A 288,358-nucleotide genomic window follows, 5' to 3' on the forward strand; every position below is an offset into this window, starting at 1 on the left:
CATTTCTCTGGACACTTGACTATACCTACTCCAAAACAGATAAATTTACCAGATGTAATAGAAGCAATTCTTTTTTTTTTTTCTCCCATGGAAGATGAGGTTGTCCTTTATTTCAAGGAACCCTGAAGACTTAACAGTAAGAAAACATACTAATACTATATCATCTCATTTCTGCTTTTTCTCTTAATTATTTTCTCCATATTCTCTTCTGTAACTTGCCAGGTGCTGAATAATACCAGGTAAATACAGACACTTTTCAAAGGCATCTTTCTGCCATCACTACTATCAACATTACAACACTCTTTCCTCTTTCCTGTATCTACTCAGATACACAAAACTCATTTGACTGATCTGTAAATTGTTTTAAAAAGTGGTTAATGCAGGCTACAATTATCTGAATTTTATTTTGTTGCCTGAATTGACAATTGACTGCTCAATCCTTTTTTCAATGCAATGAAAATTACCAAGCAGTTAATACCCTGACAATATGCTGTGAAGGAAAAAAATTACCTTTGAATTAATTCTATTTTCTTTCCCTACTCAATGTCAAAGAAATGTGTAGGGAGAAGAGACACGGAGACAAAAAGGAGAAGTAGGCAAGACTAGAGGCCAAAGAGTCATGAGCAAAGACGTAGGCGCCCCGGTGGGACCTGTGTAGTGAATCTTCTTTTGTCCCTTTTCCCTGTCCCTTCTCTTCCTCACTCCTCTGCCTCTGTTTCTTCTTTATTGCTCCATCTTTCTGTTCTTTCCATTCTCTCCCAGTTTAAAATAAATTTAAAAATGGAATCAAAGGGTTATGCTTTCTTTTTCAAAGACTGTTATCGCCACCTAAATAATATTGATTAATAATTTTTATTTTGAATTTTGTACAATTTAGTTATAATTATTAATTATTTGATGATAGGATTTATTTCTTGGATCCTCAGCCTGTTGCTTCCACGTGCCTTGAGAGGCATAATGCCAAATGGGAAATGAAATTCCTTCCTTGTCAGACCAGAATAAGCAATGATGATTTAGGTTATTTCGGTCCTTCCCTTTATCCCTCCCTCCCTGCCGGTCTCTGGTTACTCACACTCAGTTGTGTCACTCTGATAACCAGACAGTGAGGCACTCACCTTGGATTCCCCCTGCCAGCAGTAATGACTCACAGCAGCCCACCTCCCTCCGTGACTCCCACCGGTGACTTTCACTGCCACAGGGCTCCGGGCAGGGCTCTGTACACAACATGGTCCTCACCCAGTGAAGACTGTCGATTGGCTGAGAGCCCACGTGGCTGGCAGGCTGGCTCCTGGCTAATGCACAGAAAAGATGACGCCAGCCAGGCTTAGAGACATACAGAGATGGCTTCGGGCAGTTAAGAATGAGATTTCCCTCTGTCAGGCTCATGGACTTTGCTGCTCCACATATCTGGATTTAAACTTTGGCTCTAGCTGTTGAATTTAGGATTGAAAGACCTTGGGCTTTTTCCATTATATATCTGAGTCTTATTATTTTCATCTGGGAAACAGAGATAGGGCTGCCTATCTTGTGAGATAAGATAGGTAGAGTACCTCACCTGGCAGATGAGAAAGAGCACGGAGGACAGAGGGGGAAGAAAATGTAAAGGGCAGTCGCTAGGAGTAGGCACAAGTTAACTGGAGTCTATGTACGGGGACTGGTCCAAACAAGCCCCAGATATGTAAAGGCACCAAAGGCAAAGCTGGGAGTCTGCTTTGAGTGAAGGTTATTTCCTGGACTTGCTGACTACACAGCACCATCTAGGGGCAGAGCATGCTCCAAGCAATGGTGGTCTTGGCAAGGTCTTCTGACCCAACAGAATTCCCCTGTCCCTTCTTGCCCTTTTACCCCTAGCCCTCCTCTTGCCTCTGCTCTCTTCTGTCCCACCACATGTCCTTTCCCACCCCACACTTATTCCTTTTCTCCCTCTTTCTCGTCTCTTCCTGGTGCAAGGTTTTTTGTAGTGGGGTCCTCAGGGCTTTGGGCAAAATGGCTAATCTGTGGGAAGTCAGATAATGACCATTCCCAAACATCTCTTTTCCCTCCTGTGTTCCATGTCACTGATTTCCTTCGGATGGCACCAGAAACTCCTGGATTGGTGGTGCTGTCGCTGGACCCCCATTGCGGTGCCATGGATAGAGGGTCTGGGAGTTAGCATGGAGGGCAGTGACAGGATGACAGTGAAAGGGGACACTCTTGCTTCAGGCCCACATCCCTTGGGCCTGGTTTCTCCAGTGTGAATTCCACTGTGTGTCTTTTTTTGTTCTCTAACTAGAGTAAGGACTCTACCCAAAGAGCTCAGAAGCTAAAGACAGCAACAGAGTTTTCATTTAAGATTAAGAAAAAAAATTTACAAAGAAAAAATAAGTAAATAAAGCAAAAACCTCAAAGAGTGAAGGACACTTTTGGCCAAGTCTGCATCTCGTGAGACAGACTTGCCAATTTCTATTTCCCGTTTTAGAAATTGTGATTTAAAAACAATGCTGAATTATTTCCTTCAAAATATATTTGCAAAGAGATTTTGGATTCAGTTCAACATTCTCTCCACACCTCCCTAAATCTCTTTCATTCTTCTCAAGAGCTAAGATTTGCTTTCAAATCCCAACAAGTTGCTCTTGAAATAGCATCAAGTTTGTCCAATATAAAGTGCTTTTGAAAGCTCAATAGGAACATTGTAATATAGCAATGAATTTCCTGAAACATTATTAGAATGTGTCTCTTCCACAAAGTTTACATGTTCCCGTGTTTCCCACCAAATTATTGAATGCCAATTTAAGTGTAGAACAGGGAAGAACAATAAATATAAACTTATTGTATGTCATTTACTCATCTTTTCCCAAACCCAAATGTTATTAAGTATACACTTCTGCTGATTGTGGCCATTAGTAAACTAAAATTTGTTTGGATTTTACAAAGTGTTCAGTTCACATCAGGGGATTAGACTTAGCAAATGCTTTTAAATTCCAGCAATTCTGATCAAGCCAAAAATGTATGTAGAAATAATTACCTGTGTCAATTGAAAACTAAATAGAAACACAACATACACATTTCCTTTTCATTTTTCCCCTGCTGATGGCCATCTGTTGTATGTGTAATGGAACTACTTACCCAGGCAATTTCTCTGTCTAGAGCACACTCTCCTTCCAATATCTGCATAGAAAACACCTCATCATTCTTCAAATTTCATGCAAAATGCCATCTACTCGAAAAACGATCTCTTAACTTCCTGGAGCACTAAGACACTGCTTCTCAGTGTGCCCAGAGGACTTTGTATATGCTTTTATTAGGGCAATGACTTTACTATAATTTTTGGTATTAATGCTAATCTCCTTCCTGTTGCAAGTGCCTTTGTTCCCAGGACAGTAGTAGCTACCACTCTGCACCAAATACTCTTCTGAGAGCTTTGCATGTGTCATTAACACATGTAGTAACATTTCATAGTAATTCTTGGAGCAGTGTTTCTCAAGTGGGGTTCCATGGAATCCTAGTGTTGTTGCTATGGCTTTCATAAGACACCTTGGTTGAAAAAAAGAATACGGATATTCTTTTGTTTGATCCTGTAACCCAATGCTAGTATTCATAGTGATGGGCCATAACGGAGCAGCCCAGTTAGCACTTTCATTAGGGGGTCTTTCAGCCCTGCATGGTAGTGCAAAGCAGGACCAAGTTCATTTGGTAGAGTCCATTCTCAGGTGTTGGTGCCATTGATAACTGGAGAGCACTTGTATTGCACAGAGAGAAGGATGATAGTCTGCTGACCTCGGCCTCTCCCTCCTGAATTTCCTCCCGCAGACTCACCCTTCCCACCAGAGCAAATGAGCCCTACTAGTGTGAAAGCAAATCAGAAGGAAATTTTCGTTTTAAGAAATTTTTATGTGCTCAGTGACTTCTCTGTTGCAGTACTATTGTTGTAAACATTGCAAAACCATGGATTGTGTAGGTTACACGTGAATTGTATTATGAAGTTTTTGCACTTTTTGCAATTTTCTCATTTTAAGTATTTATCATTGTTTCTTTTATAGACATGTCTGACCATCCAAAATGACAATATTTGAAGATAAATTATGAGATGAGACAGGAAAATACTAAGACTAGAATGCAGTGTAAGTACTAGGCCTATTTTGAGTCTGATTATATCTCAGTAAGAAAATGTTTTTTCAAAGTCTTGCATAAAATTATGTATCGGGCTAAGTTTTTATTCATGTGGCTTTGGCCTATGATTTGGGTAGCTTTACTATTTAACACAGTCAATAAAATTTCAGGTTGCCAAAAATGCTAATTAAAGTTAGTATACAGTCTTTATTTAAATGAAATCTATGTAGTCTACTTTTAGAAAAATTAAATCAAAATTTGGCTCAACCCAGGTATTTAACAGAAATTTGTTTGGTTTGCCTTATGAATATTTCTCAATTTATAAAAGGAAAGAAAAAATAATTTCATAAATGGCAAGCTAATCTTGACTTCCTTTTTTTTTTGGGAAAACTTGTCACAAGGCAAATTTTATTTTTTCAAATTACAAAAATATGAGCATGTCAAAAATACAGTCTAGTCCACATAAGAGTAATTCCAGCCGTTTAAAAGTTTCAGAGTTTGGAAAATAGCAATCCATAGACAAGTCTTAAAACATACAACACTCATGAACAATGCACAACCATTCAATTCCATTACTGCTAGTTATATGCAGCTTTTACTTGAGATTGTTCTCTTTAAGGGAAAGGGCAGTGTTTGGGCATTTTGATTGTTGCTGTTAAATCTATGGTTTTGGAAAACCAATCCAAAAGAATAAGCTCACTTTGGGTCGAATATAATCTGTTAAGTTTTGATCAGTGCTACAAGATGGTATAGTCTAAATTTCAGTTCCACCCCTTTCTCTTATTTTAATTCTCTTTTATTAGTATATCAGAAATATAGTGTATAGCTTTGGGCAAGAGTAAATGAATTACTGGTTTTAAAATTAAGTAGTAAGAAACATTAATTTTTGGTTGCAATGTAGAAACAAAGCTGGCATATCTAGCTTAAGAACATTAAAATGGAAAAGACATTAGAAGTTTAAGAAAAAACCAAGCTTGCTTTTTTTCTCTTTAGAAGTTGAAACATAAAATTTACCAATTTGTTCTTTTGAAGTTTATCATGAAGATCTGTTCTCTATTTTCTCTTTAAAAAGACAATGAGTTAGCCACACAGCAGGAACATGTTTTAAAATAGATCTATTTGCTCAATGCTTTATAGAAAAACAAATCATAAAATTAAATAATTAACCTAAATAATTAAGGGAAAGATAATGTAGTTGACAGTACAAAACACAGGAGGAAAAAAGCCACTTATTTTGGTGGTGGGTAATACATGAGAAACTTTGGGCCTAAAGTTCACATGGAAGACATAAAACTTAAGGGTGTCACAAAAAGACAGCAATGGCTTTGTTTCCAACTTTTGTGTTAGACCCTGTTACAAGGTTAGGCTTATTGCTAACATTTTACTCCCACAAGTTCTTGAATAAGTTGAGACATATATTGGTGATAAGTATGAGGTGAAGTGGAAAGACCTAAAAAAATAATTTTTAGAACAAAAGTTACACGCATGACAATTTGACAAGGATACCTATTAACTTAGTGAGTTAAATCCTAAAAATAAGTTACATTTTTAGGAGGTAGAAAATAAGTACCAAAAATTTACCATTTGGCCACCCATCTTACTTTTGGCTTCAACCTTGGATTTCTGTATTTCTCATTCCTCATTCTCCCATTAAAGCTATTCGTTCTACTATCGTACATTACCTAAATTTACAGACCTAGAGCTGCCAAGAAAAATCTTTTAAGATTAACTTTTAAGCCACCAAACGTACCCAGTATGTAGGTATCAACTGAGAACGTTTTATACGTCTCTAGTTGATTTAATTCACGTTGTAAGAAAACATGCCAACATAAAAAATTTAACAAAAGACTACTGAACATCTCTACATGTAATTCCAATGTAGAATTACAAATGTCAGAGTAGTTACACAAACCTAAACTTGCACTGTTTTCATTGAACTGACTTGAAAAAGCCATATATTAAAACTGCATTATCAATGCTAAATGAAAACAGGCATGTGCTTTAAAAAACCACAAAATTAACCTAATAACCAAAAAAAAAAACCAAAAACAAACAAAAACAAACAAACAAAAAAAAAAAACCACTCCACTTCCTCCCAGAGTTATATTGTGCTGATGTCCTATGGATAGTGTTATAAAAGGATTTTATTTTTGTGATAGGCTGGGTTCACAGTGAGTATGTTAAGTATCAAGATCATGTGTTTGATACTACTATAAGAATGTCATTAGTGGAATGTATATAAGGCATGTAAAAAACTAGCATTAAAGCTCTTAAGGGCAACAATTCAAACTGGCAGCTACTAGAAAAGGTGCTGCTAGGAATAAAAAATTATTAAAGAAATTTTATCTCAGCACATACTAGTTTATAGTGCTTCTACAATGAAATGAATTAATTTCACATAAATGTGTTACTGGGACTAATGGACCAAAGGAGAATGGACTTTCCCCCCTTAACTAGTAGCCCAATCTTGAAAACGGAAGCAATCACTCGCAATCTTCCATACAGTGTTGTTAGGAGTGGACTGAGCAGTCAGCAGGAAGCTCTGGTTGAAGTAGTGTTGTTTGTTTCCATCAAACTTCACAGTTCCACTGGTCACAACAAGAACTGTAGTCTGAGACTGGGCAGCTTGCTCATGAACTGGTTGGCAATCTAACATGTTGACCTGGAACTCACTAGAAGGCAACATCTCAAAAAAATTAGTTAGGGCTTCCAGCCCTGTAACAACATTTCCATTCCATATTAAAGTGGCCTTGTCCAGATACAGCCTGGTTAGTGCCTGTCTTCTTTTATCCATTGTCTCATAGCAAATATTGACAAATTCCTCAGCAGCTCTGCATGCCTGATCTACATAAGTTTTAAAATCCTCACAGTTCTTTCTGTGACCTCTGACTTCCTTTTTTATCAAGAAAAAAGTTGTCCAAAAAATCATTTTTAGATTTAGATGGGGGAGGGGGAACTACTCTTTCACATTCTTCCATACCTCATTAGTATCTTGTATTATAGACATTTATGACAAGATTTCTAGGCCCTATAAAGTTTTTAAAAAGTGAAACATTTTAAAGTAGGAAAAACTGAAGTATTTTCTAGCTATACCACTGACCTACAGGGTTAATATCCTTTGTGGGGAGATAGAAACCACACACATAAAAGTAGAATATATCATGCAAAATAAACAGAGTTATAGAAAAAATATGTTCTCTACTCAAAAAATCATAACGATTATTGTTAGATTGTTATATCTGCAACTCTGATTATGCCATTACACTGTGAGCTGCTGATATGATATGATTCCCGACAGCTTCAGCCTCATAGAAGGAGGAAGCAGCAGGATGGATGGATGGATGGATGGATGGATGGATGGATGGATGGATAGTGTAGATGAGATAGGTCTAACATCTACCTGTGAGAACTTTATATGGGCAGTAATAGTCCATAATTTTAACTCTTTTGTGTCAGAATTAACGTGGTAAGTAATGGTATAATCCCTGAATGTGCAGCTGCTTGTAAAATACCCCTGAATTAAGTCAGAAATTTTACCCCCTCCACTCCCTTACATCTTGCCTCACTTTTCCCCCTTCTGCCCTCTGCTCTTTTGTACTCTTGCTCCCTCTGGTCTTCCATACTCCACACTGTTCCCTCCCAGAGAGCTCAATGACCCACCCGCTCTGTGAGCTGTTCTCTCAACAACACGAATTCCTGATTCTGGTTCTCTGGTCCTCACTTATTTTCCTCACTCTACTTCTTAGTTCACCAAATCCTTTCAACTCTTCATTTGCCCTCTGAGGCCCCGATTTCTTTGTTATCCTGCCTTTGCTGCTCTGCTCCTTGCCCTTGGTGGCTTCCCACCTGGGCTGCCCTGTCCTCACCATTCCTCAGCCCAGGCCAAGCCTAGGCCCCAGTAGCTTACGCTCCACCATCAAGTTTCCAGACGTGGCAGTTGGTGAGAATCACGGAGTCTGAAGTTTGGAAAGGACCTTAAAGGTCAACTGGTCCATGTGATGCTGAGTGTCTGGCACAACATCCATGCTAAGAACAATTTAGCATCAAGTATAGAATTCAAGAGAATTAAGGCTGCACTAATAACACTTTGGGTTTATAAACTTGTGTATATTTGGTTGAAGTGTTTTAGAATTGGCCTTCAGAATTGAAGAGGTCTGTCTGTCATTCCCAAATGAAATGTGTAATTAACTAATTGATTTAAACCTGTGATTATTGGTGGAGATTTTATTTATATGGTTTTTAGATATTTAAGAAAACTTAAGGGGCCACCTTTATTATTTTAGTTTATTAGGATTATGAGAAGTTTTGTCAATTTATTTAAAAAGAAATCAAGTATATTAAATTCATAAGCACAGTTTAAAGCATTTGAAGGTGTTTAACTTCCCTACAGGGCCTCTTTTGCCACCCTATTTAAAAATGAATCTCTTTCACCTTTCCCATTTTACTTGTTTTCACAGAAATTATCGCCTACTAATATAGTATATATTAATAATTTATTTGTCTACTTTATTTTCTGTCCTCCCCCCATTAGTCTGTAAGCTTCACGAGGGTATATGTTTTGTTTGTTTTGTTCCTGATACATCCCCAGTGCCTGGACCAGAGCTTGGCAACTGGTATTTTTAGTGAATAAATAAACGAATAAGATTTATTATTAAACTTAAAGACATAAGCAAGAACATGGATTTTGAATGTGTAGATTTGATAAAGTAAGCCTTACTTGTTAAAAAAACATACACTTCTGGGAAGTCTTTTCAGAACCCAGAAATAACCCTCAGGTATACCTCCAAGTTCACTTTTAACATTTTGCAATTTCTTTCAGTTTCCTGGGCCAAGATGCTTAATGTAGAACACATGAGTATTCTCTAACAATTCTGTCATCTCTCAAAAGGCTCACATTATCTTTTGTTAACAGCTAATTTTCACTATGGAGATCATTCTCTTAGACAAGTAAAACAGGAACAAAGTAAGATCCAAGGAACTCCACTGTTTCTGTATTACTTGTCAGTGCCGCACCATCAGACCCAAACGGGGGAGATACTGCTTTTCCTTTTCTTGCTTTAATAGAACCTTAAAAAAAAAAAAAAAACTTTATTTTTTTCTTTACACCTCAGTGCAATTGAGGTTTTAACTTTCCTGACACAGGATCATGTCAAAACGTCGTATTTAGCTCAGTTTTACTTTGTACTATTATTTTAAAGTCCAAACTCAAAAAGAATGACCTGGTACACACAGCTACACTGGCTTCCATAGGTCTCCCCCATCTGCTTCCACATGTGACTCAGTTCAATTGCAACCTCAGCAGAGACATCAGAGAAGCACCAACAGCTGCAGGATCCATGGCACCGTGACAGTCCCGAAGGACATTGGTAGCACGCGTTAGTATCTATTGCCACAATAACATTACACAGCAAACAACTCTAAAACTCAGTGGCTTAACACAATAACCAATTATTATTGCTTACAAATCCATGAGCTGACTGGACAGTTCCAGTTCTGACTGAGTTCAGCGAGGCTCACACATGGGTACGGTCAGGTATGGGTCAACGGCAGCTTTCTTAATCTTGGCTTGGCTCTCTCACGTGTCTACAGCTCGGCTGGGCCTATTAGGCTAACTCAGCTCTGCTGCCTCTGGTCTCTCAGTCTCCAGCAGCCTACCACTGGCTCGTTCTCACTGTAGAAGCAGGGCTGTGAGAGACAGAGGTGTATGGAAGGCCTCTTGAGGCTTAGCCACAGAACTACCATATTGTCACGTCCACGGTATTCTGTTGGCCAGAAAAGGAAACAAAGTCAGCCCAGATTCAAAGGATGGGGAAGTAGATTTCATCCCTTGATGAGAGGAGCTGCAAAGGGGCCATTTCTGCAATGAATCTACCAATAGCATAATTGCTTCTTTGGGTATGGACAAAAGAAGATGCCACCAAAGTCACCCAGAGAAGTAGAAGAGGCTCTAAGATGATTCCACAGTGAAAGGATTAATCTCCTGAGCACGTGCAGGCAACACCTGAGAAAGTCAGAGTTACTGGAAAGGATTGTGAAAATAGTGTTCCTAAAAAGAAGTAGGCAGCAGAGCCTGATTGTGAATGCTATTTTTACACCCTAGCTGGGGAACCTGAAAATACGGGTAGTGTGGGAAGGTTTGCAGCACTCATATAATCCAGGCCTCAAGTGTTGCAGCAAAGCTGTGGAACACACATAGCTCTCTTTGTTCACATTGCTGAATATTGGATCACATCCTGTAACGTGACATATAAGTGCGGGCTGCTTTCTTGTAGCTCCTATATAATAGGTGCCGACATATTCAACAAATTAAGTCTATTGTGTCGGGAGCCCTACATTCGATGATTCGAAGCAAGTCCTGCCGGCAGCCCTACTGTCTGAGGAACTTCCTGGCCACCATGTTGCAAATGCAAGCTTCCTTCCTTGAGCCTCAAGCTTTCTCAGTCCTTAGCTTGGAGCCTGTCACATGTCCCCTCCTTTTGTTCTGCCTCATTTTCATCTGCTCTTTTGTTTGAGGAAGCAAATAAACCCAGAAAGCAATGTTTAAGAAGCAAAACTCTAAAAACAATCAAACAAACAAAAATCCAGCTGCTATAGTTTAAAGCTCATTAATGCTTGAGGGGAAAACTGCTGAGTGTAAAATACATATCAGTAAAAGTTTTGGAGGGGAATTTGGCAATATCCATCAACATTTGAAATTTGGATACCCTTTTGTGTAGCTATTTCACTTTGAGAATTTCACTCTATATAGATAAACTTGCAAAAATATGCAAGTGTGTGTATGGATGTTTGCACCTAGACAGATCATAGTACCAACTTATAAAGGCTGTGGATAGCAGCATTGTAAGAGTAGGAAGCTAGTAACACATAAACGTCCATCAGTAGGGCCTGTTTAGATAAATTAAGGCACATTCATGTACTAGATTACACACAGCCAACAAAAAGAATGAGGTAGATCTATATGTACTGATTTAGAAATATGTCTAAGAGATACTGTTAAATTTTAAAAATCAAGTTACAGAAGAGTCTAATATGTTCCTTTTGTGCTTTAAAAAAATTAGGGATGTGTATGTATACATGCACCGAAATTTTCAAGAAAACCACTAAGAGTTATGACCTCAGTGGAGTGAGACTGCAGAGTTGTGGGGAAGACAGTTTTCACTTTACACTCATTTGCACTCTTAGAAAATTTTCGCCCAGAGGCACGATTTACATTTCCAATTTTAAAGTAAATATAAAATATATAATTAATTCAACAAACTTGTGTCAAGCATCTTCCATGTCCCAAGTCATTTGTATCAATCCAGATGCTTAGTTACTGCCAGTTGAATTTACTCTCGTCAATTTGAACAGCAAGGGATTTATAAGATACTGGATAACTCACAGAATGGGTGGGAGAACCGGGGCATCAATTTCAAGGCCAGCCTTCCAGGAATGACTCCTAGAGCTGTAGAATTGCTGTGAGGGAGCCATCACCACCACCATCCCCACCCAAACTGCCTCTGCCACTGCCCAGCCCCCGCTCTTGGAACTCAAGCCAAGCCAAGTCTTGCTCAGGTAAATCTGACCCATGGGATCCAAGCCACAGGTCTGACCTCTGGGAGAAATGGACACTAGGAAATATAAGGATTAAAAAAAATTCTTCCATGAGAAAGTAAAATTCACAATGTGGAAAATACCCAAACGTAGAGGCATGCTATTTAAAAGATGGGAGCAGTTGTTTGCTATAGGTTCCCTCTTCTGGGATCCTACTCACTTAAACATATTTTATCAGAATAAAAAAAAAAATTTATTCTAAAAGTGTGCTTGTGTCAGATTGAAATGATTGATAGCAGTGGTCTGGACTATCCCTTAGTTAATCATTTACCAATTAAGTGTGGACAGCTTTCTGAAAGAAATAGCTCACTGAAATACAAGGGAATTGTGTATTAGATGGTTTTCTCTGAGTACTAGTATAGTAGTGATGGCTACCATTCATACAATGCTTATTATATGATGAGACCCCATACCAGGATCTTGATACATAAAAAAGTGTTATGGTTAATTTTATGTGTCAACTTGACTGGGCTACAAAATGCCCAGGTAACTGGTAAACATTTCTGGGAATGTCTGTGAGGATGTTTCCAGAAGAGATTAGCACTTGAATCAGTAGACTGAGTAAAGAACATCCCCCTCACCAGTGTGGGCAGGCACCATCCAATCCACTGAAGGCCCAGATAGAGCAAAAAGGCAGAGGAAGGACGAATTCTCTCTCTCCTTGAGCTGTGACATCTATCTGTTTCTGTCCTCAATACCAGAGCCTTTGAACTCAGACTGGGACTTTCACCATCAGCTGCCCTAGTTATTAGGCTTTTGAACTCAAACTGAATTACACTATCAGCTTTCCTATGTCACCGGCTTGCAGACAGCCTATCATGGGACTTCTTGGCTTATGTAATCATCTGAGACCATTCCCATAATAAACCTCCTTTTATCTATCTATCTATCCTATTGGTTCCATTTTCCTGGAGAACCCTGACTGATACAAAAATGAAAAAAAAATTGCTTTAAAAAGCATTACTGCAGCCACCAACCCAACACCCTACATATTAAGAGGCATTGCAAGGAATTGGCTTATGCAATTATAGTGCTGGCTAGGCAAATTTGAAATCTACAGGATAGGCTATCCAGATAGCAGCCTGGACTCTTGGGCATGGGCTGAAGCTGCTGTCCACATGTGGAAGTTCTTCTTTAGGGAAGTTGGACCCACCCAGATTATATATAGGAAATTTCCCTTACAAAATCAAATGATTATATACTTTAATCACATCTACAAAATACCTTCACAGCAACACCTGCATTTGTGTTTGAATGACTGGGGATTATAGCCAAGCTATATTGACACTTAAAACTGACCTTCAACACCTACCTACTACCAAAAATCCAGCAAAAGATAGGGGACATTTTATTTTAGAAAGACTGTTAGTGAGTTTCTTTAGTCAGGTAAATAGGCCATTTGGTGCTAGGTTGGAATGGGAGTCATTGAGAAAAAAAAGCTTTGCATTCATTTAATTCATCCAATTCATTTACTCAACAAGTACAGTAGTCCCCCCTTATCGAAAGGGGGTACATTCCAAGACCCCCAGTGGACGGCTGAAACTGTGAATAGTACCAAACCCCATTGATGCCAATCAGAACACATTTACGTTCGTGTCTTGCACCCACAAATTTAATGCCTTTTTCATCTTAACTGAGCACTTATCAGACACTGTGGCTATAACTTTTGCAGTTTGAGATGAGACTAGTACACATTTTTTTCTTCTTCACAATTTCACAAAGAGAAGATTTGTTATTACCACAGATCTTAGCAACCTCAACATATGATGCTTTTCTTTCCTTATTAAGTCGAGAACTTTCACATTTTCACTTAAAGGAAGCACCTTATGCCTTCTCTTTGGCATATCTGAATTCCCAGCATCACTACTCTTGCACTTTGGGGCCACAATTAAGTAAAATGAGGGTTGCTTGAACACAGCACTACAATACAGCAGTCCCTCTGGTAACAAAGCCATCTGCTAAGTGACTAATGGGTGGGGAGTGTAGACAGTGTGGAGATGCTGGACAAAGGGATGATTCACATCCCAGACAGGATACAGCAGGACTACACAACATTTCATCATGCTACTCAGAACAGTGTGCAATTTAAAATTCACGAATTGCTTATTTCCAGAATTTTCCATTTAATATTTTCAGACCTCGGTTGACCTTGAGTTACTAAAACCACAGGTAACAGAAATCACAAATTGCAAAAGTATGGATAAGAGGGACTACTATAGTTATTGAGTACCTTACTGCATGTCATTGTTTTCGGTGCTTGGGATATATCAGGAAATAAGACAGACCGAGATTGCTGCCCCCATGGAATTCATATTCTTTGTGTAATGTAATAGAACGGTGGTAATTTTGAGTTTTCTTTTGGCAGTTGGAGGAGATTGCAGTTTAGAGGTCCAGAATCCAAGAAAAGAGCTAAGGAAGACAAATCTGGAGAGAGGATGAGTTCCAACACAGTGGCAGTTTGGGATCAAGAAAATGATGACCCGTGAGAAATCCCTTTGCGCTGCTCACAGGTGGCTATAAGAACAATGATATCCAGTGTTCCTCTTTCCTGCTCTCTTGTAATATCCTTAATTATCCCCAAAGCATCTGTTAAAGTTGGTGACACATGTAGCCTTGGGTTAACGAAGAGTGGTGATGCCTATGCTTGGAGCAAACTGGTGCAGAGAGAGGACAGCAGCCCCAGGAAGCAAGAGGGCTGGGGAGGGAGTGGGGAGGGGAAAGATGTCAAGTATTCAGCAAGGAGGATATATCAGTCAGGGTTCTCCTGAGACAGAACCAATAGGAGAGGATACACACATACACACACACACACATATATTTGTATAATATGTGTGTGTGTATATGTTAGGTAGATAGCGAGAGATTCCAGACTCCTAGGGACAAATGTGGGTGTTGCTGTGATTCAACCCCCCTCCCTCGCCGCCACACACAAAATGGGCTTTCAGAGAGGTTCATGGGAGATCTGCTTGTGCAGTAAGACTCAGGTCACACAACTCCCAACTGTCCAGTCAAAGTGGTTCCATGGTGACCTCTGAACCACGAGGGAGGTCCCTATCCAGGCCCTATAAGATAAGGTGCAGATCATAACTGAGCCCCTTTTGCACCCTTCCTTTGGCTCTCCCTTTGCTGTGGCGATGGGTTCAGTCGTCCTCTGGGGTGTATGTGGTGTATGTATCATGCTCTATAAACCTATATCTTGCTCTTGCCCTATAATCCTATCTTTCTCTCCTCAATACACCTCGTTTTCGTGCTTGCCTAACTTTGGTATGTCTGGTCATTCTTCAGTCACCGGCGTGCCAAGAACCGGCATTTCAGGCTAAAACCTGCCATATTCACACACATACATAAACACACACACAGTCATGCGTTGCTTAACAACAAGGGATACATTCTTAGAAATGTGTCATTAGACAACTTTGCCCTTGTAGGAACAACATAGAGTGTACTTTCTCAAACCTAGATGGTGTAGCCTCCTACACACCTAGGCTAAACAGTATAGCCTATTGCTCCTAGGCTACGAACCTATACAGCATGTTACTCACTGAATACTGGAGGCAATTGAAACACAAGGGTAAGTATTTGTGTATCTAAAGATACCTAAACACAGAAGAAAATGTACAGTAAAAATATGGTATTATAATCTAATGGGAACATCATCTTATACGCAGTCCATCATTGACCGAAACATTACTATGCAGCACGTGATTGTGTCTACACACACATACACATATGTGTTAGGAGATTTATTTCACGGAATTAGTTTACAAGATTATGAAGGCTGGCAAGTTTAAATCTATAAAACTGGTCAGCAGACTGGAAACTTAAGCAGGAGTTGATGCTGTAGTCTTAACACAGATTTACTTTTCTCTCCAGGAAATCTGTTTTGTTCTTAAGGCCTCAAGGCCTTCCAACTGTTGGATCAGGCCTACCCACATCACCTAGCTATCTAATCTCCTTTGAAAAGGAAAGTCAATGGATTGTAGATTTTAACCACATCTACCAAATACCTTCACAGCAACACCTACATTTATATTTGTCTAACTAACTGGGTACAATAGTCTGGCCAGGTTGACACATAAAGCTAACCATCACAGGCAGGAAATTGGAGTGATGACCAGAAGACTCTAAACCCCTAGAGGCCTCTGAAAATTGAGAATGGAACTGGACTTTTGTGCAATGGAGCTTGAGACCATTTGTTTGTTAAGAAGAAAAGATCGACAACTTGGAAATAGGCAATAGGATGACCGCATGTCCTGTGAGTCTCATCTGGAGAACCACCTCTAGGTCCACCCAAGGATTAGCTCATTCTCTGGAGGCTCGGACACTTGTTTGACTCACTATTTACTACTGATTATGAGATTTTTCAACTTTGTAAGGGTGAAGTAAACTTGTTGAAAATGATTCTTATCTTACTGCAATGCAAATATATTTTGTCCCATAGAAATGCAAAGTGTTTCCACCCATAGAAAATACAGTTCCCAAAAGTAACAGTCTTAGTGCCCTGTGGACCATTAAATTTATTGTTACTTAATTTAGCAGTTTTACTCTAGTATTGTTTCTGTCTCTACTAGACTCCTTTGAACCAGTTTTATAATTCTGCTGCTTCCCTCATTAATGAGTTAATAGGTCTTTGACATGTAGACATTCTACTTATGAGAAGTCTGATTTTACTTTTGAAAATTTTGCGTTGCAAAAGGAAGGGGTGAAGGACACCAAAAGGCTGAATAATTTGGGGATATTTGGGTGGTACACACATTATCCTATTTAATTTTCACAAAAACACAGTAGTTTAGTATTATTATTACTATTTTAATGGAGAAAGAAATAGAGACTCTCCAAGGTTAAAATTTTGTCCAGAACTACAGAAATAACATGTGGCAGAGCTAGAATCTGTTGGGGCTTAGGACTTACCACCCCAAAATATGACTGTAGTACATCAGAATATGTCACCTCGAAAAATACTTCTTTGGTACACTTTGAGCAGGTTGCTTAAAAACATTGCAGATACAGTAGTAATTCCAAAAAGCTGCCCTTTTGTAAAGGTAATTTATATCTATAAGGCAAGTCTACATTAGTAAAAGTGTCTGTACTAGGAAGAAGTGTTGTCAAAACTGAAAGGGGGGTTAGGTCTAGGTCCAGTTGGTCCTCACACAAAAATCCATTTATTGAGATAAGGAGGATTGCCAAGGAAAAAAGGAATTTTTAATATTATAGAAATCTTGCCTGGAGAACAAGAGAAGCTGCCTCAAATCCATTTCCCCGAGTAAGAGAGATCATGGGCTTTTAGAAGAGGGGCTGCATGCACTGGGGCAGGCCATGGTGAATCTCACAAGGGGCTACATGCTTTGGGGGCAGGTTGTGGGAGATGGTGAATCTTGACATCAGGAAGTCTGGGGCCTTCAGAATCTGAACTCCTTTGCCATGTAGAAAATACATCAATTCCGGCTAGTGTGGTGGCTCATGCTTGTAATCTTAGCATTTTGGGAAGCCTAGGCAGGAGGATCATTTGAGGCTAGGAGTTTGAGGTTGCAGTGAGTTATGACAACTCTGCTGCACTCCAGGCTGGGTGACAGGGCCAGATCTTGTCTCTAAAACAAAACAAAACAAAACAAAAATCCTGATAAGTAGTTACTCTCTTCCATCTGACAGGACCTTCTTAACCATGCTGTAGGGGGCCATGAAAAAATGTCTCCTTCTCTTTCTGAAGGTTTGCTGAAAAATTAACTGAAAAAATGGCAGGTTAATTGGAGAAAAGGCATACAAATTTATGAACGTGCTCATGGGGTAGAACTACCGAGTGATTTCCCAGTACCCCAATGGGGCCCAAATACTTACATGCCCTTGTTTCAGAGAGGGTTGTGGGGTGGAGGGTGGGGAGAGATGGAGAGTATAGGTAATTCTGTTGAGGGGCAATACATGATTACTAGATAGAACGAATGGATCAGGAAGCAGAGATTAATTGGTAAATGGTTCTCTTTGGAAATTGAATGAGCCTGAGTGGTGGACATTATCTTGTAAATGGGTCTGTTCAAGTGTAGTTACATTCTTGGTCTTCTTTTCTGCAATAGATAATGAGATAACTGGTAAGGGAAGAAAAAACAATTGTTCTGGTTAGGTCTGGTCTTTATGTAGACAAGGGAAAAGTCTTTTCCAACATCTGTTGGTCTCTAAGGGCCTTTAATTTAAAATACTCATTATACCAGGGAGCCATATTTTGGGGTGAAGTTCCCTGCACTCCTTCCCTGTTCCTGCAGTTCTTTTCCAGCTCAGCCTTACTCTTCTCACTCGTTCTTCAAAGTGCCACAGACTTCAGATCTTCAGCCACCTAGACACTAGGCCATGATCAATTTGTGAATATCACGCTTCAGGCATGACATCCTAAGTTGCACATAATAAAACTCTATATTGGGCTGATAAATGAAAAGCTGAGAACTATCAGTCAACTTTCTTTTATAAGAAATATTCTTTCATTATTCAGTCTAAGATTGAATTAACTTTCTTGATAGTTTCAATAATTGATGGTATGTACCCATCTTGCATGAAAACAAACCAAAAAAATCATAGGTCTTATTTTTTCCACTACCTCTGTTTTTTCTCTGTCTTTTCAGCAGCAATGAAATAGAAGTACATGGCTCAGATCTAAGGAAACTGTGAGAGGAGGGAAGTAGTTCAGTGCAGTCTCTGCATTTATTTTAATCTAAAGAAATTACATTTATAGGAGATATTCTTTGTAAAGTAGCTAAGCTAAGGCAGCCAGCTGCGGTGGACAAAATATATGTAAAAAACAGAGATCATGATTTAACTGACATAGTCTAGAAAATACATTAAGGCAGACAGAGTCATTTGAAGGTTTCAAAGTGAATTTCTGAACCATAAAAATAAAATATTGCAATGACTCAAGAAATAAAGCTGTATTTTTCAAAACAAACAAATAAACCAGAATTTTGAAAATAAGTCACTTGTGTTTGGTTTCAAAAAGAGTTTAATTACACGGGAAGGTATTTGTTTTAGCAGCTGGATGCTAATGATTGCATAAGGAAATGATAACACATGTAAATGCAATAATGTATCTTTTTATACCAAGAATAGCACTAACTTCACCTGAAATTGCTGAGTCTATGGCCCTGAGCTGGGTGAATCAGGATTTTTCTGGTTGCAGGTGACAGAAACCTATTCAGACTTATTTTGGCAAACAGAGATTTCATATACCCATAAGAAGGGCTGCAGGGATACCCATCAAACTGTCTTTGACTCTGCCTCTCTGAAAGTTAATATCCATCTCTTCCGTGCTGTGGGTGCCATGGTCATCCTGTAGACTCACATCTCTGCACCCAGAGATCTGAGACCCTCAGAGTAATCCTGGGAAGGGTTCTCACTGGCCCATTTTAGGCTTGGTTCATGTCTGTCTCTGCCCAATCAACTGTCACCATGGAAGAAGGATGATATGATTGGGTTGGCTCCAGTTAGATACTGATCTCTATGAACCCATCACTGTGGCCAGTGGAGAGGGATCTAAAAGAAAATCACAAACCTATTCAAACTACATGGTTGTTGTAGAGAGAAGAAATATATCCAGGAGAAGCTAGGAAAGTACTCTTCTGGGCATTCTGAACAATAGATACTTGCCCTACTGGGATAACTAATAGTTTGGTATTTTAGTATTACTCACAAAAAACCACCAAATGGCTTTTACATCAGAGTAACATTGCTATCTATTGCAAATGATTATTCCACGTGTCAATGGAAAAAAACCCAAAACTCTGTGAAATAATTTAAAGTTTTATTGAGGCGAATATGAGTGACCATGGCCTGGAGAGCCATGCCCAAGAAGTCTTGAGCAAGTATTCTCACCATGGTTGGGTTACAGTTTGGTTTTACACATTTCAGGGAGACAGGAGTTACACATAAAGTCAAAAATTAAGACATGGAAGATGTACATTAGTTCATCCCAAAAAGGTGGGACATCTCAAAGTGGGGGATTATAGGTTATTAAGTGGGTTTAAAGATGCTTTGATTTGTAATTGGTTAAAGAAGGGAAGCTTTGTCTGCAGTCTTGGAATGTTTTAAGATAAAAGAGTCTGTGAATCAGAGACAAGTCACCAGACATATACTGAGACTCATGAGATCTGTAAAGTCAATTGATGGCCTCCAGGTGTGGCTTAAGCTTTGTCTTGCAGAGCCTTAGGCCTATTCATGATTTACAAAGTATATCTCCAAGAGAGGAAGTGGACATGACAAAGTATGTCTGACCTCCCTCCTCATGGCCTGAATCCCAGCTTTAGGGTAGTTCTGGGGTCCCCCTGGCCTGAGAGGGGGTCCATTCAGTTGTCTGGGAGGCTTAAGATTTTATTTTAGTTCACACATGTATTTGTGAGCAAAATTAAGAGCTACCATAGTGTCTTTAAGGGTCTACAGGTATAGAAAGAACTCATGGCTTTTTATGAACATGTCTCTTCCTTTCACATCTCCAAGAGCTATTGCTTCTTGGCAACACACCTTTGATAGTTCAAGGTGATTGGATTATTATATACTTTAGTCTCACTATGGTTAGACTTATCCCTCTACCCTACTCCATTCCGTTGATTATTGTTCTACTCATTCACTGAACAAATATTTAAAGAGTGCATATTATGTGCCAGTTGTATAGATATAAAACATATATAAAAACAAAGCATAGTTCCTGCTCTTAAGGACTACATCAAAGAGGGGACATCAGACAAATAAACAGATTATTATAATACTGTGTAGAGGCCAAGGGAAAACTTCCTCTTTACCCTCCTAAGGTTTGCTGAAAATTAACTGACAAATGGTAAATTAATAGGGGGAAAAGGCGTATGAATTTATTAATGTGCCAATCACCTTATCTTCTGTAAAATGTAGATTTCCCAGGCCTCACAAGAATGTAACCATTTTGCTACATTTTCTTCTAGAATCCTTATGGTTTCATGCCTACATTTAAGTCTTTTGTTCATCTTGAATTAATTTTCGTGAGTGGTGAGAAAGATGGATGTCCAATCTTCTGCATGTGGCTATCCAATTTTCCCAGTACCATTTATTGAATAGGGATTCTTTTCCCCAGTGTGCATTGTTGTGTGCTTTGTCAAAGATTAGTTGGCTATAGGTAAATGGTTTTATATCTGGGTTCTCTATTTTGTTCCATTTGTCTATATCTCCACTTTTGTGCATATACCATATTGTTTTGGTTAGTGTAGCCTTGTTGTATAGTTTGAAGTCTGACAATGTGATGCCTCCAGCTTTGTTGTTTTTCCTTAGGATTGCTTTGGCTACTTGGGCTCTTTTCTGGTTCCAAAGGAAGCATAGAATCATTTTTTCTAGGTCTGTGAAATATGCTATTGGTATTTTGATGGGGATTGCTTTGAATCTGTAAATCACTTTGGGTAGTATGGATATTTTAACAATGTCGATTCTACATATCCATGAGCATGATATGTTTCCCCATTTGTTTGTGTCATCCACAATTTCTTTCCTCAGTGTTTTGTAGTTCTCCCTGTAGAGATCTTTCACCTCCTTGGCTAAGTATATTCCTAGGTATTTTACTTTCTTTGTTACTATTGTGAATGGTATTGAGTCTTTGATTTGATGCAACTGTGGTTTGTGTTTTTCTGGGTGCGTCCCCAAGCTTTGGCTTAAAAAAAAATCTCCATTAATTGAGATCTTTGGCCTTAGTCACTTATTTTGGGTTGTCAGGATTCTCTGTGAAGTTACCATTAACCAGGCACCATGTTAATGTGTTGTTAAACAGTGCCTATTTTCCCCTGGGTACTAACCATCACTGAGTTCTCTTTTACTAGAAATGTGAAGTTGCATATTTCATGCACTTGCTTTTATGAGTCCTGTGGCTAGTCCAGGATTTTTTTTTGCTTTAATTCAGACCACAAACCTAAGTGAGTATCTGTTAATATTTCCCCAGACCACTATTCAAGAAAAGGAACCACTTGCTATTAATCATAATGGCAGAACTTCTTAACTGACAGTCTTTTATTCAGAATTCCTAAGGCTATGGTACCTGTGGCTCACTACTTTCAAACTTTGTTAATCCAAGAAACTCCCTGAGGAGGTGGTTAGCAGTTTGTTAGCGAGTCAAAGCCCTCAAAGATTCTGTTTGAGAGGGTCTGGGGACCCAGAAACTGTAGTGTTAAAAGACCTACCAGCTGATTCTGGAGTAGGTGTTTTGAAGAACAAACTTCAAAAACCTTGCAATATTGGGAGTTTTTTCCTTATTAATGAAGTATTTAGTTCATGGGGCAAATTCATTCATTCATTCATTCATTCATTCATCCATTCATTCATTCAAGTACTCATCAAACACTTACTAGATGCAACCTAACTTGATTTTCCATTTCCAATTATTTCCAATTTGAATTCCATTGTCAGTTTTCACTTTTCTTGGGAGAGTTGCCAAGGGTGAGGCTTGAAGAGACAAAGTGAAATTGGCTACAAGAGTGGTCACTCCAGCTACAGGCCAGGAGGTGGGAGGGATGACATCCAGGCGGCTGGAAACCATCTGGTAGGAAGCAAACCCGATGATGGCCCTCACCTAAGGAACTTGGCTATTTGTCTAAGCCTCCAGAGGGAGTGATCCCTGGCCCCATAATGTGCTGAAGCCATCTCAAGAGTTATGAGAGCATGAAGATTTCAACATGTGTGATCGGAAAGCTGAATAGGATCTTTGTTTGGGCAGCAAGCAGGCCCCCTTCTGTTTTCTTAACTATTGTACTGTGACTGACAATTGAGTGTTTTATTTTAGTTATAACTTGAAAACTGTTGTGCTGCAGTGAAATGATGTCTTATAAATATTCCACATGGAATATTCCATGTCCTCAGATCTCTTGAGGTATTTCTGAAGGATTCCAATCCCCCAGAAAGCTCCATTTTAGGGCTGACCCCCAGATCAAGGAGTAAGATGTAGCTGCCTTCAAAAGTGGCCCCAGTCACCCCCCAGATTGGAGCATGTGAGCAAGGCAGTCCTGAACTTATGGCTAGTTGGTTTCACTTTTTAGTTTCTTTTGGGGAGTGGTGGTAGAATGTTACAATGATTTGGCAGGGGAGGGTGGGGAGAGAGATGTCCCAGAGAGAAGGATTTTATACCGCATACCACTGTTGGGGCCCAGAAAATAGTATCCCCCAAATGAACGTCTCAGAAGCAAAAGTTTTTCTCTGACTTTCTCCTGTCCTCTTGTCTCTCAGTCCCATTTTCCCCCAACGCTGGCCACAGAAACTAGAAATCCCTCTCCCCAAGGGAGGTCATAAAGACCAGAACCCCTCTTCTCAAAGACCATCCATAAAACCTAAGATTATTCTGTGGAAAAACTGGCTGTAAAGAAATTATCTGACCTACTTTGTTTGACTGTAGGTCAAAAGACCCCCATTCCAGAGAGGGCCCTGCCTCATATCTAGAAGGCAGTAATGCATGCTCAGAGAGACCAAGGAGAATCTAGACAGACAGGCCTTGCTGGGTTTCCCCACTCAGTCTATTAGCATTAGCTCATATCTTTTTGTCTAATCATATTTCTACATGATTAGAAATATGTCCATATTTCCAATATGCCCATTTCTGTTCATACTTTGTTGAACCTAAGCATGAAAGTGGACAATTTCCCCTGTATCTCTGGGTCTTCATTCTAAAGGTTCCCATGTACACATTAAATAAATTTGTATGCTTTTTTTTTTCTGTTAATCATTCTGCCTTATCCGTGGTTTTTCAGCAAACCTTTAGGGAGCCAAGGGCCTTGGTCCCTACACCACCTTCTGATTTTACTTTTTTTTAATGGGCTTGTGACTTGTCTCCAAAGAAGACTTGGATACGTCAAATCCGTGTGTGTGTGTGTGTGTGTGTGTGTGTGTGTGTGTGGAGAGGTAGTGGTGTAACCTGAGTTTGAGTTTCTCCGGCATGCAGAGGGGAAGAGTAGGGGAGTGGTCTGTGTTTGTGGGGGAGGCAGCATATGCATGAGTGGGTGCTCAGGGTTCCCACACCTGCCATCAGGCACCCCATCACCAATCCATAGTATTTCTAAAAGCAGGGTCTGGGAAATAAAAAGAAATGTGATATTTGTTTGGCTTGCACCCCATAAATGTGCAATTTTCAGAGTGCTGCTACTTGAAGTACATGGAGAACAACGATTTCAGCTGGGATGATGGGAGGTGACCGACAACAAAAATCTAAGGCAGAGAGGGAAATCCCCTGGTGATGCGTTCTCACCCAGGCAGTAAGCATCAGAGCCTGTGTTCCTCCCATCCCACCATGATAAAAGGGGATGCCCACGAGAACAGAACACCCCCATGGGGAAAGGTGACATGTGCAGTGGGCTGGGTCCTGGGCCCTTGTGAGTGGCAGGGAACCTATGGCCTTGGAGCCACATGTGGCCTTCTGGATCCTTGAGTGTGGCTTTTTGACAAATCATTTTAATAAAGGGATTTGTTCTTCAAAGTTTGCATTTGGTTGAGGGGCCACACTTGGTGATCTGGAGGGCCACATGTGGCCTTGAGGCCACAGGTTCCCCACGCCTGGAATAAGTTTTGTCCGTGAGTGTCCATTCCCACCTTCCACCCTCCCTCCTCCTTCCATTGCCATTCCAAATACGAACACAGCTCAGGAGATGTTCTGTTCCCAGAGAAGATTTCTGAAAGTCTTGCTTGACAGATGCCCTAATATTCTGGATTTTTAGGGCAGGACCAGCTTACCTTCTAGACTGCACAGGGCCTATGTTTAGAAGGGCCCCAGGCTTGGTTCAATGCTCTGCTGTCACCATCTTGAAATTCTTAAGAATTTTTAAACAAGGGGACTGCAAATTATGTCCACAGGGCTATTTGCAGGGTCAGGAAGATGGTTCAGGCTCTATCGAGGTCTTGGGGTAGGTAGGAAGTTGGCAAGGAGAGCTTCCTGGTCTTATCCCCTCTAGCACAGAGAGTTTGTGAATTTCTTTTAGGTTTATTCCTCATCACCTGCCTTCTCCTTCCTTCATATTGGAACTGGACCAAGAAAGACAGAGGGGAGAGCTTTGCTGGAAATTATAACTGCTTCTGATAGGATCAGGAGGTAGGGAGGACATGGAGGAAGATCCTGAGTATTGGGACTGAATGAACCTTGATTAGGGGAGATGACAAGAAATGGCCCTGAGAATAGGCCCTGAACACAGGGACAAATGTTGCTCAAAGGGGCAGTGGCCAGGCTTTGGTGGGATGAGTTCTTGCCATGACTACCTTTATTAGCTGACTCTCCTTCCCCCAGCTCAATACACGCCCTGGCTTGGATCCTGAGGACACCAGGGCCCAGAGACCTCATGTGGCTTGTCCTTACGTGGCTTGCCTTAGATTTGAGGTGCTGCTAAGGACAGGGCCTCTGTCTGCTGCTCCTGCATACTGTCTGCCAGCTCACCTCTGACCCCATCACCCTAGAAAGGAACAACCTCATCAAATAGGAGAGTGCTTGAGGTCTCTCCTAGTAACTAGTCCTGGCTGCTGTTTATTGAGTATTTGTTTCCATACAAGGTAATGGGACATTTTCCCATTTAATCCTCAACACAGTGCTGTCAGAAAAGTCATATTATTCTACCCATTTCATGGATGAGGAAACTAATGTTCAAGGGGAATATGTAACTTTCCAAGGTTGGCAGAATTCATATTTGAATTCAGGTTTTTCTGATAACAACCTGGCTTTTTCCCATTACATTCTATTGTCTCTCTAATATCTGTCCATCTCACTAGGGCTTTGTGTCTAATATGAATCCCACATCAGTTATAAGTACACAAACATGTATGTCAGTCAAGCTCCTTCTCTGCCTCCCTCTAGCACATGAAGGGAGCCTGTGGTTATTATCCCCTGTAAGCCTAAGAGATCAGGATAAGAAAGACTTCCCCTTGTTTCTTCAAATGATGCATTTACTCCTTGTTCAACCATCTCTCTCTTTCCCACTTAGTGGACACCTTAATGATAGAGCGATGATGCCGACTAACATTTATTAAGCACGCTCCATCAACATTTCCTCATTTAATACTCACAGACACCCTGTGAGGCAGAAACTGTCATTACTTCCATTTTCAGATGATGCAATTGAGACTTGGAAAGGCTGAGAGCCAAGTTCGTACAACTAGACATGTTCATTGATTCACTTAACAAGCATTCTCCGAACACCTGCCGTTATGTCAGACGCTGTGCCAGACCCGACAGTGAGCAGAATCCCACACATAGCAACTGTCCAGTGGGGAGGTCGACACAAACCAGCGTGGTCAGGGAAGACTTCTCTTAGGAGATCTCAGGTGTGAGCAGGAGTTAACTAGATCAGGAGGGTATGGCATATGGAAGAGAATTTCAGCCAAGAGGCCAGTTTGTGCAAAGCTTGTGGTGGGACGTGGCACAACCTATTCGAGGAATTGAAAGGTCAGTGAGACTGACGTAGACAGAAGGATATGGGAATGGGGCCAGATAAGCCTAAAAAGGAGAGGAGTTACTTTGCAAGACCTTGGGGAACTTTGGAGAACTTCGGTCTTTATCTTAAAATCAAGAAAGCCACTGATGAGTTTTAAGCAAAGTGACAGGAACCAGATTACAGTTTGAGAAGATCACGCTGAGTGCTGTGGTGTGGATAACAGACTGAAGAGAGGCACGATGGGAGGTGGGTGACCACACAGTCAGCTACTGTAGATGTCCGGAAGAAACACAGTGGTGGTTTGCGGGAGGTGGAGACGGAAAATATGAAAAAACCTGAGAGACGGTAAAAAGGTAAAATCAAAGGGCTTGACTGTGATTGGATGGGAGAAGCGAGGAAGAGAAAGCTTTCAAGGATTTGAATTCGGGTCTGCTAGTCTCCAAAGTCTGCACTTGTAACCACTACCCCTTAAGCATTTGGTCATTTAGGATTAATTTCAGCTGGATGTAACCAGAAACTCCAAATAACAGTAGTTTAAATTAGATACAGATTTATTTTGCGCTCCCATTAAGAAGTCTGGAGGCAGTCAATTTGTGACTAGTTGAGGGTTAAGGATTCAGGCATCTTATATTTTCTGGTTCTGCCCTCCTTAGCTTCTACTACCTGGTCCAAAACAGCAGCTTGAGCGAACATTCTCTCTGCATTCTATCCAGCACCCGAGGGGAAGAGGAGAAAAGTCCAGTTTCATCCCTTTGAAGGCATTTCTTGAGAGTCACACACCAAGCTTCTACTTGGATCTCATCTGCCAGAGCTTAGTCAATGGCTATACCAGCTGCACGGGAAGCTGAGAAATGTCATCTTTGTTTTGGGCAGTGAAGCACCCAGCTTAAAAACAAGGGATCAATTACTAGGAAAGGAAAAATAAATGTCAGGGCAAAACTACCAACTAGCAGACTCAACTACAACCACTAGATCTGGGTCTGCAATGCCAAGCCATACACTAAATGATGAAAAATCAAAAGTAGAGACTCAAATATAATGAAGTAGATTTTTCTAGGCCTCAATTTTATGCATATTTTGATGTTCCATTTTTGTCCAGTTGTTAGACTGTTTGCTAGGTTAAAAATACCCATCTTTAATGCAAAATGCCATAGCCACCATGGAAAATAGTTTGATAGTTCCTCAAAAAGTTAAACCTAGAATTATCCAATGACCCAGCAATTTCATCAGTGGGTATATACCTGAGAGAACTGAAGATACATGTTCATACAAAACTGTACACACAAATATTCCTAGCAGCATTATTCATAATATATAAAAAGCGGAAACAGTGAAAATGTCCATTAACTGATGAATGAACAAACAAAATATATCCACACAATGAAACATTATTCAGCACTAAAAAGGAACACAGTACTAATATATATTAGGACATGGGGGGACCTTGAAAACACTATGCTAAGTGAGAGAAGCTAGGCATAAAGGATGCACATTGCATGATTCCTTTTATTTGAAATGTCCAAAATAGGCAAATCCATAGAGACAGAAAGATTAGTGTGTGCCAGGGAATGGGGAAATGATGGAAACGTTGTAGAATAAAATAAAGGTGATGGCTGCACAACATAGTGAATATGCTAAAAACCACTGAATTGGACACTTCAAAATGGTGATTTTCAGCTATGTGAATTATTAAATATATCTCAGTTAAAAATTCATCTTTGGTTCCATATGTAGTTCTTTAAAGAGGAAAAAAATCATATATATAATTTTATATATATACACACATATATATATGTGTAAAGGTTTGGTTAAATATAATGTTTGTAAATAACACAGATTAATTCTGGCTTTTGATTCATGTCCTCAGAATCATATTTTGGCCTGTTGAAGCCAAATGTTTGTGGGTTTTGCTTGGATTTCAAGTTTTTCCTAAGGATGGCTGCTATGGATTGAATGCTTGAGTACCCCCCAAATTTATATGTTGAACCCTACCCCTAATGTGATGAGATTAGGAGGTGGGGTCTTTGAGAGGTAATAAGGATCAGATGAAGTCATGAGTGTGGAGCCCTCGTGAATGGGATTAGTGTCTTCCTAAGAGAACTTGCTTCCTCTCCTTGCCATGTGCCGACTCAGACCAACCCTGGGGCAGTGTTAGAGGAGACTATACCAGGGCATGGATACCAGGAGGTAAGGTCACTGGGGCCGTCCCAGAGGCTGGCTGCCCCAGGGAGACAGCAGACCCACAAACCGGAAACAATGATGGTTGCCAAAGTGCCACGCTCAGCCAAACGGGGCGGGCTTGGATCCTGCAAAGTGAAGACGGTGTCTGCCCAGCTGGAGCTACACACCAGAGGTCTGGCCATTAGAGCCGCTCTGGGAGCTGTCACTGAGCACAGCACACACAGGGCAAAGGCACCAGACCTGGATGAGGCCTCTCTGGGTTCACCCTGCCCATTACTCCCTCCATGAGCCTGGACAAGTCTCTTTCCCTCTGCAGGCCTCTGCCTCTCCTTTTGTAAGAGAGACTAGGTGACCAGACCAGTGTTTTTCTGTCTGGTTTCTCTTGGCCTCTGGGGATCCAAGGATGTACAACAGGGTAAGCTGTAGTAGGTCTCTTTGTAAGAGTTCATTTGGGGAAACCTTAAATAAAAGTTAGCCGCTGATTAAAGATAATAAAAGAAGCAGGGTAAGCTGGAAAGCCACATGTGCTGTGTGATGTAGAAGCTCCCTCTCCGCTTTCACTTTGAGCGTCCTGATCTCCAAATCAGGAAAGCCTTGGATCACTCTCCACCGCCGAAGGCATGCAAAGAATCTGCAGTTATGCTCCACCCTGTGGTTGGCTAACCAGAGGGAAATTGCCCTCATATCACATGCCACAATAATTGTCATTCAATCATTTTCTTGTTGCCCAGAAGGGGAGCGATCACAAAGGAAGGGGAGTGTCCCCGGTGTTGACACGTGGCCAATGTATCTGGATGGAAAGTGAAAGATCAGTCAGTTCCCCAGAGTTGAGGCCTCAGCAGAGAGGCCCCCAGGAAGGGGCACAGGACTGGGCTGAGCAGGGGCTTAAGCCTGGAGTCCTCTCAGTAAAACTCTCCTCACCCGTAACTCCTCACAGCCCAGCGAGCTCAAGGCTTGCTTGGAATTTGTATGAAGCTGTCATACACCAGGAGGTGGTGGCACACGGGGACAGAGGGAGGGAAAGTCCCATGGAATGGGGGCGGCCTCTACCCAGCTCCCTCTGCCCATGACTATGAGGGAATGAGGGCCAGGGTTGCTAGATCTTCGCATTTTTCAGGAGAAGTCAGGAACATGGGTTTTTATGTGAAATTTCCCAATTTTTAAAATACTATGCAGGTCAGAAAAAACATGCTGCTGGGCCAGGTCTGATCCACTGGCCACTAGTTTGCAACCCTTGAATTCCAAATGAATGACTTCATTGAAATCAAACATGCCAAGAAAATTAGATAAAAATTCCCATTCTTCTTCTGAGACCTTGGCCTCTGGAGGCCCATTATTTATTCAACCATTAAGTGCCTACTCTGTGCCAGGCACAGAAAGGGTCCCAGAATGTTTACATTTTCTCATCTCCTCTCTGATCACAGATAACTTTTTCTCTCTTGTTCCATGCATTAGGTGTTCTGTGTATGGGAAAGTGGGAAGAAAGGAAGTAGAAGGGAAAAAAATATATATATACGCCTGGAATAAAAGTTTGGCAAGTGTTTCATTCCACAAGTGGAGGGTAAAATTGTGCCTCCACATCCACGATCATTGTACCCTCAGCAACCAGCACGGAGCTGATGATGTCGTTACTGAGAGACCCACCAAATAAAAGTGTATGTTGATTGATCACCTGTTTATTACGTGCCAGCCCCAGTGGTCTTATTATTCTATCACTGGGCTCTGCGTGCTAGGCCTCACTGCATTTCTAGGATTCAGGGACCTCCTTTTATCACATGAGGAAACTGAGGCTTAGAGAGACTAAGTAATCTGCCCAAGCTCATAGAGCTCTCAAGTGGTGGGACTGGAACTTTAATAGAGTTGTGCCTGACTCCAGAGCACACATTTTTTGCATTACGCTCAATGAATGAATGAGAGAGCGAGCTGAAGCCCTGCTCCCTTTCTCCCTCACCTTTCACCCCCCAGCTTCACCCTGACCTCCCAAATCGTGCACTGGTTCTGAGACTTAAAGGCCCATGTTACATTTTTGCAGATTTCCCGGAGGAACCGTGGTGCCATCACTGCCCTCGGTGGCTCAGGGCATTGCCATCTGATGGGCCTCCCAGGAGCTGTCAATGTTTAGATACCCACTTAGCTCCCTTCCTGTCACACGGATGCACTCGGCATCATTCGCCTTTGAAATATATTGGGTGAAGGGAAAGGATTCGAGAAGGCAGCATGTTTTATGGATCAAGGAGGGTTATTATTTACCAGTGCACTCATTTCTGTTATTTTTTTCTGTACCCTAGTGTGTAATCAGAGCTCATAAAAGTGCTACTGTGTGGGAGGTCTACATTTCCTCCCGATTAAGCATCCCCAGATGTTCATAGATCTCGACACTTCGTGCCTCCCTGCCTGCTTCGCTTCACCTTCCAGCCTCACTGTTCCTCTTTGTTTCAGTTGAGGCGCTCGGCCCGTCCCACCCTGTGGTCGGCTAATCAGTCATCATTCCCCAACGCCGTAACTCAACGTCTGCCGAGAAGCCCGCTTCCTCCTTGATGCGGTCAGGTGCCTGCTGTCTGCTCTCGTTCAGAAATCCCTCTCTCATGAAAACCTGACTCCCAAGTACAGATGGATTTCCTTGCTGCTTCTGGAAATCACCGACAGCATTCCTTGGTGCAATCAGAGAAATCCCTGTGTGGTGCGTGCTGACCCCACAGCTAGACAGGCCTTCATCAAACATTCTTACGTATTGCAGTTAGCAAACTCACAATTTCAGGAGATGCTATGATGAAATGAGGAAAAATTGTGGTCCTCCAGATGGGTCTGATGGTCTATTTTTGCAAAGTATCATACCCAAAGCATACTTGGATGTTCCAAATAGAGGCCTCTTTGCTTTCCCCCCAGATCCTCCCAAGGGCCAGCTCCATGGGCTGATGGGGCTGGCCTGAGGATTTTGGCCTTTATAACCCTGAGAAGGACACTGCAGGGTCTTAGAATGACCTAAGACTGGGAGACTGCAGAACTGGGAACAGATTCTAACTCTGCCCAGTACAAGTTCATGATGCAAAGAAAATCACTGAATTTGGGACCTTCATCTTCCTTGCTTAAAAAATAGAAATAAGGACAAAAATGACCTCACAAAATGATTGCAAGAATTAAATATTAGCATGTGTGAATGTACTGGGGACAGAGTAGGATTTCATCAAATGTTAAATGAATTTCTGAAATGAAAAAAATGACAGTGTCCCCTTTCATTTTTCCTTCTCACAATTAGGTGGAAGAAACAGCATTGGCTCAGGAGAGGAGCCTGCACCCAAGCCTGAGAATGACTGTCAGTGTGGTGGGGGGATTCGGTTCATCCCAGTCCTGGTTTCTTGTCTCTCTGGCCAAGAAGGCTGGTATTGCTTCTTAAGTCTTAAGCCTATTCTTTTATTTATAAAAATTTTTATTATGAAAGATTTCAAGCATACAGTAGAGTAAAAAGAACAGCATAATGAGCAATCTACTAGCCAATTCCAATTCTACCAGCTAATTCCATTAGCACTTTGCCATGTTATATATATACCGATGTACATATACATACACATGTATATGTGTACACACACATACATATATATTTGTTAAACTATATTATAGACATAATAATTCTTCATCCCCAAATTCTTCACCAGGCATCACCAAAAGTTTTCATTATTTTATATAACTATTAATACAACAGCATTATGTGCTAACCAAATTAACCATTCCTTAATATCATCTACTTTCTATTTCATGTTAATATTTCCTCAATTATTTCCAAAACATATCTTGTAACTTTTTTAGGAATAGAGATCCAATCAAAGATCCATTTGGTTATTATGTCTCTTAAATCTTTCACAATCTAGAACAGAATACCTTCCCTCCCCAGGCTCACCCCTAGCCTACCTGCCATATGCACACACTTTTGCTTCCTTTTCATGCTAACTTTGACCCCCAGCTAGGATGGTGGCCAATCACCTGGCATGTGAGCTGGCTCTTGGAGCCTAGCTTGGATTGGCGGATGTGGAGAAGTGTGGAAGGGTGCCTGGCAAAGGGAACAGCACAAGCAGAGACATAGAAGCAGGAAAGCCAGAGGTGGACAGAAAACTGTGAGCCAGTATAACTAGAGGTGGGAGAGTCCTGCTGACACAGCTCACAGAGATGGAAAATGCAAACATAGTTGTCCATTTCCAGAAAGGACTTAACCTGTCAACCATGATATACTCAAGGTCCAGAGGCCAGAGCAAAGCTTTCTTCACTGTTCCCCTGAGTTTACCTCACGAGGGCACCTGGGCCATCCCTTTCCCCTCTGCCTTCCTCCTTCCGATTCACCTCCCCTGCCCTTAGGGTCTTGGCTTCACCTGACTGCACCTTCTTTACTTCTGCTGTCAAGCCCCATGTCTCCCAGATCTTTCTTTAAAGAGCAGCCCCTGCAAGGCAAACCAGTGTCTCTCCAGCAAAATTAATGGTCTCTCATGAATTGGTTGTCCCACAGGCCGCCTTCCTCCTCCAGAATATCACTTGCTTGTCAGCATCCCTCATCCTTTCCTGTGGTCCTCTGCCATCCTCTGCTCATCTCTCCCCTGAACTCCAGGTCCCATCCCCATCTGCCTCCTTGCTCCATCACCTCCTCTCTCCTCTCCTCCTCCTCAGCCAACAAGGAGGCTCGAGATGCTTCTATCTTAAAAATGCAAACCAACCAACCTCCCTCAATCCTACATCTACATCCGAATCTTGCCTGTATTCAAGCTCTTTGAGAAAGTTACTTTATCCATGTCCATTTCCTTTCCTTTCATTCATTCCTTACTGTTGTCCCCCTTCACCAAAGCCATCCTCGTTAATGTCACTGATGAGCTCCACACTGCTCAGTCTAACTCGCAATTTTATGCCTATCTCTTATCTGGCTTCTGGGAATCACTTGATAATATTATTAATAGTTACTTTCTTTTGTTTACAATCTCATCCTGCCTTACTTCTGACATATCACTTATTCCTGTTATTTTTTTTAAGCCCTCTCTGTTTGTTCCCTCTCTGTCTCCTCTACTCCAGGTTTGTCTTCAGCCATCTGTTCTTCTCATGTGGCATGGTCCCCTTAGGCACTCTCGTCCAGGCCCCTGTGGCCACCACCACCTCTATGCTGACTAGTCCCAGATTGTGTCCCCAGCCCCAAACCTCTTCTCTGGGTGGAATCTAATTGCCAACTGGATGATTCAACTTTTATTCAGCAAACACTTATACACTGTGTGGCAGGTACAGCTCTAAGCACTTTCTAAAACATTAGCTTACTCACTGCCCCATTTGTTATGGTTTGAATGTTTGTCCTCTCCCAAACTCGTGTTGAAATTTCATAGCCATTGTAACAGTACTATGAGGTGGGATCTTTAAGAGCTGATTGGCCATGAGGGCTTTGCCCTCATTAATAAATAAATTAATGCTGTTATCAAAGGAGTGAGTTCATTATCATGGGAGTGGATTCCTTATAGAAGGACCAGTTTGGCCCCCTCTTGCTCTGTCTCTTACTCTCTTCTTTGGAATGATGCAGCACCTTTTGCCAGATGTTGGCACCTTGATATTGGACTTCCCAGACTCCAAAACTATGAGCCAATAAATTTCTGTTCTTTATAAACTACCCAGCCTCAGGTATTTTGTTATAGCAGCAAACAATGAACTAGGACACCATCCAAAGTTGAAAATTGCCATGACAAAACTGAACTCATCCCTTTTACACCAATCTCCTTCTCATCATACTCCTTTGAGATTGGTCTTATAGAAAAGTATCCACCATTCATGCAACTGCTCCAGTGAGAAATGAATGGCTCCCCCTAGACACACTTGTCCTGCACCTGTCCGTCCCTCACCCCTTCCATGCCATAGACAGCTAGCCCCAAGACCTGCTTATCCCACCTCTTTTTCACCTGTCCCCTACACAACCCACTGCCACTACTTTAATTCTGCCCTTCACTGTGTCTGATCTGGGTCATCACAAAAGCCTTCGGGAGTCTTCTGTCTCTGATACTTTCCAAATAATTTTCTTTAACATACAGTCTGATCCCGTCTCCACCTGCACCCTCTGCCCTCCTGCTCAAAGTCCTCCAATTTGTCCCTAAGATTTTAGGATTAATGAAACTCTAAGTCATAGAAAATAAGATTAGAAGATCCAAGAAGGCTCCGAGATGACTAGATGTCTCATGCTTCAGCACATTTCTACTAAGTCCTTCTCCTCTTCTCTTTATAACTACCACATATTCCTCCCTAAGTGAATTTTTCTCTCAGAAGCCTTCTTCACTCTGATTTGACTCATGCCTTGGTGCTCTCATAGCATACATTTTATCTATCTATGTATCAAATATACATATATGTAGTTTTCTGTCTTTTAATTGTTGATTTATTTATTGTTCTCATCTACCATCTGTAAACTTCTTTAGAGCAGAGAGTAGGCATTATTGAACTGTGACTCTCCAATAATCAATAAGCTTCTGATGAATGAATGAATGAATGAATGAATGGCACTAATATGAATGGCATTATAATTGGATAATTGAGTGCTTAAGGGTGTGGGATCTAAGATCAATATATTTCAGTTCAAATCCCATTTTAACTGTCATTTACAAGATCTGTGACTTCAGGCAAATTTCTTAATGCTCCATGGCCCTGTTTCCTTCTCTAAACAGTTAGGATTAATGAGAGAACCCATAGGTTCGATGTAGTAGTTAAATGAGGTACTCTATATAAATCATTAGCAAAATATTTAACACTTAATTGCTTAATAAATATTTGCTATTATTATCAACTTTAAATTAGGAAATCAATTACTTTTGAGGTGCTTGGAAGTTCTTTTTAAAAATGTAGATTGAATATCCTTCCTGAAAATTTGTTATTAATTTTAATACTTTCTATACATCTCCTTTTATTATTGCTAATTTGCAGAGTTAAAACTTAGTTTATAGCAAGGGACAATTCAGTGCAGCTCCTAGCATAATTATCACAACTTTCAAAAGAGAGGAGCAGAATTAATGAGATGATCTTACCCTGTTGATGGTCCCAGATTCAGATAGCTGGGGGATACCATTTTTCATTAAAGGAATGAAGGAAGGAAATGAGAATGGTGCCCCTCTCTTAAGCTTCTGAAGTTTCCTGAGTCAGAAGAAGCTGGAAGATCAAGGTATATACAATTGCCCACACCTCAGAGACCCAGTAAATGTTTCTGCCCCTGATCTCCAGCATATTCCGGGACAAGCCCTTTATTTCATGGGTTGGAAGGGGATGGAGGTGTAAAGGCATTGAATATTTGTGTAAGCAATGCTGTTAATACTTCAGACCACTTAAATAAAGCAGAGTATCCTCTAAGGCAGAATACAAATAATTTACGACCTACCCACAGATTTGAAATATACAGGTAAGCAAACCCCCTTTGGGCACACAGGAAAACTGACTGTAGAATTGTGAAAAGCCTGTTGTGGCTACTAAGGAGCTCATTTCTACAGCTAATTAAACAGTATCACAAACTTAGTTGACAAACCATTGATTGGTTCAATTTCCTCTATTAATATCCCTTTACCTGCATGAACATTTATGTTTGGACCCAATCCAGCTGTTGCTGCTACCAGATGGTTTATAAATGCATGCTGAGACACATCTAAGAGGTAACATCTGGAAATCTTTGAATCACACATTCTTCTTGCTAAAATATCCCTGGGGGAACAGGGGCCTGAAAAAGAGAAAAATCCAAACTTTCAATGATTATCATGAAGGATGTGACATACTAAAGTTTTTCTGTCTTAATTAAAACTTTCAGAGAACAAAACAAAAATTGACCTAAAATTCTAATTGAAAAAGCATCAATGCCATGTGTAAAGGAGTACCACCTTTCAAATCGTACTATGAAGATGTCACTGTTGATCTTTGTGAGATTGAAGATTATAAAGGCATCATGTTTAGTACAAGTTTATGAAAATGTCCAACCACTCACAAAGTCTGAGCTCAAAATCCTTTGTCTAGCAGTGGTGACAGAATTGCACTGACTTTCCACAGGTCTGTTTGTACCAAGGGGTCTGGAGCAAGCAACCTCCCAATTGTTGCATGGTTTATAAACCATAAGGGGCTACATTAACACTTGATTCATTGCTGGTAAAGACAGACTACTTGGGTCAGAACTCACAGTACAGAAAATAGTCATGGAGTGGAGCAAAGTAGAAATGCTTAGCTCAGGCAGGTACAAAGCCACAGCTCAGTCTTTATTTTCAAACCAGTGTTCAAACTATCCTAGTTAATGAGTTGGTTTGCATTATGAACCTGGGATGGAGGGTGGAGACGGTTCTAGTTTTTATCTAACTTTGACATTGCTGTTAGATCATTAAATAGGAAATGTCTGATTTCAAATAAAGTTTAGTTTATTACATCTCAGACAAGAAGCAGTACAATTAATCAAAGTATGAGCTTAAACTATCAACACAGTTTTGCCACCTTAATGGTAGCTTGTTTATGCCAGCAGCGAAGAACCCTGGAGAGCAAGTGACAATGAAATTGCAAAAAGGCATTCTCCACAGCTTGTTAAGAATTTAATATTTTTCCTTGCAAGAAATGGTCCAAAGACTGGAAGAAGTGGTAGCCAGTTGACGCAACGTCTTGTGAATACAGTGGATGACAGTTTTCCAGTCCAGCCTCTGTAGTTTGAGCAGTGTTGTTTGTGCGACATGTGGTCAAGTGGTGGTGTCTTGCAAGAAGATTGGCCTGTCTCTATTGACCAATCTTGGCTGCTTAATTGCAAGCATCCTCATCACTTCATCAAACTGGTTGCAGTAGTCATCTGCTGTAATTGACTGACCAGGCTTCATGAAGCTGTAGTGGATAAATACCAGCGCTGAACCACTAAACAGACACCATTAGCTTTTTTTTGATGAATATTTGGTTTGGTACCGTGTTTCAGCACTTCATCTTTACCCAACCACTGTGCCTAATGCTTGCGATTGTCAAACAGAACCCATTTTTCATCACACATAACAATACGGTGTAGAAATGGCTCGCCTTTATGCAATGACAGCAAAGAAAGGCAAGCTTCGAGAGCATTTCTCTTCTGACATTCATTTGATTCATGGAGAACCCATCAATCCAGGTTTTTTACCTTGCCAATTTGTTTCAAATGGTCCAATATTGTTGGAATAGTAACATCAAACCTTGCTGCTAATTCACTCATAGGTTGAGATGGATTGGCTTCCACTGCAGCTTTCAGCTCATCATTGTCCACTTTGGTGTCAGGTCGCCCACGTGGCTCATTTTCAAAATTAAAGTCATCAGAATTAAACTTTCTCAAACCATCAACATACTATGTGTTTATTAGCCACATCCTTCCCAAACACTTCATTGATATTTCAGGCTGTCTGCACTGCATCGGTTCCATGATGGAACGAACTCATATTTGAAAATAACATGAATTTTTTACTTATCCATGGTTTCACTAAAATTGCTCTAAAAAAACTTTGAAAGATAATCACAAGCCAAACCATGTGTTTCAGAGAAAGATGTACCTTCACAATAAAAATAAACAACATGTGTCAAAGTGAAATGTCAGAGATAGCAACTGTCAAACTTAGTACTTAAGGAAATTGGACATTTCATACTTAATAACCTAATTCCTGTATAATGTTATCCTAATTTGGGACTTCCTTTCCTCCTTGTGAGTTTCAGACTTTCTGGGGCCACAGAATTATCAAAAGTGTCCATGGATCCTTATGCAGAGCCAGCGCTTAGCATTGACTGGACAATGTGCTTTTACTACTGTGTTTCCCCCAAAATAAGATAGGGTCTTATATTTATTTTTCCTCAAGAAGACACCCTAAGGCTTATTTTCAGGGGATGTGTTATTTTCCCCTCAAAGCCTCAGCCTGCAGCATGCACAGGATGGCCAGGACCTGACAGAGGGAGCCGACCTTGTTGGTGGGGCTGCCCACACCTTTCTGGTCACCTCTGGGATAGTAGCTGTCACCATGGGGCAGATGAGAAGGGCTGCTCGTCTTCTTTACCGCTCCGCCACGAAATGCATGGGTTGTGCAGATACGTTGCGTAGCCACGCCCATCACTAGGTCTTATTTTTGGGGTTAGGCTTCTATTGCACAAATGCTTAGAAGTCCTGCTAGGGCTTATTTTATGGGTAGGTCTTATTTTCGGGGAAACACGGTAGGCCATGGAAAAATATATATTGATGAATGAATGAACAAATGATCCATCTCATTCATTTATATTTATGTCCTATATTTCAAATTATGTAGATATCATTGTATTTTGATTATCTATTATTGTGTAACAAACCACACCAAAACTTAATGGTGTAAAATAACGATAATTTATTTTTTCTCATGATTCTGTGCATTGGCTGGACGGTTCATCTCTTTGTGTCTGGGATCACTTATGTGCTGCACTCACTGGTAGATTAGCTGGTGACTCACAAGCTTACGCAGGCGAGACCAGCTTTCTCCTAGGATGGCAGCCAGGTTCCAAGAAGGCAAACCCCAGTGTGCAAGACTTACCCAGAAGCTGCTTGTGTCTAGTGCACTGCTGTCCACCGTCAAGCCCAGAGTCCATGTAGCAGAAAACTAAACCTTGAAGTTTGATTCTTTGGGTACCAATAGTGTAATAATCTGATATTATAATTATTTGATAGTATAATATCAAATAATTGATACTGTGATTATTGATATTACAATATCAATATTGTGATATCAATACAATGATATTGACATATTGTAATTATTTGCAAAGTCATTTAAAGGAGTTACTGAATTCATAATAGCTTTTCATCATAATGTTTTCTCAATCGTTAGAATGTTTGTTAAAACTTCAGATACTCTTCTGAGGAGCCATTAAACTGTTTGACTTTGTAAAGGGATCCTTGGAGTCAAAAAGGATGGGAACCTCTGCTCTAAATAAAGGCACCATCTGCCAGAAATCTAAAATATTTGGTCTTACTGATGTTTGGGATGAGATTTGACATATTTGGAAAATGGTGCTTTAATGTTTACTATATTTTTCACCACACTATGACCATGAGTATTTAATGAAGAATGTTTTAAAAGTTAATTCATCACTGCACCTTTGTTAGAAGAATAACATGGGGAGTTTGTTCTTTCTCACCCAAGGCTGACCGTGGCACCCTGAAACCCTCAGGCCTGCCTCTGGCTCCTATGGCTTCAGTGTGGCAGAAATTAAGGGTAAAGTACCCAAAGTCAACCTTTGAACAATGCAACATTATAAAAAGCTGGCAACTGACAAATATAAAACCTCTACTTTTAAATGCTAGTTTTACTTGTGAAATCAATAATGTAAAATAATATAGCATGAAGTTTATTTATTTTAATGTCTGCATACTTTTTAAAGTGATAGACAATGACTATAAAGTGAGAAAGGCAGCGGCCAATAACAGAACAGGCAAGGAAAGCAATGTATGAGTAAATTGTTAAGTTGACAAAGAGAATCTACTTGCTCAGAGGATAAAATCAAAAATAGAAACTTAAGTTTCCTGGTAGGTTGGATATTTTTCCATCTTCATTGGTGATAATCAATGAACTCACCATGTAGAATGACCCAGAAGGAGGAGACTCACTTCCTGTCAAAGGAATCTCCCTACGAGAATCTACACTGCACGGGTGATTAAAAGGTTCATGGCTGCCTGCGGACAACTTCACTCCAGCAGACTCTGAGAGGCTGCATCTTGGCATGCTGCCCTGAGAATGGAATAAGTTGTTGTTCACCCTATCTTTACTGGTGCCTCCTGGGCTGCCTCCCCACTCCACCCCTACAGTGTTCTATATGGGCCTGATTGTTTCTCTTGAGACATTTCTAGCAGATCATTTTCTCAGTTTCTCCTATGTGGCTTAGCAATCCTCTCTAGTCTCATTTTTACCCATAGTTCTTTTCATTAATTTCCTCAACATGTATTGAATGGCACCTGTTTTCAAGGCTCTATGCTACTTATTGGAACATTGGAAATGCAGTTGGTTCAGGAAGAGATATCACCAAATAATCTCAAAAAAGTAGGAATGTGCATTGTAGAAAGGCAGGACCCCGCATGACCTTGGCTAACTCAGCTCTTTCCCTTCCCACTTATAGTTCTCAGGATAACTGTGGAAGGTACCAAGAAAGCAATGTCCTGGGATAAGAAGGAGCTCTCTGGAACAACCCAGACTATGCCCTTGTTCCTTCTAGAGCAGGATGTTCTGCAACACTTGTGCTCAGTGATTTCAGTAATGCCTAGGGTATAAAGCCCAGGGCAGAGTGATTTCAGGGTCTCTCAGCTGCAATGTGACCTGGGGCACATGCAGACAAGACTCCATCCACCAGTGGCAGCTTTCTTGAGCCTTGTCATAATAGTTTGCCATAAGTCCTAGGCTTCTGTTTATCTGTGCATAACAAATCTGCTTTTCCTAACTTGTTTTGCATGGATTCTGTGTCACTGACTAAACCTAAAAATTTTTGCAATAATAAATGTCACAAGTGGTCAAATAAAGAGTCAGAGGAAGGAACTGTTCCACTTTCTCCTACTCCTGCAACCACTGCTTGCCAGCTTCCTCACAGGCTCCTCTTCCTCCTTGCCAGCACTCACTTTCCACCCTCTTCTCTCCTTACTGACTAGGCAGTGCATCTATTCCTTTGGCTTCAACACCTTGTTCTCAGACCTAGCCATTCTCCTTAACTCCCAGCCACATTTCAACCAGCTCTTAGATGTCATTATTGGAGGTTTCTAGGCCTTCTCTCATGCAGCATGTCTAAAACTGAATTCATTTTTAATTCTGGAACTTACTGCCCCTACTATATGCACAGACTCCAACAATGACTACAAGTTGGAAACCTTAGGTGATTTTGATACATTCTATGTTTGGATTTCTAAATCTATTACTTTGGCAAGTGTTAGCTGGTTTCACCTTGGTTTTTCCAGTACCTTGGTTTTGCCCTCGAAATTCCTCATCTCATCCTCTTACTGATTATTTAATGACCTCGTTATTCTTTCCCTGGACCATTATACCAACTGCTTAACTACGCTCCCAAGCTCCATCTCTTTCTTCTTTAAACTATTTTCCACTGATACCAGAGTGATTCCTTTTAATACATAAAATGATCATCCCTGCTTTATAACCTTATTGTTGTACATAGTAAAGTTTGGATTTGTTAGCATGGAATAGAAGGCTTTCACAGTCTGGTCTCATTGGTGACAAATAAATACCACCACACACACACACACACACACACACACACACACACACACACACACTTGAACTCTTCCAAAAAACCTCTGGGCTTTTCAGAGGGAATAATTGTCAAGACTTGAAAATGAAGAAAAGTGATTGCTAGGAGTGCCTTCCATGAAATGCTGGCCTTGTCTACTAGGACCTTCAGGGATGATCTAACTCTGTAGGTTGGTGTGCTTCTAATTGCCTTTTATTAACAAGGCTATTCTGCAACTCTGTAGCAGTAGAGATTAAATTGTAGAAAACTGATAGTAATAAAAATATTTTCTTCTGAAAAATTCACTCTGTTTGACCTAGGACATTTATCTTCTCCTTCCCTCAGATATAGGCACTTCTGGTTTTTAGCCTCAAACTCAGACCAGGACTTACACCATTGGTTCCCTTGGTTCTCAGGCCTTTGAACTCAGACTGAATTACATGAACAGCTTTCTTCTTTCTCTACCTTGCAGATGACAGGTTCCATAATCTTCTCAGCTTCCATAATCACCCCTTAAATCTGTGCTGATCCCTCCTCTTTGTCAAACTCAATTAAAAGCCAGAGGACAGGACAGCCCAAGTGGTATGTTATGTGATGACATGATGCCTGGTGCACTGAGATGGTAAAAACCAGCTGGTAAAGGCTATACTTGGAGACAAGCAGAAGGAAGTGAACAGAGCCCGGGTCCTCGATCATATCATCTGGCTTCTGCACCATCCTCAGCACTACTTCCTATAGATTTTTTACTATTCACAGTGCAACAGAAGTCTCTTTTTAAAAAGATATATAGGCCATTGGTGCCCACATGCATCATTTGGGGGCCTGGGAATTGATCTGCCCCACCCACTATAGCTGGAGCCACCAGCCATGCACATCATCTGAGGATCTAGGGATTAACCTACCATGCTTGCCACTGTCGGCACCCATGCATGCTATTTGGGGGCCTGAAAACAAGTCTGCCCTGCCTGTTACTGCCACCATTGGTACCTGAGGGCTGTTTACCTGGGATCCCCATGCCCACTAACAAATGCAGTATAAGTCACTGAGGAACTCATAGATATCACTGGTGCTGATTATAGCCAAAAAAAATCATACAAAGACTACTCTACTGCATCCACTCAGACCAAAGCCAAAGCACTCTACTCAAACAACACTATAGATAACATCTATAAATAAAAGGTTTTTCCCAATAAAGACAATCCATAAAATTGGAAGAAGCAACGATTACACCAGATGCACAGATATCAATGTAAAAACACAAGAAAAATAAGAAAGCAAAGAAATATGACACTTTCAAAGAAACACAACAATGCTTCAGTAACAGATCCTAAAGAAAAGAAAATTGATGAAATGCCTGAAAGAGAATAAAAAATAATGATATTAAAGAAACTCAGTGTCTTTAATACAAATGAATTATAAATGAACACAGAAAAACAATACCAAAAAAATCAGGAAAATAATTCATGATCTGAAGAAATTCAACAAAGAGATAGATATTAAAATAACCTAACAGAAATGCTAGAACTGAAGAAATCAAGAATGAAATAAAAATATAGTTGATAGCATTAATAATAGATTAGACCTAGCAGAAGAAAGAATTTCTGAACATGAACACAGGTCTTTTGAAATAATCCAGCCAGAACAACAAGAAAAGCACAAAAAAGAATTAAGTAATCCTATATAACATATGGGATACCCATGAAGTGACCAAATATTCAAATTCTAGGAGTTCCAGAAAGAGAAGAGATGGACAAAAGCATTAAAAAAAACTACTTAATGAAATAAAAGCTGAAAACTTCCCAAGTCTTGGAAGACATATAGACATCTAGATACAGGAAGCTCAAAGAATACCAAATGGATTCAACCCAAAAAGATCTTTGCAAGGCACATTATAGTCAAACTGTTAAAAGTCAAAGACAAAGAGGGAATTCTAAAACAGCAGAGAACAGCATCAAGTTACATATATAAGGGAATCTTCATCAGACTAACTACACAGAGCAATCAGGCAGGCGAAAAAAATAAAAGGCATTCAATTTGGAAAAAAGGAACTCAAATTATCCCTCCTTACAGATGATGTGATCTTATATATATTAGAAAAACATGAAGACCCCACCAAAAAACTCTTAGAACTGATAAATAAATTCAGTAAAGTTGCAGGATACAAAATCAATACAAATATCAGTACCATGACTATACACCAATAAGTAACTAGTTTAAAAGAAATTTGAAAAGCAATCCCATTTACAATAAGCACAAAAAAACAATAAAATACTTAGGAATAAATTTTACCAAGATGGTGAAAGACCTCTATAAAGAAAACTACAAAACACTGGTGAAAGAAATTGAAAAGAACACTAACAAATGGAAAGACATCCCACTCATGAATCAGAAGAATTAATATTGTTAAAATTACCATACTTTCCAGAACAATCCATGTATTCAACACAGTTTCTATCAAAATACCAATGATATTCTCTACAGAAATAAAAAAAATTTCTAAAATTTGTATTAAATCAAGAAAGAGCCCAAATAGCCAAAGCAATCCTGAGCAGAAAGAACAAAGCTAGAAGTATCACACTATCTGACTTCAAAATATATCACAAGGCTATAATAACCAAAATAGCATGCTCTTTGTATAAAAACGGACACATAGGCCAATGAAACATAATAAAGAACCTAGAAATAAATGCATGTATTTATAGCCAGCTGGTTTTCAACAAAGAACATATACTGGGGAAAGGACACCTTCTTCAATAGTTCTGGGAAAACTGGATATCCACATACAGAGGAATAAAACTAGTTGACTATCTCTCACCATATAAAAAATCAACTCCAAATGTATTTAAGACTTAAACACTGGGACTGCAAACTAGTTCAGCCTCTGTGGAAAGCAATATGGAGATACCTTAAAGCGATACAAGTGAACCTACCATTTGACCCAGCAATCCCATTACTGGGCATCTACCCAAAAGAACAAAAGTCACTCTATGAAAAAGACACCTGCACGCAAATGTTTATAGCAGCACAATTCACAATTGCAAAGATGTGGAAACAACAGAAGTGTCTATCAATACATGAGTGGATTAATAAAATGTGGTATATGTATACCATGGAGTACTATTCAGCTATAAGAAACAATGGTAATATAGCATCTCTTGTATTTTCCTGGCTAGATCTGGAACCCATTCTATTAAGTGAAGTATCCCAAGAATGGAAAAATAAGCACCACATGTGCTTACATGTGATATTAACTGATCAACACCTAAGTGGACATATAGGAATAACATTTATCAGGTGTTGGGCAGGTGGCGGGGGAGGGAATGGATATATTCATACATAATGAATGTGATGTGCACCAACTGGGGGATGGACAAGCTTGAAGCTCTGACTCAGTGGGGAGGGGGGACAAGGGCAATATATGTAACCTTAACATTTGTACCCCCACAATATGCTGGGAAAAAAATAAAAAAAATAAAAATACTTAAATACATGTCCCCAAACTATAAAACTACCAGAAGAAAACATAGAGGAAATGTTTCAGGACATTATCTAGGCTGATTTTATGGCTAAAACTTCAAAAGCACAGCAACAAAACCAAAAATAGACAAACGGGAATCTATTAAACTAAAAAGCCTTTGCACAGCAAAGGAATCAATCAATAGAATACAGATACAACCTGTGGAATGAGAAAAATATTTGCAAACTATTCGTCCAATAAAAGACTAATATCCAGAATATACAAATAACTCAAACAACTCAACAGCAAAAAAAACAACAAATAATCCCATTAAAAAGTGGGCAAAAGATCTGAATTAACATTTCTCAAGAAAAGACATACAAAATGATCAAAAACTATGTGAAAATATGCTCAACATCACTAATCATCAGGGAAATGCAAATCAAAACCACAATGAGATATGATCTCATCCCAGAAAGACAAAAAAAAAAAAAAAAAAAAAAACCAGATGCTGGTGATGATGCAGATAAAAGGGAATTCTTATACACTGTTGGTAGGAATGTAAATTAGTTCAGCCATTATGAAAAACAACATGGAGGTTTCTCAAAAAAACTAAAAACAGAGCTACTATATCATCCAGCAATCCCACTACTGATTATCCAAAAGAAAGAAAGTCAGTGTATCAAAAGAATACCTGCACCCCCATATTTATAGCACTATTCGCAATAGCCAAAATATGAACTCAGACTAAGTACCCATCATCAGATGAATGGATAAAGGAAATGTGATATATATACAATGGAATACTACCCAGCCATATAAAAGATTGAAATCCTATCATTCACAGCAGCATGGATGGAGCTAGAGGTCATTATGTTAAGTGAAATAAGCCAGGCACAAAAAGATAGATATCATATGTTCTCTCTCATGTAGAAGCTCTGAAGCTATTAATTAATAAATTGACTGAGATCTTTGCGTCAGTCACTTATTTGGGGTTTTCACAGCCAAGGCCTTAGCTGGAGTGTCACATTTGAGGATGATCCTCATTGAATTCAGTATGACCAGCTACTTGAAAGGAACAAGGGTTGACTTCACTTTTCACTGCCTTCGGAGCCCCATTGGGAACATAGATGTGGCTTATAGGGTCCCATTCTCAAAGATGGTAAAGAAGGCCACTTCCTGGAAAGCCAGGGACCTTAGCAAATTTGGGGGACCTTAAGAAGAGAAGAATTTGCTGACATGTATAAGCACTACAGGTGAAGTCTGGTGGAGACAGTCTCTTGGATTTGGCTTTCCAGCACGCTATTCCCTCTGCCTAAAATCTCCACCTGCACTTTTCCATCAGAAGGATTCCCAAACCCAACCCAAACATCCTTCCAGGCCTAGCTCATATGCCTCCCGCTCAGGGAAGCCTTCCCTAGCTTCTCCTCTAGGCAGAAGAACTCTCCCTCCCAGGTTCTCAAAGCACTTGCATGTTTTACTTGTCCTGACAGGCTCAGGGCAAAGCACAGCACATGATACAACATACCAGCTGAAACTATAATGACCAAATGAATGACCGAGTGATAAATTAATGAACTAATGAAGAGATGGCTTGCAGCTAAGAGGAGATAGCATTTGAATTGAGATCTTGAGAGAGATGAACTTTTAAAATCAACAGTAAGCTAGGTAAAGTAAGGCTGTTGACACTCTACCTCCTAGTCACATTGTCCCACTCTTGGAATTGGCTGCTGGGAGGACTGTCCCACTCCCTCCCAGAAAGGGGGATAGGAGACCTGGGTGTGAGGAGCTTGTGAGGCCAATCTGGGCTGGAATCCTCTATCCCTCACTCTTGGGTGAGCCAGCAAGTTACCTAATCTCTCTTAGCCCTCAATTTTCCTTATCCATGGAGTGAGAAAAATGATATCCAAATTCTAGTGTGGCTGTTAGGATTTAAGCAGACAATGTCTGTAAAACATTTAGTCCAGTTACTGGCACAAAGTAAATGGTAGCTATTGTATTATCATCATCACTTCCTCCCTCAGGGTTCCCAGCGCCTATTACATTAGCAAGTTAATAAACCGCCTGAGCTAATCGTCTTCCCTTAAAAGATTTTTAATCCTCAGTGGCTGCTTCTACTTACCAAGGCTTTTACCTCTGGAGGTCAGGGCCTGCAATTTGTCATTTTTCCCTAGGTGGATGTGTGTGTTTCTGGGACTCTGAGGTTCTGGGTGCCCCAGGTGACTGCGCCCAGCCCAGGAGTTTGTTCCCAGAGAAGTCTCTGCCATGTCCCCAGTGTGTTCCTTGTGTGTGGGTTTTGGCAGCTGCTGCTGAAGCCGGAGTTGCTGGGTTGTGAGGCCTGGCCCCTCTTGGGTGGACCGCAGCCCTCACCCTGTATGTTAGAGAAAAAGCTGGCCCACCCACCTAGAGAAAGCAGAGGGACGGCCAGGCAGCTCTGGGTCTCAGGCAGACCAGAACTTACTTTGTGAACTTACCCTAACTCAAGGGTTCCCTTAGAGACAAGGGGAGAGGAGGGGCCGGGAGCTAGAACTCTTCCACCCAAGCACCTGCTCCGTGTCAGATCCTCTGGGACCTTCTACAGCAGTGCCTTTCACTGTTTGAGAAAGGCCCAGTCTACGTCTGTTTCTCAGAGCTTCTGCTACATTTTTAAGAAATGGATAAATGCTGCAATGGGATTTATAAATTTTTCATTAATACTTTTAACAAAAAAAAGTAAAACTGAATAATCACATTTGGAGATAGTACAGCGCCTACATTTCACAGGGGACACAAGCCCTCCTGTGTCTCTCTGGTGTGGTCCTCCAGGGCGGCCAGTGGAAGGGATGTGCCCGAGGGGAGTGGGCTGTGACATGAAAGGAAGTGAATGAGTTGGAGAAATACAAGCCAGGTGCTGGACATGGGGCACAGTTTCCTCCTGGATCTGGGTGTGAGGAGGACCAGAGGACCCAGCCCTTCCTTCCACAGCCCTACCCAGGCTCCACTCCCCCAGTTCAGCCCCCTGTTAATTTGTAAATGGTCATTTCTTGGACCCTAGGACCACAGCCAAGTCCCCTTACTGCAGGGCAGGCTCACACGCTTGGCCCTGGGCCCCAGGAGTGCTGCTGTGCCCTGCCTGGGCTCGTGGGGTGCTCGCTGAAAGGGCAGGACTGAGGAGGGGCCCTGGGGAGAGAGGATGGACAGAACATGCGTCCCGAGCACCTCGCAGCTCGACGCTCCCTCTCTCTGGGCAGAATTGAGGCCCCTGGGCTTTGCGTTCGAGGGACGGGGTGGTGGCCGCTGAGTGGGCTCAGCCAGGCTGACCAGGTGCAGAGCTGACCTGTGGCCCTTCAGTGCCTGTGACTGTCCTTGTTGCAGATGATGCAGGAAGAGCCCTCGTGCTTGTCCCGGGGCCCAGTGACCAGGCTGACGATGGTTCGGGTCAGCTGGGCCCAGCCGTGGGCATAGTCCCTCTGGATTCCTAGGCCTATAGTGAGAGCAGGACAAGGAGAGGGACCTTTTGCCCAGGGTCCACACACGTCCCCAGGGCCAAGACCAGAGTAATACCAGAGGGTCATTCGTTGTCATTATCAAATTGTTAGTGAGCTCCTCCTGTGGGCAGTTTCATATCTGGCACTTTGTTCAGAGAGCGGAAGTGGCTCCTGGGTGGAGAGAGATGTAGAGAGAGTGCAGACTCCCCAGCTCCTGTCCTCTCCTCCACACCTGCTCATCAGCCCCACATCACTTCCAGCCGCCTTACCAAACAGGGAAGATGGGGCCTGACGGGCCCTGCTGCTGTCTCGCTGGAGAGGCCGAGGCGAGAGGCGCCCTTTCGTTCTGTTAGAGTAGAAAGACGTGAAATGGGTGGGCAGAGTGTGGAGCCGAGGCACAGCCTCCCGGCCTCCCTCTGCTTCTCAGATTACAGAAGCGAACAGGAGAACTGGGAAGGGCAGAGTCGGAGAGCCAGCTAACAAAGATTTGAACACCTGTTATTCTATAAAATTACTGTTTTTGTAGGTTACAAATAATCAGATATCAACAATTTCAATCTAATATGTGCCCGACACATTCTCTCTTTGCATCTGAGCAAAACCTTGAAGATGCATGCTGTCATGCCCATTGCTCCACAGCAGGCATTAAGGAGTTGGCCCCGGCGTCTACAGTCGGGTAAGTTTGGGGCTGGACACAGGTCCCTGTGGCTCCAAAGATCCAGTGCATGTCCCAGCACCTCACCCTAAAACTGGGAGGGACCAAGCATCAGAGTGTGTCTGTCATGGTCCCAGTTTCTTATGTTGGATGTTCTCTTCCTGCTCCTCCAGGAGCCTCGTCCTGCCTGTTCTGTCCTGCTCTCTGCCGGCATCACAGTCCCCCTTGTCCTCTGGCTCTGCCTTGGGTTTGGCCAACAGGAGGCCCCCACAGAGACCCCAGGAGGCAGACACTGGGAGGAAGCAGAGATCAGAGGAAGGCCTGGCTGCAGCGTTTCTCCCCTGGCTGCCTCCAGGCCCGGGCTCTCCCCCACGTGTGCCCTTCAGTTGACCCCTGGCCCAGGGACAGTGATGGCTCTCTCCTCCCCCGTTGTTAGCATGACTGCCATCACCTCTTGTAGCCGTTCCTTAACCCTATCCATTCCCTTGTCCTTTTTTCTCACATGAAACTCTGGTGGGGATGAAGGAAAACTTCCCCTTTGTTCTAGAAGTTTTGCTGCAAGATCAACTCACAATAAAGCAGATTCATAAGAAAAAGAGATTTATTTACTGTGCACACAGGGAGAATCACAGAGTGATTACTCAACATCCCAGTGGAGTTGAGAAGTTTATACACTTAAGAGTTACCCGCTTAAGAGGGGAGGGGAGATGAGGAATATAGGTAATTCTGTTGAGTGGCAGTAAGTGATTACCAGGGAGGATGAAGAGACACTTGGGAGAATGAATGGATATGGTGCGTGTAGGGGAGAGAGACTGACATGTAAATAATTTTCTTTGGAAATTAAATTAACCTGAGAGACAGGTATTATATTTAAAATGGTTTGGGCCAGGTCTGGTTGCATCTCTACCTTTTTTCCTGCAATATATCGAGATAACAGGGAGGGAAAGGAAGTCCATGGTTCTTTTTGAAGGGTCTGGCTTTCTATAAAGAAAGAGGGGAAGCCCCTTCCCAGGCCTGTTGATCTCTAAGGGCCTTTAATGGCAAAAACTCATTATACCAAGGAGTCGTATTTTGGGGTGAAGTTTCCCCGAGCTCCTTCAGTGACTTCCTCCTTCCCAGTCACCCTGGCTGACTGGGCGTGCCCTGTCTCTCCGCGGGCTCTGACTGACGCAGCCCCAGTTCGCTCCTTTGCGGATCCCCCTGCCTTCCCTCTTCAGGGCCCAGTGGCTCTGGGTCTCCCCTTCATGCCCAGGCCCCTCCCACAACACCGCAGGACGTAAGGAACTCCGACCGTCTTTGGGACCAAAAGGCTGGAGGATGAGGCTCCTCGACGCCAGGCTAAGGGAGAGACTTGACCGGCAGCGCCGAGACCGCACAGCTGCGTCCGCACCCCCGGCGCACAGGTCGGGGACGCTGGCGGGGCGCGTCCTTGTGGAAGTGGCTCCTGGGCCAGGCGCTGACGCCCAGGGCGAAGGCAGGGAGCAAGGGAAGGGCGGCCCCTCGTCCTGCCAGGGACTTGGAGGCTGTGAGCGCCGAGGCAGGGAGCAGCAGGCGGAGCCCGAGGTTGGAGGCCACTGTGGCACCAGCAGTCCCCCAGGACAGGCAGATGAGGGGTGCTCCTGAGGAAGGGGGACAAGATGTGCCTGGCTCCGGGGACGAGACAGGACCTGTGTCGGACCCCGCTGGGGACATACAGACACCCCGACTGAGAGAGGTGGTGGCCTGGGCAGGGAGGGGACCCCTGCGCTCTCACAGCTCTGCCCCTGACCGGGTCTGGGGAAAGTCAGAGCACCATTCCCAGCCTGTCTGCTGGATCAGTGTGGCGCAAGGTAGTCGGCGGAGAATTCTCCCTACCTGCCCTCGCCAACAACTTTAGCCTCTTCCAGGCAGACCTTTCTGGGGGTGATTGATAGTGCCAGTGTCTCGTTTTGGCCAGCTTGCTATCCTTGTCTTTCCTTCCCTATGAGGCGGGTGGAGAGGTGCTGGCAGGAATCCTGCTAGCCTTTTACAAGTCCGTCTCCATTACTGCTGGGTAAAGCCTCGAAATTGGAGAATTAGCGTGTGTGTGTGGTGCCACCTAGTGATTCAAGGCCCACTTGCACCCCGTCAGCTCTCCAGAAGGCAGTTTGCCTTCTTATTGTGCAGACTTTTTCAGACTTGGCTGTGCATGAAGGTCACCTGGGATGCTTGTTTAAAATGAGGATTCCAGAGATTCGAACCCTGAGGTTTTAATTTAGTTTGTCTGAGAAATAATTCAAGTTGTGTTTTTTCTAAGAAGCATCTCGGGGGGCTTGTATAGGGCAAGTCTCTGGACCACACTTTGAGAACCATTCTCGTGAAAGACTGTATCTCTTCAGTGTACTGTTCTGCATGGATAGTTATGATACTTGCCTGGTTTTGAGAACCATGCTGACAACTCCCAAGTCTATATCTTTAGGCAAAAATCTCCTGAGTTTCAGCCAGTATTTTTTAATTGGTTGTTTTTTTATCTCCAAAAACAGGTGCATAGAATTAACATGGCTACATCTGAATTTTTAATCTCTACATTGTCATCCCAACCCCCAAATAACCCTCGTATTAGTCAGGGCTCTCAAGACAAACAGAACCAACAAGATGTGCATATATCTATGGAAAAAATATTTATTATAAGGAATTGGCTCATGCAACTACAGAGGCTGAGAAGTCCCAAGATAAGAAGTCTTTTGGGAGAACCACGGTTAAGTTCTAGTCCAAAAGCCAGCAGGCTCGAGATCCAAGAGGAACTGACATTTCAGTTCAAGTCTGAAAGAAGGAAATGTTCAATATCACAGCTCAAGGCAGCCAGGCAAGAGGAGCTCTCTCTTACTCAGGAGAGGACCAGCCTTTTTGTTCTATTCAGGCCTTCAACTCATTGGATGAGGCCACCCAATTAAGGAAGGCAATTTGCTTTATTCAGTCTACTGATTCAAATCTTAATTTCATCCAAAACCACCTTCACAGACACACCCAGAATAATATTTGACCAGCTTGACCCCATGGCCAAGTCGACACATAAAATTAACCATCACAAGTTCACCCCTTCTCCACTTGGCTCGCATACACAACTACTCACACCACACTTAATCTCCAAACAAAGACAATAACATGGTTATGAATCCACCTACAATGATACAGCTATCCTGTGTACAACAGAAAATACACTAACCCCTTCCCCAGAAGAGTAGATAAAATCCTTGAGTGATGTTCACTCTTCTCTGTGGTATCCCAAAACTTAAACACTATGATGTAAAATTAACAGTAATGCTTAAATATTATGATATAAAGCTGATACATGTTATTTTATATAAGGGGAAAAGAGAGGGAGGAAAACAAAGATATTTGGCACACACGTATACACATACATATAGATCTTGTTACCTTCTTCTACTACCCATTCTGTAGTCCCTTTGTCTTTGGCAAGTCAACTGCTTGTGGTTCTTTACATGGTGGAGCAACATAAACCTTCCTTCTCGAAGGGCCTGAATCATTAATAATCCTGTTGGAACTGGGTTGTTTTGGTTTTTCATTTACCTTAATCACTGGGCGAAGGAATACTGACACACCCTAAGGGATCACCTGTACTCAGACATACCTTCCTTACCCCCATTGTGGAGAAGCAGTCCAATTTTCCCTTGTAGTCTGGATCAATCACCCCAGCCAATGCCGTAACTCCCTTCTTGTCCTGTTGACTCAGAGGCACGAGGAGCCCAAAGTGTCTGGGTGGCAGTCTTAACTTCCAGTTCAATGGGATGATTGTCGTGTCTCCTGGTGGAAGCATTCCTCCCTTTGGAACTAAGACCTCTAGGCTACCTGAGCATAAGGTCACAGGAACAGGAAGTAAACACTTTGCTAGTGGATCACTGGGGTGAAAGTGAGCGGAGACCCTCCCATTTCCACTCCTTGATTCCTAAACCCATAAATCCTGGCTATGGGAGAAAGAGCACCACACATAGAATGCTCATTCAGACCGTATACAGCTTTCTGGAGAATCTTGCCCCAACTCTGCATGGCATCACCACCCAGCTGGCACTGTAATTGAATCTTCAAAAGGTCATTTCACTGCTCTGTCAGGCTGGCTGCTTCGAGATGTTGGGGGACATGGTAAGACCATTAGATTTCATGAGCATGTGCCCATTGCCCCACTTCCTCTTGCCTGACTGCCTTTGAGCTGGCACATCAGTGTTTTCCTACCTTCAAACTCTTACCGAAACATTGGCTCTCCCTGGGTCTCAAGCCTGCCAGCCTTTGGACTGGAACTGCACCATCACCTCCACCTTGCTCACTACAGATCTTGGGATTTGTCTCTGTACTGCCAGAGGCAAGTCCCTATAATAATTAATTAATTAATCTCCTACTGGTTCTGTTTCTTTGGAAAATTCTGCCTAATATAGATTTTTGGTCCTGGGTGTAATGTTTGAACACATATCTGGACAACCCACGGCTCAGTCAAGTTGATACATGAACCACAACCTTTGTTCTTCACCTTTGTCCTTCTCCTTTAAGCACCACCATATTCTGTCACCAAACCAGAAAACTGGGAATTGTCCTTGATTCTGTCTTCTTCCTCACTCCTCCACAGTGAGGGTTTTATGCTGATTTTGCCTCATAAACTGATGTTCTCTTCTTTCTATCCCTACTACTATTTGAGTTCAAGCCCTTCTCCATTCTTTTGCAGACAACTCAATTGCCTCCTAACTGGTTTTCCCAGTTCTCTCTTGCCCCTTCCTAAATCCGTTCTCGTTGCACTAAGAATTATTCTTGTTTCACCAAAGCGAAATTCCTGTTGACTCACTGTTTAAAACCCCTCAATAGTTTCCTACCTCTTAGACTGAGGTCAGCAAACCTTATCTGTAAAAAGGCACATAGTAAATATTTCAGGCTTTGCAAGCCATATATAGTCTCAGTCACAATTACTCAGGTTTGCTGTTTTAGAACTAACAAAAGCAATATACAAATTAGAAAAATTCACTAGATGGGTTTAATAGGAAAATGAAGATGTCAGAGGAAAGAATTACAAAATCCAAAGAAATTAATCTTAACAAAGACAAAAAAATGATTTTATAAAATGAATAGAGCCCCAAGTACCTGTGAGCCAACAACACAAAAAGTCTAATATTTGTGTTATTGGAGTTGCAGAATGAGAGGAAAACACGATGAGGGATGGAGTGTGTATATCAAAAACTTTCCAAATTTGATAAAAGACAAAATGTAAACTGGATATACTAAAAAATACCATGTCTAGAGCCATCATAAGCTGCTAAAAACCAAAGACAAACAAAAAATCTTGAAAACAGTCAGATGAAAACAACACATCATACACAGAAAAATAATTATTCAAATGATTATGGATTTGTCATCAAAAACCATGGAGACTAGAAGGCATTGATTGGCACAACATCTTTAAAGTGATTAAAGAAAAAAATGACAATCTGGAATTTTAAGTCTAGGAAAATATCCTCAAGGAATGATAGCAAAATATAGACATTCTCAGATAAAGGAGAACTAAGTAAATTTGTCACAAGCCAACCTACTCTAAATAAAAGCTAAAAGAAGTTCTTTGGGCTAAAGAATGACGATACCAGAGGAAACTTTGGAACTTCAAGAATGAAGAACAAAGGAAATTGTAAAATCTGGGTAAATACAGTAGACTATTTTTCCTCCTAATTTCTTTAACATATGCATGACTGGTAAGGCGAAAATTATAACCTTGTCTCTTGAGGTTTACAATGCATATGTATGAAATATATGTGAAAATTATTTTTTTAATGGGAGTAAAGGGACATATGTGGTAAGATTTCTACATGTTATTTGAAGTAGTAAAATATTAACTCTATGTAGACTGTAAAAGGAGGAAAGGAAAAACAGTAAAATCAAAGGGGATAAACAAAACAAATCATAAAATGGTAAATCCAATCATAAAACATCATATTATGGATAAATGGTCTAATTATATCTATTTAAAGATTAAACTTTTTCAGATTGGATTTTTAAAAAGCAAGACCCAATTATTGTTGCCTGTGAGAAATCTACTTTAAATATAAAAGCATAAACAGATTAAAGGTAATAGAAAAAGGTATATCTTGCAAACATTAATGGAGTGGCTATATTAACATCATACAAAGTAAACTTAAGAACAAGGAATATTACCAAAGATAAAGATGGTCATCACATAATGATTAAAAGGTTAATTCACCAAAAACACATAACAATCCTAAATATGTACCCATCTGATGACTGATCTTAAAATTACAGGAAGCAAAACTGGTAGAGCTAAAAGGAGAAATCAATAAACCCACAATTATAGCTGAAGATTCCAACACCCTCTCAGTAATAATAAAACAAGTAGAAAATCAGCAATGGTATAGAAAACCTGAATAACTCTATTGAAAACAACTTGACCTAATTGACATTTATAGAACACCGCACACAATGACAACAGCATGATGTACATTATTTTCAAGTGCACATGAAATTTCACCAAGACAGACCATATTCTGGGCCATAAAACACACCTTAGCAAATTAAAAGAAATGAAATTGTACAGAGTATGTTTTCTGACAATGGAGTTAAACTAGAAATCAATAACAGAAAGATATTTATAAAAGCTCCAAATATTTGTATTTTAAACAAGAAATATTTGAAACAATTCATGCATCAAAGAAGTCATGCGGAAAACTAGAAAATATTTTGAACTTAGTGAAAATGAAATTACAACATACTAAAGTTAATGCAATGCTCAAAGGGAGATATTTTGCATTCAATGTTTATGCTAGAAAATAAGAAAGTTTTCTAATCAGTAGTGTCAACTTTTACTTAAAAAAATTAGTAAAAGAATTGGGTAGGTGGAGTGGCTCATGCCTGTAATTCCAGCACTTTGGGAGGCTGAGGCAGGAGGATCTCTTGAGCCCAAGAGTTCAAGGCTGCAGTGAGATATGATTGTGCTTTTATTCTAGCCTGGGCAGCAGAAAAAAGAAAGACCCTGTCTCATTAAAAAAAAAAAAAAAAAGAAAGAAAAGAAAAGAAAAGAAAAGAAAAGAAAAGAAAAGAAAAGAAAAGAAAAGAAAAGAAAAGAAAAAGAAAAAGAAAAAGAAAATTAAGAAAAGAAAAAAGAACAAATTAGAACCAGGGCAAGCAAAGAAAGTAAATACAAATGAGAGCAGAAGACACCAATTTCAATAACAGGTATGAAAAAGAGGATATCATTTTAGATTCTACATACATTTAAAAGGATAATAAGAGAATACTACAGAAGTCTTTATGCCAATATATTGCATAAAATTTAGATTAAATGAATTAATTTCTTAAAAGACCCAAATTACCAAGCCAACTCAAGAAGTTAAACAATCTGAATATTTCTATATTGATAAAGAAGGCTCGAGGTCCATACTGCCTTGGTTGAAATAATGGCTCTACCACTACTAGCTGTATAACCCTGGGAATGTTATATAATGGGGAACTGGGCTTCAGTTCCCCCATATGTAAAGATACTTAATAATACTTACCTCATAAGGTTGTTTAGAGATTTAAATGAGTTAATATTTGTACAGCGGTTGGAAATGCTTGACACATAGTAAAGGGCTAAGTGCTATTAAATAAACTACCTAAATAAAAATAAGTCCATATAAAGACTGCAGGATACAAAAAAAAAAGAACATAAAAGCAGGGAAAAGAGAGATTAACCATAAAAATTGACAATTGAACAAATAATTGCTCAAAGATAACAATGGGAGATAAAATATAGTGGAATAATATCTTCAATTTGCTATGAGAAAAATAACTAGAATTATATAACAAAAATATTTTCAAATAAAAAAGATGAAATAAATTCATTTTTAGGCAAACAAAAACTGAGAGAGTTGATCACAAAGGACCATTATTAAAAGAAATTCCACAGGGTGTTCTTTTAAAAAAAGAAAACTTATTCCAGAAGAAATAAGTGAGTTGTGAGAAAGATTGAAAAAAAAAAAAAACAATAAAGATATGAGTAAATCTAAGTAAAACTGACTATAATGTGGTCATTTATTAACAGTGATAATGCCTTATGAAATTTAAAAAGAGCATGACAACAATAGCACGTAAGTCGCAAGGGGATGATCAGAGTTTGTGTTCTAAGAGTCTCTTATTTTTTCAGAGGATAGTAAAAAGATTGATTAACTTTGATTAGTATGCATGTTAACATTTCTAGATTACTATAATATGAGACAAACAGTGAATAATTTCTGAACTAGTAAAGTAGAAAATGAAATAAGAAAACATATTTAATTAATTCAAAAGAAAACAATAAATAAGAAAAAAGTGAGATAAATAGAATGTAAAAAATAAAATGGTAGAAATAAATCCATATATCAATAATAATAAATACGAATGGCTTAAAAGCTCTAGTGAAAAGATAAAGATTGTCAGACTAGATTTTTGAAATTCATCTATGTGTTGGTTAAGAGACACAGCTGAAAAATGAGGATACAGAAAAACTGAATATAAAAGGATGGAAAAAGATATAGCAAGCAAATGTTACCAAAAGAAAGTAGTGTAGCTATATGTTAAAATCAGCAAAATAGACTTTAAAGCAAATAGTATTATTAAAGAAATTGCTACATGAAGATGAAAGATTTACTTTACCAGAAAAAAATAGAGATTCTAAACTTATATGTACCTAGTAGCCATGATCTATAAAAAGCAAGATCGACAGACCTACAAAGAGAATATCCATCCTGATGGATTTTATCATACTTTTTCAGTAACTAATGGACCAATCCTAATGGAAAATCAGTAAGGATTCTAAAGATTTGAACAACACAATTATCTGATGGACATAACATGGAATTTTGTATACAACAACTAGAGACTACACATTTTCTTGAAGCACACATAACATCCATTTTTTTAAATGATAGCCTTAAAAATCCATAGTTAGAATCTAAAACTTAGAAACATACTTTCTAATAACTCATGGGTCAAAAAATTAATCACATTGGGAATTAGATGTTACTCAGGTTTGGGGAAACAAGCTTTGTATGCCTCATTCTCTCAACCATCTCCTTCTTTCTCTCTCTTAGTCAGCGGTCCACCCACACCAGGTTGCCCCTATACTTTGAACTTCAGTGAAGCACCCCACTTTGGGGCATGGGACCTGGCTTCCTGGGCAGCCAGTGAAGGACACTCTGGAAATGCAGGGTCATGAGTCTCCCATGGTGTGAATCTTGACTGTTGGGAAATGGGAGATGAAAGGCAGCTAGGGAAATAAATCCCTCCCCCTGTTTCTGCCCTGCAGTTAACTCTGGGTGGGTACCTCATTGCAACCTTTCTGGAGAAATTTAACACACCGAGGGACCACAGCTGCTGAGTAACCACCTGCCTGTTCGTGGCTCATTGTGAAGTAGTATGTGGCACAATTAGGCTGGTATCGCATTTCATTGCATGTTTCCTTACCTCTCTTCTTGTTCTCTCATCTTTACTGCCCTGGGCTTGTGCTGTCCAAGCACGTTAACATCTTCCTTATTGCTTCAGGCTCTGCTTTCTAAAGGACCTGGGCTAGGACAACTCAAAAGTGAATGACGATCAAAATACTACATAAAAAAACTTTGGAATACAGCTAGAGCTATCTAAGAGGAAACTGTATACTTTAAATATACTAGAAAAGAAGGTTTGAAAATCAGTAGGTTAATTATCCAATTAAGAAGTTATAGAAAAATGCAAAGGACATAGAAAGAAATAATAAAGTTAAGAGGCATGAATAAAATGAAAAACAAAGATATAGATCAACAAACCCAAAAGTTGGTTCATTGAAAATATGAATACTTTAGAAAAACCTATGATAGAATGATCAATTAAAAAATAGAAAAGGCACAAATAAACTAGTGATGAACAGAGGGACAAAAAACTACAGCAAAGATTTAAAATATAGTCAGCAGGTATTTTAAGTAAATTTTATGCCAATAAATGTGAAAGCCTAGGTAAAAATGACAATTATCTAGGTATAACTTCAATACTGAGTCAAGAAGAAATGAACTGGAATAGAAGTTGAATCAGGACTTTTGATTCTCGTAGGATAATGGCAGCCACCTAAAGAAAGACCTCTACAGACATCCTCTGAAAACTATACAGGACAATGAGGAGAACAAGTAAGATTACTCTTAACCGGCCAGGCACAATGGCTCACGCCTGTAATCCTAGCACTCTGGGAGGCCAAGGTGGGAGGATTGCTCGTGGTCAGGAGTTCAAAACCAGCCTGAGCAAGAGCGAGAGAGACCCTGTCTCTACTATAAATACAAAGAAATTAATTAGCCAACTAATATATATATATATATACATATATATATATATATATATATATATATATATATATATATAAAATTAGCCAGGCATAGTGGCGCATGCCTATAGTCCCAGCTACTTGGGAGGCTGACACAGGAGGACTGCTTGAGCCCCAGGAGTTTGAGGTTGCTGTGAGCTAGGCTGATGTCACGGCACTCACTCTAGCCTGGGCAACAAAGCGAGACTCTGTCTCAAAAAAAAAAAAAAAAAAAGATTACTATTATCCCACACCTATATTAGAGGAAGATAATTTACATTTAAGTGGGGTATAAATCTATACAAGGAGTAAACTCAGCTTTAGAGCTTTCTCTGGAATGGAGAACCAAGCAGGGATTTTGTGCAAGAGAAGGGCAATAAGATCCAAGCAGTAGCAGAAAATAAATAACCTTCACCAAAGTACAGCACTAGAAGGAGAGCCCTCCATCCTGCGTGGAGAAACACTGACAATAAGCTTAAGACTAAGTAGACCTGAGCAAAATAAAGAGCCTTAGAAAGTGTGTGTGAGCCATACAGACTTTAGCAGAAGAGGGATGTAACTTGGAAGAAGGAGGCATTCCTTATAGGTGGATAGTGAAAGAAAAGAAGAAACATCTGTATTTAGCATCACCAGAAACAGTGCCATGCCGGGCATGGTGGTTCATGCCTATAATCCCAACAACTCCCAGGTGGGAGGACCACTAGAGGCCAGGAGTTCAAGACCAGATTGGGCAACATAGCAAGATCCCGTCTTTACAAAAAATAAAAAAATTCACTGGGAGTGGTGGCTCACACCTGTAGTCCTAGCTATTCAGTGGGTGGAGGCAGGCAGGATGGCTTGAGTCCAGGAGTTTGAGGTTGCAGTGAGCTATGATGATGCCACTGCACTCTAGCCTGGGCAACAGAAGGAGATCTTGTCTCAAAAAAAACAAAAGAAGAAAAAAAGATAAAAGAAAGAAAGAGACAGTGTCACAAAATCAGAAGTATGCATATCATTTACAACACACACACACACTATTTAGTAAAGAAACTGAACTTCACTGTTCCAACAGAAGAGGGCACTGTTGAGTTTGAAAACTCAGTGACGACAGCTGTCTCAGCCGGGTTCCCACAAAAGCAGAGCTTGAGAACAAGGCTCCCGTGCAGAGGATTTATTTTGAGAAGCGATTTCAAGGAACAGGAGTGAGGGACTAGGGGAGAGTAAAAGGAAAGAGGGAAGATCAGGCCAAGGGTGCATGACTGAGCTGACTATTGCCGGAAGCAGCTGGGACTCAGTCTTGCTGGGAACCCTCTGTGGAGCACTGGAGGATGCAGAATCTCTGCCCTACGGCCAGAAGAGGTGAGGTTTACTCCACAGGTTCCCTCACCCACTGGTTCACGTGCAGCCATGGAGTCCTCCTCGGATCTCCCTTCAAGAAGAAATTGCTGTTTACCTGCAAGGAGGACACTTAGCTGAAAGCCTCCAGCTGCAGTGTCTTCGGGACATGCCTCAGCTTTTGAGCCAAAGTCATGGTCTTCTGCGGCACAACCAGGTGAGCAAGCATGGTGGGGGCCCTAGGGCCTTGCCATTTCTGCCCAACATGGGCAGTTTTTGTCCCAGAGCTCCCTGGTGGGCTACGACTTTATCAGATGTGCCTGACCATTTGAGGCTCTCCCTGCCCAACCCTACACCCTTTCCTGTTTTCTTTCAGAGGTGTCTGAACTGCATTGTGATCTGAAGGTTTTTCCTACCCAGTTCTGCTCTCCCCGCCCCAGCCCACTTTCACTTAATCTTTCATAGGAGTTACACCCAAATAACCCACTTGCGCTCCTAACTCCACGTCAGCGTCTATTTCCTGGAAGACGCAACCGATGCAGTCAAGGACTGCCCCACTGGCTGCACCTCCCTCAGCTTCCAGGTTTGTGCACGCCTCAGAATGGCTGAGTGGGCTCATGGGGCACTTCCCATGGGAGTGCCAGAGCAACCCTGGCGGGGAAGAGATATGCAGTCTGGATGTGCAAAACTAGACACGGGCGATGCAGCGAACACCAGATGCGGTCAGTCGATTCCTGTGGCCAGCTGGCTGCCCCAGCAGTAACTGGAGTAAAAAAGGTGTGCTGAGAAGATGTGAAGCCAGACGTAAGAGGTGTCATCTGCTACAACCGACTACCCTTTGCACCACTCAGACTCCTGCCTAGCACTATGTCCAAGCTGTTACAAGCCTTCAACGTGCAGCCAGACTTAAAACACAAGGTGGAGCAAATAAACTGGAGCGTGCACTGCTGCAGCTGGTGCCAAAGTCAGAGTTTATATTCATCATGTCCCTCCTCCGCCACTCCTAGATGTCCCTTCCCCTCAGCCAGCACTTCAGTGGGCCCAAGGTTCCTGCTTCGTGTGGTGCTTCAGGCTTTCACTGCAGAGGGTCAGAGCTCTGTTGAGCTACAGAAAGGATAGGCCTAGCTTGCAGATAGATGTACTTGTGTTGTGTAGCACAACCCCTAGATGTTCGTGGCAGCTAGGCCCAACCAGCTCTACCAGTACTGAGACTCCTTTCTTTGCCTGCTGCTCCCCTGGCATGAAGAGCCCAAAATGAGGAAGGGTTATAGCTTCATTTTCAGTGGAGCCCTTGCCGTGTCCCTTGGAGGGAAGCATATAACCCTCCCTCCTGCTCTGTCCCCTCCCTCCAGCAAACAGCCAGCCAGGTCGCCTCTAATAGCTAGTAAAACACTTCCTTTATTGTCTAAGAGCAGCATTCTTTGGGCACCTATATTTGACTGGAGGGTAAGGCATGCCCCACATGGGGGAGAGGAGGAGAAACTACAGTGTTCTTCACTCCTATTGGTTCCCTTTTAGCATCTCCTTCCTTCTTCATTGACTCACTACTTTCTCTTTACAGGCCTGAGGCGGGTAGGGACCTCTGGACAGCTTGGCCATCCCTCAGCACCCCGTGGAGATGGGTCCAGTGTCTCTCTTTGAATGCTCTAGTCTTTATCATCTACCACTTTTAGTTTTCAGCAGAAATTTTGAGACAATCAGAAATGTCCTATTCAAAATGAAAAGATGTTCAACTTCACTATAGTCATAGACATATAATAAAAGCAATAATGAAATGTCACTTTTGACTCATAATTTTGGCAGAAATTAATAAGAGCAATAACAACCAATATTGGGCAGAACTGAGAGCAACTCTGCAGGGGCCAATAAGAATGCAGTTTTCCTTTTTTTCCTTTGTATGGGGAAAGGAAGCTTTTGTAACTAGAAAATGCCAGTAACAGTTCATTTCTTAAAATCTAATTGTATAATATATTAAAGCTTTAATTTTTTTTTTTTTTTTTTTTGAGACAGAGTCTCACTTTGTTGCCCAGGCTAGAGTGGGTGCTGTGGCATCAGCCTAACTCACAGCAACCTCAAACTCCTGGGCTCAGGTGATCCTTCTGCCTCAGCCTCCTGAGTAGCTGGGACTACAGGCATGTGCCACATGCCTGGCTAATTTTTTCTATATATATTAGTTGGCCAATTAATTTCTTTCTACTTATAGTAGAGATGGGGTCTCGCTCTTGCTCAGGCTGGTTTCGAACTCCTGGCCTCGAGCAATCCGCCCGCCTCGGCCTCCTAGAGAGCTAGGATTACAGGCGTGAGCCACCACACCCGGCCAAAGCTTTAATTTTTAAAACCTAGATTATCTTAAACCTTTAAGTTCAACCTACAAATCTTGTTCCATTTACAAATTTAGCAATGAAAAATAATTTTAAAAATCATTGCTACTGGCTCTTTGATAAATGTTCAACTAACTTAAATTTAATAGATTAATCATTCCTAAATGTTTACTCCACTTATTATTTAATTAATCATATTTCCTTAGACATTTGAAACTATAATCACAAATTTAATATATCAGATTCTTCCAGGCAATTGAAACTCCTGTTGTGGCAGACTTAACAAGCAAAATTGTTCTTAGCAATTATGCTACTTTTATAAATTAATAAATCAATCTTATAAATGTGGTAAATCAGATTCTCTTACCCATTTCAAACATCATGAAAACAGAAAAGCAAACAAAACATATACAAAGCAGGACAACAATTTAATGATTTCAAGACTTATGATGGATTCCATATAACACAACTCACACTGAAAATTTTCTCATCCAATTTTTTCATTATCTCTATACTTATTTGTATACTTGTCAGAATTATAAATTGCTCCCCCCCCCAAATCTAGGGAAAAAATTACAATCTCAGCAGAATGATCCTATGCAAGATGCAGGTTGAAAAGATGCCTAATTTTACTGCCTGGTGTGAGATATGTCTGCACCCTCTCTCTATGTGTATCACTTGCCTACCTGTCTCATCACCCACTTTTCTATGACACTGTGTTGGCACACATGGAGGTGTTGAGCCTAGAAGGGGTGGTCATACAAGCTAACAAGACTTCATTCATACCTACAGGCTGGCAAGCTTACACATCCTCAAGTTATAACTAGAGTCTAACTTCTCCTCTACACCAGACATAACAGAAAATGCCATGCTAGCCCATCCTTCTAGAGCACTTATACCCATTTAGATACACAAGTTTCCATGACAGGTTATTTTCATTATAAAACTTGACTCTGGGTTCAAAACCAAGCCCTTTTATACTCAGCCAGGGAGTACCAGGATAGCGGTGATACTCCCATTAATGAATCTTTTGGAAACAAAGTCCTTTCACTTCAGTTAGCCATGGCACAAACACAAAGAACTCATAAATTACATTGGCATATCATGTAGCTTGGCAGCAAATCCTCTACTTCTCCCTTACCTGTTCACCCCAGGTAGAGTCACCTAGAAAGGGATGGAGCCTGATGTGAACAGGTGGGGTCTACTCGGAGCCTGGCCCCTCATTTCTAGAGCCTTTTCTATACCCTCTTAAAACCATATCTAAATGGGAGAACGAATGGACAGTTATGCAAATACTGCCCTGCCCCACTCCATCCATTTTTATCTCCAGCCTTAGCCTCTCCCTGCATTCCAGACTCACATATCCATCCATCTACTTGACTGCTCCCCTTGGGTATCAAACCTCCCATGTCTAAAACCAACATAAATCTCACCCTCTTCCAAACCTGCTCCTCCTATAGTCTTCCTTAACTTTAGTAAATGGCAAGTCTTTCCTTAAGTTGCTCAAACCAGACACGTAGACTCATCCTCGTTCTTTATCTCACATGGATATTCTATCCATCAGCACACCCTGTCAGCTCCAATCTCTACCCAGAAGCCAATGCTACAGCCAATGTCACAGCCATTATTTCCTTATACTGCAATTGCTTCCAAATGGTTTCTCTGCTTCTACACCTCCCCGCTCCCTGCCATCTATACTCCATACAGTACCCAGGGTGGAGGGAGGACCATGTCACTGCTCTCTCATAATGCGCCTATGGCTCCCACGTCAGCTAAAAGCTGTGGTTCTTACCATAGCCCACAAGTCCTATATGAGATATGACATAAGCCAGGGCTGCCTCCCACCCTCAGCCCCTGCCTTGTCTCCCCCACTCTCCCCACTCTCCACTTCCCCACTCCTGTCCAACTGCTCCTCACACTTGCCAAGCATGCTACAGACTCAAGACCTCCATGTTTCCTCTTCACTGTCCTTCCAGCTCTAGCTCCCCAGGGCTTGGACACTCACTTCCCTTGCTTCCTTCGGGCCTTGGTCAAACGTCACCTCGTGGAAGGGGTCTTCCTGGCCGCCCTATATAAGACTGTAATAGTGGCCCTTCTCCCCCATGCTCTCTTTCCCCTAGCTTGATTGTTCTCCAAGGTTCTTACCATCAGATGTATTTTACAGTTACTTGCTTATTTATTTATTTTCTATCCCCCTGCTCTAGAATATGAACTCCAAGATGGTGGCAAATTTGTTTTGTTCATTGCTGAATTCCCAGCATGCAGAATATCACCTGGCAATTAGTAGTTGCTCAGTAATTATTTGGTGAATAAATGGACCAATGAGTGATTCTGGGACAGACACTGTGAGAGGCATTTTATGTTCATTATCTCATTTCATCCTCATGATAAACCTGTGGGATTTTTCTGATGAGGAAATGAGTACTCAGAAGAGTTCAAAATTTCAAACAAAATGTTCACAGAGCTCATCGTGATCACTGGTAGTCAGGATTTAAACTCAATTCTAACTGATTCTAATATTTATTCTAATATAAAACCAAGCTAAAAAAATCAAATGTAGTACTCTTCTTTGGAGGATCTGCATCTTAAGACAGACACAGTATGGAGAACCTGGTAGTGTTGAATCCTTAATGGTGGAATTTCATACATTGTAGCATTCCCCTTTCCCCATGACCCTTTCCCCATAGGTGCCTCCACCACCTCTCTGCTCGCTCCATCTGCCATGTAGGGTGCCTTGATAGGCCTCTCTTCATACTGTCACCCTGGGGGAGATATCCTCTCCTATATGTCAGAGGTGACCTGGGTAATGAGAATATTGGATCTGTATTCCGAACACCTGGATTCAAACTCCTCTCACAGTGTACTCACTGGGTGACCTGGGAAGACAGGATACTCCTTTGAGCCCAGCCTTGCTTGGCCCCCTTCATGGGGTAGTTATAAGGCCCCAAAGCAGATATCTGCAAAGTGCTCTGCAAAGTGTCATCCCAACACGAGCTGTCATTATTACCCTCCATGCTGATTTGTCTCACTTATAGCTTGGCACTTGTGTTGCACCTGAAATATTAGTACTGACAGGTGAAACACATTTCTCCAGGGCTGATCTAAAATTGTGATGGTATCAGCAATTCCTCTCCTCCCCTCTGAGCTGTGTCACACCTTTGCTGGGCACTCTCCTCCTGCCACTCACACCCACACCCTTTCATTCTACACACATGCACACGGTTGCTTGCTCTCTTGGACACACACAGAGCTTTTTCCCCCATCCTCAGCTTTGGATGGGCAGAATTGTCAAGAGAAGGCAGCCTTGTGGGCACAGGGTAGAGCAGCTTCACTGAAGAAACACCTCAAGGAAGGCCACTCGGGCTGAAAAAGGAGCATGGTTGAGAAACGGCTAGTAGGCTGGATCTCTGCATTGTGGGTGGCAGAGTTGGAGTGGGTTGAGGGACTGCTGGGTTGGGAAACAGCTTGAAGGCAGGTAGGGGCAGGCGGTCCCAGATGGAGTGAATTATGGCAGATGTTCTCAGTACAGTAATTTTACTGTCCTCCTTCCTCATCCTGCATGGGGGGCAATTCCAGGAAATCCTCTCCAAAGACACAGGCAAAGAGCCATTGCTGCTGGAAGAAGGGTAGAAGCAAAATGCTCTACTCCTAGGGAGGGCAGGAAACCGCTTGGGTCTGGAATCCTGCACTGATACCAAGAAGAGTACTGCATGGCTGGGGAGGGGCTGTCAATTTCCACCCAAGACTAGCGACAGATACAAGGTGTCTCAGAAATCCCCTCAGTCAGGGTTTCTGTTCTTGGTTGATGGCTGTGTTCTTGCCTCAAACAGAGATGTGAGCATTTGTGACCCTCACTCTATTTCCCACGCCCCAGGATCCTCGGGCTTTCTACCTGCGTCCCTACTCCCCATCCCAGCGAAGACCTCACACAGGCCTCATCACCTGCAGTACAAGTACGTAACCTCTTTGAGAGCTCAGTTCCTGCATGTAAAATGAAAAACTCACTGCTTCTGCTCATTGAGAGGAAAGAGAGAATCCGATGGTGAGAAAATGGGACTTCCTCGTAGGATGGAGAAAGCTGGAAAGAATGTTGGTTCTGCTCTAGGGATAAGGAAAGCTGGGTAAGCTACAAAGTTATAAGTTTTAAGGAGCCTGTGAGAGAGCTGAAATCAAAAGGCAACCAAGTAAACTAAACCCCAAGGAGGGACGAGGCCCTCAGATGCGAGGCTGGACATACACAAAGTCTCTCCTTCCACAGAGCACGGGAGAAAGATGTGGTCTCCAAACAAGCGAGTAAGAAGAAGTAAACTAATGTGTTAACAAATTAGGAGTGGCTGTTCTCACTGGCAAGTTCTCATTCACAAGCCCCCAAGCCTGGGAGTGGGGCAGGGCCTCAAGAGACACTCCTCACTGGCACAGGAGGGAGGAAGGTACATATAGCTTAGGGGACAGGTACAAAGCCTGTTTGCTTCCCTGGACCTTTTCTCCCATGTGGCAAAAGCCTTAAGCCATCAGGGATGAGAGAACAAAACTTCTAGATCCATGGCTTCTTGGAGAAGAGTAGAAGTAAGACCCACTTTTCTCTGGGGAAGGTAGGAAATCCTCTCCAAGGACACAAAGAGCCATTGCTGCCAGAGGAAGGGTAGAAGCAAAATGCTCTACTCCTAGGAAGGGCAGGAAACCGCTTGGGTCTGGAATCCTACACTGATACCAAGAAGAGTACTGCGTGGCTGGGAATGGGCTGTCAATTTCCACCCAAGACTAGCAACAGATACAAAGCAGACTTTGGCTGCCACAGTGAGGAGGACAGGACTATCAACAAAGCCTCACCCCTGGTCCCAGGTGCACAGGGTTCACCTAAGACAGAGACCAGTCCAGGGCGAGAGAATATCTCGTGCCACACCATGAGCCTAGCACTGAGTGACAAGAACTCTACTGCTGAGGAACGGGGAGACGCAGCGAGAGAGACTCCCCTCCATGGTGTCAGTGCTCAGGAATAGCTGGAAGTTGAGGGGCAAGCAGAAACACTGAGAAAAAGGCACTGGCACCCCAGACCACCCTAAGCAGGGGTAATGGCAGCGCACTGCTAGAAGAATTTGAAGCCCAAACCAGCTCAACTCTTGACTAGACTGGCTCAGCTCCACCTCCTCACCTCCCACTTGCCATTCCTACATACACACAAATGGCCTAACGAGAGAAGAGGCATTTATATTTCCAGATGTGCAGAACAGGTCCCCAGATGACTCTGGCTGACCCAGCTGTTTCTCTTCTTGCTTGCAATTTGGTAGAATGTGCTGAGAATGCAATACACTGACATAAGAAGGAACTGTCTGGAATAGGCTGGGCTTTGTCCTCATTCCTCCTACAACAGGATGCCCTGCAACACTTGTGCTCACTGATCCAAGTCTCCCTTGGGGAATGAAAGCCAGAGTGGAGTGCTTTTGGGGTCCCTCAACTGTGGTACAAGGTGGGCCACATGCAGGCAATATTCCATCTGCCCTGGGCAGCTTTCCTGAGACTTGGAGGACTGGTTCACCATGGATCTGAGGTTTCTGTTGATCTTCACTGCCCATTTGAGTAATAATGTTGCTTTGGCCAGTCACAGTGGCTAATGCCTAGAATCCCAGCTACTCGAGAGGCTAAGGCCACAGGATCACTTGAGGCCAGGAGTTCGAGACCAGCCTGGGCAACATAGTGAGACTCCGTCTCTAAAAAAATAAAAATGAAAAAAAGTAGCCAGGCTTGGTGGCATGTGTCTGTAGTCTCAGCTACTTGGAAGACTTGAGCCCAGGAGTTTAAGGTTGCAGTAAGCTATGACTGTGCCACTATACTACAGCCTAGTGACAAAGTAATACCCCTTCTCTAAAACAAAACAAAAAATAGTTGCCTTCCCTGACTTCTTGTGTGGGTGTTCTATCTCACCAGACTAATACTCTAGGTAGCTGGGTTTGTGCAAAATCTCCTGCCATATCTATGAACCTTAACAAGGCATAAATACTATGTTTCTATTGTTTTATACATGATTTCTTGCATTAAATAAAAAATTATGATACAAACAAAACTGCAAGAGAAATTTATTTATTTTTATTTATTTATTTATTTTATTTTTAAGAAATAAAGCAATCAACAAAACTAGAATCAGAGATTATTAAGACATTGGAACTATCAGATAGAAATTTTAACATAGCTAAATAATGTGTTAAAGAGTTCAAGGGAAAATATAAATACATGAAGAACTACAGAATTTCAGAAGAAAGATGGAAATAATGAGAAAGTATCTCTGCTAGAAATTAAAGCCATGATATCAGAGATGAAGAATTCCTCTAATGGGCCTATGAGTAGACTAGACACAGCTGAGAGAAGAACCAGTGAATATGTCAATAGAAACTATTCAAACTAAAACACAAAGAGATAAATTAATGGAAAAAGATCAGAGTATTCAAATCTGTGGGACAATATTAAATGGTCTAACATGTGTATAATTTGAGTCCTAGAAGGAAAGATAAAGAAGAGAGTAGAAGAAATATTTGAAGACATAATTGTCATGTCTTTTAAAAAAATAACAAAATACATGAACCACAGATCTAAGAGTTGCAGAAAACCCCAAGCAGAATATATACTTTTAAAACATCTAGACACAGCAGTTTCCAACCTTTTTGACACCAAGAACTGGTTTCATGGAAGACAATTTTTTCACAGACTAGAGAGGAGTGAGGGGGGTGGTTTCGGGATGATTTAAGCGCATTACATTTATTGTGCACTTTATTTCTAGTATTATTACATTGTAATATATAATGAAATAATTCTGCAACTCACCATAATGCAAAATCAGTGGGAGCCTTGAGCTTGTTTTCCTGCGAGTAGATGCTCCCATCTGGGGGTGATGGGAGACGGTGACTGATCTAACAGGAGGCAGAGCTCAGGCAAAGACGTGAGTGATGGGAGTGGCTGTAAACACAGATGAAGTTTCACTTGCTCACCCACTGCTCACTTCCTGCTGTGCAGCCCGTTTCCTAACAGGACATGGACTGGTACCTGTCGGTGGCCTGACGTTTGGGGACCACAGCCTAGACACATCATTGCCAAACTGCTAAATACCAAAGATAAAGAGAAAACTTGAAGGCAGCCAAAGAAAATAGAACCATCTAGAGAGAAACAAAGATTAGAAATACAACAATCTTGTCAGAAGCTATACAAGGCAGAAGAAACAAAGTGATATCTTTAAAGAATGGGGGAGCGGGGGTGGGGGTGGGGGAATGCTGTCATTCCAAAATTCTGCACCCAGAAAAAAAAATATGTCTCAAAAATGAAGGCAAGATAATGACTTTTTCAGACAGACAAAATCTAGGAGAATTAATTTCAGGTAGACCTGTTCTCCAAAAAATGTTAAAATTGAAGTTCATATAAAATTGAAGTTCATGTAAAAGGAATATGATACCAAATAGAAACTTGAATATAATCAAGGAGTGGAAGAACACATATGAGATAAACCTTAAGATAAACATAAAAGGTATTTATTATTCTATAGTCTGTAGTGACTCATGCCTATAGTCCCAACTACTCAGGAGTCTAGGGTGGGAAGATCACTTGAGGTCAGGGGTTTGAGACCAGCCTGATTAATATAGTGAGACTTTGTCTCTTAAAAAAGGGAAAGTGGGGTGGACATTATTCTATTTACTTATCTTAATTGCATAATAAGATAATTGGATGACTAAAGATAAAAAGAATAACAATTTATCATGTAGTTTTTAAGATATCTTAAAGTGAAATATATGACAAAAATAACACAAAAGGATTGGCGGAGAGATTGTAAGTATATTGTTAAGTTTCTTACACTGAATATAAAATATTTGAATATAGATACAAGACAAAGATGTAAATTGTCTATCCAAGGCCAACCACTGAAAAAAATTAAAAAGGAGCATAATTAATAAGGAACATAAAATTAAATCACAAAGAAATAATTAATACAAATGAAGGCAAGAAAAGAACAAACCAAACAGAAAATAATAATAATGTGGTAGATGTTAAACCAATCACATATAATTAATTTAATGGTAAATGGTCTAGGACTCCTGCTTTTAACCAAGATGGAATAAGAGTGACCACTTGTACTCTCTTGCCAGAAACCAAGAAACTAGACAAAATATACAAAATGATCATTTTAGGACACTGAACATTAGTCAACAGGGAAGAGTGATTCCCGAGACATAGAGAAAAATCAAGGTGAGATCTGCAATTGCCCAGGTGTACTCCTTTGGGAGAGTTCCAGGCTGTGGTTCAGGGAAAGCAAACCCAGGAAAAGCCTAGAAGACTAACTGATGAGGCGATGAAGCTGTGAGTCCAAGGAAACTAAGGCAACTAGATGTTTTAGTAGGGTACCAGAAAGGAGACAGCTGCACAGAGGGAGAACCTTGAAGATCCAGAGAGAGTTCCTTTCAAGTATTCTACACAGTACTGATGGAGTGCATGAGTGTGAGGAAACTATCTGAGACTGAAGAAAGAACTACCCAAAAGAATTGGAGGGAAGAGTACATGGCACTCACAGTGACTGGGAATAGTGCCTATTCCCACCAGCCAAGCGGGAAAACCTCGCAATCCATAGGGCATCAGGTAGAGTACTCAGAAAGATCTTACTCAGTGTTGGGAAGTAATTAGCCTTAGACTTGAGTCCCACTGAATGTATTTTACAAGCAAGATCGAAAAGGATCAAATTGTTTCCAATTAATTTAATTGTTTCCAATTAATTTAACTGTTTTCCAGAACAAAGCACAAGAATATTTATAGAAATACAAAAATATCCAGCACACAAGGGAAAAGTTACAATGTCTAGCATTCTATAAAAAATTAACATGCATGCAAAGAGGAGAAAAATAAATCACTTGAAAGTGACATGAAGTTGATATGGATGTTAAATTTAGCTGACAAGGGCATTAAAATAGTTCTTATCACTGCATTCAATATTTTTAAAAATTTAAAACATGGACAATATAAGAGACTCAGATAAAATTTAAAGGATAAAACTACACTGTCTGAAATAAAAAGTATATTGGATGAGATTTATTACTGATTAGACATTGAAGAAGAAAACGTTAATGAACTTGCTGGTGATTAATTCTTTTAGATTTTGTAAGTGTGAAAATTTCTTTATTTTGCCTTCATTTTTGAAAGACATTTTCACTATAGATGTATATTATATAGATTCTATGCTGACTTTTTTATTTCAGTACTTTAAAGATGTTACTCCATTGTCTTCCTGTTGGCATTGTTTCTGACAATAAGTTTGCTATTGTTCATATTGTAGTTCCTCTCTATATACTGTGTCTTTTTTTTTTTTACCCCCCTCTTTGGGTGCTTTTCCCTTTGTTACTTGTTTTGGGTAATTTTATTTTGATGAATCTTGATGTTGTTTTCTTCATGTTTATTGTGCCTGGAGTCTGCTGAAGTTCTTGAATCTGAGGGTTTCAGAAAAAAAAAAATTAACACCATTATGTCTTCATTGATTTTTTTCTATCCTCCTTCTGGGGAACTCCTGCTACATATGTATATTATACCACTTGAAATTGCCCATGGCTTGCTTGGTTCACTTTTTAATTATTTTTTTCTCTTTATGTTTCATTTTGGATGGTTTCTATTGCTATGTCTTCAAGTTTACTAATTTTTTCTTCTATAATGTCTTATCTTTTGTTAATCCTGTCTAATATAATTCTTATGTCAGAAATTGCAATTTTCATCTCTAGAAGCTGACCTTGGAATTTTTTGCCCCACTGTGCAATCTCCTTCAGTGCTCACAGCCTACCGATAAGGCAGCTGGGCAATAGTTCAAGGCTGCAATTTACCCTGGCATGGGTACAGTTATAAGGCCCACAGAGAAGCCCGTCTCCACCGCCCCCCAATAAATCCATTACCATGTTCTTGGATTTGCTTTACATCTTTCAGTTCTCTAACTTACCATGTTTAATCTTTCTTCTAGCTTTTTGAACATATGAAATAACAATTAAATGACTATTTTAATGTCTTTTTCTACCACCGTATCATCTGTGCCAGTTCTGTTGAGTTTCAGTTGATAGAAACTTTCCTCCTCATTATGGGTCATACATAGTCTCCTGCGTTTTTACATGTTTGGTGATTTTTAATAGGATCTTTGTCATTGTGCATTTACTTTGTTGGAGGATGGATATTTATGTAGTCCATAAATATTCTTGAACTTTGTTCTGGAATACAAAGTATTTGGAAATAGTTTGATGCTTCCAGGTTTTGCATCTAAGCATTGTTTGGCATAACCAGAGCAACATTTAATATAGGGCTTTTTTGCCACACTACTGAGGGAATAGCTTTCTGATTGCACTACCCAATGCCCCATGGTCTGTGAGGTTTTCCAGCCTGGCCGGTTGTAACAGGGACTATTTACATTCCTGTGTGAGTTCTAGGTACTGTTCCACCTTATCCATTCAAGGGATTCTTTTCTCACACACTTGCACTGAACAGTACTCAGTTGAATACTTGAGGGGATCCTCCGTAGACTCTAGAGTTCTCTTTCTCCATAGCTCTCTCATCTCTGCTGCTCTGTGCTGCACACTCTGGTCCCCTTGGCCTTCCTGGAACCCTAGGCTGCCTTTTTCAATGCAGGGGACCAAGAGGTTCTGTTGGGTTCCCCCTCCCTGCACCACAATCTGAAAACTCTCTCTAGGCAGCAAGCTAGGACAATGGTAGGGACAACCTACCTTGTTTCCTGCCTCTCAGTGATCATTGTATTCTGTTACCTGATGTCCAATTTCTTGAATCCTGTTGTTTCATATATTTTGTCCTAATTTAGAGTCATTTCAGGTGGGAGAGTAAATCTGCCTTGTTACTGTCTTGGTCCTGGTGTTTTTAAAAAATCGTTTAAAACAAAGTACGTATTTGAAGACTTTATTAACTAATTATAAGTTCAGAACTTAAAACCTTTTATAATTAAAAAAAGAAATTTTATTATATTCTGTAATTTTTAATTTATTTGTCTTTTAGATTTTCACTTGGGGCACAGTGGGGGTAGGGACTGACAAATAACATTGCAAAGGAACTTTTTTTTTAAGAAAGGGAATGTTAGGAAGAAAAGTAGTGGGGGGGCAGTGATCATTAATCAGGGAAGAAAGAGGGAATAAAGAAACAACAAAAAGAAATATTCCAGATGCAGTGGTATGTGCCTGTAGTCTTAGCTACTTGGGAAACAGAGGTAGGAGGATTGCTTGAGCCCAAGAGTTCAAGTCCAGACAGGGCAACATAGTGAGATGCCCCCTCCCCCCGTCTCTTAAAAAAAAAAAAGATAAAAGAAAAACAAAACTGTCTTAGTTATCTACAACTAGTGTAGCAGGAAAGTTCTGTGCTGGGAACCAGAAGACCTGAGGTGAGCTCCAGTCTTGTGACCTAGGGAAAGTTATTTAACCTATTTGAATTTTTATAAAATCTCTACTTTAGATTGTTACCAGGAAAATACCATTAAATAAGATAGCAGATAAAAGATGACTATTATAATGCCTGACACATTGCAAGAACACAATAAATATTTTTTCTACCATTTATATAGTTCACAAATCAGCAAAGATTCAATGCAAACCCTGTTTTAAAATGTAGGTTTTGTTATATTCAGGCATGGTGAGGCCAACAGATCAGGAGACAACTGCCACTGAAAAGGTAGTTTGCTACTCATGGTTCCCAAGAGGAGCAGGCATGCCATGCCATGGCCAGAGTCGGCCAGGAGGCAGAGGGAGCAGGTGGAACACATGGGTGAGAGCCTTTATTGTGGTTCCAGTGGGATGAATCAGGCCAGGCAGGGTTAGCAGGCTTAGGATTGGCTAGTGTGAATAGTTTCAGCAAGCTTTGCTGTGTGGGGGCTGTCTCCACTTGCCTGCTATGTGGCCCTGGAGTGTTTGGGGCAGCAGGATAGTGGCCCAGGATACCAGTCCCACAAGAACCTGATAAAGGAAGTGGCAGGCGTATAAGCTCTGGATTGGTTAGTTTGCACGTGAAAAGTATGTTCATGGGCGAGCCTTCACTATCTCTGGGAATTAGCTAGCTCTAAGAGGGGCTGGCCCTCCAGGGTCAGCAAGGCCGAAAATATCAAAGCATCAGAAATACAGAAAATAAAAAGGCATGATAAATACAAACGCTGATCGCTAAAATGGGTTAACAGTGTCATCCTACTGTGCCCAGACTTGGCCCTTCCTTCGGCACATCCCACAAAGACCATTTATGACTCAGGAGGGAGGGTGGATCTGCTGTGGGCCCGAAGCCAAGGCTTGCCTTCCACGCCTGTGTCTCCTCCACAGCCAGCAGCTCCAGAGGCTGGTTCACCCTGGGGAAATAATGCCACCTGGTGTTAGTCCAAATAATTAGTTTAACACTGTATGTGGTGTGTTATTCAAGTGTTTCCCATAAATAGTTAATGAATTACTGACGATGATGTCACAGATTAAAAAGCAACATTAAAGAAGAAACTTCCAGGTCCCAGAAGGTATTATTAGCCTTGTCCAGCTCTGCCCAGGTTGGCCCTGAGTGTGATCCTTTGCCCTGCCCAGGCAAGGGTAATCATTTGGGGAATACCCAGCAGCCCCACGCCCTGTGCACTGGCTGGTGTCTTCATCGGGCTCTCTGCCCCTGGCTGGGCTCCTGTCCTTTTCAGTGATAACAACTGAAGCACAGGGGCGGACTGCAGGCTTGGCAGGATCCTGCTTCTGAGATCTGATATCTACCTGACACTGGTCTCCCTCTTCCCAGCCCCTAAGGTAACGCTAGTGGCTGGGCCTAGGAGTGGGCCTGCCTGCTGGGGCCTGCAGAGAAGCCTGGCGGGACACCAGCGGCTGGGCCAACTGGAGAGTGAGTGCACCTGGTCCACAGACCATGACTGCTTGTTTAGGCTCCCAGGGGCCCAGCAGCTGTGTACAGGGCATGCTTGTTTCCTGTCCACAGACTACATTCCCCAGCCCAGGCAAAGCTATTTAAGAGGAAATCCCACCATCGCAACTGCTTTTTCAAGTTTCCACTTGAACATCCTACCCTCAACTCAAACCCAATTCATCACAGATAAAAATTACCAGACATAGAAGAGACTTTAGAGAGTATTATACTACCTCTGGGGACTCTGGAAGGGCCCCAGGGTCTGTAAACCCAATTCAAATTGTTTGTAAAAATTTGGGGAATGTGCATGTTTCTGTGGTTTCTATGCCAGTGGCAATTAGAGTCTCAAAGGGCCCTGAGAAGCCATCAGATACATCGCTGCTCAGCTGACACCATATACTGGCCTCCCTGGTCCTGCCAGAACCTCTTGCGTCCTGCTTCATGGAGAATACTGGGGCAGCCTTGACCTCCTGCACCGACCTGGTAGTCTCACCTGTCTGTACCTGTACAAGGCTAGTCCTGTCACCTGTGCTCTCGAACACACCATCCTTGTTCCCCCAAATTACCCCTTCTTTCTTAAATTTTGAACCTCTCTCTGGTTACTTCTCCCTGTCTCTAAAAAGGTTTAAGAGTTTCCCATGGCAAACAAAATAATGGCACTGTCTCACCTCCGCATGTCCCCGTCTTAGCTCTGCTTCACACCCTCTGTATTTCTCTACCCACCTCTTGTTCTTTTTCCTACTGCATCACCAGCTACACGGGCTCTCTGACAACTGTGTTCACTATCATTAGCCTCTCTTCTCCTGAGTTCTAAACCCACACTGCCAAAGAGCAGTATAGCTTATGGATTAAAAACGAGAAATCTGTGGTCAGCCAACCTGGGTTCAAAGCCAGGCCCTGCCAGTTAGCAGCTGTGTGATCTTAGTCAAGTTATTTAACCTTTGTGTGCCCGAGTTTCCTTTTCTGTAAAATGTAGAGGACCTATATCATAGGCTATAGGGAAGAACAAATAAGACACGTAGAATACTAGCACAGTGCCTGACAAATAATAAATGCTCAGTAATGTGAACCATTATTCTGTGCACCTGCACATCCTACAGGTAACTTACACTCAACATGGCTAGAAGTCAACTGACCTTTTCTCCTTGAACTTCTTCCTCCTCCTGGTTCTCCATTTGTGACTGAGGTTTGCCTGCAACGGCTGCATCAACTCAGGCCTGCTCATCACCGTGGGCTTCCTACATCTCCCTGCCTTCACTCTGCCCTGTCACCAGGCCACTCTCCACACTGCAGTCAAGGTCTGCTCTTCTTATTCCTCTTCCTCTCCATAAAAACCCTCCAATGGCTCCCCATTGCCTATCAAACAAAACCCAAACTTCTAAGCCTGCCAATAGGGCCCTATGAGCTCTGGTCCATGCCCAGGCCCTCCCACCCATCCCAGTCCACCTCCCCCATGCCAAACTGCCAACAGGTGCCCTAGAGAGCTGTCCCGTTTCAACACTCCGGCCTGCCTTTCCTTCCCCCATAACACCATCTCATTCAGGAACTTACCCCACCAGACCTGCAGTTCTGCAGCAGCTGCCTGGGTGGTCCCCTGCCACCAGCCAGCTCATCGGCACTGCACGCCACCAGAGGCCACCACAGATGCGCCTCTCTGACTTCCTGGACCTACTCTGTCACACGTCTGTGCCTTTGCCCGGCATGCTTCCTCCTTCTTTATCTGCCAAGTACTTGTCCTTCTCCTTCTGGTCCGGGAGTCACAGCCAGGTGAAGCCAGGCCCTTTCTGCAGGCTGAGCTGCCCTTAAGAAAAAAAAATTCAAACATTAGTGTTGGAGTCTACGTTCTCTACCTTCTAATCCTAGCCACTCAATGTTGAATCCTCTGTCTCAACATAAGCCCTCCTCTTGAACCTGGCTGCCCAGCTCCCTGCCCGTGAGTAGATAACTGAGGTCTGCCGGCTCTCCACATAGGAATACGACTGACCCATTTCCTCAACACAGCTATAGCTAGTACTTGGGATAGGCCAGTGGCTCCCCAGCCACTGTCCCCACCTATGCCTACTCCATTTCTCTTTCCTCAAGGTGAGGACAAATTGATCCTCCCTTGGGAACCTTTCCCTGACCATCTAGGCCTGGGAGGCTCTTTTGGGGCGTTAATGACCCGTATTATAGCACTTCATTACTGGCATTGTTAACCAATAGACATATATTAATATTAAACATGCGGATTTTACAGAAAATGGTCCTTTAATGAATTAGCACTTTTTAACATTTCAAACACTTTGGATGGAAATCTAACATTTATTGGCCGGGCGCTGTGGCTCACGCCTGTAATCCTAGCTCTTGGGAGGCCGAGGCGGGCGGATTGCTCAAGGTCAGGAGTTCAAAACCAACCTGAGCAAGAGCGAGACCCCGTCTCTACTATAAATAGAAAGAAATTAATTGGCCAACTGATATATATATAAAAAATTAGCCGGGCATGGTGGCGCATGCCTGTAGTCCCAGCTACCCGGGAGGCTGAGGCAGAAGGATCACTCGAGCCCAGGAGTTTGAGGTTGCTGTGAGCTAGGCTGACGCCACGGCACTCACTCTAGCCTGGGCAACAAAAGCGAGACTCTGTCTCAAAAAAAAAAAAAAAAAAAAAAAAATCTAACATTTATTTCATATCTTCTCATCTTCTTAAATAGAGTACTGCACAAAGAACAGCCGTCTAGCCTTCTACAGCTAAGGCCCCTTGCATCCCTAGCTATTTTCCTGCAATGTGCAGTGTGCCAGAGGAACAGCTGGCAAAAAGAAAGGGCATGTGCTTTGGAATTAAAGCGTCCTCACAGTGACCCCTTTGGTGGCCCCTGGGGTCTTCCTGAGCTTTACTATTTTTCTAATCTATAGTGGGCTCAGGAATCAGATAATAAAGTGAATTAGAATTGTCTATAAATTAGGTGTAAATAGTATCTAAGTGAGGGACTAGAGATTCTCCTATTTATAAAGTCTTCATCCTAAATCATAGACTTTGCACAATCTATTTTGTGGATCAGAAGCCTTTCTTACTAAACCATTTTTTAGGGGGAAATATTCATAATTCTTGTGGTGGGTTAAGTAACCTCTTTAAAAAGTATGCCGTTAGTGCATTTAGCATTTTACGTATTATCTTTTGTTGTTAACTACCTTTATGTTATGTGCATATATCACAACTTTTCAATTAGATTGTTCACTGGTTAGGTTATTATCTTCCCAGGGACAATTTTATAGTCATTCATTCTGCAGCAGACAGACACCCCTTGGGTGTCCTCTGGCTCAAATCAAGTCTGACACTACCTACCTGTGCAGCATCATGTCTTACAGGTTGAAGGCTCAGTCCCCAAGACTAAAACCACTTCAGATGACAGTTGCAAGTCCAGATACCCAGAACTTCTGACCAACTGGCTCCCACAACCCCCTCATCCTGTTTAATTAATTTGCTGGAGAGGCCCATAGAACTCAAGGAAACACTTATATTTACTAGTTTATTATAAAGGATATTTTAAAGGGTGCAGATAAACAGCCAGATGGGGAGATGCACAGGGTGAGGTCTGGAGGGGTTCTGTCTCCACAGAGATGGAGTGCACCACCCTCCCCAGCACATGGAACATGTTCTCCTTCACCTCCCTGGAAGCTTCCATGTGTCAGGCTATCTAGAAGCCCCTGAACCCAGTCCCTTTGGATGGAAGCTTCACTGTGTAGGCAGAATTGGTTAAATCACTGGCCATCCACCGATGGCCTTAACTATTCAGCTGGCCTTAACTATTCACCTTAACTATTCAGCTGGTGTCTACCACAGAATTGTTTGCTAGCTTAGTGTATGGGGAAACACTCCCACACATTTGGTCACAGAAGTGTTCCATGTTGTGAGAGTATAGTAGGAAGAAACTGAGTTTGATTTTTCTTCTCAGCTATCCACTAAAATTTGTCCTGTCTGCCAAGACCCAACTCAAATACCACCTGTGCTGTGGAGCCTTTCCTAGGTCTCCCAACCAGAAACTTCTCCTATTTTTATTCCCATAGCACTCTGAATTTTTATGCTCACCTTCTTGCTTTGTATTGGTTATTTGCATCCTATCTCTTCAATAATGTGTAAATACTGTGGGGTGAATGCTCCAACCCTCTGAGCACCCCCTGACGACCAGTCCCCTCTCAAGGGTTATCTAGGCACTTTCCAAAATTCGCCTCATTAACATGAGCTCAGGTGTGGTAGAAAAGGGTTTATAATAAATAACAAAAGACTGTCTTTCACCTTTATCTCTCTGAAGCTGTTTCCACAGCTGCTTGGGGAACCAAGGACAAAAGACCAAACACTAACAAAAGATATCCTCATTGCTCTAGTCACTTAGGAAATAACAAGGCTTACAGGAGCTGTGAGCCAGGAACCACCGAGGCTGAAACCCAAAACATAGACATAATACCACAGTAGCATTCCGGGATTTGGGAACGCTGTGAGAATAAGACTGCATGCATGCACACATTTTTGGAACACAGTCTTGAGAGCACCCAATAATAGTATTCCACTTCCCAAATTGAGTTTGAAACAAATGGATTCATGAAACAATGGAAGGGCAGATGGTGCCCACAATATTACCTTTATTACTAAGGCTGAACTGGAAGACTGAACTTTAGGCAAAAAGCAAATGAGGCTGAACTACTTGGTGACAGTCAACAAGAGCCAGGGTAGCCCTCTAGCTTACACAAACCACCACCCAGCTCCTCGGAAGTTTTCCACTGCTTATTTTCCCAACTTGAAGACTTAAGATTGTTGGATAAAAATGAACAGCAAATGGCATTTGAAGGTGAACTGTACTTTAAAATAGTTTATTTTGGACTACTCCTCTTTGCCACAAAAGCATCGAATTGTAAGGTAGCTAGACATAATAACCTAAAGTGAATTAGAATTACTTTCTATGAAGACTCATTGAGGATCAGTATGCTACATTGGGGTTATTTGGAAACATTATAATTAGAATGGGAAATCCCTGGCCTGTTTGAACTTTGAAGGCTCAACATTTTAAAGACAAGAGAGACATATTTTTATAAAGCTCTGCATTTCTGCACCTGAGGACTGATTTGGGTGGACAGACTGCTGGCCTTGGCTGCCTGGGTCAGCAGCATCTGCCCTCAGGAGCCCGCTGAGAGGCTTGGGGTTGGGGACAGATGGTCTGGGCCGCTGAGGGGGCAGCAAAGCCTGGTGGCTGGAAGTGGTGAAAATCAGCTACACTGAACATATGGATGTCCTCTCAAGGATGTGTGATATGTGGGGGAGAAAACTGGAAACAGAGGGGATGAGGAAGAGGTGGTCAAGGGGACTGAGGGCTTCTGGGGGCTAAAGTTCCCTGACTAAGGCTACTTCAGGCTGGGCATGTTTCCCACTCTACTGCCCACAATGCCCCTGCAGACAACCCTCACAGACTTAGCACTTCATTATACACTGCTCTACTCAATAATTCTGTCCCTAAACACATTTGGGTCCCAGCTGGGTTAGCATGGATCCCTAATCTTACCAACACAAGACTACTAAGTTAAGAAGAGTGCAAATATTCATGAAAGTAGTTGCCAGTTGTTCAGTGCCTACTGGGCATGGGCCACTGACTATCAGCCTCACCACAATCCTGCAAGGTGGACATTAGCATGCCCACCACTTTTCAGCCAGGGAAACAAAGGCTCAGAGAGGGGCATACCTGGTTGAATCAGCACCAAACCTTCCACTCCCCACCTGCAGAGATGTGCTCTTCCAGCAGTTTCTAGGGGACTGGGGCTAGGGGTAGTGCCTGCTCCTTAAGGGGAGGAGGAAGAGGCTGGCAGTGGGGGCCTGTAAGGTGTTGTGTGTGTGTAGTTATTTTTTGTGGGGTCAGCTCCTGGGCCACATGTGAGCTGAAGTGCGTGTTTATGGGCTGAGGTGTGCCTGCATATGAGGACTTGTAGGTCAGTTCTTGGAATGTGTGTATGTGTGTAGGAGGGTTGGAGAATTAGTCCCTGAGCCGTGTGAAAATGTGGGTTGGAGCTCTGGTGAACATAAATGGGCTTGGATTTTGTGCATGATTGTATGTGTATGTGTATGTATGTATGCGAACTTGAGATTGCAAGTATGTTGGGGCGCTGAGGCTGGGTGTCAATCCCTGGGTCGTGCGTTTATGATATGTGTCTCCCAGAAGGGTGGGCACTGGACTGTGCGTGTCCGTGTACAAGTGTGTGTGTGGGGGGGTGTCATTCCCAGGCCCTGTGTGTATCTGAGTGTGACTGCCCTCGCCTCCGCGTGCGTCCCCTGTATGTGGGGGAGGGGAGGGCACTGGAGGGTCGGGGGACGCGGGCCGGCCCCGCCCTCCGCTGCAGGTGGGCCGGGCCCGCGGCGGGGCGGCAGCGCTCGCTGCTCTTGGCTCGCGGCCGCGCCGGGCTCGCAGGGCTGGGCTCGGGCTGCGGGGCGGCGCCGGGACAGGAAGCGGAAAGCAGCAGTGCCGCGGCGGCGGGGCTCTGTCTCTCCTGGAGCCCAGCGCAGGCCGCAGAGCCGGGGCCGCTGGGAGCCGAGACCACGGCCGCGGAGCCCGCACGGCCGGCGCGGAGGTGAGTCCCGCGAGAGGCCGGGCGCGGCGCGGCGGCGGCCCCGGGCAGACCTCCGGCGGGAGACGCCCCCACCCGGACCCCACGCGCCCTTGCGCCCTCCGCCCGCGCTGCCACCGCCGGACTTAGATCCCGGTCGACTGGCCTCCAGCCTCTGGCCGGAGTGCCCTCTCCTGCGGACCGCGCCGGTCGTGCTTTCCGGGACCCCACTCCGCTCCGTGCCTGCGCGCGCGCCTCCTGCCCTTGCCCTGCGCTCTCCGCCGCACCCCACACTCGCTCGGGTCCCAGGTTCCCTGCCCACCCTCGGACGCCCCCTTCTCCCCCGGCCGGCCTTGGGGGTGCGCCCCTCGGGCGTGCTTGCCGGGGCGGCGGGCGGGCGGGCCGGCAGGGAGCGGCCGAGCGTCGGTGGCGGCACCGCGGCCGCAGCGGCCGTGCGGGGCGGGGGCCGGCGCACCGCGCTTTCCGTCTCTCCGCGGGGTCGACCCGGGACCCGCCCGCGCCAGGGGACCGCCTGGCGCTTCGCCAGGCACCCGGACAGAGCTGGCCTGTGTTCACACCTCGCTCACAGATTTGAGCCGGCCCCGGAGGCCGGGGGGGCGAGTCCGGTTGCGCGTCGGAGAGCGCAACAGGCAGGTAGGAGTTTACTTTCAAAAACGCCGGGGTGGAGCGGAGGCGTCCTGCGAGTCTCTGCCCGCGGAGTCCCTGCTTGAGGGACTCTCGCCGCGCTGGGGCAGCCTTCGCCACCGACAGGACCTCATTTCCTCCCGCAGCCTTTGAACTGCCCCAAGCATCGCGCCCAGAGAAGTGTGAAGCTTTATAAAAATTTAAACGCGTCTGCGGCGGAGGCAGGAGTGGGGCGGAGCCGTGGCCTGGCTGCTTGGTGATGAGCTGAGGAGACTTGGAGCCGAGAAATCTGTTGCTCAGCTTTCTCATCTCCAAACATGGTCTGCCAGGTCTGAAGCCTACGCCGAGAAGGTGTTGTGAGCTCGCTTAGATGCTTGTTAGGAGGTGTTAGAGCGCTTTGTTATGATGATTGTGTGGGCTGGCACGTGCATTTTGTTAAAACTCTTTTGACCCGGCTTTTGTTGGAAATGCATGTTGTATTCTTGGACACTTACTCCCGAAAGCTAGCAAGCTGTAAGGAATCTGGCATTTTCACTGACATGTTTATAAATTTTACAGGGTTGCTGAAAAATATTATAACTTGTGTCACCAATCAACAATGCTAATTAGCATTCTCCTTCCAGTGGGTGGGTTGTTTGATTACACAGCTCCTAGGCTCTGTAAGTGAGATGGCAGAAACTGTCTGAATCCAGGGAGACGTAATTAGCTATTTTATGTAACCACTAATTATAGAGTTTTTAGAGTTGAATTAAATCAATGTGATATATTTGGGGCTTTGATTTGTGGGAGGAAACTGTTTTTTTCCTACAGTTCAAAGAAGTAACACACTTCACCTGTGTATGTGCATTAAGCATTCCCAAACGCTGGTGTCTCTCGATTTAATTAGTGGAAACGCTTGGTGTGAAATTTTACTGTTAACAATGTTGGCAGTGTAAAAATGGGAGAATTTTGTGAGTGGCATATTTGTAACGATGCTTGCCAAGCAGTACATTTTTATTATTTTATGTATCCCGCAACAGGACAGAACTATAAAGGAAATTTAGTTTCCTTCGCAAGAAACAATCCCACCATACCCTTGTCTGTTGAACAATAAATAAACATTGAGTGAAGACTGCACCCTCCCCCTTCATCCCCCTAACACACATATCCTAGACTTCAGCTATTTAGATTGAATGGGCCCTTATCACATTGTGTTTTAATTGGAGGTTTCCACCTTTGGGCGGTGAGCTCCTTGGGAGCTAGAACTATTTTAGATTTATTTCTTTTCTCCTGCACTCCCCACAATGCGTGGGACACCAAACCTGTGAGTGGGAATTGAAATTGCATAATTCTTTGTGGGGTTATGTGTGGTTTAGGACAATTTATGATTGTTGCCTACCCTTCTCTATGTAAATAAACAATTCTGGTAATTGCTACCTTGCTATACATTTTCCGTAGCAAAGGGCACAGGTTCTGGAGTTAGACTCTCAAAGTTCAAGCCCTGGCTCTAGCACTTACCAGTGTATGAGCTTGGTTTCTTAACTGTAACATGAAATGAACATTTTATTTCTCTTAACGGCTTGTTCTGGGAATTAAGTGAGACATTACATGTAAACACTTAAAAACAGTGCCTAACACATAGTAAGCACTTGATAACTATAAGCTGTTAAGACTATTATTACCATTATGTCTCTATAAAGTCAACTAGCTGGTTTGGTGTGTGATTTGGGCATCGTGCTATTCTATTTTTCTTAAGATGAATAAGATTAAGCGGGCTTGTGGCTGGACCATGCTTCTGTTAGCAGTCTTGGTCTTGCTGAAGTTTGATGAAAGGGTGCATGTGAGTCTGCCTGCTGTCTGTCTCTAGCAGTGGCCTTCTGAATCCCACTTACCGGGCAGTAGTCCTTGGACCCAGCACCATTGGATTTACAGAGGAGGTAGCGCTCATGAAATCTATTTTTCTGAAGTTTAAAAATCTGGCAGGGGACAAGGGAGTCACTCGAAAGCAAATATGCTCATCAGAGCACAACAGACATGTTAACCATTCACAGCTCTTCAGAAATCTATAGCAAGCTGTTGGAGGTGTTTCAGAGGTAATTAGTGACTGGAGTCAAGAGCAGTTATTCTAGCAAGGTTAGTTGAAATCATTGGCAAAACAGGTAAAATGAAGTTGACATTTTCTTTCCTTGTGAGTAATTACACAGAATCATTCATTTGAAAGAGTTTTGTTGTAATAAAAGAATCGTTGTGTTTGTCACACGTGCCACCAGCCCTACAGACACTCACATCAGGTGGATAATGTCTTATGGACCACAAGTTCAGCAAAATGTTTTATAGACCTTGCCATACTTCTCCACTGCCTGTGCCTCTCCAGGTACACCTGCTAACACACACACAATTTTCTCTGATCTCTCTGGCATTCGCTTCCAACCTGGGGGCAGTAAATGGAGGCCTGCAAGGAACAGAATGGAAATCACTAAATTACTCAGCTGTGGTTAATAATGGTCATTACAAAGGTATTCTTTCTGAGGGAATTTCACTTTTCTGAATAATAATAATGGTTGACAGTTGCTAATGATCTTTATGAATTGTCTCATTTAATACCCACCACAGGCCTAGAAGTAGAATTCTGTTGCTACAGCTAGGGAAACTGAGGCAGAGAGAAGTTAACTTGTTCCGAGGTGACACACAGCAAGTACAGATAAGACTGGAGCCAGGATTTGAATGCTGATAGTCTAACTCCAGAACCTAGTCTGTTTGCTACTCTTCTCTAGAAGAGCTGACTCTAAACAAAATCATTTAAATTGTCATTTTCTCCTTCAGTGCCACATAATTAAAAATGGGTACCTTAAGAAAAATGTTAGCTTCAAGACAATATAAATTAATGGAGTAAACCTTCTGGAATTCTATGTATGGTAAAAATTAAATATTCAAGATAATGTATACAGTGTATATAAACACAGTTGTACAGGAAACTTCTTTCCCTTGGAAATACATCCACTGCAGAGGGAGTAGAATGGCCCTTTAAATTCAATGTGTCTCTGTACTCCTTGCAAGATAACTTGCTATCCTCTAAACCAGAGCTTAATTACTCAGTAGCGCTAGGCAGAGCTGTTGATGTGTTTATAATTTCCTTTTCATGAAGGCTAGCTTATGTTTACTACTGTCATTGACATATTATTTCCTTCATATGATTTTCTGAACACTATGTTTTTCCTTTAAGTAGTAGTCAGGTATATTTTATGTGAGCGAACTTGACTTTAGGGGAAGGTTCTATTCAAGGCCACGGATCTTCACTTTGCTTTTAATAAAGGGTGCTGAAGGACGTCCTTTCTGACATTTTTGCCTGGGAATTTCAGAATTTAAGATACTGCCATTCAGACAGAAGTACCCCTTGCACCTGTTTCGCAGTGTTCTCCTTGCCTTCGTGTGATGTGGTTTGATGAGCTGGCTCTGTCCTGGTGTTATCCAAGTAGAGCCTGTGGCTCTTAAGGGGTGGGTGACAGGTGGGACGGGATGCCCTTGGGTGGCTGCTGAAAGATGCTGCTGCCAGTTTTTGCTTAGTGGGTCTGAAATATAAATTCTGCCTCCGAGTGGGTCTGCCGGCGAGCCAGTGGTATATCTCTATTCTTAATAGTTCTGACATCACTGCTCTATCTAATCTCCACATCTTTTTTTCACCTATAAAACTAAGGATAAATAATCTCTATGGTTTCTTCCACAGTGAATGTATGGCCTCCATGTCCTGAGACCTGCCACAAAACCCTTCATTCAGCAGACGTTTATGGGTCTCTCACTATGTTCTAGGAGCTGGAGAGATAGCAACGAAGGTGCTCCCTGCTCCCATGGAGTTTACAGGAGCCAGGACAATAAGTAATCACACAGATAAATGTATAATTGGAAGTTGTGATGGAAAGTAAGAGTACAGGGTGGTGGGAAAGGGCCTGGTTTGGATCTGAAGATCAGGAAAGGCCTCTTGAAAGAAGCATTATTTAAGTTGAGAGGGATGAGTAGGAATTTGGCAAAACAGGGCACGTAAAGAGTGGGTACCAAGCTGGGCGTGGGTAGCTCAAGCCTGTAGTCCCAGCTACTCAGGACGCTGAGGCAGGAGGATTGCTAGAGCCCAGGAGTTCAAGGCTGCAGTGAGCTAGGATCCCACCATTGCACTCCAGCCTGTGTGACAGTGAGATCCTGTTTCTTTAAAAAAAAAAAAAAAAAAAAAAGCATGCCAACAGATATACTGGGCTCTGCCTTATAGGACCTGGAACTAGAGGAGGAAGAGGGAGCTGGAGCGGTGGGCAGAGCAGTGCATACCAAATGAAAGATTTTGTATTTTATTTAGAGTGCAGTGGAACACCAGGGAAGGGTTTTAAGCAGGGAAGTGATGTCTGCATTGTAATTTAAAAGGTCACTGGGGCTGCTGCCTGTTCTGGTCCAAACATAATATGGGTCATATCAGCATGAGAGAGAGACAGCTCCAGATTCTAGGATCCATATTTGCACCTTTGCATGACTCCATCCCATTCAGGCCAGAGCAACAGCCTATGGGTCTGCTACCCAGGGAACCTGATTTCTTTTGATTACTTTACTATCTTTTCTGATAAGGGATTCCTTCTGACCTTGTCAGGAATTCTCTTAATTTCTTATATATGCAAGGAAACTGTCTCATAAATATATCATTGCAGTGATAAGCTTTAGGATATGCTCTTCTGCTAAGTCTGTTGAAGCTCTCACCTTGGCTCAACCTCTTTTAAAATGCAGTCACTCTGAATTTTATTAGCTTGCCTCCTGTGGCTTCTCCTTAATTCTCAATCATCTTGGATGGGACAAGAGTTGATACCTATGGTAGAAACAGTATGACTTAGAACAGGGGCCTAAACTTCCTTCTGATGGATTAAGTGAGGAAACCTGGAGGCTTTGCAGTAGGTTACCCAGTGCTGATGGAGCCTGGAGGACAGGTGGAATTAGTGACAGTGGATGTGTGGGTTGAAGTGGGGAGACAGCACTGAAGATGGCACAGGGTTAGGTCCATAGGATCGTTACGGTGGTGGTGTCACCTTGGCAAACGAAATTGGAAAGAGTAGGCCGAGATACTAGAGAGCAACTCTGGGTAGTGTTGGTAATCCCAAGGGGAGCACTGGGAATTTATCCTTTCAGTGGGTATTTGTTGGGTGCCTGTTATGTTCAGAGTGTCCCGGAGCCATAGCTCCTGTCTCCAAGGAGCTTATACTGTAGTAAAATCATGGATGGAGATGCACAACGCAGAGAGGTTTTAGTGTCTAGGGTAACTTCATGGGGAAGAGGGAAGGGAATGTTGGAGAAGTAGTGGCATAAGTGCCATCAAATTGGAGGCTAGCCAGCTGTAGCGAGAAGCTCTGTGAGGCCAGGGAGCATGCTTTTGTCACTGCTGTGCCCTAGCACTGCTGAGTGTGGCCTCTCACAGCTGCTTATTAGCCACAGAAGTGGATGAAATGAATACAGGGTTAAGAGGGGCGGGAGGACGACAACAAGGATGTGACCTTTGGATTTGGCTCACAGCAGTCTCTGGCTAACTTAGAGTTGTTACAAGGGAGTGTTGAGGATAGGGGTTTGGGGTGACATTCGAGAGGGAGGGAGTGACAGCAGATCCACCCCTTTGGTGAGTACAGGCAGGAATTGTGGGTGGGAAACCAGGACAAGGGTGGTTGGTAGAGGTAGGTAAAGCCTTTCCCCAGAGGGCACTGGGGAGCCCATGGTTTCCTTTGAGGGACATGCCTGGAGTTGCCTTAATGGATAGCTGGAGGTTTTAATGGGGATGAAGAATGACGTCCTCTGGCAAAAGTGGAAGGAAATGAAACTTGGGTTATCATATGCCAGACACTTTACCTCCACAGTCTCCTTTAATCCTCACAACAACCCTAGGAAGAGAAATATTAAAGGACCTTTTTTTACAGGGGTGGGAAATAGAAGCTGGGGGAGGCAAACACCCAGGTTTTGCAGGGCCAGCTGCCTCTCTGATACCCCAGCAGCATTTAGCGAGAAGTAGCTAGAAGTTGGGATGCAACAGGGAATCAGAGTTATGGGTTGGAACACAAACACTACAAGAAGTGTAGGACCTGTGAAGGGTTAATGAACCCAGAAGAGGACACAGTCAGTTTTCTGGGCCAAGCAGCCAGGCATTAGAATCTGGGGAACAGCAGAGAGCTGGGCAAGGGACTTTCAGGAAAAGTGTCTGAGTTCACAAAGGGCTGGAGATCTTGGTTGCTCCTCCTAATGTTGGTGTCTGCTGGGTATGAAGCAGGTGAGAAAGTAGCAAAGCTCCGAGCAGAAAGCAAGTGAGACTCAAAGGTGCTGAAAGCTCATTGAGATTGCTAGTGGCAATGGTAGGAGAGAGAGTAGGGACAAAAAGGATGAGCCAGCTTTTGAAGTGTTCAGGAAATTCTAGGAAAGTGGAGATATGTCCAGGAGCAAAACTTAACTTTTTAAAAAAAATCTCTGCTATGTTCATTTTTACATTTGATCTTTATAGTCACCCCCTGCCACGCCCGAGATAGGCTGCCTTGTTTCCTATTTATGGGACAAGAAACCTCTGAGGCCCAAGGGGAAACCACCTTGCCTAGGTACACAGCTAGTTAGGAAGCGTGGAGTGAGATACAAGCCCAGGTCTGTCTGACTGCAGGTGAGCCACTAGCTCTCTGCTCTACTACATTCTAAGCTTTTCTCTTATTGAGAAAGACAAGGAGAGCATGGGGTTTTCATAAGTGGCAAAGAGAGTGCTGACTCCACCGGCTTTCATTTAGCTAGAACGTCTGGAGCCTGTGCTGGGCGCTCTCACCCAAAGGAGTGGTTAGCTCCTTTAGACTTCATGGCAACCCTGATATTTACATTCTATAGATTCATGTTCAAATAGCTTTAATTTGACTGAGGTCCCATAAGTAATAAGTAAGCAAAGCCTGAGGTTGGAAACCAGCTTTAGATACTGTGTCTGCTTATATTTCCAGATCAGTGAGGAAACAGGCTTAAGAAGGCAAAGTGGCTTATCCCAGGTTGTACTAGCGAGTGGCTGAGCTCAGCCTAGGACCCAGGCTTCCCCATGGCTAGCTTTGGGCTCTCCATAGCAGAGATGTGAAATGAAGAGTCAGGACCTCGGGACGAGGGAGGCTAGCCCTGGTAGGAAGACTGGGGAAGTGAATGTGCCTCACTCCCAGGCAGAATGAATGGTAAGGGCAAACACGTCCTGACTGGTATTTATCTGAGGCTCTGGAGGCTGAGTTGGTATGTCCCTGAGGCCTGATTCCCTCCAGACTTGTAGCTGGGGTCAGAGAAACTTGGCCTCCTCCCAGTAGGGGTAGGGTATGGCATTTGCAGCTCTTTTGTTTTTTCTTCACACTTATCTCACTGGCTGTGTTTGCAGTTTCTGCTTCCAGGGGCCCTGGAAGAATGAATGTGTTGGCCTGAGACTAGCTCTGGGGTGAGGGGTGTAGGAAAAGACAGAACTTGTGGATCTCAGTTTTCCAGAAGTAAAGGTTTAGCATGTGGGAGCTCAGGAATGTACTTGGAAATGTTTCCAATTTATTTTTATTGCAAAGCAATATCTAATGAAAATGTGGGAAAAGACCCAGGAGCCTGCAACTAATAAATCACCTGCTTTCATTTTCTGTGTCCCCTAAAAAATCTTTGTCCTTACATAAGCGATTTTATATGATTATAACTGTAATGTAGATTCACTATGTATCTACAATTCTGTGTCCTGCTTTTAAATTTTTTCATTATATTATAAAAGCTTCCCCTCTTCATAATTACCATTTTAAATATTTATGTGATATTTCTTTGGGTGGATGAACTATGTTTTCCTTAACTATTCCTCTGTTTTGGGCATTTAGATTGTTTCTAGCGTTTTACTATTATAGACAAGGAAGTAATAATAATTTTTCTTTAAAAAGAAAATAGTTTCCTAAGATAAATTTCCGGAGCTTGGATCCTGGATTAAAGAGACAGGGAATTTTTAAAAATTGACATTTGGAAATAATGACCAAATCCCTTAAAAGCGACTTTTCTGGGCATTGTTTTTCTAACCAGTGAACTGGCGGTGGGGGCTGGGCACTGTTTCTGGGGCTGTAGAGGTGGGAAGCCACTTCCTACAAGCCAAAGCTGGTGAGTGTGCTCAGGAAATGGACCAGTGCCCAGGTCTCTCCCACCTCCGGTTTTCTTGCTGTTGTGGGGGAGTTCGGCTTGCTCAGCACCTGTCCTGTCTCCCTCCCAGACACCCGAGGAAGCTTGTTGCTGCATAAGTGGAGCATTTAGAGTTCAGATGCTTCTTGTTCACTTTGCTCACTTGTTCCATAGCAGAGACTCCAGAGAGGAGGTTGGGGTTATGTCATTTATCTTTCAGCCCCATTAAGATTGGCTTTGAAGATTGACATCTGTTTTTCTCCTTTTTCCCCAGAAGTTGTTCCTGTTGATGTGTGGCTCCTCCTCTGATTCCCAGACTCCTGGAGGTTTTATGAGTCTAGTAGGTGAAATTCTCTACCTCTAAGAAGCAGTATCTGCTGCTCCATCAAGCCAAGCCCTGCATCGCTATGGATACCGAATCTACATATTCTGGATATTCTTACTACTCAAGTCATTCAAAGAAATCTCACAGACAAGGGTATGTAAGCTATTCATTATTCCACTTTTCCTTTTGGGAAAACCTGCAGGTTGGTGGGGATTTCTAGCCTCTTTTCAAACAATGACTCAAGTGCTGGAGGTTCAGCCCATTGGCTTGTGAGAAGCCGAGCTTTTAAGACGGTTTAACATGCTTGGGAGTAACTACACTAGCAATTTATATTTTATAGCCACCATTAGAGTTGATGACCTTAATTTCTCACAATTAATTTTAAATTAAAGTTTCTCCCTGCAGTGGAAATGTTTTCTATTTCTAAGTACTTCTCATAGATGTCAGTTCTCTCAAAGTTTTACCAAGAATGTAAATGAAAGTTTTAAAACAGTGTTCATTTGTTGTTGCTTTTCCCCCAAAGCTGTTGACTCATTGTCCCTTATGCCTTTGCCTTGAGGCTTATACTGAACTGGTGGGCGTGGCCTGGCGCCTTATTTCTCTTTGACTAGTTTTTACGTGAACTAGCCTTGGTTTTGAACATGCTGTCCTGGGTGATGGGGGCAAATTCTCCCTCCTCTGCAAAATGCATAAGTCTGCACTGGTATTTTCTTAAGGCCTGCTGTGTTACTGACCTATGGAATGTTTGCTGAGTAGAGGAATGAGTGAATAAAGAAATCAATGAATAAATAGGTGGTGGTGTGCTGCTTAGGAATGCAGTTGGTCAAATTATAATGCTGCCACTTACTAGCCTCCTCATCTGTGAAATGGGTACAGCATTTCCCTCCTTACAGGGCTGCTAAGAAGATTAAATGAACTTATGTGTGTAAAGCAGGCAACACAGCACGAGTAGGTCCCTAACCAGTGGCTTTATTAATGCCTTGGCATTATAGACCTTAGCATTTCAGCTACATGTTCCAAGGGACCAACTGGCCCCAGCCCAGTGCCCACCTTTGAGCACAGCTCTGCGCGCTGGCTTGGAAACAGTGATTTCAGAAGTATTTCCCTGACTGAGCCATTCACCATACAAGCAGCTGAAGGCAGAGTGGAATTTTGTTTTTGGAAACAGTAATGAGATATGCATATCTAATTTACCTATTTACACACGGGCCTATGCAGATGTGCACACATAGAAAGAGGTCTGGGAGGGTATTCTCCAAGCCAGGAGCAGTCATCCACAGCGAGGGGGCTGGGCCAAAGCCGGAGACTGACAGGAACTTCGTGTACACATTATCTTTCTGTACTCATTCAGTTTTTTACCAGTGTGTATTTTGTAATTTTAAAGAATGAATAGGCCGGGCGCGGTGGCTCACGCCTGTAATCCTAGCTCTCTGGGAGGCCGAGGCGGGCGGATTGCTCGAGGTCAGGAGTTCGAAACCAGCCTGAGCAAGAGCGAGACCCCGTCTCTACTATAAATAGAAATAAATTAATTGGCCAACTAATATATATATATACAAAAAATTAGCCGGGCATGGTGGCGAATGCCTGTAGTCCCAGCTACTTGGGAGGCTGAGGCAGGAGGATTGCTTGAGCCAGGAGTTTGAGGTTGCTGTGAGCAAGGCTGACGCCACGGCACTCACTCTAGCCTGGGCAATAAAGTAAGACTCTGTCTCAAAAAAAAAAAAAAAGAATGAATGGAATGAGGTGTAAATGAAAGGTTTTCAAAGATTATTTGATAACATGAGAAAGTGTTTATGAGACCATTTTATGAAAAACAGGATTCAATATTTTGTACGTTTGAATCGTTACATATACAATCATAAGATGAATATTAACATACTGACCATGCCTGTCTCTGACTATCGGATTATGGGTGGTATTTTCTTTTTAACTTCCATTATTTTCCAAATTTTTATGTATTGCTCTTAAAATCATAAGAATTTGGGGGAAAGATGTCAATGAGCTTGTTCGGGAGCCCAAGATGCGAAATGGAAAGAGTTAGGGCCAGAGCCCAGATCCCGAGAAAGTCAGAAACCATCTGTGATAAAAATTTAGTCACAAATTTCAACCAGTGGGTAAATTTATCAGATTTTGGCTTAAAATAGGAGAAACTTATCAGATTTCGTTTAAAATATCAAATATTTGGGCTTAACTGGAAAAAGCAGTTCCCTTGTGAGTGTGCCAGGAGTCCCTCATCTACACCACATGGCAGAAGTAGGAATTTGGGGTTCTCTCGGTGCCTGGGGATGAACAGAGGAGGATGGCTTGCGGTATTCTGTGTGGGGTGTTCTGTGTGGGAACCGTCCCTGGCCTCCTGTGTCTATATTCGTGTCCCCACGATCTTCACGCCTCGGGGCCCATTACTACGCCCTGCTGTTTCCTTAGGCCTCTTGGGCCCTCAGACACTGACACTCCAATGCCCTTGCGGTAACTTTAAGAGACTATAACTTTCAATTAAAACAACATGCAGAAAGAACTCTTAGTGCGTTCTTGGACCCATGTGGAAAGTGCTTGGCGAATGTTAATACGAGCTGAGACTTCCAGTCAGTTAATCAAGGAATGTTACTGAGCGCCTCCTCTGAGGACAGCTCTCAGTGAGGGGATGAGCCTGGGAGGTTTGTAGGTGTGCTCCCTGGGTTCTGTGGTGGCGAATTGTCTGGCTGGAGGCCATGGAGGGTACGTCAGCTGTGGGGGGAAGGTTGTCATCCCCAGGCATCACGGCTGCGGAGTGCTTTCCCAGGGGGTAACAAAGGTAGCAGTAACAGTACCCTCCAGGGGCATGAGCGCAGGCCCTACACCCAGCCCAGGGTGTCGGCTCCCTGGAGTGTCCCTGTGAAGGCTGCTCTGCTCCAGGATTTGTTGGGAATTTGAAGAGTAGGAAAGCGGGGAGGGGAACCTTGCTTTTTGGTCATTTTAGTAGAACTCCAACTCAGACAGGAATAGTGAAATGCACCAAACTTGATATGCCTGATGATACCGTGGTCATCTTGGAGGACTGGCCAGGTTCCCAGCAAATGACAAGTGACTCTTTTTTAACAAAGAGGTCAGCGGCCTGATTTCGTGATGCCTGCATTCTCCAGAGGGTGTCCAGTTAGCCTGCCGGGAAAATGGAGCAGACTCCCGCCGACCTCATCTCACCTGTGGGTGTAGAGCGTGAGCGCCCTGATTTAAACAGAGCAGCTCTGCCCTCACAGTCCTTATCTCCTGTCCTCACAGCAGGCCTAGAAAGGCGGGAGGTGGTAGCCCCATTTTACAGGCGCTGAAATCGAGGCACAGAGAGGCAGTGATATTTGCCTGGAGTTCCAAGGTTAGTAGGTGCTCTCAGCAGGTTTTGGGCCTACCTTGTTTCTTTGGAAGGGAAATGCCACTTTTGAAAAGGGAAGTGAAAGGTACCACATGTGACTAATTTGCTAAAATGCACACAAAGAGGCGCCTGGGCAGTGGAGGAATCAGTGGCTCTGCCCCGAGGCTGTCTTAGAGTGTGACGGCTGCTCTGTGCTGGCCCTCGCACCCCAGGAAGCAGCCCGCCAAGCCTGGCGGGCAGTGGAGAGAAAGGACAGGTCGTGGGTGGTGGGAGAGGAGGAAAGGGAGGAGTCACCGGTGGGGCTGCTTTCCCCAAACAGAAATAGAGGAACAACAGAAACGGGACTGAATCATCTTCCCAGGAAGTGCTGACTGTAAGTGGAAACGGTATGGGAATTCCAGGGATTCTGGCTGGAGGGAAGGGGCTACAACAGCCCCCAAGGGCTCAGCTCTAGACTCGCCCAAATGGGTGCATTTGCACACACATATACACACGCAGTACAGACACATGCCCGGGCCTCCTGCGTGCTGCTGCTCGCTTGCCCCACCCCTCAGACACACAGATAAGCAGTGCTTATCTTTACTCACACAGGCAGATGTTGCAGGGAGCCAGATTCGGAGATAGAGACTCAAAGAAAGATTCCCGTGGCTGACGCAGCTGTCTAGCAAAGGCACACAGGTATCCAGACCACTTGGGCAGAGTGAGAAAAACACACAAGTGTACTGTGTTTATGACACCCCTGTCCGTGCTTTGGTAGCCATTTACTGCCCTGGTATCCCATTTCCATACTCTGAGACACCAGGAGCTGATTGTCGTCATCACCAGGGCACCCTCTCTCATCAGAAGGTGCGTAGCAGCCTCAGGTTTTCCCTGCAGTTCCAGCACCTGGAGCACAGGGACGAGCGTGTGGGTACCTGTTGCAGTAAAGTGGCCACGCTGAGACTCGTGGTTCTGTAGACTGGTAAAGCACTGAGCAGCAGTATTTTTGTTGGATGTCACTCTGAAGGCCTGGCTTGGCTCAGAGACCTTCCTGGAGTAGTCATTTAGGACCAGGGATTTCTAATAAAATTTTCTAAGAAATTTTTCCAATAAAATGTGTCTGACAGGTCTTGCTCCCTTGGTAACAGTACAAGCAGCAGCCCCATGCCTGGTGCAGCGCTAGTGCTGAGTTGATGGGACCTGCCACACATCTGCCTTCACTTGATAGTGGCTGGGAGGCTCCGGGCATGATTGCATGCTGTCCTGAGCCTTCCTCCCAACTCCGTTCACTTAACGCTATTTTAATAAAGAAGCACCGTGTGTGGTAACGTTGTACACCTGAGCATTACACTCATGGCTCCCATCATTGAGCCTCTGCTGTATACAGGGCATCTTACTCATAGACTCCAAGCAGCCACTCCAGCAGCTTCTTCCCCAGGAGCATTTGTGTGGGAGAATCTTGAAGAAATTTACTGGACCACCTGGGGTGCTGGTGGAAAAATGTAGATTTCTGTTGTCTCCTTCCCAGACGTGTTCTTTGAAGGTGGGGCCAACGAATGTGCACTTGAGCCACCCTGGGTGGCTTTCCTGCACATTTTTTTTAAGTTTAAGAAGCATTTAGGATTTCAGGCTCTGGAGGATGAGAAACCTTCCTTGGGTTATCAGATAATAGGTTCTTGTCTGGTTGACCTCAGATGTTACCAGGGGAATTGTTAGACAGTTGTTTTGCATTTGGGTGCTCTGGGCCCTTTAAGAGCCAGGCTGGGAGGGTTGGTGGTCTAGAGCCCTGGCTGCCACAGAGAGGCTGTTTCCAGCCCTGGATGGCTTCCCACCTGCTTTCTGCCCTGCTGGTGTCCGGGCTCCAGGAATTGGCACTCAGTGAAAGAATTCTGATTTCCAGTGGAATTTGTGCTGTCACAGGATTTGACCTGTGGGACTAGTGAATAGCTAGATGGGTTAGGTGAGCATGTGACTTGGATGGTGGCCCAGAGCTGACAAATGTGAGAACGGTTGGGGAAAGTGGAAATGGATTAAGGTGGAAGATGGGGCCTCATCCATCTGGCCGAAGGTGGGGCGGGCAGAGTAGCAGTCTAGACTTAGCCTGATGCGCATTCTGAGGACATGGGAAATCTCTCCCAAATTGTTTATTGTTTCCCACAGTGGTTGCCCTTTGAAGTGATTGTCTTTGACAACCCTGAGTGTTGGGTGCATAGCTTTGTGCTAAGGTCACAGTCCAATCAGGACTCCTAGCAGTAGCTTCAAAGGCATATTTCGTAGCTCTAGCAGTTTCTCGGGTATATTTATGCTATAAAATTTTCCTATTGCTCTTCAAAACATTACCCCATAGTGGGTTTGGATAGAGGTGGTGGCAACAGACTTGGATTCAGATCCTCCTCTGCTACTTACTTTGGGGAGTCACTCAAACTCTGTGAGTCTTCATTTCCTCATTTGTAAAATGGGGACAGTAATATTGGCCTCATAGTGTTATCATTAGGATTGAATGAAATTAGTATAATAAAACACTTAGCAAGGTGCTCTATAAATTGGGGTGGGGGGATGACTGGCATTATTAGCTACATCTCTAGGTAACACCACCAAATTCTCTGCTTACTTGATGGTTTCCCTATCTGCCTTGTTAAAACACCTGAGTTGACCAGAACACACCTCTTTCTAGAGTCTGATTTAGCAATATATTGTAATTATAAATTATGCTCTAGGGACAGAGTTTTTGTCACTGAAAGATTCCCTGGGGCCCTGGGAGCCTCCTGGCTCTTTTAAGGAATTAATCAATGCTTATGCCAGGGAGGTATTGATAAAGTAGAAATTTTGGCAAGAAACCTACATTTTTTTAAGGGTAAGTAACAGGTTAATGGGGGATATGTGTGTGGAGGGGAGTTACTAGTTCCATTTACATCTCTCTCCAAGGTATACTACTGTGCTTCACAAAGTCAATGCAGGATTCTTTGCCATTGGCTAGTAGTAATAGCAATAATAAGAGTAATGTGTATTAGCATTGACTCCACACCCCTGTATGGAGCAGTGGGGTATTGTATGGTATTATATCATTATCCCTACTTCTCACATAAGAAAACTGAGGTTTTCGGAGGTCAAATAACTTATGCAAGATTGTGCATCTAGTCCCAACAGAGCCAAGATCTGTTTGTCTCCAGATCTGCATGCTTGATGCTGCTTCTGTCCTGCCTGGGAGACCGTGGGAATGAGTGCAGGTGGTTGTAGGAATGAGGACTGATATCAAGGTGGCTGGTGAGGACAGGAGGCTAAGGGAACCTACCCTTTGCCACCGAGGGGCTCCTTTGGTGGGGGCTGCCTGATTTGCTGTTGGCAGCCAGGGGCTGGGGTGCCAGTTTCCATAGGTGGTTATTGACCAGGATGTGAGCTCTGGGCTTGGCTACAGTGATTGGTTCCTTTTGTAATTTCACGATTGACCCAAAGCAGGGTGTTTTCACAGTTGTCCTAGAAGACCACCCAGGAAGTTCCTCTGGAGTAAAATGATGAAGCAGTTTGCTTCCTTAAGGGGCCTAAAAACACACACATACCGCCTTCACACCTCTTGGTGTCTTTTGTCCTAGTTTGTTTGTTTTTGTGGGTGTCTTCAAGTTCAGCTAGAACCTATGGGAATGACTTTTAGTTTTGAATATGTAAGTATGAGAAGTGAATGATTCTCTGTACTGGTTTAGAATTTCCTTTCTTCTCTTGTCCAAGGTGTAAGGTGTACAATGTGTCCAACATTTTTTTGGATGGACCAAAAGTTAGATATTCTGTAGTCTTGTCCCAGTTAAAAAAAAAAAAATCCTAGGAAATTGGTTTAGGCAAATTATAACCAAATCAAGTTAATAAATATTACGATAAAATGTGCCTTAGTTACCGAAATTCTAAAATTACAATTTTGGGCTTTGGAAACGTAAGATCGGTGTTGAGAAAACAAGAGTGATAGTCTTTGTTTTGGGTCTTGGAATGGCAGGAAAAAAATATTAAGTAGGGAGTAAAGATCAGATTATCCCTTTGAAGGAGGGGTGGGTAGGTATTGGTGCAGTGTGTGTGTGTAATTTCCTAAATTCAAAATGAAATTTATAACACCTCTCAATGAACCCAAAGAATTAATTAACATGGCATAAATATGCTAGCTGGTTGGACTTTTTTCAGGGAGAGAACTAGAGAGAGACACAAATCACCTCGTAATAAAGATGTCAGAGCATCAGAAAAGTCTGTCACCATTCAAGCCCCCACCGGAGAGCCTCTGTTGGCAAATGATTCTACTCGGACAGAGGAAGTTCAGGTAAGGCTCGGGGTGGTCTGTAAGCACACCACCACTTGACCAAGACCCTTTCCATAAATGTTTTCCTAAGTCTTGTTGCAGTAGGTTCTCTTGGGTTTTTATCTTTATTTTTCTAGCATGTTAATTAGTTTATCTATGCCCCGTGGTCTCTTGTTGTTCTAAGGATAGCCTGTGCTGCCATTGGGTGGCGTGGGGATTCTTCTGACGTGTGATTGGCTGGCCTGTTCTGAAGGGTGTTGAGGACAAGCGAGCCGACAGGGCAGGGAAGGGGAAAGTTACAGGCCGGAGTCTCCGGAGACCCATTCCAAAATGGAACAGTGTAAGAGAGGGAAGCAAAACCTAAGTAGTGTTGGGAAGACCATCCAGCCCAGACAGAGCATTACTATTAGATCTGTGAAATAAATCAGGGGCTACACACTCAGGGGCCTGGTAGGGAAACATAAATGAATTTGCCCTGGGTCAAAAGAAGACACAAAACTATAAGCAGTCTTTGCAGTACCTTGGAGTCAGTACCTTGGAGGGAAGGAGTCTGTGGCAAACTAGAGAATGCATTTCCTCTTTCCAAGGGAATTGCAGCTCCTCAGCTCCAGATAGTTAATTGCTACTCAGGAATGTAAGGATTCAGTGTTACTGGGTCTTGCAGTGTTTAAGAACAGCCTCTGGGACTTACGATTTTATGTGAAATCTTAATTTCACATAATTTTGAAACATTGGCAGTTTATTACATTTAAAAAAAAACATTGTGTGGGTTCTTCTCCAGGTCCCAACTGTCTGGCAGCCCACCTGATTTAAGTAAACATCTGAGCTATATCTAGAAACATGTTTGCACACCCTCCACACATCCTGAAATATAAGCATGTCCAGCCTTGCCCCACATAAACAAAGCAATGTATGCATACACAGCTGTAAAGATACATTACTACAGATAAGCATATATCTGTGCACACCTGGAGATACACAGATATGCGTTTATAATCAGATAGATAGAATGAAACTGCAATTCCTCAGAGCACACAAGTTGTTCTTGGGACCCAAAGCTGCAGTTGAGGGTTGAATGTGGGGTTTGTTCAACGACAAGCATATGCCTGTAGTACTGTTGTACTGCTTATCTTGGCTCTGGGAGAGCTGATCCTAGGATTAGACTACCCTTAAGTGCTTCGGGAGGTCAGTTTCCTGCTAGATGGGGATTCAGAGGTGGTGGTAGCCCAGTGGGAAGATCTTTATTTCTTTTTTTGGCTTCACCATGCCTTGTAGCTCACCAAGAGCTACACTGGGAAGCTGTTGGTATTTACCCCGGGATGATCTGGTGGGAGAAGCACTGAGATGAACATTGTAGGCTGTATTCCTCAGTAGCTGTTTCCTTGAGCAATCACAACTTTAAAGGCCCCAGTTTCTTCCTTAAAAACTTAAGGGATTAACTGGGCACGGTGGCCCACACCTGTAATCCCAGCTACTTGGGAGGTTGAGGCAGGAGCATCACTTGAGGCCAGGAGTTTGAGACCAGCCTGGGCAACATAACAAGACCTCATTTCTAAAAAAAAAATTTTTTAAAGAATATCTAGGATATTAGATTAGAGGATTTTAAAGCCTTTTCATTCTAAGCACCTCAAGTTTGAAAGGACCTTTTGCACATCTGCATTGTTTAGGCTCACATGCACAATTTCTTAAAATGGATAGGGGATCTAGTTAGCAACTCTGGCAGGAGAAAAGGTGAGTAGCTAAATTAGAGCAGTATGGTGGTCAACAAAATGAACATAGGATACTAGAAGTAGTTATTTCAGCACTGATTATCAACTGACTACTAGGCCCAGTACAAAACACAGAATCTAATATTTGTTTTCACTAAGAGTGTTACAAAAAAGTCATTTTCTGTATCCTGTGAACTTACCATATAGTAAAGCAAATTTTATACTTCAAAGAATTATATATTTCCAAGATTCAGCAATCTCACTATTGGGTATTTACCCAAAGGGAAAAAAGTCATTTTATCAAAAAGACATGTGCATTCAAATGTTTATTGCAGCACAATTCACAATCGTAAAGATGCAAAATCAAGGAAGTGCCCATAGATACATGAATGGATTAATAAAATATGATATAGTATACTATGGAGTACTATGAAGCCATAAAAATGGCAAACTAATACCTTTTGTAAGAACCTGGATGGAACTAGAGACCATTCTTCTAAGCGAAGTATCACAAGAATGGAAAAACAAAATCCACATGTACTCACTATTAAATTAGAACTAAACAATCAACACCCATATGCACATATGCTAATAAAACTCAATGGAAACCAAGTAGGGGGGAGGGGGAGGAGGGGATGGGTAAATTTACACCTAATGGGTACAATGGACACTACCTTGGAGACGGCATAATTATAACTTTGACTCAAATTGCACAAAAGCAAATCATGTAATTAAAACATTTGTACCCATGCCATACACTGAAATAATAATTTAAAAAAGCAAATTGTATCTTTGAATTTATAGCTTTTTCTTCCCTTGCTGATTTTTTTTTTCATTTTAAAAAATTGACCTAAATTTACACATAGAGAAATGAACAGATCTTAAGTATACAGTTTGACGAGTTTTAACAGATGAATATACCCATATAACGTGTACCCCTATCGAGACATGTATTTCCATCACCCCAGGAAATTCTCTTGTGCCCTTCCTCCTCAATCTCTGCCCCACCCCCACTTCTTCTTGTGTTGATTTCTACCATTGCAGATTAGTTTTGGCTGTTTTTGAATGTAATATAATTGGAATCATACTGTTTTTACCCCTACTCAGCATAATAATTTTGAGATTTAGCCATATTTTCTGTGTAGTATTCCATTGTATGCATCCACCACAATTTGTTATCCATTTTCCTGGTGGATGGACGTTTGGGTTTCACCATTTGGGCTGTTATGAATGAAGCTGTTAAGAACATTCTTGTAGAAGTCTTTTCTTGGATATATGTTTCTGTTAACTTTGGGTAAAACCTGGGAATTGCTGGGCCATATAGTTAAGTATTACATTCAAGTTCTTATGAAACTGCCAGATCCGTTTTCCAGAAGCGCTGTACAGTTGCACACTCCCACCAGCCGTGTTTGAGGGTCCTGGCTGCTTCTCGCTATTGTCTTAAATAGTAATTTCTTTCATGGTATGTTTAGTTTGTCGTGAAAACGTGTTTTGGAAGGAATTTTTGAGCTGATCTGACCATAGATAGATTTTTAAATTTGCTTAGCTTAGTCATGGAGAAATATTGTCAAACAGTGCATGATCCTCATACTTGTTAAGTGGGTCTTGCAAACATCATATGGAGGTTTGCATAAATAGGTGTATTAGCTGCAGGTAAGCTTGTAGGTTCTCTCGCCAAGGCCTTTGCTCCTCAGGGCTACCAGAGAGTGTAGTAATACTATACATGCCCGGATGGATGAGCTCTCACTAGGCTAGTCTAACTACTGGATTGTTTATTGCAGGGCAAACAGCCACAGGCCCTCAGAGCCTCTCAGCGCTTTTCAACACAGCCAGATGATAATCAGTATTATGTGAATGAATCACTCAAACTAAAAGATTAAATTATGTTTTCTCTATTTGAAAAGGTAAACACATAATACATTTTGGAGATTTCAATGAAACTTGTCAAAGTTAAACCGTTCCTTTTTTTAGACGCCCCTGAGTATTCATGGGTAAACCAGGCAGGCCCTCCATATCCTCTTTGCGGCTCTAACAGACGGCCTCGTTGTCTTCTCCTCACCAGGATGACAACTGGGGAGAGACCACCACCGCCATCACAGGCACCTCGGAGCACAGCATATCGCAGGAGGACATTGCCAGGATCAGCAAGGACATGGAGGACAGTGTGGGGCTGGATTGCAGGCGCTACCTGGGCCTCACCGTCGCCTCCTTTCTCGGACTTCTCGTTTTCCTCACCCCCATCGCCTTCGTGCTGTTACCCGCGATCCTGTGGAGGGATGAGCTGGAGCCTTGTGGCACAATCTGTGAGGGACTCTTCATCTCCATGGCATTCAAACTCCTCATTCTGCTCATAGGGACCTGGGCACTTTTCTTCCGGAAGCAGAGAGCTGACATGCCACGCGTGTTTGTGTTTCGTGCCCTTTTGTTGGTCCTCATCTTTCTCTTTGTGGTTTCCTATTGGCTTTTTTATGGCGTCCGAATTTTGGACTCTCGGGACCGAAATTACCAGGGCATCGTGCAATACGCAGTCTCCCTCGTGGACGCCCTCCTCTTCATCCACTACCTGGCCATCGTGCTGCTGGAGCTCAGGCAGCTGCAGCCCATGTTCACGCTGCAGGTGGTCCGCTCCACTGACGGCGAGTCCCGCTTCTACAGCTTGGGGCACCTAAGGTAAGGCGGACGTTTGGGAGACAGGAAGGATGACTGATACCTTGCCAGAGCACAGCTGCTCTTCAGTATGTGAGGGGTGCTGACAGGTGCCAGGTGCTCGGACCAGGGTCTGACTCCTTTCTGTTCTGGCTTAGGGAGCAGCTTTGTGAGTGCTGGGATGTGTGTGGGTAATGGTAGGGTGTTTGTGTGCATTGAGACTCTGGACTTCTGGATGGGGCAGGGCGGTGGCTGGCTCTCTTCTAGGTTGGGATTTTGCTGGGTCTGTTCTCAGAGTTGTTGGCAACTCTACACAAGTGATGGAGAAAGAATATGCACAGGTGATGGTGCTTGCTTTGACCCTGAAGTTGACCTCTAGCTGATTGATAAGGTGGCCAGCAGTTCCATTTTACCCAAAATGGTACATCTGATTTACCCTTTTGTCTCAGTGGAATTAAGTAATTGTTTCCTTTTTTCCTCCACTCTCAGAGGTATCCTGATTTGGGCAATAAATGATAATAGTCACCCTGGTGACCCTCCAGTAAAGAATCAAGTGCAGGTTAGAGACTCGAAATGTGTCAGGGTTGAGTGTTTTGAAAATGTATGCATAAGGAAAAAAGTTAGCAGTCAGTTGGTATGTCATACTTTATGCATAAAATCTAATTTTGCAGTTAACTGAAAGAGAGATGATCATTTATTTATGTCTACCTCAAGGTGAGCACTTTATGTAGATGGCACATTTAGTCTCCACAGAACCCTGTGACTTAGATATTATTAACCCCAATGTTACAAAAGAGAACCTGGGGATTTAAGTAATTTGCACAAAATACTGTGGCTAGCCTTGTTTAGAATTCACTCAGATGGCATGAAACCAGGACTGCGTTACGCCTCCATTATGGCTTGTCTCATTTTGTGTTTTGTGGCTTATTTTTTCATCTGTTTTCTTGTATAAACTATGTGCTCCTTGAGGACAGGGGTTGTCCTCACTCCTCATGGCACCCTTGGTACCTGGCCTGGCACACAGGTGGCACTCAGCTGGCCAGTGGGTGAAGGCAGAGCTGGATGTCTAGCTGCAAAGCCTTTGCCCTCTCTGTGGATCATCTGCCTCCTGGGGCAGTAGACGCTGATGTGCGTAACCTGCTTGGTGCATGGTAGGCACTTAGTGAATTGTACCTATTACTGTGATATTGTCGCTAGCAAAGCTGCAACAATCACAAGGGCACACCTTAGTGGGTTTCAGAATAAGTGGCCTTGTCATAGTTTTGGCTGCAGTCCAGAGGGGTGGCCCGGCGCTGGTTTGGAGTCAGGCCATGCTGCCAAACCATCTTCATGTTGGCGTGCACCCTTGTCCTTCCTCTGGCTCAGCTGCTACCACCTGAGGACTGAATGATTCAATGTCAAGGTTGCTACTGCCCTAGCTGATCCATGGAGGGGATCGGTGTCCAATTCCCATGTCTGCACAGGGAAATCTGGCATTTCACATGGTTCACAGATTCCTATAGGGCTCTGAAGGGAAGTTGGTACCTACTGTGTATTCATCTAAGACAGCTTTCTTCCCCATGTTCTACATTGGGGAGTGACCAGCAGACGCATATTAAATATCTGCTAAGTGCGAGCCCAGGACTCGGGGCTCTAGCAACGCAAGGATGGCTGCCTGCAAAGCTCGGTCTGCGAACCTGGGAGCTCACAGTCACTTGGGGAGAGACCAGTGCACTGCTGTATAGCAGACAGATGCTGAAACAGGCCTGGGTGCTGGTGATAGGAACACAGAATGAGACTTCAGACCGTGGCAGCTATAAAGCCCAGCAGGAGATGGTCTGTCTCAGAGCTCCTCCCTCTAAGACTGGTAAAGTTGCATACTAGCTGGAGTGGGGGCAGGGAGGGGGGCAAACCAAACAGCCTGAGGAAAGTTGCCTGTGGTGTGTTCAGAAACGTAATTAGCAGCAGCCCTGGTGTCTCACCACATAGCTATGCTGCTCGGGGTAGAACTGGGTGGGCAAGGCCAGGCTGATTGTGATGCACAGCTCACAGGATTGCTGTAGACCTTATCCGTCCTCGCTGTCATCAACAGCTGCTCAGTCTTTACATCCTAAAACTGAAGCCAGTGACCCCACCTCCCCAGGGAGACCCAGAGGGTGGCAAGTGTCCAGCAGCCCTGGGGGAGATGGTTCTGAGGTGGTCCCCAGCCTCTTCCTTTCAGCTCCTCTTCAGGGCCGTTTGTTTCCTCCTCTCCCTGCCTTTAATAAGGCCCCCTTTTCCCTCACATGCAGCCCCTGGGTCATGGGGTGAGAGAATGGCTGGGCAAGGAGACATCTCTGCTTACAGAGAAAGCCCTCAGGCAGGGCCGGATGCCCGTCTGACAGCCGGTCTGCTGGAGCCAGAGCAGGCCGGGCATCTCTCCCTGCTGGCATTGTGCGGGCCCGGTCACCCGCCGATCCCAGGGCTAAATCTGGTCTGAACCCAGCGGTGGCTGGAAGAGTCACTGGGCCAGAAATATAACTTCTAAGCCCTTTTGTAAAGCGTGGAAACAGACAAGAGGGAAGAGAGAGGCGGGGTTAGACAAAATGAGTCTCGGAGATCAGAATAGCAGGTCTCCATCAGACCCAGCCAGAATCACAGGCCGTTGCTCGCCCTTTATGCAAAGCCTGCGCCGTAGCAGCAACCTGTCGGGCTTAGGCACGGAGCGCTGGTGAATTCTTTTTTCTGTTTTCAAAGATGATTTTATTGAATCGACTGAGCTATTTTTGAGAGTTGTCAAAAGAGTCAAAAGAATGCCTACTTTTTAGTTTCTTAAAGAAAATAGGCTTCTCGTTAGCCCTCATAAAAGGCACTTGCTGTGGCCCTGCTTGTTGGCAGGAACAGGGGTCTGGGGCTTATTTCAAAACTTTCAGAAATGTAAAAGGTTATTGTCATTGAAAGTGAGATGCCACAAATACACCAAAACCTTTGCCCAGTGCTTCAGGAGTTACAGAGGGTCTTTCCTAGGTTTGGGCTCATTTGCCCTCCCTGCCGCCCTGTCAGGGGTCAAAGCATGTCAGGTAGTGGTGTCCCCTCATACAGTTGAGGGCCCAGAGCCACAGGTCACAAGGGACCTGCTCAAGGTCACAAGGAGCCAGTGCCTGCCTTTGTATCATACCCCTTGCCCTCTCCACAGCATCCTGGGGTCTTGGCACCGTCGGTTTGTGACTCTCTTTGCACTCCCCACTGGCCCTGTCTCTCAGTGAGTTGCTAACTTTTCCAGAGTTTCACCAGAGACTGGCAACTTTTGATCTGACTGTATTTGAGGAGTAACCCAGAAGAATAGAAGAGACTAAAAATGACATTTAGCTATCCTGATTAATAGTTTCTCACTTTTGAAATCTTTAAAGGGAAGTTCTGTGAATATGGGCACATAGATGCTAGTATAATTGATTAGGTCTGAGATGTAGAACAACAAAGAAACCCTTGACTATTAACAGTTACATGGTCCTTATTTTGTGCCTTCTAGGCTATTAACATGCAACTCCATCTTCACGACAATCCTGTGAGATAGGTACTGATATTCTCCTTTTCAAATGAGGAAACTGAGGCACAGGAGAGTTAAGTAAGTTGTCTAAGGCCTCATGTGGTTTGTAATTGTGGGAGCCAGGATTGGAGCCCAGGTTCTCTGGTTCCAGAATGATCTTAACCATTTTACCATTATTCACCGCCTGTCATTGGAGGATTATGTTCATGTCACTGCTTTAAGAACACATGAACAAATTGACAAGCAGTTTTTGAGTGCTTACCATGTGCCAGGCTGGATGTTGGCTGCGTGCATTTCCACATTTCATTTAAAGCATAGCTTCAGAGCTGGAACAGACAGAATGCAGAGGATTGTCAGAGACAGCTTAGACTCTGAGGCCCGTTCCTGAGCTCCGTTAGTTATTTTACTCACTCAGTCGACCGAGCTTGGTCCTTATAACCACAGCGGTAGGTTTGAGCCTTTGGTCAGTACCTTGTGTATTCCACACGTCTCAAAGAAGATGTCTTTTATCTATGGTTGTGTAACATCTACCAGAAAACTTAGTAGATTAAAACAACAGCCATTTTGGTATTTCTCACACATCTGCACTATTTTTGCTGGCCTTGCCCGTGGTCCCTGTGTGATTACGCTCACAGCTGGGGCTGGGCTCTTCTCTCTTCTCATGTACTCTGAGGTCCTTTCCTTCTCTGCATGGCCCCTCCTAAGTATTTCGTCACTAGGGTGGCTAGACTTCTTAAATGGCAGCTCAGGGCGCCAAAGAGCACAAAAGCAGAAGCTGCCAGGCCTTTTAAGGCCCGGGCCTGCAACAGGCCCAGTGTTACCTTGCTGCATTCCCCTGATGGAAGCAAGCCCCAGCCCCATTGAGAGAGTGAGGACAACCAGGCGGAGAACATGCGGGAAGCTCAGCTCAGCGCAGCAGACTCCCACGGCCAGGACGGGCTCTCGTCCTCAGAGTCTGGTTATTCTCACTTTGTGTGTGGTTCTAACAGATTTACTTATTGATTTCTCTGTGTTAAAAAAGTCCAGAAGTAACATATTTTGAGTCAGGAGGAGGAGGGAAGAGCCGCTTTAAAGAGACACGTGACAGTCAGTGAAAATAATGATTGGTAGTTACCCAGACAGAAACCACGAGAACAGATGCAGCACTCAGCACTCTGGGGAACTTCTACTCACAGCGGCCATTCTGTAGGATATTCATATTGCTGAAGTTCCCTTGTACCTGATTTGGCCAGCAGATTTTAATTGTTTGGTAACTGATCACAGAACCAATCACCTATGCTTTTGAAGAAATGATTCTTGCATTGCTTTTCAAATGGTGGAAGCTTATGATTGTCCTGTTATTGTTGAAAGGAACTGTCATGGACTGAATGTTTGTGTTTCCCCCAAATTCATATGTTGAAGCTCTAAGCCCCAGTGTGGCTATATTTGGTGATGGGGCCTCTTAGGAAGTAACTGAGGTTAAATGAGGTCGTAAGGTGGGGCTCTGATCCCATAGGACCGGTGTCCTTATAGGAAGAGACCAGAGAGCTTGCCTGTCTGCACGGACATGCTTAGGAAAGCCCCTGTGAGGCCATGGGAAGAAGGTGGCTGTCTGTAAGCCAGGAAGGGAGCCCTCGGCAGGAACCGAATTGGCTAGGACCTTGATCTTGAACTTCTAGCCTTCAGAACTATGAGAAAATAAATTTCTGTTATTTAAGCCCCCCACTCTGTGGTATTTTGCTATGACAGCCTAAGCTAAGACAGAAATATTAGGTACACTGGGGATTTTTGACCCCAAAGCTCCAGAAAACCATGGGGTCCACTCTGCCCTGATTAAATAGAGCTCATCTTGTCCTTTCTAGCGATGTGCATGTTTCCTCCCATCTTGAATGGGGCCTTGCTTCTCTGGGTTGCACTTTGGTGCTCTAGTTTGAATTGAAGAAGGAAGAGTCTTCAAGGGAGGTTACTCCAGTGTATGTCTAGGATATATCTAGCTCCTTTTGAGGTCTTTTGCCTGGGTCAGGTCATAGCCAAGGGTGATTATACTACTGATCAGACTTGGCTGTCGTGCTAGGCTACACCCTCCATCCCATGTTCAAGACTGGAAGACTGGCACCAACGGTCTCAGGAGGGCCCAGGGCCATTGGCTGTGACACTGGGAATTATTTTAAAATGATCATCAGAGGTTTTGGCTCATATTATTACAATCATGGTTTCATGTATAATCTCATTTTTAGAAATGTGCATTTTTTTTTACTTGTGTAACTACTTTTCAATAAAGATATTTTGCCAGCCCTCACCCCTACTACCTAACAAAGCAAAGGAGATAAAAACGAGTAAGAGCTGAAAAGTAGAGTGTGAGGCTTTTGCTGAGACTCTGCTTTGCTGTGGGAGAATTTTGAAGGCGGGAAGGGAGCTGCCGTTTGTGGTTAGGTCCTGTGGTGCCTGTTAAAAGTGGCTTTAATGAGAGCGTAAGGTGCCGCACACTGAAGCCCTGTGTTTATTCAGCTGCCTCCTGGCAGCAGCCACAGCTGGGACGGCTTCCCTCGCAAGGCGGCTTCCCTCGCAAGGCGGCTTCCCTCGCACGGCGTCTGCCCACAAGCCTTGCGCCCTCGCAGCATGGCTGCCCAAGGGGAAGGAGCGGGTGAAGGCGAAGCTGGCTTATGTGGCCATCCTGAGGGGCCTCTGGGAGCCGGGTCGAGCTCCCTGAATGCTGTTTGTTTCTGGGCCCAGCCCGGTCACTGCGAGTGGAGATCCAGCTGGACAGGCCAGTAGCCCTCAGGCTCTAGCTTTTCCTTGTGTGCACCTGTAGTTTACGCAAGGCCAGGCTACTGGTGTTGAGGAACGTGAGGCCGGTGAGCATCTGGGTGGGTCTGGAGATGCTCCTAGTGTGTATCTAAATGTACTTCTTACAGCACTCTTAACAGGCAGTTGTCTTTGATCCCCGCGTCTCTGCTGTTTATCTTGGGGTGATTCAGCACCATAATTTAAGGTGCTGAGAAAGCTGAGTTCCCATCCCAGGCAGGGGAGGCACAGCACAGGTTGGACCATGCAGAGGGGGTGGCGTGGCAGGGTCTGTGCCATGGCCGACAAGCAGAGCCACAGGCCCCCCAGCTGACGGTGGCAGAGCCAGACCTGTTGCTGTGGGGAGCCTGTCTCGTGGGTGCCGGGTGGGAGCGGTCCGCCGGCACCTCTGCGCTGTGGGGAAGGCAGCCAGAGGGGTCCAGCCATAACCGGCTCAGCTGCTCAGAAGGAGGTTGTCCGGCGGTGTTGTCTCTGCAGTCAGAACTGCCCGCTGGATCGTGGCGTTGCGCCCAGGAGTACGCGTGACAGCTCCGTGCTGTTTAGTTCCTGAGACCAGAAGAGCCGGGTCATCACATGAGCCGTTAGCTACTTCTGGTTCTCGCAAACTTCTCCCAGTGTTGATAGAGAGTGGTCTAAGTGTGGTTTTCTTTGTAGTATTAGAGAGGAAATTTTCTAGGGTTATACTTCATTGTCAGAGATTTAAAGTGGGCACAGGAAAAGGCATGGAGAAGTGTCCTGGGTGTCCCTAGACTGCACTTGCAGGCCATTCCCTGAGTACCAAGTCGTGTTGATTCTTCCTCCTGGCAGCTTTGGAATTAGGTACCCCAGGCTTTCAGTCTGCTGTGCATCTTTCAGTGGAGATACCCCTGGCCTTGTCCATAGCCGGAAAGTCAAAGCAAGGGCCAGGGACACTTTCCAGCTTGCATGTATTGATTCAAAGAACTTGGTTGCTGAAGCTTCCATTCACCTGAGGAGCCAGCAGGCCTGGGGCATGGCTAAGTTGGGATGATCAGGCCTCCCCACCTGGACAGAACCTCTGGTCTGTTTCCCCTCTCGGGATGGGTGGTCAAGGTCTCAGGCAGCGACCTCTGACTCTTCTGCCTTATCCTGACAAAGTCCCACAAAACCCAGGCTTTCTCTCAGCTCGTGTGCAGTTTAACCTGGACCTGTTAATGCACATGAGCTAATCCAGTTTTTGCCCCTCCTTGTCCTTCTCAGGTTCCAGGGTGATCATTACCTGCTATCTGTGTGGGACTTGTGTAAGCTGACTTCCCAGTTGCAGCTGTTGGACACACATTTAATTAAAAGGCAGAAGGTCAGGAGATATAAACACTCATGTGCCTGGTTGTCAGCGAAGGCGGCACAGCATTCAGGGGCTAATTGTATTTGTCTCTTCGGGACTCACACAAATATCGTCCTGTCAGACTGAAGTCATTTATCTCCACATGCGGGAGCAGTGGAGCCCACATAGCCAGGTAGATTCAGCTTTTGTTGACGCTTCTGGGAAGTAGCAGGTGGGTAAAACTGAGGGCATCCTCTTTCTCCTTGGTTGGGGGTCTTCACAAAGACCTAGGTTTGGGCCCTGGAATGCACCTTAAAGAGATGGGTGGCCTCGGTATCCAGGCAGCCTTTAGTACTGTCTTCCCTTGGTGGTCCCTGCCACTGACTCTCTCTCCTGCCCACCCCCACACTCCCACCCCCCCACCTTGCATTCATGCAGAGCCCAGTTAGCAATGGTGTCGGCCCAGCCTTGCCCTTTACCCGCCTCTATCCTTCCTTCCCTACGTTGCTGTAATGAAGTAACACTGACTGGGCAGCTTTAAAACCGTTTTCTCTCTCAGTTTCAGAGCCAAAAGGCGTATTGTCTGGGGCCGGAGCCTGCACCCTCTGCGCTGTGCATGCTTCCTCCCGAGGTCTTTGTGTGTGGACCCAGGCCCAGAGCGTGGTGGAGGGTGCATAGGACGTTAATGTGGTTTATGTTCCTTCAGAACTTATCTTTCAAAAACATGTCTTTCAGATTTTTGTGAACTAATATTTGAACTAACAAGGTGCTTCTCCCCAGGTCTGTTTAAGAAACGTAGCACGAGGGTGAGCCCCTCTTCTCCGTTGCCATGGCAGTAGTTTAACAGTTGTCAACCGCACTGCGAGTGCCTTTGTGGTTGATTAGACACCAAAGACCGCAGCATTTCACATTCCCTCCTCTTTGTCCCTGCACAGAAAACAGGCCAGGAAGGCAGCATGGTCAGCAGTGAGTTTTGAGTCGAAATGTGGCTGTCACGTCCCCTCAGTCATGGCCGCCCCATCCTAACCAGGAGTTCAGATTTGGGCCAGCCTAGACCTAGCACAGTTGGGGAGGTTGCTTTCCCGCTGGTGACAGCGTCTGCTTCTTCTGGCTCCGAATATTCCACGATCCATGTCGCCTTTTCTTTTTTTTTTTTTTGAGACAGAGTCTCGCTTTGTTGTCCAGGCTAGAGTGAGTGCCGTGGCGTCAGCCTAGCTCACAGCAACCTCAAACTCCTGGGCTCGAGTGATCCTTCTGCCTCAGCCTCCCGAGTAGCTGGGACTACAGGCATGCGCCACCATGCCCGGCTAATTTTTTTATATACATATCAGTTGACCAATTAATTTCTTTTTATTTATAGTAGAGACGGGGGTCTCGCTCTTGCTCAGGCTGGTTTTGAACTCCTGACCTTGAGCAATCCGCCCGCCTCTGCCTCCCAGAGAGCTAGGATTACAGGCGTGAGCCACCGCACCCGGCCATGTCGCCTTTTCATTTGTGTATCTGGTGTTCCTGTATTTGTGTTTTTACATAGGTCTCAAGTGATTTTTTTTCTTACAACGAGGTGTGTCTCTACGTGCCGTTTTCCACAGATGTACGTGGTCTGTGAAAGGACATTTCCCTGGGTAGTGACATAGGACTCTACCGTGGTGCGTGGCATTAATTGAGCTCAGAGGTCTCTGTCTTGGGAGAACTCCATGCCACAGGGTTTTGGTGGGACCGTGTCCACAATTTATACCTCTAGCCACACCTACTATAATACAGGGTTCCCGCGTGAGAGCTGTTAGTCAGGTCACCGCCCTTTCTCACCGAACGTCATGGTGATAAGAGAGCTGGCAAGTTTCTCACCAACTCCGTTTTCCCTGCCTCCCTCCTTTCCCAGAGATTATCTAATCTAGAGATTGGGATTAGTTGAAGGGTTTGCTTTTGTTCATCTCAGAGGCCCTTTTGCCTCTGAAATTCTATGGTTCTATGAAATATATACTCAGGACTGATCCTAGACCTGTGAGAACGCTAGGGTTTCGGGAGCGGATAATTGAAGCCAACAAATATCATATCCCATGGAGAAAGTCCCTGGTGCATGAGGGACTTACATAGACAAACTTTGAAGGGGCAAGACTCGGCTTGGCCAGTCTTCTCCCTCAAAGACATCACAAGTCACATGTGGTGGCCATTGATGCTGTGTGCTTAGGGACAGATCTTGGGGACCGAAGAGTTAGAAAAGGCTTCCTGAGAGGAGTCAGTCCTGCTTTAACCCTGCATGGTTCCGTATGTGGAGGATGCAGACGAGAATAAGGGCAGGAAGAAGGCTGAGCCCTGGCCCTGGGCCTGGCCCAGGAGACGTGTGCTCCCTGTGTCCCGACCTTGTGGGGCTGTGACTTAGGCCAGGGCCCCGGCACAGCGATTTGGAGTGACTGATAGCCTGTCACAAGGGGGAATGTGGAAAAAATGTAAACAGAACAGCCTGAGTATTCAGGCTTGCCGCAGCGTGGGACAGATGGCCTCTGTCTCCTGATCGGACCTGATGTCGTCCCTATGTTATATACATGGCACAGCTCAGTGACTGACACGCCGTCATCGTCCTCAGTCATTAACAAAGCTGAAATCATGTATTACTTAGCTCACTCTCTTCACAAAGATGAAGAAAGGCATGTGGGATTTTATTGCAAAAGATGAGAACCATTTTAAGTTGGGCACTTCAGTTGTGTGTTATTTTTAGTCATGTGGAAATTCTCGTTCCCTAGTGTTGCTAGATACGCTGAGCGTCAGGCAGACTGTTTGCTGTCGGTGCAGGTCTGCACAACTCTTAGACGTTTGTAAACTTTGTCCTGAGAGCCCCTCAGCTCCAGCATAAGCTTGTCACCCTGGGACACTGGCCGGGCTGCAGCTAGTTCTGAGTCACCTGGTGCCCCTGTTGAGACGGCAGTGCTGGGAGAAGAGAAGGGTGCCGGCACTTTCCCCGTTTGGTTTTTCGGAGCAAAGTTCTTGATCCTTGGAGGACGGTGAGAGCCACGTGTGTGATACGTGGTGCCCATCCTGCCCCAGCCATGTCACAGGGGATGCCAGGGCTCTTTCTGAGCAGCGTTCAGGTGGGCTGTGGACCTGTCCAGTGGGGAGCACCTATGGAGGCCCCGTGCTGGCAGGTGGCGTGGCGGAGCCCTGCTGGAGCTGGCCACGGACAGAAGCTGCTTCTCGGGGCAGCGCACCGTTTGTCTGTGGTCACGGGGCAGAGGGCTGAGAAGCACAGCCGTACAGCTCTGGCCCAGCCGCTGTCGCTCACAGGCCCCAACTGAGTTAGTAGGACTCTCTGGGCTCCTCCTGAACAGGAAAGCAAAACCCAGCAACCACAGGGGAGTTTTGCTTTGAAGATGGACCTGAAAAAAATCTGTGAAAATTACCTTTTAAGTCTTAGATTTTGATCAGGGAAGCAACTTTCTGTGGGAACCCAGGAGGCCAGAGACGTTTCTGTGTCAGCACAGGAGTGTGGGGTGACATGGTTTTGGACCCCAGTGTGTCTGTCTTTATAAACTGAGACTTATTTCTGTGCAGGAGGCTCTGTGTCTCACCAAAGCCCAGAGACTCTGGAAAAGCAACTTACGGGGCAGGTGGGGTAGGTGCACAAGGGAGTGTTTGTGTGTGTGTCTTACTAGGGAAGGGAGGGTAGATCTCTGGATGGGGTAGGGGACGAAGGATCATGTGCCCCTCTGTGGAGAATGTCGGGGGACAGGGGCAGGGAAGAGGTTAGGATCTCCACATTGAGCTGGAGATCACCATGCAAGGCCATCAGAGCCAGCAGAGTGGACTTCTGTATGAAGATCTGCAGTGCACACGAACCCCAACTCAAGGGCCACCTACTCAGGAAAGCTACTCTTGCACCCTCCCCTGTCCCGGGCAGTTAGGAACTGTTCTCTGTGCTTACTCAGCCCCCCTGTGTATTCCAGAGCGAGAGCACACTCATTGTCACACGGTTTATGTTCATGCACCTAGCTAAAAAGAAGCTCCATCTGTCTAGTCCCAATGCTTGGCAGATACAGGTATTATACTTAAATATGAGAATGACAAGTGAGTGACTAGGACTTTCAAGATGTGGATTTGCTCTTAGGAATATTGCATTTCCATTATGCAAGTTTGGTTTCACCAACAGTGTTCCCAGGCCTCACATGGTTGCACATATGCAGGACGATATGAAGTACCAGCTGAATGCAGATCACTGAGCTGGGCACTGTTGGCAATATAACTAAGAAAGCTTTGCCAGGATTTTGCTCTTAGAGAGCTTAGCCAACTTACTTCCAGATTACATTCTGTTAAACTCTTAAAGCGGAGCCCCAGGGGCACCTTTGGAGGTGGGTTGGCAGAATTTCCAGCTGGTAGGTAAGGGGCTGCACTGTCTTGGTGTGGAGTGCAGAGCCCTCAGCCACTCTGACAGTATTGGAACGCAGTAGGGTCTTCCAGGCATCAAAGGCAGCCCTGTCCTGGTGCTCTGTCTATTGTTAGTAATCCTTGTAAGCCCATCTCCTTAGCAGAAAACTAGGAAGGAAGATCTAAAGGGCAAGATAAAAATATATTTGTGGTGTCCAGCACACTGGTGGTTGGTGAACAACTTAGAGAGCTGAAGATGTCAAGATGTACACTGTTACAAGGAGGCCACATGTGATGGGGAGAGAGGCCAAGCTGGGGATTTGTGAGTCTCGTGGGAGTTCCAGCTCTTCTGTTTATTAAAGGCATGCTGTTGTGCAGGTCATAGATGTTTGAGCCCCAGTTTTCTTACCGTGAATGATTGTGAGGGTCCAATAAATGAGGTGTGTAAAGACGCTTGCTGTATCCTTGCAAGCTACTCTTCCAATCTCTTTCACAGATTATTTTCATCTGAGGCCAAGAGCATGTTCTTTTGCCACGCAAACTCATTTCTGAGCATGGGCACCCCCCACGTCCTCTCTCCTGCTTGTTGAGATTGCCTCTTCTCTGCTCCCCTGCTGTTCTCTGAGGTCCATGCAGGTGGTAGGTTGGAGACCTAGGACACAGGGACAGAGGTAGTCCCTTTATGCCCCTCTGCTAAGGGCCAGAGACAGCAGTGCAAGGCCTGGGGGCCTCACAGACTAAGAAAGGTCAGATGGTCTCAGCTGAGGCCGCCTTTTAAGTGGATGGATGTATGGATGCCCTGTATGGATGCAATGGTTCTGGTCTCTCTGAAACCTAAACCCTGGGATTTCTTGCACCCAAGGGCAATGAGGCACAGGGACAAAACCCTGAACTGGCACCTAAGAAACCTGAATCTACTCTTTGTTCTTTCACTCGTTAGCTCTGCGACCATCAGTGAGTCTCTTGCCCTTTTGGGGGTCCTCAGTTTCTTCTTTTGTAAACTGAGGAAAAATAGAAAATGCTCTGTATAGCTAAACCTAAATGTAAGTTATAAGTTGTAACTTCTACCTCTTTGAGCTATTGGTGAGGTGGGATGTAGCGAATGACATAGCCCAGAAGAGGGCACAGAAGCCACGTGGCCACGGGTCTTAGTTTTTTATCTTCACATTCTCACCCTGGAGACACAAGGTGTGGTGGAAACCAAGAGACTTCTGTGTGAGATTATCTTTGCTGTTTTGTTACTTTACCTGATTCCAAAACATTTTCACTTAGGAACTACTTAATCAAGAAGTTTTGCATTAATTTTACTCTTTTTTCTCAGTATTCAGCGAGCAGCATTGGTGGTTCTGGAAAATTACTACAAAGATTTCACCATTTATAACCCGAACCTCCTAACAGCCTCCAAATTCCGAGCAGCCAAGCACATGGCCGGACTGAAAGTCTACAATGTAGATGGTATGTGTCTTGAACCTATGTCTGTGGTATGTGTGGTAGGCACACAAGGTGACTGTTTAGTTTAAACTTCATAGAACATTTGGCTCTACTTCCTCTCTGCGCTTACCTTTATGGTGCATTCTCATTTCAGAACAGTTTCTTTTCTTTTTCTTTTTTAAAGCAGATAGACATTTTGAGAAGACTATTGACTTACAGTCTATGTATGTGGGAAGCTCATTCATTTTGGGATTTTATGATTGAAAATAATAGCAGTGTTTCCCAACTCCTGCTGGGAACACCTTATATTGAAAGCTGTTAGGAAAAAGCTGCTTTTCAAAATGTGGATAAATTACCCAAAGACTCAGCAAGCTACCCAAGTCTGTTAAGACTAGAAATCTCAGCCGTTCAGGCATCTGGTGAGATACTTACAGGCATTTCTCACTCCTGGCTAGGAGCTAGAGTTGAGTGGGTGTCAGGAGGCTGGAGGCCAGGCTGGGGAAGCCTGAGCTGGGTTTCAGGGTATCAGATGGTTAAGTGCAAGAAACGGGACATTCCTTGCTGAGTATCTTGGGTGAAGGCAAGAGTTTGCAAACCCTGGGAGAGGATCTTGTTGTCAACAAGTCAAGGGATTTATATATAGTATCAATTTTTAGTGGCGATTTTACCTATGATCTGAAAACTTAGCAAGCAGCAATTCCCACTGGTGAAACCAAGTCACCAGCCAAGTAAGTTATCTGCAAGAAATCCTAAAATCTGCCTTATCTTTCTGAAGAGTCAAGGTGGTCAGTGGTCAGAGAACAAGGCAGGAGTTGTAAGCCTGTATTAATAAATGGGCCATTGTGTGTGTCCCGAAGCATCGGTATTTTCTATACGTTGTGGCTGCCGTGGCATCCCATCATAGCTTGTTTTTCAGTGCGTAATCAGTGTCTTGTGTCCCTTGACTTTCTTTGTTCTCTGTCTGTCCATGTTCTCCTTGTCCCTCTCATTCTTTCTCATTGTCTTGTTGCTGAAACGTGATGTCCCAGCTGCCCTTATGGCCAAACTGAAACCTGATATAACAGATGGTAAGTGACATCCCCAGCACACTCTGTGTATTGTTTGTGGCCAACATTTTAATTGTCGAGCCTTCTCCATCCCCTTCTGAGTTCTTTTCCCATTTCCACTGATCAGGGCAGGCTTGAGCGAGACCCCCTGCTCCCGTGCTATGGGCGTTCACAGTGAGCGCGGAGTGGGGGCCTTGTTTGCCCCCTGGGAAGTTACCTTCAGGATTTGTGTGTGCTTCACAGGGCTGGGTGGACAGCGCTGACAGACTGGTGCTACTAGTTTTCTGCTCAATTTTCCAGCCTCTTAGTATTAAAACTATTCTTCCTCCTCCGTCCTCTCCCCAAAGGCCCCAGTAACAACGCCTCTGGGCAGTCCCGGGCGATGATCGCTGCCGCCGCGCGCCGCCGGGACTCGAGCCACAATGAGCTGTATTACGAAGAGGCCGAGCACGAGCGGCGAGTAAAGAAGCGGAAAGCAAGGTACGCCACCCTCCTGGCACCAACCACCAGTGCCCTCTTGTAGATTTCTTTATTTTTTTACTGCTTGGATAAGGTTTCTGTTCATCATCTTTTCATTCATGACCTGCTTGAGTCTTTGGAGTCTACTTTGCTCTAGTAGTTCTCAAACGTGAGCATGGATGGCATCGCTGGGAGGGCTCATTCAAGCACAGATCGCAGGCTCCAGGCCCTGCTAAGGTTCCTGCAAAAGTTCAGTAGGTCTGGGGTTGGGCCCGAGAATTGGCATTTCTAAGAAATTCCTGGGCGATGCTGATGCTGCTGGTCTACTCTCCGAGTGAGCCTGCCCTGCGTCCCCAGAGCCTCTCTGGCTTTCACGGTTCTGGTCGTGTTGACTGAAGGGGACAGCACTGGTTTCCATCACGTGTGCTGTGCTTCACGGACCGGTGGTGTGGGTGGCTGGATCAAGGGGACGCAGTTCTGGTCCTTTATAAGGCTGCTTCTGCACCACCAGGCACCTCTGTGCACAGAGCCTTTTTTAGCCAGAGTTTGAGAGGCCTTTGAATCCTTTTCATCTAACCCTTCATTGTAGAGATGAAAAAAGGATTGAAGTGAGTTTCCCAAGCTTATTAGTGGCAGGATTGGGAACAGAGTTCATTTTGCAGTCCTGTGGCTCCTTCCTCCTCACCCCTGTGACCCCTGTTTCACATATTATTTTTGCATTGCCTTCCTTTCTCCCTCCCCTCTCAACCCCCTGGTGGACAGCTGAGGATGCGAGCAGCATGATTGGGCCACAGCAGGGCGGGCAGGTGTCTTCCCACGTGTTCTGCGTGACTCTGTTCTCAAGCAGCAGGCCCTGCCCTGTTGACCATGTTACATCTCCTTCCAGGCTGGTGGTTGCGGTGGAAGAGGCCTTCATCCACATCCAGCGTCTGCAGGCCGAGGAGCAGCAGAAAGCCCCCGGGGAGGTGATGGACCCCAGGGAGGCCGCCCAGGCCATTTTCCCCTCCATGGCCAGGGCTCTCCAGAAGTACCTGCGCACCACGCGGCAGCAGCACTACCACAGCATGGAGAGCATCCTGCAGCACCTGGCCTTCTGCATCTCCAACAGCATGACCCCAAAGGTGCGCTGCCCTGGGCTGGCTCGGCCGGTGTCAGCCTGACTTGTCACTGAGCTTGGCCAGTCACATATTAGGGTGTCACTAGACATGATAAAATCACAGGCTGCTGCTTCTCTGAAACAGCAAGTAATAAGAATTAGTGATTCCCACTTATTTTATAGTATCCGATTACATTCACTTTTTAAGTGTGTCTTTCAAAGGCCTCTAGATTCTAGCAGAAGAGAGAATTTCACTGAGAGACAGTACAGAGTAGCGATTGGGGTGCTCTGTGGACTCTGGAGCCCGAGTTGACTCATTCTAACCTGGCTCCTCCACCAGTGAGCTGTGTATCCTTGGGCAAGTAGCTTAATGGCTCTGTGCCTCGGTTTCCTAACCTGTTAATTGGGGATAATACTAATAACCACCTCATTTGGTCATTTTGGGGGCTAAAAGAGATAATTCATGTGAAGTGCTTAAAACAGTACCTGTCATATGATAAGGACTGACAAAATAGCTATAATTATTAACAGTAGAAATAATGCCATTAAGCATTTTGGATATTATGAAATTCATTTTACTGAATGGTCTTTTGGATTATATTAGCACACTTTTAGGGGTATTACAAGAAATAGCCATATACTTAATAGAGGGGTATGGCCAAGTAGGCAGACTGGAGTAATGGAGTAGCGTGTGACTTCTCCAAAGAGAGGTGGGTTTAAATCCTGATTCTACCACTTAACTGGTTTGTGACTCTGCACAAGTCACTCTACACTTGTTTCAAAATGGGGATCATAGTAATATCTACCTGATGATAGGGTTGTTGTGTAAGAATTATTAATACATTAAATATGGCAATATGGCATATAAATCATAGTAGAAAATAAATGAATTTGGCATGTAGCATGCATGTAACATTTGATAGCTACTGTTTATAATAAGGACCATGTTCATACATTGCACCATATGTGTGTCCTACTGGTTATACATGGTCAGTCACTAACAATACTTAGGAAAGCAATACAGAAATATTCAGTAAGAGACCATGAGGTCTTTTGTATTCTTTGACTCACTAATCTCCCTCCTAGGAAAAGTATTCAGCATAATCAAATATATACAGGAATATACACAAAGGTGGTTTTTGTAAAATAAGCTGTAATAACTCCAAACTCGAAATAAATTGAAACTATAACAGTGGCTTATAAATTATGGTATATCACCTTTTGAGTCGTGGAAAAACCTTTGTTAGAATATTAAGGTATAAAAAGCATGGTGCAAAAAGGTATGAACACTATGGTTGCATGAAGAAAATATATGTGCATTAGCAAAGGGAAGGCTTGTACCATGTAGAATGATAATTGGTTTCCTTTTGTCAAGGGTTTTAAGTTTCCTGGTTGCTTTCTGTTTCACTTAAAAATGTTGTATTTTTCTGAATTAAAAATAATAGCTGTTATTCGTATAAAACTCCAAACATCAAAGCAAAGTATCATGTAGAAGGTGAAGTTTTCATCTCCCTCAAACAGCTCTTACTGATTAGGAGTTTGTGTAAGTTCTTTCAGGTATATGTATGTTTTTAAAAGCAGAAATGGAAAAACAACAGAAATTGGATCATATTCTCTCTCTCTCTCTCTCTCTATATATATATATATATATTTGTATGTGTGTGTGTGTATATCTCGCTTTTTTTTAACCTAAGGCTATCCTTTGGCTGTCTTTTCATGTCAGTAAATACAGATCTAACTCATTCCGTTAATAGCTGCACTTCACTGTACCAAACTGATTGCCTGTGAATGCGCATTTGGATTAAGGGTTTTCATTAGTCAAAGTAAGTGCTGGCTGTTTTGATAATCAACTTTTATTGGAGCACAGCCACTCCCTTTTATTTACATATGACCTATGGCTGCTTTCACTCTGCACCAGCAGAGTTGAGTAGCTGTGACATAGTATGGCTTAAAAAACTGAATATATTTACGTTCATAGAAAAGTTTGCCAACCCCTAGTCTAAACAGTATTACAGTGAATACTTCTTCACAGAAGTATTTGTGCAAGTATTTCTGAAGGATAAATTCCCAGTAAAGGAACAGCTGCATCAAAGTTACAGATCTGCCAAATTGTCCTTCTGGGAGGTGTTACCATTTTATACTTTTTGCCTCTGGTGTCTGGGACTTTTAATCTCTCCATGTAATTGGCATCTTTGGACATCATTCTTTTTAATCTTTGTCCATCTAAGAGGAGGAAAATGTTTTAAAATTATTTTAATTTATATTTCTTATGTATGTGACAGAGAATTTTTTTCATGTTAACTTTCCATTAATATTCTTCCATAAATTATTGGTTTCATTTTTCTGATCATTGAGTTATTTCTTTTTTTTTTTTTTATCATTCGTAGTGCTGTTTTTATATTAGAAGTGTGCAAGTAGGCAAGGCTGTATATTCTGCCCTGAAGTGGATGCCACACAGATCAGCAATGATGTACCTGCCCATAGCAGTGAGGTGTGGGTAGAAGGGGTGACCACTTAGAAACTGTCCTTGACTCTGTTTGGGACCAGGTGGATATATTCCCAATATGTTTCCATCAGTATTACTGGCTCACTCTTTTTCCTTTCCTCACAGCTAAGTCCTTGTATTTATTAATGTTTGATTGAATTCACGTGCTGTCCAACTCAGTATGTACCAGGCACACTGAAAATTCAAATTTTAAAAAACATAGCTCCTCCCGTTCAGGAGGGTGAAGTCTAGTGTGAGGAGTGGACAAGTGAGTCAGCAGTAATTGTTCAAGAGGTAAAACATCACACGAGAGTTGATGATCATAGTGTCTTGGAGGAGGGCATGGTAATCTGCCTGAGCGCTTCAGGGGAAGTGGTTCGAGAAGATTGAAGGGCGAGGAGGAGTGTGCTGAGTGACAGCGCTTAGCAGGAGGAACGGCACATGTGACAGCATAGCACAGTCGGGAGGGAAGAAGGCGCGCATGGCCGTGTGCGCACTCGTTCAACATAAAATGATCACCGCTCACTCACTCACAGCCAGGCATTGCTGGGAGTGCTTTCTGAGAGGCAGCCCTGCCATCCTCATAGCAGCCCTGTGAGTCAGGTAGTGTTACTGTCTCCACTTACAGAGAGGGTAAGTGACTTGTGCAAAGTCACAGCCAAGAGGTGGGAGAGCATGCAGTTTCGTTCCTGCAAGTATATTCCTCTGTCTGTTCAGCTCATATTCACTGAGTGCTTCTTCGGGCCTGGTACTTGCCCGGGCCCTGAGGAACTTTCAGGTCAGGAGGGAGGAGGTAGAGGGACATGTCTAGTGGGGCCTGTACTTGTGAGGGGGTGAGGCATCAGCGATGGCTGCCAGGCAAACGCTGATGGCGGCCACCCACATTCCCTCATCTCCGTGGTTACCACCACGTCACCCCAAGGAGAAGGAGGAAATCAAAGAAGTCTTCCCACCCTGGTGATGACTCAATTGTGAAGGTCCAGTGGGAATTCGCTGTGATAATCTGGGCTCTGCTCTAACTAAGGTCTTGGTCTATTTGGAAAACATTTTTTGTAGGTATAAGAATGGGTAGCCGCCTGGCAGGACTTCCCTGGGAATTGGGATGTTTCTTCCCTAATGTCTCTCTCCTCTGCTTTCAGGCCTTCCTAGAACGTTACCTCAGCGCGGGCCCCACCCTGCAGTATGACAAGGACCGCTGGCTCTCTATGCAGTGGAGGCTCGTTAGTGACGAGGCTGTGACTAATGGATTACGGGATGGGATTGTTTTCGTCCTTAAATGCTTGGACTTCAGCCTGGTGGTCAATGTGAAGAAAATCCCATTCATCTTACTCTCCGAAGAGTTCATAGACCCCAAATCTCACAAATTTGTCCTTCGCTTGCAGTCAGAGACGTCAGTTTAAAAATTCTATATTTGTGGGTTTATATTAAAAAAAAGAAGAATATATATAGATATATATATATATATATATGTATACCAGAGGGGTGTCCCTTTTTTTATTGTTCATTGCTGACTGAAACTGGCAGATGATAGACCAGTATCTTTTGACCATCTGCACTTTACTTGGAAGGAAGCAGGGGATGTCCACCCTGGGAAAAAAGTGACCGATGACATCTGACTTTTGTGACTGGGACTTCTCAAGAAGCCGTTCCCTGGAGTTTCTGTGACAGCTGTAAACCAAAGCGGAGCTGGTGCATTCTTGGGAGCCTCGCCTTACAACGATCAGTTCCTGCCTTGCGTCCAGGACCACGTCCCCCATTGCTTCTGGTCGCCCCACTTGTAGATTTCTAGGGGACACATCTTCATTCTCTTTCAGGAAACCAGTCACTGCACGTCCACATTTGTATGTGTGTATGTAAATGTCCAGTACCACGTCACAAACGAATGTCGTGGGCAGTTCAGGAAATGCCCACCTTCATCTTTGTTCTTTGTTGCCTTAGGTTCTGCAGAGAAAGATCACAACAAAAAACGTGCACTGTCAGTTTACGGCTGTTACGTGATTTGATTTTTTATTTCTCCCAAAGAGAGAACCTACCCTGCCCCATTTCTGATCCTGCCCTCTCCTGTCTTGAAGGAGGTAGCCTTTTCCTAGCCCTGTGACTGCCCACTCAGTCTCTACTCCCTCCCACCCCCACCTGGCCGGCAGCCCTGGCCAGGGGAGCTCAGCCTTTCAGAGCCCACGGGGACCTGGCTGTCCACATTGCCCTCAGGCTCTTTGCACTGCTGCAAGTCAGTCCCACAGATTGCTCCCACAGTGACATGTGGAGTGCCCACCAGGCGGAACACGGGGAGAGCAAGCCAGCCCGGATGCCCCTCTCAGGCTGCAGTAGGAGCCCCACCCTGCCCGGGTCTCCTCCGCACTGCGCCGCACCAACCAGGAGAGGACCAACACTGTGACCCTGGGCTGGTGGGTGCAGCTTGCAGCCATGTAATTTCCTGGGGAGATAAGTTCCCACAAAGCTCATAGCAAGCTGCCCTGCCAAGGGAGACCAAATAATACAACCACACTGGCAACTACTGCTGTCCAGTCCCTGTGTTTTCTGACCACTGTCACTGTGCAGCTCATCACCCCTGCCACTTACTACCAGGAAAGGGACTTATTTAGCTCCTGATGTGTAAATTATTCTTAACTTGTTAGTCAAGTGGGGATAAGGAAAGTGGACACTGTCAGTTTGTGAAAGGGAGAGTAGAGAGCCAGTCTTGTCCAGAATGATTCATCTGTGATCTGTTTCTTAAATGCGCTGGTTTCAGTGGGCTTTCCCCTGGTCCTGGGGAACAGGTGCTGCCGGTGCTGTGGGCAGAGGAGCCGTCCTGGCGGGGCCCTGCTGTTGGGGAGCCCCTTAAGGAACCCCATCTAGACACCTTGCAGGGGGCTGTCTATGCCTCCGTTTGCCTTCCTGCATCAGCAACAAAACTTTTAGAAGTATTTACTCCTGCTTTTCCCAGTATTTAGGGTAATCAGTTACCTAGTAAAGGATAACACTGTCAAAATGCTCCTTGTACGTGTGTGTGTACCTTTACTGTTTTACGTATTCCACAAGTGGTACAGTCTTTCGGTTGTCATTTTTAAATCAGAATTGGCTTTGGATATTTGTAACACACCTGTACCTGAAACATCATCAACAGCCTTCAGCTCAAAAAGATATGTTGGAAAAGGAAGAGTAAACGCAGGGGTGTGGCATGTAGCCAAGACGTCCTATTTAACTACATGGTTTTGTTTACGAAAAACACATACCAGGTAGCCATGGTGCTTTTGTTCTTCTTAGTTTTTGCCTTTAGGTCCCTTCAAACTGAAAATTCCTTACGAATGTCTTTCTCAGGAAATATATGGGGAGAGGGGGTAAGGGGTGGTGAATGTGTGTGAGACTTTGGCTGTGTTAGAGGCTGCTGCAGCATTAATATGGTGCAGTTGGAAGTGCCATAAATATATGTGCATATAGTTAATAATAATCATCAGCATTCTAAACTACTGTGCTTCCAACCATATCTTAAATTACCTGTCCAGAAGGGGCCATGGTTAGATTCATTTGCTTTGGCATGTGCATTCCCAGCAGGGTGAAGAAAGGCTTAAATTAAGGAATTTATTTTCTCTCCCCCAACCCCAGTCTTAGTATAGAAGAATGTCAGACTTTCTGAAATTATTGTCTGTGTTTTAAATTGAGTATTGATTTTTTTACATTGACTTTGTATTGCGTCCTTTTTGAAAGAATAACAAAATAAAATGCAGGATCTTTGTAAAGCCTTTGCACTTTCAACCTCTTAATAGCTTCAGTTACTGGTGCAGTGGGAACAATGTAAATGACATAAAAAAAAACCATAAGGTTTCAGAAAGCTGCATCACACAATTGAACACAATGCATTTTCATTTCAGTTCTTGGAACCAGTAGGCTATTCTTTTTAAAAGGGGATAAATTGTGCCCTAAGGCTAGTAGAATATAAATTCATATTATAGGAGACAGGATTTCATTTGCCTTAGATGTTTATAGATTTTCTGTAATTTTCAGCCTAGCTTATTAAAATTCACAAATGTTAGAAGAACTTAATGAGGAATATATGTCTGAGATTGCTCTCTTTCCCTGATGTTTTAAGCAGTAGATAAACTGTTCTTAATTGTGGACCTTTGAAGATATGACAGTTTTTAATAGTCCATGAACTGAATGTTTAAAAAGTCTGCATTCTTAGAGTTGGAAGGGATCTTAAGGCCATGTAATTCATCCATCCTTTGCATTATCAAAATGTTAGGTCAAAATTCATAATACTTCTGCTAAAGTGTATAAAGTAAGCCCTAGAGAAAATACCTGACAATTTTTTGCCCAACTATTATCTTTTTCCCTCTCTGTCCATCCCTTTTGAAATCTGCATAGAGAACAGATTCTTTACAGCAAAGGATGAGAGGTATCCCTCATGATGAGAGGTATCGTGGTTCATTGCCTGGATTTGGGGCTCCGTTTTTGATGGGGTGGCTGGCTGTGCAGGTGTGGGGTGGGGATAGGTGATCACCCCATCCTGCTCCTTACCATAGGGCTGAGCTTTCATTCTGTCCCATCTCCACTTCCCAGTGTATGTATTCACACAACAGCTGAGCCCTGTGGGATGCCAGTGGTGTATTGAACTGACAGAAATTGATTACCCTGCTCTTCCAAACCACGCCTGAGTGAGGGTTCCAGCCACTCAAATGAAACCGACATATTTGAGTCCTTGGTTCTTTAATCTGGGCCCTGCTATGTAAGGCTCCGTAAATGGGAATGCCTATTTGTGGGTATTTGATTCCATATATGTGAGCATTTCTCCATTAAACATCTTAACATCCATGTTATCTGTAGCAGATAGGCGTGTGTCTCAGCAGATACGTGTGACTGTGTATATGGCTGAGTGTAGAGGGGTGTATGTGTTTCTATGATGTCCTAATGCTTGGGAGATTTCCCAGTAGCTCCTGTCTTTAGGACATTAAAGCCAGTGACTTCTCCCTCCCCTACTTTATTCCTTTCCCTCACTTGCACTTCCTCTCCCTGTCCCCCCAGTAAATGGCTTTAGCACAGCAGTGTCTTCCAAGAGCCTGCTGTCCTGAAGACATGTCCATTAGACTCCTTGCTTTAAAACCCGAGGACCTGAAAACAGCAAGAAACAGACAAAGGTCAAGCTCTATGAGACTTACTGCTCAAACTTAACTGCCCTGGAAGCCTTACTATACATTTATTAATATAACTTAAAAATTGGCCTTTATTCAAAAAACAATGATTGGTTACTAAAAGCACAGAAATGTTAGTGTATTTATTTAAATAGTCCTGCAGTAGAAACCGTGAGATTATAAAGTGATGTGAGTATTTCTGGGTAGTGTTTGTGTTTTATGGATTTGTTGCAAAAAATAAATCACTACTGTGAGTTTACTACTATGTAACCTTGTGGCCGTATTCCATTATAAATAAAATATGAATTATTCTTAAGCCCATAGCGGAGTTCCTGATTGATATTCAGTGCAGTAGTGAATTGAGATATTTTAGATACTGTTGAAATAACTGTATTGAGCTTTAACCAAATGGATGCTCAGAAAATTAGATTTTGGGTCACATTTTTACAAAACATTTTGGTCAAAGAAGGGAAAGTGACTAACAGTTTTATCAATGTTGTATATCAAATACACAACCTTGCTATGCTCACATGCTTCTAAAGGAGGAGTTATCTCAGTTTTACAGGTGAGAAATAGGAAGATCAGAGAGGAAGGGACTTGCCCAAGGTCTCATGGCTGGTAAATGGAATTTCGAAAGAGGTGTTAGGTTGATTCCAGTCCCTCAGTCTACTATCCCTTGAGTGTGATCCAAATGATTTGGCATTTCTGGGTGTGGAAGAGGGACCTAGAGACAACCTTGAATTAAAACCTGGGTTTAGGGGTTCATTGGGGGTGGGCCCTCTACTTTAAAAAAAATGCTTCCCAAGGGACACTGTGTGGTCCCTTGGGAAGCATCCCCAACATGCGGGCAGATTTGTGAGGATATTCGATGGAAAAACTTGAGAATCCTCTTGCCCCAAGAAAACCCGGTCCTGCCAGTGTAGCACCTGCTGCGAGATGAGGTTCTATTGTTCCCGGCAGCCACTGTTGCTTTTGTCTCACCCACCTCCCACCCCCACCCTGTTGGCTTGGGAAGATGTGGGGCTTGGGCACAGGGAGACATGCAGGGGCCGGGCCTGCCTTCTTCCTGGTGCTATTGCAACATTAAGCTCCAACTGCTTACCCTGCTTGGGGTGAGAGAGGGGCTGTCTGCAGGCCCAGCCTGGGGAGGTTTGGAGCTGGAGTCCCTGGCCCTCAGTGTTCTCAGCAGGCCGTGTGCATCCTGCTGTCTTCCCCACACTTGCCTTCAAGACTTGACAGAACAGACATAAAATAGGATTGTGAAAACACCGTTTTTTGCTATTCCCGTGTCTGTAAGTTTTGATTCAGTTGGGCACAAACTATCTTTTCCTGCCCTGCTCTTTGCTTTCAGCGGAGAACAGGAAGGGAAGATGGTGCTCATGCCCTTCTGCATTGCTTCTCATTGGGAATTAAGAGGAACTTTCAAAGGGTGGGTAAGAAATGTAAAACTACTGAATAAAATTAGATTTGGGGGCTCTGTGAGTCCCTTTTTACTGGGTTCTGTGCGATTTCCACATAACCCAATTTGTTTTGTTTCACCTGTAAAATAAATCTCTTTAATGGGTGGTTTTAGAGTCTCTTCAAGAAAACATAAATTCCTAAAACCTGATGCAGACGGTAAAAGGCTACTTTCCATATGACACTAAGAGTCTGCAATTTATGTCTTTCTCAGCTTAAAAACATCAGTGTTTTGTCCTTGTCTTAGTGGAAGAAAGACACTTATTTTAAGCTTCAGGGACAAATGTGACAAACCCCAGGCTTTTATCTTTGGAATGTCTTTGGCACTTATTTTGGCACTGAAATAATATTTGGGCAATGTTTGCATGTACAGATGTCTGGTTTTGTATGTGTTATGTTTATCTGAGTTTTCACTGTGGGCATGGGCTTTCATTGTGAAGTTGCTCATCATTTAGGAGTGTTTAAACCCCAGGAAGCCCTCATCTGTGAGGGCTTTTGATCAGGGAATTAGTGATGGGACTTGGGCATCTGATCTGCAGGTGACAAGGTTAGTTCAACAAAAGTTGTAGGAAATTTAGACATTTGCATATCATCACCATTCTAGGGCCAGGTAGAAAGATGTAATGGTTACTTTTCATTAGCGCCCCTCAGTTATAGAAGCAATATGGAATATTCACTTAGTTTTGATCATCATTCTTTAAAAAAAGGATCATGAAAATCTAAACTTTGCCCATAATGTCTTATTTTTAGAGTGGATTCACTGTAGGCTTTAATTAAATGGCAAACTCCTCTGAGACCCCTAAATTATATCATGATTAACCAAATTTGATTTCCAAGCAGTCCTTCGTGAGTATAACTATTTCGTAGAGTGCAAGACAGCAGCAAGCATGAGGGTAGGAGTAGATACTGGCTTACTGACGTGATGCATTTAACTCACCTTGTGAATGACCCCTTCCTCAGCAAAGATGCTAGCAGGAAGATCAGAGAGGCCTGGGCCAGAACTTACTTAGGAGAAGATTATTTGACAAATGCTTTTTTTAGAAGGACTTTATATTTCTGGATTTCTAATCCAGCATCAATATGGAAAATTCAGTGATGAAACCATCTGTCTCTATCTGATAGTTATAACTGCAAAAACGTGGCTAGGGATCTTTCATGTTCTTTCCAATCCGTTAATACTGAACTTTGTAACTAGGAGGGGCGGTTTTGCCAACCAGCCTCTACTCGTGGTCTCTGCAGGTGTTTGACAAAGCCTGAGTGTGAGTTACTGCTTAAACTGGGTGGTGGGTGCTACTGAGACATTTCTAACCTTGTAAATGAATGAATTACACTCCCAGCAACCATCTGTACAAGTCTGTTTACTTAATACATTAAGTTTATGCTATGAAACCTCATTGTGATGGCAGTAACAATGTGAGTGTCTCTGATAGACATAGCATACCTGTCATCCAAGTTATTTTGTTCCCTTCTGGGTCCTCTAGTTATAGCCCTCCCCCATCCCAAATCACTGTAAAACATCTTACACATTACATTTTTTTATACTGTAAACTTGGAAAATAAATTGAAATCCCAAATTATATGTTGCTTATTTCCTTCCGTGTGATTATTTCAATCTAAAAAATGGTTTACTTTTTCAGACAAGTTTTCTCTCTTGCATTATTTTGATACCCTCTTAAGACAACCTGTCATATTTCTATGAAATCCAAGACAATTAAAATGATAGACTGGGAAAGTAGAGTTACCATTATAACAAAAACTACTGGTTGTCAATCATTTTATGGTGAAGAAAATATTTAAATGCATAGATACTTAAAAATGAAATCCTTAGGCTCTAAAAGTTGGAGATGAAACAGACCTTTTGAGTAAAGCAGCAAGTGAAAAAATCTTTACAAAGGAAAAAAGTATCAGACCCTGGATTTGGGGGCTAGTGAATATCGAATTGGTTTTGTGAGTGGCTTGGTAATTTAATTTATATTATTTGCTTATTTTAGACAGAACTACTTAAAAAGAACTTGATTGTTTGACAAAGAAATGTTAAAGCTTGCCTTTTGCTAAATTCAGCTATCCTTAACCTGCATAGAATGCTGATGACACACAAATTCTTATCTGTTGCATGGACAGGGATCAGGGAAAGAAATTGACTTGAAGATATTCATTGTATAAATTATTGATAAGCTCTGTTTCTTTGAGTCACTAGCCAAAATATGTACAATTTATATCTGCACAAGTAAACCCTACTGATACATCCTGTAAGCTCTGTTATCCAACAGTGCCGGGGAATTCAATATAGGTATTCTGCTTAATCAATTATTTATCCATCATCCCAATAAAGGAGTGTTTACTTTGTGATGGGCAAAGTGCTAAGTGCTGGGATACAAAGATAAATAAATTCCCTGCCTCTAAAAAGGTTACAATTTAGTGTAAGAAAAGACATGCAAATATATGTTATAATTTAAATGATAAGTACTGTGGTCCAGGATATGAACAAAATGCCATGGGAGCAAAGAGAACGGGGCACCTTCAGGTCACCAGACAATGGGATAGATCAGTCCCATCCAAACTGGGACACCATGGAGAGGAGAAGTTTAGGGAGAAGGTAATGAGTTCAGGTTTTGTTGTGTTGCGTTTGAAGTGCTTGTACCATATCCAAGTCAAGATGTTCAGAAGCAGTTGAATGAGTGGGACTAAAACTGAGGCGCAAGAGGTCAAGGTTAGAGAACTATATTTGGAGGTCATGAGCACACAGGTGGTGGTTGATGGGCATGATGATATTGCCATAGATGAGTATAGAGTTGAGAGATGCTGTGAAACACCATCCTTTAAGGGGCAGGCCGAGGAAGAGGAGCCAGAACGGAAAACAGAGAAGGTTTAGAGAGGTAGGACTGGAGCCAGATGAAAATGAGCTGGATCAGAAAAATCAAGATAGGATTTTCAAGATAGTTTGAATATTTTCAAAATATGAGTTTAATGACAGAGTTAGTTAACTACTATTCCACAAAAGGATTGTTCTATTTTCAAAAAATTTTCCCAGTGTCTTACACGTGTGTTAAAAGATTGAGAAAATAAATAAGAACTTTATACTGCACACTTAATGTGCTAAAACTACCAAGCACAACATAACTTTAGACAGCTTGGAAGGCACTTTGGGATATTTTTTTTGAGTGCTTCGGGGCATCATTATGAACTCCAATTATCGTTGCCCTGGTCAACTGTGGGAGTGCTGATGAATGGAGAGTTAATTGACCGCTGTATAAAGCAACCTTTGCTCTAAGTGGGAAGTCTCACCAGCAGCAACAGAGAAGGGGTATTCAGATCCCAGCTCGGGCCAGGCAGCCAGCTGACCTCATCAGAGACATGAACCCATCAGAGACATGAACCCATAAAAAAAATTTTAAATCTTTAATCCTTCCAGTTTCATACCTCCCACCCCACCCCCACTGCCAGTGATGAATTATGTGAGACCTGCCACTTAGAGAAAAGTTCAGAGAACAAATTAATCTCCCATCCTAGTAGCCCAATATACTAGAAATGACGCTGACACCTGTACACATGTGTCAAGGCCTTTCAATACCCATCCAAGGCTTGGATCCGAGTTCTTAATGGTCTGACCTGCACTTGAAATAATAATTTTAATAAAGCCTAGAGTAGCTGATTCATAAATGTGTTTCCAAGGCTGAGCCTTCCCTCAGAGGGATCCTCTTGGCTTGAGGAGGGATCCCCACTGACGTTCTAGGTGTAGGGGGGCTAAACTGATTACTCATGCGTCTTCCTGGGCTCTGGTTATAAGCTTACTGCATGCTCGTGAGTTAGCAAGCTGCCAATTCTGTTACTGTCATAGCCAAAGGCAACAAGTAAACTTGTGTTAGGGGATTGTTCTCCCCAGGCTGCTAGATTCCAGCACTGCCATGACCCCTGATGGTATGGCAAAGAGCAAGGGCTGTCCCATGACAGTGAAGACAGTCAACATGGGAATAATTCCCCTCCTGTCCCTGCTGCGGGATTGCTGGATGTGGAAAGGCATGTGCTGAATGGTACAGCTTCTGATGAGAAGGGAGAGGGAAAGGAGCTGATAGAAAAGGGAAAGGAGCTGGCTGGGCGTGGGGCAGGGCTGCTTGCCACCGCCTTGTGCGATTATCTGTATGAGAGTGGGTAGCTGTGATTTTGTTTTCATCAGAATCATCTGGAGTTGGGGCTATTCATCCTCATCATCACTGTCATCATTATCCTCTTCATCAGAATTATCATTGTCATCATCATCATTGTCATCATCGTCATCATCTTCATCTCCATTGTCATCATCTTCAGTGTTTATCTTTCCAGAAAGCACATCCTCAATCCAGTCTTCCAGCTCCTCGGCTGTGGGCAGGTCATCGTCATCTGGAATATCCATCCAGACACTGTCAGCCTGCAGTGCGGGACAGAATGAGTGAGTGAGGGCATGCATGAAGGTCGAGCTGGACCAGAGAGTTCCAAGTAGCTGTGCTGAATAGGCCCCTAGTTCTCTTATATTTATCAGGAATGTACACATTGTTAAATGGAAATGCCAAGTTGGAGAATGGTGTGTATGTAGTATTCTATTTGTGTAACATAAAAGGAAATGTGTATTCCATTACCCAATGGAGTATATGTATGAAGTTAGAACATCCACCTGCCAATGGTTCCCCCAGGGAAAGAGACCAGGGATTGGCTCAGGCCAGTGGGAAATACTTTTCCTCTTCACCATCTATCCTACTGTTCCATTTTAAAATGATTTAAACTTGAGCATATTTTTAAAATTACTATTATTGTTGTTAATTTTAAAAGAGGTTTACAAAATAAATGAATATAGAGTTTCCTAAGTGACTGAACAACTACCAACAGGGCAAAAGGGCATTGCTAACTGGCCCCTGTTCCCAAGAGGTCCCACCTCAATTAATTATGACTCTGATGATCCTCTGTGATCATCATCATCGTCATCATCATGTATCTGTGGCCATTTCTGTTTTGTTATGGTAGGTTGTATCAGATGTCTGGACTGAGGTCTAAAATTCCTCATCATCTACCAGTGCACCTACTGGCCTGTCCCACCTGCAGCTCAGTGGTGACTGAATTGTGAAGAGAATCCTCTGACACATGATTTTCTTCCTTCTCTTTTATAAGCCTGGTCTCCTGGTCATGGAGTGGTTGCCTGGGCTTCTGGGCCACAACCTCCCCGTTACCCATGCTGCAATGACAGCTCTAGGTATGGATTCCCTCGTATAGAGAGACCTTGTCCCAGACCCTGTTTGGCTTTGGGAGGAAATATGAGAGAGTTTACTTAGGTGGAAAGTTCTAAATCAGGGAGTTGGGTCAGGCCAGTCCCATAGCAAGGAGATATGCCCACGGAAGAAAGCCATGGAACCATAGATTGGGACTGGCTCAGACACCAGGCCAAAGCCACACTGGCCAGTTTCCTGAGCTCAGGCAGGACCAAAAGTTCTGCTCTTTTCTGAAGGAACTGACTCCTATGGATGATCCCACAATCTAGGCTGCAGAGCAGAAGACAGGGCAGGCTGAGTGTGCCTGAGCAAGCCTTCATGGGGACACTCACATCTGTCACATTCACCACCCCAATCTGTGGCCTGAATAGGTCAATCTTGAAGGTCTTCTCCCAGTAGGCAATGAGCTGCAGCAACAAAAAAATAAGATTAGACAGCAGGCAGGAGGCAATCCTTGTTAAAGCAACTTTGTGTGGCTGGACCCACCCAGCATCCCATCACAGTAACTAGGTCACCATTGGTGAAAGGGCTCAGAAACAGCTGTGGGCACTTAAGAAATTGAAGACTTGGCCCCAGCCCTCAAGCACTTTAAATTTAAAACATTAAATAAAAGATGTCATAACACAAACTATGAAAACATGTAATATATAAGCTTCTACAGCTGTAAAGAAGAATGTTACAGAGATAGTCCAATGTTGATTCCCAAATTACTTGTGGCTCTTTCAATAGTTTACAGAGCCATTTCCTTCCATCTCTCTTTCAATGTTCCATTTTAAAAATCCCATATCTTGTGCCACTCTGCTACATGAGAAGGCTGGGGAAGCCATGACGTGCCCTAAATTGACACAAGTAAGAAAAGGGCTTCTTCATTCAGGCAGGCATGGGCTCCATGTGGACAAATCTCCAACTGGGGCAGGACTAAAGGAGCAAGAGGTGACAGGGCTAAGAAAACAATCAGGGGTAGACAATCAGTGGGGGAAAGTCATCCTGGCAAATATATGGCCTGATGGGAACTGGGGATATTCAGGTACCTGGGAATCAGGATAGTCTGAAGTTTTCTCCTTTTCAAAAACCAAGGCAAACATATAGAACTGGCCAGGGGAATTGCAGACCATCTGCAAGCTTGCGTAACAAAACAGTCAAACTAGAAATACAACGAGGCAGAAGCTAAATAAACAAAGCTGTGCCGTATGCAGTCTTGCATGGCCATGACGTTGTTATTATTACTCAGTGTGATGACATTGGGCTGAAGGGTCAGGGAAGTCTCTGCCTTTGATTCACACATCCTCTAGGTAGCATTGGGTTTCAGGACCCTTGAGATCACTAAAATATCTCTATTTTTCTCTACTTAATCACAGTATCATCAGTCATGACCTATGCAATTAATGATAATTCCCAAAATATAAAGTTATAATTTATAGCCTAATGATAACTAAACTTGTACTGATTACCAACAGTTTGGACTTACCTAAAGCAGTCACTAGATAGACCAAGTTTTGTCATCACGTAGACCTAGGTTGGAATATCACACCTGCTATACTTATTAGCTTTAACCTCTTTAGCTATCATTTTTTCATCTGTGTGATGGTGGTTATAATTGTACCTACTTTATGGAGTTGTTGAGAGGATCAGCTCTGATGATGTGTGTAAAGAACTTATGGAAAAAGTTCAGACGCACAGTAAAGTGTATTTGCTAACTTCATTGTCTTTACCACTGGCTTCGATTCATGTGTCATACAAATTCTGTTTATTCTTTTTAAAACTAAGTATAATTAAAGCATTCTGGCCATGGATTACTGACACTTACAAGAGCTTGGATTTCAAAGTTCCTACACATTCAACAACACTATACTAAGTCCCGGGAGAATACAGTGAACAAGAAAGACATGCTCTCTGCCCTCAAAGAGGTTCCTCCTTCTCTCCATGAAGTTCTTAACTCTATGAAAAATGTTCATCTCTGATATCTAGTACTTAGTAATTCAGGTTGCCTCCAAGTGAGGGTCCCACCCAGGAAATAAAAGGGGTTCTAGCAAGGGGTAGCGGTGGGGTGGGAGGCAGCTATGGAGCTGCTGCAAAAGGAATCCACCCTGCTCACTTGGGTGTTTCTGCCACCAGCCCCCCAAAAGGGTCTCCAACCTGGGTCTCAAGGATGAGAACAGTAAGTCTAGCCATTTCAGCGTCTACACCAGGCTCCAAGTTCAATGCTTGACCCCTAAGGTCAAGATCTCTCACACTGGATGGAGGTGGCCACTGGGTTTCTTCACGTGCCCCTACCTATTTCACCTCCTCCTTCATGTGCAAGGGTCTTATGCTGAGCACAAACGTGGCACTGTGGAGGGGAACATGGGCAGGGCCCTGGCTGGAGCCACTCACCAGAGGAAAGTCATCCGGGTCGATCCACAGGATGCTCAGGTCGGGGTTGTCGGTGTTGTCCCGGGCAACCTGTTTCAGGATCTCTAGGAACTCGTAGCCATCTGAAGCAGGGTTCAAGAAAGTTGAGCAACCCCTACACATACATGGCTTCTAACACGAACAGCACAGTGCGGTTTTTCCACAACGGGTTAGGCCATTTGGTTTATACCCTCGATTACAGGATTATTCTATAAAATGAGTCAGATGGGAGCTCCAGCCACAGAGCAGCTTATACAAAGGAAACAATAAAAAAAATTTGAACAAAGGATTAAAAGTTCATAGGGAACTGGCTGGTTTTTAACTGAAAGCCAAGCTCCCTTTGTTCATCTGTATGTGAAAACTGACCGGTCTTGGGTCAGAAATGTCAGTGCCAAAACAGAGAACCCCTTCCTGCCCTCACAGATCCTGTGCCATCTCTTAAAACAGATAATTTGCTATTGCTCAGAGACCCCCATAACATTTGCTCTATGGACCAAGAACACTTAAGCCCAGACCCTTAGTTTTCCATGACCTGAGATTCCTACAACCTTCAAACTTAGTGAGCTTGTGATTTACAGTTGGTTTCACAGCTTTGAGATAGTAAGTGGGGTTTCCCTCCCTCTCTGACCATTTCCTTGTATACAGTGCCCTCCCTCTGTTCAGGCAGCAGCCTTCATTTCCCCCAGGGGAGGGATGATTCATAAGAAAAGCAGAGACAGGCCTTACAAGCCTCAAGAACACAAGCTTTTTAACCTCACAAACCTAAACCTTGCAAGAATGGGAGCACACAATTTTTGCCACAGGCAAAAAGTTTAGGAGGACGTTTAGTAAGAGATAGCATATTCTCTGCCCACAGCACCACTGCCCCACCTCAGCTAGAAACAGAGAAAAGAGTTGAGATCCTGGAAGTTCCTGAGAATAAGCTCTCTGCCTGTGTGTGTGTGTGTGTGTGTGTGTGTGTGTGTGTGTGTGTGTGTGTGTATGTGTGCATGTGCAGGAGCACAAGCTATGTGTGTCCACATACATGATCTCCATAGTTTTAAGGAATCCCAGAGTAGAGGAGACTCATGCTTTGTTTCAGAATGAAACTCAGGAAAATGGAAATACCCCAGAATCCCTTAGAGAGTCCCTTAGTGTGGGAGCCCTAGGGCAGAGCAGCCTGTCGGAAGACCCCACCAGAGTCCCCCCTGGTTCTGAGGAATATGGACAAGCCGAGAGTGGAGGCTGATGGGAAGCAGTCCCGCAGCTGGGACGGACAGGACCAGTGGTAACCTGCTTGCAGCAAGAGTCAGATGTCGGACAGGACGACAGACTTCTTTGTAGATGCCAGTGTGGACAGATGACGGTGACTCCGGCCAGATGTACACCCCACCCAGCTATGGCTGGGAACCGGAAACACCCCCGGACCCCTTGGAGAGTGGCGTGGATGTGGGGACCATCAATTGTCAGACCCAGTTTCCACCATTGAGTGGCATACAGCTCAAAAAAAGAAAATTTAGATTCAGTTCTAAACAAGTTACATTTCTTGCATAGCTGAATTTTTGGCCTGAAATTTATACCTTTAATACAAGCAACTCCCCAGCTGCTTGGGAATTCAGTGTGGTAACTGCCTTTTCATTATAAAGCTTTTCTTCTTTTGTCCAGAGTCCTAGCAAACCTGAGCTCCACTCTGTGGCCTTTCACAAGCCTCTCCTTCCTCCAGGCACGCTAGCCTTTGTTTGACTATTTCAGACTCTTGGTAAAGGTTTTTCTACACACTTCCTTATCTCTAATACATTCCAGGCAAAATGAATACTATTCTTAGCAGCGCTGCTTTGAGCTGGTGTAGTCACGTTAAGTGTTGCCAGCTCACCCTGAAGACTCAGATGGAGCCCCCCAAGCCTTATTACTTGGAGAGAAGAGCGACCTCTGGTGGAGAAGAGGTTGCTTTTTGTGTCTTGCAGCCCCTTCCTGCAGAGATGCAGGGTTGGTCTAGGTGAGTTTTGGGGTTGCAGGGTTGGTCTAGGTGATTTTTCAACCTCTGCTCATTATTAACTATATTACAAATGAGATTACAGGTCAGACACCTAAAGTTGACATGGCCCAATGCTTTAGAGTGCATTTATCTATCATTGCAGGGATCGGGGTGGAGGTGGGGCAGGGGTCCTACTCTTGCTGCCTGGAGGTGTGGCTGAGAAGGTGAAGCCCTTCCAGAGTGTCACTGGTGTTTTGTATGAACACCATGGCTCCTCCTCTGGGAACGTGACCGTGTCACAGGAGAGGAAAATACGGTGCCACCTTGGTTATCTGTAGTCTTAGGGATCATAATACACAGACTACCAGGGGGAATCCCACCCAAACAACTTCAGTTGCTGTTTTCAGCTGCAGAGAAGAAAGGAATGACAAATGAGGTGACATTGCCAGGACTCTGAAAGATGAAAGAGACTCAAATGTAAAGGTGACCTTGACAAATCTGAAATTCACAAATGGGGTGAAATTCAACAGCACAGACTCAAATGCAAGTACAAGGTGAACTTGAGGTGCATAAAGGATGGGGAGAGACTGTCCAGGCACAGTGTTGTATAGGGGCAAGATCTGTGATCAGAGGCACAAGCTGAATGTGCAACATAGTGCTGTAGTTTTCTGATGGGAAAAACTCACAGAATATTGGGATTTATAAAAACAATTATTAGGTACAAGAACATATATATTACATTCCTACTCTATATTCTAGAGCAAGTTTAGAGATGAAAAGAAAGATTAGAAAAACAAAATTGAGTTCTGCAAGAAAAATCAAATGGACTGTAGTTTTTACATAAACAAGAGAAGTCAAAAGTCAAAACATGAAATGTTTGTATCTACAGAGGAACAAGGAAATCTTAAAAACCATTCATATAATAAGTTGACAAGTAAGGTTTACATGAAAGCTGGAGAAGTTTCATCTAGATCCAAGGGCAGCTTTTTGACTTTCAGGGAGATAGATTCCATCATGAGCGACCATCTAGGTTCCTGAATATTTTCAATAGCAGAACACAGCCTGTTGTTCAGGGAGGCAGCCCAGTATGACACTTAAACACACAGGCTCTGGGGCCAAATGACCTTGCCTCAAATCCTGGTTGTGCACTTAGCGTGTGACTTAGGGCAAGTTATTTAATGTCTTGTTCCCTTGTCTGTAAAATGGGGATGATGACAATAATGGTATCCATTTCATAAGGTGGTTGAGTTAAATGAGTCAGCTTCTCTGAAGCACTTAGTGCCTGGCATACAGTAAGGCTTAGCCATTATTCTTCCTAAATTATCTGACATTCTTATGTCCGAATGCAAGAAAGCTGGATGGAACCCTCCAAACCTGGCCATTCATCTGTTCATTCAATACGAATATAAAGTGCAGTGATCTGGGCACCGAGAGTGGGTTAGTTACAGTTTTGGATCCATGTGGTAGAGAAGATGCTCACAGAAAATTCCACCAAGACAGTATATCATGGGGCAGTTCCTTCCGCTACTGTTGCAACTTCTGTGACTGAAGGCTTCAGGGAGGGTAGTGCCAGCTAGTGTGACTATGAGAACCTGCCTTGATCGCAGGGTTAGAGTAAGGTTTAATTCCTTTGTTTTTAGGCATTAGCTCACTTGGGGTTTCCTGATTTGAAGCTTACAAGCCTCAGAGGCTCTCCCCTCTTCAGACCCCAGCCTTCAGCCTGGACCTATTTGAATGAATTCTCATGCATCTGGGAAAGCTGAGCTAAGGCAGCTCAACTGATCTCACATGTATTCAGTTGCTAAAATTGTAAATCAGAAGTTCAATTTCCCCTAAAGAGAGTTCTGCTTCTGGCTGTGTGGAAGCTCCAGCCTGTAATCCTAACACTCTGGGAGGCCAAGGTGGGCGGATCACTCAAGGTCAGGAGTTCAAAACCAGCCTGAGCAAGAGCAAGACCCTGTCTCTACTAAAAAAAAAAAAAAAAAAAAAAATAGAAATTAAGTGGCCAACTAAAAATATATATTTTAAAAAATTAGCTAGGCATGGTGGCACATGCCTGTAGCAGGAGGATCGCTTGAGCCCAGGAGGTTGAGGTTATTGTGAGCTAGGCTAATGCCATGGCACTCTAGTCAGGGCAACAAAAGTGGGACTCTGTCGCCAAAAAAAAAACAAAAAAAAAAACCCCAGTTCTGCTTCCTTGTAAAACTGGCAGACACTCTGGAAAAGGTAAACATCCACTGTGGATCTTCCCTTTTCGACCAGGAAGCGGCAGGTGTAGGAAGTCAGATTTCACTCCTATGGTTCAATGTTACCCACAGGAATGGTTCACAGTTGTAATTACATGAATGAATGAATGAGTTTGCAGTGAGTAAATATTTCCTTTGTTAGTGATGGGTCTAGCTTAGAAGTCTTTTAAGATTGTAACCACTTATCTTTCAGAGAGAATAGCCCATAACTAAAAAAAAAAAAAAAAAGTCGGTCAAGAAAAAGAGAAAATACTCAGAGATTTGTAGGCTAACAGTTATCTGGACATAGCAACTACAGGACTATTCTCTGCAGTTATTAGAAAAGCACCAATTCTTAAAGCCAGAAGAGACCCCCAAACATCTCAAATATACAGGTAGATATGATCGGCCCCATTCAAAACATTTTCCTGTCTTGTCTCTTGAATATTTCCAGGGCTGAGACCCTTTGACCTTCCTAAAGCTGACTACAGAATTGACAATTCTAACATCCAGGAGACTTTTTCTCGCTTCTAACTGAAATCTCCTGTTTTCCCAAGAAGTTCACTTCTTTACGGACACAGGACATTATTCTTCATACACAGAAAGTGTGTAATCATGCCTCCACAACCTTTATCTTATGAGTATTTATTGATCATCATGCCTACACAATCTTTGTTTCATGAGTATTTATTGATCACTTGCTGAGTACTTTTGCATTTAATCTTTATATTTAGTCTTGATGGAGGTTAGGAAGATTTTCTTATCTCCATTTTTTAAAAGGATGGAATAGAGACCCAGGGAGAATAAGTAACTTGCCTGGCATCACGTGGGAGCGAGTGCTAGCTCAGGGGGGGTCTAACTCAGGTCTTCGGTCTGCCCATCTAGAGCTATTTCTATGATCTCTGCCCTCTGAGGTCTCCGAACTCCTACCAATGTGGCTGCCGCCTTCCTTCTTCAAGTTTGTGCTTGAGATCCCCCAGCCCAGGGGGAAAGCTTCAACGTCAGGGAAGCAGGGGCTGGGACGCTGAGAAACTGCCCACAGGTGCAGCGGGGTGCTGGTGGCTGGCCTTGCCTTGCCCATGGGTAGACCCTTCCCTGCTTCTAACCACGCTGCCAAGTCCTCTCGTCCCACAGCCGCAGCATGAGTGGCTGCGTAACTCCGTGATGGCTCCGAGTGGGACTGGAGTCTCAGAGACGGACCTAAATAAGGAAGAGGGACCTGGGGCTGTGGGAACTGCCATTCCTTCCCTGCCACACGGGCTTTCAGTCCTGAGAGTCCTTGACCCAGGGCTGAGGGACGCACGATCAGCCAGAAGGTTTCCCACGGCAGGAGAGTGGCCTCTGGGAATCACATCTTTGTGGGAGGAGAAGCCAGTGATTATCCTCTCCCGTTTCCCTGGCAGGGACTGGTGGGAATGAGGCTGCACCAGGCCCTGGGGGACCAGCTCTAGGCCAGGCACAGCCATTTCAGGAGCCACAGTCCCCCTCAGCAGAGGCACTTGTGTCTCAACCCAGCAGTCGCCCGGGAGCAAACAGGCCCTCCGCTTGCTGCCCACCCTGCCCTGCCTCCCGGCCTCATGTCCCCACTTCCTGGGGAACTGGCCGTGCTCACTCCACACAGGCACTGGGAGAAAGCCTCCCTGGCTCCGTGCCTCGGGTCTCTGCCCTGGGAAGAGAGGCCTAGGCTCGGGAGAGCTGAGCTCTCAGAGTGGGGGCCTGACATTGCTCATGGGGCAGATGGATAATAAGTGGCAGGAGCTGGCATCACGCAGCTTGGAGGCTGTGTCTGGAGAGGGCACAGGTCTGAAGTGTGAAGACGTTGCATAGTCACTTAACCTCTCTGAACTTCCATTTCCTCCTCTGAGCATGGAGAGACGAGCTGTCTCATGATCTCACAGGCTTGTTGACAATAGCAGGAGACTATCATTATGGCGTGAAGATCGTGAGGCACAGGCAGAGTGGCCATAAAGACTTTCTCTGCCTTCTTCCTTTCCCTCTTCCACACATCAACCTTTTATTCATTTTAAGCTTTCTTCCCCTCTACTTTTGTCCTTTCCTGATGGGAGGGGTTCAGTTTTTCATGAGGCAGGTATGTTTTGAGTGCCCACAATGTATCAGGCCTAAGGCCAGGTGCTGAGACACAAAGGTGTATAGGGCAGGTGTCTGCCCTCAGGTCCTTGCCCAGAAAGGCTCCTCAAGCCAGAGCCCACCCAGTAGGTGTGGAATTCTCAACCAGCAGCATGGCATCTGGACTTGGGCCCTTAGGAAAGCCTCGAGAGGACAGACAAGGCTGGGAGCTCTCTTCTGACAAGACAGAGTTGCCAAGAAGTCACCAGTGAGAGTGAGACATCCACGCAGGACGGGACATTACTGGGCCCCATGCCTTTGAGATGGCACTTGGGACACATGAATACCCTGCCACTCCTTACCACAGCCCTCTTTCTCTGCTCTGTCTTCTCTTGGTCCTCAGATCCCAGAATTGGTGAAAAAGTCACATGATACACTGTCATGATGGAGACAGGCTTAAGGCAGTGGCCACAGAGCCCAGACTTGGAGCTGGACTGCTGGGTTTGAACGCCACTTCCACCACTTACTATCCACGTGAGCCTGGGCCGTTAATGAACTTCTCTGTGCCTGTGTTTCCTCATCTGTACACTGGGAAAGATGATAACAACAGTACCTGCCACACTGGGCTGTTGGGAAGACTAAATGCATTGATGTTTGTCAAGTGCTTGGAACAAGGTTTAGCACACAGTAAGAACTCAAAGTTAAATTTGAAAAACCGAATTTAAATTTGAAAGCTCAAAGAAGCAGTTAGTGTTCCTATTTAGGACAACTGGTCTCAAAAACATTTTACTCTAGCACCTGAGGCCATCAATGCTCAGGAGGAACAGGGCTTGGGGACCTTCCTTCCAGGCCCCATCACTAATTCTGTTCCGCGCGCGACAGCCGCCTGTCCTTGCGTTTCCAGCTTGTTAGCGCTAATATTCCCGCTGCCCTTGGAGGATATCCATCCAGCACGCACTCATGTAGAAACGCCGCTTTGCAAAGCTTTCATCAAGTGTCGTAAAGAAGATGTCAGCCTGACACAGACACATCTGGGGGCGGCAGGGAAGAGAGTCGTTCATTTTCAGACCTGTCAAACCAGCAGCTCTGGCCGGCTCTCTGAGCACGGGGCCTGGGGAAGACTGGCAGCCGGCGAGGGCAGAGCGGAGCAACGTCCTTCCCAGCCAGGCCCGCCTGCCCGGGCGACAGCGTGCAGCAGGAGAGACCCAGCGTGACCCTCCAGGCCGTGGGAGCAGACCCTGCCTCCTCCCCGGAAGGCCGCCTGCCCTCGGCTCTCCACAGGGGTGAGCACAATCTAGTGGCTGTGAACGTCATGTTGGAATTGCTAGGAGAGAGTCCTTGGGGACCCGGGTCGCTGGCACAGGCATTTGTCGCTGCTGCTGTATAATCTTAATCAGAGGACAGGCAGTCGGAGGAAGTTGGGCTTTTCTTCACTAACCCAGCTCCTCTGCTCTCTTCTCACTTCCCTGTCCCGCCCCTACTCTCCCCTCCGGCTAGGTAACCTGTGGCAGCACTGCGCATGCTCAGAGCCCGCCCGGCCGGGACCTTGCGGGGGAGGTGGTGTCACAGCGTCCTAGCGGGTCGGTGCCCAGAAGGAGCCCTAACCCGACGCGCTGTGCCTATAACCCTGAGACCTTGACCACGCCGTTGAACTTCTCTGGATCTCCGATTTCTCGCCTTTCCCAGTTGCAGGTGGAGAAGGTGAAGGCCGGCAGAGGGACGAGGCGGGCTGAAGGATCACAGCATGTCACCAGGTAGTGATTCCGAGAGGCACAAGTCTGTAGCGCGGCCTCCCTGCTCAGGATGTGGGCTGAGAAGCCAGCCTGATTCCGACTCCATGGCTTTCCAGCGAGGTAAACTCTCTGGGCCTCAGCTTCCTCAGTTGTAAAATGGGAATAAAAATGGCACCTCCCTCATGGGGTGGTTGTGTCAGATAAGCACACAGTAAGTGACAATCATCACCTTCATCGCAGTCAGGACGCCTTTAGAGGTCAAGAAAGCCTGCTAGAATTTGAATCTTGGCTTAGAAGATGGGTGATTTGGGCAAGTTATTTAACCTATACGACGCTTTTCTCAACTGACACTGGCATAATAAGAATCATACACGTTAGAGTGGCTTTAGGGACTAAATGAGATCAACTATGTAAAGCTCCCAGCTTAGCTTCTCCACACTGTTAGCTCTTTAAGAACTGTTATTATTTTCTTGGATGTATGACCTTCCCTTGCAGGGGTAGCAGTTTGGTTGGGACAATAGGCTGTGTGTAACTCAGCAAGAGCAAAGGTATCCAGAGGAGCTGTCGTTTTGCAGGAATGAATTCCTAGTCCTGCAGCCAGGCCCCTCACCCTCGGCTACACACCAGTGCCCTGCAGGAAAATCACTGATTAACCACAGAGTCAGAGTCAGAGACTTTCACAGACAAGCCTTTCCCTTTCCCGGCCCAGCCCAGAGGAGCACGGCCTTCCCTCACTGAAAGAAGAGGCTTAGAGAGCCCCTGTCCCTCCCCCACACTCACCTCAGCTGCTATACTGCTTATAGCTTCCCAGTGACAAGCCCCAGCTTGGGCCCTTTTGGGGAAAGGCACAGCTTGGGGCCCAGGGATATTTGTGCAAGGAGGAGGTGGAAGTAGTTTCAGGAGTTTGATTCATTAGAGCAGCAATCTCCGTCAAACAGGTTCTTGCAACTCCAGAGAAGCCTCTTTGTTCCATTGTTTCAGAGAGCCAGACAGGCCTCCCCACAGTCCTGGAAGGGGCAGGTGGGGGGGAAGGAAGCCCCCTGGAGTCTGGCCAGCAGGCTGCTGCCCATGGCAACTTCATCTCTGTTCACTCAATGCCAGGGATCTGATTCTGTTTGATTACACCGTGTAAACCCTAGGCAACCGGCTTCCTTTGTTGTTTGCTCCTCCAGGAGGAGAGGAGTGGCCAGAATCTGTCCAAGGAAGCTGAAACCACACTTGGTAGTTTTTTTTCTTTTGGACAAAGACTAGATTTCCTTGAAGAGTTTTTCCAACTCTGTAAGTCTGTGGTGGAAAATCTGGCACATCAATGGACATTTAAAAAGTTTAATGAAAAAGGCAGGAGAGCTCTCACATAATTTGGAACCTAAATTTTGTTTTGAAACAATGGAATATTATTCAGCCCTAAAAAGGAATGAAGTTCTAATACATGCTATATAATTCATATGCCTTAAAAACATCATGCTCAGTGAAAGATGCCAGCACAAAAGGCCAGATATTATATGTTTCTATTTATATGAAATATCTAGAATAGGGAAATCTTGGAGGTAGTAAGTAGTGGTTGCAGAGGTGGTAGGGAATGGGAGTGAATACTGATGGGATTAGATAGTTTGCACAACTTTATGAATATACTAAAAATCACTGAACTGTATACTTTAAAAGGGTGACTATTATGGTATGTGGATTCTACTTGATTTTAAAAACTCAGGTTTCAGTCTGTAAGAAACTATGGAGGCTGATAAAGTATTACCAAAAAAAAAAAAAAAAACTGCTCTGAGAGTGAAGAAATTGGGGCTTAGTCTGGGTCAGGCATCACACTATCTAATCATCTGCCCAACAAATATTTATTGAGCACCTACCATGCATGTGTCAAGGCACTGTGTGAGAATAAGGTACATATCAATGAACAAGATAATCTGCCCCTCCATGATCTGCCACTGTGTTCTCTTGGGTAGTTTGTTTAACTTCTCTGAACCTCCGTTTCCTGGTGTATCCAGTAGAAGTCATCTCTAGATTTCTCCCTAGGAGTGTACAAGAGGCCGAGATCCCTAGCAAATACCATTTACTGTTGAATTCTGCATTACATGGAACTGTGATTCCCAGACCTGATGGTGCATCAGAACTTGCCACAGGGCCCAGTAAAATTACGGCCTCCTGAAGGTGCTGTCTCAGCCAAACAAAGCCAGCCCGAGGTGGCTTTGGTGCTTGCAGTTCTGTGCATCATCAGGGTTTGGAATGTCAGCCCAAGCACCTCAAGGCCCAAGGCCTGGCTGCTAATCCATCCCAAATGAAGATCCGTGTCTTCTCTGTTTGCATTCTGGATTGTTCCAGATTTTCCAAAACACATTTCAGAATCTCCACTTGCATTTTCCCTTTAGGGGCCCTATGTCTCACAGAGCACTGCCATAGGGATCTAGCATTTCACCACCTACAAAATTAATTGTTCCTGTGCTTCACTCTCCACCAGTGTTGAAAAGAGTGAAACCAGGGAAAAGTTGTCCAAGTTCCAAAAATAAAGTTACTCATTTATAGGGTCATCCCGTACTTTTAAAATCAGTTGCTTGTTTTGTCCAGTTCTCATTATTTAGTGGAATATTTTCTATTTAGTTTTCTAAGCACAGACAATATTTTATGGATCAAAGTATACATTTATAATTATTTTAAGGTAGGATTATGATTTATATAGGCTAGATCACAATATTGGTAAATAAACTTTCAATGTGAACAGAACTTCACACACACACACACATACATTCATAAAGCTAGGATGTTCTCATAACCTCTCCAGTGCCTGGTTCTCCTTCTTAGTTTGGGCAGCTAAATGGAATATTTGAGAGTCTGATCTGTCCACACCTTCTCTTCCCTTAGTTATGAGCACAACTGAAAACAGACTCACACCTAACGGGCGACCACCAGGGGGTGCCCAACATCTTGCGGTTAGATTGTAGATGGAAGTGAGGGAAGAGACAGGTGAGGGCTGACAAAGGTGAGAAGTCAGTTTTTGACAAAGGCATAAAAGAGGCAATTGAGGACTTCCTACCTGGGTCACTCTTCTCTGCAAACGCCACAATGTGGATCCCATTTATGTCATCTTCCTGTAGGAGAGAAAAATCAAAGATTACACTCCCAGGTGAAAAGATATGAAGGAATGAGCCAGGGACAGGGACGCAGAGGCTGGCATGGAAAAATAGGGAGGTAGGGAGAGGTGTGGGAGGGGGCGTGGACACAGAGGTGCAGAGGTGGAGCAGTGTACAATGGAGGAAGGGGATGCTGATGAGCAACTGGCAGGAATGCATGCGATTTTGATCAGGGATCCGGATAAATGAACTGGCAAGACAGGAAAACACCAACTACAAAACAAGACATGAACGCTAAATGGGTCTCACTCCCGTGGTCTTGTGGGTCCAGGAATGCAGCAGCAAAAGGCAAAATGAGGAAGAATGTGAGTGTGGGTTATCAGGAGCTATAAAATCAACAGTCACTCTGGAGGCAGCTCAGCAAAGGCAGCTGTCAGCCTCAGTTTGAACAATTCACCACCAGCGATATAATCGGTCATGCACCAGATTGTGAAAACTTATGAATGCTGCGGACATATCTTGAAACTGTCCCCAAATGAGCAGCAGACAGGAATCAATTAGGTCAACTGAGGTCAGCGAGGATATGGGTCATTGTTGTTTACATGAGAATTGTGTGTAAGTGTAGCACTTCTGTTTAGGACTCCACCAACACGTCTTATTGAAGAAACAGAACCCAATGGGGGACACTTTGCTGAATATGACCTCCAAGTGGTTTCCTTGGGGTCCTTTCTGTTCTCTCCCCAAAGCCTGTCAAATCAGTATAGGCCCCCAAAGCACCTCTATGAGTGTGGGATGCTCCAGGAAGAGGCTGGAAGTTGGGCCTGTGGAAAGTTGAGCATGTGCGACTGAGAAAAGTGGGTATGGCTATGGGGGCAGGGGTAAGGAAAACAAACTAGAGAGAGTATTTTAAATCTATGGGCAAGCAAACAGCATTTCATGTTTCTATGCCCTGGACAGAAAGGACCACGTGCCTTATACGCCTTGCATCTCTTCTGCATTGGTTGTTCCTGGAGAAAGAAGAGCAATAGCTTGGAGGGGCCTGTGTTATAAGAAATGTGATCTAGGCCAGGTGCAGTGGCTCATGTCTATAATCCTAGCTTTTGGGAGGCTGAGACAGGAGGATCACTTGAGGCCAGCAATTTGAGACCAGCCTAGGCAACAAAGTGAGACCCCATCTCTACAAAAAATTTTAAAAAATTATCCAGACATGGTGGTGCATGCCTTTTGTGCCAGCTACTCAGGAGGCTGAGGCAGGAGGATCACTTGAGCCTAAGAGTTCAAGGCTGTAGTGAGCTATGATGGCGTCACTGCACTCCAGCCTAGGAGACAGAGTGTGACCCTATCTCTAATATAAATAAATAAATAGGAGCCTGGGAGGAATATGTGTGAGAACGAGGCACCTGGGGACAAAACCAGGCGAATACTGATTACGGCAGACATGGGAGAAGGATTCACTGGGACCCTGAATGTCATATCAGAATCATCCTATGGAAAAAGCACCAGGCGTCTCAACCCTCCCATGATCTCTGTTTCTATTTCAATTGATTTTAATGCTGGTGCAATCCTATCTAAATGCTAATTTTTTCCTTTGAGTTTGGAATGGACAAAACCTCCAAAAATTCTAAGAGAGATTAAATGGAAAATATTATTATTAAAAACAAGGGAGTGGGCACTGCCTTGGTCAGATTCTGTGGGAAATTGAATTTTACAGATATATATGTGTGTGTGCACGTGTGTGTGCTAGTTTATTACACAAATCCGACAGCAAGCAGAAGGCGAGTCTGAGGTTTCACTGTTTTACATTTGCTATTATCGCCAGACAGAACATCCCAATCGGTTCTCATTAGGCTGTTCTCTGCCCCGTCTCCTGCCGTCAGTTGGAAGTGCGTGCTGCTAACTCGGCGAAGCAGGCTTCATTTCTGTGTGCCCTTCTAGGACGCACGTGGAAATTGGTTTTAGAATCAAGAATCTATATTTGTTTTCTAAGAGGCCACTCATAATACGGCTGTCACTCCCAGACCAGAGACAGTCCCCGGATGGAGAACTGTCACCAAGGAGAAGAGTGTTTCTTTGTGTGTCTCAGAGATTCAGCACACAAACCTGCCTTGCACACCCTCGAAGAAGCAGGCCTGTGCTAGGAGCCAGGTATTTTCAGTAATAACCTCACAGAGCAAGAGTCCATGGGCAAACTGCTGAGTGCGGGTTACTCGGCAAGAACCCAACGTGCACGGGGAGGAGGAGACGCCCTGACAGCAGGACAGAGCACGGCCAGGGACTTCCTCTGCACCCCACAGCCTTTGCTACCCTGATCGCCCATTTGGACCTTAGATTACATTGCCTTGGGAATTCTTTTTAATTGCACAAATCTTCCCTCCTCAACTGGATGGCAAGCTCTCTGAGGGAAGGGCTTATGCCTTAAAATAACAATGATGATTAAATGGCAATAATATCTGCCATTTGCCACTTTTTATGTGAGTACCATGTAAGTCTATGATCTTGAAATCTCAAATGAAAGCCACTCCTATTTAATGCTTACAGAATTGTAGTGACTTACACAGAGCTGCAAGTCACAGAAGTGGGATTCAAGCCAGTGTGTCTGGCCCTACAGCACACAGTCTTTGTTCATTCAGGCTGGGTAGCTTATAAACAATAGAAATTTATTTTTCACTGTTCCAGAGGCTGGGAAGTCAAGGCACCAGAAGATTCGGTGTCTGGTGAGGGCCTGCTTTCTGGCTTATAGACGGCACCTCCTGTGTGTCCTCACGTAGTGCAAAGGTCACTCGTGGCTCTCTGGGGCCTTTTTTATAAGGACACTGATCCCATCATGAGTACAGAGCCTTCATGACCTAATCACCTTCCCAAGACCTTACATCCTAATACCATCCATCCCCTTGAAGGTTAGGATGTCAACATGTGAGTTTTGGGGGGACACAAACATTCAGACCATAGCACCCAGACTCTTTTTTTCTCATCACCATGAGCAGTAGAACAGGCTCCATAAACCGATGGCTCCGCTGCAGGGTTTGCAGAAGGTGCTGCAAACTCAGATCAGTGGCTCTTACTTAAGTTGAAAGAAGCAGAAAAGGGACTTGTATATAAAGTGACTGAGCACAAGATCCCCCAAAGAACAGGAGACTTGGGAATGACTTTGATGGACACCTTCCTCCGGACTCCCCAGCATGTTGTACTGCCCTCTGTCGCAGCAGGAAGCATACTGGGCTGGTGTTATGCGTCCTCAGACTGTTTCATCTACTCAGCCCTGAGCTTCTATGGACAGGACAGCCACATTCATTTTTATAACCTCAGTGCTTAGCATGGAGGTTCTTTCTAATGTCTATTGACTCAAAAAAAGAAAAGGAATATGGCTATAAAAATCTTACTCATTGAATAATATTAGACACTATTAGAGATACCAAGAAAAAAACAAACTTATCAGTTATCCACCAACCAGATATATTACTACTGTGAGTATTTGCTCTATTTTCTTCCAGTCTTTGTTGAATGTGTGTTCTCATGTTGAATGAAGAGATGCAAAGGAAAAAATGCAGCTAAAACCAGCAGGCTCCCTAATTAAGATGCAATGAATTGACCTAGCACTGGTCTGGGGGTCTCTGGCCCTGTCTGGGAAGCACTTTGCTGTTGTAGTAGAGGGAAGATGCCTTTAGAAGTAATTGCTGACTCCCATCCCCTGGGGATGGACAGTTGCCCAGGACTCTTGCTGACCACTAGTCAGGATGGAGTGTAGAGTCTCCAAGGAGAATGACAGGTCAGTGCTGGGTCTGGATTGCCCTGCTTCACCTTGACGTTCACTGAATATTCAAAATAAATAAATAAGTAGCTCTCTGATTTACGCACAGCAAATATTACTGGGCACCAATTTATTTAGTGATAATATATGATGTGTTTTCTATGGTTTGCTGCTTTAAAAACCTGCACAATAGGGAAAGAAAAAGGTCAATAGTTGCTTTCACCCTAGCTAGAATTTCCTGTCGTATTTGAATATGTTGTAGTGTCTGGGGAAGAGGGTGTTGAAGATAAAGACCTTTAAGTTCATTAACCAGTCACGTTCGACAACATCTGTGGTTTAGGTTGCTGTGGCCAAGTGGCCAATGGAGGTGCCACTCTTTGGAGAAGTGTCCTTCTAGGGGATGCAGGTAGACGGGGAGCGGATCTGGGGCTCCATTCCCCAGAGGTCCTTCTGACCCAGTTAACTTCTGCTGCTTCTTTTTAAAGGACGCAAAGATGACCCCGGAGGGCCCTGTCCTGCCTGTCCTCCCTCGCTGGAGACTTGCATGGAGGGGCTGGCCTGGCCTGGTGAGGGCCTCTGGGAAGTCAGGGGCTATTCCAGAATGAGGTGTTGGGAAGGAATAAGTCATTCTAGTTGGCCTTTTCTCTACCTGGTTGAATCCAATACACTACCCTTCCCGAACTGGAAAACAATTCAATATGCAATAATGTGGAAAATATGAGCCATCACTGTTATATTATAGCAAAAGGCTGTAATTTATCTTATTCATTAAGAGAAAAGAGAGCAGAGTATGGGTTCCAATGAAGACAGCAAACTTCCTTTCTGAACATCTATCTGCCTCTGAGATAATAAGAGGGAGCATTTTCGCAGCAGCGTGGGGTGCTGGGGGTGTCTGTGGTCGGGGAGGGTGCAGGCTCTCCAGGTCTGGAATGTCATGATCTCAGCGTGACACCGCTGCGTCAGTAGGGAGAGTCCAGGAGAAGGTTCCACAGTTTTATGGTCTCACCCTTTCCAAAACCTACATAACTGAGACTTGTCTCTTAGGGATAAAGGAAATAAAAAGAAAACCTAAAGATAAAGCCATAGCAGAACAGAACGGCAATAATCACTCTTAAGTTAAAATGGTACTTTGTGTCAAGAAAAACAAAGACAGGCCAAGAATCTATTCCAGATTAAAGGAAACCAAAGAAACAAAGCAAGCAAATGCAAGCGTGAGATCCTGGATTGGATCCTAGGCTGGGAAAAATAAAAATGTTTCTGTTGCAATAAAGGATGGGATAACTGGTTGGCTTGAATAAGGTCTATAGATTATATAGTAGAATTAGGTCAGTGTTAATTTGCTGATTTTGATAATTGTACCGTGGTTATATGAGAGAAAGTGCTTTTCAGAAAACACCTGAAGTATTTAGGGATAAAAGAGAATTGTATCTGCTGCTTACTCTCATTTCAAACAGTTCCGAAAAAAAAAAATTTATATATATAAAGAGAAAAGGAGAGTATGATAAAGCAAAGGTGGTAAAATATTAATATTTAGAGAATCTGGGTGAAGAAATAATGAAATTCTTTGCACTCTTTTTGTAAGTCTGAAATTACTGTAGAGTAAAAGGCAAAAGCAATTTTAAAAGAACATTATTTTTAAAGCACTGTTATACCCTTCTGTTATTATTATTTTTGAATCTAGTAATAAGACCTCTTAAAGGTTAACCTTTTGAAAGGTTTAAATGTTAGAAAAATATGTTTCTATTGTGCTGGATTGTTCTTAAATAACCTACTCCTCTAGACTGGATTATTTGCCCTTTAGTGTCTTGTGAAATGTTTGCTCTACCTTCAAACATCCAAATAAGTCACAAGCCTATAAAACAGTAAGTGTCAAGTTACTCCCTGGTTCTGTTCATCCATCACATCCATCACTTTTGACTCTGAATCAAAGGACTAACTAAATAAATGTCTCCATTTTAATCCCTTTCTCCCCCCAACTGCAAGTGGTTCCTTGTGGGGACATGGACACTCTCAGGGGTGGGGGAGGCATGCTGGAGAGAACTTGAGATTTGGCTCCAGATGGTTAAATTTAAGTTCCAGGAACTAATACTTATTAATTCTGTGTTTCTAAGTGGTCAGTCTCACCTGTGTGAGCATCAGTTTCCCCATATGTAAAATGGGACCAAACTAATAACTCTCTAGAGCTGTCGAAGGCTCCAAGTAAGATGATACATGGAATACTTTGAAAAATGCTTCACCAACTTTGGTGGTTATTGGTTATGGAATTCTATACAAAGCCAAGGTGAGGGTGGGGGAGCAGAATATCTCCAAGGCCCTCTTTCTAATATTCTTTGAGCCACCTGACATGCTGTCCATGACCCAGGCCTAGAGGACAGATGGCTTAGCTGCTTCCCAGTGCCTTGAGTTGATATTTCCCAAAACAGCTACCATTAATTAAACAATTGTCTACTGTGCTCTGAACTTTTCATATCACTCATCCTTACAAAGTGTCCCAATATTAAATGGGAAAACTAAAGCTCAGAAAGACCACGTGATTGATGTAGGACACAAAACTACGAGGTAGCCCCCAAATCTGTATAACTTTACAGCCTGGGCCCCCTCCACTATGTTACCCTGGGTATCTGGCGGCCAATGCATGGAATTGTACTCACTGTGGGAAGTGAACTCAGACACAGAGCAATTTTGCCTAGTGAGTGGTACCAAAGGAGCTAAACTTGGATCCATGGAGAACTGGGTTTTAATTGAGTGTGACATTGTCCATGTTTCAAACACTGCATCACCCAGACACCCACCCCGGCCAAATAAGACTCAGTTTGAATCTGGAGACTTAATCAAAGGGACACTACTCTTGGGGAATATATTCATTTCTGAAAGGCAGAAAGAGCTTGCCACTTTCTTACCCATGTTTCAAACATGTCTTCTGGGCGTAGGCGACGTAGAGTGGGTCTGGAAAAAAAAAAGAGAGAGAGTTTCCTTGAGCAGGAATCACCATGGCGGATACTGCAGCCTCAACACCATGAAATGTAGGGTGAGATGTTGGTGCATTTGCGTGTAGAGCCCTCAAAACCCCTCCCCCTTAAGTAACAGAACTGCTGTGCCCTGCTGTGTCAGACAGAGCTGGGCCTAGACCACTCGGCCTTCTCGCAGACGCACTTGACCCAAGGATTATGATGTCTATTACAAACAATGGGTCAGAGGGCACAGGGTCAGCTCATTCCCAGGGCAAGAAGCTGTGTCCCTCCTCACACACAGGTGTCACTGCTGAGAGCTCACAGCAGGCCTGGAAGGAGCAAACCTCACAGAGAAAACAGAAACTCCCTGTTTCCCTAGCCCAGAGCTACCTTTGTTCTATCATCAGAGTCATCCATCAAAATCCCTTTAGGGATGTTTGAGGGAGCAGGTGGAACCTATATTTTGCTCATAGTTCATTTCTTTCTGAATGTTGGCAAACAGTGCTAGACATGTTAATATTTGTTCCTCCAAGTCCTGCCTTCCGGAAGGGGCTAGAACTGTCCGGGCAAGGGGATCATGGTGCTTCCGGTTCAGTGAACACACTTGTGCATATGCGGGAAGGGTGGCTGGGTGGGGCAGTGAGCCCTCTGCCATGTTCCATGTTCCCGTATTGTCCCTCCCTCAAGAGCAGGGGTCAGCAAACTACAGCTGGGGGGACACATCCAGCCAGTGCCTTCTGTTTTTGTAAATGAACTCGTGCTGGGACACGGCCACACCCATTTCTTTACACATGGTCTGTGGCTGCTTTCCTGCTACGGTGGCAGAGTTGAGTGTTGCAACAGAGACCATCTGGCCCACAGAGCCTGAAATATTTACTGTTTGGTTCTGTGCAGAAAAATGTTGCCGATTCATGATGCAGCTACTCTACATGGTAACAAGTCTTCCTCTCCCGGAAGTTCTATGTACAGAATGTTCATCTTTGGCTAAGTTACTTAACTACTCTGAATCCACTTCCTTGGGATAGCAATAATTACCCTGTAAGGTTAGATAAAATAGTTTTCATAAAGCACTCAGCATGGTACTTGGCACATCGGAAACTTTCAATAAATTGCTATCATTTTTAGTGTAGAATTTTATTTATATCTTGCTCTGGATCTAAGGTGATTTGCTGACTGGCGGGAGGTAGTCTAATCCTGCTTGCAAGTGTAGACCCATATTAAGAAGCAGTAACATCCCTGCTATTTATCAATGACCAAAAAAGCTGTACTGCCGAGGTCTGTTCTGCTGGGTTGCTGACTCTAGGATGCTGCTCTTGGTGGCTCTGAGATGTCAGCACTGGGAGGCTCTTCTCCGTTCTCCAGACCCTAGAACCCCAGTCCCTTGCATGCCATCTCAGGCACCTTTGGTGTTCCTTCACAAACTCCACGATCTCCTCCTCTGTGTAAGGTTTGTCAGGGATGGCAATGGGCTCATCCATAAATGGCTCATAGAAGTCAACCTCATTCATCTTCAAGGACAATTTCTTTGCAACCTGTAATAGTTAGAAATAAAATGAAGTTTATTTGAATGCTAGTCTAGAGAAGCAATGGATTGTCCATCTAGGAGTAGTGTGTGGTGTGTGTATTCTCTGGCAAAGACAGGAGAGCACATCTATAGTTTCGACTTCAGTGTTGAGGTGACAGGAACACATCACCTAAGTCCTGAGCTGGTTAGAAAGAAAAAGACTTATTTGGCAAATGAGAGTCAAACAGGGGCTGGGAACAGCTGGAATAAAAAGTGGAAAATTTAATTCTATAATCGGCATCACCCTACTGTATTTACCAGGGCTGGAGGGGGAAGCAAAGCCAATGGAGCATGTTTACTGTCTTGAGCCGTGTGGATTTCATTGAACCAATTTTGGTAGAACAGGCAATTGATGGAAATTCTGAAAACATTAGGTACCTGGAATCAGAAGCCAACCCATTAATCTGTCCTAGATCAGCTCACAAACTCTAATTGCTGTTTGGGTTGAGGGGCTGGCCCAATGGTTAAATTTCTCAGTGCCAAGCTTGCTTGATGGTTTGTTGGGCTCTTGGAACCATTCACAGGTGACCAACTGTCCTGCTTTGCTCAGGGCAGAGGGGTTTCCTAGGATGCAGGACTCAGTGCTAAGCCTGGATAGGCCCCAGCAAGCCAGGATGAGTTGCTCACCCTGTAACAGATATTAAACAAAAAACTCAGGGCACCAGCTCACAGCCTGGAAGATGTTTTCTCTCTTGATTCAAGTGGCCACGTGGTCAGTGTGTTGTCAAGGCAGAACGGTTGCTGTGTTGGCCGGCACAGCTGCTGAACTCAGGACCTGTCTTTGTGAAATGATTTGAGAGGCCTGGAATGTCCAACGCGCTATAGAAAACCAAATGCCGTTCTTTTCTAGTTCTGAGCTGTGATCCAAGAAAGCACAGGGATGAACAGTGGTTCCCTTGACATTGACGAGGAGTTGCCAAAGAGCTGAGGCTCTGTGGTGGTAACCCACAGTGCAGTGACCCCGGCCAGCTGTGACAACTGGGGAGAGGGAGGAACGAGGTAGTCATACACTCTTACACAGGAGCTGCTTTCTGAGGAAGCCCTGATGTCCATATGGCTTTTGTCAGCAATTGCTATCAATTCCAGGTCACTATATTCCAAAAGGCAGTTCCTATACTACTTAAGGGAAAGAAATGCTGTCATCCTACTCAGAGATAAAGAAAACAGGCCATGTTAAGAGCTACAGTCGGTCGAAGGGGATTTTATTGTCATTTTTATTTTAAAAGGGGGAGACATGAAGTTTTTTCTTGCTTTTCCCCTCTTCTCTGGGTACGGGGTGGGGTAGATGATGGGGTTGTGAGGCAGGGAGCTGGGGAGGAGCAGCGAACATACAACCAGTGTCTGGGTTTACACACAGTTCTTTGCAAAGCTGAGCCTCTGGTAGAATGGGCTTGAGAATGACATTGGAGTCTGAGGTTTTGGGTTCACTTACTATATATTCTAGGAACCAAAAAACTGTGCTTCTGTGAGTTGGGAAGTGATCAAATGAACAGAAACAGTAATAATAGCAAACATACAGAGTAATGATTATGTGCCAGGCAGTATTTCTAAGTGTTTCTGGTTTGTTAATATATTTAATCCTCACTTTGATTGCATGAGGTAAGAATATTATTATACTTATGTTACAAACGAGGAACCTGAGGCACAATTTGGGTAAGCGAACTGTCAAGATCATGCACCTGTAGGGAGTAGAACCAGAATTCAAACCCCAGCCATGGAGCACTGTAAACCTCCAACTTGCCTGTATTCCAACTTCCTTTTCATTTGAAAATTATCTTCTCCTTGATAGTGCAAAGAAAGGAATATACATGCCTGTAAATATTGCATTGACACTGCACTTGTTTTCGTGAGGTGTTTCCTTGCACCTCTTGTAACGTGTTCTCATCGATTCGTCCCCCATTAGAGTCCGCTGTGATTGATTGAGCCTCCTGAAGGAGCTGCTCAGAACCGCTGCCCAGGCAGGCAGCGTGGGCGTGCCCCAGCATGTGAGCGCGTGTCTGCGCTTGCGCATAGGGGTGGTCGTCTCGGGTTCCTGAATGCAGTGTCTAGGTCCACAGTGTTAAGTCTCTGAATGTGAAATTGTATTTGTGTCCTTAAGTCTTGGGAACCCTGAGTAGGATTTTCCAGAGGTCTTTCCACTGTGACCCGCCATCCACCACCATGGAATGCCCCCTTCTAATATCTCAGGGGATCCCTTTCTTTTATTCTTGTAATTGCATCTTGGATGGTAAGGACTAAAGGAGAGTTGACTGAATGAAGCATTTATTCATTCATTTATTCAACAAATTATCTAGCAGCGCGTACTGTATCCAAGGCTCTGTTCTGGGAGCAGAGCTGGTTCATGGACACTACAATTATTACATAAGAATAGATTATATGAGTAAGAGCTGAATAAGTCCATAAAAATGAGTTCTTTTGTGCTTTTCTTATTTTAACTAGTTGGAATAGATTTTGACAAAAGACAAGAAAACTACAAAGTACAATGCCATTTCTCTGATCTTTGCATGCATATAAATTTTGATACAGATAATTTTTCTACACGTTAGCAAGACATTTCAGTCGCTGTCAATGAAACCAAAAGTGACTTGAGGCCTCCTCAATATCTATCTTCTCTACTAACTTTGTTTGGATAGTCACAGCTCCCTTTGGCCCTAACATGATTCAAAAGGGAAAGTGGGTTTTCATCCCACTGTTCACTTAGAGAGAAAGGAGCAAGCCAGCGGGAGGAGACCTGGGATAATCAGAACGGATACTTTTCAGGCCGTAAGGTAGGTGCAGCAGAGTGGACATCAACATGGCTCTTTGACACTTTCTTCCTCAGAGAGGTTGGGCCTTTGTGTGGCTTGATTTAGGATCGAGATCAGCAGATTAGCACTGGTCCCAAACCTGTGTGCCCTGTAAAATCCCCTGGGGACACTTTTAGAAGATGCAGATTCCTGGGTCCTGTCACAACCCTAAAAAAATCCAAGTTTCCAGGAGTGGGGCCAACAGATTAATGGTTTTAAAGGCTCCTTGGAGGTATACCAGTATGACAGTGGTTGGGAACTACTGACTCCCAAATCTACATCAGCAGCCTTGACGTCTCACTCTTGTTATGGTTCTCCAACTCATGTCATATATTTATTGGTTTGTTTACTTGTTTACTTTCTGTCTTTTCATCTCCTCTTCTCCACACTGAACTCTAAATTCGACAAGAGGAGGAATCTGTTTTGCTCAACATTGTATCCCTGGCACTGAGAAGAGTGCCTGGCACATAAAAGACACTCAATAAATACTTACTGAGTCAATGAATGAATTAATGAAAGAGACCTCCAGTTGAATGGTTTTCCAACTTGTAGAAAATAGTACTTATAACCCCATCTATGTTTCTTGATAGATTCTTCTTCCTAGATTTCCAATGTTTTCAGTAGCTTCACAATTTTTGCTGTCTTGAAGTCAAAACTTGCTATCTTAAATTGCTTAGGGGTCTTTTCTTTCTCTAATTCATCTCATTAATGGCCAGGTCCTCTTTTCACATCAACTTTTGCCAGTTAGTTTTTTCATCTCTGTGATTGTGTTAGTGCTTTCTTGTCCCTTTCCTTTCCTGGTTTCAAACCGCTACAAAACACCTCCAGGTCCCTCTGAGACTCCCAAGTGTGTGTTATGCAAACATCTTTTCAGCCACCTCCTGTCATTTATTACTTCCCCCCTCCTCTGCTCTGGCACCCCCTGCAGGACACCACTGGGTGCAGCCATGCATTCTGGACCCCACCAACCCCTGCCCCCTCCACCACCCCAACTGATGGGTGCATGTTCTTACGTCCCCAATGGCATCAGAGTCCTCTCAGTGCAATAGCTCTCCCCACATGTGTCTTTCTCTTTTTTAATGTTATGAAATTCCACAAGGCTATATGAACAGTGGCCTTTATGACTCAGTGTCTTACAGAGTTTTCGGTAAAGCAGATTTCTGAGTTTTTAATTATAGCCTGACCTCACCTCTTCATGGGCCACAGACATGAAGCCATATAGTTGGACTGGGAGGCACCTCTGAAAACAGACACTACCCTGAACTCAGAGTGGAACCACTCCTCTAAGAACTAAGGCTGTGCTGCTTGGCCAGGCTTGTCTGCCTGCCTCTCTTCCTTTCCTGTGGGTTCTTACCCAGGGCCACCTTAGCTATTTCTGGCCCATCAGAACTAAATGTCAGCAGTGGATGCAGTTTAGGCTTCTCTGTACCACCCTCTTCTCTACTAACATGCTATCCCAACCTCCCATCCTCCTGGGCCTAGAGGACTCCCTTCTTATCCATAATAGTACTTGCAGCTAGCTAACATTTACTCAACATTTACTGTGTGCCAACCACGAGCTAAGCATTTTACATATATTGCTTCTTTCTCTGAGTATAGTAGGACAAAGCATTGACTTTGAAGTCAAGCTGACCTGAGATTAGAGCAAGCTTCCTGATTTTTTAACTATCATGAGCCAATTGGCCCATGAGCCAATCACTTAATCTCTTGGTGCCTCAGCTGCCTGCTCTGTGGAATGAGAATACTAATTCCTCCCTTACAGGGGGTGTTGAGGAGATGAAATGAGAAAACCTTCATAAACCTCTTAGCACAGACTCTGCCAGGTAATAAGCACTTAATAAATGACAGTTATTATTCTTTTCCATATTCTTCTCGAGATCTCTCCCAACTTCAATCCAACCACTTAGGGCAAACTTCCTTCAAGTTTAGATTCTATTACTTAGATTATAGACCTCTCTTCTGGATTAAAAGCTTGAAGAGAGGGCCATACCCATAGAAATCGCTCAATATATACATGAACTGAATGCGATCTCTTTTCCTCATGCCCCTTTCCTGCTACTGCCCCCATGGGCTTCCTCTTGTTTTCCGTGGAATACTTAACTCACCGTAATGTAAAGGCTCATGAGCACTGCCCACCAGCCATCCTACTCCTCCAAAGGCCACTCTCCCGATCAGCTTTTACTTGAATTTGATCAAGAACTTAGTTTGTCCTAGATTTATTTGTCCCAGCAAATATGGTGATTTAGGAGTTTCAGTTAGCATATGTGTATGTGGGGGGAGGTGGGATGGGTGTGTATGTCACATGTATGTGTTGTGCATGCATGCATGTGGGGGGAGGGTGCACCCTGAATCTCAAGGGCAGATATACAGTCTTTTACTTAGTGGTGTGGTTTAGAAGAAATGAAGTAGGTTTGGGGCACAGATTGTCCTAAATTGGGATCTCAGTGTTACTATTCATTTGCTAGAGACCTTGGATATTACTTAATCTTTCTAAATCTGTTTTCTTTTCTGGGAAATAGAAGTTCTTACCTTTCAAGGGTGTTTAAAGGATTGGAGATACGATAGATGCAATACATCAAAATGTTTCCAACACATAGAAAACACTCAATAAATAGTATCCACTTTAGTAGTATTGGGAACCAGGGTACAGTACTCTGACTGCAGTAGAACCCAAATAAATTACCCATTGATTCAAGGTCTCTCTCTGCTGTTCTTTGACTTATAAAATCACTTTCCACATCTGGAAAATAGAAAGCATTTGCCTCGTACAAAAGTATATCCACGATATCTCCAGAACATCCAGGTAACTTTCTAAAGCACCAGGGCTTCAGATGGTCAGTGTCCCTCTCCATTTCAACATCCACCCCAGCCCAGGAGAGGGGGAAGTGTGCAACCCGAGGAAGGGAGAAGGTACTTCCTAAGGGCAAAGGAAGCAATGGCTCAGTGGCCAGGCACACTCTGGGCTCACACATTTTCAATTCTCAGTGTATGAGAAGATAAGGGCTTGCCATCACTTTTCATTGGATGTTTTTAGAAATAGCCTTATGTCCTCTGACTTAATCATGTTTGTACATATTTCCCATTCAATGGTGACTTACTGCCATATTCCTAACATTTCTGGAGAAAGGGGCAAAGCAGAATGGTTAGTGTTGCTAAAAGATAAGCAAAAGTGGTAAGAAGTTCAAATTTAAATCCTTCATGCCTACAAAACTGTTCAAATTGAGTTTTCATAGGTACTTACCCCTTTGTCAAAGGTGGCAAAAAATTTGATGTAAGGCTGGAAATGTTCAGATGCCTCTTCAAAAGCCTTGTAATCTAAGAGGAAAGAGATGAAAAGGAGAGACATTTTCAAGATGCACACTGCAGTATCTTTTCTTTTTAAATGATGCAGAGATAGTAGAAAGCCAATTAATCCTGACTGGATAATTGCTTAGTAGTTATTTAAGTAGGTGATTATTTAGTACTACTTAAACCCATAGTTTCCCCCAAAAAGTTTGAATTGACTGTCATTGAATTGCCCCAGAGAAGACCTCTTCACTATACTTTTATGAAGTTCATAGATGGAAAGCAGAAAACAGGAAACTGAGAAAGGACAAAGGAGAGAAAAAGACATGTAAAACTCCAAACCAAAAGAAAAGAGTCCTTCCACTCAAATTTACTGCTAGTTATAATCATTCCCTCTAGAAAAGTGCAGTTTGCTATATAAATGAGCCCTAAATGAGAAGGAAATTCACTTTAATGTATAAAGTGACCTCAATAAAAAATGACATCACAGCAGCATTTAAAAATTCTTAGCAGGAGCACTGCTCTTGGTGAATCCTAGTTTTCTTTTCTCTTTTTTAAGTTTTTTTTTTTTTTTTAATTCTGTTGCCTTGTGAAGATTATCTAAACTTATCGAGCCTATGCTTTACTCCAGTCCCAAACTTGAGTCCAAATTGGTCAAGGCAGGCATGCGACCATGTGAGTGTGGAAGTGCTGTGCCTTGGTGCACCTGGGCAGTTACTTGGTAAAGTTACTCATATTCAAGCCTTCAATGTGAGGTGGTGGTAGTCGTGGTGGTGGTAGTTGTTCTGAATAAACTCTGTAACTCTCAGAATCAGTGAGCCTATGATTTATTCTTAACAAGATTAACTTTTTTCCATTTTATGGAATTCCACATCCCTTAACAATAAGAAGTATAAGCTTTTGCTAGAATCCTGGGACTGTGCAGAATTTTCTAAGATTTTATAAAAAAATTTTTTTAAAAAATAATGCTGGCTCAGGGGATATTCAAGATAAGTAAGAAAAAGGCACCGATCTCAAACGGCTTTCAGCCCAGCAAGAGCGATGAGCCCTTAAACAATCACAGTGCAGTGCAAGAGTTGCTATAGTAGAGGTTGAGTGCAATACACTCAGAGGAGAGAGGAGTTGAACATTTACAAGAACACTTATACATACTGTCCTCATAAAGATACCCTGTAGGCTGATAGCTGGGGTAGAGGATTGGGTAAGGGGGGAGAAGAAGGTTGGGAGCATTGGAAGAATGAATAGATAGAGGGTGAGGAAGTAGAATGGCTAAAGCAATACCTTAAGCCATCTGGGTCTAAAGTTTCACTGGGCTCTGTCAGAATCCCCTGTTTCCCTTTCCCCAATCCACCTGTTCCGATAAATTTCTCCTCACCTCTGGGAACTCCTGCCCTGATGGAAGGAAGGGCTTCGGCCTGTGTCAGGACCCCCTTTCTTCTCTGGGAGAGCTGGTCTACATCACTTAAGAGTAAGGATGGGCCAAGGTGACCCCCCCATGGTTATTCAAAATGAGTTTAAACCTGTAGCCTCCCCCAAATAGCAGCTGTCTTCCAGGATACTGCATCTCGGCTTCTGCTCCGTCTGATCTCATGTAATCTCTAGATTTTTCCTGCCCCCATGTCCTGTTTTGATGCTGAGTGGCTTCTTCCTGGTTCCTCCCAGTCTGACTCCCCAGTTTCCTTGAAGACTCTTTTCCCTTCTGGAATAGGCTCCTGAACATTCAGCCTCTCCAGCTTACTAAAGATTTGTCTAAGCATTTTCCCCATCTCTCAGGGTTTTCCCTACCCGATGTAAGTATACCAGACTTTAGTCACTGGATGTGGTTGATAGCACCGGCTAGAAACTCTGGAGAAAATGCTCAGAATGACACCGTTTGTCTTACAAAGAGGAACCAAGCCAATTTGTTGGGGATAAAACATACAAAGAAGTAGGTGAACATGTCAAAACACTTTGAAAACACTGCCCAAGTTCGTATACGGATGATGGTGCAGCTACAATGACAAGAAGGTGTAAAGACTTGACACTAAGTTCTGTCTGAAAATCTTGAGAGTGTCAAGTAATATTTATTTACAGAAAAGCTCTGTCATATAAAGGTTTGCCTGTGGATCTGAATTCCACATAAGAGGTTGTTGAAAAAAAAAAAAGGTGACTAATAACACGCAAACCTGCATAACCCCTTCTTTTTTTGGCTTTTAGTAACGAAATGAGTGAGGAGAAACTTCCTCTGCTGTTTCACGCTAACGCAGCAGGTTGACTGTTTAAGGGGAGTTTTATAAAGAGCTTATTAGCTAAGAAGTAAATCGAAAAGTAAATTGTGAATTTTACTCACTTTGAAAAATTTTGAGGGATAATTATGGGTTTCAAAAAATGCTGGACCAGCCTGGCGTGGTGGCTCACGCCTGTAATCCTAGCACTCTGGGAGGCCGAGGCGGGCGGATCACTCGAGGTCAGGAGTTCGAAACCAGCCTGAGCAAGAGCGAGACCCCGTCTCTACTATAAATAGAAAGAAATTAATTGGCCAACTAATATATATAGAAAAAATTAGCCAGGCATGGTGGCGCATGCCTGTAGTCCCAGCTACTTGGGAGGCTGAGGCAGTAGGATTGTTTGATCTCAGGAGTTTGAGGTTGCTGTGAGCTAGGCTGACGCTACGGCACTCACTCTAGCCTGGGCAACAAAGTGAGACTCTGTCTCAAAAAAAAAAAAAAAAAAAAAAATGCTGGACCTTGTTGAGAACCTACCTTACTCTGTATTTAATTGAAAATTTCAAGGACCATATGTAATATATGATATACTGACAACATTTATTAATTTAAAAGCAAAAATTCAACTTTAAAAAGGAGGTAAAATGATTCACTAGCAAGTTTATTAGTTAAATTTTAAGAATAATTATTAGGACCAATAGAGCAGTATCTGTGGATTCCTAGGAAAAGCTTTATTATTATTTTGAAATATAGAACATGAAAAAGTTGAATTAGATTTGCAATCTTTTGAAATTCATTCGAATTATCATAAAGAATTTGAACATTACATTTATCAATGAAAAGAAAGGTAATAGCTACATGATTGAAGGAATATACACACCCCTGAAGGGCACTTTAGAGATTGAATTATCTGAATTATGTCCAATGGCAAGAAAAGAATGTTCATTATTAAAGAAAAAGCAATGAATATCGTCCGCACACTTTGTACCATCCACATGCACAAGTGATGTCTCTTGTCAGTGGTGACTATCAAGAATTTGAAGAGATCATCATTTAAAATCTTGATCAGGAATTGCATGTTGTTATTTCAAGCATAAAACCTAATATCAAAAAGCCATATTCTTGGAAGCAAGTACAAGATGCTTATTCAAAACTTTAAAATATTTTATTTGGAAATTTTTTTACAATGCAGCATGTGATATGTTTTCTATTATTTTGTTTTTACTTATTGTTATATAACACAAAGTAGGTAAAAAAAATTTCTGTTCACTAAGCCCAAATCTCTTCCACTTTACCCCAATTTTATGCCATTGAAGCATCATCATATTTTATGTGTGCAATGCTCTCAGTTTGCAAAGTTTTAAAAGTACAGCCCAGTAGTTAAATGGATAAGCCCTAAAGTCAGATTCCTGGAATTTCGGTCTTGGCTCTACCATTTGTCACCATGTGTGATAATGGATGAGCTAGTTAAAACTTTCTTTTCCACCCTTTCATCATTATTAAAATGCAGATAATAATGGTAACTACCTCACAGGCTTGTTGTGAGAATGAAATTAAGACATCCACATAAGCTCCTAGCATAGGCCTGGCTTATAAAGTGTGTTAATTAAGTGGCATTGTTATGATTACTAGTTTAGGGTGGGGGAAGAAAGGAACTGGAAGGTGTGTTCTTTATCCTAACCAAGGCCTCGCCTCCTTCCATCTGCCATCCTGAGCTTAGTGGAGGAGGAGAGAGAAACATAAGGATGGAGACAAATTGAGATGGAAGGACTGAGATGGAAAAGGGAAACCAGGAAATGAAATAAAGGGGAGAAAATAGAAGGGGCAGGAGAAGCACCCCAGAGTAGTCAGCACTGATGTGGAAGTATGGAAATTGAAATAAAGTCCCCTAAAGAAGAACTAGGGCAAAACTCCCTGGCTAGCCGCCTCCCCTAACACATCCATTTGAAGCAAATGAGAGAAGGAAATGAGTGAGAAGAGGGTTGAATCGGGGCACAGGAGAGAGAAAACAGGTGGGTGGTGGTTGGCGAAATGACTAAGGATGCTAGTGGACAGATTGGGCAAAGAAATGGTTTGAAAAGAATTTCAAAATATTTTGTGGTTTCCAGAAATAGGCATAAGCAGCTCACGTTTACAGTTCCTACTTGTAGCAAGGCAGCCAGATTCTCTCTCATGGTCGTTCCCGCCCCCTCTCTCCAAGGCTGAGACATCAGAAAAAGGCTTAACTCATTGGGCCCATGCTGCCAAAGCAGGGTTTATTTTAAGGTACAGTACTCAGTAGGTACCTTCCTGGTCCCTTCTCCCCGTTCTTCCTGATTCCCACCCGCCAACCTCTCATCCCTGCACAGGCTGTGGGGATGCCACCCTAGGTCCATGTGCCCACCCAAAACCTGCCCACAAAGCTTTCACAGCGAACATGCCCAAGGGTGTGGCTGCACCATGGCAGGCAGCCTCGGTGGTCAGCTGCAGGCTTGGCCAGCAATTTTCCACATTCTGTAGCAGCTGCTCATTCTATCTCTACCCAAATTTTCCTCTCATGCTTTCCAATTGACTGAGAAGCTCTCCAGCTGGTGACCACGAAAGCTGCCAATGTCTGGGAAACAGTTCACTGTTGGTCCCCTTGTCGGGGAGAATCCAACTGGGAGGTGGGCAGGTGGGAAAAGTGGAGGAAGTGCTTTTCTCTCTTCTGCAAAACACTCACCCCCCTTCAAGGCCAGAGAACAGTAGCCCAACCTCAATGTTCTTTCAGCTCCCCTGCCTGTTTTGCATAATTTTTGCAAATGCTTCCCACTGCACTAGATACAGGAAGGATTCTAACTTCTCTTCCACCCAGTAAAAGAGATGCCAAAGATCCCTTCTCTTCTGGGATATTCTAACATAGCTTGTTGGGAATGTAGGCGTTAGACCGACAGGCTGGGGAAGACAGACCACTTACATTCCGAGTCCTCACTCTTGAAAAAGCCGATGAGCTTTGTCTGGTCCTCTATGCGTTCAAAGGCTTGGACTTCCAGTTTGGTGTTAATGATCTCCACTGGGTCTTCAATGAGCTGAAATGCCACACACACACACACACACACACACACACACACACACACACACGTGTTCAAATAAGAGAACTCTTTCTTTCTTCCCCAGTGGAGAAAGAGTTCTTCAGAGAGAAGCTGTAGTGGGCTTCATGGTTGGTGCCTCAAGCATCCACCCCACCCCCACCCTAGTGAGCACAGAAGCAGCACCTTTTGAGGAATTGATCTAGACTCAAAGGGTGGAATGATTCGTTTGGGGATCATTTTCTAGAGATAATTCTATTCCTCTTTCCAGTCTTTAAATTTTTTTTTATTTTTAATTGTAAATTAACAAATGATAGTTATATATATTTATGGGCTACAAAATGATGTTATGACTTATAAATAGAATGTGAAATAATTAAATAAAGATAATTAACATATTCATCAGCTCAAATACTTATCATTGTTTGTGATGAGAACATTTGAAATTTGCTCTCTTAGTGATTTTGAAATGTATAATACATTATTATTATATTTACTATATTTAACATCTTGTGTAATATATCTCAAAAGACCCTTATTCCTCCTGTCTCATTGAGGCTTTGTACCTTTTGACCATCATCTCCCAATTCCTCAACCTCCCTCAGTCTTTGGTAACCACCATTCTACTCTCTGCTTCTGTGAGTTCGATTGTTTTAGATTCTACATAAAAGTGAGAACACGCAGTATTAGTCTTTCTGTGCCTGCCTTATTTCATTTAGCATGATGTTCTCCAATTCCATCTGTATGGCTGCAAATGACAAATTATTTCTTTTTATGGCTGAATAGTATTCCATTGTGCATATATAACACATTTTCTTTATCCATCCATCTGTTAATGGACACTTAGGTTGATTCCATAACTTCTCTTCCAGTTACTGCTTCAGGAATGGGCAAGCAACTGACCCAATGAGGATCGATTTACTGAAGACTTTGGAAAAGTTCTTTACTCTCATGAGAGCAACGGGAAGCCAGATATCCTTTTTTCTATTATCAGAAATGAATTCAGAAAAGTGATGTATCAGCTCCTGCTCCTGGCCATACTATAACTAGCTTGAGAATAATCAGCTTGAGGACACAGGCAACATACTGAAAACAGAATGACCTGTGATTTACAAAGAAAAATGGCTCTAGAGCCCTGATTTGATCAAGTCTAAAATCTGCTCTAACTCTGGTCTTCCACTTATGGGGCTCAATCACCTTATTTATTACTGAAAACAGAGTCTCATTTCCAAGCGCCTCTCCCTAGACAATAAAGTTGGGGCAGCGCCATGTTGGCCCAGAGTTGTTCTGTTGCCCTTCTCAACTTTCTTATGGCTTGTGATATGGGTCAATGGGATGGCCAAGTGGGGTCAATGGGCACTTTATTTGGTGGGAGGTGGCCTTCATCTCACTTCTAACCTTCTCTCTAGTTTTTGAGGCTGTAGAGAAAGAGCAATAGACCACTAGGTACCAGATGGTAGATGAGGAATTATCAATATGGATTCAATAGCAGGTATTTTATCTGTGCAAGAACATGTGTTAAAAGCATTCAACTTCACAGCTGTTACTGAAAGTGTGAGTTCATCTATGGATGAAATATTTTTACAGTGTTTTTTCCTCAGTGCATGTGGATCCGAGGGTGTGGTACCTTCACAGCTGAGAGTAACTGTGATATTGGGGGCCTCTTTAGTGCTGCACCTTCTTTCTGTTGCTCTGAGGTGACGTGGCTGATTGGTACTCCTGTCTTCCTCCCTCTTCAGGTGACCAGTTGTCCCCCCCTTTCCCACATCCGCCAGCTCTTCTTCGTCAGCTCTGGAGCAAAGCCGAGGGAATGTCAGTGGACGTCGGTGTGTAAATGGTAAGAGAATTGGCATGTTACCACTACATGGTCCTGATTTGTGACCCTCTCTTTGGTCACTAATCAACAGTTTTTAGGGTGACTTAGGAGCCAGTTTCCCAGGAGAAGTAGGTAGTGCAATGATGCAGGTGCTCCTTAGTTTCTTATGGAGCTTAATAAACATGACTTAGACCAGGTCATGTTCTCCAGCTTCCCTGTTCTCACTTTGGGGTTTTACCGCCCTCTCTATTTGAGCCCAGACAGCTCCATGTAGGGTCACTGTGCACAAATACTTACATCCAAAAGAAACTCCACTAAAACATCAGCTGCAAACTCGCCATCAAACTCAATTGTGCGATCACCCTTAAGAATGTACAGGCTTCCTTCTTCATTAAAACCTGGAAGAAACAAAGAGAACCAAGGACAAGGTCGTTCTGATGTAGGCAGAGCCATTGCCTCGGCTCAGGTCTGGGTCAGGGTCCTGGGGTGATGATGAGGTCCTGGTCAGGGGAACTAGCACTAACCCAAGCACCAGCCCAAAACAGCACTTCTGAAGGGCTCCCAAAGTGGGCATTTCATTTGAATTAGTCAAGAACTAACAATTCCAACTGGGTTTTAACTTGAAAGAAAAATCTATTCTCCACCTCACCACTACTTTAGTTTTCCAAAAATACTGCTGACCCATGTCATTCTCCTTATCAAAAAATTTTAATGGGCACTGTCCACCTGACTCCTTAGGCTGGCATTCGAGTCCTTCCACAACCTGGTGCTACGCAGCTCCCTTTGCCATGTTATAATGCGCTGTTGTCGCAGGGTGTATAAAGGAAAGTCACGGAGCGTTATTCTCTACACTTATGTTCCTTGTTCCCCAAACCTGTGACCTCCATCTTTGTTAGCTCCTTCAGGCCTCAGCTTAGGACTCATTTTTCCTAAGAAGCTCACTCCAATCTCACTGGGCTCATGCATGATCTTTCTGCAGCCCCATTTACAGGTCCTCACTATCACAGTGCATTCTTTGAGGGCAGGATCATTGTCTTTTTTGCACCCCAATGCCTCTCACAGAGCCTGGTGACATGGGCACTTTTAAGTGTATGTGGCAGAACCAGCAGCTTGCTTTCCTATTCTAGCTGGATCTCACATGGCTTCCCCACCCAGTTGGCTGACAGAGGCTACAAGGGCAGGTTCTACATCTTCTCCTTTCCTGCTTTCCAGCGCCTTTGGTATACTGTTGTGTTCTGTCACACAAGCTTGCTGGAAAACTGCCTTCCCCTCCCCCCCCCCAAGGAATGCTTAATATCTGAGGCTGGCATTTGGTCCAGTTGCATGGCTTCCTTAATTCCTTAGATTAATTGTTTTCAAACTCTCTATTAGCTGGACAATGTTTTCTCCAAATGAACTGCTCTGCAGAACCTCTAGGGGCAGGAAGCTTGGATGCTGCCCACTGTGTCCCAAGTCATGTCTGAGGGAGCCCCTGGCACACTGGGGAGTGCCGTTTGTAAATCAAAAAGAGTGACAGGAGCTGGGTGTAGTGTCTCACGCCTGTAATCCTAGCACTCCTGGAGGCTGAATCAGGAGGATTATTCAAAGTCAGGAGTTCGAGACCAGCCTGAGCAAGAGCAAGACCCCGTTTCTACTAAAAATAGAAAGAAATTATCTGGACAACTAAAAATATATATAGAAAAAATTAGCCAGGCATGGTGGCACATGCCTGTAGTCCCAGCTACTCAGGAGACTGAGGCAGGAGGATTGCTTGAGCCCAGGAGTTTGAGGTTGCTGTGAGCTAGGATGACGCCATGGCACTCTAGCCCAGGCAACAGAGCCAGACTCTGCCTCAAAAAAACAAAACAAAACAAAACAAAAAACAGTGAGAGACCAGGTAGTCCTGGAGCCCAGAATGGCTGATTTCAGAAGGTACCATAGGGAACATCAGTCACTTCCTGTTGGATTTTGTCTTGAGCAAAACCAGTTAGAAAGCTATTGCAGTAGTTCAGACACAACCTAATAAAGGCCAAACTAAGGTAAATGGAAGAGGTGATGAGCTGAAGGAGCAGGTTCACAAAATACAACCAATGTCCTGTAAAACCCCACAATCAAATAGCCAGATGGAACCTGCCCCAATTCCTTCCAGCTAAGATTGGACAAAAGTTTGTTTAGGCACACCAAGCCCTGTCATGTCCTTTGTTGTTCCATCTTTGTGAATACTTGCCTGGCTGGTCTTCCCTAAAGTTTTAGATCACTGGAACACTAGCATTTTCCTCTCCCTACATTTACTGCAAATTCTCCTAAATTCAACGTCTCATTAAAACGGTGGGAAGGGAGAAGATCAGGAGGCGGTAGGCTGCTGGGGGAGGAGGCAGGACTCATTAAATTGTTTTGGACTCCCGGGGAAGAGTTGAACATATTTTGCTCCCATGCTCAAGGGGAACAATATTTCTTAATATGTCTCCAGGGAAAGAGATATCCCAGACATTCTTAATAATTCATTATCTTTTATAGTCATGAGTTCTTCTTTGTATCTAACATAAATAGTCTCTTATAATTTAAATCTTTAAAAATAAAATCTGGTTTTCTTGAAAATAAAATAGAAAATGGTTGTTTATAATTTTTCTAGGATAATAACTTTTATGTACCTGAAGGTATTTATTGAACCACCACTCATCTTTTTTATTCTGTGCTTACTACTCCAAATCCAATTAACCTTTCTTCAAAGGTCCTGTTTTATCACCTCCTGCTATTTTTTTTTAACAGCCATTCTTCACTGGTCATGCAGAAAAAACCAAATGGCAGTACATGTGTGTGGTGTTTGAAAACCAAAGGAGTTACCTATATTCTTTCTCCTTGGGATTACAGAGGTAAGACTCTTAAAGTGCACTTGCCCTTAAACATGACATATTGACACGAGAGATTACAACTTCCATTGCATAGTCACTTAACCGTTACCTCACCTAAATCCTCCCTCTCGTCTGTGGAGATAGCCCAGCTGGGGTTTAGTCTTCACTTTAGAAACTACTGGGACCCTTGAGTCACCACGATGAATACTATCTTTTGTTGGCTGCTTCAGCCAAGAGGCAAGGAAATAATAAATGATGGAAGAAGAGATATAAACTCTCTCAGAGAGATCGCCACAGTGGTGAGGTAAGAGAAGCTGGCCTTTTGGCCTGTTTTAGGAGCTGAAAATAAAGGCTTGGATCTTTAGTGTCAGTTTCTCCAGGAAGAAACCCTCTTCATTGTACTGTTACGAAGAAATATTACATGATTAATGTGAAACCACTTACTCTTAAACCACAGGCCCATCTTTACTTTTATGAAACTCTTCTTGAGTCTAAGACTAACATATGCCAGACCATTTTATATTTATTTAAAAATAGCCCAGTTATCTTACAAGAATAAGTACAACTTTTTTTTTTTTTTTTTTGCATGACACACTGTTTCTTCCTGATATACAGTATCTCAAAAATCACACTTACCCAGTTTCTTGGCAAGCCTGGCTTCTTTCTTGGAATCCACCATCACAAAGCCTATGTCTTTATGTTCCAGGATCTGGGCCACAAGCTGAAGGGACAAATAGAAGGATGAGTAGGAGGCTAAGGACAAAAGATGGTAGGAAATACCACAGCTTAGTACGCTGCTGCACTGGCAGGAGGGTTTTCCTCCATGTTTCCTGTTACTCTGGGACCCATGCAAGCAGCAGCAAGGGGACCCTACACTTGTCCCCTCAGAAGAGGGAAAATCCAGGAGAATGCTGAGAACCAAGGAGAGAAACAATCTGAGGAACAGACCAAAGATATAAGATTTGGAAGAATAAATCCACTATCACATACAATTTTCTGCCTTCAGAGCAGACAGGATCAGGAGAGAGAAGAATCAGAAAGGAAGCATGGATACCTGACATGGTGCCCTGAGCCCTTTTCCAGCTGCAAATGGACCTGGGGTGGAGTGAGGATGCAAGAGGACCTGAGCATAAAGGAAGCCTGTGGCCTCGATGTCCAAGCATAGCCCTCGAGTCTCTTAGTCCTTGGGCTCTTGGAGTAGGGATGCCCCTGGGGCATATCTGCAGATGGACCTGAGCGGTTTTTTGCAGCACATTTAGAGGAAGAGTGACTAGAGCATTGGGGCGGGGGAACAAGGAGGATGCAGCAGCGTCTTAGAGGGACAGATGGCTGAAAACTGCTCGGGGTAGAAACCAGCAGAGATGATGACATCAAGCACAATATTGGCATCCTAAGTTTCCTGAAACTTAGATAACAGCAAGTAGGGAGATCCTCAATTGACCGAGATCTAATTCTTGCCATCTGGCTGAACAGGGGCGTGAAACGGAACTGAAACGGAGAAGCTACCAGAAAAATCATGGACTACTAATGCTACTTTTTTTTCATTAAACTTTTTAAAAAAGATAGTTGTAGATGAACACGCAGTTATAAGCAATACTACAGAGACATCCCTTGTACATTTTATACAGTTTCCCCCAATAGCAGCATCTTGCAAAACTGAGATATAATATCACGAACTGGATATTGATGGTGTTGATACAGTTAAGGTGCAGACCATTTCCATAGCCACAGGGATCCCTCTGTTGTCCTGTGTAGTCACACCCTCGGGTTCCTAGCCCCAACCTCTCTAATCCTGAGCAACCACTAAGTAATCTCTTCTCCATTTCTATTAATATAATTTTGTCATTTCAAGGATGCTATATAAATATAATCATATAGTATGTAATCTTTTGAGATTTTCTGTCTTCCTTCCTTTCTTTTCTTTCTCTCCCTCTCTCTCTCTTCCTCTCTCTTTCTTTCCCTCTTTCTTTCTTTTTGTAAAAATTTTATAGTTTACAGCCAGGCATGGTGGCTCATGGCTGTAATCCCAGCATTTTGGGAGGCCAAGGCAGGAAGGTTGCCTGAGTCCAGGGGTTTGATACCGGCCTGGGCAATATAACGGGAGACCCTGTCTCTATAAAAAATTTTTTAAAAAATTAGCTGGACGTGGTGGCATATGCCTGTAGCCTCAGCTACTTGGGAGGCTAAGGTAGGAGGATTGCTTCAGCGTAGGAGTTCAAGGTTGCAGTAATTATGATCACTTCAGCCTGGGAGACCAAGTGATCTAAATCTAAATGAATAGATAAATAGTTTTATAATTTTTACATTTGACATTTAAGTTCATGATCCATTTTGAGTTAAATTTTATATAAAGTGTGAGACAGGTTGAGGGGCTTTTGTTATTGCTGTTTTTGGCCAATAGATGTCCAACTGTTCCAGCACCATTTATTGAAAAGACTGTCTTTCATCCATTGAATTGCTTCCACACCCTTGTCAAAAATCAGCTGGTATAGCTATGTGGGTCTATTTATGGTTCCTGTATTCTGTTTCATTGATCTATGTGTCTGTCCCCTGCTGATTACCACATAGTCTTGATTACATTAGCTATATATTAAATTTTGAAAGCAGGCTGCCTCTTCCCACTTTATTCCTCTTTTTCAAAATTGCTATAGCCATACTAAATACTTTAGCATTTCCATATAAACTTTAGGATAATATTGTTTACAACAAAAAAAAATTTGCTAGTATTTTGGTAGGACTTGAATTAACTTGGGGAGAATAACATATTTACTATGCTGATTCTTCTAATTCATGAATGTGTTATGTCTCTCCATTTATTTAATCTTCTTTGATTTCTTTCATCAGTATTGCATAGTTTTCAGCATATAAATCTTACACAAGTTTTGTTAGATTTATACCGAAGTATTTAAATTACTTTAGTGACCATAAATGGTATTATATTTTTAATTTTAGTGTCCATGTGTTTATTTCTAGTATATAAATATATACTTGGTTTATGTTTATTTTATATCTTACAACCATGTTGTACTCACTTATTAGTTCTAAGAAATTTTTGCTTTGTTTTTCATAGATTGCTTGAGATTTTCTATGTAGACAGTCTTGTCATTTGCAAATAATTTCTTCCTTTCCAATCTCTATGCCTTTTTATCTCCTTACATTTTCTTATTGCACTGGTGAGAACTTCTGGCACTACTTTGAATAACAGTGCTAAGAGTTTTTTCTTTGTTTCTCAATCTCAGGGATTTATTTATTTTTCCTTCCAGTTCTCTCAGTTTTCTTCACGTTATTCAGTTCTGTTGTTTGCTGCAGATACCTTTATGGTTTCTTGTCTTTTAGGTGGATTGACCCTGGGTCTATCTGGCTCCACAGCTCATACATCCTTCTACTTTCTGTTCTATAGTTGCATCTTTCATATCCTCTTCATTGCTATGTTTTCCTTTCATTTTTCCCAGCACCTGTGGCTTCTCCTGTGGATTTCCTATCCTGTTATAACTCCCTGATGTCCTTCTTTGCTTATTCATTCTTCCCTCCCTGACCTTCTCACGTGTTCCCCATTCTGTTTTTCTCTCTGGCCCCTAACCACTTCCTTTCTCTGAGAGGCAGGAGACTGGGCAGAAGCACAGAGAGCTGCTCCTAGGAGTGGCCTTGGTGGTGGGTGGAGGGCGGTGGGGTGGGGAGAAGATAACAAAGGGCCCTGCTGCCCCTCCCCCTTGGCCCAACCCCCATGCAGTTTTCTTCTTGGATTTTGGCTGGGACTAGGAAAGATTTAGGATGAAAGGCAGCATCAGTGTTTGTGTATGACTCATCTCGAGCTTTCCTACAATGCCTAAATAGACCAGTCTTTCTGCCAGGTCACTTGTCTTTAGTCTATTGCATTCAAATTATTAGACAAGGTCATTGTTGAATGAGTTTTCTGGTTTTCGGTGTAAGCCACTCTGTCCCATTTATTGCTGTCAACACCTTAAGTTAAATGTTCCCTTGTCTATCATTGAAAGTCAATACTGATGAGACTTAATGGCTTTGTGACATAGTAAGTTGCCCCTGTCCTAGAATTGGAGCCTCTGACAGTGGCTCTTACTGTGTTTAAAAATCATCTGGGGGCTAAAATGGGGCTTCCTGGGCCTCAGCACAAAACAATAGAGAATAGAGCTGGATGGAGCTCAGGAATCCACATTTTTATAAACCGCACTACCACACCCCATGATTCTGACATAGCAGATGTCAAACCACACCCTGGAAAACACTGCTATAAATGGTTGTCAGTTCATCCACAGTGATATGGCATAGAGTTCTACCTGTGACCCGTGGGCCCACACTTGGCATAGGAAAGAAGTATTAATAATAGTAAGAATAACAAACAAGAAAGAAATTAACTCTGAGAATTAAACAGAGAATTTAACTCTGACCTCTCCTAGACACATACTATCATATTTAGTTTTTAGGTAGATGCAAATGTGCGCCTCTCAGAGGCATGGAAAGCATGGCCTTCCAGTTATCTTCTTGATATTTATATGCAACTTTTGGAGATAGATGAGTGGGAGGGCTGTCTCAAATGAACTCAATTCTGTTTTCCTGACTTCCTGGTTAACTAAGTACAGCCAATCACTGTCCTGTGCTGTGGATGGATAGACAGAGCAGGCAATCACAGATGAGCCAGGATCCCATGCTAGCCGGGGCCTGCCCACCTCCTCCCTGGCATCCTTAAAATCCCAGCAGCACTCCGGTCACTCTCGCCTCCCACCCTGATTAGGGCCAAAGCCTGCCCACTTGAGCTGTCATCACTGCCGTCAGCCTCAGCAAGCACCCTTCGTAGGCCTAAGCTGAGGGAGGCTAAGGCTGGCAGCAAGCCAAGAGAGCAGTGAGGCTGGGAGGGGCAGAAGGGGTGTGCTAAAAGCCTGGGGCATTCTGGCCTGACTCCTTCATGGCCTGGGCCCCTCAGGACCAGGTGCCCCTGCTGGGCCAAGGGGCAGACAGGACACTGCCTCTCATATTTGGCTCAGCTCTGCCTCTGCCTTTGCTCTGGCCTTAAATCTCTAGCTCATATGTTCCCTTCTATTCTCTCCTGCAGCCCAGCCTCACTGTGCGCTCAGGTCACTGCCAGCCCTGGTCACCCTCATCTGCAGAGCTCAGCCCCGTTCTTCTTTCTGGAACTCCGTCAGTCTAGTACAGGAGCACAGTGCTCTGGCACTTATTCTGTAATTTGTTAGAGTGGTGCTAAGTCTCTTTGGTATTGTGACTCTTTCCTTCCTAAGAAGGACCCTGTTTTGTGCTCCTTCTGTATCTTGCACAGTTCCTTGGGGGCACTCGGCATACTTGTGGATGAATGTATGGATTGGTCTGAATATTTCACAAGTTCAAGGGGCTTGTGAACCAAAGAGGCAAGAGACAATTGTCACCAAAAACAGTGACTAAGAGTAATATACATGAGTAGAAAAGGAAGCATCAGTATGTCTCATAAATTCCCAGAAAATTGGTATTTTCTTTTTAGATGTGATTGCAATTTTCTCTTATTGACTTATAACCATTTCTCTGCTGGTTTTGTTTGCTTGTTTGGTTGGTTACTTCTCAGATGGTCTTGCCTGCCATCAGTCCATCCCAGAGAATGGGGTTGTCTCTTATCGGTTGGTTATGTGCAGTCCCTGGGCATTGGTCAGTGTTTATTCTTTCTAGAAACATTAGGATTTGCTTTAACCATTGCTGATTCTTTCAAGTACAACCAACTTTTTAAAAAGGTCTACGTAAATAATATGCATAATTCAATAGGAAAGAAGTGGATATTTATAGGATAGCCATACTTGCTCTTTTAAAATATTATATTCTGTAGGTATTTATTGCACCACTATTACCTCTGTAAAGACAGGGTCCAAATAGGTCTCATCTTCAAATGAATAAATGACCCATGGAATAGTATATCCCAGAAGTTAAAAGCACAGGCTTTAGAATCAGAGACCTGGATTCCTGACTTGGTCACAAGCCTGTGCTGTGACTCCAGTGTCAAATGTGGACAATAACAATATCTATTTCAAAGGACTGTTTGACGATTAACTGAAATAATGAGTATAAAGTGCTTGGCACAGTTCTTGGCAAGCAGTACGTGCTTAATAAACATTAGATTTTCTTCTCAATATTATGACAGGTGGATAGGGTTCTGACTCTTGTGCCAATTCAATAGTACTATAGCCTAAAGTATTGCAACAGAAAGAGAACAACAACCATTAATCGAGGACCTACTATGGTAAGGTACTGTGCAAAGCAAAAATGTGTAAGATGCATGTCAGCTTCAAGAACCTTGTGATTTAATGAAGGTGGAAACTATTAAATAGAAAAAACATTAGCTCTAGGTGCTAAAGGACTAGGACAGAAAATAAGGGCTTAGGAGACTTACAGCGAGTGAGCTCGTGGGCTGCGGGTCACATCATACAGAGCCTAGCAGGCTGTGATAAGTACGGTGGATTTAATTCCAACGCCCTTGGGATGAATCTCGAATCCTTAATATGGCCAACAACAGGGTTTGGACCACTTGCCTTTCTGGCCTCATTTGGGGTCACGCTGTCTCTTACTTAATACAGTCTTTTTCAGCTCCTCAAAACAGCAAGTTCCTTCCTGGCTCAGGTCTGAGCACAGGATTAATGACCTCATTCAGCTGTGCTCCGGTGCCCTAGGCAGGCATGGCTTCAGCCACCTGCAGGGGGCGCCTTGTCCTGATTCGCCCCACACAGGCTGTGCCTCCACACACAGCCTTCCCTCCATCTAGAAGACCTTCGCCCATTCTTTGACAACTTCTCCTGTTCCTGAAGTCTACGCTTGAATGTCAGCTCCTCAAAAGACATTCCCTAACTCCTAATCTCAGTTTTTACTCTTCTTACCCTTTTCACCCTTGACTGTAGTGCCCTCTGCTTGTCCTTTGCAACTCTCTCTCAGTTTGTAAGTGCACATTAACCTACATCATTATTTGTCTATCAGTAGCCATGCTATAGCCTGTAAGCTCCATGTCCATGTCTGTTTTTCTCCCTACATTATCTCCAGCATCTGATACCCTACCTGGATAGAGTAGATCTCAAAACATAGTAGTTTCTTACATAAATGAGTGAGCAAAGGGGGAGGTTGCTTGGAAGAGGAGGCCCAGCTAGACCTTGGAAGAGAAGTGTGTGGACGGGCAGAAGAGGCAGCAAAGGCGCCCTGGAAAGAGGAAAGGCCTAAACAGAGGTGTGCAGGGGCGGGCGTGCAGGGGCGGGCGTGCAGAGCATGCAGGAGAAGAGCTGACCTACTTGAGCAGTGGGCTTACTTGGGGAGCTGAGAGGAGTCCTGTGTTGAGGCATATGAGAAAAAGAGTGTGAAGGACTTTGAATATTAGACCTGGAAGTTCTGATTGGGGAGTTGAGTAGAAGAACAATATGACTAATTTGAGTTTGGGGAGGGTCTATCTGAGGGCAGAGACCAGACAGACACAAAGAAGAGTGGAAAAGAAAGGAGGCCAGTTGGGACGCTGATGTCACAGTCTGAGTGGGAGATGGCACTGGTCTCAGACCAGAGCAGTGGCAATGGGACAAGTGACTTGTGCAGGGCATGCTACAAGTTGAGAATCAGTCAGACCTGGTAACTCTTCCTTGGCTTTGGAGAGAGAAGGGAGGGAGACCAAAGAAGAGGGAGGAGGCAAGATGAGTCCAGGGTCTCCAGCCAGGGCACGGAGCGAAGGACACACAGTGACATCAGGAGGCCATGCCAGGACCAGGGGCAAGCTTCTCAGTGTGGGGTCAGATGCCATAAGTCGATGGTCATGGAAGTCCTGTCAAGAGTGTGAGGGGGCGAGTATGCCTGGGGGAGGGGTCTCGATTGGAACTATGGGAGTGAGAGGTGAAGGCGTGAGGGCAGGGGACATGGGGGCCTGCGAGAAAGCCACAGGGTCAAGGTCTGGCTGTCTCAGAGGCAAGAGCAAGAAAAGCCTGTCCTGGAGGCCGAGAGGAGCGTTGGAGAAGTGGGAGGAGGCAAGGACCCTAGTGTCGTGACTCCAAAGTCATGGAGGAGCAAGTGGTCATACCAGATGTTGCAGGGAGTCAAGCAGTGCTGGACCACCATGAGGTCTCTCATTTCAGGACTGGTAAGTCATGGGTGATGTTTTAGAGAAGAGCCATGACAGAAGCCAAAGCACTGAGAGTTAATGGTTGAGTGGGTGGCAGGGACAAGTCAGAGCAGGTGTGGATCACTTGTTGAAGAAGTTTGCCTGTGACAGGACGGGTGACTAGCACAGCAGCAAGGGCCTTGCAGGACAGCACCCCCAGTGCTTCCAGCCAGCTCTTGTCCAGGGAGGGAAAGACAAGAAAAAAACCATCTTTGTACCACTTCCCAAGAACTGTCTTGTGGAGGAGAAAGACTCACTTACGTCGTGGTCAGAGGGAGGGAGGGGTGGTGTGGGGCAGTACAGCAGTAGAGAAAAAGGAGGTGGCTACTTATTGAAGGGAGGTGGGTGGGGATTACTTTCTGCAAGGTCAGGGATCTGAAAAAAAAAAATTGGAACTGAGGAGCCTGTGGGGAATGTCACAGATCTCTGCTCTGAGTGAATGTCCCTCAGGCCAGTCATTAAAAATACCCTGGCTGCAGCCCTGCTCTTTCCATGGAAGCCAAGAGCCAACGGCTGTTTTTACCCACTGTCCCCGATACCATCTGGCTCCATGTCAAGCAATTCAACAACTGCGCGTCCTCCCTGAAACCCGAGAGCTGGCGTTTATCTCCGGTAATCTCCCGTCACTTTCTGCTGCCCTCGAATTAGGCCCGGGCTATGTATAGCTGGGCGGCTGGCCCAGGACACAGCCGTGGGGGAGGCTGGCCGAGGGACGGGACAGCTATTTTACGGGATTCAGGAGAATACTGGGGCCTCTTGGATCTGGAAAGGGTGGCCCCTGAAAGAGGCGTGGGGGCAGAGGGAGGCTGTTGGTTGTTTTGATTGGCACTTTGGGACTGTCACCTTGGTCAATGCCTAGGAAGAGATCCAAGGGCGGATGCTGCGTGCTTTTTCCACAGTCTGAGAGGCAGTATTACAACAACCACAATAAAAATAGCATTTACTGGGTGTTTACTACATGTGAGTCTCTGCTCCAACTACCCTACAAGGACTATCTTATAGCATCTGTACAGAACCCTCATGGGGTAGAGGCTTGCAGATGAGGAAATGGAGGCATACAGTGGCTGGCCAACTTGCCCAGGGCCATGCAGAGCGTAAGTGACCCCACAGGGATTCCCACCCCGAAACTCTGGCTCCAGAGCCGGACTCCCATTCATTACATTCTATTCCTGCACCCCTGGCCTCCGAGAGACCTGGGCCCCAATCCTGGCTCGACTGCTTATCAGCTGAGAGGCTCAGAGCAGGTCACAACTTATCTGATCTCAATATTCTAATAGAAAAAATGAGATCTAATCTTGCAGAAGTAGCAGGTATACAGGTGTGAGTGAACATTCCCTGTGCATTAACTACACGCAGACCCCACTGCAGTAAGGCAGTGGTTCTTGAACCTGGGTGCACAGCGGCCTTCCCTGAAAACGGATTGCAGGGCCCGCCCCAGAGTGTCTGATTCAGCAGGTCTGGGGTGGGACCCCAGAGCTTGCATTTCTGACCAGGGCCCAGGACCTGGTCTTGGTGCCACACACCGAGAACCACCACTCGGCCACAGTCTCTAACACACAACCACGATCTTTTATTGTGTAGTGTTCTAGAACCTCCAAACTGCCGGAATGAGGGAGGCTGTCCCTGAAAGTCAGGTTTTTTGTTTGTTTTATTTCATTTTGTACTAAAAATATCGCTGCAATGGGATTTTTAAAAACTAAATCTGTCTGACGTGGGGCTAGGCCATGCCCTTTTCCAATTTTTCTCAGCAGAATTCTGTGCCCCAGGGCCTGTGAAGACGCAGTCCGACAGCCCAAACACTGACCTCCTCTGGTAGTCCCTCCTGCCAACTGCCCCTGGGAAAAGGTCCTGCACAGTATCAGTGCTTTTCTGGAGCCAGAGAGAGATCGTCCCCTTTTAAACTAACCTTCAATGAAGGTTGATATTCTTCATTTTAGAGAGGAGGCTGGGAGTGCTTCAGCTCATGGAGAGACCTCCTAAATGTAAAATAATGGCTGGGCAAAGATCTTTGCCCTATCTCTTCGAAACAAGGCACATTAAAAAACAGAAGAGGAACCCATTACTACTTGGGTGGACTTTATGAAATATCCAACCAGTGTTTACTTTGACAGTATCTAAGAATGACAACACATATCATGGCTAACTAACTTTGGGGGAGAGTGGCAGTTTTCCATAGGCTTTTACGTACACAGTGATTTCAAGAACAGCCTTTTACTGAGTACCAAACCCATGCTGGTCATTTTACACATCACCTCTCTTATCTTTATAAGAACCCCATGAGAAAGGTACTGTGGTTTACAGTTTACAAAGGAATCGCTGCCTTGAGGACTTAAGTAGCCTGCCTATGATCACATAGCTAATGCAAGGATTCAACCCCAGGTGGGTCTAACTGCAAACATGTGCGCCCTACGCTGCCAGACACTATTGCCAGTCACCATTTATGTGCTATATATACTTCCCCCCACATTTTCGGGGGATGCTTTCATTTCTATCACATATAAATCAAGTGTGTGTGGTCAGGCTCACGGTATCCTAACCCAGAGTGGCTGTGCATGACATGTAAGGTAGAGGCAGGTGAGCAGGTGAGACAGCACCTGTGGCTCACCTGGCTGGCCTAGAATACGGCAGATGGCGAGGAGAGGCCTGCCTGGATTGGGCACCTGGGCAGCTGGCCGGCCCTCCTGGAACCAGGCACTCCGGGCACGCAGAAGCAGCTCTGGCCTGCCCAGCCCATCACATTGCAAGACGCCTCACTGGCCGTTTTCCTGGGTGGCTGTCCAAACAGAAACAGCTTATCAGGATAATTACAGCCTATCACATCCAGTTGATCAAATAGAGAAGCCTTGCAGGGGCGGGGAACCTGCAGCCTTCTAGGTCGTTAAGTGTGGCCTTTTGACTGAATCCAAATTTTACAGAACACATCCTTTTATTAAAAGGGGTGTAGCAGAAAAAGATGAAGGTTTTCTTGTCTTCTCTGGTGCTTAAAAAAGAACAGTATTGGCCAGGCGCGGTGGCTCACGCCTGTAATCCTAGCACTCTGGGAGGCCGAGGCGGGCGGATTGCTCAAGGTCAGGAGTTCGAAACCAGCCTGAGCAAGAGCGAGACCCCGTCTCTACTATAAATAGAAAGAAATTAATTGGCCAACTAATATATATATAGAAAAAATTAGCCAGGCATGGTGGCGCATGCCTGTAGTCCCAGCTAGTCGGGAGGCTGAGGCAGCAGGATTGCTTGAGCCCAGGAGTTTGAGGTTGCTGTGAGCTAGGCTGACACCACGGCACTCACTCTAGCCTGGGAAACAAAGTGAGACTCTGTCTCAAAAAAAAAAAAAAAAAAAAAAGAACAGTATTGAAATCAGAAGGCTGCAGGTTCCCCACTCCTGCAAGGCTTCTTTGAATAGGCGCAGGACTTCAGGGCGCTGGCTTCTGGGCTGAAGAAGTCATTTTAGATATGAGCTAAGGCTAAGCTGATAATGATACAAAAATACTCCACACCAACCTGTAAAGCTCAAACTGCTAGACAGTAGGGCTGCTGATTTTGAAGAAAAATCTTGTGATTGTGAAACAGGTTTCATTTCTTACTTTTTTTTTTTTTTACTGCTTTATTTTATAATAGCCCTTATAATGTTTCCATAATGGTGACTTTCATGGTAGCTCATGGCCTCATTTAATAATTTACAACTTTGGGAGGAGATGTACCTCAGGAATATGGTGCTCAGGTATTCTATGTGGGCTTGAGTGTTACTGAGGGCTTTTGGGGCAAGAGGAGTGAGAGAAGAAGATTTCACTTCTGAATCAACAGAGTGTTTTCCATTTTGTAAAACCCCTATTTCTTTATTAATTCTATAGGAGAAGGAAGAATTTAACTACAATCAACTCATTCCACGCTCTTACCAATAACACTTCTTGTTCATTCACCATCTCACTCCAAGCATCGGTTGTGTTCCTGAGAAGTACCCAGCAAGCGCCCATCAAAGAGTTCAACGGCACTTGGGCTTTACAGAGAACTGCAATTTAGAAGTGAGCATCTCCTTAGAGAGCTGGGGCTCTATATGACTGCTCGTTCTCAATGCCAAACCAAAACAAGCCTGACCTCGTCTGATTTTTCAGAGTGGAGCAGGTGTGAGTTTGGAGAGTACCATCTTTGGGCAGCGAACAGTTGGAAAAACAAATCCCTGAATCCTGTGTGTGTTGCTCTTCTCTGCCTAGTATTCCCACACTGCTCCATCTGTAGATTGACTTGACTCCAGCAACTTCCATTTTGCCTTCCTCTCTTGGGGTTTGGAAATGCAATCACTGGGACATTTTCCAGTGCTAAATGAATTTAGAATGCATGGTTAGCCTTATAAAGCCCAGAGGTTTCTGCCCACGTGTGCATATATTTTGGGCTGAGAGTCCCATGGTTAAAAAAATAAAATCCGTTTTACCCATATTTTGGTGGGATTAAGCAAGGGTAACAAACAGGCTCCTAAAGCTGACAGATTCAATCTCTTTACTATTCTACTCAATACTTTTTAAAAATGTAACTTAATTTAAAAACAGAGATCAAGGATAAATATATTCTCAGTATAGGTAATGCATTTATAATCCCTTGCCTTTTTTTTTTTATCTCTCTCTCCATCCATCCATCCATCCTCCATCCATCCAGCAAACATTTATTGAATTCCAAGTAGATGTCAAGCATTAGTCCATTTGCTCACACTAGTCATTTAGGTTCAACATGTAGTAGAGTCGTACAATTTAATGTTGCTAAATTGTGGGTGCAAATCCAGAGTACAAAGTAAAGACACTTGTCCCTTCATAAGTTGGCACTCCCTACCGACATGAGGTAATCCCTTTCAGCTGCTCCTTGGCGTAGTGGAAGGAACATGTGATTTGGAACCAAATAGGTGTGGGTTCAAACCCTGCTTCATGCTCTGCTATTTTATAACTTAGTGACTTTGAGAAATTTTTACTTAACTCTCTAGCCCATTTCTCTGCCTGTAATATGTTGTAAGAATTAAATAAAATAACATATGTAAAGCACCCGTATGGGGCATGGTTTATGGTAAATTCATAATACATGTTATCTCCCTTCTCCTCCTTCCCTTTCTGTTCATTCAACATTTGTTCAACAAACACTATTGAATATCCACTGAGGCAGGCACTGATCTACAGAAAGAAGTAGAACAAAACCCTTACCCTTGTGGATTTTACATTCTATAGAGGATATCAAAAATATACAACATGTCAGCCGAGTACTATAAAGAAAACAAAACAGAGTATAGGAGATACAAGGAGTGCTGGGATAGTATGGTTTACATAGGTGGTCAGGGTGCTAATTTATTTGATAAGGTGACAGTTAGGCATAGACCTAAAGGAAGTGAGTTCTTACCATCATCAACAAAAGAGGACCATCTCTTTAGACATCAGGGGGCATGCCCTCTGTGTCTCTGTAGGTGACATGGTTTGGGTGTGGTTTGTCCCTGCCTAAGCTCAGGTTGAAATTTTATTCCCAATGTGTCAGTGTTGGGAAGTGGGGTGTAGTGGGAGGTGTTTGAGTCATGGGGGAAGATCCCCCGGGAATAGATTAATGCCCTTCTGGGTGGGGTGAGTGAGTTCTCATGGGAATGGATTTATTCCCTGCCAAGAGAGCAGGTTGTTAAAAACAAGCTTGGCTTCCTTGGGGTCTCTGTCTTGCTTCCTCTCTCACCATGTGATCTCTTTGCACATGCCTGCTCCACTTTTGCTTTCTGCTTTCTGCTTCCCACCATGAGTTGAAGTAGCACGAGGACCTCACCAGATGCAGCTGCCAGTCTTGAACTTTCCAGCCACCAGAATCATAAGCCAAATAAATCTCTTTTCTTTATAAGTTACCAAGCCTTGGATATTCTTTTATAACAACACTAAACAGACTAAGACAGAAAATAAGACCAATATTTCATGAATAAATGAAAAAATGAATATTCCTATTTGAGTGTTCACAAGACTTAGTTTCACATTATAGAACATTCTCCAGTTACACTGAGAAGCTTTCCCATGGTTTCCCTTTAAACATCATTACATCTTAGATTCCCACAACCATATATCCCAGGGTTCTCAGATTTGTCATCTCTGGAGGAAAGGGGTAGTGTGCCACAGCAACCAAATATTAATAGATGCACGTCTTCTATTTCTAAAAGTCAATCTTGGACCCTGACCTAAGAGTGTCTAAGAACACTTAGAAGGGCACCTTCTGATTTGGTCTTAGGAAACCAGGACATTCCACTGGAAAGCTCTCAAATGGGGCAAAGATTCTCTAGTCCAAGATCATTCATTCTCTTCTAAGGTTAGAAGTATTAATCACTGACTGTGTGAGTGAGAAGTCAGTGGGAAAATCCAGGCTGATCCTCAGAACAGCTCTAAATCCCTGCACCCTCAGAACCAACATAGCACCCCAACAGGTCTCTAAATCAGAGGTATACCAACAGGTCCAATTGACCAAAGACCAAACAGGGGCAACATGATTCCAGTCATCTGAAAAATGTCTCTAATCTAATAGACTGGGACACTGCTTGCAAACTTTAATGTGTCTAGAAGCCTCCCAAGGATCCCATTTAAATGTGGATTCTGATTCTGGGATTGGGGCCTGGGAGTCTTCATTACTAACATGGTCATGGATAATGCCACTGCCACTAGTCTGGGGGCCATATTTTGAGCATTGAGGCTCAAGTGGTCTTCAAACTTAGCTGCACATTAGGACTGCCCAGTGAGCTTGTAAAAATTATAGTGTCTAGACATCACCCCCCTCATTCAATGACCAGTTAAACTAGTATCTGGGGGAGATGAGGTCCAGGCATCAATATTTTTGCAAACTCTTTAGGTGACCAAAGTATGTATGTAACCAAAGTTAAGAACTACTGCAGTTGGCTAAAAACATGTACAAAAACTCAAGTGACAGGGGAAGGGAAAGCACCTCAGTAAGCACCAGCTATTTCCAAACACTTAATTAGTCATTCTACATAGAAGAATTTCTTCAATAGTAACTGACATAACAAAAATAATACCTGACTCTTGTACAGATTCTTATAATTTTATAAGACATTCTTATTTACCTGCTTTCATCTAATTCTCTTAAGTCATTGAGGTAGAAATTACATGGTTGATTTTATCGATGCTTTTATATATGGATTATATACATGAATGGAATGAGGTGAATCTCTGTGACTTGCCCAGCATCAGATAATGGATAAATGGAAGAGAAGTTCAGATGCCTGAATCCAATTGTCTGCTGCTCCCAAGTACTGCTACCTTATCTGGGGTTGGCACGGTGAGGATGGCAGTGTTCTTAGAGTGCACACGAGTCGCCTCAACAATGCTGGGCACATGGCAGAGTCTGAAAAGTCTGCAGTCACTCCCAGCTAAAAGTTACTTTTCTCTCACATACAGATCAATTAGGAGCCTGAGAACTGAACAAAGAAGGGAGCTCAGTCTGTTAGGGACCTTAGCAGACTGAGAGAAGTGACATCAAGAGATCCACCAAATAGCTGCAGAAGCTAGAGGCCTACATTGCACAGGATTCTGATGATTGATTCTGCCACGGGTGATGGAGCCAGTCTCTGTCTCCTCTGCAGGGCCTAATGGATAACCTGTGCTAGAATCACCACCTAACAATTATCGGAAAGTAACCTGTATACCAGCACCGGAAAAGTGGTCATAACAGCACTCTTATTCCCAGTGGATAGGCCATTTCCAATATTTTTTAGGTAGTGGTCCTGACATTTAATATCCAAGAAAGCTTGGAATGGAGCCCTTGGACAGGGTGTGTGTGGATGGCAGCAGAATGTCCTCACAGATTCTATGTGGTGAGCTAAATCGAGACTTTCTTAAGCACAAGGACCCCAGCGAGGGGCACTGAGGAGCAGCCTCAGACCTTGAACTCTAGCTGTGGCCTGTTGAAAAACAACGGGAGCAGCAGGTCAGCCTGGTGTTCAACTACCGAGATGATGTTGCTGTTTTTGTGCTGAGACACCAGATTGCCTGCCAGTCTGAGAGACCCAGTTCACCCTAAACAAATGAACAAGTCACTACTGTTCACAATGTGGAAAGCATTGCTCATTCATCATTCATTCTTTCATTCATTCATGCAAAGATTATTGAGTGTCTATTCAGGGATTCATAGTATTTATTTTCATGTCCTGAAACATTCACTAACTTGCCTGAAAAAAATCTCCCATAGCTTCCCCTAACTCAATAAATGCATGCTGGTTACAGGTTGGGCTACTTAGTTGCACCCCTTGTCTCCTACCCCCACCCGCCACCTAAAACACACATACACAGTTGACGGCATTGACTTTGCATGTCAAGTGTGTGACTGTGAAGTGAAAAGGGCCCAGAGACCCTAAAACAGAGCGCTGAGGTCCCTGTGTGTTTTTTTATCCTTTCCTTCTAGAGAAGGTTTAAGTGGCTATAAAATTGTGTCTAAGTGTGAAGTTCACCAGTAAAAGGCTTTTTCCCTTTCCTGCCTTTCTTTTCAGTTCGGGATGCTGGCTTCCTAGCAGTGGAGTGGCGTAGAGGACAGGACAGCATAAGGGCCTTGGAGTCAGGAATGAGACTCCTGTGGAGGCCAGAGGGGGAGGGGAGGGCTGGTGACCCCCCCATCCCAGCTTAGGTGATGGGCAGAATGGGAATGCCACGTGCGGGGAGCTCGGAACTCACATCTGGGACACTCTGCTGCCCACACTCTGCCAGCAGGGACTCCTGCCACATTGCCGCATGACAGGTTCATTCATTCCATCGTGTTTTTTATTCACAAGCAATTCCTTGAATTTTGCCCAATGTAAACTTGTTTCCGCTTTTTTTTTTGTCTGTTTTTTACTTTCTTTTTTGCTTCCCCTATGACCAAGTTTACTTTGAATTCAGTGGCTCTCAGGAGGCTTCCGATCTAGAGGGAGAAACCCAACGTGTCTCCATGGGGAGAATGAGCAAGTTATGATGTTAATAGAAGAGGAATTAGAAGGAAACTAGAAGCACCTCTCCTAGGAAGTGAGACAACATGAGAACGGGGAGGAGCCTGAATTAATAAGTGGTGCTGACCAGGTTGCTGACTGTACACAGTACAGGTGCAGCGAAGCCCTGCAGAACAGAGAGGACCTCGAGAGTGTGACCCCGGGCAAGTCACTCCTCTGCAGGGCTCAGCTGGCTGTGAATAAGCAATACGGGGCATTGTGTTCCCGGTCTTGAGCCCCCCGAGGCCTGGTTGCCTAGTCTGTAAACGGATGGGGTTAGGTTGTGCTGTGCTGGAAATCCTGGCTGCGGAGGGGAGTGTGGGCTGAAAGGAGCCAGCGTCTGTTAGGGTGGGGCCCCATCTGGTACCTTCTAGGTACCGGAAGCGGCGCTCTTGCAGTGCTGCCTCATTCAGCCCTTGCAACAACACAGCCATCTCCCCTCTACAAACAAGGAGCCAGGTCTCCCAGATTCGGAAGCCTGAGTTAGAGCATGCCATCCCTCTAACATTTTAACCTCAGGGAAGATGGTGCTGTGGAAGGGCTTCCTCTGGCAATTTATAGAACAAGATAGGAGCAACAGCTCACACAGCAATTTCGAGGTGAAAGTGGAAGCAGCAAACACAGGAGCAAGGGGAAACTGAATTCACGGCTGTGTCCTCCTCTCTGTCTCTGCGTCCTCCAATGCTAGCAGGAGTTGGGCACTGTGCTGTGACTAAATTTACTGTCTTGGCTGAAGCTGCAAGACACAGCATACAAAATGGCAACACAGCATACAAAATGGCAACTCCCTTCATAATTTGTGCTGACACACTGATGGAAAAATGAGAAAAGGCAAAGAAAAATAATTCATGGAAGAAAAAAATATGTAAGTGGCAAATAATTTTAAGGAAAAAAATATCAGTCTAGCCAGAAGTCAAAGAAGTGTTCATTAAAACAACAATGACAATCTAAGCAGAGGCCAGGTACAGTGTGCAGTGGCTCACACACACCTGTCATCCCAGCTCTTTGGAAGGCCAAGGCAGGAGGATCGCTGAAGCCAGGAGTTTTGAGACCAGCCTGGGCAACACAGCGAGACTCCATCTCTACAAAAAATAAGAAAAATTAGCTGGGGTGGTGGCACATACCTGTAGTCCCAGCCACTTGGGACTACTGAGGTAGAAGGATTGCTTGAGCCCCGGAGTTGGAGGCAGCAGTAAGCTACAATGATGGCACTGCACTCCAGCCTGGGCAACAGAGCAAGACCCTGTCTCAAAAACTAAAAAGGAAAAAACCTAAATAGACAAAGATTTTAAAATCCCAGAAAATTGTGTCAGGACTCCAAAATAGGGAAAATATTTTTTAAATATGTACGGTGATATAGTGGAATACTATGCTGGCATTAATATTATGTTTACAAAGAATATAAAGTTATTTAATGACATGGAAATACAATATATGGAAATGAAAAAAAAAACAGGAAAGAAAACTGCATAAATGGTATAATCCCAATTGAAAAATGTATGTTTATGTATAGGAAAAACATACCGGAAAGAAATCTATCACAACATGAACCGTGCTTATTTGGGGGTGGGATTTTTATTGTCTTTTTTTATCCTTTTCCACATATTCTGAACTTTCTGAATGAGTATGTGCTATTTTGTTGATGAAGAGTGCCCAACCAGGAATCAGGATCACCAGCTGTTTAAGCCAAGGCTCCATCTATGAAATGAGGGATCCCAGAGCAATCTTGATGAGTGCCAAGGTCCTTTGAGCCCCAACGTTTCATTCATTCCTTCACTCACTTAACAAGCATGTATAGAACATCTGCACAGAGCTATGGACCCAGCACCCACCCCTGGGCCCCCCAGAGCTAGACCCTGGCCAGCCTGGAGAGCAAAGACTGAGCTTGGTGCCTCCTGGTGTCATTTTACTTGCCCTTTTCCTGCTAAGCTTTTAGTGACCTTATATTCTCTCTCTTCTCCTCTTCCCCTTGTCAAACCCTGTTTTTATGACTCACTTAGACTCGGGCATATGGGATGTAAGTGATTGGCAACATCTTAAAGGACTACCTCTCCCTGAGGGACTTCACTAAGTAGGAATAACAATCTTATCCTGAAGGAATGAGGCCCTCCTGGCCAAATTTTAGGAAAAAGCTAGGGGATGGAAAAATATTTGAGAACTATCAGAATCTTTGCTTTTACAATTCCCTCCCCTGCTCTTTCTACTTTGCCTGGTAAATTCCTACTTGTTTCACAAACCAGTGCTGGCCGGTCCTCTTCCCTCTGCACTCCCAGAGAAACGTATACATTGCTCTGTTGTCACACTGACCCCATTGTAGCTTTTTGTTTGCATGTCTTCTTCTGTACTAGGCTGTGAGCCACTGGCATGTCTCATTTTCTCTGTAGCTACAGCATCTGTCGCGGGGCCCAACGTAATAACTGCACAGCATTTCAAGGCTCCTCATCAGATGGTGACCTCCCTGCCCCGTGGATGGGCTGTTTCTGGGTCTACTTATTGACACCCCTTAGAGATACAGATAAAATATACATGATGACCACAGTGCCTTTGGAGTGTTCTCAGAATGGGGTAGCTCTTGTGTGAAGAGTTATAAGCTTCTAATCCCTAAAAATTCCTCAGATTCTTCAACCTGGCGGTGATGACTCATCATTGGAGAGTGAAATCAACTTACTAGGTTGAGATCAACTTTTTAAGTGAAATAGAATAGAGCAGAAGAGAATAAAAGTAGAAGAGGAAGGAATTGTTTAAAAACCCAATTATTCGCCAAGCAATAATAATACGTATCGTCCCATGAAATTTTGTTTCAGCTGTGTGTGTGTCTGTGTGTGCTAGGGTCATAGTGGGTTGCAGTAAACTGCGTGGGAAGCCACCTTCCTAAGCTGCTAGGAGGTGGGCAGCCCGACTTGACTCCCGCAGCTGTGGGGCCGTGTGCAGGCCACACCACCCGCGGGTGTGCACCGAGGGCTGCCTTCTCTTTTCCCTCCACTCACCTAACAGCCATAGCCCTGGAGCCGGCAGAATATTTTTCTTAGTGCAAATTTGGAGTCCAGGAGATTAAGAGGACAAAATAATTGTTCTGACCACAAATAAAACTTAAAGGCTCATATCTATTCTCTCTTTCCACTCACGGAATTCCCAGAACCCCTTTTTGTCCTGGATACTGTGAAGTAAAGCCTGCACCTGACTGGTATCTCAACGTAGGCCCAGCCCTCTCCCACCCTCACCAACAGAGCCCAGGCCTCCTCCCTGGCTTGGGCTTTTGCAAGAGCAGTGCCGCCAGGGCTATGTGCCTCTCAGCCCTGTTGGTGACACAGCTGGCACCACCAGGCCCAGGCCCATAGCCTGAGCAAATCTAAGGAAGACTCTAGAAAGAATATCGAACAGGGTATTCAGCAGCTCCCTGTGCACTATCTCACTGACTCCAAGAGTAGTGCAGTGTAGGGACTAAGGACTGCCTTCACCTGCACTAGCTGTGTGGCCCTGAGCAACTCAGCCTCCCTACCTCAGTTTCCCCATTTATAAAATGGGGATAGTATTTGTACCTACTTTATAGAGTTATTGTAAGGATTAAACAAGCTAACATATACAGTCCCTGCACAAGTAAGCATTCAATAAATATCCATTGTAGTTATTTGATCATCCTTTAAGTTTATATGATAGTTATTAATTTTTTTGTATTTATAGATAAGAAATTAAATAACCTGCCTTGTGTCATGTGTCTAGTAGAAGCAAAGCCAGAACTTAAATCCAGATCTTCTGACTCTAAGTTCTAAGTACTTTTCCCCCTAATGACGCCCCACCCCAGCATTAGGAGCCTGAGGGGCATCGGGCTAGCAGATGCAGAGCTTCCCCCTTTGGTCTCAGCCTGGCTGGTGCCCACTCAGGAAAGGGCGTGCTTGGATCCAAGGTGTCTGGAGGGATTGGGAACCCAGGCAAAGTCCCTTCTTATGATTTTGCTTGAGGGCCCAGAACTTAGTCTCGGGAAGGTATATACTTAGGACAGATACACATACTTATTTCCTCCTTTAAAAAAATATGATGGGGAACCAGAAATGGCTGTCACCGCCTACACTGGCCACCCAAAGGCATTCTGAGTTACAGGCTAATTGAACAGTGTGGGGCATATACAGGAGAATTCTTATGCCTTCAATTAACATGTTCACAAAAATGTCTCTCAATAATTGACTATGGCACTTTGAGATGAAATGGTAGCGTAAGCATTGAGTTCATGGGCCAAGCAGCAGCTACGCTCTGTGTCTTGTTCTTTCCCAGCCTGTGATGTTCTCATTTCTGTAGTGCAAAGACCTAACAACCGTCCCTGCTTCCTCTTCTCTTGCAACCCGCAGAGGGAACCGAACGTCCACATTCAGCCCTCAGGGTGGAACTTGAGGAAAAACATAATGATAGTAGTGACATTTTTTAAGTGCTTAGCATTTGTCAACCAGAGCTCTCTGTCATAACCACACCACCATATAAAAATTCTGTGACAGTAAGTGTGTGTTTGTATGCTGATCAGAAGACACTTTAGGATTCTGAAGTGCTTTCTAAATCATCAAAGATAGTTTTGATATACTGAGGACAGTTTTGCTGCATTTTATTACAGTGAATATTTTTTAATTCAAATCCACATGGGTTTTATATGGCAATACTGTTAATCAAGCTATTTAACCTGAGTTCTCTGATCGTGCTGGTTAATAGACTGCAATTCTCAGATAGCCTTTTTCACAGATTTGCGCCTAGGCTGGGCATGGGCACTGATGAGAAGTCTTAGTGCCCACGAGGATTCTTGGCACTCAGGTGTCCTGCAGTGTAAGTGCTCTTGAGCTGTCCAGGAGGAGCTGCAGGAACAGTTTCTGAGGCACTTGCAGAGCACTAGAAAATGGGCCCTGGTGCCAGGTTACACACAGGCCATGTAATGCAGATAAAATAAGAACTGACTTCAGCATTGGCCCTAAACGCGCACCAAGAACTTTCCGAGGGGGAAAAAAAAATCCCTTTAATGAATATGCAGCTCAGATCTCCACACAACTATATCTGTGATGCTGACTGAAGGCAAGTCACAGGAGAAGCAAATCTGCTCCATGAAGAAAGGCAAGGTCAAATGACCCTGGTTTCTCCAGAATGACGGGGCAGCTCAAGGGAGCCAGAGTGGGACATGGCACTGAATGAAACCACACACGGGATCCTTGAATTTCATTCCACCTGAGAGTTTTAACAATAGTTTTAACTTTCTCTCCCCCAAACAGCGGCTGGGAAAAGGGCTCTTGAAAACTCCACAGGAGCATGATATGAAAGACTTTAAATCAGGCCCTCACTGTGCAACAGGTTCAGTTCTCTCCATTTAGACAGGGGAGCCACCCCTCATTGTTCACACATCCCAGCTTTGCAACAAGAACATCTTCTGATTTGCGGGGGAGACCAGAATGCAGCAGACCTCAGTTTGTACTGTCTGCGCCCTCATTCCCACGTCCCACACCTTGGCCGAAGACACAGCCTGACACCCACACTCACCCACACGTGGCCAGCGTGCTCCTTTGCCCACTTACCTCGAGCACAATTTCTTTCAGCTGGAACTGTTTCTGCGAGACTTTATCTGAAGACACCGGCTCATGGTAGTAGAGGCAGAGCACGTCGTATTTCTTCAAAATCTGCTTGAAGTTCTTCTCAGAAAGACTTACGACTCGGTCCTTCCCATCATACGTGGGGAAGTTAAGCCCCTCTTCTGCCCTGCAAGAGGACAGCAGATAGACCCCCACAACAAACAGGTGAGTTCTCTTCATTTGGGAAAAGTTTTGTTTCTTGTTCCCCAAAACACTATACGTGCAGGAGAGAGGACAGAAGATTCTCGGAGGTCTTGTTGAGCTGAGTAGGGAGCAAAAAGGCTGATTTGGTCTCTCTTCTGTGCCCTTCCTGGGGCCAAGGAGTGACACTTCACCTCCTTGGGTCCAGCTAGCTCAGGACAAAGAGCGGAGGATCTCACACACACACACACACACACACTCGTAGAATGGGAGCCAGGCTAGGGAGGCTGGCAGGCCAAGCCCCAGATACCTTACATAGCTCTGCCCAGCCCCTGTCTCATTAGGAACTCCATTTTTAGGATGCAGTTGTTTCAAGCTAAAAATAAATCATGCAATGAATAAAAAGTTAGATATGACGCTGTTGAGGGATTCGCTGATACGGTCTGCCAGGGTGGCGGAGAGGGAGGAGGCAGGAGGAAACAGAGGATGTGCACACGTGAACTAAGGAGGCCAGAGAGGTCAAAGGAGAGAGAGAAACTCAAGAGGGAGGAAGAAAAATGAGAGGAGAGGGAGATAAGGGTCTACGGTACCAATAAGCAAAGGGAGAGGCTGGAACACACAGAATGCCCCTCACACATTATCGAGTTGTTTAATGACTCCAGGGAGGTAATTCAGCCTGTCCCCTCCTGGCAGTCTGCCCATGCCCTGCCACCACCGCGACACGGAACAAAACAGAGCCCCAAGACGGTGGACTTCACCTTCTGCCCCTGTCTGTCCCTGCCCCCCTCCTCTCTTCTCAGAAACCCTCTGCCGGCCACTGGGCGAGGGATGCAGGGACACCCTTTCCCACCAGCCCTGCACACAGAGGCCCACCTGGGTCCCCTGCCCACCTGGGTCTCAGCTCCTTTCCTACTGTCCCTGCCCACAGCTGAACCCTGCGGCTGCCAGGAGAACCTGTCCTCATTTTAAAATTAAATAAAGCAACACTCAATAGTCTCCCTCAGAAACCCTCTTGGGTTTTCTGTTATCATCCCTGTCATATGTCTTGTTTTTATATTCACCCCCAACATATATCATGTTGCCCCTTTCATCTTCATTTGGACAGACTGGTGTAGAGGGCCCTGGAGCCAGACAGGTCAGAGTTCAAATCCCCGCTCTGCTGTTTAAGAGCTGATGAACTTTGGAGGGTCACTCGCCCTCTCTGATTTTCTGTTTCCTCCTGTGCAAAATGGTGATGATTGTAAGATCTGGAACATCTAGATGGAAGAACACGGCACAAAGTAGGTGCTTAAAAACAGTAGCTATTGTACTTACTTCATTCTCACTGGAGGTGGCGGGATATTGGTTACTATGATAATTATTTGTCGGCATCTAATATCAATGGTCCGTTAACCCTTTCCTGTCCATTTTCTCCTTGAATCCAGCAGGTTTGGGCAGAGTGATCAGTGCTCATTTCACAGCGGAGCTAACTGAGGTTCGGAGAGAGCAGCTGCTCAGCTGAGGCTGCAGAGCCACTGGCCGCCAGCGCAAGGGTTCCCCCTCGCCTCCGAGGCCGCTGCCCCGCTCGCTTTGCCTCTGACCCTGGGCGATTCCCCTGCAGACACCCCTTTTCTTAAGCGGCTCCCCGACCATCTGGTCAAACAATGGTCCAGTCATGTCTTTCCACTCTTCAGAGGAGTCTGTGGCCCTCATGATTCTGGCCAAGTTTGCGTCTTCCTTCAGTCGTAAAGTCAGCCTTGGAAATAGGACTCTGCCACTTTCCACTTTCATAAGGGCTAGAAGGGAAAGAACAGCTGGGCGGCCTCTCTGAGTGAGGCCAGGCCCCCACTGCAGCCAGAGGGCCTTGTGCCGAGAGTCGTGGCTGAGGGGTTGACTCAACCCTGCACGTTCACGTCCAGGAAGCCAGGGCCTCGGGGCCGCTCCGTGAGACCCTGGACAGTGTTCCGTTCTCTCTCATGGTATAGTTTCTGTGTTTTTTAAAGATGGAGCCAAGAATAACTACTCTGACGAGCACTGAGCTTTCCAGGTCATTGGCAAGCATGCAAGAGCTCTGCTTTCTTTAGAACATTTAGGGGGAAAATAGATTTCTGAGTGAAACAATGTATGTCTTGTCTTTTCGAGGTCAGCCTCCCAAAACCGTTCCCAGTTGTCTCAACCTCATTGGGTTACCTTTATTTAGAATTTGCTCTACTTTTCTTAATATATAAGTGGTTTTAAAAAACAAAATTTTTTTTTTACCTGATATTGAAAAACTGGGAGATATTAAAAGTCAGAGTCTTTGAATTTCCTACAATTGATAAAACTACCAGGGCAAAGGGGTAATGTTTTAAAATTTAGGTTAGCCCTAAAGTATGGCTTACAACCAAAAGCCCCAGCTGTGGAAAGTTTCTGTCCCTAGACTGTGGACTGTATTTGGGGCCAGGCAGCCCAGCCCTGAGGACACCCAGCCCCTGCTATATGCTGCAGGGATCAAGTTTCCCATGCATCTGAAGTAGATATGAGCGTCTAAATTTGTGTCCCACTGTCGGGAAGCGGTGGGTTTTCATGGCTCACATTTAATGTACCGGCCTTATTTTTGCTTGCCTTTTATTTCCCTATTTTTGTTTTTCTTCTGCTTTATTGCTTAGTAATTTTAATTTATTTATTTTGTAAAGAAGGAATGCTGCACACATTTCTAAGTCAACCTTGCACCCTGCAAATCAGCCTTTTTATTCCAGGTTTAGCTGCAGCCCAAGCCGGTGTGTCATGCACGCCTCTGGTTTATGTGGTTGTGCTAAAATATGTGTGTTTTTATGTACTATTAGCAAGCACTCTTTGTTTTGTTTTTTGAACAAGAAGGGGTAAAACAAAATAAACAAATCAATGCAAAGGAATGTTAATTGTCACAATATATGGCATAGGCCCCTTGATTTGTTAACCTTTTCCAGGCCTTCACTGCGTGAGTGGGTGCCACCTAGAACCCCTAATCTAACCTAGTCCCTTTCATTTGTTTATTCTGGACAGGTGGCAGAACGATCTTGCATATAGTATTTAATTTGATCTTCACACTAATCCATTTTACAGAGAATCGGGAGTTGAAGCCATGGGCTTTCATTTATTTGTCAATTAAACACATTTTTATGGAGCATCTTCTACTTACCATACACACTCTGGGTACTGGGGACGGATACACTGCAAACCTGAACTCACCCAGCATGCATGCGAGAAGGGAGGCAGACGTGAGTCAAAAACAAAATGCGTGTGCGCGTGCGCGTGCGTGCATGCGTGTGCGAGATGACGTTGAGCAGAGGCAGGCGCTCTCAAGAACTGAGAAGGCGAGGAGAGAGCCAGTGGCAGGGGGTGGGGGAGCATGGGGAGAAGCCTGGGGAAGGGGAGAGGCAGGAGCAGGCTGCTGAGGGAGGAGACCTGGGGAGGGGGAAGAGGTGGACGCCCCATTCTCAAGGCCTAAGGGCACTTCACCAGCTTGCGGGGAGGGGGAGATGAGGCTAGAAGAAGTTTTATCCACCTCTTTAATTTTCTCTCAGACTACTTTATGTAGGAATAACACATACGTGCCCACGCCTACATTTGAACGTCTGCAGTTTCCTATCTAAGCGCCTCTGAGGCGGCTCCAAGTGGGAGAACCGCGCCCACGAAGTCAGGAGACCTGGTTCTGCCTACCGGTCTGACCTGAGTCGGGTCCCCTCACCCGCGGGCCCCACATTTCCAGTTTGTGAAAGAGGGTCAGACTCACTGATCTCCTATGGCCCTTTCTGACCCCCAAAATTTAAAATCTGTTAGGAAATTTTTTTTTTTTTTTTACCAGGATAGGCCTGGGCACAGCCCACAGGTCTGAGGCAGTCTGGCGAGTGTCACCCGCGGAGGAGGGTTTTGATAGGTGTGACTCTTGACCAGTCCAAGCTTGCCTCTTCTCCAGGGTGAAGATCTACCGTGTCACAGCCTTCAAAGGTCCCTTCTCTGGCTAAAATACTCCACCCAGTGGACAAAAGAGAATATGGCATCTTTCTTTGCTCCCGTTCTGCCGGGCCACTGGCCAGAGAAGGGCAGCGAGTTGGCCTGGGATAGAGTGTGCAGAAATGCTCGTGTCTACAGCCCTGGGCTCTGCAGCCTCCGGCATCCTCTGGGCAGGTCGCACTGGCCTGCTAGCAACCCAAGGCCCTTCTTTTCTCTTAACTCTCAGTATCAGGTGGCCACAGGCCACTCACCTTCCAGCATTAGGAAATTCTTAAATCCAAGCAGAAAGAGATCAGTGCTAGCTTGACAAAGAACCTTAAAGCTCCACCAATACAATTCCAGGTTTTGACAAATATCACTTCCCCAGGGCGGTCCTCAGTGTAGACCAGGGGCTGACATTCACACCCTGGAACACACTGTGCTTCTCCTTGGAAACACCCCTCCCTCTCCCACCAGCTCAACTGAGCCTTGTTGGAGCAGGGACAGCATCTGTTCCTAGTATTCCTCACAACCAGCCAGGTGCCTAGAGTAGCTCTCAGTAAATATTTGTTAAATAAATTTTTAGCATTACTTTGTGGCAGGACCTATATTAAGTATTTATGAATGTAATGCATTCATTCCTCTTAACAACCTTATGAGGTTGGTAATTTTAAGATCGCCACTTAACAGATGGGTAAACTGAGGCACGGAGAGGTTAAGTAACTTGCCTAGGCTCACATGGCTAGTAATAACAGAGCTGAGGTTTGAACCCAGCAGACGAGCCCCTGTGTCTCCACCACCTGTGACCACCAGCTAGAAGGCTCTCTCAGGGAGCTCACAAGGTCACTTTGACAAGCAGTCATTGCCCCAGAACAACAGCCGCTGCCCACAACGTGAGACTCCTCAATCAGGGGTAGGGTTTGGTTTTTAGCCATACACCAGATCACCTCCTTTGCTTTCTGTGTGTATAGGAGGAAGGGAGAAAGGAACTAATGTTTTCAATGCTTGCTATAAGCCAGTCATGACATTTTATGCATCATCTCACTTCAATTTCCTCAAGCTGGGTATTATTCCTTTCATTTTCCCAGATGAGGAAACTGAGGCTCCTAAGCAAGGTCAAGTAGTGTGCCCAAGCCACCCAGCTGATTTGCAGAGCCCGGATTTGAACCCGGCCTGTCTTGCTTGTTATGACCCCAGACTTCTCTGCTGAGGGAGGGGAGCCTTCTCTGTCTCCTCCAGAGAAAATGGAAAAACAGATGACACAGAATCTCCAGGACAAGGAAATAAAGGGAAACCAGGTATGTTAACAGGAGGAACAAGAGGAATAGTTTAAAGGAAAGGAAAGAAAGAAAATGAGGAATTTCATTCAGAAGATAAAGTGGACAAGAACAGATACATGGAAAGTTTAAGGGCAATTTGTCCTAGAGCTAGAGGGAAAATACAGACTTCCTAGGGATAGCAGGAAAGGAACAGAAAAAAAGCCTGAATTTTGAGGTCACATCAAAGTGTCCAAATGGAAGGCATGGTAGGCAGGATAATCCTCCCTCCCCCACCTGGATGTCCAGGTCTAATCCTCGCAGGCCGTCACTACGTTACTTTCGATGGTGGCAAAAGGGACTTTGCAGATGTGATTGTGATGAGCATCTTGAGATGGGAAGATGATCCTGTTTGTCCTAGTGGGCCCCATGTAATCACAGGGGTCCTCGTGAAAGAGGCAGGCGGACCAGAGTGAGAGTGGAAGACAGGAGGGTGGAGGCGGGGTTGGAGGGACGCAGGGCCAGCAGCCGAGGAGCTCAGGCAGCCTCTCCCAGGGGGAAGAGGCAGGGCAGGGGTTCCACCCAGAACCTCCAGCAGAAGCGTGGTCCTGCCTTGACTGTGAGATCACACATTTGTGTTGCTGTAACCACAAAGTCTGTGCTAATCTGTTACAACGGCAAGAGGGAACTGACACAGAGGGTGACACAGTGAAATCTGACTCCCAGGGTGAAGAAAAGGTGCCCATCGTATGGTCCCAGCTGTTTTACCTGTAAGAATAATCTCTATCTTTGTCTAGCCTCCTTGCCTGCCCGGAACAGATGAGAGAGCAGGTCGGCGCAGTATAGTTGATCAGGCCCTTTTACATTTGGGGTTCCTGTGATCCTCACTCAAAGTTGGGACATGTGTCTCTCTTCGGGCAAGTCTCTTCACACCTCTCAGGACCTCTAAAATAATCTGGATCCGTAGTCCCCTGCCTCCTTGACTTCCCTTTTTATAGTAATACACAATCTCACAATGCCTCCCCTTAGGAATTAAAAAAAAGTTGTCATTCTTGCATCATATATTTAAAAAGAATTGATTTTCAAATATCTTTAGCTTGACATATTCCAGGCTCTATTACAAAGTTTGGTTTTACTATCATTGCTAATAATAATCATTAATACAGAATAAAGATAAATTTCAATTTGCCAGTTTATCAATGATTCATTCTGTTTAATTTAATTAAAATAATTATGCAAGAGAAAGATTGATTCGTCAGCAAATGTTTAAATAGAATATTGGTTTTGGAAGCAAATATATATGTAAGAAAGAAAGGTTATAATTTTTCCTTTTAAAATTTATGATTTAAATTGAGATATACCCCCCGCGCGGAAGAAAAAAAAAATTTAAAAAAATAAATAAATAAATAAATTGAGATATAATTGACATACAATAAACTACACATATTTGAAGTGTAAAATTTGATGTTTTGACATATGCGTACACCCATGAAGCCATCACCACAATCAAGATAGTGAATATATCCACTGCCCACTAGATTCTCGAGTCCTATTATAATCCATTCTCCTCCCTACCCCCAACCCCAGTCCCTAGGCAGCCTCTGATCTTTTTTGTCACTATCAGCTAGCATACATTACCTACTTTTTTGGCGAGCTCTGGCTTCTTTCACTTCACATAATTATTTTGAGACTCAATATTGTTGCATATATTACTAGTCCATTCATTTTTATCACTAACTAGAATTACATTGTATCGACATACACAATTTGTTTATCCATTCCATTAGTGGAAATTTGAGTTATTTTCACATAAAAAACTATTATGAACATTAAATTTAGGTCTGTGATTCATTTTAGTTAATATAGGGTGAAGTATGAATAAAAAGTGTTTCTTTTTCATATGGATAGCCAATTGTTTTTGTACCATTTCTGGAAAAGACTGAACGTCTCCACCAAATCGCCTTTACATCTTTGTCAAAAATTGGTTATCCATATATCTGTAGGTCTATTTCTGGCCTCTCTATTTTGTCTCTTTGATCTATTTATCTTTTTAAACGTCAATACCACAAAGTTTTGATTACTGTAGCTTTGAAAATCTCAAAATCAGGTAGTGGTAGTCCTCCACCATTGTTCTTCTATTTCAAGTTGTTTTGGCTATTCTAGATCCTTTGCATTTCCACATGAACTTCATCCATTCATCAAGATCTAAAAAGTATATATATATCTGTTGGGATTTTGTTTGAGGAGAATCGATATCTTTGCAATAGTGAGTCTTTGGAAACATGAACACAGTACATCTCTCCATAAATTTAAGTCTTTAATTTCTTTCAGCAAAATCTTATACATTTCACTGTATAGGTCACACATCTTTCATCAGATTTCATCTTTAAGTATTTCATATTTTTGATACTTTTAAAAATGATAAATTAAAAAATTTGTATTTCCATTTGCTGACAATACATAGAAATACAATTGATTTTTATATATTGATCTTATATCCTGTCAATGTGCTAAATTCATTTATTTGTTCTAGAAATTGTTTTGTAGATTCCATTGGATCTTCTACATAGACTTTATGACATCTGCAAATAAAGACCTTTTGATTTCCTTACTTAAAATTTGAATACCTTTTTTGTTTGCTTGTTTGTTTGCCTTATTGCACTGACTGGAACATCCATTCATTGCTGAATAGACATGGTGAGAGTAGACATCTTTGCCTTGTTCCTGATCTGAGGGGAAAAGAGTTCAGTGTTTCAACACTAGGCATGGTGGTAGCTGGAAATGCCCTTTGTTGGGCTGAGGAAGTTTACTTCTTTTTTTTTTTTTTTTTTTTTGAGACAGAGTCTCACTTTGTTGCCCTGGCTAGAGTGAGTGCCGTGGTTTTAGCCTAGTTCACATCAACCTCAAACTCCTGGGCTCAAGCGATCCTCCTGCCTCAGCCTCCCAAGTAGCTGGGACTAAAGGCATGCACCACCATGCCCGGTTAATTTTTTGTATCTATATTTTTAGTTGATCAATTAATTTCTTTCTATTTTTAGTAGAGACGGGGTCTCGCTCAGGCTGGTTTCGAACTCCCGACCTCAAGCAATCTGCCCACCTCGGCTTCCCAGAGTGCTAGGGTTACAGGCGTGAGCCACCACGCCTGGCCTGGAAGTTTATTTCTTTTCCTAGTTAGTTGTCTATGAGTTTTTATTAAGAATGGATAGTTTAAAAAAGAATGGATATTGAATTTTGTCAAATACAATTTCTACATCTATTGAGATGACCATATGGTTTTTCTTTTTTATTTTGTTTATTTGGTAAATTACCAAATTGATCAATTGATTGTGGAACGTTAAATCAACCTTGAATTTCTAATATAAACCCCATTTGGTCATGATGTGTTATCCTTCTTATAAGCTTTTGAATTTCATTTATTAAAATTTTATTTAAAATTTTTGTACCTTTATTCATTACAAATATTTGTCTACAGTGCATTGTATAGATCTAGGTTGCCATCTGGTATTGTTTTTCTTCTGCCAGAATGACTTCCTTTAAGATTTTCATGGTACAGGTCTATGGATAATGATTCTTTGAAATTTTTTTGTTTGAAAATGTTTTTATTTTAATTTTTTTTGAAAGATATTTTCACTGGGTAAAAGTTTTAGGCTGACATTTTTTTCCTTTTAGTACCTAGAATTATTGCTCCACTATCATCTTGTTTGCATTATTTCCTACAAGCAATTACTGTCATCCTTACATTTTTTCCATGTATATAACTTTTCTTTTGTCCTCTTCCTGTTGACTGTTTTAAAATTTTTCTTTTTATCAATAGTTTTGAGTAATTTGATTCTGATGTGCCCTGCTTTAGTGGTTTAGTTTTCATTATGTCTCTTGTGCTTGGGGCTGGTTGAGCTTGGATCCATGGGTTCATAGTTTTCCTCAGGTTTGTTAAATATTTGGCCATTATTTCTTCAAATAGCTTTTCTGTATCCTCCCTTGTTAAGGATGTCAATTATATAAATATTAAGCCACTTGGGATTGCCTCACTGAGATTCTTTTCATTTTCTAAAATTCTTTGGTTCTCTCGTTGTTTCATTTGAGATATTTTCTATTGCTGTGTCTTCAAGTTCATTAATCTTTTCTTCTTCAACATAAAATCTTTTGTTAATACCAGGTAGTATATTTTTCATCTTGGACATTATGGCTTTCATCTCTAAAAGTCTGATTTGGGTCTTTTTTATATCTTGTCTTGAATTATATTTTTGCACATATGGAATACTATTATAGTAACTTTTTTTTTGTTTTTTTTTTAGACAGAGTCTCGCTTTGTTGCCCAGGTTAGAGTGAGTGCCGTGGCATCAGCCTAGCTCACAGCAACCTCAAACTCCTGGGTTCAAGCAATCCTACTGCCTCAGCCTCCCGAGTAACTGGGACTACAGGCATATGCCACCTTGCCTGGCTAATTTTTTCTATATATATTAGTTGGCCAATTAATTTTGTTCTATTTATAGTAGAGACGGGGTCTCGCTCTTGCTCAGGCTGGTTTCAAACTCCTGACCTTGAGCAATCCGCCCGCCTTGGCCTCCCAGAGTGCTAGGATTACAGGCATGAGCTACTGCGCCTGGCCTATAATAACTGTTTTAATGTCCTTGTCTGCTAATTCTAACATCTGCGGCAGTTCTAAATTAGTTTCGATTATTATAATTTTCATTATTATGAGTCATATTTTTCTGCTTCTTTGAATGTCTAATAGTATTTGATTGGATGCCAGACTTTGTGAATTTTACTTCATTGGATGCTGTATTATTCATTTTTGTAAATCTTTTTGACCTTTGTTCTGAGATGCGATTAAGTTATTTGGAAACACTTTGATCCATTCAAGTCTTAATTTTTAGATTTTTCTTTGGCAGGACTAGGGCACCGTCTAGCCTAAGACTAATTATTCTCCACTATCGAGGCAAGACTCTTCTGAAAATCTACCCAATGTCCTGTGAATTATGAGCATTTTCAGTCTGGTTGGTGGAAGCAGGAACCATTACTGGCTCTGTGTGAGCACTCCTCCCTCCAGTATAATCCTTTAGATTACTGGTTTCCCCAGTCTTGTGCAGTTTCCTTAAAACACACACGTTGATCAGTACTCTTGCTCAGTGCTTGAGGGCAACTCTCTGCCAATCTTTAAGGTTCTCTCTCTGTGCATTTCTCTTCCTTGATGCACTAGCCTGTGAACTTTAGTCTCCTTGGTCTCCTGGACCCTCAGCTCCATCTTTTCAACATAAGGACTCTGCCTTGGTTACCCTTCCTCTGCCACTGCCTGAAAGCTCTCTCTAGGCAGGATGCTGGGACAATCATAGAGTTTAAATCATTTGCTTCCCATCTCTCAGGGATCATACTTTCTCATTGCCTAATGTGCAAACTGTTGTTTCAAATATTTTTATTTTATTTTTAATTATTTTGTTGTTTTAGATGAGAGGGTAAATTGGTACCTGTTACTACCTTTTGGCTGGAAGCAGAAGTCTTAGAGAATTGAAAATTATTGTCTTAGTCAATTTGAACTACTTTAACAGAATACTATAAACAGGGTAGCTTATCAACAACAAAAATTTATTTCTCATAGTTCTGGAGGTTGGGAAGTCCAAGATCAAGATGCTGGCAGATTTGGTGTCTAGTGAGGGCCTCCATCCTGGTCCATAGGTGGTGTCTTCTCTCTGTATCCTCACATGATAGAAGGGCTGAGCAACCTCTCTGGGGTCTCTTTGATAAGGGCACTAATCCCATTTATGGGGGCTATACCCACATAATCTAATCTAAAGGCACCACCGCCAAATACCATCACACTGAGGGTTAAGATTATAACATATGAATTTGAGGGATGCATAAACATTCAGTCTATAGAATTTGGCTACGGATTATATAAGCAAAAATAGGCAAAAACTGCTTTTAAGAGCTGACTCTCATTCTTGGAGGTTGTACTCATCTTAAGTAGTCTAGTTTTTATACTTTTATTGTTTATTTCTAAATAATTATAAAAGCTAATGGTATATCAGTGAAATTATATTAGGATGCAAGTAACTCAAATCCAATGCAAGCTAGCTTAGCTCGTATAACTAGAGAGGGTAAGGACTATAGGATCAATATGATTCATCTGCTCAACAATGACATTAGGATGTTTTCTGTTTTCATCTCTCTGCTCTACCTTCTCTTGTCTTAAACTCTCATCATCCACGCTGTGCCTGATCGTTGAATGATGATTGCAAACAATTCCTTGGCTCTATACTTTTTCTTCTACTTCCAGAAAGAGAGCATAGAGATTTTTTTCTCCTAGAAACCAGCATCAACTGTATTCTCCAATCTTATAAACTAAAATTGAGTCATGTGCCCACCTCTGAGAAATAGAGTCCAGGGAATGCACTTATACTGAACCACTCAGAATCTGGTGGCATCAGCTCCCTGAAAGCCCTGGGCTGCCAGAAAGGGGTGGAATACCCAAATGGCACTCAGGACATTGTCAAAGTCAGAGGAATGAGGAAATGCAATCACAGTGTCCACTTGTGTAAGCATCAGGCCATTTGTCAGCACTTTGGGACAACTAACACATCATCAGTGTGAGCAATCTCCTCATTCCTTATAAATGAAAATCCAAATATTGTATAATTATGATAGCAGTTTTTGGACTCTGATTTTAGATGTTTTGGAGACATTGGATGCATAAATTGGGATTCGGGTCAGATAAAGTAAGGAGGTTATGAAGATCACCGCCAGAATTAATAATATTTGTATGCTTCCTTTTAACTTGTGTTTCAACACCAATGTTCCTTGTGTTTCTTGTCTTTGTACAATAGCACATTATAAGAACAGACTAGACAACATGATAGCTAAGAAGAAAGGTAATTGAAAGCTCTGCAAGTGTCAAAACCACCATGGCAGCTGAGAAACAATCTGAGTGCCTGAGTCAGGAGCCGGCCCATCTGACCCCACTAAGGACCATGTGGACTAGTATATTTAATTGGAGGCTCTCAGCAGTTTTAAGTGGCAAGATATTTAAGTTAGTATTTTAGATACTTGTAAAAAAAGTAAAATTGAATAAGAAACCGTAGTGTCACTAATGTTATGAGCACTGGGAGCACTGCCACAACCCCCAGCTGGGAAGTACGAGAACAGATCACGTGAAGGGCTCACTCTGTCCCTAGCGCTGTGCCGCACACTTACATGCAACGGTGAATGTCTGTCCCCACAGATACCTTGTGAGGTGGTCACTGTCATTACTGACAGTTTGCAGATAAATAAACTGAGGTGAAAAGAGGTGGAGTTCTTTTGTCCAGTGTCACACAATAATAAGCAGTAAAGCTGTAGTCAGAGCAGCTGGGATTCTGGCTCCAGAGTCTGGGTAATTAACCACTGCTCTAAGCGCCTCCGTTAAGTGCTTGGGGAAAATATTTTAGACAAATATTAATAATGGCATTTGGCTGCACAGATATAAATAAGTCAACGTAAGTGTTGGATTTTTAGCAGAGGTCTATGTATTTCACACCTAGCTGTAGTCTCAGGAAGTGTTACTGCAAGTGCTTTTACTTCTTCAGAGGCTTAAGACTGAAGGCCAGAGCAGTGCTTCTCAAGCAGGGGCAATTTTGCTTCCCAGAAGACATTTGGCAATGCCTGGAAACATTTTCGATAGTCACAATTCAGGGGGAGGACGTTGGGGTGTTATTGGCCCCTAGCGAGCAGAGGCCAGTGATGTACTGAATGTTCAACATTGCACAAGACAACTTCCCGCAACAAGGAATTGTCTAGTACAAAAATGTCACTAGAGCTATGGTTGAAAAATCCAGAGCTAGACTGAAACAGAGCTCAGGATGTGCTCACCGAGATTCTCTTTCTGCGGACTTTTCCCAGGGTTTCGGTCCTTGTGACTTGAGTGGCAGTTCTCTTACTTAGTCCTGCTCACAGAGCCTGAAGAATAGGCGACACACATCATTTCCTGCTTGGTACATGAGCACTGGTTTTGGTTTGTGTCTCTAGGCCCAGCTCTCTTTATAGCCCTGTCTTCTTGGCCCGTGAGCTATGGCATAAGCTTAAATTGGAAAGAACATTTTCTCATTAGCTATTCCAGGACAAATATTTGCAGCATGCCTGGCTCTTTTATGTTTCTTGAGTTATGCTTTAATATGGTCCCCTTGATTCCTCTCTCTGCCTATTCCTATTTGCTAGATCCTTGTGGCAGCAGCCACCCATTCTCTGAAAGACCCTGATTATCATCCTCAGCACATGACTAGCCTGATGGAGCCAAGGTGCTCAAGCTTCTGTCAGATTTTGTCCTGTGGTCAGAGTTCTCCAGTGCTGTAGAGTGCATGGACACATGAACAATATGAAGCATGGGGACATGGGTGGTTCCTTCTGCAGTGGCACCCTGAGGCCTGTGGGCTCTCATGGGCAGGAATGATATCCTCTAGATCACCATCCTCTAGTGGCTCCAGGAATAGCCACTGTATCTTGCAGCGTCTGGTCTTGGATTGTAGCATCCAGAAACATTCCTTTGCCATTCCTTCTGAGGGCAAAGGAACTGCTAATCCTCTCTCTGACTCATAACTAAAGCCAGCTTCCAAAGTGGTGAGGTTGCAGAGCTTGAGGGAGGGGCACCATGGCCCCAAATACCTACTCCACCTGTTTGCTGCTTAAAAAAAATTCCTGCAGATTCAGTTAATGTTATCATGCACTCCAATTTTATAGATGAGAATCCTTAAACTCAGAAAACTTAAGTGACTTTACTGATGGGACACAACTAATAACCTAGATAACCATGTCTATATACTTCAAATTGTCTATTCTTTGATGGGTTATTTCCAAGAAATTCTTGGCCTTAGTACATACTGGGAAGGACTAATCAAATTGTCCAAGTGTCTAAGCAACAAGGATATGCCCCCAGTGACAAACCCAAATGGAACTTCTAGACATGAAAAATAAAATACGGATGGTCCCCAAGTAACGATAGTTTGGCTTATGATTTTTCTACTTAACAATGGTATGAGAGCAACATGCATTCAGTAGAAACCATACTTTCAGTACCCATAAAAGCATTCTGTTTTTCACTTTCAGTGCAGTGTTAAATAAATTACATGCGACAATCAACACTTTTTAAAAATAATATAGGCTTTGTGTTAGATTGCGCCCAACTATAGGTTAATGTAAGTGTTCTGAGCATGTTTAAGGTAGGTTAGGCTAAGCTATGATGTGCAGTAGGTTAGGTGTATTAAATGCATTTTTTACTAACAATAGTTTCATCTTATGATGGGTGTATTGGGGTATAACCCCATCATAAGTTGAGGAGCATCTGTATCTGAAATACAGATATGATTGTTTCAATAGATGGACAAAAAGCACTTGGCAAAACTCAAGATCCATTCATGATTTAAAAAGAAAACTATCAGCAAATGAGAAATAGAAAGGAATTTTCTCAACTTGAAAAAGAGCAATTTCAAAAAAAAACCTTTAAATAACTTCATACTTCAAGTGAAACACTGAATACATTTTTCCTCCTAAAATTAAACAGGAATGTCAGCTCTCGTCACTTTTATTGAACATGGTACTGGAGGCCTAGCCAGTGCAATAAGGCAAGAAAAGAAAATATAACATATACAGATTAGAAAGGAAAAAATAAAATTGTCCCCATTTGTAGATGACATGATTGCCTTTGTAGAAAATTCTAAGGAATTTACAATAAGACCCTTTAGAACTAATCAGGAATTTAACAAGGTTACAAGATACAATGTCAATATGTAAAAATTAGTTTTATTTCTATATAATGGTAATGGAAAATTGAAAAGTACTTTAAAAATACCACCGACCATAGAAACATTTACAGGAATAAATTTAACAACAGATGTACAAAATTTTACACTAAAAACTACCAAATATTGCTAAGAGAAATGAAGGAGTAGCTAAATAAATGAAACAATACACTATGCTTATGGATTAGAAAATTCAATATTGTTAAGATTTTAATGCTTCCCAATCTGAGATATTGATTCAATTTAATCTTAATGAAAACCTCAAGAGTCATTTTCATAGAAAATTGGTAAGCTAACTTTAAAATTTATATGGAAATACAAGGGACCATGACTAGTCAAAAATAATTTTGAAAAAGAAGAAAGCTTGAGGACTTATACTACTTGATTTCAAGACTTATTATAAGGCTTGAATGTGATGGCTCATGCCTATAATCCCAGCATTTTGGGAGGCTGAGGCAGGAGGATCACTTGAGGCCAGAATTTGAAACCAGCTTGGGTAAAACAGCAAGATTTCATCTCTACAGAAAATAATAATAATTAAACATTTTAGCCAGGCATGGTGGTGCACATCTGTAGTCCTAGGTGCTCAACAGGCTAAGGTGGAAAGATTGTTTTAGTTCAGGAGTTTGAAGTTATAGTGAGTGAGCTATGATCACACCATTGTACTCCAGCCTGGGCAACAGAGCAAGACTGTGTCTCAAAAAAAGAAAAGAAAAAAAGAAAGGCTTACTGGCTTACTATAAATCTTCATTAATGAAGATAATGTTATATTGCCATAGCCTAAACACCATGTAACAAAATAGAGAACTGAGAAGTAGACTCACACAAATGGATCAGTTGATTTTCAACAATGTTGCCAAGATAATTCAATGGAAAAAGGATAGGGCTTTCAAAAAATAGTGTTAGAAAAATGGATTTTCATTTGAAAAAAAATTAAACCTCGCTTCACACTATACAGAAAAATTAAATAAAAATGCCTTATGAACCTAAATGGAAGAGCTAAAAAAATTAATACTTTTTCTTATGTGGGAGAAAATATTTGTGACTATTAATTGGGCAAAGTCTCCTTAGATAAAACACAAAAAGAAAAAACCATAAAAGAAAAAAATTGATAAATTGGACTTCATTAAAATTAAATTTGATTTTTAAAGGATGCCATTAAGAAAAATGAAAGTCATAAACTGCATAGGCATATTTGCAAAGCACACAACTGATGAACAACTTGCACCCAGAATACATAAATAAATTTTACAATAAGACAAACAATCCAATTAATAATTGAGCAAAAGATCTGAATAGACACTTTACCAAAGAAGATTTGTGAATGGTAAATAAGCATGTAAAATGATGCTTAACATCACTACTCACTAGAGGAACACATATTAAAATCAGAGCAAGATATCACTACTTTACTCACTAAAATAGCTAAAATTAAAAAGACTGACCACACTAAGTGTTAGGGAACATGTGAAGCAACTGGAAATGCTCAGACATTTCTGTTAGAAGTACTACAAAATAGTTCACCCACTATGGAAAACATATTGGTTGTTTCTTTTAATGTTAACCATACACTTACCATACAAATCAACAATCCCCTAGATATTTATCCAAGACAAGAAAAAATTCATATCCAAAGAACTGTAAACAAATGTTCATGGCAGCTTTATGCATAATAGCCAAAAACTAGAAACAAACCAAATTATGCAAAGATAAAACTTCATGGTATATCCATATAATGGACAGCTCACCAATAAAGAGGAATAAACTGCTGATATATGTAACAACATGAGTGAATCTCAAACCATTATGCTTAGTGAAAGAGGCCAGATACAAAAGAGCACATACTATATGATTCTACATAAATGAAATTCTGGAAAAGACAAAATTATACCTGTTAATTTTTCGAGAACTTTATGAGTCAATTATTAAACACAGCCAGTATTAAACATGGGCAGAATTTAGACTGGCAGAGAAGGAAGAAAAGGACATGCCAGGCAAGGGAAACAAAAGCAAAAAGCAAGGGACAGTCTGGCTGGGGTGAAGTTTGTACGCAACCTTAAGGAGCAATAATGCTGTGAACAAACCCTGGACCCAGACGGAGGGAAGCTTGGAGTCATGGGTGTAATGGATATCTGCTGTTTTTCTTTCACCTTACATACCCCACCGTTCTTTTCTTAACATCCTTCTACCCCCAGCCATGTTGCTCTTGCAGACTCTGCCCACCGCAGAGCATGCCCCGCCCCCTGTCCACAGGGACAGGTCCAAGGATGGACACACAGCCCAGGATGGTCCAAGCAGAGACCTCCCAAGCAGATATGGTATGTCAAAGGATGTTTCCCTCTCCAGTCACTAAGCCTGAAGAATGACAGTCCACAGCTGACTCAAGACACAGCGGGATGAGATGATAGAATGAACACGTAAGAGAAGCAGAGTTAAGAGGGAAAATAGGGAGATGTTTTGAATCTTTAGTTACTGTTTCTTCAGATCAGCTCTCCCTGTCTTTCCTGAGGTTGAATGTGACAACCAATAAATTCTCCCCTTTTTACTTAACCTGGATAAAGTTTTCCTGTCCTTCGCAACCAAAGTTTGTAAGTAGCACACCATGCTCAGGATTTTAACATATATTCTTTATCCCTGAAAACCAGAATTTGTGCATAAAAGAGCACAGAGCAGGGACTCAAGTCTTTTACAGCCAGGTGTCCTACTGTTGGGAAGGGTTTAGTTCCAATCTTCTACCTGGTCTTAGGGGACACTATAGCAGAGGAGGTGACCCTGGGCCTTGGAACAGGAAAGACCTTTGAAGTCATCTAGGCCAGTGATTTGTTGTGGTTTGCAAACTGTGTTCCTGGAGCTGCTGGCTTCCACAGCAGTGCCCAGGAAATGTTACCGGGCCCACAGGGAAGTTTTAGGCTGCTCTGCTCCAGTGATGGCAGGGCGACTGGAAGCATCTTGGCTAGCACAGATAGCGCGTCACAGGTATTTATGCTGTAATCTGCCACAACATGCACACTGCAAGGAAGCTGTTTCCTTATGAAATCAAACCCCAGAGTCCTCCAAGGAGTGAGCTGAGAAGAATGCGGGAAGGAGAATCCCTCTGAGGAGAAGGCCACTGCACAAGAATTCTTAGAAACCACTCCCCTGAGTCTCACCTCCCACTCAAGATTCCATGCTAGGGTATGTCAGTTTCCATTTAAAACTCAGACTAAATGGTGGACACAATCGATTCCCTTGGTTCTCCATAGCACAGCTGAGACAACCTGACATTTTCAAAAAGAATTTAACTAAACACTAAGGGAGAACAAAAATGAAATTATAACAGACAGTACAAATAGCAACTTTCCAGAGAACTGATTTCTGATCCTAAGGTAACCACGTGGTGGTCTCAGGATGGTGTGATAATTTGGATTATTGTTTAGTGAATATTTCTTCCCTATCCTTTCCCACTGTGGATGGAATATATATATATATGTGCCTGTCCCATTGATGTTGAGCTTTGCCATGCAAAGATGCCATGCATCTTTCTTTACCCAGTAGAATGTTAATGGACATGACATGGACAGAGGCCTTAAATGTGTCCTGTGGCTTGGCTTTGGCATCCAGTGTCCTACCATGAGAAGAACGAGCCTTTGGTAGCATTTTTCCTTCAGCCTGGACCCTAGAATGAGAGGTGGACCAGACCTAAACCCAACCTGAAGCCAGGAGACCCACCTAAACAGCCCATAGCATGAAGCAGAGCCTCCCAGGCAGCTCATCCTGGATTGGCTGGATTGCAGAAAACCTGCAGACCATGAGCATGGGCGGAAGGGCTGGTCGTGGGGCTCCTGGGTGCCGGGTTGACTTGTTTCCCAGAATTCTGATGGCAATGGTTGACTAACACAGACGATGCCATGTCACAGGTCCTGTCTACGATCCCTTCCTCGGGGCAAGCCCTGCAGCTCAGGACAGCCTGACCTTGTTCCCTCTGGCCAGTGAAACTGAGTGAGGCACAACACCTGTCTCCAGCCCCCTGCTGAACGGAAGTTTACCGTCTAGTTCAGGAAAAGTCCCACCTCATCACGCCCCCATAGTGGAAAGCAGCCTTGCTATAAATAGCATTATAATATAGAATAGCATACAGTGCGTCTGGAGCAGACAGTAATGATGCTGCAGGTGGGCAGGCTGGCGCACCTGCAGCTGCCCATGCTCTTCCAGCACCGCACCCTTCCCATCTTTGTGCAGCTAACACAACTTATCCTTCAGTTCTCAGTGCAGTTGACAGTTTTGCAGTGGCCTTCCCTGACGAGTTCAAGTCCCCGATAGTCACTCTACTGCTTCTTCACAGCACGTGGAGGTGCGATTTTGCATTTCCTGGTGGGGAGATTTATTTACTGTCCATGTACCACACCGTCTGTGAGCCTCATGAAGGCAGGGGCAAGCTTCAGGCGGTTTTGCTCAGCACTGCATGCCCGGTGCAGAGATCAAGGTCCCTTCTTGCCCCCCAAATCACAAAAACAGAATCAAAAAGATCACAAAAAAGTCTCACCATCTGCATCTTGGATGTGAGGGCACATCCTCCTCAATTAACCAAGGGGGAAACCGAGGCACGTTCCCCCGCCCGCACACCACCCCAAGTTTATTCAGCCAGCCATTGGCAAGTGTGAGAGCTGTTGACAGGAAATTGGTTCTGCTCCCTTTCGTTGTCACAGTGGGCATAAATTGTTTTCCTTCTCTAATGATGACTTTGGCACCAAATACCATAGGTCTGAAATCCCGTTCCTTGTGAAAGCGGCCCTGGCTTTAGAGGGTCTGCGAGCGAATAAGGACCGATTGGGAGCCGTCCACTGGCCAGGTGTTTGGTAGCAGCTGCCACTTCCCTTCTTTTGTTTTTTCTACCATCACTGGTTTTAACCCTCATCTACAAGGCCACTTTGTCTGGGACAGGGAGATAATTTAGTCTCGCGTCTGTTTGGCAGCTTCCTGATTGCCAGCTGAGCCTGATTACACAGTCTGTGTGCCTGTCCCAGGACAGACGTGCTGCCGCAACTGTGGAATTGCATTTTGGAGTCTCACTTCCAACATCTCTCTGTGGCTAACTCAGACCGGATTCAGCAGGCAAACGGCTCCCAGTTCCAGGCTTCGTTTCAAAGCTACTTGCGCTCACTTTCTCTCTCCAGCAGGGGTCCTCATACCTGGACCGGGCTCTCGCCTCTATCCAGACCTCGGACCTGCTCCTTTCCTAGGCCATCTTTGGATTTTCTGGGTTTTCTGTCCTTTCTCTAGCAAGAACAACTTCCATTCATGAATTTGACAAGCTTAGCTAAAACACTTGGCAAACATTTATAAAGGACTTCCATGCCAGGAACTCGAAGTGTAGGTTGAGTAACACACAACTCTGACCCTGCTGTCAGAATAGAGACAGAGACAGACATGCAGTGGATGCAGAGACAGACCTGCAGGAGTTCCAAGGTGGGAACCCAGGAGAAGAGCCTAGTTTTCCCAGGGAAGGAGTGGAGGGCAGTAGTTCTGCAAGGCTACACAGAAGTGCCATCTTGATTGTTAAAGAGATTAACTGGGATTTATGACTATGTGTAACTGAGTACACACCAGGGCACAGAAATCTAAGATGTCTGAGCTGGGGGGGGGGGGGAATAGCGCGAGTAATCATGTCCATGGTGGATTAGAGAATGGCACGTGGTCAGATATGACTGAAGACATGCTGTGAGGGCCCCAGGAAAGAGGAGCGGTGGAAGAGGAGGCTGGAAAGTTGGGCTGAGATCAGAGGGTAAAGGATGTTGTATGACAAGGATGCTATATGACAAGCTATGAGGCCAGCAGAGTTACAAGCATCCATTACAAACATCAGCACATGTTTGAACAAGAGGCAGGTTATGGAGCTTCTGCAGGAAAATATTACTTTCATATGATAGATTAAGTATTTTTCCTGGAAGATAAAGCACAAATCACAAATAAAACAAGGAAGATTACTTCTAAAAGATCATTTCCATCAAGTGCTATTTAGGGCTAGATTGTGAATAATTGTCGCATGAGAAGCTGTGGCTGACGTCCAGTGAGCTCGCAGTGTGCCAGACACTGCATAAGCTCTGACATGTAGTCGCCTCCCTTGACCCTTAGAGCAGCACTAGAAGGCAGAGATTATTGTCATCATCCTCATTTCGTAGTTGAAGAAAGTGCCTAAAGTGCTGAGCATTTGGCGGGTAATGCAATTTGAAGCCAATCAGCCCAATTCCAGGGACGATGCAGTAACCTTTATGCTCTCTGGGAGATGACCAGAATCCTAAGCCAATGAGTGTTTAGGATTTCCTAGTTTCCTACAGGCAGTGGGGAGCCACAGAGGATTTCAGATATGAAGGAGATCTAATCAGTTGATGATGACTTCTCCTTGTTGAACAAATAAGGAAGACAGAGGAAATACTTGCAGAACTTTCAGGGGCAGCACTTCGAACAAGAGGCAGAGAAGGCGAGCCTTGGGGCAATGTCAGTCGTGGGGAGCCAGGCTGGTGGGTCGGGCTCTGCTGAAGAAAGGCGGCGCTAGCTGTGCACTAAGGTTCCAGGTGCATAGAGCGACCACGGCCTCCTAGGACAGGGGGCTGCCTGTGCGTATCAAAGAATAGCCTTCCATAGGGCCCTGTGCACAGACCCTGGTTGCATACTGGTCTTTTCTTTCAGTCTTCCATATGCCTTAAATCACCTCTCAGCAGGGACATCGGCAATTATGAAGTCAGAGATTCTAACTTAAATTCCCTTTGTCTTCTTATAACTAAATGCGGCAATATAAGGACACTCTCATAAATGTCAGGTAGTAAAGACCGTTACCTTGGCAGTCCAAACACCTAAAACGATGTGCACGCTCCCCAACAGGCAGGGGTGAAACCTGCTTGTGTCAATGACCGCTGCCAGGGCGCTTTCAGAATCCCTGCAGCGCGACATGCCTTTCACCCATTGCACTGGAGTTATTGCCCTCAGAATCGCCACTTCACAGCTTTCCAGCTTATCTTCTTTGTTCTTTCCTGACCACTTTCCAAACTAACCTCAGGATCTTGCCCCAGCTCTTCCTGGGGTCTGCAAATCCTCTGTAATGAGTAGCCATCTGCGGGTTCATCTTTGTGCCGTCTCCCCTCCCCCTTCGGATGGGTAATGAAAATATTAAACAGGACTAAACCGGTCCTGACCCTGCTGCACCCTGCTGGACAGCTCCCCTTGGGACTGGCTGCCTTTCATCACTCGCCTTTCTTCCTTGCAGTTGTTTGTCCAATTTATAGTCATTCTCCCCTGTCTCAGATTCGTCAGTCTGAACCGATTGTGCAGGTAAAATTGCTCAGAGATACCCCAAGCTTTTCTAGTTAAAGTCCAGTTCTATGTCTTTTTCCATAGAGCAGGAAACAATGTGGGTAAAAACTGAATAACTCCACATTAATTATCAGCAGATTTCAATGTAATCTGGACAGTTGACTAAATATTTTATTTTCAACTGGTTCTTTGGCATCCTGTGTTCATGAGTTAACAATTGCTAATAAAAAGTAAAAATTGTACTCAGTTTCTCTTTCTGATCATAAACTCAGACTTGGGGCATTTTGTGCCTCAGTTTCTTGAGATGTAAATAAAATGAGCTAATTTGTGTTTACAACAAACTCCAAGAAATGTTTGATAAAACTACAAAGGATTGATTATCCTTTGGAAATGCTTTGCCTTTTGATACAAATAATCCCCCTCTCTCCTCCCTGCCCCCATTTGGAGATCTCACCAAGAGAGATGCTGCCAGACAGCTCCATTTCATTTTTATTCTGCATAGTCCATACTTCTAGAAGTCCTGGAAGAAGAAGAGGAGCATACTGCTCCTCTGGGACTGCACTGTGACTGTATGGCTGTGTATGAAATATAAATGTATCTGCTCCTGGACACAGTTTTCTTTTTTCCTTGCCCTCCTGAGACTTGGGGCTCATGTTGTCAAAAGCTCAGGTGCATCTAGCCATGAGAAGACATCTTTTCAGGCTCTCTTCATCTTTGCCTCAGTACCCTTATCACAGTAATGAGGATAGACAGAGATTTAAAAGCAAATGTGATCTAACAAATAGGGCAGACCACTTTCTAATCCACATCCAGAACAAAAGATAGCACTTCCGGGAATTAGTTCACCGGGAGGGAAGCACTCTCATCTGGTTCTGCAAAACCTTTCCCTTTCTCTCAAAAATATTCAAAACATCTTATACTTTTAGAAGGACCATAAAGAGAGAGTTTTCAATATTTGGTCTATAGTTTAAAATTTTTTGTGACATTTTTCTTGGTCAGGAATGCTTTAACAAACAGCAAGACCATCCAAAATGGAAACTTTACTAATATTTTTTACAGCACAACTGAACAAATGAGCATGAAATAATAGGAACCCAACCACTCTCCATATATTTCAACTCTATTGTATAGATAAAAGATATAATAAATGTACAAAGGACTGTATAGTTCACAGAACACCTTTATCTTTCATCACAAATATATTATTTGCACTTAAGATATCACTATACACGATGAAGGAATTTCTGAAAATAATATATGTTAAATATAGTGTATGTAACAGATTGATTTACTCTACACACATATTTGTGTTGGATATTATATAGGCACATATTTTTGTAAATCTGTTTCTAAAAACCTACATAAATGTAATTTCACTGGTTAGTGGTCTGGTTGATACAGGGAGGTGGGTCTGCAGCCTGGCTTTCTTTGTACCTGGCATGTCAGGTCTCAATGGCAATGGAGTGGGGAGCTGTCCTGTTTCTGAATCCCTGAAGCCCAGGTTGTATTTGTGTATGGGGAGAGTTAATGAGAACAGAATGGCTTTCTTCCCCCAGATTCCCCAATCCCATCTGTTCAAACAAAAGGCTGAAAGGGAAAGAAAACTGAGACCCTGCTGGTCAAGGGGGGAGGAATAATAACACATATCCTTGGGCAACATTTCAGCACATGCAACCCTTTTATACTGTTCTTAAGCTTTTATCCAGACAAAAGGAAGTCAGGCCAATATAGGTTCCATTTTTTTTTTTAATGAAAAAAAAATACATTAGGCCTAAAGGCTAGTTTTTTTTTTTTTTTCAATGACTACATTTGTAAGTCTAGATTGAAAAATGGAAAATATGAAAGGGAAGAAAAAAACAATTTTTTATAGTGAAATCTGCTGAGTAACCCACCTGTGTAGGCAGTTAGAGAAGACCAATTTCACTTACTATGCATGAAGTTCAAGACACAAGTAATTAACATTATAACGAAAGGAATAAAAGAAGACACTTCCCTCACTTCCTAAGGAGAGTCTATGAAAATATTGTAATTTCCAGCGGTGGATAAGAAAACCAGTTGCCTTCTATCCCTCAGGTCAATGGCTTGCCCATAGAAGCATGACAAGCAACTCTGGAAGGTCAAAGGAACTCTCCCTGGAGCAGTCCATGGAGGTTGACTGGCTCCTGGAGGTGGCTGCTAGAATCCCAGTGGGACACCCTCAAGGGATCATTTCACAATTTGCGATGCTCTGATATATGCTACTGTTCATCAAGGCAGGAGAAGAAAAGATTTCCTGGATATTTAACTCCAATAAGTTTTAACTGTTGGACACTCTTACCCTAGATAGGAAAGTGAGTTTGCCATCAAACTCTTAGTTTTCCTCTATCTGTATTAGAAACCTTATATTTCAAGTCAGTCATCACAATTGGTACACTGTCATCACATAAATACAGCCTTATCATTTTTTGAAAGTGTATAAAGTGAATTATACCCTTTCCTCTCGAGTTAACTTGGATGCTATCACTTCTGTGAAAAGAAAGATAAGAAGGGGATGAAGAAACTCAACAACTGAGATTACCAAGGAGCCGAGATGTTTAGGTCACTACATACCTGAAAAAGGAAGAAGCCTACATCTTCAGAATGCTTCCCAAAAGATGAAAAAAGAGAAAAGAAGGGGAAAATATTAATAACAAATAAATGTGAGCATTAACAAATGTCATCTTAGGATCTCTTAGGAATTGTGAATGTCCATGGAAATTTCATGAAGAAAAGCTGTTAGAGCCCCAGGACACCCTGAGGTACGGAGTCTGGCTCCGTTTATAGACGGTCCATCAGCTACCCAAGAAAGGCAAATCAGACCTAAAATCTCAGGAGCCATGGTCTCTGAAAAAGGGAGAAATTTCCTAAAGGAGGGGGTGGCCTTTGAAGGCAGGTTTAGCAAATCTTGATCATCTGGGTAGAATATTGTCTCATAAATGTTTACTTTCATTGTGTTGTCAACATTCAATTAGGCATGCAAACAGGAGGCAAAGCAGGCAGAAGACAGTCTAAAGTGGAGATTGAGCAAAATCATATTATCTGGCTTTCACCTACATCATATTATTCCTTTTTTACAAAGCATTTTCTTTCCTCATTATTTATTTTTGCTTAGGCTAATTTTAAAATGAGTTTTTATTCCCCTGGTACACTGGTCGGGGTTGGCCCAGAATGAAAAACACACCCCTGATAATCCACAGAGAATGTATTAATAATCCACAGCATTAATAACTGGCGAGCTGAATACATTTGCCTACTCCGTTTTCCTTCTTCATCCCTAAAGGAAAATGGGAATATAAATATACCTACTTTACACAGATGAGTTCTTCAAAGGATTGGCTACTAAAGAATTTTTGGGGGGATTAACAAAATTAGATTTTGCCATGAATGCCTGTCTTAAAACTAAAGTTGTGAACCATGTCAAAAGTCTTGCTTTTGGGGATAATGGGAACCACGCTTAAAAAATAACACAGTTCTAACGATCATGCATTTAAAGAGAAGGTGATCCAAGCTAATTATTGGATGATCGTCATTAGATGATCGTTATTATACTTCCACAGTAAGTCACAAACGACAAATATGCCACAGTTAGGACAGACTGCTTAGGTATGACAAGGACTCCCCCACCCTCTCTTCCAGCCCTGCAGTTTCAGGCGACTTAAGAGAATGTTTGTCCGGTTAGTTTTAGACACCGTTTCATGTAAGGTTATCATACAAGTAAATGGGACTCCTTTTTTCTGCCATCATTCACAAGGGGTAGATACATTTGAAAGAGTTGCTGTTTTCTGCATATTTGACTTTAAATTCATATTTATCGATTTATTTTATAACCATTCATTGTGAGACACTGAACAAGGCTATAACCGATTTGAAAAGTCTGGTGTCTGGGTGCATGTGAGAGAGCAGAGGATATGATCTGCCAGGTTTAGGGCTTGGATATTTATCCAGAGGGTAAGGAGGAGGCACTGGAGGTGGAAAACCAAGAGGGTGTGAGCAGATCACTGCAAAAACAGTATACTGCCAAGGCCAGGCATGGTGGCTCACACCTGTAATCCTAGCACTCTGGTAGGCCGAGGTGGGAGGATCGTTTGAGCTCAGGAGTTCGAGACCAGCCTGAGCAAGAGTGAGACCCCATCTCTACTAAAAATAGAAAGAAATGAATTGGCCAACTAAAAAAATATACATATATATTTATATATATATATATATATACACATAAAATTAGCCGGGCATGGTGGCACATGCCTGTAGTCACAGCTACTCAGGAGGCTGAAGCAGGAGGATTTTAGGTTGCTGTGAGCTAGGCTGACACCACGGCACTCTAGCCCAGGCAACACAGTGAGACTCTCTTTCAAAAAAAAAAAAAAAAAAAAAAAGCAGTATACTGCCAAGATATTGCAGGTTTGATTCCAGACCACTTTAATAAAGTACATATCAAAATAAAGCAAGTCACATAAATTTTTTTGTTTCCCAATACATATAAAAATTATGTTTACACTATATGGTAGTCTATTTAAGTGTGCAATAACATTATGTCTAAAGAAACAATATATATGTTATACCTTAACTTAAACATGCCATATTGCTAAAAATTGCTAATGATCATCCGAGCCTTCTGCAAGTAGTATTCTTTTTGCTGCTGGAGGATCTTGCTTCGATGACAATGGCTGCTAACTGATGAGGGTGGTGGCTGCTGAAGACTGGGGTGGCTGTGGCAATTTCTTAAAATAACACAATAATGAAGTTTGCCTCATTGATTGACCCTTCCTTTCAGAAAAGATTTCTCTGTAGCATTGATGGTGTTAGATAGCATTTGACCCAAAGTAGAACGTCTTTCAAAGTTAGACTCAATCCTCTAAAACCCTGCTGCTGCCTTATCAACTAAGTTTCTGAAATACTCTAAATCCTTCATCGTCGTGTCAACAATATTCCTAGCATTTTCACCAGGAGTAGATTCCATGTCAAGAAACCTCTCTCTTTGCTCATCCATAAGAAGCAACTCCTCATCTGATCAAGATTTAACATGAGATTGCAGCAATTCGGTCTCATCTCAGGCTCCACTTTTAATTCTAGTTCTCTTGCTATTTCCACCACATCCACAGTTACTTCCGTCGCTGAAGTCCTGAGCCCCTCAGTGTCATTCATGAGGGCTGGGGTCAACGTCTTCCAAACTTCTGTTAATGTTGCTATGTTGACCTCCTCCCATGTATTAAGAACTCATGTTCTTAATATGAACAAACAGTGAATATTTTCCAGAAAGTTTTCAATTTGCTTTGCCCAAATCCAGGAGAAGAATCACCATCTATGTATGGTACATATCACCTCACAAAATGTATCTCTTAAAGAATATGCCTTCAAAGCCAAAATTTCCCCCTGATCCACAGGCTGCAGAATGGATGGTGTGTCAGCAGGCATGAAGACAAACAATCTCCTTGTACCTCTCCATCAGAGCTCTTGGGTGATCAGGTTTATTGTCAATGAGCTGTAATATTTTGAAAGGAGCCTTTTTTTCTAAATAGTAGGTCTCAACAGTGGGCTTAAAATATTCAGTAAATAACGCCATAAACAGATATGCCGTCATCCAAACTTTGTTTTTCTGTCGATAGAGCATAAGCAGAGTAGATTTAGCATCATTATTAAGGGCCCTAGGATTTTCAAAATGGTATATGAGCATTAGCTTCAACTTTAACCCTTTGCACTCACTTGCTTTTTTCTCGATTCCTTTATTCTACTCGGGATTTAATGTTTTAAATACTCCAGATTTTACAAAGCACGGCAGTAGAATAAAAAACTGGAGTTTCTTTTCATACAAACTTATTTATTTGGATTTTTTTATATTTCAAATTATTGATACATTCAAAGAGTAATTTTAATCTCTATAATTTTTGCTAACTGTGTCGAGTCACACTCGACATCCGAGTGCAAAGGGTTAAAAGTCACCAGTTCCATTAGCTCCTAAGAAGAGAGTCAGTCTGTCCTTTGAAGCTTTGAGGCCAGGCATTGGCTTCTCATTTCTAGCTATTGAAGTCCTAGATGACATCTTCTTCCTGTGGAAGACTGTTGTCACCTACATTGAAAATCTATTGTTCAGTGTAGCCACTTTTATCAACAATGTTAGCTAGATCATCTGGATCACTCGCTGCAGCTTCTACATCAGCACTTGCTGCTTCACCTTGCACTTTTATCTTATGGGGATGGCTTCTTTCCTGAAACCTTCTTCTGGAACTTCCTCACCTCTCTCAGCCTTCATAAAACTGAAGAGAGTAAGGGCCTTGCTCTGGATTAGACTTTGGCTTAAGGGAATGTTATGGCTGGTTTGATTTTCTATCCAGAACACTACAACTTTTTCCATATCAGCAATAAAAGTGTTTTGCTTTCTTATCACTCATGTGTTCACTGGGGTAGCACTTTTAATTTCTTTCAAGAACTTTTCCTTTGCATTCACAACTTGGCTAACTCTTTGGTGCAAAACGCTTAGCTTTTGGCCTGTCTTGGCTCTTGTCATGCCTTCCTCACTAAGCTCAATTATTTCCAGCTTTTGTTTTAAAGTGAGAGATGTGCTACTCTTCCTTTCACTTGAACACTTGGAGGCCATTGTAGTGTTATTAAATGGCCTAATTTCAATATTGTTGTGTCTCAGGTATTTGAAAGGCCCAAGAAGAGGGAGAAAATCAGGGAACAGCTGGTCAGTGCAGCAGTCAGAACACACACAGCATTTATGGATTACATTTGCTGTCTTATATGGGCATCATTCGTGGTGACCCAAAACTATTAAAATAGTAACATCAAAGATCACTGACCACAGATCACCATAATAGATATAATAATGATAATAAAGTTTGAAATATTGCAAGAATTACTAAAATGTGATACAGAGACATAAAGTGAGCACATGCTGTTGGAAAAAAATGGCACTGATAGACTTGCTTTACACAAGGTTGCCGCAAACCTTCTATTTGTAAAAAACACACTACCTGCAAAGCACAATAAAGCGAGGCATGATAAAGCAAAGTACTAGTGACTACAGCTGACCCTTGAACAACATGAGTCTGAACTGTGCAGGTCCAATTATAGACGGATCTCCTTCTACCCCTGTCACCCCTGAGACAGCAAGACCGACCCTTCCTCTTCCTCCTCCTCCTCAGCCTCTTCCTCCTCCTCCTCAGCCTACTTAACGTGAAGATGAGCACAAAGACTTTTATGATGATCCACTTCCACTTAATGAATTGTACATATTTTCTCTCTTCCTTATGATTTTCTTAATAACATTTTTCTCTGGCTTACTTTGTTGTAAGAATACGGTAAGTATATAATATATAAAACATGTATCAATCAACTGTTATCAGTAAGATTTCTGGTCAGCAGTAGGCTATCAGTGGTTAAGTGTTTGGGGGAGTCAAAAGTTATACTCAGATTTTCAACTGTGCTGGGTTTAGGGGAGGTCAGTGCCCGTAACCCCCATGTTGTTCAAGGGTTGACTGTACTTTTCTTTTTAACCTGGTTTAACCAAATTCTTCCTCGCTAAATGAATTAGTGGCATTGAGAGATTCCTACAAAGACATAGCAGACTGAAGCAAACAACAGAATTACAGAGCCAACATTCTATTCTTGGCATGAGTTCTCCATCAGCCATGCTATGAGCTAAAAGCAAAATCAACATAATTGAACCTGACAAAATGCTAGCCAAAAAATTAAAAATTATCAAAGACTCTTTGAAATACAGATCTGTATCATTAACCACAGGATATGACCTATATGGTATTAAATATAGATCTTCATAAGGTGAAGTATCATTTTGGCTATGTCTGCCATGAAAATCTAGTGGGGAAATAAACTGGGCTTAGAACCACAACTTTGAATTACTGCATTGTAAAATATTAAATTAAGTATCTTTTTAAATAGGTTATATCTAACTTCATTGCTCTTACTAAAACTATTGTTATAAATTATAATATTAAAAGAGTACAAAATATTTTTGTACTATTAATAAAGTAAAATAATTTTAGAAATATTGTTAATTTCACCTTTCTCATTTTTTTCTAGTTACTACACTGCTGAACAAGTCACCCCAAAACTTAGTGGCTTAGAACAACAGCAAATTTGATTTTACTCACTATTTTGCAATTTGGGCAAAGCTCTGCAGGGATAGCTTGTCTCTGTTCCACTGGGTGTCACCTGGGTTGGCAAAATTGTTTGGAAACCTCATTTGGGTGATTTGAAGGAAAGTAAAATACAATGTATGTTTGCATAACATTGCCAGGACTCAGTGTATTTTAGCTTTTTCATCCTTTCTCATTGGCCTTAAGACCAACAGCAGGGGTTAATACTTTATAAAATTGAGTTTCACTAGGACCTCTCACCTTAATTAATCTCTCTTCTCCTCATATTCTGATAGCATATTGTCTTTGTTACCATATTTCTCACTTTTGTTTTTCATTTAAGTTATGTACGTAGATGTTATTATGTAAGACCAAATCTTATTCAGCTCTGTATACTCGGCTGTTGGTAGGATGCTTTATACACAGTGGGTGCCTCCAAAAATATTGAGTAGAATGAACTTGCTACAGTTTTAGGGCCTTCCCTCCAAGGGTGGAAGTTGGTGGTGGGAGAGCTGAGTTGATTGACTTAGGAGGAGAGGGAGAAGGGAGTACACTATGGTAGTCTATTCCTCAGACCGACAGCTCTCCTTAGCATGTCCTGTGTATCTCCCACGCCAACTCTGAAAGGCATAATACCAAGTAGGTGGAAGAGGATGACTAGATCTTTAATCCAAAGAATGGTAAATACCTACTGCCCACCTTTGTCACAGATGCTGATGTCTCTGATCCTGCGGCTCACGGTGACGTGGATATAGCTCTGGATTGGCAGCCATGACCTGTATCACTCAATGGGTGTAGTCCTTGGGCAGTTAACTCTTGGTTTCCTCGTCTGTAAAGGGGTGGAGTTGTATTAGTAACTCCTTAGGTGCCCCACAGCTTGAAAAGGTTGTGATTCTTAAAACCCCTAAGATGTAGTTCTTTGTGGGTAGTTATGATGATGAAGCAAAGGTAGTGGCCCCAATTCATAGTCTGAATATGGCACTATCTTCCAGGCTTATGGTTTTAAAAAAAGCCATTGAAAATATAAATTATTCTTCTTATATCCCCAATGCCTAGCATCATACCTGACTCAAGATAGTGCTTAGAATGTTTGTTGACTGTGATATAATAAAGAATATAGCTGGTCTTTGCCCCTGGTTCCTGGCACACAGTTTCAGAAAACTTGGAATTTTCTGAGTGATAGGAGTATCTTTTGTTTTCTTAAGAGCCCCTTTTGATTATACCTGAGTTTATAATAATGAAGTCAGAGCCCGTATCTTAAGGTGGCTTGTGGTGTGACCTTAGATAGTATCAAGGAACGGACTGACCATGCCAGAAACACCAAGCATGTGATTTGAAGGTTGGCACTTTCAGCCCCACTACCTGACCTCCAAGGAGGAAAGGGAGCTAGAGATTGAGATCAATCACTTGGCCAATTATTTAATCAATCATAGCTAGGTAATGAAACCCTGGATAAAAACTCTGAAGACCAGAGTCCAGAGGTGCTTCCTGCTTGGTGAAGAGTTGGATATGTTGGAAGGTGGCACATCCAAGAAGGCAAAGGAGCTCTGAGCCTTTTGCCCAGATCTTTCATTTGGTTGGTCCTGAGTTGTAGCCTTTATAATAAAACCTTAATTGTAAGTATAGTGCTTTCAGTGAGTTCTGTGAATCATTCTATTAAATGATCAAATCTGAATGGGGTCATGGGAATGCCTAAATTTGTAGCCAAACCCAATAGAAGTGTAGGTATTCTAGGGACACCACTTTTGGCTAGCATCTGAAGTAAGAGCAATGTTATTGTGGATCTTAACTTCTAACTTGTGAGACCTGATGCTAACTTCAGATAGGTAGTAGTATCAGAATCAAAGGACTTTGCCCTTAACATGTGGGGTGTGCACTAACTCAGGAGTGAATTAAATTATAAGACACCCAGTTGGCGTTGGAGAATTGGTGTTGGAATATGATATTTGCACAGGTCATAATAAGTACCATTAATGAGGACCTACTCTATGCCAGGCACTGTTCTGGGCGCTTTACATTTATTACCTCATCTAATCCTTACAACCAAACTTCAGGGTAGATGTCATCATCATTTTCATTTTCCATGTAGGAAACTGAGGCACAGAGGGATCATTTCAATGTTACACAACTAGCAAAACTGGATTTAAAGCCAAGCAATTTGACTTCAGAGCCCATACCCTAAACCACTATACACAGTCCTACTACTCTGCCCTATCTTCTTGATCCTTAACCAGCTGAAACGGAACAAAAAGTGTCAGGCTTGAAGATTTGGGATATATCTGATGGCAAATATTCAGAAATACGGATGTTGGTTGAGGTGGCTCATACTGTAATTCTAGCACTCTGGGAGGCTGAGGCAGGAGAATCGCTTGAGGCCAGTAGTTGGAGACCAGCCTGAGGAAGAGCGAGAACCTGTCCCCACGAAAAATTAGAAAACTTAACCGGGCATGGTGGTGTGCATGGAGGCTGAGGCAGGAGGATCACTTGAGCCCAGGAGTTTGAGTTTGTAGTGAGCTATGATGACGCCACTGCACTCTAGCCTGGGTGACAGAGCAAGAGTCTGTCTCAAAACAACAACAAAGAAACAGAAATATGGGAAAGATTTCTTCCGAGACACTTCATAAAACAGGCTGTGATATGGTTGCCAGTTTCCTGAGAATGAGAATGGTGCTACATGCCTCATATCAACTCAGATATTAAGTGTGAAATTCCTCAGACCCTATTAATCAAAGCAATCACCAGAATCAGTATTCATTAAACAGTCATGTGCACGAACAAAAGTTAATCACAAAGAAGACATAGATGCTGCCCCCAAGTTGGCTCTGCCCGAAAGGCAAGATAACACTAATGGAGACAAACCTTTCTCCCTGTCTTGGGAAGAGGGAGGGTAGAAGAAAGTCCCACTTATCTGAATGGGCTTGAAGCACTCCACAGCTGCCCCTATGCCCTCCTCCTATCTCTCCATATGTAAAGTATTTTCTATTTGGAGGACAGAGCAAGACTAGATTAATGGCAGGGCTGGTGACCCCTATCTCTAAAGGGCCTTGGCCCCTCATAAAAATATTTAATAGAGTTCTTTCCCTTTAATTGCATGCCACAATCTTTGGGGGGCCATCCATCTCTGTGGATGCTCTGGGCACGAGCCTCCCTTTGTAATGTGGTTCTGCCTGAGTGTGGAATCAGCTGATGAGGCCAGAGGTCCCAAGGCAGTACACCATCTGGCCAAGGTCATGGGTGGCAGATTACCAATTAGGAAGCATGGCAGGGAGGATGTTGTGTGGCTGGGGGCCAGGAATGGATGGTGGATCAGCCATTAGGAAGGGAATCGGTGTAGGTGTTGCAACAGATTAATACACAAATCTTTGCTCTCAGGGGATCCTGCATGAAATCTTAGATTTGGTCACTAGGAGCTTTCAGAGGTGGGAAAAGAAGCAACTTTATTAAAAGATGAGCATGCGCTTAGAGCAGTGCTTCTCAGACTTTAATGTGCATGTGAATCACCTAGAGATCTTGTTAAAATGCAGTTTTGGATTCAGTGGGTCTGAGATGGGCCTGAGATTTTGCATTTATGATAACCCAGGAGATACCAATGCTGTTGGGCCATGGACTACGCTTGGATGCAACAGCTGAGAACACATACTGCCTGGTTCTCTGCTTCCCCTACAGAAGGCCTTACCCGAAATAGTCTATATGTTTGGAACCTGGTTTCTATAGACTTGCCTTCTACTCCAACTCCTTAGATGAAATGAAGTTTCTCATGTATGTTAGTGGCCAATAAGAAAGGCCAAGTCCCTACAGTTTATTTTTTCTTTTTCTTATCATTTACTTTTAATTGTACAGGTAATACATGAATATATCTGTAGTGCTTTAGCTAACCCAACATCCTATCATTTAATCTGTGAATTCTTTCTTCTCTATCTTTAACATAAGGACTCATTTTTAAAAAACTGCAATACCATTATTATTCTTAACAAAGTTAATAATAATATCTATATCATCTAATTTCTACTCTATGTTCAAATTCAGGTAATTGTCCCAGAAATGTCTTTTTATGGTTGAATTGTTTGAATCAAGAGTTAAACCACATCTACACATTGCATTTGGTTGATTTCTCCCAAATCTTTTTTAATCTCCTAAGTTTCTATTATTATTATTATTTTTCTATTTAATCCAATTTATTTGTTAAAGAAACTAGGTTATTTTCCCCAGGAATTTTCCTCATTCTGAATTTTGCCTGATTGTATCCTCGTGGTGTTATTTGACATGTTCCTTTATTCCCTGTGTTTCTTGTAAATCAGTAGACTTAACTAGATTCAGTCTTTCTTTTTTTCTTTTTTGGCAGTAATACTCTAAATGGTGCTGTGTGCTTTCTATCTCCAGCATACTGGGAGGAACAAATAACTGGCTATTTCACTTTTAGAGTGATTTAGGATTGATCACTGAGTTCAGATTCTAGAAAGCTGAACCATCTGTTATAAAGTCTTCCATCACCCTTTCACTTAATGATTTTAGATGTCATTGACAACCGTTGTTTACACTCTTGAAAGTGTTCCTTTAACATCCTGGGCTTCCCTATTACAACACTTTATTCTTCAATTTCCTTGGCTTGATGATAAATTCCTTCAAGGCAGAATCGTGTCTCTTCCTGTCGCAGCACCTAACCCAGTACCTGGCATATGGTTGGTATTCAATAGTTAAATGAATGAATGAAGTCTGCCCCTAACATCTGAAACCAGTGGATGTCTGCCATAGGTTGGTTGTTAGTTACATATATGCAGGAGTGTCAGGGGCTCTTAAAGCCCTGCGAATATCAAAGGCACTCCTTCCAGAAATTCCACTGCCTATTGGCTCATGCAGGCCTCAGAGACAAGGTAGCATCACAGCCCTGACTGGAGTTCCCAAGTCCCTTGGTGCTACAGAGGAGATAAGGAGAGGAAGAGATACATTATAGAGCTGTTTCCAATTTTCAGATCAAGAAAACCCATCTCAGGGTCAGACACATAGTCACAGGCAGAGACTCACTGAAGGCCCAGATAAGTGCCTGTTTTGGGAGTGAATCACAGAGATACTCGAGGCAACAGTGCTTTGTATGACTGTTGGCTGATTCAAACCCTAATATCCCATTTCAGAGTAGAGGGGTCAGCACTGAACTTTTATCCCCTCTTCCAGGAAGTCTTGGAATTTGACTTGGAAAATTCCTGGAATTTTCCTGGAAAAGCCCTCACTGGAACTGTTCCACTAGTGGGGTAGTAAATGACCTTTGAACTTCTTTAGGACATTAGTGACAGGGAGGAAAAGGAGGTTGCTGGAAGAGCCTAGCTCAAGGGGCAAGACTTAGCTTTTGGAGACTGAAAGGTCAGTGGCAGCCTGCCCAGTAGAGGAAGCCCTAATCAATGAAGATACCGTGATAAGTTGGCATGCTCAGGAAATGCTAGGAGGAGGTGTTTCCTGAGGTCCTAAAGACATTCTTCAGAGAAGTATGTAAGATTATAAGGGAACTGCTAACTTTCCAGGTTCCAAATGCTAGCAACCTCATTCTCTTCCCTTGTACTCGTGTTGCCAATGTGAGTCTATGCACCAACATCCAAGCCTGCTTTAAAACAGTGGCTCCCAACTGGAGACAATTTTGTCCCCCAAGGGACAACATATCAATCTGTCTGAAGACATTTTTGGTGATCAGGGCTACATGCACCTAGTAGGTACATGCTCAAGACAGACCCCCACAACAAAGAATTATCTGGTCCAAAATGTCAATAGTGCTGAGATTAAGAAATCCTGCCTTTAAACAATCTTTTGTTCATTTGCCAGTACAGTGGCATTGAAACGCACAAACTCTCAAGCTCTTAAGGCTCCTATTTGTTCTTATGTCCTTCATCTGAATTCCTAGAATCACACTGTCAAGTTTCTTGGACTCCTCCTTCAGAGTTATCCTAGAAATAGTTGATATACCTTTCGAAAGCAGGTGTCCTAAATGCATTTCTCTCTCATTTGACAAGTCTCCATCCTATCCCCATCCCCACCCCAAGTACCTTATTTCTTACTTTCTTTCTTTGGTCTTTTTTTTTTTTTTTTAATTCTGCTTTTCACATCTCATTTTGTTTTAGGAAAGAGAGAACAGAAAGATAGAGACCAAGTAATGAAACAAATGAAAACGTCTCTAAAAATACTTACTGTCTAGGAATACTCCCTACAGTCCCTATTTCAGAGTTAAGGAAGGTCTTCCCAAAGTCCAATTAACCAAGGAACTTTTGGGGGCCACCTGCATTCAAAATCCTAAGTCATGTATTCGGCAGAAAAGGTTAGGAGGGTTTAACTTTGCTGAATTTGAAAAAGGAAAGCTATGGTCTCTCTGTGATTGTTGAACTCCCTTAAATATTTTGGCATTTTGGTGGTAGAACACCCAGCAGATAGAGTTGGAGAGCTGCTGAAACCCTCCAGCCCTAGCTCTTTCCCCGTGAAATAAAGGGCTGTCTCCAGGATGCCTTCCAGCTCCAGACTCGGAGTCCAGGCCCACTCTCCAGGGGCTAGATCGAAAGATTTTTTGGAAGCAGTCAGAAGAGTTGCAAGCTAAGCAGGCAGGACAAGTTGGATGGTAAATAGAAGTATGTTTTAGTAGGTTTGTCACATCCCCTCAGGCCTTTTTGATCTCCTTAAATAATCATCATCATCACCATCATCATCACCATGGGCAAGTGCTAATGAACTACCTACTAATTCCAATCTTCAGAATAATTTTTGAAGTACTGTAGAGTATAAATAATTCCCTCAAGTTTAGGCAGAAGTAAAATGGTTACATGTACATATATTTGGGGAGGGGGTCGGGGACAGGAGTGAAATGGAAAGGAGAGAACGACTGAAATACCAAAAACGGTCTCAGGTCCTTAAGTGCCCAAGGAGACAGACCAGCCACCATCACCCACTGACAAGTCAGCCTGACCACCTATTGAGGTCCATGATAGTAAATGCCATGTGGTGGGTGCCCTACCTTCCATGTTTCTTTCCTGTTACCTCTAAGGACTACACACAATCTAAATTTTCCACTTTCTCAGTCTGTGGATATTAGTAAAATTATGGTACTATCAATCAGCCAAAGTTTCTATTTTGCCTCCACTTGCGCCCACCTGCCTCACCTCTTGAAGTCCTTCCCTTCCCCATCTTCATATTTTTGATAATCACCAAAGAGGGGCCCTGCATGTGCTCAAAAACTAGTCTGCCCACTCTGATCACCACCGGCCATCTGTCATCTTTTTCCTCTTGTACTCCTCCCCTGATTGATGTCTGCCAATTTCAAAGCCTCTAGGAGTGGCAGTATTGCTACTTTCTGTGGTGTCCTCCTCCCCACCCCCAGGAAGCCAAGATCCATTCCACATGCTCCCAGTCCTTAAAGTTCCAGAGCTGTGCTGAGCTTCGTGGCAAAGCGGGAAATACCTTTTCCTCACCTCTGCGTGGATCTGCAGCTGCCCCCAAAGCAGAGGTGAGTTCATAGAGCTGAACAAAGACTTTCAGGAAAACAGTGCCTGCTTCTGATGCAGCTATTAGACAAGAACACACACACACACACACACACACACACACACACACACACACATACACAGGCTTATAGAAACAAGCAACAGCAGAGCCTGAGTCTGTTTTTAGAAAATAAACATTTTTGCAAAATAAGCAGGTAGATCTGTGGAAGTAGAACAAAATTTAGATAATTTTTGCCATTTTGCTCCTTCCAGTTAAGATACCTCAAGCATCTCACTTTCCAGTTATGAATGCTTCTTCTTATAAATGTGTATTCCTTGGAGTTTTCTAAGATTTGAAAAACCAGCTGAGGTGAGAGGATCACGTGATCCCATTTCTACCCCTTACAATACATAAAATACCTTACAAATTTGAAATCATAGTTTTAAAACCTGTGTTCCCTTCCCATGAAAGCAAAGCCTTAGATACAGGTTTCACTGGATTTCTCCTCACTCCAGCACATGACCTGGAAACCACTTCTTCCTGAGGAGACGGTAGTAGAGGAAGAGACAGTAGTGGAAGAAGAGACAGTAGTGGAAGGCAAACTTCCATTTTTATGTTATTTCCTTGAAACTGCTGCCTTTTCCTGCTCAGGATCCTGGTCTTACACGGAATGTTAGGTCCTAGAGGGACCTTAGCAAGGTGCAGTGGACACAGCAGTTTGCCTGACTCAACCTCCCTCTTCACCTCCTAGTGTGCTTCCTGTGCTGTGACTCCTGGAAAGTTCATTTCATTTCCCAAGCCTTCCTTGCAACTAGGGTCTTGCACGCATTTAGGTTCTGCTACTTATAATGCACCAGCCAAGATTTGAAGAGTGGATGTGAGGAAGAGGCCATCTTCTCGCCCTGTGGCTATTGTTGCTGGTGATCAAGGTAGAGGACACAGGGCATGTCCTGGAGCAGTGTCGGTCCCCAGCGTCCTGGTGTCAAGAGGCTGTTGCGGTGGAGGCAGCAGAGTTGTGCATCCTTGATTAGTGGGCCTGGCAGTGTGCACATGGCAGCTGGATGGTACCAGTGGTGGCTTTCTGGAGGCCCAGCCTAGAATCCACTCCGTCAGCCCTTCCTATAGCTTTGTACTACTTCATTTCCTGTATTAAATTCCTGTCTGCTTAAAATAACCAAAGTTTTGTTTTCTGCATTGAACCCTACCTCTACATGGCCATAAACAATAAAGAAACTCTTGTCTTGCTTGCCACGGGTCTAGGTGGGGATCTGAGGGTCCCAGTGGTAGTGGGAGTGAGATACAATGCAGAGGAAGCCAGCTAGGATGTGGAGAGGGGGAGGGGTGTGCTGTGAGACTCGGTTGTGGGGAGACCTCAGGAAGGCTTTGCAAGCATGTACAAGGATGTCATTGGTTTTGCTGAGACATGGTAAAGTGTTCCTACTGTTTAGGTTTGCAGTTGAATGCAAAGATGGGCTTGGGCAGCATGGTGAGCTGAAACGCCTGCTCATCTAAGCCCTTTTCTGGATACATGTGAACAGGAAGTACGCACCACTTACTAAGTATGTCACATGTCTTATAAATAAGCCGACAAATGATAAAAGTGAGGAGTAAGATTGTGCACAAAAAGCTTGTATTCACGTATGGTCAAACCTCAGGTTTTCTGGCTGTGGATTATACCCATTGCTGAGTTTAATTTCCCTGTTGGATCACAGCATGTCATTCGAATAACCTATAAATTTCCAGCACAGCAACGTATTGCATTTCTAGGGCATACTGTAGATTCTCACATCTGTCGTTCAGGGTAAATTCTGCTTTCCAGTATCTGGAAATTGCCTACAGTTAGGGGCCCAATTTTGACACAACTATCTGGCAAAAGAAACAAACTGGAGGGGTGGAGGGAAGACAATTAGACTTTTTGGAAAAGCTGAAAATGAAAAGGTGAAGCTCTGTGTTGGATAAAAGATCAGAATCAAAGCAAGACCTCCAAGGCCACTGGGAGATGAGCAGAGAGGCCTTGGATTCTGGGTAAGCTGGGAAACATCCACCCAATGTTTCCAGGAGTGTCCCAGCCACCCGTTCTGTGCAACACACCCAGGGCTTCACCCACATTGTTCCCGCAGGACCTAACCGGGGTGAAATGCCACATCTGCTGCATGCCTTCCTAACCGTCCCTCTTCCACCACCCTGGGTGGGGTACGTAATAGGGGCCCCCAAGACTACCCTCAGGCTTGACAATTCATTAGACAGACTCATAGGACTCAGAGAAGCTGCCGTACTCACAGTTATGGGATTAAAACCAGCAAAAGGAAAAGACACATGGGGCAAAGTCCGGGAGAAACCAGGTGCAAGCTTCCAGGTGTCCCCTCCCAGTGGAGTTGAACAGGATGTGTTTAATTCTCTTGGGAGCGGTGTGTGATGACACACACGCAGCATTGCCAATCAAAGAAGCTCACTTAAGTCTTGATGTCCAGGGTTTTTATTGGGGCCTGGGGCTGTCTGTCGTGTAGGCTTGCTGCACTCGTGTGCCTGACTCTGGCTACTCAGACTCCAGCCCCCTCCCCAGAGTAAACGCAGGTGTTCACCACAAGTCACACTGTTGGCATGAACTATCAGATCAAACTGGTAACATGGGACACAAGGCCTCAGGCATACACAAAACCCCTTATCAAGCAGAATATTCCAGGGCCTCAGAGCTCATCTCCCAGGAACTGGCCAAGGGCCACTGCTGAAGTCAGGCCTTCCTTGGGAATGGACAGGGTTTGAGCAACCCAGACCTCCTGAGCTAATCTTGTTTCTTGTTCTTCCTGGAAGGAGGAGGAGTTTGGGGGGCACCCATCTTGGTCAGTGGCCCCAGGTCTAAAGCCTTGCTCCATATAGAGTCTCCACCCCCCACAACAGCAGTGTCTTGGCACCCATAGGCGTTCACTCAGACCATCTATACTGGGTGTAAAGACTGATCAGAGTCCACACTGATCACAGGCAGTTCACAGAAAGGCATCAGGCATGGAGTGGGAGTGGGGGTCGGTGTGGGGGGGTGGGGAGGTCTTTTTCCTTTTTGTGTGGTATGTTGTTTACCTGACGATTCTCCCCCACCCCGACTGCCTTTCCTCGTTATTTGTATGCTACAACCAATACACTCATTTCAGACCAGGGGAAGAAAAAAAGAGGAGAGCTGGTGAGTGCACACGCAGTGGAGAGCTGCTGAGAGTGGCAAACCTGCTGCAGGATGCAGCTGAGGACATGAGTCATCCTGAAGGGAACCTCAGCCCTTTGTCCCCACCCAAGACCACTCCTAAGTGCTGCCCATTTTGCCCTTAAACATTTCTCAGACCTGCCCCTCCTCTGCCTCCCGCCACCATTCCCCAGTCCAGATCAACATCATTCCTCACCGTGCCATTGCCACAGCCTCCTCCTGGCCTCCGGCTCCCTGTGCAGCCAGAGTGGGCTTCACGGAAGCGGGTCTGCCCCTCAGTGGCTCCCCAAGGCCTGCAGGAGGAACCCAAGCTCCACGACTCTGCATGGAACGTTCAGCCTCCTGCCTCCCTGCCTCTCGCCTTTGCCTCTGGCAACCCAAGTTGCTCCTAGTTGTCAGTACAGAGCTGGTTGTTTCTGGCTGGGGAACCTTTGCCTCGGGAACCGATCATAACCCTGAAAGACACAATCCCGAATACCATAATCCCAAATGATCAAAGTCCCAAAAATAGAATTCTGGAAAAATTCTTTAAAAGATACTTTATTTGATAAACATATAAAAAACATGACAGAGCACTTCACAGGCCACTTTACACAGTAAAATACACAATAATATACCTTTGCAAGCATAAACACGCAGGTATACTGAATAGTGTGAGCATAACAGTCATGAGCAGACAAACCGTATTCATAAAGAAATAGCTCAAAAGGGAAATGTATAAGCACATATCGCTGTAGTTGGTAATTGTGTGCACCCCGCTTTATAGCCACAACCATCTGAAATGCCACGGTGAACAGCCAAAGTCTTTTGATGCCATCGATCAAAAACTGCAATGGGCCATGACTGCATGCTGCCACCTAAAGAGCTGAGACATTGAGAAATTTCATCTCTTCATTTCTTGAGGAAGCTTCAATGTTTTCCGATGTCTAAGGCAGCAGAGGAAAATTCTGTCCCAGCTCTCAGAGAGACCAATGCACCTTCTATACTTGTTCTTCGGGCCCAGCCAATTGGATGGAGCCCGCCAATACGGAAGGCAGATCTTCCCCACCTAGTCTACTCAGACTCGCCCAGTAGTCTCCCCTGGAAACACTCCCACAGACAAGCCCAAAATAATGCTTTGCCAGGTTTCTTGAGGTATTCCTCAATCCAGTCAAGAAGACACCTAAAATTAAATCCACAAATCCACTCCGTGTCAACTTGGCAGCCATATATCTCTCCTCAAACCATACTTAATTTCCAAATAAAGACAATAACAAGGTAATAGTTCTGCCTAGTGTGATACAACTCTCCTGTGATTGTCATTTTGGGGATGTTAGATTTTATAGATTTTGATCTTTCAGGATTTCAACATTCAGGGTCATGGCATTCAGGATTGTGTCTTTCTGGATTATGATCCAAGCCTCTTTGCAGCAGTCCTGCTGTCTGCAGTATTGCTCTCTTCCAACTTCCTCACCTTAGCTCAGCCACCCTCTACTCCTGGACTGAGACAAAGTATTAATATCACCTTAGAAAGTCTTCTCTAACTCCCTCCTCACCCCACAAGCCAGGTTTGTTTTTCTTCTCTGTGTATTTAATGATCTGTTCACTTGTCCACCTTCACTCCTAGAATATTCTCCTTGAGGACAGAGATGGTGTCTTATTAATTTTTTTCTTTCAAATACCTAGCACAGTACCTGGCACCTAGTAGGTGCTCAGTAATTGCTTAGTGTATGAATAAATGAATGAGTGAATTAATAAATGCATGAGTACCGTGTTTCCCTGAAAATAAGACCTACCCATAAAATAAGCCCTAGCAGGATTTCTAAGTATTTGCGCAATATAAGCCCTACCCCAAAATAAGACCTAGTAATGGGCGTGGCTACACAGTGTATCTGCACAACCCATGCATTTTGTCATGGAGCGGTAAAGAAGATGAGCAGCCCTTCTCATCTGCCCCATCGTGACAGCTTCTATCCCAAAGGTGACCGGAAAGATGTGGGCAGCCCCACCAACAAAGTCAGCTCCCCTGTCAGGTCCCAGCTAATGGTTCTAAAGGAAATAGAGTCGCAAGTAATTCAGGATGGAATTTGGGCTTTGGAGAGTAATGATGATGTTCCAGAAGAAGACGACTTAACCATATTTGAACAAATGTAGGTTGTTGTACCGTACTTAAAAAAAATAACACATCCGCTGAAAATAAGCCCTAGGGTGTCTTCTTGAGGAAAAATAAATATAAGACCCTTATTTTCAGGGAAATATGGTAGATGTGAGAATGAGTCCACCTTGAGCCAGACTTGTCTTGCCTGCTTTTTGAGAAGTCTGTCTTCCTCTTAGGCAATTTCTTGCACCAGTCAGAAACATAAACTCTGAGTATCTCAGTTCTGCTGCTTAGTGGCCATGTGAGCTAATCTCTCAATCTCAGTTTCCTTAGAGTAAAGTGGGGATCATTATCATGGGGTTATTGTCAATATTCAATGACATGAGGTCTACGAAGTGCCTAGTATAGTGCTTGCTACATAGCACTTCATATAGGCAGGTGCTTTTATTACTTCTAACTGATTTGCTTATATAGCTTGTTTGGTCTCCCACGTAGACCAGCTGGAAAAACCTTCATTGCTATAACTTTCCTGGATCTATCTTCAAGTCTCATATTCAGCTGATGGCAAAATGCCCCATTCTCCTGAGATTGGGCTTTTGGTGGAAGGTAGGGGAGCCAAGGTCCCAAATCAATAAATAGCCACTGTTGTCCGATCTGATATCATTCCTTTGCTTAGAAGCTTTCACTGGTTTGCCACTGTTTATAGCATGACGTCCAAATTCCTGAGCTCAACATTCAAGACCCTTGATGATCAAAACTCCACCACCCTGAACTTTTCCAGCCCTGTGCTTGCCTTACATCGTTCTCACTGGGAACGCCCTTTCCCCACTTTGCCTGTTGAAACCTGCCCACTGAGGCCCAGGGCAAACACAATTTCCATGAAGCATTTCCTGACTCACTTAGATGTAATTAATCACCTTTTCTCTTGGGCTCCCATTGGGTTTAATTTAGATTTCCACTGTACCCACTTTTACCCTATGTTTGTGGTAGTTAATTCTGTTATTGGACTTCTTACCTCCCTCCAAGTAAAGAATAAACCCACAGTGCAAATAAATGTTTGAATTGTTGAATACTGACATGTTATGATCAGCGATAGAAAACATGTGGGTGGGGCAGACCAAGCCTGCAAAATAGAGCTGCGGGAAAGGCTCTTGGGGTAGGGTTAGAGAAGGTATGTGAGGGCAATATGCCAAAAAGAAGCTTATCAGAGCCAGGGTGACTAAGCTTCTAAGGGCCAGAGATGTCTGGTAGTCAGTAGTCTTGGGAAGGTATCTGCTCAGACTTTGAGTGGAGACTAATCTAAGATTAATTGGCTCCACCCCTTTATGGGCTGTGTTGCCTCAGGAATACAAGAAAATAGAGGTGTTTTATACCTGTGCTTGACTCCTCCTGCCACCTGCAGTTAATCCAGCTGAGCACAGGTTCCAACCCTTTGCATTGTCCCAAATCAGGTGAAAAAGAGGATTAGAGAGGGGAGACCCTAACTATGCACTGAGAAACCCAGTGTGGAAAAGAATGGGATTCCTTCTGCAAGTGGCTCAGAGGCAGAGCCTTTGGGCAGGTCAGGAGGCAGGTCTTGGGCCGGGTAGAACTCTCCAGCTTTCCCTTCATTGCTGCAGGCCACTTCCCTCCCTTTTTCTTGTTAATTTTTTTCTCCTCTGTTCTTTTTCTTCCCTCTCCTATCTTAGTTGCTATCCTTAGCATAGTCTTTCCATGCCCAGACCAACAGCTTCCTCCTTCCAAACTAATGTTTCCAGTGATAATTCACGTTCCTGGAATAAGCACATGGAAATTCCCAATGACAGATATCAGGAAAGTCAAGTAGGGTGGGGTGTTTTCCAAAACACAGGATTCGAGAATGAAGTCATTGGGACTTAGATGTCTTTGTGCTGACTGCATCCATATCAACCATCACAGATGGAGGAGAAATGGGAAAACTTACCATTTTAATAGTTTGGCTTTGAACAACCTTCAAAAAACATTAGCACTTTGTTTTATTGAATTACCCTTTGATGAGCAACGTTCCTGGAAAGCGAACGCCTAAACTGCTCCATGGGGACCAGGAGTGAGGGGCTGGGAGCTATCAGTGAGTTTGTCATTGCAGTTTTCCTCTATTCATGGAAGAGGTTGTCCTCTGCACTCCCCAGCTCTTTTTGCTTGTATTCCATAATCACCAAGGACTCCAGATTACAATTCACTTTACTTCGTACACTCACCATAGAAAGAAGACATGGTGGTCAGCACACTTGAGAATCTAGTCTACTTAATAATTATCTCTCTTGCAGTGAATTTAAAACTTGGAATGTGACTTGGGAGAGAAGGGGGAAAATGATGTAAGACTAGAGACAGCACTCTATACTCTCTTACTCATTTTCCATATCCTGCCCTCTACCCACCACCTCACATATTTTTCTCTAAATGAATAAATGGAGAGTCCTACAGGATAAAAACAAAAGGCATAAAAGGGCAACTTGTGGCCAGAGGGGAGCAGGAGGTAGTGGGGAGAGACCCTGCTGGGAGGTCATGGATGGATTTAGGGGCTGGGAGTGTGATTGAGCCCGGACCTTTCTTAAACAAGAACTAAGGGGTCCCCATTCTTTCACACCATCCTTTTGTTCCCCAAATCACTGCCTGTGGTAGTAGACTGAATTCAGTAACTCACTTCAGTAATTTACAGCCTACTTACTTTTCCCTGGTATGCATGGGCAATCTCATTAACTCAAGGAACTTAATAAAAAGAAAAGAAGTCCCTCTTGGAGTACAAAGATGGAAAAGATACAAAGACACCCAGTATCTAGTTCTTGTTTCCGGATCCTGATCCTGTTATGCTCCCCCAAGAGTTGGGGATTATTGCACATGAATCGCTGTGCAACTTCCTATCTTTGCTGTTCAAGGGAGCAAAACTCCAAAACTGGATTAAATTTAAAGGTGTTGGGCTGATGAAAGGAAAGCAATGTAAGTAGCAGCAGCCCAAGTTTGAGAACAGGGCTCCAATCTTAACTGCCTGCTTCCCAGGATTGTCCATTAAAAACCATATTCCCATGATCTGGCTCCCCCACGGTTATCATATCAGAAGTGGGAAGCTTACCTTTAATTGCTTATCGTCTCCTAATAGCCAAAAAAAAGAGATGTCTAATTACTACTGACTCTACTTTCTCCTACTTAAGGAAATAAGTCAATAAATCAAAATATTTTTTCTGCAGTTGACCAATATAAAGCTACCTTTCAATTTATGATATAATTATTTTTTTAAAAATTTTTACTTGGATGACATATAAAAATATTTAAGAAATCAGGTAATACAAAAAGGTGTTTATAATGAAATACCACAAGCCCTTACCCCTTTACTTAAGTCTGCACTCTGAGAGGCAACCACTTTTAACTGTTTCTGTGTTTATAGTAGTTTCTTCCATATCTTAAATCATAGGATTATCGCTATTAGACATTACCTGCTAACTTGCGTTAAGGTGGACAATGCTTTAGCTCTGTCCACCTTCCTGGCCCTTTTGCCTTTCCACAATATAGTAACATAACTGTTTTTTAATTTCTCTAACATTAGTAAAAATACATAAATTCCCCTTTCTTGTTTTGTTAAGTCAGATTTCTTAGTTCGTACATTGAGGATATTAAAGGCCCTGTACTTCTTTCTACCTCTCCCTTCTATTCCTTAACTAAATTCAGCTATACTTTTTCTTTTACATTATCAAGATTGATAACATTTTGTTCAATAACTAGTATTAAGTCTGCTATTTGTCTGTAACTTTCTTCTTTTTTTTTTTTTTGAGACAGAGTCTCACTGTACTGCCCTGGATAGAGTGCCGTGGGATCAGCCTAGCTCACAGCAACCTCAAACTCCTGGGCTCAAGCGATCCTCCTGCCTCAGCCTCCCGAGTAGCTGGGACTACAGGCATGCACCACCATGCCTGGCTAATTTTTTCTATATATATTAGTTGGCCAATTAATTTCTTTCTATTTTTAGTAGGGACAAGGTCTTGCTCTTGCTCAGGCTGGTTTTGATCTCCTGACCTTGAGCAATCCGCCTGCCTCGGCCTCTCAGAGTGCTAGGATTACAGGCGTGAGCCACCTCGCCCGGACTTGTAGCTTTATTCTAAAAGTTAGAAATCAGCCAGGTGGCTCACGCCTGTAATCCTAGCACTCTGGGAGGTCGAGGCAGGAGGATTGCTCAAGGTCAGAGGTTCGAAACCAGCCTGAGCAAGAGCAAGACCCCATCTCTACTAAAACTAGAAAGAAATCAATTGGCCAGCTAAATATATATATATAAATTAGCCGGGCATGGTGGCATGTGCCTGTGGTTACTCGGGAGGCTGAGGCAGTAGGATCGCTTGAGCCCAGGAGTTTGAGGTTGCTGTGAGCTAGGCTGATGCCACGGCACTCACTCTAGCCCAGGCAACAGAGTGAGACTCTGACTCAAAAAAAAAAAAAGATATAAAAGTTAAAAATCAATAAGTAGACTCAAATAAGTGAAAAAAATCTATGTTCTTGAATAGAAAGACAACATCTTTTTTTCCTAAGTTTATAAACTTTCTATAATACTATAAAAATATCATCAGGCTTTTTTTATTTCTGGAGCTAGACAGGTTGATTATATTTGGAGGAAAAACCAAATAAGTAAGTCTGGAAAAACTGTGAGAAGTGCAGTGGGACTGGGTGGAAAGCCTAGCCCTACCAGGTATGAAAGAACAATGCAAAGCTTCTCTGAGCCCTAATGAAAACAGATGGCATTTGCCCATGAATAGACAGACAGAACAATGGAACAAAATTTCTAAAACTCTAGTAATACTCAATAGCATAAGAAAATGTAGTATATGATTAATGGAAAAGTTCTGCTATTAGGTGCATGCATATTTAAGATTGCTATATCTTCTCAATAAATTAACCATTTTATCATTTTAAAATGTCTCTTTTTCTCTCTGGTACTACTTCTTGCTTTAAATTCTATTTTGCCTAATAGTAATATAGCCACATCAGATTGATTTATTTATTATGATTACTGTCTTATAATATATCTTTTTCATCCTTTTAACCTTTTGGGACTTTGAACTGAAAGTACATCTTTTTTTGATCTTATTATTTGGGCTAGGAGGGGGTTGACTACAATTTCAGATATTTTTGGTTCACCTATGGAATGGATGCTGGGAAGTTTCCAGAATCCAACCACCATGAGAATGCACAGAGATAGATGATTTCTTTGCTTATTAGCCCCTCCTCTACTGCTATTCTTTCAGGAAAGCTTGGGTAAAAATCCCCACTTCCGGTAAACTGCCTTAAATATACACTAATGAAAATATCAAAAGATACCTGCACAAGATTACATTATATATTTTAGTGGTATTTATAATAATAATAGTCTAATAACAATCTAAATGTCCATCATTATGGAACTTTTCCTATAGTCCACAGTATATCTATACAACAGAATACTATGCAGCTACAAAAAAGGAATTACCTAGGATTGAAATGATTGGGTTATTTGTTAAGCATATGTTTAACTTTGGAAGAAAATGACAAGATATGTCTACACAAATACTGGCACATGAATGTTCACAGCAGCTTTATGTGTAAGAGTCAACAACTGGAGACAACCCAAATACCCATAAATTGCTGAATGGCTAATTGTGGTATATTAGTGGAATGCTATTCAGCAATAAAAAGAAACTACTGATATGTGGATCAATCTTAAAATTACTGTGCTGAGTGAAAAGAAGCCAGGAAGAAAATGGAATCATTATATGATTCCATTTACATAAATTTATCGAAAGTGAAATTTAATCTATAGTGACAGAAGGCTGATCAGAGATTGTCTGGAGACATGGGTAGATGGAGGGGTGGATTACAAAGAGGCACAAGGAAATGTACAGAAATAATAAAAATGTTTGTTAACTGGTTTTGGTGTATGCATAAGTCAAGAGAGATCAAATTATATACTTTAAATATTTGTAGTTTATTATTATCTTACAATTATACCTCATTAGACCTGAGTGAAAATTATTTTTAAAAGGAATATGAATATTTCTACATGTTATGAAGTGATTTCCAGGATATATTAAATGAAAACACAGTATGAAGAGAAATACATATAGTATGTTACCATATATCTACGAAAGTGAGAGATAAAAATAAACACAAATACATGAGTTTGTACACCTGTGCACATACCTACATGTGTGTATATACACATATACTTGTTTATATAAAAAAGACAATTCATAAAAACATGTTGATATATATCAACATATATATGTACATATATATAGACAGAGACATATATATATATACATATATATAGAGACAGAGAAGGAATAGAGTGGAGTTGGTAATAGGGATATAAAGTAAATGCTTTAAATGTATCTAATTCCATAGATATGGCTTTTGAACCATATAAGTAGTCTCCATAATTCTAAAACAAAATTAAATTTTAAAAAAGCAATTGTGAAAAAGAGAAAGCAAAAATGAAACACATGCTCCTAATATAAGACCAGTTGGTAGCATTACCACATAGAGAGAAACTATTTCAACTAACTTTAAAATACAACATTTGTGACTATGCACACCTTGGGGTATATACTCCAAGACAAAAACAATGGCCAGAAAAAAAAATCTTAGCCTGTTTTACTTATCATATTTTCCACAGTAATGCTTACTCTGTTATTCTTAATATTGTATTGTGTTTTTATGTAGGATAAAGCAAATAAACAAGTGTATCGTTGTCACTGAAAACTGGTGTATTCAGTGTGGAAGAAAGGAGACAGAGCTACAAAAACAAAAGAGGGCAACTAAAAGCCCTATAGTCTTGAATTTGAATCGGAAGTAATGATTTTTCCTAAAGCAAAACAAGCAAACAAAAATATTTCCTAGCTCATTATATTGAAAAGGTTTAGTAACAATGGCCAAGCCAGTAGCAATGAGAACCCCTACACTCAGATTGTGGTTTATTAGCACCATTGTGTACTAACAAGAACCAGAATGCCTTGGAGAAATGGCAGACTCAAGACCTGGGGAAGGAAACATGTAGGACTATTTGGGAATGTCTTATCATGTCAAATGCAAAACTACTGCATTTGAAACATTACTGAAATCATGTCAAAAGGACCTAGAACCAACTTGAAAAGTCTCTCATGGCCACAAATGGGACTATTTTAGTATTAAGAAGGATAATAACTGCAATGGACAGAAACACACCAACTACTTTAAATCCATGATTTTATTAACACATAGAAAACACATTAAAAAATTATATTAGTCACTTTTGGAAGACTCTGGGGAATCAACTCATTAATGAAAACTGGTAAATAGGGGAAAGAAGAAACAACTTATTCTATTTGAGCTGTACCTCAGGTTAACCAAATGGTTGACAACAGGCTGTTTATCTTCATAGAAGTGTCCCAAAGAATAACTGGAGAAGGAATGATAGATAGAAAAAACAATTATGATCGCTAATGAATTAATGAACCTAGGCCATGATCATCAATGGCTGCTATCAAGAAAAAGAGACCCAGTTAGGCATTATGAGCCTCCTGATAGAAGTACATACTACTGCCTATGAAGCAGACTTGCCAAAAATCCAAATCTGAATCTGGTCAAGCTTCTAGATCTACTCGCCAATTTATGGAAAATGCAAAATCTCCACAATGGGGGTTTAATTTTAAAAATACAGACTTTGAGGAACTCAATTGACAAAACAATTTGGTTTCTAAAAACAAATAAAAATAAATGTAAGGATGGGAAAGATCTAAAGAGACATAAGGAGCATATCAATCAATATACAGAGTTTATTTGAAAGACTATCATTTGGAGCTAAATACTGAATTATTTATGGATTTAATGATATGATGACTTGGATATATTTCCAAACAATACAGAAAGTGGGGGGCACAAATGAAACAAAATTGGCCATGAGATGGATCACCATCGAAGCTGGGGGATGGGCACCTAGGGGTTCTTTGGACTATACAATATTTTTGTATATGTTCCAAATTTTTCAAAATAAAAACTGCAAAACAAACCACAAACAACATTTACATTTTATGACCTTGCAAATATTATTCACAGCCAAGTGGAGTAGTGTGCTATGGTCCCAAAGTCCCAAACTCCATGCCTCTCAAAGGAAATGTTTCTAATATCAAAGCTAAACACTTCTTTCTTACAATATATTATACTAATCGCTAAATATTTTGTTACATTGTAGTTTTTTGTATCTAGACCATGCCTTCTAACACATTCCACCTTTCAGAATAGATTCCAGTTTTCTTCTTGAAGCCCACTAACTTCTTATTCATATTTGGAATGGCTGCTTCATATTCGAACTTTAACATTTTTATGAAGGTTTGTATTTTTCCTGATGTTTCTAATGACCTTTTTAATTGCTTTAGCATGCCCTCAAGTTTATTTTTCCTCAGATCTCAAGTATATAGAGTCCCTTTTATAATCAATTATCTTCATCCTGATACCTTCTATCTTTCCTGCTATAAACTCAACTATTTTCTTTCTAAGTTAGCTGTGCCCAATGTCATCCTGAGATTTTGCTTCTTTACTCTCCTAAATAAGATGCACTCTTTTTTGGATTTCATATTATCTTGGTTTCATTGTTGTTGTTTTAAGCCCTTGTTTTCTCCCATAGTATGTATTAAAATAATTTACTAAGAAAGGGCATGTGAAAGGTAAACTTCCTATGTCTTGCATGTTTAAAAAATGTTTCATTTTGTCTTCACAATTGATTGATAACTTGACTGAGTATAAAATTCCAAATACAAAATCATTTTTCCCTCAAAACTTTGAAGGTGATACTTATTTTCTTTTGTATAATATGTTACTAATACCACTACAAATAATATTCTTTTATAGGACATCTTTTTTTCCCCTGAAAACTCTTAGAATCTTCTCTTTATCTTTGAAGATCTAAAACTTCCACTTGAGGCCACTATCCTAAGAGAAGTAACTCAGGAAGCAAAAAACAAATACTGCGTGTTCTCACTAGGCTATGGGTACACAGGAGCATACAATGGACACTGGAGACTCAGAAGGGGGAAAGGTGGGAGGAGGGTGAGAGAAGAAAAGTTACCTATCAGGTATAATGTATATTTTTCAGATGACAGGAAGACTAAAAGTCCAGCTATTACCACTATACAATTCATCCATGTAACCAAAACCACTTATACTCCTAAATCTATTGAAATACAAAAATTTTTTAAAAACCACAAAGTCTATTTTGAAGTGCAAAAAAATATTTTTTTAATAATGTACATACCTGTAGGTGTTTCTGCATTCATCCTGCTCAACACTTAGTATAATAACATAATAACAATGAAATGAAATTTACTGAGCCCTTATATGCATCATCATATGTCAGGCATCGATTAAAGTGCCTTGTATATATTACAATCACAACAACCTTGTGAAGTAAGTACTATTATTTCCCCTACTTTACAGATGAGAAATTGGAAGCAGATTATATAAGCCCTTTCAATTTAAATAATTGAAATAATTCCTCTTATCTATGGAAAATTTTATTGTATTACTTCTTTGTAATTTTTCCCCTCCATTTATTTCATTTTCTCTTTCTAGAAATACTATTTTTATCTCCTGACAGGAATCTCCATATTATTTATCTTTTCTCTTATAGTTTCCATATTTTTGATCAATGTTATGAAATATTTCCCTGTCTTTATTTTCTCTTTTATTTTTTTTCATGAATTATATTGTTTTACACCAAAAAGTTATGTTGATCTCTGATTTGCCTTTTTCTTACCTTTTCTTATTCTTTTATGAACATACCACTTTTATTAATATAATCTCTCAAGGATACTAGTCAAGTCATTTTAATAGTTATTTTAATAGTTATCTATTTTCTGAATTATTTTCTTAATTCCAACATCAGATTTACTTATCTTAAGAGTGATGTCAGTAAGATGGCAGGACAAAACTTTCCAGTACTCATCCCCTCACAAAAACATTGACTGAACAACTACTCATGCAAGAAAATACTTTCATAAGACCTAAGAAATCCAGGTGAGTGATTACAGCACCTGGGTGGAGCACAGAAATGAGTAAAGACACTTCAAAGAAAGTAGGAAGGACACTGCCATATTGATTTTCAAAATGGCTCTACCATTTTACATTCCCTGTACCGTTTTACATTTACATTTACAAACTCTCAGTATATAAGTTTTCTGTTCTGTTTTGTTTTGTTTCATTATTCTAATAGTTGCAAAGCAATATCTCATCATGGATTTAATTTGCATTTGATTTTAATAACAAATAATATTAAACATCTTTGTATGTGCTATTTGCCATTCATATTTCTTCTTTGGTGAAGTGGCTGTTTAAATCTTTTGCCCATTTTTAAATTGGGTTGTGTGTTATCTTATTTTTTGAGAACTCTTTATGTATTGTAGATATATTCCAACCACCATTTTAAATACTTTCTTTCAAAGGTCCCTTGAAGAAGCTACTATTATTATACCTAGTATATAGATTATGAAACCAAAGAACAGGAAAATTAAGTAACTTATTCAAAGTCTCATGACCAGCAAGTAGTGGAAGCACTGGGATTTGAAAACAGACATTCTGATTCTAGGGCTCTTGTTCTAAACCAGGACTGGCAAACTTTTATAAGGGGCCAGATAGTAACAATTTTAGGTTTTGTGGGCCATAAAGTCTTTGTTGCAACTACTCAACTCTACCATTATAACTCATGGGAACTCAGAAACAACACATAAATAGGTGTGTGTGGCTATGTGTCAGTAACACTTCACTTACATACACTGAAAATTGAATTTCATGTAGTTTTCACATTGTGAGTATTGCTAACCCTCAATCTAAACTATGATACCATACTGCTTTCCACTTGAACTATTGACGCTTCCCATTCATGTGTCCCCAAACACCAAAGTTTTAAGTACTGTCAATAAAATATTTATCTTCTTGTCTTAAAATTATATATCCCTTTTATAATTATTCATACTGTCCATGATGCACAATGGCGCATAAGTACTCAGTAAATATCTGTTGAATTGAATTGAAATAACTGATTGAATTGACATATGGATAAAACACATTTCATTCCTGATCCTCTTTCCAACTATTTTTTTTTTTTTTTTTTTGAGACAGAGTCTCGCTTTGTTATCCAGGCTAGAGTGAGTGCCGTGGCGTCAGCCTAGCTCACAGCAACCTCAAACTCCTGGGCTCAAGCAATCCTCCTGCCTCAGCCTCTATTTTTTTTTATTAATAATTACTGGGCACCTTGTCCACTATTATTGCCTTTTATATGTCATAGTTATTATCTTTCATAATAATGGATTTAATGATTTCGTAATATTTGTCTCTCTCCCCACAAGATTTCCATGTTAAATGCCTTTTGAACAGTTTACAAAGCTTGCTATGATGTTCTTCTCGTTCACATTAAAATATTAATTGAGGGCATGTTGTATATGAGGCACATCACAGGTGCTGATGACTCAATGGCCAATGAGTCGGATTGCCTGCCTTGGAGGAGCTCATAACCTAGGAGAGGAGTCAGAAAAATAAATAGGCCAGTATGGTGCAGTGATATTAGCATTATGATAGAGGCCGGTGCAAGGGGTTATGGGAGCATTTAGAAGGCCCCCAGCCCTGTAAATAAGGATCTGTATAAATTGACTCTTGCCAGGAGCCTTGCATTTTTGTAAGCCTCAGCAGGGTGGGAGTGGGTGAAGGGAATCTTTAAAACCATCTCTGGGGTTACCTACTCACTTTCTGAATCCTACTCTCTTTACCAATTTAATGACTTTCAAATGTCAAAAGCTAAAACATTACCTGTCCCCTTGATCCCTTTCGTTTCATTCAAACCAGACACGTTTTGGTTTCTTCTGGCTGCATAATTCATTCTCACATGAGTCAGAAAGTTGGGCAGCCGGTTTGGAGCCCCTGTGAATTCCCACTCAAATCTGGGAAGAGAGCGGAGTTCCCAGCAGCACTGTCAGGCCTGTGGTCCACATCAGCATATTTGGTCTCTGGATCGTCTTGAAACTGGTTTTCTTTTGCCTGCCATGGCCTGTGAATCTTTCTCAATTTGGATCCTGGGACATGGCTTCCTCCTTTTTTCGTTCACATGGAGACTTCTCCGGGCTGCGTTTCTCTTCATGCAGACGGTGTTTATCGATGGCTGAGAACGCTCTTGCCTGTAGCTCTGCAGCTGACACCAGCATTAAGGGCTAAGGTGTATGTATTAGCGTTTGTACTGCACGGGATGTGGAGCGGAGAAAGCCATGGAAAGCAACAAGTTGCTGTGTGCTGTCAGGTTTGGGTAAGAAAGGCAGAATGGGGTGGAGACTGCTGGGAGAGAAGGGTTTCCAATCGCCAGCTTGGTACACGGTCCTGAGACAAGTTCCCTTTTTATCATTATAGCTATTGTGTGAATGGTTCACATATTGATTGTGTCTTTTCTCTTGGAAGAGCTGGAGAATGTGGCTCCTTTTGCAAATCCCACTGCGCTTTGATTCCAGAGGCCATGTCTTAATGTCATCATTTCTTTGAGGGGCAAACCTCCAAGAGATAGAATGTCCAATAGAGGAGTATACCTGATAAAAATTCCCTTGTTCTTTGTACTAGAAAATAAATTTAGCATCACACTCTGTCCATCTGGACATCATTAATATTGTCAACCACTCCCTCCAATAGCCCTTAATGTCTAAATAATTACTCCCTGTGGCCATAATCCGACATGATGTCACTCCCCTCCTGATTTGCATTTCATAGATAACAGACAGCTTGGGAATTGTAGGAGCCTTTGTGAGCTGTTCTGAAAGCCTAACACTGACTCCCACCGTCACCTCAATCACATCATGTCCCCTCCTCTAAATCTGTCACCAAACTGCACAGCCTTCCCCCACTCAAATTACCTTTTCCTTCTGTTACACCATCGCTGGCTCTGTCTTTACCAAGCTCAACATCCTGATTGATAACTGGAAACAAAGTTGACTAATCAAGACATTTCAGTGCTTTGCTTAATGTGGATATCCTTGCCTGGAATTTTTACTTTTCACTCCTGTGTGTGATGAAAATATATCCCTCCAACACACTAATCCTTTCTCCACCATGGCTTCCCCCGTTCACAGACAAACAGCCGCCCTCCTGGGGCCAGCCTAATGCCTGGGCCAAGGCTGCTTCTCTGGGTCCCCTGGTGGGTTTCTCTCCCCCACCCATCGCCCAGGCCTGGACAAGCACAAACGCTTTCATGGAGCCAGATAAGAATGAGGCCAAAGCGTGGGCTATGGAGAAATTAAGAGTTGTTTCCTTTTTGTAAATTTACTTCCTTTTATTTTTTACCTCTCTTTACATAATATTTTTCCTTTAATTTCTCCTTTTCTTCCCCTGTCACCCCTCAATTCCCCTTCTTGCTGTCCTCTTAACCAACTTTTGGCTTCCCTCTTCCCAGTTAGTGATTTTTCTTTTCTGTGGCTAGATTTGATCTTTGTCTGCACAAGGCCAAACATATCTGGATGTATAGTAAAAACATGTTGTCAAATACCCAGATATTTCCCAAACATCTGGATATTCGGGCAGCTAACAGCAACAACAGCTGATTAATGGAATTAATGTTTCCCTTTTCAGTCCTCTCTTGACGTGGGTTGGACAGTCTTATCAGCCACAATCTAAAACATGGCCCATTATGTGCCAGCGATTCTTTTTTCCTCCCACATGGGGAATTATCTCTGTCAATCATTTTATCGTCAACGAGAAAAGGAAGAAATTTGTCTCTTCTTGGCTTCGAAGTCCATCACCACTCTATGCCTCAGTTCTTTGCTCATTGTAAAGGCTGCTGGGAACTGACAATACTTTTAACCTTTCCCACCCCAGAGGCAGGGAGAAAGAATGAGGCACGCGAAACACTGTTTTCTCCATACGAGCCTGGAGAATCGACAAGAACTCGTTTCTCATTAGAACCACTCTCCATCTGGTTTGAGATGTGATTTTCTCCTCATTCTCTCCTGTATTCTTTGTGCCACTCGGTTTACAAGAGAAGGCAAAATGACGGCGATTTATTATTCCTGTCCGCTGTTTGCTACAAAGGGCCCACATTATCTGTTTATATTTTTCTCAGGTAGCTTAGAATAACATTTTTGTGCCCCATCGGGGCCTTCGGTAGAAGGACGATCTCTGGGGACAGCCCCAGACAGCAAAGTGTTCATCGTTATAGCTGGCAGCCTCAGAGCAACTTGCAAACGTTAGGAGCTGCCTGGCATCTCCGTCGCAGTTCCAGCGCTAACCTGTCTCACCGAAGGACAATTCAGAGGTGCAGCGGCTGCGCCCACCCAGGGCCAAAGGCAGGGTGGGGAGCGCTGTGTCTACACGTGCAAATCAATTAAAGTTTGCGTGTGCGTGTGTGAGTGAGCAAGTTATTCTGAACTAAAAGACTAAGGTAAATGGATCTGTTGGATGTTCCTGTTTTCAGCAGAATAGAGACACAGCCCCCTAAGTCAGGGCAGTCGGAAAACCAATTCCAGTGTGACGCGCTGTCGCAGGGTAGACTTGCCCAGGCCGGGGCGGCTGGCCCCCGCCGCCCCTCACCCCCACGCACGTCCCATCCCCGTGGGCGCAGCCCTGGGCACCGCGTGTCCCGCGACTGCGCGCCAGCCACAGGCCGGGCTTCCTGCTCTCCGCGACTGGCCGCTCCCCTCCCTTTTCCTCCCCCTTCCCCCTCCCCCCTCCCTGGTCCCCGCTCCCAGCCCCCCAACCTTCTCCCAGAGGAGGTGACAGACGGGCCTGTAATTTGGTTCCATTCGCTCGACTGGAGCAACACCTGCCCCCCTCCCCTGGGACGCGAGGGTCTCATCCCAAACCGTACAAGAAGCCAAAGACAAATCCGAGCCCACATGCAAATACGACGGGGAGAGGAACACAGGCTGCAAGCCCGCCACAGCTCGCCTTCTGCCCGCAAACCCGGGCCATCAAATAACTTAAGTTCCAACTAGTAAACATCACCCAAACTTTAATTTTCAGGTTTTAACTTTAAAAATTAATAATAATGATGAGCTATCATTGCAAGAAACAGCATTTCCTTCCACTCAGACCACATCACAATACAAGTGCCTGGCATTATTAGGCTGTACTGGTAGCAAAGATGAGAAATGGAGCCAGGTAGAAAGAGCAAGGTGATAGGAGACCTGCAGGTGTGTGTCTGAGGACTGTTGGCCACGTGGCATCTGGCACACCCACCAGACAGTAGTGTGCATCCCTGGATGGGATCATTTTCTTTGTGTAAGGCCCTGAGTGCCCACATGTAGCCTCTCTATTAAGCACAACACTCATTTCTTTTTCTATTTAATTAGAATTGCACAAAGGCACTAACCGCTAAGACTTTCTGAATATTTTCCCAATCTAAGTGTTGTCAAGATCCTCTTTCGATAGTGACTCATTCTGGATCCTCCTGAGGCTTGATCCAGAGCACCAAGGCCTGATGTTTTCAGCAAGAAACCTCCTAAAGTCACAGGCAGAACCACAGCCCCATGATGCCTTCTTCACCTGCTCCACCTCTTTGTGATGTTCAGGTCTCTCCTTGTAGCATGGAGAGGACAAGTCCAAAGGACCAGCCCCATGTCTAGTCCAGGGCCTGGGCTGCTTAACAGAAAATTTGTTCAAACTTTCAATTGCCATAGGTTTTGGTGTTTTTTTTTTGTAAAAAAAGGAAACTTGTACTTTCTTCCTTTTATCAAAGCATAAGCTTTTGAATTGTATTGCCCTTCAGGTTCTTTTTCCCATCAAAATCCTTACTAGCAATGTGACCTCTGGTGTATTACCTAACTTCTCTGCATCCTCATCTATAACTTAGGAATAATAATACCTTCTACCTCACTGAGTTTTTGGAGGATTAAATGAGTTAATAATAGAAAGTGCCTGGCACAGGGTAAGTGCTATGCCTGAGCAGTTGATTTTGCAGATATTATCATCAGCTCCCAGGCTGCAACCCCCCAGGGTAGACAGCATGGGGTCTATGTGCAGACCAAGCACAGGATTGGTATTAAAAGGATTCTAGGTGGCTCCACCCCCGAAGGGACTGTGAGCGTGTCACACTTAACCACTCAGAGCATGAGTGTTACCCTATGTTCCCGGGGTGTGAGGGACTCACATAGATAGCATATGTCATGGAGCTTCCACAACTGAAAAGCTCATACAAGGGGCATTTGTTATGGTTGTTAGTGACCCTCAGGCCTGCAGGCCTCTGCTGTCAGGGAGGGCTAGCAAGTCCTCATTCCCAAGACCCCAGAGAGCCTCCTACTCCAGGTCACCTCCTGACTCCAGTGCCTGACCAATGGCTAAGAGGCCCCACCTAATTTTTTCATTAATCTTTAAAATCTGCATATTTGGGCTCTGGCAGCGTGTCCACTCTAGCATGTTCCAGTGCTTCCTGCTACCTTCTCCTTTACTCTTGGCTGTAGTTCTAGCCAACCACCAACTGCCAGCTACCCACACATACCCCACAGGGCAGCTTTGGACTGTGGAATGGCCTTCTGTTATGCCCACCCATGGTGGGGCCGGGGTGGGTGGCGAGGGGGGTGCTCACGTCCAACATGTGTGTACAAGAAAGTGCCAAGGTTAGGGAGGACAAGGAGGGCAGAGGGTGAGTTTTTAAAATAGGAGGTTGACCAGAAAGAGGATCCAACTGCTGAAGGAAAAGGGTCATTAGGAAAGGTGGGTAAGACTAGCTGTGACATTGGCCTCAAAATATAAAGTGCTCACAGATGATTCTCAGAAAATGCTGTTCATTTGTTTCACCATGATTATGGTATATTTGTAGTGTTCAAAGAAAATAAAAAGAGTCTTTATCTTTTAGGAGATGCTTACTGATGTTTTCATGGATAAAATGATGTCATCTTTGGGATTTGCTTCAAAAAGTCCTAAGGGTTAGTGGGAGACAGAGAGCAAGAGTATACATGAAAATGTACTTACTGAAGGTGGGTGCTGGGTATATTCAAATCCATTTTACTGTTTTCTTGGCTTTTGTAGCTGTTTTAAAATTTTTCCATAAGAGTGTTTTTAAAAATGTAGTTGCTCAGGAAATTCGTGCTGATTGACTTTTACTCACCAGGCCCCAGTCGGCTCACACCTGTGCTGAGGGTCACAGAGCTCCACCCTCCAGCCCAACCCCCTCCTGCCAGCTCGGGAACATTCTCTAGACTTCCTCACTTCTTTCCAATGCCCGGATGCTCCACAGAGACAACTCTAGAGGGACTTTCTTTCCATCTCTTCAGTCAGTGTCACCCTGTGTCCCTCTCTAGCAGACTGACCCCAGTGGCCTTTCCTTCTAGTTATTCCATCCTGACCCCAGGAGACCCCACAGAAGACACCCCCACATCCCCCTTACCAGTCATACCACCTTTCTCATGATTCAAGAAGCTCCTGAAATCTCCCCTTTTCCTGATATCTTTCTGGGATGTGCAGCAAGGAGCTGAAAAACTTCCCTCCTGACCTGCAAATAGTGACATTGAACAGGAAATTCCAACAGTCTCTCTCTCTCCATTACCTCAAGCAGAATTTAGCTGTTTAATTCCATTTTTGAAAAGGTCACCTACCATAAACATGAATACAGTGAGTGCTATTGAATATAACATGCCCCTTAGAAACATGTTCTAAGTGCTTTACTTGAATTAACCAATTAATCTTTCTAACAATGCTAGAAACTAGGTACTATATCGCCTCCATTTTAGAGGTGAAAAAACTGAGGCACAAAAATAAGTATTTTGTTCAAGGCTACAGCCAGTTAGTAAGAGAGCTGGGATTTGAATACAGCATACGTTGTCAGAGTCTGGGCTCCTGACCACGCTGCTGTAGTGCCTACTGCAGCATTCCACGCTATGGGGAAAACCAAGATGAAAAGAGAAAGGCATAGGCCAGGCTCCAGCATGAAGCGGAATGGGACTTTAGGACATGTGCATCACTTTTAATACGTGCATTTGTGGTTTATTCCATGGTTCACTATGAACTTACCTATACTGTTTTCTGTCTTATAGCATAGGGATTATTTTTATCTGCCTTTGTGTAGAGTTAGTAATGTATCATATGCAGATGGATACAGTTGGTAGAAACCACAAATCATTAATACATTAATGAATTAAAACTAAATCTTAGTTTCTCCTATACAACTTTCTAAGCCTACTACAAATATAAAGGTAATAATAGTAGTTCACATTTATTGAGCGCTTACTAGGGTTTCCTATTCTGATAGCGCTATACATTATCCCATGGAAACTTCATAACATGCATTTGAGATGAATACATATATTGTCCCATCCTATAGATGAAAACAGAGGCTTAAGGAGATATAGTAACAACATGTTCAATGTCATACATTTAGAATAAGTTGGAGCCAGGGCCTGAACTCCAGAGTCTCATGTCTCAAACACAGGGATGGGAGAAACAGATAAATTAAGATATAACTTGGGACTCAGAGAACAGAGTAGCTAATGCTGCCCAAAGAAATTGGGGAAAGCTTTGCAAAGGTACGTTTGGTTACATTTGAGTTGGGTCAGAATAGAATAAAATAAGGTTAAAAGAGAGCGTTATAAGCAGAGGGAGAAAGGAAGGAGAAAGCCCCAGGTTATAAAGGACCTGGCATCTCTGGGAAAGAAAACAGAACCAGATTTGGCAGGAACATTTAACGTTGGGGAGACTAGAGTGGCTGAAGGTGGTGCTAGAGATAGTCTGGAACAAGATTATGAAAGATTTTTATGCCCAGATCAGAAACTTGATTTTTTTTTTTTTTAACAGGCAACAAGGAGTTTTCAGGAAGGAGAATGGCATGCTAATTTTAAAAGATGGTTCTAGGGGGAGGGTGAGAATGGCCAGCATGTACCCAGGAGTGTGGGTGGGGAGCCTGAGAAGCCCACCCCACCCATGTGGTGGTGAATAATGTGGACAGATTCAGGTTAGTTCCTACCTCCCGTTAGGAGGGGCTGGCCCTAGGGTGTAGTGTCTTTTTGCAAAGTAGAAAAAGGCTCCCCTTCCTCCAGACAGTTTACCCCAAGCCCAGGCACACGCCTGAGCTGGCACACAGAGCATACACTCCGTTTTGGCCTTCACTCGTCTGCTTGGTTGGGTGGTCTTGTGCACTGCAGACCCTGTGCTCCGTTGGCATTGCAGGAGCTGAAGCTTCCCCTAAGCACACGATGGAGAGATGCAGTGTGGGGCCCAAGAGTAGGGTTTGTGCACAGCACCACCACCCCTCTGTCAAAGGACAAGTATAGATTATGATGAGTAGGGGCAGGTACTTTGATAAACTGACAACATGGTTTCATGACCTTAGGCAACTTACTTTCTTTAAGCCTCAATTTCTTCCTCTGTTAAATGGAGACATAAAAGTACTTACCTCGTAGAATCATTGTGAGAATTACATGAGATAATGCATGCAAATCACTTCACTCAGCAAGCATATAGGACACTGCTCGACACATGTTAGCTATACTAAAGGTAAATGAGATAGCCCATCGAAGCCTGGAAAAGGGTATTGGTTGTACTGCTCTTGTGTTGGCTCTCCCCTCCCCCTTCACCCCTTCCACCCCAAGCCTCAATGGGAAGAAGACTGGTATCCAGAGACAGACAGCAGTGAGGGGAACTGGATAAATCATGGCATCAGAGAGATTGGCTCTGTCTACTTACCTCATCACAGCAGTCTGGTGACATGCATTCATGGGGCAGGGCCACTGGAGGAAGCCCCCCAAACAGGGTCCTTATGAGAAGCAGATGTTCCCTCTTGGGTCCTCCATCCCCATCCAGCCTCAGTCCTCTCCATACCTACTTCCTCTCTCCTAGACTGCCCTTCCTTTGCCACTCCACCCTACCACCCATGCCCTGCCACTTCTCCTCCCCTTGCCCTCACTCTGGAAGGGAAGGGTTTTTCGTCCAGGACTTTGTCCCTTGCTTTCTGGAAGTGAGAAGAAGTCCATCTGGGCAGAGAAATATTCAGCAAAGGTGGCCTGTAGGCTGAGCAGCTGGGGCTAGGCTTTCTGGGGGGTGGTGATGCCCTGATGTGTTGTTGAGCAGCTGGGGACAGAGAGAAGAAGGTGGAGGAGCAGCGGGAAGAAGCGTGGTTCTGGGTCTGTCCCAGGAAACACCGAGCTAGGGGCGAAGGATGAGGCTGGGGCTGGCTGGGGTCAGGTGAGTGATCTGCATGGGCTGTTTTGGTGGCATGAGCACTCAGAACATGTTGACAGGATTTGAACAGGAAGGGCAGTGCTAGTGGCAGCAATCGTGGAAGCTATTAATAGTTAGGCCTAAATTTCTGCGCAGAAGGTACGTTCCCCTACAGCCCTCTCTAAGATGCTGCGCAGCACCAGCACCTCCAGATACTATTCTCTATTTCTTTACCCTGCCTTATTTTTCTTCATAGCATGCAACATTATCTAAAATTAAATACTGTTTACTTGTTGTCAATGTACTGCTCTTCTCCAGTAGACTCTGTCTCATGTATTGCTCTATTTTTAACATCTAGAACGATGCCTGACACACAGTAGATCCTTAATAAATAACTGTTGAATGCAAGAATGAATGACCACCATCATCATCATTAGGCCATCGCCATTACTCTCTCAGGCATGGCTGAACAATCACTGCCTCCACTGAGGGGATGAGTCCATCACCCTCTGGCCTAGCAGAGTGCCACAGTACTTCGTTTCTCTTTGGAGGGTGCTCAGCAGCTTTGGACTTGAAATGACATCGCGAAGATTCTCTCCTGGGATCACATGGGCTGTGCAGGTGGGAAGGGATGCTGCTCTTTCTTTAAATCCAAAAGCAAGGAAGGGCCTTTTATCTAGGGAGGTGAATTAATAGGTCCCTACTAGATGTGAATGGGAAGACTGGATTGGTCAGTTGGAAGTTGGGCTCATAAACCAGGGAAGGGAGGTCCTCGGAAGGTTTCCAAAGGTTACAAGTTGACTTCATGTCCTTGGCATAGGAGCAAGGCCCATTTTTCTGTCATATAATAGAGAGGTGCTATAAGGACTAGGAGTGGTCATCTCTCCCCACTGCCAAGGTGAGAACACCTACAGACACTCATGTGTCTTTGCAGGTCAGAGAGTAACCAGCCATTGCTGTAGTGGCCAGGACATTGTTCAGATATAAGGCAAAGGAAGGTGCTTTTCTTTTTCACATCCTAGAAAGTGCTTTCCTACTATGCACCTCCATATAAAGAAGAGAATGAAGTTCTACTTATTAGGTATCTGTGATACCTGGGCGAAAAGTGAAAAACACTTGCAATCCCACAGACATTTTATATTCATAAATACCAAGCATCCACATAATTGCAATTACACTGAAACTAGAGACTTGGTGTAATACAGACTCAGAGTTCAATAATATTCTATATATGTGTGTGTACATATAGTTTTTAAGTTATTTACATCTTCTGCTTGTAGACAATATAGTTTACATATTTATACTAGCTATAGGCTTTTGTAGATGACATTCTTTCTATCTCAAGGTTGGTCCAGGGCTTAATATTTTTCTCTTGTTTGTAGGTGTCATGTCTTGAACCTGTGTACTGATTAGACATCTGAGTATTACATTACAGTATATACCTTGTTCTTAATAAGTGCCATGAAGACTGAGCTTCAGGGTCTTCTTCTCACTGCCAGTAAAGAGTGACATGACTTAGTGCAGATCACTATTTGGGCCTCAGTTTCCCAACTCTAATTTGAAGAGGTTGGGTTATAGAGTTACTAAGTTTCCTTTTAGAGCAAAAGAATCTACAATCAAAGTAATAGTTTATATAAACACTCTACTTCTTTTCCTCATAGAGAGTAGCATGTCACCATCATATGTGGGCCATCTATTTATAGACTAATCCATGTCCAAGTTTAGAGAGGACATCAAATATCTCAACACATAAATATGCTTATGTTAAGGTTTTGTTTTGTTTACTAGTTCCTTTCTAAGGAATTGAGTCCACCGAGATATTTCATGCTCAGCCAGCATGTTCATTATTTTTAGACAGTATTCTTAAAATAAAAGAGAGGACTTTATTTGATACCTTTATTTATATGCAAAACAGCGCACCATTCATGAGATATGAAAAACTCGTCAGATAGAAACCAGATTATATCTATTTTCACTACAAAATATTGCATCATATAAAGCAACAGAGACACAAAAAAACCCTGAAAAAGACTAAAATCTTTGGATAGCAGATGTGGTTTTTTTCCCTTGTCTCTAAAATACACTCCTTGTGTTAAGAGTTTCACAGCTGTGAACATGAAACATTTTCAGGTTATAGACTTTTCTTTTTGGTGTCACAGAGGAAAGTAGTTCTGAATTCTTTTTTTCTTTTTTTAGGAAAATAACTTAATTTCCTAAAATCATCCCACCCACAAACATCACACACACACACACAAAGAAGAGCTACTCTCCTTATAAACAGTTTGTAAAGTACTTTTCAGACATAACTACAGGTAAGAACAACACACTTACTTTTTTAGAAAACTATAATAGTGAAGTGCTAGGTGTTGCTGATCTCACAACAACAACAAAAAACCTTTCAAGAAGGAACATCTTAATATATAAAATATGTTTAGAAACAGGGAGAATGTGGGAGATTTGTTATACAAGTGCAATATAATTAGAGCAAAAAGAAAGACCACAGTATAATCTCAACAAACACGTAAAAAGTTAGACATTATTCCACAGGAAAAAGTGTAAACACTTGACTATAAATAAATTGGCACAGAGTATCCAAAGTAAAATTATCACCACTCTGAAAAATAAATGTCTTGAAAAAAATACTCTACTCCTTCTAACATAAATAAAAATAGGTTGTCTTTTTCTAACTGCACCTATGGGTCCACATGTTTAAGGTCACAAATAGATGTTTTTGGATATATAAAGGGGCACTTTGCCTGAAAAAGTAATCAGATTATTAGATTTTCCATTTAAATATGGATTTTCCTGTCTACCTTAGTGTCATATCTTGGGGATAAAACCTCACCAAGCTCAAATCCTCCCACAGTGTGTTCTCAGTTTGTTCTCAATGTGTCTTCTTGACCTTACCAAATATTCAGGGTTTATTTGGATTCTAATATAATCTTTCTTTTCACGACAGAGTGACAGAGTGGAAAGTTTCCTGTTCTACCTTTCTGTGCCTAAAATCTCTATATGGAAGAGATTCCTTCCTGTCCCCTCTTCCCCAGCGCTTGGTGATTTGTCAATTAGAAAAAATTCCAGATAGTCTAAAGTTATGAGCCTGTGTACTCTGAGCTTCTGCTCTCATTCTTTCAAAACATGAAGCTTTGTGGGAGATAAAAGTAGGAGAACTCAAGGTCTCCAGTGGGTTAAAGCAACAACCCTTAAAGGGATCCTAACACAACGAGGGGAGGCCCGGAGGCGGCTCACCTCCGGCGCCTCCACGAGGTCCTCCAGGCCTGGACAGTGCCCCCTGCGAGCCCGCCCCGGGGCTCGCCAGACAGCCCCACCTCCCAGCTTCGGAAACCTTCCCTCGTTGCCCGGCTGACCAGAGAGCACAGGTGGCGAGCTTCTTCCCCTATCCAAGTCTCCCGCGGCTGCCGTCCGCTGGGCCGCCGCCGCCTCTGCCATCCCCGCGGCGGCCGCCCGGGTCGGCAGCGTGTCGCGGACGCAGGTACAGGCGGCCTCCCGCGCCCCCGCCCTACACGTCCAGGACGTGGTTGAGATAGGAGATGTAGCAGATGGCCAGGCGCAGGATCTCGATCTTGGAGAGCTTCTTGTCCGGGGGCAGCGTGGGCAGCAGCTTGCGGAGCTCGGCGAAGGCCAGGTTGAAGGCCTCCACGCGGATGCGCTCCCGCGTGGCGTGGGCCGAGCGGTACTTGGCCGTGGCGCGCCGGCGGCGGCGCTTCTCCTCGCGGCTCAGCTGCTGCGGGTGCGGGTAGAGCGCGGCCCGGCTGCCGCCCTTGCCGTCGCCCTCCGCCTCCTCCACCGGCTCCAGGTCCGACACGCTGCCCAGCACCTTGGCGTCCGCGCCGCCCAGCGACTCCGGGTCCGAGTGCGCCGAGCTGGGGTGGTCCGAGTCTGCAGCTTGGTCCGGACTCAGCATCATTTTGGAGGCTGAGGGGGGAGTCAGAAAAGCAATCAATAAAAGGAATCAGGGTCTTCCTTTGCTGTGAAGGATGGTGGGCGAGGGCCTACCACGTCGGCCCTCCCGGCGGACACGAGTCCCGGGCCTTCTCTCCACCGCAGGCCGGCGCGCCGGGAGGGAGGACGCGAGCCCCGCGCCTCCCCGCCGCGCGCGAGCCGGCCAGGTCTCGGCTTGGGCCTGGCCGCATTCCGGACCCAACACCCCGGCCTGCAGGAGGCCAAGACTGGCCTGTGGCCCGGGCCCGCAGGCCTGCAGAGCCGCGACTGGGTTTCTGTCTCCTCTGGCCAAATACCACCTGCGCTCCTCCGCCTCCCTCACTCCATCCCCTTCCCAGACAAACGAATGATTCCGAACAGTGAATCCATCTGGGTTGTGGCGGGGGCGGGGACTAGCGGAGTGCACTTTCTGCCCCCAGGGCCTCGGGCCAGGCAACGGACAAACCGCGGCGCCCCAGGGCCTGGCGCTGTCTGGCGCTGCGCGGGGGCGCCCCGCGCTGGGGTGCGGGCGGGCAGGAACCCCCCATGCCCGAGCGCAGGCGGAGAGCGGGGAGGTTCCTCGTCCCCCTTGCGCTTCTCCGAAATAATAAAGAAATGACTAAAACGTGCAGGCTCCTTTCAAAAGAAAATTGACTCCTGTGCCCTCGCAGGCGTCCAGAGCACCATCTGTCACCCAGACAGCCACACACATAGGGGACCTAGGGATGCGGCGACGTGGATAAGACAATGCGCCCGGCAGACTGCCGCCCACCTCACGGGAAAGCGCCGGCGACCCTGGAGAGGGAAGGGTAGGGCCCGCGGCGGGCCGGGGCCGGGAGGAGCCGGCGCCGCGCGTGTTGCCCCGGCACGAGCTGCATCTCCGCGGGCAAACTTCGGGCGCTCCAGGGACCTGAGCTCGGCAGCCTGCCGCTGTCCCCGGGCGGCCTGGCCAAGGCCGGGCGTGTCCGTGCTCAGCCTTCCCCTAACTATGCTCTCTTGGGAAAGCCACCTTGCCACGCTTTTCCCGGGTGGCTGCAGGACCAGCCCCGACTGCGCGCCTTCTGGGAGGGGGCGGCTCGGAACGGCTGGGCTTCGGGGAAATTCGGGCTTCTAGAAAGGGGTTGGCAGGGGCTGCGCGCACCCCCGCGGGCGTCGGGAGGGAGGACCCGGCTGCGAACCAGGGAACCCGGGGCCCCAGCGTGTGCCTCCCGAGCGGCGCGAGGCGCGGGAGAAATCTGCGTCTGCGACGAGTAGGAGGGTTTGCTCCTAGAGAAACAAAAGCAAGGGGATTTGCGATCGGTTCCAGGCACTGCACTTGCTTAGGAGCGAATTGGGCTCCAAAACAGCTTTCATTTCCCTGCGAGGAAAACAGGTCCTCTAAGGCAAAATAAAAACAAATGCTCCAAGTAAACTGCATGTGGCTCCCCACGGGCTTTTCTCGGGTTCATTTATAAGTAGAACAACTTGCACCTACACAGTCGGCATCAAAGGGCGAAATAAATAGGCGGGTAATGGAAAAACACAAGAAGCCAAGACATAGTTGTAGTTCGGGTAAAAAGTTCCTGGGTTGCCCTCAAACCATGTAAAATTCTCCTCCAGATATCTTTTTTAAAAATTCATAAATACTATGTTGTGTATGCGTTTTATCTCTTTAGCTGGACTGAAATGCATTTATAAATGCAATAGGAATAATCTAACTTAGTTTCAAGCTAGCAAAAAAAATGATTTAAAGGAGTCTTACCTTGCAAAAGCCTTTTCGATAATCTTTTCTCCAATCTTTTAGAGTTAAAATTCCAAGGAATAGCCAGGAGAAATTCCGGAAAATGTTAAAAGCAGCAAATATTTATTACATTCAAAAATGGAAAAGCAGCTGTCATCTCGCTAGTGTCCACAGCGAGGGATGATAATATCTCAGGATGTGGACGATATGAATGATTGCTCACTTAGTTAGTAGATCAAAAACGCCTTTTCCTTTTAATTGTTCTCAAACATTTCAAGAAATTCGTTGATTTTTTTAAACGACGTGTTGAAAAGTCTCGTGCTTTTTTCTTCTTCTAGGTCTCTATAAATAACAAAAGAGATGCAGAGATAAACACAATCACATCAAAGGGCCGATTCCTCCACTTTCTAATAGCGGAATAATCAATAAGAAAGATGGTTAAGATAAGATTCTGCTCCTGCAGGACTCCTTTCCTTCTCTTAATACAGCTGAGCAGAAACTGGGAAGTGCTGGGCAGAGATATGATCTTGCTCATAAGTGATTTTTTTTTTTTTTTTGAGATAAGGCTTTGTTCAGCTGATGTCTCCCCTGTTCCCAGGAACACAATACTGTAACTCGGAGCTAAGGTTGCCTCTTCCTCTTCCCTCATTTACTTGTATGCTGTATAAACAAACAGACACCTATTTTCCAGTTCCAAAGTCTTTCAAGGCTTGGTTACATTCCCCCATCCCCACCCCCTCCTCTCTTTACCTTGTAGCAAAATATATATAGTCAGTGGCTTGGAGATGCTTGGAGAAAGGTTGGTGAAAGTGAACGTCTCCTGAAGTAACAGTGACAGGGAAGCAGAGAAAGAAAGGGAGAGGGTGGGAGAGCAGAGCTAAGAGGCAGAGATGCATGTGTGGCTTCTTGGCTCTCCTGGTACCAATTGATTCAGCCTGGAGATGGTGGAAGAGATAAAGGCTTAAGACAGGGGATGGAATTTTTTTTCCCTCTAAATTGATATTTAATGGGAAATCCTATTGGACAGAAACCTGGACATGAGTCACTTAATTGGACTTGACATCTGTCACAGTGTGGGAGTTTTCACAGCCCAAATATTTTAGCAGATCAGATTCCCACTGAATCTGTGCCATAAAATATAACAGTTGAAAGCAGTCCATGATAGAAACCTTAGCCTTTAAACAGAGTCTCTAGCTGTAATCAGGCGATTTCTCTTTTTCGTATTAGTGATGCAGTATTTAAGTACAAATGAATAATATAGCAACAATGGAAAAATTCCCCTGGCATATAACAAACTAGCATCCTTCCCGAATGTTCAGAAAAATATTTGTGTCCATAACATGGAAATATATAAGATGCTACAATGAATATAAAGTATTTAGACATGCAACAGCTTACACTTATTAAAGATCATTTACACATTAAAAGACACTTCAACAAGGTGTGATTAAGCACATTGATATTTTTGAGAGATAACCTGTTATCTATCTTATCAATAGATGATAAGAACTTTTCAATAGATTAAATCATTGATGGAACTAGAAAGAGAATCCACGTATTCAGGGACAAGGACTACTGTATGAGACAATTCTACTTTTCTGTGTATGTTTTTCTCTTCACTCATTCATTCAAGTTAAAATACGACATATTACATGTGCTGATTATTGCACTTTATTTTTGCTGGTCTTAGCATGCAAATACATTTAGCTGTGTGGCAGTGCATTGGGCTAAGATGTAAACACACACAGATAACCAGTCTATTCCAGCACATAAAGCCTTTGCCTTACATGACCCTGTAGCCCTGAATTTATACAGTTTGTAACAAAAAAGAAAATCTAGTTCAATTATTTTGAAACTTTATAGGGATAATGTTAATTACCATCAATTATGTATTATTTGTGATCATTTTTGGCTTTTTTGATCTTTCCAGCTTAAAAGAAATAAAAGAGTATGACCACCTTACTCCTACCTCCCCAATCCCTGGGGCAACATTTAGGTAAGAGGAGTCCTCACTTTCCCTCCTTTATCAATTTTCCCCCCAAATAGTTTAATCATCAAGGGGAGGGGTGTTCAGCAGCCCACCTCTGAGAATGACCCTGTGGGTTTTCTCATAGCTGCCATGGTACTATTTGTCTTTGCACATATTCTTCCTCCTCTGGGAGATTCCTAGACCAGAATGGGGAAGGGGTGGGAGAAAGCAGAGAGTAACCCCATGGAATAGGGGCACCAACACTTCACAGCTTTGCTTCTGCCCAGCCCCAAAACAGAGGTATATTTTAGATATCCCCAGGACATTTAAGTGGAAACAGAAGCCAGCCTCATGCAGCAATGGAAACACGTAAGTAGATAAACTCCCCAAGGTGGTAAAGATGAAGGGAGAAGGGAGATTTTCCTAGTCTGGCTAGGAATAGCCAACAGTAAGCAGTCACACACAGCCACACACAGATATACACGCACAGATACCCGTACCTCCTCACCCTCCATTACTTATACAAGCTTGCTGGCTCTGTTAGACTGCTACACATTCATACTGATGGATTGAAAAAACCTGGTGGGTCTAATCACCATGGCTCTAGAGTGGGCAGTTGCTAGAGTGGACAGAGACTAGCGTCTCTGGTTACCCTGGTGGCAGAGGGTGGAGATGGGCGGTTGCATATCAGGGCAGATCCAATTCTGCGATGGTGTGTGTGAAACCAGACAGATTCTCTTTTATGTTCAGGCTTACTCATTCTACACTGACAGCAGCATGTACATAAATTAATGCTTAGGTGCGTAAGCCTGTGTAAACAGGTACACGCTCCGATCCATACATAGCCATGCCCTGCTACACTGTCATAGACACAAACATGGATTCACATTTACACACATGCACTCTTTTTTCTAGGAAAGCCTCCTACTCCCTCCCTCTCCCCCCACCTTTGCCTTTTTTAAGACCTCCTGGGCACAGATGGCCCCTCCTTCTGTGCTCCATAAGGGCTCCTTTCATATCTCCCTTAGAGACTAGGTATTGTGTGCAGTGATGCTTGCTTTTCACACTGCCTCCCTCACCAGGCTTTGATGCTTCCAGGGCAGGTCTGTAGTGTGTATCCCCAGCACTGACGTCTAGGCTTGACACCATGTAAGTACTCAGTCATTTATGGTGAGTGACTCCTTGTGTTCAGAGGCACCCAGGATATTTGTAACATAGAAACACTTCCACCAAAAGAACTCATGGTTTCAGTTGTATCAGTTTTCTCTCCTGTAAAAGTGAGAAGAATAATCCTGCCCTTCTCACTTCACAGGTTTATGAGTCTCGATGTATGTGAAAATACTTGATAAAATACTAAGCACCATACAAATTAAGATATTATGGAATCTAGGAGTAATATTAAATAATATTATTAAACCAATAAAAAGGTGGTAAGAGTGATTTAGAAAGCCAGCCTTCCTGGCTCTCTCATATGCTAGCTGTGTGAATTTATGCTAGCTGTGAGTCACTTAACCTTTCTGGGCCTCAGTTTTCTAATCTATAAAATGGGAATAACTAAAGTATATTATGTTATATTGCTATGTTATGTCATGTTTTTTCTGAAGGTAACAAAATAGTCTGCATAAAGTGCTTAAAACAATACCTAAAACTCATACTCGATAAATGTTGGTGAACCAGATATATATATATTTACATAGAAATATATTCAGATATACTCACTCAGACTCTGTGTGTGTGTGTGTGTGTGTGTGTGTGCGCGCATGCATGTATGTGTCCATAGCTCTAACCCACAGTGAGCATTTTCCGAGTGTCAGACATCAGTCTAGGGACTTTGCCCGTATCAACTCATTAAACTTCACCACGAACCTATGAGGTAGGTGGTAGTGTTGTCCCAATTTGCATGTAAAGAAACTGGGATATGAAAAAGATGGTAATCTATCCAAGGTCACATAGCTTATAAATTATGCAACCAAGATTTAGGCTCTGTAGTTCTAAAGTTAGAACTACAGTTGCACTCCCAACCATAATGTACTACTGCATCTGTGGACATTGTGTACTACACAGCTATGCCCATGCAGAAGAACTATTCACCATGTTAAATGCATATGCAGAGGGAGAGACACACACACCTTCAAAACGTAGATAAATTTTGCCACCTTTTGCATTCTGGGGTTGTCAGTGAGTCCATACAGTTTTAAATACTTACTGTGCCTCTAATATTGTGCCAGACAATACTGTTGGACTGCAAAGAACATTAGACAGCTGGTTCCAATCTATTTTCTTAAATTTCGCACTCCATCAGTAAAAATGTTGAGTATACATATCCAGTATATGTATATTTGTTATTAAAAACCTTATACATGTACTACTGTACTCGCATACTGTGTAATTATAATGTATACACAAAATATATTTTAAAAGGATGATAAACATAAAATTAATAATGTTTATAAAATATTTTTATTTATTAATAGGACAAAATCTATTAACAGCACAATATATTATTGATAATGTATAATTTTCAAGAACATAGCCTTCATTTTATTGAAGTTTATAACATGGTCTGATGGTCTGACTTTAAACTTAATTTATTTAGAATCTGATTTTTATGGCTGGTATAGCAGAAAAAGATGTAATATAAAAATTCAGGTGTTATCACAAAAATAAGCATATGAGGTGATAGCTATGTTAATTAACTTGATTTAATCACTTCACAATATATACATCTATCAAAATATCTCATTGTATACCATAAACCTATACTGTTTTTTATTTATCAATTCAAAAAATAATAATAAAAAAGTGGAAATAACCCAAAGGTCCATCAACTGATGAATGGATAAACAATGTGATATATCCAGGCAATGGAATACTTTTTGGCAATAAAAAGGAGCAAAGTACTGATACGTGCTACAACATGGATGCACCTCAAAAATATCACATTGGATGAAAGAAGCCAGACACAAAAGACCACATTTTGCATGATTCCATTCATACGAAAGGTCTAGAACAGGCAAATCTATAGAGACAGAGAGTAGATTATCAGTTGCAGAGGGTTAAAGTAGGGGGAGTTCGGGAGTGACTGCTAATGGGCACAGGATTTCATTTTGGGATGTTGAAATATTCTAAAATTAGATTTTGGTGATGATTTCAAAATGCTGTAAATATACTAAAAAACATTGCTTTAAATTCCTTATGGAAAATTCTTACATGCTAATTATTTAGTGAATAAATTTTCTGATGGTCTCTCTGACCCCAGGTTCTTTACATTCATTTGAGTTGAAGCAGCCTTTTCTTCAGTGTTTATGCCTTCACAATTTTTCCATAAATTGATATTTTTATTAAAGATCACTTTAGTTGTGAATATATCTTCTCCCATACATTGTTCCATTAATTCCCCCTAAAAAATGTTTCAGGAGATTCTGAAACAGAATCTGTAAAGTACCATGAGTTGAAACATGTTAGAAATAGCTGCTGTTCTATTATCCCAATAAACAGCAAATTTACATAATACAACACTATGTAAATTGAGCTAATACTTGGTTCTTCAAATCTTCAGCAATGTTCAGCAGTGCTTCTCAGTTGTCTCTCAGTAGAATTTACCAACGTGGGAAAGCATTTTGTTTTATGATCTTATTGGTTTCTATGTTCTATTACAGCTATTTCTCCAAGAGTTTGGCTTTTGCTATAAAATAAGAAACTTCAAAAGAGGCTTCTAAAAATTTATATTTATATTTAGTGAAATCTTTAAAAGTACTAGATTGAGTGTAGCATGATTTTAAACATCACTAGTTACTCATGTAACCAACACAGTCAAAATATAGAACATTTCCATCACTCTAACAAATTTCTTGTGCCTCTTAGTAGCTAATCTCTTTAACCACGCCCAACTTCAGTTAACCACTGATCTGATTTCTGGTCTTATAGTTTTGCCTTTTCCAGATTGTCATAAAAATACAATTGCACAGTGTGTAGACTTTTGAGTCTGGCTTCTTTTACTTGACATAAAACTTTTTATATTTACCCATGTTAGTGCATGTATTAGTAGTTCATTCTTTTTTATTACTGAGTAGTGTTCCATTATACAGATGTAGTGCAATTTGTTCATCCACTCACAAATTATTATAATAGACATTTGGATGCTTTCCAGTTTGGGTATATTAAAAATACAGCTGATAAATCTGCATAACCATGCATATAGAGGTATTTATGAGGGCATGTGCATTCCTATCTCCTGGGTAAATAACTAAGAGTGAAATTTTTGGGTCATAATGATGAGTGTATATTTAACTTTGTAAGAAACTGTCAAAGTGTTTTACAAAGTAGTTGTACCATTTTACATTTTCACCAGCAATGCTGAGTTCCTCCACATCTTTGGTAGCATTTGTTATTGTTAGCTTTTAAAAAATTATTGCTATTTTAGACCATCATAATCGGTGTCTAGTTGTATCTGTTTGTGATTTATTTTTTATTTACTCCCTTTTCAGCTTTATTGAGGTATAATTTATATATAAAAACTGCATATATTTAAAGCATAAAATGTATTGAGTTTTAATTTAATTTTTTTTTTTTTTTTTTTTTTTTGAGACAGAGTCTCACTTTGTTGTCCAGTCTAGAGTGAGTGCCGTGGCGTCAGCCTAGCTCACAGCAACCTCAAACTCCTGGGCTCGAGTGATCCTTCTGCCTCAGCCTCCCGAGTAGCTGGGACTACAGGCATGCGCCGCTATGCCCGGCTAATTTTTTTTTATATATATATATCAGTTGGCCAATTAATTTCTTTCTGTTTATAGTAGAGACGGGGTCTCGCTCTTGCTCAGGCTGGTTTTGAACTCCTGACCTTGAGCAATCCGCCCGCCTCGGCCTCCCAAGAGCTAGGATTACAGGCGTGAGCCACCGCGCCCGGCCTTGTATTGAGTTTTGATATGTGTGTACAACCTTGAAACCATTGCCACAATCAAGATCGTAAACATATCCATCATACTGTGTAACCCATCTTCTTTCCTTCATGCTTTCTCCTCCTTACCCCACAGAAAACCACTAGTTTACTTTCTGTCACTGTAGATTATTTTGTGTTTTTAGAATTTTATATAAATGAATCATACGTTTTATTTTTTGTCTGCCTTCTTTTAATGAGCCATGATTTTGAGATTTATCCATGTTGCTGTGTATCAGTCTGTTCTGTTCTTTATTGCTAAGTAGTATTTATCTTAACCTTTTCAGAGGTCCTCATTTGATTGTGTAGATTCAAACTTCTAACTGGTAACATATTCCTTTGGCCTGGAGAACTTCCTTTTTTTGTTGTTTTGTTTTTGTTTTTTTGACACAGAGTCTTGCTCTGGCACCTTGGGTAGAGTGTAGTGCTGTCAGCATAGCTCACTGTAACCTCAAACTCCTAGGCTCAAGCAGTCCTCTTTCTTCAGCCTCCTGCGTAACTGGGCGCTCATCAAGCTCAGCTAATTTTTCTATTTTTAGTAGTGGCAGGGTCTTGCTCTGGAACTGGAACTCCTGGAACTCCTGAGCTCAAGCTATCCTCCCACCTCAGCTTCCCAGAGTGCTAGGATTACAGGTGGGAGCCACTGGACCAGTGGAACTTCCTATAAAGTTTATTACTGAGCATGTAAGCTGACACTAAATTTTCTCACCTATTGTTTTCTGAAAGTGTCTTTGCTTTCATTTTTGAAAGATGTACTCTGGGTATAGAATTCTAAGTCAACAGTTTTTTTTTAATTTTTTCTTTTGCTACTTTAAAGGTGCTGCTCCATTTCTTTTTGGCTTGTGTAGTTTCGGATGAGATGTCTACTCTAATTCTTGTCTTTGTTCTTCTGCATGTAGTGTGCAGAAGAACACAGTGTTCTAGTGTGCAGAATCTCTCTTTGTGATTATTTTCAAAATAATCACAGCTGCCCAGCTGCCTTCAAAATTTTCTCTTTATTTTAGATTTTCAGCAGGTTGACTCTGATGTTTCTAGGTGTATGTAAGGTTTCTCTTTGTTTGATGCATATCCTCTTTGGGGTTGTTTGAGCAAATCTGTGATTTGCTATTATTTATCATATTTGAAAAATTCTTGGCCATTATTTCTTCAAATATCTGTTCTAGCCCATTCTCTTTCTCTTATCATTCTGGGACTCCAATTAGACATATATTATTATATTTGATACTGTCATCTCTTAGATGCCCAGTTCTGATTTTATTATCCTGCTCCTTTTTTTTTTTTTTTTTTTGTATTTTGTCTAGGTAATTTCTACTGACAGAGCTTCAAGTTAGTTGATTCTTTTACCTGGGTTCAGTCTACTGAGGAGTGTGTTGAAAACATTTTTCATCTCCAATATTGAGTTTTTAATGTCTAGCACTTCCCTCTTTCTTCTGAAATTCCTTATCTGTTTATGCATGCTATCTATGTTTTCTACTATATCCTTTTACATATTAATCATAATGTCTCTACTAATTTACATTCCCACCAACAGTGTATAAAAGTTCCCTTTCTGTATCCTTGCCACCATTTGTTATTATTATTATTTTTTGTCTTTTTTGTAATAGCCATTCTAGCTGGAGTAAGGTGATATTTCCTTGTGGTTTTGATTTGTTTTCAATTCTTGTATATTTTGGATATTAGTCACTTGTCAAATGAAAAGTTTGCAAATATTTTTTCCCATTCTACAGGTTTTCTCTTCACTCTGTTGTTTACTTTGTTGTGCAAAAGCTTTTTAGTTTTTTTTTTTTTTTTTGAGACAGAGTCTCGCTTTGTTGCCTAGGCTAGGGTGAGTGCCGTGGCATCAGCCTAGCTCACAGCAACCTCAAACTCCTGGGCTCAAGCAATCCTTCTGCCTCAGCCTCCCAAGTAGCTGGGACTACAGGCATGTGCCACCATGCCCGGCTAATTTTTTCTATATATATGAGTTGGCCAATTAATTTCTTTCTATTTATAGTAGAGACGGGGTCTCACTCTTGCTCGGGCTGGCTTTGAACTCCTGACCTCGAGCAATCCACCCGCCTCGGCCTCCCAGAGAGCTAGGATTACAGGCGTGAGCCACCGCGCCCCGCCAGCTTTTTAGTTTTATATTGTCCCATTTGTCTATTTTGTTTTTGACATCTGTGCTTTTAAAGTCTTAGCCATAAAATCTTTACTGAGACTCACGTCCTAAAGTATTTCCCCTAAGTTTTCTTCTAGTAGTTTTATAGTTGTAGTCTTACATTTAAGACTTTAATCCATTTTGAGTTGATTTTGTATATGGTGAGAGATAGGGGTCTAATTTCATTCTTTTGCATGTATATCCAGTTTTCAAGCACCATTTGTTGAAGAAAGTGTCCTTTCCCCAATGTGTGTTTTTGGCACCTTTGTTGAAAATCAGGTGGCTGATTTTCAAGTAAATACATGCAATGCAAGTAAATACATGCATTTACTTTTGTATTCTCTATTCCATTCCCTTGGTCTATGTGTCTGTTCTCATAACAATTCCATGGTGTTTTGGTTACTATAGCTTTGTAGTATGTTTTGAAGTCAGGTAGTGTTATGCTTCCAGTTTCATACTTTTGTTCAGTATTGCTTTGGCTATTTAGGATCTTTTGTGGTTCCATGCAAATTTTAAGATTGTTTTTCTATTTCTATAAAGAAAGTTATTGGTATTTTGATTAGGATAGCATTGAATCTGTAGAATGCTTTGGGTAGTATAGTCATTTTAAAAATATTAACTCTTTTAATCTGTGAGCATGGGATGTCTTTCCATTCATTTGTGTCCTATTCAATTTCTTTCATCAGTGCTTTGCAGTTTTAATTTGGAGGTTTTTCACCTCTTTGGTTAAATTTATTCCTAGATTGAACACCATAGTTTTAGGCAAAAAAAAAAAAATTTATTCCTAGATATTTAATATTTTTGTACCTCTTGTAAGTGAGTTTGCTTTTTTGATTTCTTTTTCAGCTAATTCATTATTGGGGTATAGAAACACTATTGATTTTGGGTTTTTAGGAGAAGGAAAGAGGAGTTTATTAATTTGCCAGTAAATATTATTTTGCCAGTAAATATTAATTTGCCAGTAAATTTGCCAGAGGTTGGAGACCACTGTAAAAATGACATTTTCCTAATAAGAAGCAGGAATACATAGCTATTAAGGGGAGGGTTTCAGCTTCAAGCAAGTGCTGTTCCATCCCATTTCTGGGGAAGACAATCCTGTGATCTCTTCCCACCTGGAAGGCCCACCTGGACCTCCCAGACTTCCATCCCCATGGACAGTTCTGCTGAGCCATCTCCTGTAGCACAAAGAACAAAAGACACTTCCCTGCCCCTCCCAACCACTGTCCTGAGGCAGGGATGCAGGTTTTAGTTCTCCAAAGAGTCAGTGAGATTTTAAAGAGACAGAAAACATTTTGCCATTTTCTCTATTACACATATCTCTCTATTCTCCATTCTCTCTATTACACATTCCCACCTGTCAATTTTACCCTTCTATATCTATGGGAGAAGGGGTGATATAGTCCTCGAGCTACTTTTTACTGAATTGGGGCAATGTTTTAGGTGGAAAATTTATACTTAGATATGCCATTATAAAACTTTGGCAGTATATTTACAGCAACAGATTACCAGGGCCCCCCTCCCCCAAAAAAAAGGCATAAGCAACAACTACAGCAGTGAGGATTGACAAGGCAAAATAGACTATGGCCTTGTACACAATGTCTGATACAAGGCTGGGTTAGAAAGAAACACAGGACCTCTGAGTGAAGAGCTATTAGTTGTGATCCAAGAGACCAGCTTCTGCAAATTCAGAAATCATATACAGCACTGAACAAGGCTTAGGATGACAAACCCAGCAGCAAGATGAATCAACAAAAGAGGCAATATCCCAGGGAAATCTTCACTAAGGAGTTGTCTCTCCATCCTACAGACAGAACAAGTAATCAAAGAAATGTTACCAAAAATATCAACATTTTCATTTTTACCTTTTCCTTAAATAGATACTTAGATCACCTAAAGGCTGGCCCTTCTACTGGGAGCTTATGTCCTCTTCTTCCATGGGGCACCTCTTTAATTTGGAATGATATGATGGACCCAAGCTTTTAGTTCTGACAATTTCAACAAGGTGTGAGTTGTTAGAGGCACTTCATAGAGTCCCTTCCACTTCTCTGCTTCCAACCAGGATGGGGACCTGAAAGAGGCAAACTCATGCATAGTGGTTAGTACCTGGTCCACACATTTGACATACTACTGCTTTACTCTGTTTTCTTTACTTGTGGTTATATTACTCATGGTTGTCTTACCATATTTACCTTGGGGTGCCAGGAAGGGTCTCTCATAAACTATTTCTTAGGGGATTAACTTAAGCCTGCTTCTGAGGGCCACTTTTATCCAAAGCAGGACAAGAAGCAATACTCTATCTCAGTTTCCTGCATGAATTCCAGAATGCATCCAATTTTCATTCTAGATATAGAACTTTGCTTACTTGCTGGGTTATCTCTGCTACAGAGAGGGACCATTATCACTCTGTGGGGATGTGGGGAGCCTATGAACATCTTGACGACCTGCAAGATCATTGAGTCCACTGTGTCCAGCCTTGGAGAAAAGGTTTACCAGGTTCCCACTGGGAGTTCACTAGAAAATTTATGGGCAACCACAGGACATTGTGCAGCAGATCCAGGTACAGAAGGCTGGGAACAAAGATTCCCATGATGGACACTGCCATGGTGTAGCCAAACATGGTGATACCTTGAGCTGCTGAGCTATCTCTGCAGCTTCCTGCCCATGGCCTACATCACCAGTATGCCATTCTCCATCTGCTTGGCCTCTTCCTGTGGACTGCTGATGTCCGTCATCCCATCGTCTTCTAAGGCCTGGTCCAATAACCCAACACATATGGGATCTTGTCCCATTTACTTGACCTTTGACAAAATAATTCCAGTTGTAAGACAGTATAATTCAGGATTTCATTTAACTGCCACTTCTCCTCACACTCCAGCATGTATATTGAGTTATAATAAAACCATTCTCCTTAGACATAGGTTCATAGCTACAAATTGACCATTCAGCCAAAATTTTTCCCAAGGGACTTTTAGCTGGAACTTTGCTATGTTGCAACAAAACTTTACAAACAAACACAGACAATACAAGGAATCCCCAACACAAAATACCATGGCCGACCAAATGGGAACCACAAAATGAGAACTGAATTCTCAGTTGAGAATCAGCATCTTCTAATTCAAAAGGGGACAAACTGAGAATCAAATTCTCTCAGATGAGAGACCTAACATCTCCCAATCACCCCTGGTTCCCTGGGAACCACAAATGAGCTTGATCAAAACAATGTTTCTTAGTTTCACTCAACCTCTTGACTTCCACCTACAAATGGTACCTCAAAAGAAATCCAACAGGAAGATTTTAACTCTCCCCCTCCAAATGGATGAACCCAGGGTCTTGGTGTCTGAGGAACTTAACTTACAAATGGCCATAGCTGTCACAATGCTTCTCAAATCTCTTTTTTTCTCCCCAATGCAGTTCAGGTTGTGGGAAGCTGGCCTAACTTGGGGACAAAGAGATGGGAGTTCCTGGAGCTAAAATGCTCCAGCAGCTGCTGGGAGCATCCAGTACTCTCTCACATCAAAAAGAAGCCACTCCTACCAGAGAATATCCATGGCTTGTCCCAGGGCTGCTCCCTGCTTCCTCCAGCAGTCAAAGGGTACCATTCCACCAGAGTGCTAATGGAACCCTGGGACACCGAATCTGTTACCAAAAGCTCAGCACTTGTCCTCAAGGCCACATCAGAAGAATGAGAACAACTGGTTTGAGGAGAAGGAAATAGAAGTTTATTAATTTGGCAGCAAATGAGGAGGATGGAGTCTACTGTCTAAAAATGCCATCATCCTCCACTATTCATTTTTGTATATTGATTTTTGTATCCTGAAACTTTACTAAATTCATTTATTAGTTCTAAGAGATTTTTGGTGTAGTCTTTAAGTTTTTATGTATTTAAAATCATATCATTTTCAAAGAGGGATCATTTGACTTATTTTCCAATTTGGATGCCTTGTATTTCTTTCTCTTGTCTGATTGTTTGGTCTAGGACTTTCAGTATTATGTTAAATAAGAATGGCGAAAGCGGGCTTCCTTATTTTGTTCCAGTTCTTAGAGGAAAGTCTTTCAGATTTTCCTCATTCAGTACAATGTTAGCTGTGAATTTATCATATATGGCCTTTATTATATGGAAGTATGTTCCTTATATGCCTAATTTGTTGTCATAAAGGGATATTGAACTTTATCAAATTATTTTTGTCTCTACTGAGATGATCATATGGTTTTTGTTTTTCATTCTGTTGATGTGATGTATCACATTTGTTGTTTTGTGTATATTGAACCATCCTTGAACCCCTGGGATTAAATCATATTTGATCATGGTGCATTATCTTTTCTATGTGCCATAGGACTCAGTTTACTAGTATTTTGTTGAGGATTTTTGCATCTGTTCATTAGGGATATTGGCTTATGGTTTTCTGCGTGTGTGTGTGTGTGTGTGTGTGTGTGTGTGTACTTCTCTGTTTTGGTATCAGAATAATTTTGGCCTCATAGAAGGAATTAGGGAGATTTCCCTTCTCTTTAGTTTTTTGGAATAGTTCAGGAGGAATTGATATTAACTCTTATTTATAAGTTTGGTAGAATTCATCAGTAAAGCCATCTATTCCGGGACTATTCTTTATTGGGAGACCTTTCTATTGATTCAATCTCATTACTCATTATTGGTCTATTCAGGTTTTCTATTTCTTCCTGGTTTAATATTGGTAGGCTGTATATGTCCAGAAATTTATCATTTTTCTCTAACTTTTCTATTTTGTTAGCTATATAGTTCATAACAGTCTCTGATCATTTTTTGTATTTCTCTGGTATCAATTATAATGTCTTCCTTTCATTTCTGATTTTATTTATTTAGATATTCTTTCTTTTTTTTGTTGGTTAGTCTAGCTAGGAGTTTATCAATTTTTGTTTATCTTTCTAAAAATCTTTTATATTTTTTTAGTCTCTATTTCATTTGGTTCTGCTTCACTCTTTATTATTTCTTTCCTTCCACTAATTTTTGCTTTGGTTTGTTTTGCTTTTCTAGTTCTTTGAGGTGCATATCATTATATTGTCTATTTGAAATCGTTCTATTTTTTTGATGGAGGTGTTTATTGCTATGAACTTCCCTCTTAGCACTGTTTTTTCTGTATCTATAGGAATAGGTTTTAGTATGTTGTGTTTACAATTTAATTTGTTTTAGGGATATTTTAATTTCTTTCTTAATTTCTTTATTGACCCAATAGTTGTTCAGGAGCATGTACTTTAATTTCCATGTGTTAGTATATTTTCCAAAGTTCCTCTTGTTATTGATTTCTAGTTTTATTTCATTGCGGTCTGATAATATACTTGATATGATTTTGATTTTTAAAAATTTATTCAGGCTTATTTTGTGGGCTAATATATAGCATATCCTGGAGAATCTTCCACTGCCAATAAGAAGAATATATTCTGTAGCTATTGAATGAAATGTTCTGTAATTATCTGTTAGTCCATTTTGTCTATAACGCAGATTGTTTCTTTGTTGCCCTTCTGTTTAAATGATCAGTCTAGACAGTTGGGTTATTGAAGTTCCCAACTATTTTTATATTGGGGTCTATCTCTCTCTTTAATTCTAATGATATTATCTTTATATTAATACATCTGGGTTCTTTTGTGTTGGGTACATATAAACTTACAGTTGTTATATCCTCTTGATGAATAGATCCTTTTATCATTATGTAATGACCTCCTTTGTCTTTTTTTAGTGTTTTGACTTAAAGTCTATTTTGTCTGATATAAATGTAGTTACTCCTGTACACTTTCGGTTTCCATTTGTGTGGAATGTTTTTTTCCATCCCTTCATTTTTGGTCTATGTGTGTCTTTACAGGTGAAATGAATTTCTTATAGGCAGCACATAGTTGTGTCATTTTAAAAACATCCATCCAGCCAGTCTATATCTTTCAAGGGGGAATTTAAACTGTTCACATTCAAAGTTGTTTTGATAGGTTAGGACCTACTCATGTCATTTCGAGAATTGTTTTCTGACTGTTCTGTATAGCTTTTGTTCCCTTTTATTGTTTACCTTTATAATTTGATAGTGTTTTCTCAGTGATAACATTTAACTCCTTTCTGTTTCTCATTTGTGTCTTGGGTCTACCAGTAAGTTTTATATTAATACTTTTGTGTGTTTTCATAATGGTAGATATTGTCCTTTTGCTTCCAGTTGCAGAACTTTCTGAAACAATTCTTGTAGGGCTAGTCTAGTGGTGATGAATTCCCTCAGTTTTGCTTGCCTGGGGAAGACTTTCTCTCTCCTTCATTTTTATAGGATAGCTTTGCTGAATATAGTATTCTTGATGGCAGTTATTATTTTTTCTTTCAGCACTTTAAATATATCACCCCATTCTCTCCTGCCTATAAAGTCTCTGCTGAGATGTCCATTGTTATTCTGATGGGGATTTCCTTCTATGTGGCTTGATGCTTTTGTTTGCTTTTAGAATTCTCTCCTTGTCTTTGACTTTTGATAGTTTGACTATAATGTGCCTTGGAGAAGACATTTTTGGGTTCGATCTATTTGGAAATCTTTGGGTTTCCTCTATCTGGATATCTATATCTCTTGCAAGATTTGGGAAGTTTGCAGCTATTATTTTATTAAATAGATTTTGTATGCCTTTGCCTATCTCTTCTCCTTCTGGAACTCTCAAAATTCAAATATTTGGTCACTTTATGGTGTCCCATATGTCATCTAGGCTTTCTTCATTTTTTTCTTTTCTTTTTTTGCCTGATAGGGTCATTTCAAAAGATCTGTCTTCAAGTTCAGAAATTCTTTCATCTCTGCTTAATGTAGCCTATAGTTGAAGCTTTCTGTTGTAATTTTATTACATTCAATGAATTATTCAGTTCCAAGATTTCTGTTCAGTTCTTTTTTATTATATCTATCTCTGTTGAATTTCTCATTCAGATCCCTGAATTATTTTCCTGACTTCTTTGCATCATTTATCTGTGTTCTGTATCTCACTGAGTTTCTTTAATAGAATTACTTTGAGTTCTTTTTCAGGGATTTCATAGAGTTCCTTTTCTTTGGTATCTGCTACTGAAGAATTACTGTGCTTCTTTAGAGGTGTCATGTTTTCTTGCTTTTTCATGTTTCTTGTGTTCATACAATTTTCTTGTGTTGATATTCACACATCTGGTGTAACAGTTCTTCTTCCAATATTTTGGATTGGCTTTCATAGAGAAAGACTGTTAGTTAAGTAGGGTTCTTTGGCATTGATTCTGATTTTGCATGGTATCATAGTTTCTGTATTATTTCTTTGACTATCATCAGTGCCAACTTTATCTGTTGTTCTTCAGTGGCTTAGGCTATGACTGTTGGTAGAGCCTACAATGAAGCTTTTCTGGGGACAGGCATGCCAGACACACTGGCTGTCAGGTACCAGTGGTAGCGGTAGTGGTGGCAGGCTGGGGATGCCAGTCCTTGGGCCCTTGGGCAGCCTATGCAGGTGCCAGTGGTGATGGGCCCTAGTAGATCTTTGGGCCCCTGGGCATTGTGTGTAGCATTGGTGGCAGTAGTGGCTGCAGGCTAACCCTCAAAACCCTGAGCAGTACACATGGGCACCAGTGGCATTGGTGGCAGGCTGGGTGGGCCCATTCCTAGATCCGCTGGAGGTCCATGTGGGCACTAGTGGCATGCAGGGTGGGCCTGTCCTTATGTCTCTGAATGGCATGTGCATGTGCCAGTGGTAGCAGGCAGGGTAGGCCTACATCCAGGTCCCTGGACAGCACATGCAGGCCTACCTATAGTCTTTTTCATGAGTTCTCAGTAGAGATCTATGGATAGGAGGTACATGAATTACTATAACCTTCTTTGATTGGGTCCTCACTATTCTGGACTGACACATTAGCTCATACGTAGCCTTTTATAGTTCCTAAAACATGTGGCTGATTTCTTCTTCCTCACTTGTACTGTGGACTATAACTTTTTTTCATGTGATCTGCCATAGGTGAGAGAGTTTGTTATCTTCCACCTCCCCATAGAATGACTTATCTCTTTTTGGAACTCAGCTTATTCTATTGTCTTTTGATCTCAGTTTTCCGATAGGTTCAATAAAGTTATTATTTTGTATTTATTTGGACCTTTCTCATTGTTAGGATGATGGCAACATTCTTCAGTTTTTTACATTGTAAGCTGAATGGAAAATCCATGCTTACTTGTTAAAAATTTTCATTATTATGGTGGCATTGAACTATAATTAGGTATATCTCAAGGTAAAAGATACACAGATTTTCATTCTTAATTAATTGACATTCACGATAATTTTTAATATTTGGACAAATACTTGTTAAATTGGATCTATATAGTTTTTTATTGAAATATGGCTGGTGAAGTGATTTTATCAGGAGTAGAAAGAGTGTCAGCTGCTACTTTCTTGTGGTTTGCTTGTGCTTGCATTATTAATATTACCTTTAAGTGATGGTATCTTTAAATGAATTATTTTCAGACCACTTGTCTCTTTGTGAGGGTTAATTTTCTTAAAGCTAGATAATATCATTGCAAACCTCTTAACCAAGCACATTCAAAGTGCAATACATCATGGTGAACTGAAAGTGATTAAACAACAGAGATTTCTACTGTCAACCACTTTAAGTTTGAGAACTCCCTCTCTGCCCTATGATCCTTTTATATCATACATTACATATGACTATATGACATACATACCAACTGAAAGAATCAAGATCAATCCACTTATTAAATATTAGTAAAGCTTAATTTCTTCCCCCTCCCAGTGTTCCCCTCAATGCCTTAGTATAGGCCTGTTAACTTTATACTTAGGCAACACATACTTATTTGGTGAATAAATGAATGCATAATCCCTGACTTCAGAGAGCCTTGTCAGTCACCAAATGGATTGGGTCAATTATTACAGTCATGAGAACAAAACAGAAACCCACATAAGATGGTATATAATAACTAAATTGTACCACACTGATGACAACATCCATTCAGTATTTTAAAATGCAGTCGAATACAAATTGATGTCTTGGAGAAAGGTACCTGGAAAAGGTCCACTTGGGCTGAGCCTTAAGGTTGGGGAGCATTTCAGTAGTCAGAGATAAAAATGGCCTTTTCCATCAAAGAAAACAACACACACAAAGTGGAACATGCGGGGCTAGGTAAGTACATGATCATAAAGGGTGGGAGCAGTGCTCCCTGCAGTGTGACCACACCAGCAGTGCTCCCTGCAGTGTGACCACGCCAGCGGCATATGGGGGAGAGCTGAGGGACTTATTCAGGCAGAGGCACATCCTGGTCTCCAATGCCTTCCAGCTGGTTCAGCAGTAGCCAATGCACTGGGGCAGCCACAGAACCACAGAAGCCAAGGTAGGATGGATATCACCATGACCTCTTCTTCCTCCATATCACATGCTAATGCATAAATTTATCCTTGCTTGCCTTACTCGACTTCAAAATCAAATATTTATTTAGTGATTAAAATGAGGCAAATACTATAGAAGGCATCAGAGTTAAAGAAGAATAAGATGTAATTCCTGCCCTTAAGGAACTTAGTCTTATGAGAGAGACAGCTGTATAAAGCAAATATCAAAAGCGTCACGTACTAAGTACCAACATCAAGTTTGCACAGCACATTATGGGAGAGCAGAGGAGGGACAACTAATCCAATTCTCGGGGAAAAGGGAGACAGGATGATGAGGAAGGAATAACGCACAGTGGAGACAGCTTAGAGAAAGGAAAAACAAAGTCCTAAAGATTCAGTAGGAATTATTCAGGCGATGAGGGACTAACAGAGCCACTCTAAGCGAAAGAAAAACAAATGCTACTAGATAGAAAAGTGTAAGGCAGGTAGGAGGGGGGAATTAGCTCAGAGAATTAAGCAGGGACCTATTCACTGACAGCCTTAAACAACATGTAACCTAGAAAGAGATTAAACAGTGGACAAGATCTGAATTATATTAGATTTATGTTGCCAATACAAAAGCAAACAAGAGGAAAGAAGGCCTGTTAGAAAACAGCAGTAGTGATTACACTGAGCGATAACAGTGACTTGATTCTGGGTAGAGAAGAGGGGATAGATACGAGGAATATAGCCATGGCGACAGCAAGACTTGACTAACTGTGTATGAAATTGCAGATGGACAGACCTAAAATCTTCACCTTGAAACAGGTTGGAGATAATCAAAAGAATAAAAGATTTAGAGATGAATAATATGTTTGGTTTTGAACATAAGGAGTTTGAGGAACTAGTGGGACATCCGGGTGAAAGTTTCCATCAGGCAGTGGGACCACAAAGAACGGGTATTAGGGGAGCAGGCCAGGCTGGAAACAGTCCACAGTGCATGGGTGACAGCTGAAACCAGAGATGCAGATGAGGTGAGCTGAGAGCAGTGTGCACAGTTAAAGAACAGCAGGGTAAGCACAGCTGGGTAAATGAGCCATGGTCTAGCGAATGGCCGCCAATCCTGCCAAGAACCAATGACAAGTCCCTAAAGCATCAGTAACATTTAAAATGGGCACAGAGGAGAGAATCCACAAGGAAGCAGCAAAGGAATGGCCCAAGAACAACAAAGAGGAACAGGAGAGGAGAGGATCCCAAAAGCCAAGAGGGTAAAGCATTTCAAATAGGAGGGAGTGATCCTGGTGTCAAATGTAGTGCAGAATTGCAGAAAAAGAAAGAATGAAAAATAGTCCTTGGATTTAGCAATGTCAAGGTTACTGGTAATCTTACCCACAGCATCCCAGTGGTGGAAGCAGGAGCCAGCTTCTCCTGGGCCCAGGCTGAGGGGAGGAAAGAGAGGAGGATCCCACAGACTGAGCGGGACTAAGGGAGCCCAGGAGTTGAGGTCGCTGTGAGACTGAAGAGGGAGCTCAGTGGGACAGTGGGAAGGGGAGGCGTTGTGGCCGGAGAGCAGCACTACTTCAGGGAGGACTCTCAGCTCCACGCGAAGGGTGACCCGAGAAGACTGGTGGTGACGTCGAGGATGTCAAGGAGGAGTCAGGCTGGGAGCTGCACTGGCTGTCCACGTGGAGAGTGAAGCCACTAGAGTGAAGCTCACTAGCGTGAGCAGGGAGACTGGGAAGCTGAGCAGTTTTCAGTGCATTTGGGGAAATGGCAGGAAATCAGTATGTGACAGAGATGAGAGGGCAGAGTGTGGTGACAGCCACCTCAAAGGAGCCGAGATATTTACTGAGGGTGGACGAGAGTGGTCCAGGGCAGCCTTGGAAAATGAGGACAACTTGAAAGTTTTGGGGGTGTGGAGAAGGGGCAGCTTCCCTGAGAGAGGGCCAGGGGAGGGACTCGAGAGCGAGTCTGCCTACTGCAGAGCAGGACTTTCTCAGGACACTCAGTGAAGAGGTCTGCGAGGAGGGGGCTGGAGGTCAAATCAGGGAGAGGAAGCCCACAGCACTTTGGGCTGAGGGTGGGAGAGGCTGGAACATGAAGACGCTAGGAGCTGGGGCCGAGGGCAGGGTGATGGGCTCGGGGGCCTCAGGGCTCGACTGGACAAAGAGCTGCTTTTGTAAGGAGATGACCTGAGGGCCCCCGAAGTGAGCCCAGAGCCCGAGCCAGGGATGGGGAGCCTGTGGCTGGGGAAGCCCTGGGTGCCCAGAGCTTAGGCTTCAGCCACAGCCCCAGAGGCCTCAGGCCTCGGGTGGCAAGAGGCTGGGAGGTCAGCTCCTCACTGCTGTCGAGCTCCCATGCCTTCTGGACCTGCCTGGTGCCACCCTGATTTTCCTTTCCATCTGCTTTCCCTAGATCCCTCCTCCCACACCTACCCCCTCACCCCAAGGCACCTTATAACACTGGCACTAGCAAGGGGAAAAGGGGTCTACACAAGCCCATTTTCCAGATGGCAGAAACTTAGTCCTTTGAGAACCAATTTTATAGTTCACAATTTCTTGATAGAAATTGGCCAAGATTTTTTTATCAATTCTGATAAAAATTTTTCTGATAGACATTGCTTGCTTAAAGGACCATTTTAAATATTATTTAACTTTTTCATAATCACTAGGGACCTGTGTCTGTCTTGAAAAGAGGCAGCACATAGGTAAGTAAACAGAGGTGACCAGGCCAGTATTATCAACGTCACTCACATGTCATGTTATAACATGTTGGTGCTCACGAGACCACTGAGATGGACCAGCAGCAGCCTCTATGCTAACGCCACTCTAATGAGCCTTGGTGCACTTTGTTGTTGTCACCATTCTGTCTCTTCCCTTCACTCTGCCATTATCTCCCTTCTTCTCATTAGTTGCTCCATTCTTCCCGTAATTGTCTAGGTGAAGTCAGGAAGGCAATCCTCCCTCTCATGGGCTTAGGGTCACCCACTTGGATTTTGTGACTGCTATTTGCTGCTCAGAGAACTTTGTGCTTTCCTCCAGAATTGGAACTGTGCTCAGCTTGGCCCGTATTGCCTGACTTTATGTATTTATCCAATGAAATATCTATTGACTACTTACCTGCTAGGCTCTGAGCTAGGAACTGGGAGCAAACAAGAAAACAGAGTCTCTGTCCTCATGCAGCATAGAGTTCGGAAGCAGAAACAGCAATAAATGAACTAAGAAACAAAAATTCTAAGTTGACAAAAAAATAAAGGAAGGAAGCAAACAGAATGATGAACTAGAGGACTTGAGTCTTTCTTTGAGGGGTGTGTGGTGTGAAGAGGGCTTAATTTAGACTACGTGGCTATAGAAACCCAGTTTCAGAAGTGATACTTTAAGTGAGTCCCAAAAGATGAGGAGAGCCTGCCAGGCAGAGCTGGGGCAAGAGGGACCCCAGCACGGAGACTGTACGTTCAAAGGCCCTGAGGAGGAGCTTATGAGGAACTGAAAAGCTGTCTGACTAGAACATGGTGAGCAAGTGAGGGGAAGAGAGGTACCCTGCGTGGATGACAAGAAGACAGGCCAGACAGTGCCAGGTGCCGGAGGCCATGGCAGGTACTCCCCTAGGAGTTTGGATTTAATTCTGAGTTTGGTTGGAAGTCTCGTAATCCCCAAATGTCTAATGGGGATTTTCTATTTTATAATTCCTTATTCATTAATTAGTTGGAATTGTGCTATAAGAAAGAGCTTTCTCTTTTCCTTATTTATTTATTTAATCAATTATGTCTTTTTATATGAGTATGGATTCATGGGTATTCATTTTATTCTAAGGTTTACATCCATTCTATCATTATTGATTTTTATTGCCTAAATTTTCCAGATTTGGCCATTGGGGACCACCTCAAGTTGGTTCCTCTGTCCTTTTGATATGTCCTTATCATCTTTGAACATTTTCTTACTTTTTCAACCACAGATGTTCCAGGCTTATCTTGTACTTTCCCTGCCATGGCCCTGAAATAGGTCATTTCTCCGAAGATCTCTGGTTCTTTTTATGGGGAATGCATTTTAGAAACCAAGATCTAGGCTGCAGGTGTGGTCATTACTGGTAGGTTGTCATTGTTTCTTGGCTCTTTTGGGGGACAGAGCTAGAAAATATAAGTATGAATATACTCATTTATTCATGTGTTTATACCTATTTCTCCATCTATCTGTCTCTATATATTAAAAACTGATACCTCCTATTGCAATCCAGTACTACAGGGTTCCTTCCAACCCTCCCTCCTTCCTTGTTTGTAACTCCTTTTTCTGCCAGAGAGAAACCTGGCTCTTATGCACTATGAACTCACTTATTTGCTTAGTTCTACTAGAGTACACATAAGGCACTTTCAAAATCGCCAAGGCATACCCTTGTAAAAAATAATTTACTACCTAGGCTGTAGTATTGGTGTAGAGTTCTTTCTTTAGCCTTATAGTATCTGTGATGGTCAGTTTTATGTGTCAACTTGGCTGAGTTACAGTCCTCAATTACTCAAGTATTCAAACCTGTGAAGGCATTTTGTAGATAGATTTAAAGCTTCTAATCAGTTGATTTTAAGTAAGGGAAATTATCCTAATAATCTAGATCATCCTGACTCAATTGATTGAAAGGCCTGAAGAGCAGAATTGAGGCTTCCCTGAGGAAGAAGACAAAATCCCACCTGCAGATAGCAGTTCCAGTTCACACCTGAGTTCCAGCCTGCCCTCCTGGTGGCCTGCCCGTGAATTTCTGACTTGCCTAGCCAGCCCCCACAGTATTGCAAGCCCACTCCTTACAATGAGTCTCTTAATATATATGTCCCACTATTTCTCTTACAACGAGTCTCTTAATATATATGTCCCACTGACCTGTTTCTCTGGTTGAACCCTGACTGATGCACTATCCAATCAAAATAATGCCTTCCAAATTCACTTAATTTTTTCCCCAATCCCTTCAGTGTAATTATGTTGTTCCTTTATAATTCAGTTAGGCTCATTTGTCAGTGTTTGGGTTTCATTTTTGTTCCTGGGGATCATGGCTGATTATAATTATTTTTTAAATTTGGGGGTATGTTAAAAACATGGTTTTAAAAGTCAGAACTAGACAAAAATATATACTCATAAAAGTCACTCATCTTTCATCCCCTCTGCTTCATTCCCATCCTCCTATTCCATCTGCTCTATTGCCGTCCACTCTGCACGTCCTCAGTCTTGATAGTCTCTGGTAGGCAGTTCCTCTATTTCTTTTAGCATGATGAGCAGATATATGTATATTTCCCTATGTTCCCTCATTCCTTACAGATAAAAGAGCATATTGTAGATACCATTTTGTCTTTCCTTTTTGCTTCAACAATATCTCCTAGAAATCACTCTTCTTCAGTTGCTGAGATCCTCCTCATCCCTTTTTGCAGCTGCATGGCACTCCATTGTGTGGCTGTCCCATAGCTGGTTCAATCAGTCTCCCGCGGATGGGCATTCGGATTGTTTCCAGTATCCTGCAAATATAAGCAATACTGATATCTCAAGTAATGTCAATTTTTACAAGTAAAATAGAGTTCTCACTTCATATTCTTCTGGGTAGGTTTGTAAATCTTGAGGTCCAGAGAGGGAACAGTGTGGAAGACCTGGGGGGAATGGGCAGCAGTGTGCAATTCAAACTTGGTGATGGAAATGCTGCACTATAGGGAAAATGATCCCACATTGGGTACAGTGACGAAAGGAAGGGCAGATGAATTGGAGTATATTCTCTACATCAGTGTATGTATAAGAAGAGTATATGTGCCCCAAGAGAAGTGCAAGTTTGTTCTTTGGGGTACACAAAGAAAATACTCAACCTTCATTTTATATTTAAGTTCTAGCTAAAAATGAAATGTGTTACTTAATGCACAGACTGACAGTGACGACCTCACTGTGCCAGTGTCTGCTGGTCACAAGCCAGGTGGTCACTCTGCAGCAGGGAGGGACTGGCAGTGGAAACCTCCCCTGTCATTTCACTCTCAGTGAATTGCAATTCACCATAGACCAATTGCTAAAGGATATCACAGGGTAGATTCGTTACAGCAAGACCTTTAACGCATAGAAGAATCTTTACAATGCACTTGTAATGAAATTAGGAGTGACTATGAAAATCTTTTGTACATCAGAGAAATCTGCTGGCGAACTCATAAACAATTACTTTGAAGAGCTGTGGACTTAAAGATACAATTTAACATTTTTCTGTTACAAAAAGAGAAGTGCTCCAAAGTTACTGACCATTTTTCTGACAACATATGACATTAAGTAGTTTGTAATCAAGCATATATTTTCAATAAAATAAACATTCTTCTCCTCCTTCAAAGTAACAAAGAACGAGAAAGTGATAATGTTTCAAAGAAATGGATGCTTTTGATAAATTATTTAGAAAAGTGAAAATATTTTCTTATCAGAAAAAATGTATGTCATCTATTAAAAAACACATTATATCTATATCCTTAAAAACAATTTAGAAACAATTTTTAGTCTGCTTAAAATTTTTCCAAAACATAGGCTTTCAATGAGTTTTAAATCCAGAGGTTTTAAATATCAAAATTCAATGTTTTCTGATTAGTTTGCAGGGAAAGGTAGTTTAGAGCAGGGAAAATGGGGCTTTACCAGCCAAATTTCAATGAAAACCAGCATGTGCAGGCATTGACAGACCTCTTCCATTAGGATCTACACATATTGTAAGATATCTTCTCACTTATAGCAGTATTTAAAACTGAGAATCAGGATAGACTAAGCTGGAAACCAGAACTTTGAATTGCTGAATCACAGTATTAAGCCAGGATTTAAAAAAATTAACTGAGCATATTCAGTTATGTTGTTCTCTCCATATATTATTTGTTAATATTAATGTTAGGGAGGTTGAAAGGGGTTTTCTATTATTAATAAAAATGAAT

The 288,358-nt window shown here is 43.0% G+C and overlaps 4 protein-coding genes, 1 long non-coding RNA gene and 1 pseudogene across 6 annotated transcripts; 2 read left to right on the forward strand and 4 right to left on the reverse strand.

Moving 5' to 3' along the window:
• Window positions 1-6,444: 6,444 nt before the first annotated feature.
• Window positions 6,445-6,902, reverse strand: LOC105878779 (NTF2-related export protein 2-like). Its single transcript, XM_012778523.2, has one exon. It carries the CDS (start codon window positions 6,881-6,883, stop codon window positions 6,539-6,541), a length of 345 nt encoding a protein of 114 aa, XP_012633977.1. The 5' UTR covers window positions 6,884-6,902; the 3' UTR covers window positions 6,445-6,538.
• A 65,851-nt stretch (window positions 6,903-72,753) lies between these two features.
• LOC142869855 (uncharacterized) lies at window positions 72,754-72,901 on the reverse strand (annotated as a pseudogene).
• A 9,434-nt stretch (window positions 72,902-82,335) lies between these two features.
• Window positions 82,336-125,659, forward strand: VANGL1 (VANGL planar cell polarity protein 1). Of its 2 annotated transcripts, XM_012761797.2 has the most exons (8): window positions 82,336-82,449; window positions 91,475-91,678; window positions 99,012-99,144; window positions 102,895-103,502; window positions 116,727-116,860; window positions 118,230-118,362; window positions 119,228-119,462; window positions 123,062-125,659. In XM_012761797.2, the coding sequence occupies exons 2-8, from the start codon at window positions 91,608-91,610 to the stop codon at window positions 123,320-123,322; spliced, it is 1,575 nt and encodes a 524-aa protein (XP_012617251.1). In that variant the 5' UTR covers window positions 82,336-82,449; window positions 91,475-91,607; the 3' UTR covers window positions 123,323-125,659. The 2 variants fall into 2 exon arrangements, with proteins under 2 accessions (XP_012617251.1, XP_075856119.1); XM_076000004.1 differs by lacking the exons at window positions 82,336-82,449; window positions 91,475-91,678; window positions 99,012-99,144 and adding an exon at window positions 102,631-102,736.
• A 5,284-nt stretch (window positions 125,660-130,943) lies between these two features.
• Window positions 130,944-194,527, reverse strand: CASQ2 (calsequestrin 2). Its single transcript, XM_076000005.1, has 11 exons — window positions 194,050-194,527; window positions 172,059-172,143; window positions 168,889-168,989; window positions 166,664-166,775; window positions 161,481-161,554; window positions 155,291-155,421; window positions 153,839-153,884; window positions 147,154-147,208; window positions 136,117-136,217; window positions 134,076-134,150; window positions 130,944-132,911 (listed from the first exon to the last, which is right to left on the reverse strand). Exons 1-11 carry the CDS (start codon window positions 194,281-194,283, stop codon window positions 132,699-132,701), a joined length of 1,227 nt encoding a protein of 408 aa, XP_075856120.1. The 5' UTR covers window positions 194,284-194,527; the 3' UTR covers window positions 130,944-132,698.
• Window positions 143,922-185,272, forward strand: LOC105869757 (uncharacterized). The gene is made up of 4 exons (XR_001153257.2): window positions 143,922-144,134; window positions 168,515-168,612; window positions 171,340-171,443; window positions 183,390-185,272. It is a non-coding gene; the product is annotated as an uncharacterized LOC105869757 (long non-coding RNA).
• A 65,165-nt stretch (window positions 194,528-259,692) lies between the features above and the next one.
• Window positions 259,693-261,419, reverse strand: NHLH2 (nescient helix-loop-helix 2). Its single transcript, XM_012761966.2, has one exon. The coding sequence runs from the start codon at window positions 261,370-261,372 to the stop codon at window positions 260,965-260,967; it is 408 nt and encodes a 135-aa protein (XP_012617420.1). The 5' UTR covers window positions 261,373-261,419; the 3' UTR covers window positions 259,693-260,964.
• Window positions 261,420-288,358: the final 26,939 nt, after the last annotated feature.

This window comes from Microcebus murinus, chromosome 2 (genome assembly GCF_040939455.1).
Source record: "Microcebus murinus isolate Inina chromosome 2, M.murinus_Inina_mat1.0, whole genome shotgun sequence".
Classification (NCBI taxonomy): domain Eukaryota; kingdom Metazoa; phylum Chordata; class Mammalia; order Primates; family Cheirogaleidae; genus Microcebus; species Microcebus murinus.

Bases quoted from the DNA above. Each gene is read 5' to 3' on its own strand.
- LOC105878779 (XM_012778523.2), bottom strand. From the start codon at position 6,883: ATGGATAAAAGAAGACAGGCACTAACCAGGCTGTATCTGGACAAGGCC.
- VANGL1 (XM_012761797.2), top strand. From the start codon at position 91,608: ATGGATACCGAATCTACATATTCTGGATATTCTTACTACTCAAGTCAT. The intron at 99,145-102,894 runs GTAAGGCTCGGG...TCTCCTCACCAG, and splicing joins CTCGGACAGAGGAAGTTCAG to GATGACAACTGGGGAGAGAC. The intron at 119,463-123,061 runs GTGCGCTGCCCT...CTCTGCTTTCAG, and splicing joins CCAACAGCATGACCCCAAAG to GCCTTCCTAGAACGTTACCT.
- CASQ2 (XM_076000005.1), bottom strand. From the start codon at position 194,283: ATGAAGAGAACTCACCTGTTTGTTGTGGGGGTCTATCTGCTGTCCTCT. The intron at 172,144-194,049 runs GTAAGTGGGCAA...TTGTCCCTTCAG, and splicing joins TGAAAGAAATTGTGCTCGAG to CTTGTGGCCCAGATCCTGGA. The intron at 147,209-153,838 runs GTAAGAAAGTGG...TCTCTCCTACAG, and splicing joins AAGACATGTTTGAAACATGG to GAAGATGACATAAATGGGAT.
- NHLH2 (XM_012761966.2), bottom strand. From the start codon at position 261,372: ATGATGCTGAGTCCGGACCAAGCTGCAGACTCGGACCACCCCAGCTCG.